This window comes from Phalacrocorax aristotelis, chromosome 3 (assembly GCF_949628215.1).
Source record: "Phalacrocorax aristotelis chromosome 3, bGulAri2.1, whole genome shotgun sequence".
Taxonomy (NCBI): domain Eukaryota; kingdom Metazoa; phylum Chordata; class Aves; order Suliformes; family Phalacrocoracidae; genus Phalacrocorax; species Phalacrocorax aristotelis.
Window position 1 is genome coordinate 119,146,617 of NC_134278.1, and position 236,468 is coordinate 119,383,084.

Genomic DNA, 236,468 nt, shown 5'->3' on the forward strand with positions numbered 1-236,468 from the left:
AACAACCAGTTGTCAAAGACTGGTATTTAATCAGCCTCACAAGGGAAAACTGCACCCTGTAAAGACAGTCCTTTATGAGACCATTCAATATTTAACCATCTTGTGCACACTGGTCTTCTGGCACCACCAAAGGAGAGTCATTCTGTTCTTGACAGTGGCACTTCAAAGCTCTCAGACAGAAGTCCAGAAAAAATCCACATCCAGGCTCTGAAATTATATGTACTACTCTCAGGCATAAAGTAACCCAGGCAAACCCAGACAACCCAGGCAAAGGTTCCATTTCCAGAGTTATACAGGTCACACACTTCCTTCTCTTACATCTAAAAAGTCCCTTCTTGCAAACAACTCAACCAGATGGTTACCAATCCCCCTGCCTTGATACCATTACAAAGTTACTTCCTCCCAGTCCTGCCCAGCCAGGAGCTCCTTCATGTGCTCCCTCAACATCCAAAGCAGGGTGGGTGCTCAGGACTCCTGACAACCACGTGGACAAAACCAGGTATTCTCAATATGTGTTTCCAATTTCTCCCATGGGTAACCCTATGTTGAGGTTAAGCAACAAAGCAAGCCACCACCAGGAGGGGGACTCCAAACTCCATGAACAAGTTCTGTCCAGGCAAATTCCTTCAATGGCTCAGGATGAGATCTCACACTACCAAAGGAAAGAAGAATATTATTGCCACAAGGGGGAGAAAATTTCCACCACTGAGTTCCTTTACTTTTTTCACACGTTTATCAGCACACAGGAAGTGGCAAAAGACAACTACAACAGGACCTTTTGAAATTTCATTTTACACAATGAACTAAGAAATTAAAATCACATATGAATCTTATGAATTAAGAAATTTAGAATCAAAATGGCACTTCATCATTGTTATAAAAAAAATCTCAGAATATCACTTCCAACACACCAAATACATTTCCAGTGATTTCAGCAGGTTTAACTACTGCATATATATTCCACACAGGATTTTACCACATAACATGAAATCATAGCTAAAAAAATCAGTGTTAAAAACCCAGTGAGGCAAAACTACAGGTCATTTAAGAGAATCCAGTGAAGTCAATGATAGTAACTGTATGAGCAAGGTTTGCTTGTGTAAGTTAAGACAGCAGAAACAGGTTTGCAAATTGCATGGGTTTTCAAAATTTTAAAATCAGATATCGTCCTGGTTTCTGTTTTATGTCATAAAAGTGAGTGAAAAGCAGCCTGGACATGAGTTTTTCCTCTAAAGGAGGTTCAGGCCTTGCAGTACACATCGTATTTTAACTTCACTCCCAGCTTAGTTCCTCCTAAGCACTCTTTGGATTTGGCATCCATTTCCTGGTTCTAAGCTTTAGTGAAAAGATTTTTCCAGTCTCCAACAACACCTAGAATACAAAGAAAAGTAAAATATTACCCCTGACTGTAAGGACCAAGGAGTATAATTTAAAAGAAAACAATACCTTGCCCCTCTCATATTTCAGGATAATCCATATTCTTTTTCACCCCGCAAGAAAAGAATCTTTGACCCAAGAATAAGGCAAACATAAGAGCATATATTTGGTGTTCTCAATAGAATGTGAACATAAAGCCAACATAGGAAGCTACTGGTCTGCCTTCATAGCTTTGGCATGTGTCTTGAACAGCTGCAGAAGACTATAAAAGATGACCAGTAGCTGTGAAACCAATGCAGAAAGTTCAAAGATGTGTCTTTTAACTGCAAGAGCTTTGTGCACTGCAACCAGACACTGTCCTAAACTGTAGTCTACCTTTAATCTAGATTTTGGAAAGCCCATAGTCTGAGGTTGTCTGAGTCTACAGCCCTAGCTTGATCCATGGCTAAATGATACAGCTCAGTCTATGGAGTTTCTGGATTCCAAGCGTTGACTGAGGTTCTTAGGTAGTCACAAGGGTTATTTAGAAAACCCAAGAAGAATAATCCATGGAGGCACGCTGAAGACCAAGTGCCAGGCTATTCCCAGTACTCACAGAAGCCAAAATAAAACTCTTCTTTGCTTTAAACAGTGCTTACTGCATACCATGACTGAAGGGTGTGCTACTTGTAGGGCACTTCTGCTAATCACATTATACAGGGCTTTACCGAATGGTATTGGCCCTTGTGACAAAATCAAGTGACAGTGACCTGGATCACAATCAAGTGTTTCTTAAACAACTCCCAATCTTGAAAATTATACAGGAAGATTAACCATCTACTGATCCAAATACCTGTCTGCCCAAGATGCAGTGCTGCCATTTACCACCCTGACAAAATACAAACAAATTTACCTTTGCGGAAAAGAATTGAGCCAACAGCACCATGGGTCTCTTGTGCCTTGTATTTCACTGCCTGGAAAGTGGCCCTCTCTGCAATGGACTGGATCTGCTCTGCTGTTGGGGAGAATCCAAAGAATTCCGCTATCTGCTTTACACTGGCAGTCAAATTCTGAAAGCAATACAGTGAAAGGGAGACATGCAACATGCTTCCTGTGAAAAAGGAGTTACCCACTCAGGATGTGCACTGCCATCATCTATTAACAATATATGTTTTCCTCACAGTATGTTTTCTGCATTTCACTGGAGCTCGGCTTCTGTATAGCCAGGCTCAACTTGTCACTAAAATCAACTTGATTTTGCTCTTTCAGAAACCTGTGCCTTTTGCTGTTAATTTCAGCGGATTTCAAGGAATGGGCTCAGATGCATTTGCCTGTCAGTACACAGCATCTGCTTTACCTCCTTCAGGTCCTCATATATTATGATCATAGTACTCTCATCCTCAATGTGTTTGTTCCAGGTGACTGCGTGATCAAAATAGGATCCCCAGACGACTGCAAAGGAGATCAAAAAAAGCATCAGTGTGACCTTCTTTTCTTACTGGGTACTTATTTCTCTCTGACTGAAGAATCGCCTTCTGTTGCCTATCAGTTACATCAATACAAACAAACAGCCTGTCCTTTCTGTGGTACCGTACTGTATAACAAAGTGACAGAGGCCTCCTCTGGACTTCTGTAGGTAAATGGTTTCCACACAGGAATATGAATTTCACTTCCCCCCTGCTACTATATTGTCATTTAAACAACTCTTAAAAGCCAAAGCCAGATATCAGTCTAAATCTAAAATGTGGGTTGCTAATGAGGTGTTTGGCCTCATGCAGAAACAGTAAAGGGAGAAACTGTCATTTCATTACCACTTCAGATCTGTAGCATCACTAAGTGGCAGAATTCTGACCTGATGCCATTGTCAAGCTGCCACGCAACTCCTTTGCCCTTGCCTGGAAGAGCAAAATACCCAGAAGCAAAGCATCTTTTGGACATTCTCCCCATTCTGGCATTCAGCTGCCTCCTTTATCATGACGTATGGCCATCAGTAAACTCATTATGACACAGCTGTTTTCCCACTGGCCCCACTTAGCTGTTTTTAAATATTTTTTTCTGTTGCTTCTTCAGCTACATTCAGTAATTATAACAATACCTTTCCCATTCACGAACTCTGAGAAGAACTCATCTCAGGAGCTGTAACTGGGGACACTTGGCACGTTGTTGTGGAAATGGAAAAAATGAAACAGCTGTATCTTTAGGGTTTCGAAACAGCACTAGTATCTGGAGTGGGAGAAAGAGGTCAACGATTTGAGATCACTTTTTTCCCCTAGCAACCAAAATGGGAGCATAAGCAAACATTCTGCAGCCAATAACATACCAGGGGCTATAAAATATTTTATTAGTTAAGGCATGGAGAACAAATTTATAATGTGATCATAATAAAGACCTTGTTACCACTTCCAAGATTTGCTTATGTCATAAAGCATTTGAAGAAAGAAGCAACTGGAAAACCTGTAATATTGTCATTGTCTCATAACTACCTAAGACTGGGAAATTTTAAGGAACCATTTGCCAGTCTCCTGCTAGGAAAAGCTCTGTTCAATTCTCCTTCAGGAAACTGCAGCTGTTACAATCATCTCCCATTTTTCAAAGCATGGTAATAATGTTCTTGAAATCCTAAGAGACTGTAATCCTCAGAGAAGTGTAAACACTCCTGAAAACACACCATACACACTCTTTTATTGTTATACATGTTATATTTTTTCCTGTCTCATACAGGAGAAAATACCAGTGAAACATGGAAAAAATCCCCATCCCTTAACCAATTATTTCTTTCATCTGTGGTATATCCCCCAAGTGCTATGCATCCACCATTGTTCAGTGACTGAGTACCAGAAATATTAAAGTTTTAACAGTGTGACTCTTTGCAAGGAGACAGCCAATGCCCCAGAGACACTGCTGCCGCATGCATTCCCACCACGGTTGCGCATAGAAAAGAATAGCATAAAAAAATGAAAGCCTGACACGCCACCCATTTCTGAGCACTGCAACAGCCTCTAGACCTGTTCTTGTTTATGTCAACTACAACACCCCTAAAGCTGCTGTAAATTGTTGAGGGTGCTAAGCCAGCCCACCTTCCCACTGTCTCCAAGCTGCTTTCCCCAGTGCCACCTGCTTAGGTGCATGAAAAGGATGTGGCCCCAAAACTACTCTCGCATGACGGTATTGTCGGAGAGATGAGGCTTGCTCTCGGGAAAATAAGAAATCCCACCTTGGCTTTGTTCTTGAAATTGACTTGGGGAGGCAATCATAATTCAGGTGTGTTGCCAAAACCCTTGGAGATGGAATCTGCTTCATCCTCTTTAGAAATAAACAGAACCGTAAGTAAGAACAGGTTTGTTACATGGGTGCAGCAGTGACCTGTGAGAGTCGCCTGGGTGAAACAGCCCCTAATCAAACAGTATTAAGTCATCAAAGATTATCTTTTTTCCCCTCCTCTCAGGAGCAATATCTTTACTTGCTGCATGACTTCATTTTAATAACTTTGGTGGGGGGAGGGGAGCGCAGGAGGGAGAAAACAACATACTTTAAGTGGTTCAATAGTTCCTTTTCACTAACCTGATACTTATCTGGATCTCCACATTCAATAAATAGTAGTTCTGTGCCTACAAGTTTACTATGGAGAGTTGTAAATATCAAATCACTTAAAATCTGGATAAGCCAGTTCACACCTGCACCAAGAAACCCAGAGAACAAAAGAAAACATATCAGAGGTTTATAGAAGATCTCAGAGCCTTCCCATTACATGGCTTAATTTAGATGACTGTCTATTATACTGATGACAAATAACACTAAAGTTCTCAAATGATTATAAACAAAATAATGTTTTATCTTAATGAGAACCTCAACAGCTTAACTGTGACCATTTTGGCTCACTTATAATTGGTATGTGGAAAGCACTGGTGGCAGAACTGACTCAACGATGCACTTCACATCTTTCTAATACATTCATAAAACAGCCAGTGACAAGACAATAAGAGGAGCTTTCCCATCTTCTGCAGAGAAACACCTGGGAAGGGTCAGGATAGGAGAAGGAAGGAATGAGCAAGGAGCTTTGCTCATTCTGCTGAGGAAAGCATCTGCCTCTCTCTACTGCCCTGGGTCAAGGTTGAAACGGAGTCATCTCTTCAATGTCACTGCCAGTGCTTGTCCTCAGTTATGCCTGTTGCTGTCTCCATAAAGCGCATGCCAGAACAAGTCCTAGAAGAGCTGTTACCCACTGGACACCTGCATCCCTCCCCACCCCTCACCCTTTGGAAGGGATCTTGCAGCAAAGCCTCCCCCATGCCGCATCCTGTTCCAGCGTGAGCCTGTGGCCAGCTCCTGGAGCTGCACCATGGTGCCTGCTTCCCCAGGGTTTCTAGGAATCATTTGCTCCACTGATGCTCTGCGGATTGCCGGCAGGACAGAATGAGGGAACAGCATGTTCACCTTGGCCGGCAGCACCCTCCCTGCATCCTTGTGGGGAGGCGCTTAGAAGGCTTCCCACGGGGCCCATGGAGATGGAGCTGTGGAGCTGCCACCGCCTCCTGCATGCTGCGAGTCCCCTGGGAACGCAGCTGCCAGAGGCACTAACAGGGAACACACAATGCAAACAGCTTTAACCTCGTGCTTTCAGTGGAAAGTTATTGCCAGAAAGGAATAACTTCCACCCTGTTATATAAAGTGCCTCAGGATGCTGGATGGAAGCAGCTGATACACATCATTTATACAGTAATGTGTGTACAATGTGTGCACATCATACAACGTCTTATAATAGATATATTACATTTATCTACCACCCAATATCATATTTATAAGACGTTGTATGATGTGCATCATTTATATCACTCTCGCATTTACGTACAGACCACAACCAAGACCATTAAGTGTCTCCAAATCCATGACCCCATCTGTTCAGTATTAACTGCACGTGCACAAATAAAAATTGTATTTCAGCAAAAAGCTACAATTGAGAATCCTAAAGTTTCTAGTCTCTAAATCCCCTGCTGGCTTCTGAACCATGCAACCCAGCCCTGGGAAGTACTGCATCCTGGAGCTCCATCATCCTTCATCCCTACCTCATCAACAGTTCTCTGCATCAGTTTTCCTCTCCACCGTGCACACCTGAGTTGGGGGGAAACCTTTTATATAGTGAGACTTTACTGTAACTTAGCCTTCATAATACTTAATTAGTAAAAGGAATGAGGACAATGTTAAAGCTTTGAGAGACAAAGCTTTCGAAGGGCCTCAATGCAAGTCCTTCATCAGGCATGTTCATGATCATTTAAACCTGGCAAATGCCAGAGTTTGAGCCGTGCATGGAAAACACCTGAGAAGCTGGCAGAGGAAGCCAGACACCAGGCTCCCTTGGTCCAAGAGGGAAAAAGGCCTGCAGAGAGATTTTTATTACTACCTGGTGACATTATGGCTTGGTGGGTCCAAGTGTCACATCAAGGCACAAAAAGGAGTCCAGCAATTTGTGGTTTCAAACCAGAAATCTGGGGCAGATAATCTTTTCATTCCTTATCCTCCTCTCTTGCCTTTCCCCCTCCCACCACTACTCTGCAAGCTATAGGAAATTAGGACAAGAAATCTATTCAGCACTGTTTAAGAGTAGAACAGCAAACATCCAAATGGGAGAAAATGACAGATTTACCTGCAGATTGTAACTATGTGGCACTACACAAATGCAGCATTTCCTCTCCCTCCTGCTTTCCCATTTTTTCCATGCAGCCTCCCGTACATGCCTTTCAAGCAGTGCCTGCGGGTAACAGGGTGCTGCATTCCCCGGCAAACCACAGGTTGCTGTGTACTCCCCCTCCTACTGAAAAACTGGCAGTGGTCCTTGGTAAAATTTTGCCCTGCTGACCTACCACAAGCTGCCCAATATGAAGTGTGAGATCTCTTTCCTGAGCAGGAGAGGTTTACTGAGTTCCTAAACCTGAGAGGCAATCAGCAGCATGACTCCATGCCTGAACTCTTCCAAACTTCATGAGAGATCAAAGCCAGTGCCAAGTTATAACAATGACCTTTTAGGTATCTATAGAGTGCAGCAGAACTCTGTGGAACCCAAACCCAATGGAATTACAGGTTCCTTAAAACAGAGATGCATGTTTCACATTCTGTGCCAGCTCCCTCCTTTTGTATTTGCCCTCTCTTTCTCCTGGTTCAGCGTCCCATCTCACAGCTGCTACAAGTTCACCCTAAACACTACAGGCATACTTCTTAAGCCCCTAAATACATCAGAGTTTCTTTCCAGATCAGAACTCGCCAACCAATGGGACTTCTTTCTGCTGAATGAGATCATGACCTAGAACTCTCTGCACAGAACCCAGCTTGACCGCATCCACTACCATGCTAGTAAAATGAAATCCTTTCCTGGACCCACATTTTCTCTGACAACCCTAAGCGTCTGCTGCTTGAGTCTCAAAGAAGAAACATATACTTGCACAGCATTTCCTAGAATAGCAAAACCCATCCCTTCCATGTAAGCATTCATGTTGCAACTGACATTTACTAAAACTGGTCAAAATCAACTAGTTGGTTGGCTGGGGGTTTTTTCACTGCTCCTGTTGCACCCTTCCTCCTTTCTGCAAACCTCTGGCTAAAAGATCTAGACTTCTAGTATGTCTTAGTCAATACCATTTTGCAGTAACAAACAATGTTGACACTGAATAATACCAAGAAACAGCTTATAATTTTGCAAATAAATATTCTGTCACTTTCTACACCTTAAAGTCTAACGCATAACTTTATTGCTTTTGTACACTACATTAAATTACTAATAAGCTTTACAGAATAGTTTATCATACCGTCAGAGTTGTCGTGTCCCACTGATATATAAAAAAACCTATGTACTTTAATCTCACTTCTTCAGCCAAAAAAAATCTTTGAAGACTAAAACTTCTTTAGAAACATAAAGCATACTAAAAAGCAGTGCAACAGACTGCTTAATTAAGATAAAGCACGACAAAAACCTGCTGCCTCTGATTGTAGTAGACATGCCCAATATCCTCACACAACATACAACCACAGACAGCTGGGTTTCCTTCCTATTGTGTCAGCTAATTAGTTACAGTACTGTAGCCTACAGCAAGCAATTTACAATGTATTCACCACATTTGGGGTAGGACACCAGCACCACATCATCTCTTCTGGCTTCCAGGTTCTTCAGGGCTTGGAACGTTTCCACACTGCACACCGTGACAGGATAGGGGGTCCCCTGATAGGAGAACAGCAGATCCTTCAAGGTAAGCCCTTCAGACTTTGCCAATGCTTTATCTATCTTATCAACAAAGGCTTTTTTATCCTCAGTCATGTTTAGCACCTTTGGGATGCAAAACTGTTAGTCTAATGCAGTAAGTGCCTTTAAATAGACGCTTTTAAGTGGTGGAGAGGAAATCCTTGGCATTACTTCTGCCCTCCCCTGAATTTGATATGCTTCCGTCTCCTCCCTTCCCACCTTTCTGGAAATGGAAGCTGGTTTGATCCTGTCCACTTACAATCTACAGAGCAGAAATTACTTCAGTAAGAAATCCCACTGACAGCAGGTTAACATTTGCAAGCTCAGCCACCAGGGAAAACAAAATTGGAAAATGAATCTCCCCCTAAGAACAAGCAGCAAGATACTCTACCTAATCCTACCTAACATTAATAGGAAAAAAATAATCTCACAAAGAAAAGGAAGTCCTAATAAGAAAAATCCCAGGAGGTTTTACTTTGGCAATAAAGTCAGCCCCACGTTATGAGTTAAGAGAAATAGATAGTAAGTAATAGAAAGCAATAAAATCAAAGCCATAAAACAGGACGATACTGAGAGGGAAGGGATGCTGCCATTTTAAGTTCTGAACAACCCCCCCCCGTGGGAGCTAGTCCGCACAAATGCCCTTTCGCGTGTTACAAAGACAAATAAATACTGAGATCTTGCACGGCACAGTTTTTTTCAACATCCTCATGGCAGAACTGGGACCCCTTTTCAAGGGCCACGAGCCTTACGTGCCCAGCCCTTCCCCAAGCAGGGAACCCCTCCACCAGCCCCTCCACCGGCCGCAGCGGGCCAGCCGTGCCGAAGCGCCGGCCCACCCCTCGCCTAACGGCGGGTACCGGCTCAAGGGCCCCGGCACAGGGCAGCAAGGCCGGGCCCGGCCTGAGCTGCGCTGGGCGCACACGGTGCCAGCCAGCCGCTGAGCCAGCCGGGCGAGGACAGCGGGCTCCCCGGGCAGCCGGGGAAGCCGTGGCCGGTCGGACCCGCAGCCAGAAGGGACCGCCCAGGGCCGCCACCCGCACCCAGCGCCACGGCTGTGCTAAGCAGCGGCCCCCGCCTGCAGGTTAGCAGAGCCCCGGTGAGCGGCTCAGCAGGGGCCGCCGCACCGCCATTACGGGACCGCCTGGAGGCGAGACGGAGGAAGGCGCAGCCGCGGCCCGGCGGCGCGGGCGCAGTGCGCGTGTGCAGGCGTGACGGGCGGCGAAGGGAGGGCGCCGTGCGCTGGCGGCGGTAGCGGTGAGATGTCGCTGCGCGTCGTGAAGGGGCTGGTGCTGCTGGAGGCGGCGGGTCTGCTCGGCGCCGTCCTGCTCTACCGCGCCATGGACCGCAGCCGAGGTGCGGCGGGGGCGGTCAGCCAGCCGGGGTAGGGAGGGGCGGCGGCGGCGGCTGCCGGTGCCGCCGGGGCGGGGGTAGCGCCTCCGCGCCGGGCCCGCGGCCGTGGGCGGGTTTTTTAACGAAACGCGGCGCGTCGGGGTCGGTAGTTTGGGTTGTACCAGTGGTCGGTCACTTGTCAGCAGGGCCAGCTGCCTGCTTGGTTTCAGAAAACCCAGTTCGCAGGGAAGCTTCAGAGAGGCAGCAGGTGAGCACCAGGAACGAAGCTGAACCTTGTGCAAGTCAATGGCATCGGATCAAACAGGGACTTGAAAAGGAGAGGCTGCCTGCAAATGAGGCAGGAATGGATCGATCCTGTTTCAGGCACCTGCTGCTCACCCCTTGAAGCCATCCCCTGGCTCCTGTCTAGGTCTCGCTGGCTCTGCGATACATTTCCCAGTATGCAACAGACCTGGCTGGCACGAGGCAGTCCGTATCGATCTTCCAGGGGACTTAGCTTCTGCCCCTCAACCCTCTCAGGCTTGTGACTCAGTGCCCAGGTAACACAAAAATAAGCCAAGCACCAACTTAGTTACTGCAAGATTTGCTCTACCCAGCAGCAGCCTTTTTTGCATTCGGGGCTCTGCAGGGTGCAGCGCTGGTTTGGCAGACTTGCACCCCTGCAGGAAAAGGCAGCCAGGCCCACTGTCCACAGGGTTGGCGAGAGCCTAAAGGCAGCTCCCATGGTGGCTGGGAGGGCGTGAGCCCACCCCTCACAGCAGTAGTGTGGTCTTACAAGACACTACATCAGTTTGCATTTCACAGAATCACAGAATGGCAGGGGTTGGACGGGACCTCTGGAGATCATCTGTCCAACCCCCTGCTTGAGCAGGGACACCCAGAGCAGGGGGCACAGGAACACATCCAGGTGGGTTTTGAATGTCTCCAGGGAAGGGACTCCACAGCCTCCCTGGGCAGCCTGTGCCCCTGCTCTGGCACCCGCACAGGAAAGAAGTTTTTCCTCATATTCAGGTAGAACTTCCTGTGTTCTAACTTGTGCCCATTGTCCTGTCATTGGGTACCAAACCCAAAAATAAGCATTTTTTATCCCAGATTCAGGCAGGCTGTTACACTTAAGCTATCTTTCTTGGCATTCTTATTAAAAAATATGTATGAAAATGTGGAGGATAGTGAGATAGATAGTTACCTATCTTGGTAGCTTGGTGCTGAGCATTCATGGTTTCTCACTTCTCCCCCCAGTTCAGTTCCTAGTTGTTATATTCCTTTGCAGATTTTCTTAAGCTGTGGTTCTATAAGGTGCAGCGAGCTCATCTAACAGCTCAGTGCACTTAGAATGAGCCTTTCACTTCTTGCTTTGTGCTAGTTCTAGCATTGATAAGATCTATGAGTTGCTGTAAATCATTAAAATAGCATAAAGCTATCATTACATGATTTTCTGCTGGGTTGCCAGAGCAGCCCACAGAAGGATTCAGTGAACACCTCAAGCTGTGCAAGGAAATAAAGTAGTTTTCCCAGCCTTCACTGCATGTCAGTCTATGGGAGTCATTCAGCTTCCTGGGGATCTGTAGCTTGTATGTGGTTATCACAACTGTGAGGAAGCTCAGAAAACCCTGTGATGATAGGGCTGCACAGATGAGTAACCTGAATATAGTCTGTGATCCCATTTAAGAAAAAAAAAAAGTAAATTCAGATTTTGTAATGGTGGCTGTAACCAAGGAGCTCAGACAAATTTACGAAAAACTAATCTAATTAGAAAAACAGTGCATTTAATATTTGTCTTAAAATATGTTGGGTAAAGTAACTGATTTGTCTTCCTTGTCAGATTTCAGGTATACAATGCAGAAGAGGTTTCCATCAATCCTGGAAGGTAGGTTTGTAGTTGTTGGCTTCTAAAGGACGGCTGAAGTTTCTGCTGCAGCTTATGTATAAAACTAATTTTATTATTGCTTAAAACTTTACCCCAGGAGATACTGCAGAAGTGTTTATTGTTATGTGCATGTGCGGCTGGAGTGTCAGACTGTGGGATAGAGCCCTCAGAACTGGAGGGCTACATGTCCAACAAAGCTAGCCACAGAGTGGCTCACCTTCGACATGCCTAACTTAGAGCTGACACGGATTTTCCTGTTTTCCAGTGTATTACAAATCCAATGAGTGGTCTGGAATTCACGGTATAAGGGAGAATGACCAAATGGCATGGTTAAGCAGCAAGAACTGAAGTAAGAAAGATGTGTGGTTAATTAAAACATTATTTTAGAATAATTATTTTTAAAATGTCCACATTAAAATGTCCGGTTCATCTTTTTGATTTCTTGCCTCTGTACTTGTTTCTCAGCCCTCTGTGCCTGAACTGTTTCTTCTTTTTGATAATGCTTTTCACATCCCTATTGTGAAGCCACTTGTCACGCTCTATTTCCCACTGGATCTGTTTGACATCTGTAAGAGGAAAGGTGAGAGATAAGGAGCCGATGGACACCTCTGACCATGATGTGGAATGCAGATGAATCATGTAAAAGCTAAAGCTTGGCCACTGTGTTTATTAACGTTAATAAAATGCAAGCTGCCAATTTATATTTTATTTTACACCAGAGAAAGTTTTGGTTTTTTGCTTTCACAAAACATACCCTGCTGCCTCAGAATCTCAGCATAAGACTGCTCTTGCCAGTGCTTTGTATTTTACTGATGCTAGACATGCTTGTGTTAGGAGTACACAGTGTTTGAGTGCTGCTGCTGTTAACATTTTTCAGGTGACACCAGCAAGACTTGTAAAAGCTCTACAAGGGACTGATCATTCAATCAATATAGACACATTTAAATCATTAAAATTGTTTCTGGGAAACTACTACTGCTTCACTGATACTGCAAGGAAGTACTCCAGTAAAGACAGCCGTGCCTTATGCCTTCCTTTCACAAGAATCCAGGACACTCGTTATCAGAGTAAAATTCACAGAACACTTGACAAACAGCATGGTGCCCATCCTTATTCACAGTGTGGAGGGGCCACATGACAGCCTTATCCTCTTTTCTGAAACCTTATTTGCTCCAGTAGTCACAGTTAGTATTAGCACTGGGCATCTCTCATAACTGAAGAAAACTAAGTCATGTCATCCTGACATTCAGCTACAGTCCCTACTGTGTGATTTTTGACCATGTGCGTATTTCAGTTAAAGAAGGTACATCTTTTTAAGTACAGAATCTGAAGAAAAGGAGGTAAAACAGCATCACAACTATCCAGTATTTGTAGCGGGTACTTACTTGCATTATCTCTGTTGGCCATGGCATTTGTTCCGATATTGTCAAACTTAGACCCAGCATTTTCATCCAGCAGATAGCCAAACTTTAAAGAGAGAAATTTTAGTGTGTTGTTACAAAGAAACAGGTAAAACGCTTGATCACTCTTTGCTAAGCGCTGATCAAACTCACCTCTTCTGCAGATGCCAGTATACTGGCATCTTTGAGTTTTCTCTTCTTTCCTCGGCTGGATCCTTCAAACAAAAAGTATTATTCATATCAGACAGAATTTCAGGTTCACAAAGACACTAAAACAAAGTTACCATGTTTTTTAATTTTTTAAAATTTATTTCATAAAACTGTCTAATAGCTGTGTTAGAAACCTTTATTCTCCACCTACCCTAAGAAAAGCTCCCAGCCAAGAACTAACTAGCACAAATCTGTGTATCAGGTGTTAGTAACAGATGCACCAACCACCAGTACAACTCCATCCTTCCTTCAAAAGTTCCTCCTTCAATTCCCAGTCCTTCAACAGCAGACTGTCCCTCTGAGTTAGGCCACCCACCTTTTCATTTATGGTTCGTTCAAATCTGAACCCAGATCCAAAAGTGTAGATACTTTACTGTACTACAGCCCTCTGATTCCGAAGCTTTCCAGACTCTGTGTTTGTATTAAGCCTTCTCAAATGGAAATCATGGCAGTATTTCCTTACCTTCAAGTGATCCCACAAAATTCATATCTTTCTTTCTATTGCCCTTTTTATTGACAGACTTTGGTTGCTTGTCATTGTTCAGGTCTTAAAGAAAAAAAAAAAAGATACATCAATCCCTCATTCTCACACCATGTACATTTATTCAAAGCACAGCAGAGACTAAGATTTCTTTTTAGGCATATTTGTCATAATGGCCAAATCTTTACTTTAAAAAAAGTTTAAAACACAGCACACACAACCAAATCTGGGATTTCTTCATCCCAGACAATTAAAAATTGGTCAGTGGTGTGTGCCATTTTTTATGCTTTTTTTTTTTTCCACAGCACACAATATGAAACACAATACTAAGATACATAAAATACGAAGGCTAAAAGGAGGTGTTATGTGAAACTTGAATGTGTGCTTGGTGAGTTTGGCGAAACAATCATCTCGCAGAACATTAATGTGTTAACAGCTGTATGAATAGTTTACCTCTCCTACCCTCAATCATCTTCCTGTGACCTCAAGTTATTAGTTGAAATACTCCACTAATCTGCGCTTCTCCAGCCACATAAAGTGTATACTGTGTAAACTGTGCCTTTCAGTTGAAAAGACACTAAAACCACAGAGGTACAATGATCAGTTATTATCACAGTTGTAATAAAAATTTGGGCCCATAGCGGTATTAGAAGAGGAAGCTGTTACTTATGAGGCAGCAATTTAAATGAAAGTTACCTCATCAACAACAACAACAAAAAAATCAACATTAACTGGGTCTAAAGAAATAAAAAAATTTACCATGTATAAGATTTGTTTTTCTCTTAGAGATCTTTTAATATTTCTGCCTACTGTAGCCCATTATTTGTGTACAGTTAAGTTACTTTTGTGACTGCCAAGGTTTTTGGAATGAAAGAATTGTCTTGTTTGCAAGTTTTTATAGCCAGATGACTAATTCCCACTCTCACCTAGGAGACTGTGCCAGGAAATGTTTCTTTTAAGACTTCACCGTCCAGAGAAGGACTTGTTGTCACTCCTTTACTTAAAAGCCAAACCTCCCACCTAGGTAACTAAATCCTGAATTTATATATAAAATTACTTATTAGATAACCTATTTTTAGAGCTTTTTCTTCTTGGTTTTTTTTTTTGATGATAAATGGTACTTTACCTAGGCTGTTATCATCCTCAGACACATCCATAAATACACCTCCCTCTTCATCCATATCCTCTCCAAAGTCTTCCTCCATACTTCCTAAGGAGACTTCCTCATCATCCAGATCACTGAATTCATCATCAGAATCCTCCCAGTCAGCACCAGATTCCTCGCTTCTTTGGCCTTTCTTACTGCCTTTGGTTTTCTTTTTTATATTGCTAAAAAAAAAAAAGTAACATGCTTAGCACTTCATCTGGCAAAATACCATTTGCATCCAGATAACGTCTATCTACCAGCAAACACTCTCTTAGAAAAGTTCAAATCATTGCAAGCTACTGTAAATGTAGGCTGAGACCTCAGAAACATGTATTGTGCACTCGGGTATGTCTGCAACATCAGCATATAGAATGGTATCATAAAAGTCCACCATTTTAAGAAGGTCTGGAGAGAATACTATTCTGAAATTAACAGAAATGTCAGCTTCAGTATTTTGTATTTTATCTCCCATGTACCCCTTGCTCCTTTTCAGAAAGTCTTTTCTGTAAGACACACAAATTACTGGTGTCCCTGGCAACTCTACGAAATTAAGAAATAAGACTTTTTTTTTCCTCTTAAGAAAGGAAACATGGTTCTTCATGAACTAAATGGTTATTTGGTTTTTATCTCCTCTTTGCTCATTTTTACTCATACGAGTCTGGATCACAACAACGTTCAGTTTTCACTAGAAGTTTAAGCTTCAATTCTCCTTTTCACCTCAAGAAAAAAAGTTCCTGTGCCGATTTGAAAGCTGTATTATAGATACTTTAAGTAAAAAAAAGAGGCTACTTAATCACTCGCAATGATCTTAAAGGTCTTTTCCAGCCTAAATGATTTTTATGATTAATGAAACAGTTGACTGCCTGAGAATTGAGCTCTGTGATTCTGGATTCCACAAAGTTTATTCACTTGTTAGGTCCAGTTTCAACCAGTCCTTACAGCAGCGGTACCATTATGCCTCATTCTACTTACTTTTGTACTTGGTAATTCTCAAACAGAAACCTGAGACAATGAAAAACGAAGGTAAGATTGTACCTTGTTTACTGGGTCACTGCATTGTATAAATAAAATACGACAGGTCTCACATGTCAAGCCGGCAGACTAAGCACCACAGGATCATGATGCTCCATGTGGGACACGCAGAAAAGCAGTATTACCCAGCGTTCAGCTGCTATTGCCTTTTTTGCAAGGTGATATTCTGAGTCGTTTTGAAAAAGGTCTATCCAATTTTGCAGAGTAAAACGCTATATAGGTATTAAAACAAGAGACAAAAGAACCTATTTAAAGCCTTACCCAGCAAAATCAAGGTCATCCTGGCCAACATCAATGGCATTATCAGCAGCTTCAAATGTATCTAGGGGGAAAAATTGTTTGTTACTACAAAACAAAGTCAAAGAAAATATGAAGTCATTGCAAAACATATTATTTTCAGGTATCATTTTCCTGAACAGTTTATATGATCTGCATCAATTACAAAGGGTCCTGGTACCAAAGGGCTTGTACTCCTATAGAAAAATACTCCAGAAAACATTTACCTAAAGCCTACTGGACTTTTTCTGAAAAAAATATTTTTCTCTGAAAAATAATGAAAGTTTCCTTTTATCCAGTATGTAATTTCTGGCCAGAACTAGATGATGTGGGAAACAGACAGACACAAATAGACACACTATTGCCCAGTGATTCAGACTTAGTTAGCAGGTGGGATATCACAAGTTTCAGACACTTGCTCCAAGTCAGGTGGAACGAAGACTCAATTAAGATACCCCAAGCAAGTGTCCTGCCAGCTAATCTGTATGTTAGTTTTCAGATTAGAAGTATTCACTATAATTGTTGACAAAAAAGAAGACTAGAGGATGAAAGCTCCTATCATCGGATTCACTTAGAAACAAATCGCTATGTAAAATAGCAAGTAAAAACAAAATCCGAAAAATTACAACTGTTCTGTTTCAAAGAGTAAACACTAACATTAGGGGGTCCTTAATTGAAGCTTTTGAATTTATCAAGACAGTCAACTTATTAGAGATACAATAAAAGGACAAACACAATTAGTAATGGATTCTTGTCATAATTAAGACCATACTAATTGTGTCACTAAGTAAGAATCCTGCTATGGGAGTTCAGATTCTCTAAAAATATTGTACAAAACAGTTACAGAGAGCTAACGGGATTTTTTTTCCCAAATATATATATTACTGTATAAGTAAAATATGAAATCATAAAATAGTGGACATTTTATGGCACTCTAACAAATTCAGATTCTGGAACAAATCATACACTAATTGCAAAGCAAACAAAGTGCATGGTACAGGGAGAGCTAAGACTACTGCAGAAGTTTGCCACGGACCTAACTGAACATGAAACCTCATGAAAGATGTTAGGAACAATAAGAGAAACTCTAAGGAAGATTGAAAAAGGCCAAGCAGTAAAGAAATAGAAGCCAATGTTACCTGCTGATAGAAAAAGTTATTTAACTCTCAGACTACATTAGGAAAAGAACAGAAAGCCATGAACTGCCACTCTCAAGCTGATGTTCAAAATCAGACACTTTCCAACCATTCAAACAAGCTGAACACTACTGGAGTAGTGAGAGCAAGACCTCTTTTACAAGATGGCCACCCAGCTGGATTGTGTGATAGCATGAACTGATGGCTGTAGTAGCACAGAACAGGAATTGGAAAGCCAGTTTTCTTCCACTTCCATATTCCTGTATCTGGCTCTTTTGTACAATGTAAACTATAAAAAGGATAAATTAATAATTTGCAAAAGCAGGAAATATTGGGATAGTTACTGCAAGGAAAACACAACCTTACCCAATGCTCTTTCAAATTCATCATCATCTACATCTTCCACGCTTTCTTCATCATCCTGACGCTTTTGTTTCTCTCTCTTCTTATTGAACTTTGAATAAAATCTGAAATAATATATTGCTCTCAGACACAAAATTACAGGTGATGATCTTAATGACAAGTTTTTTTTTAAATAAAACAACCTGCAGATTGCTTCATGTGTATGTTGCCAGTTGAAAATTGTACGTAATGGTTTCAAACACAAATCAGAGATTTTTATTTTCTTTGTTTTTCAAAGAGTAACCCACTACTGTAAGATTTAAAACAAATGTCACAGCCGAAAGTACCAGAAATTATTTTGAACATAGGGATTTTATAAAAGGGCACAAGAAAGATGTGAAAGTCTGCCTTATACTGATAAGGAAGAAAGGATCAAGTTCAACTTGAATCTAATGGGGGAAACAAAAATATATACAAGAGATTCATCCATTACGTTCTGTTAGATTTTCCCCCGTAGCCCCATTCTTTTGTGTGTTTAGTTTTACGTTCTGTCATCCATTTTAAACCACTTTCTCTCCTTCATTTCATATTAACCACCAAACACAGAAGGCAATTCAGATCATATACAGGAGCAAAAGAGTACAGCACTTCGTACAGAAGACTTCAAATGTGTAGTCTCAGTTTCAGTCATCTTCAATGTAACAATACTGTTAACTTTTCAGACAGGGACATATTTTTAGCTGCTCTTCTTTAATCTCAGAATGAATACCACTAGTTATTAATAATATGTTCCTCAAAATTGTAATATCAATTAATTAAAATTAGGAAGTTCCATTAACCTGATACTTCAAAAATGTATAAAAGCCCCTAAAGCAATGAATATGTTAAACAACAACAACAAAAAATGAAGTTAATTCAAACACTAATTTTCTAAGGAAACACAGGTCACCAGTATTTTGACCTAATAAGAACCACTCTTTGCCAAATGCATCTCTCTTCAATATTAGTTTTACAGCTGCATTTTTATATCATAATCTGAAAGGAAAGCCAACTAAACAGAAAGAACTATGAATAACAAAAAAAATAAATACACAGTAAACTAGCTCCTCTGACTTTTTTGCATTGTTCCATTCTAATAAACTTTGATGGTAATAAGATAAACAAGGTGTATTCCAGGTTTTTTGAAATACAGTTCTAATGCAACCTACTTTTACGAATTATAACCCACAAGATATTCACCATTACCCATTGCTTAAGGCTTCTTTGTTACAATGTCAGCTTACTTAATTGTAGACTACAAGCACTGATTGCCTTTGTTCATAAGTAATATTCTTTCCTACGCACTTTTGTCAGATGTTAAAATTACATTCTAAGGAAAGTACTATCATCACAAGTCACTCAAATTAATCAAATTTTGCAAACACTTGGAATACCAGAGAATACTTATGAAATGTAATGGGGTTTAATGGCATTGCACTGAAAAGCAACATATAAAATTAATGTTCGCAAGTAGTTTATTACCTGTGAAAAAACACTTCATCTACTGGGATTTTGCTTTCATCTTTGGCACAGAATTCCTTACTGTTGACTGCAAAAATGAAAAAAGAACTGATTTTACCTCAGGTTGAAATGATTGTTATTCTTTTAAATGTTGAACAGCATGCACAGTGCTCCAGTGTGGCCCGTTAAATAAAGCAGAGCTCATCTCAAAACCTCTGAGAACTGTTAGTTTGAAGTGTATCTATTGATAATTAGATGTGAGCAGACCCTATGGAAAAACTTAAAAGGCATAGCCCTAACCGGGTTCTAATTTATATATCAGGAAGGGAGGTTTTGCAACACCTACAGTAGAAGTGCATTAAAAAAAAAACAACAAAAAAACCCAAACAACATAGGAAATAAGATAAACTAGCTGTCATGCACTGAAACACTGGAATTGCTTCTGCCCAGCACTCCTGGCAGTAGAAATGCTCATCAGGAGCTACAAGGCAGGGCCATACACCAGCTGAGCATGTTGAAGAAGGGATCAAGCCTCACCCCGGCTCCATCTCTGAGGGACTGAGGCAAAATATGACACCACAACAGTGGACTGACTAGGGTATAGATCAGGTTCCCTGTGAAGAAGCTTTTTACCCTCATACATTCCCCTTCCCTTCTCCACCTCAGAAGTAAATCAAAGGAGAAAGACCTACTGATTATCTCAGTGGGCACAGATTATACTTTCTAAGTGACAAGGGTCCAAGTTTCTGAAACCAGATCCTCATACTCACAGAAGACTCTTCAAATTAGTAGTAGAAAATACCAGAGGATTTGCAATCAGTTCTCTAAGTCCCAGCAGAGACCAGCTACATGCAACAAGTGCGTATTTTTGTAGCCATATTAATATATCCATATTTTCTATCAGATATTTCACTTGTAGAACACCTAAATTCCTCAAATCCAGTCCTAAATGCTCAGTCTGCTCCTTCAACTCAGAATAAACTAAAGAATGTGCTAAACAAACTGTACCTTCAAACATATTATAGGTAAAAATTCCTACTTTAAGCTTTAATGGCTGTAAAAACATGCCATAAAGGTACATCAGCTAATCTGTAGAACTAATACCTCTGTGCAACACAACAGACCCAAAGTTACAGGGAAGCACATCACTGGCAATGTTACAGAGATTCCATCACAGGAGATGGTAACTCTTCTGCCCTCAAGCGGCATGTTTGACTGATGGTCTACCCTGTTTTAACTGCTGGTTCTTACCAACAAATCCTGCCCTTAATTGTTGGAAACAGTGGGACTAGACAAAAGGCAACCTATTTCTGGAGGCAGGAAGACTTTTAGCAAAATAACAGTGCCAAAGATACCTTACACTAATCCTAACAATAACTGCAGCTGTGGCATTGTATAGAGCAATACATACCATTTAATGAAAGAGCCTAATGTGATTTAAATCATTACATAAATCCATTTTCTGATATTTTAAGTCATTTTTCAATCATAATAAGCAGAATAAAAGTGGTTATATGATAACTTGGAAACAAATAAAAACATCAATTACACAACAATACCATATTAAAGACTGCTAGATCAGCATACTTTTTAAAGTTTTTAATATAATTTTAGATATTTTAAAGAACTTAAACATTCATAAAAATAGGATGTCGGACATAAGAATGGCAATTTAGTTAGTATTTTATAAGTTCATGTCCCTCTGAGGTTAGCAGCCTAACGGATTGCTCTTCTAACTAGAAATATCATTAGCTAGAATAAATTCTAAGGGTTATTTTGCCTTTTTTCCCCCTAAGGGGTCACATTGCCAGCTACAACCAAATTTATAACAATGTTCTAAACTTTTTACATAAGACTGCAAAACTACTCTTTAGCCAGGGGGTGTATTTCCTCTTAGGGGGATGTAGGAAAAAGATAACTTAGCATAAAAGAAGGTATAGGAAGCATATGCAGGTCATAGCAAAATTAGCACAGAAAACAAGGCATGCAGTTTTCAGTAGCTCTGTCCTTTGCTGTTACACATTTCCTAATACGGTGGCTAAACAGAAGGTATGATCTTCATCATGCATTGCCTAAGAAAAAGGAATTACTACAACAGAAAGTAACTGACAATAAGGGGTGAAAAACAGAGAGAAAAGAAAGGTCTTTAAAGTATGTGGTGTGTAGCCAAGTGCTGCAGTAGAAGACAAGGTGTTTTCCTACTCAAGAGGCTAACGGTTGAGATAACTGACTTTATGTCTTTTGTTCTTAAAATTATACAGTGGATCCAAAGTTTCAGCTGTGGAGATTCCATGCACCCTTGCAAGATGATTAGACCTGATCCTGAATGTCAGGCACCACCACTGCACTCCTGATGGACTTTCTTTTAGTGCTGACAGAAATAGCATAGACAGTGCAGATGACACATCTACAACAACCAGCCAAGAATTTTTTAGCCATCATAATTTTAACTGAAGAGGGGCTGGCTTACCTGCAAGATTCTGCATATCTTTCATAAACTGCTTCTTCTTCGGCTGCATTACCACACTGCTGGTGTTTTCTGTAGCAGAACATAAATCAGAAGCAAATTACTTTATTACTATTGGTACAAAACTGTAAAGAGTAGCGGATACACCAGAGTGGTTTGCTGCCATCCGAAAGGACCTTGAGAGGCTGGAGAAATGGGCTGACAGGAACCTCAAGCAGTTCAGCAAGGGGAAATGCAAAGTCCTGCACCTGGGGAGGAACAACCCCTTGCACCAGTACAGGCTGGGGGCTGCTGAGCTGGAAAGCAGCTTGGCAGAAAAGACCCTGAGCATCCTGGTGGACACCAAATTGACTGTGAGCCAGCAATGTGCCCTTGTGACAAGGTCAGCTGACTGTATTCTGGGCTGCATTAGGGGGACTGTTGCCAGCAGGTGGAGGGAGGTGGTCCCTCCCCTCTAACCAGCACTGGTGAGGCCACACCTGGAATGCTGTGGCCAGGTCTGGGCTCCCCAGTACAAGGCAGACAGGGGCCTACTGGAGAGTCCAGCAAAGGGCCACTAAGAAGAAGGGACTGGAGCATATCTCCTGTGAGGAAAGGAGAGAGCTGGGACTGTTCAACTTGGAGAAGAGGATCCTCAGGGAGATCTCATCAGTGTATATAAATACCCAAAGGTAGTGGGTAAATAAGAGAGAGCCAGGAACTTTTCAGAGGTGCCCATGATAGGGCAAGAAGTGATGGGCACAAAATGAAACAAAGGAGGCTCCATCTGAACGTCAGGAAACACTTTTTCACTGGGGGCAACTGTGTGATGGCACAAGTTACCCAAAGAGGCAGTGGAGTCTCCATTCTTGGGAGACATTCAAAAGCCATCTGGACACCCTGGGCAGCCTGCTCTAGTGGCCCTGCTTGAGCAGATGACCTCCAGAGACCCCTTCCAACCTCAACCACTCTGTATTCTTTATATTCCCCTATCACTTTGCTTATTCCTGCTAGGTTAGCAATTTCTGCACTGCAGGTGTGAGAGGCAGCACTATGTGATTGTCCACAAGTTCTGAGTTGCAGACATCTCTCTTGCAGCCCTGAAGACTCATCCCACTGCCCTGTTGCACCACATGCACCCCAAATACTTGACAAGCACAAAGGGTTACTCAGCAACATGACAGCAAAAGAGTTTGGTCACCATCAATAATCAGGATCATATGCTAATATGTACAGAGAAGTTTGTACCTTTGCCTTTATGGAGTTTGGGATTTCTATACACAAAGCGATCCAAGAATCTCATTAATGTGAAATCCTGCAAAGGGTCACCGGAGTACTGAATGTGATTTCCCTGAAAGAAGAAAAACGCCAAAAATCATTACGGACTTCATTCTAGAAAGACAGCAACTAAACACAGAGGACTCAAACAGTCCAAAAGCAACATTAAATCACTTTGAAAAGCCAAAGACTTGGCGATACTTCATCACATTAGCCTGACCAGTTAATATACTCATGTACAGGTTCTTATTTTTGGAATTCCATATTTTCTTAAATAAAAAACACCTCCTTCACTTTGTTTCAGTGATGAACTGCCTTGGCAAGTACTGTGCTAACAGCAGTTAATACTTAGCACTATTTGGATACTATATATTCAAATGAAAATAAATATTTTAAGCATATGTTTCATTAGGTTTTAGTATTTTTGGCATGATACTACAACAGACCCAAAAAATAATTTGTTCCAACAGCAGCATTGCCCACATCAAAACCCACGTTAAATGAAGATAAACCAAAACTCTAGAAAAGCTTTAAGAATCATGTAATACCCACATTTCTACCAAATTAATTACTTCTGTGAACAGTGTCCTTTATATAAAACAGTTTAATTCCATGAAAAGCTTTGCATTTGAGTGTATGTTACAGTGCTGTAGAGCTGCTAGTTATCTGCAGACTGCAAGGAGGCTTTATAATGTAGCTTTTTCAAACTACAAAAGACAGCTGACGTAAAAATCAAACTTCAAAGCTACAGACTAGTAAAAGCACTTACTTCTAGAATTGTTTTTGCGAATAGGGCCACAGATGGATGAAAATGTTCAGAAAGCTGAAAAACACGAATCACTGATTTATTTCTACTTTAAAAATAAATGCAATCATTACTCTTTTTGATGTATCAGACTCCTGACAACACTGCTAGGCCATAAGACCACTCTGTAACTCACCAAATAACACGCAGACACATGTAGTACAAGGCTGATGCGCTCTGTCCTTGAACAACTGAAGAACTTAAAGTTCTCGTCTTTTGTTTGCATTAACTAAATATATTCTAACTTACAATTTTATTTAATTCAACATTAAAAAGCTTCAGTGATACAAAGCTAAGATCCAAAAGTCAAAAAAGATTATTATTGTCCAAATCTCCACTTCAAAATTCCTATTTTCTACTCCGGAATATCAGCATTGTATGTAACATATACAAGCTTAAAGCCAAACAATGTGTCAGCTTTAACCTTTCTGTTATGTTACCCAGGCAGCTACTGCAAGAATAACTACATTAATTTTCTTCTCTCGATACAAGGGCCACACTAAGAGACACATTAATTAGCAACAGAAGAATGCCTTACCTTCTTCAGTTCCCAAAGGCTTGTACTTTCAGCACCACAGTATAAAGGACTTCGGTGCATAGGATCATATGAAGCTCCACTCCTGCCTGAGGGGTGGAGGAGATGCAAACAACTTAAATTTCCGCAGGCAACTTCATGAAAGTATTCCTTTCATTTCACCATGACATAATGCTGCCCATCATTCTTAGCTGGACAGGCCACAGATTCATTCAGTAGCAAGTAAGAGTTGTAATTCAGATGCCCTTTCCCAGTGTGTGATCAGGTGCACAAATGAGTTCCTATATGCTTCCAAGGAAGCTCCTTGAAAACCCCTGATCTGTTCCAAAAGCTCCTCAGGAAAGAGTGAAACTAGAAGCAGGTTTAAAGCTAGATGAGTTGATCTAGCAAGCTTCGCAAGCAAATGAGCAATTACACATCCTAGCCTTGGCTACACTGTTCTGAAAGTGTTTGAATGTGGAAGCAAAAAATCCTGAGCCTGTTTATTGCTTAGGCACAAATGCAATGAACTGCATAAAGTGACATACGCTAGCAGATTCATAGTCTCTTCACCACTGCTGAGCTAACTGATAAAGAGAAATGATTCTGACTTTTTGCTTTGAATCAAACTTCAATTTGAAAAACTACAATAATGTTTCAATCACTTACTTTTACAAGTCTTGATCAATGAGCCACTGTTACAGAATGTTAGAAGTTAAATTAATTATATTTTCTTGCTAATTTACCTCCCATATTCAGATGATGCACCCACGAGGCTGCTGAATTTGAATTGTTTGTTTTAGCAGAATTTTCCGTTGTGCTCCTCTCTTCACCTTCTACTTCTTTGTCTGCATCCACAAATTTTTCCTCATCCCCTTCAGCCTCTTCTTGATCCTTAAAGCACTCTTCATCATCTGACTCCTAAACGACAGAAAATGTTAGTGAACAGCTTTTCGTTTCCACTTTTATTCTGATGTATTAGAAAAAAGCACAAAGAGTTCTTAAGAAGCTATGTACAATAATATAAACAAATGATGGCCAATGTTTAAGCAATAAAGACTTTTGGCCTTGATCCAGGACTTAAAATTGAACTTTACAGCTTACATCACACAAGTGTAATTGTCCCTCCCCACCTGAAGAAAGAAAAAAAAAATCCAGTCCTGCCTAGCTATACTTCAGAGATGGCAGACAAAAGAAACAAACAGGCCATGTCTGGACAAAGCTCTTGGGTGAAGAATGTTCACCTGCTTACTTAAAGAGCACTTAGCAAAATAAGCCTCTCTCCATGAATTAAGTCCATAGGACCCGCTAGAATGCCTAAAACACCTTCCTCTATGCAGATTTTTAATGTAGTTATAATTGTTCAAGTGCTTTCTCCCATAACATAACATATTAGCAAACCCTCAGGTTACTGACAAACAGGTTAGGGAATGGTGCTTATGAAAATAGCTTATTGAAAAAAACAATGAGATAAAGAAATCGTCTTATACCACAGGATCCTGTAACTGGACCCTTAATTCGGGTTTTACTTTCAGAAGCTCAGACAGAAGGTACAGGGTTCCACAAATGAAGGGTGGCATTTGCCCACAAGTGACTTGAAGTAACCTCTTCACAAAGGCCTTCACGCGCCGTAACACTACATCCGCCTTCAGAGATTTATAAACAAGATTAAGAAACATGGATGGCTTCGAGCAGGTTGCTAAAGCAGGATCTAGAAGCTTCCTGTAGAGAACATATGAGAAAATATTGCTGATTGTCATAATGCGCATAGGGGAATAATTGCTACTAGCAACAATCATCTACATTTTCAGAGTGCCAGCTAAAAGACCAGTGACAGCTTGTTCCCCAATATTCAAAACCATTTTGATCAACCCTGAACTGTCAACAGCTGTGTAATATTTCTAGATATATATGAGACACTGAAGACTAAAAACAAAAACTGCATCAGTAAACAAAAAAACCTGTGAGAAAATATAAAGAAACTGGGTTCAGCTGAAAACAGTTTCAAAATTTGAGATATTCAAAGTGAGAAACTAATCTGATTTATTCAGATGTTCAAAAAAACAAAAAGAAAATGGCTAGCCAACAGCATGCTTCACAATCGGACCACACACATGTGCTGGCAAGTTCATTTTCTAATCCACTTTTTTCCCAGGCTACCAGGCAGAGGAAGGCCCCTAAATACATTGCAAGTTCTGGGGGAACATGAGTTCCCTTTTTAAAAAATCAGCAACTTCCCTTTGGTCTACTGAACAGAAGCCTGTAAGGATCCTACAAAGAGTCTAAACAACCATCTGGGACAAAAGAGAGATACTTTTATAATACAAGGCTTTCCAATTACACAAATTAAATCATCTAAAGAATTTATTAACATGACATTCTCTCACACATCCACAAAAAAAGGAAACAAGATTTTAGGCCAAAGCACAGTACCTGTAAAAGTGATCTCAGAAGTAGCAGCTAGCTATTACTTTCAAACAATATCTGGAATTAAAACATGCCACTAGAAAACAGTGCAAAGGATGAGATGCATATGTTGTGTTCTCAGGACCCATCACTACCATTTGTTTTACACCCACAGTAAGTCAAAGAAATGACATGCTGCTTCTTATAGCTCATACAAAACATTAGAAACTTCTAGCCAATGAGACACAAAACTCGCAAGATCTTAAAAGCAAAATAAGCGTCTCTACAACTTTAAATTAATGGTGACTACCTCATAAAATGAAATTTATCTAAAAAATGCAAACCTGTGACTTACTTGTACAGTGCTGCGTAGTACCTATCCGACACAGTCTGCTGAGCGTCCATCACTTGAAACAGTAACATCAGGGCCTGGACACTGGTACCAAAGTTCACAAGATGCAGAACTTTAAACAACGTGTCCATTTGCTCTTTCACTTTCTCATCACCAGTCTCAGCATAAGGGTAAGCTCTGTTTACCCCGCAAAGAAGAGCACTGAGCATTTTGGATTCAACATCTTTTTTCTTAATGCAGTTCCGAAAAAAGCAAAAGTACAAAGTTATCAGTTTGCTAGCCAATGCGCTTTCTTCGTGACTGAGGACTATCTGATTTAGAAAGCAAATGGCGTAATATTGAGTTTTCACATGAATGTTTGACCGGTACAAAAGCCTCTCCACCTCGCTGCACACTACTCCCTTCATATTTGGATGCTTGTGAAGTAACGTCTCTAAAAGATAAGAGGCTTTGGTGGCGATCTTGTTCTGAGGGTCTCCCAGTTTATTTACCAGCTGAACAAGCAGAGCTTTCTCCTGCTCAGGCTTGTTACAGAGAAGCTCGTGGGCAACTGCCAGCGCTCGGGATTTCGTTGCCATCAGGGAATCATGACTCAGTGTTTCTAACGCTTGCACAAACTCTGTCACCTGCAGTTTCAGGTGATGCTCAAAGTACCACAGTATTAACCGTCTGTCTCTTGAATCCCTGTTGCCACTCGACATCTTCTCTATGTTGTTAAACGGTCGCTGCGAGAAAGACCATAATTTTCGATTGTCTGGTAAGAGATCTGAAAGGAGAAGCTCCTTGAACGTATCCAAAGCCATAAGGCTCTGATGCCTGCTGCCCTTTTTCTTTATAAGGTTTACCAAGTGCTCAACAAACTGGAGACTGTGGACGGCACTGTCCTGAATGAGAAGGGTCATCGCTGCCATCCTGTCAGCCAAGGTACCCGACGACACAACAGTTTTCATCCATGCCGAGGAGGCCCCCTTCTGATAATCTGTCTTATTCTTGTACAGATCTGTCTCGTGATGGTACAGCTTTTGAGCCAAGGCCTTATACTGAGACAGAAGCATCTGATTTTGTGGCTCCGACGAGAATTCGTTGGTGTATTCCATATCATACCATTTGCCCCCTGCTTTGACCAGTATCGCTTGCCTAGCATGAAACTCAAAATCTTCTTCCAGCCTATCTTTCTTTCCTGAAAGGTGCTGGCCCTGATCACCACCAGATTGCTTTTTCTTGATGTCTTTCACACCACTGGCCTTTTCCTTGACTTTTTTCTCTTTTTTCCCTTCTAACGAAGGAGGCTTAGTTTCTTTCTCGCTTTTCTCCTTCTTTGGGGGCTTCTCCTTCTCCTCACCACCGCCGTCACCCTCCTCCTCCTCCTCCTCCTCCTCCCCATCCTCCACCACCAGGCAACTTTTGGCGTACTTGCCTAGCCCCAGGGAACTAACGAACGCCTCCAGCTCCCCTTTCTTCAGGTCGTCGATAGCGTCCTTCTTGCCTCCGTCCACCACCTCCTCCGCCTCGTCCACGGCGCACAACATCAGGTAGTCTTGCTGCGGGCGGAAGCGGGCGGCCGTTACCGGCGGGCCCGGCGCCTGGCCGCGCGCCCCCAACGGCTCCCAACGGCTCCCCCCGCGCCCCGCAAGGGCCCGGGGGCCCCGCCACCACGTGCTCCCGCTCCCGCTCCCCCTTACCTTGGTGCCACCGAGGCGCAGCACTTCCTCCAGTGTGAAGCCTTCAGCATCGTCATCTTCTTCTTCTTCTTCATCGTCGTCATCCTCCACGTCCTCACCTCTGTCGCCTCTCGCCTGCTTCGGGTCCCTCACGCCGAAGTCCCACAGCGCCGCCATCGCCGCGCGCCGGAAGCCCCAAGCGCATGCGCGGCGCGTGATTCCGGCCCGGCGGGAGGGCGGGAGCGCAGGTCCTGCAAGGAGGGAGAGCGGGCGGGCAGTGCCGGGCCGGGCCGGCGGCGGGCAGGGCGCGCCTCAGGCAAACCTCCGCTGCCTGTCGACCGCTCGCCCGCCAGCTTTCCCCAGCGGCGCTTTGCCTGCGGCTCGGCCTCGGGCAGGCGGCGGGAGGCAGTGCGGATACCGAGCGGCCGGGACCCAGGGAAGAGGAGGAGGAAGAAGAGGAAGAGGCGGGGGGAGGAGGGGCGGGTTGCGGCCATGGTTCTGCCGCTCGCGCGCCGCGCACTCCTCGCCGCTGCCCTGGGCTCGGCTGGCCGGCCGCGGCTCCCCCGTCACCATGGTAACCGCCGCCTCCACTCCCCTCCCGCCCCCGCCCCGGGCGGTGGGGCGCGAGCCGCCCGCTGAGCTCCTCATCCTCCTGCTCTCCCCACAGCTCCGGCGGCGGCGGCGGCGCGGCCCTCCTCGGGCGCGGGGGGGCAGCCGGACACCGAGGGGCCCGGGCGGGCCACCGCCATGCTGCGACACCTGCTGCTCAAGATGCGGGCCACCGGGCCGGTGACGGTGGCCGAGTACATGCGGGAGGCGCTCACCAACCCCGGCCAGGTGCGGGCCGGGCCGGGGCGGCGGGAGGGTAGCCCCGCCGGGCCGCTGAGCCCCTCTCCCCTCTCCTCCGCAGGGTTACTACACGCGTCGCGGCGGCATCGGCGAGAGCGGGGATTTCGTCACCTCACCTGAAATAAGTCAGGTGTTTGGAGAGGTAACGCGTAGTTCCTTGTGCCTTAGGTAACTCCCCGTCATTCTTAAGTTGCAGTTAAGCTGCTTGTTGGAGGAGGAGGACGGGCTGTTTTGTTTTTAAGGAAAACTGGGGAGCCGGTTCTTGTGTTATAATTTGGGATACCATCTGTGCTGAGTAACAATCATTTTCACATAGATGTTGGGTTTTTTATAAATAAAAAGAGTTATGGTGGCTTCCCAGTGTGAAAACTCTACTCAAAACAAACTTTCATGTTCTGGCCCTGTTCACTCCGGTTTGCACATCATCTCCAGTAGCGCAGACCGGCTCAAACGTTGTTCTCCATGATGCGCTGTCATGAAGAACAGCTATTTGGGGCAGCGACCTGCGTCCGAGCCTGAAGTAAAAGTTCATGTGCCAGGCAGGCAAGAGTCCCATCCGTTTACTCACAGAGACTGGCTTCTGCTGGGCTGACAGCAAACGGTCACCGATTTTAGTACTTAAAGAGAAGAGGGCAAAGTTACATATGACTTTTGTTAACTTTAAAATACAGAGAAAGAAAATATTGTATAGTATCTTAGTTATTTTCAGACTAAAGGCACATGTCACTTTCCACAAGTTCGGAAGTTATTACTATAACTGTGTTTTCCTCACTGTCAGTTAATAGGAATATGGTACATTAGCGAATGGATAGCCGCGGGCAAACCTAAAGCGTTCCAGCTGGTGGAACTGGGCCCAGGGAGGGGCACCCTTACTGATGATATATTACGGGTAGGTGAAAACTAATATTTTCTATTTCTGGCTTTATTCTGTGGCTACACTGAAATCTGAAGGAATGAGGTTTTGCTGTCAGGGTTTAACCTTCCCTAGTAACCAAATCATTTCAGTCAGGAGATTGGCAGCTTAGAATTTAATTAGAATGTATGCAGGTTTCTGCTGTTCAGCAAAGAGACCAGGTCTCTGAGCTGAAAGCAAAGCCCAGGCCTGTGTGTGCACACTGTGTAGACACATGTGTAATTTTTCAAACACTACTTGATAGAAGGGGAGGGCAAGACTATTCCATTACAGGTGACTTCTGTATAGGAAAGCGTTTTCCAAACTGGAAGCCACGTAGGAGGGTGCTGCTGTGCGTAACTGGGAGGGACGCCTCAGTACAAGCCATAGGAGGAAGGGGAGGAGGATGGTAATCCAGGAGTGGAGTTGTGGCAGTTCCTTTGGGGATTTCAGGAGTTTACTTCTTTGGATTTAACCCTTTCTGTTCTACCGTGCTTGCATGGCTGGCTGTTTGTTAATTAAAATCTACTGATTCAAAAACAAATCACTAATAGGATTTATTACCTCAGAAGAACTTATATTCTGTTTATGTACGTTAATGAAAAAGAACTCTAATAATCAGTGAAACGTAGGATATTGAGGCCTTTCTGTTTATGGTGTCTGGGAAAACTGAACCATTTTTCTCCTAATGCTAAACCCGCTGTAGGTGTTAGAGGAGCTACTTGCTTTCAGGCTATTACTATTCTAAATTAGCATTTCATATTGCTGTTCTTACAACTGTTTAACGTGTGCCGTACTATGATAACCTTTAGAAGCGCAGCAGCTTTTATTAAAACTGATGAAGAAATTCCCATTTCCTTCTGAAGGAGCAAAATGCAGTCTCTTTTACTGAGACTGTTCTGTTAAATGAAAGCCAACTAAATCTTATAACTTATATTCAAGATAAGATTAATGGTTAATTCCTTAAACCTTTAATGTATACGGCATGTGACTGTGCCTAACAGAATTCATCTGCCTTTATAGGTCTTCAATCAGCTTGCCTCTTTGCTTAGTAAATGTGATGTCTCTATTCATCTGGTAGAAGTGAGTCCCAAACTCAGCAAGATCCAAGCGCTGATGCTGACAGGAGGGAAGGCACAGTCCAACCCCAAGGACAAGTCTGCTTACATGAAAGGTATCAGCAAGACTGGAATTCCCATTTCCTGGTACAGAGACATTCAAGATGTTCCACCAGGTGAGGAGCTTGAACGCCTTGTTACGGGGCGGTGTCCTTCCTCCATTTGCAGCTTTTGATAACTGAAGATGCCTTCATCATGGGTAGAGAAGTAGATAGTACACATATTAGCTCTTAGTTCTTGTGTGAGTCTCAGGCAGGATCTTGACTCGTTCTTGTAACTGCTACTTACTCTGACTACCGTCATTTTGGGATAGCTACCCAGTTTCTTGTATTTTGATGTTTTCTTTTCACGGGAAACCATTTACTGGCTTTGCCTGAATCTCCTCTTGTGAGATACCGATGTAAAATTCATGGACTGGAAGCTACTTCCAGCTTGGATACAAAGAGAGCATTTCTACAGGTAGCTGTAATGATAGTTATTTCACAACCACATTAACCAGCTTAATTCATTAAAATTCATAAAAACATTTTAATTTTTAACTGGAAGCTGCTCTGGAAGCATTAATAACTTAATGCATTCTTTTTTACCTTCCCACAGGTTACAGCTTTTACCTAGCACATGAGTTTTTTGATGCCCTGCCAATACATAAGTTTCAGGTATAGCAAGATTATTACTGTAATTGTGACCATCTGCTTAAACACTTTTTCTCTTTGAGGAGGAATAGAATTAGGGTGCCAAACTAGACATGTGCATTGTCTCTGGTGGTAAGATATTTCTAACTGAATTTTTTCTTGAATGGAAAAACTTGTAGAAAGCTGACTATTTCTGCTGAGGTAAGCCTCAAGTTTATTTCTTATGCTACATTAATGAAGTTTTTAATTTCCATGTTATTTTATGTACCACTATTAAAGAATGAAGGGCTTTCATTTGAATGGTAATGATAATAACAAAATTGGAATAAATAGAAATAATAATAAAATAATAAAATAATAAAAGGGAATAGGCTAGTTAGGATTCAGAAGAAGAAACTTTCAACTTAAATTTTATAATTAGTTTATGAAAATCACTGGTAGAATAAAATACTTTGTTTTGGTAGTTAAACGCCACACTGTCAATAGAAGAGGCAGCATTGTTTGTCCCTTTTAAGTGTAGTTAAACCTGGGTTTTGCGGACTCTGCAGATTAGTCTCTACCACAAGTTTTTTCCAAGGCAGTTACTGGAATTAAATAGAATAGTTGTTGTCAATAGCATATTATGTTCTCAAAACGTTTGTGAAAATGCTTGACACATTAGTTCAGTGAAACAGACACATCACTGTTGTACCTGTTAGCATGTAAAATGAGTACTTTTGGGCTCATTAAACAGAGAACAGAGAAAGGCTGGCGTGAAGTGCTGGTTGATGTAGATCCAGATGTTCCTGACCAGCTGCGGTTTGTCCTGTCACCATCCAGCACGCCCGCAACAGAAAACTTCATTCAGGTAAGGTTATGCCTACCAGAGTTCGTGGTTCCCTCTCTGCTGACTCTTCCAAGTACGTTTACAAACTGAAAATGATTGTTAGCAAAAACTAGCTCAGGCTGCGGGTAGGCTAACATACACCCCTGGTACTCTGTGCCCCAGTGAAGTGACACCAATCCCAAGACATCAAGTGTGAAGAACTCTTGCCCTGTACTTGTTTGCTAATACAGGTGTTTTGATCTTTGAACTCCGCACTAGCCTGAAGAAACAAGAGATCATGTGGAAGTGTGTCCTGAGGCTGGTGTCATCATCCAGAGGCTTGCCTGTCGGATAGAAAATGATGGTGGGGCTGCACTCATTGCTGATTATGGTCACGATGGAACTAAAACTGACACTTTCCGTGTAAGTCATTTACCCTGAAATAATAAGCTAAAATAATCTTTTTATTTGTCACTTGGATCATCAGTTGCTTGTAAGAGAAATGTCTTGGGTGGATGTACTATCAAAAACTGTGTTATGCTGCGATCATAAAACTGAGTAGTTCTTTAAATCAGTGCCCATAAGGCTTTCTGTCAGATGGGAAGGATAATCTGCGCCCTTGCTCCAAATTTTTAAAATATAATTTGCTCTTCTCATGCACAACTTAGTCTTTGCTAGCCCCAGCTGTGGTAGCTAGAAGTACAGATGAGTATAATATTCCAATTTAATTTTTCAGGGTTTCCGAAATCACAAACCTCATCATGTGCTGAGAGCGCCTGGTACAGCAGACCTGACAGCAGATGTTGATTTCAGCTATCTTCGAAAGATGACGCAGGGAAGAACAGCCACGTTAGGCCCCATAAAACAGCGGGAGTTCTTAAAAAACATGGGCATTGACCTCCGATTGCAGGTACAATAGTGTTTACAGGTACATAAACTCTCCTAACCCACCAGCAATACTCCTGAGCTGCAAGAGGGCTTCCCTAAAATTCCGATTTTAAAAGAAATCATTCAAAACAACATGTAGGTCTGAGATCAGAGAGTTGCTTCTCCTAGACATACGTTACTCTGGATCCCTCAAAGTAAGCAGGTTTTATGATATTTAGGAGTATTTAATGCAGAACTTTGCTACATACCTCAGTATGTGAGCTCCACACTGTGCTGCTGTACCAAGGAACATTATGGCACCATCACATCTGTGTGAGTGAAGAGGATGGAACAAGGGATCGCAGGTATGAGGGCATGGGTAGGACAGGAGGAAGGGCTGTAAGATTTTCTTTTTTTTTTAGGTGCTCTTGCAGAATTCCTGTGACACAGCAACTCACGAGCAGTTACATCACAGCTACGATATGTTGATGAATCCCAAGAAGATGGGGGACTGTTTTAACTTTTTTGCCCTGCTGCCTCACCACAGACTTGTGCATCCTGACAGGGAACATAAGCCAGAATCAAAGTCTCCCTTACCACCTGTGGCTGGATTCAATGAACTCTTACTGAAGTAATTTCAAATACTATAGCAAAATGTCCGATAAATAGTAGCTTACAATAGCAGCTTAATTAAAAAATCAAAGTAAAAAATAGTCCCACATTTTATGGTTTGACATACTAAATATTTTGCAATATATGTGCTAAGGAGACGCTCAGGTTTGATACTTGCTTAAAACACATGATGCCCTGATATTTTTGAAGATATCTTTATTAAGAGAATGGGGCCAAGAACCATGCGAAAAGAGTTATTAGTTCCAAAGCACCTGCTAACAGAATTCCCACAGCCGGGACTGCCTAATGACAGATCCACAACCAAGGAAGCATAAAGAAACATTTCCTTCTAAGAGCATGTGACAGGAAAGATAATTCATGTAAATAAAAAGAACAAGGCTGATAGGGAAATAAATTTTATTTTCAAGCTTATCAGAGGATATTTACAAACAATGGGATGTATAAAAATATAAAAGTACTTGACAGTGTCCTTTTGAGGCTATAAATTTTACATGAGCTTTTTTCTAGCATCATCATAGCACTATTTTTTGCATGGATGCAACTTAATTCATCTAGGGGTAAGGATATGAAACACCATAAACTACTGCTGTCAAAGTTTGCAGTAAAGGTAGAAAAAAGGGAATAAAAACCTCAGCTATTTTTACTACTCTGAAGAAAGTTTAGTCCTAATCTCAGTCTGATTGTTTGGTTCCTTGACTGCCAGCTGCTTGTGGCTTCTACTGGCTGTCCCCATAAGTCCACATGTGTGGTCAGGTAACCTCCTCCAAAGGCCAATAGCTTTATTTTTAATTTTTTTTTAATACAACTTGAATAAATAGCTCATATAATATGTTGGAGCAGAGCAGACTTTATGGGGAGAGATATCAGCCAGGCCTTCTACTTCACTGTTGTCCCTTCCTTCCTCTATTCCTGTTATGCTTTTTCAAGTGACCAGGCTGGCTTTTTTCCCTCCCTTAAAACAAACAAAAAAACCCTCACAGGAATACCTGAAGTGAAAACTCAAGTATAAAATCTGAAGTTTAAAACCAGACTGTATCTACATCATTACAGTTAGGATGGAAGATAGCAATGGCTTCACTGAAATTTGGTCACTGGAGCCATGGAAGTTGCAGAGAGAAGGAGAAAAAGAAAAAGCACTGCTTCCCTTGCCAAGCACTAGACCGCCAGCCTCAGAGGCGATTGTTCTGATTCCAAAGATGAAAAATAGTCCTGAAACCCTGCCTTGACAGGGTGGTGGGGTTAAGGGACAAATTCTGCCCCGTCTGAATTCCTTTGCATGGCCCTGACAGCATAGAAGGGGGAAGATGACCCCCACTGTAGGAGGGCAGGGGCTGCCATGGGCCAGTCCCGGGCACAAACCTGAGAAAACACATGTGCTAGGAGAGGACACATGGTGGGCGGGAAGGGCTGACACGCTGCCGGCTGCAGGGGACTGCGCACAGATCGCACCAGCGTTTTGTACAAAGCTTGGTACATCCTAACGGGGAAGCCAGAGTTCAGCCTTTACCACCTCAGACACCTACAAAATTCAGTGGCGGTTAGACTGAGGGCAATAGGAGAAGAAAAGCTGGGTTAAAGACCCAAACCTACCTGTGGGTATGTACTTCTGCACCTGCCACTGGCTTTACTGCCGGGTCACTGTCATTGCAAGCAGCTGCCAGCCCTGAAATAACCTTGTAAAATTTTATGTATATCTAACAACTTAGAAAATGTCTGCTTGCCTGCTTCCTTACCTGAATAACAACAGTAGAAAAAAAAAAAAGTACTTACCTACACACACGCACAAAAAAAACCCAAACCCACAAACATTTGCAGGAGGGAGAAGAGGTACCCCAAAGCCTCTCACTGACTTTGCAGTTCAAGCCTGTATCAGTATTCTAAAATGTATTTCAGACCAAGCTCCAGTTAAACAGCTTGGCACATCAGGGATATGTGCAGCCATCCAGCACCTTCCACCAGCACAACGCTGTTACCCCACATACAAGGAAAGATTTCACCTTTTCCATTTTTTAAAACAGGACAAAACCACCCTCTTCCATTTGCATTTAGCATTCCTGGCCTCAGACTTCTTGGAAATACCATGAACTTTAACTGTTATGCGTCCTCTGAGGGAATCGCTTCCAAAGAATATTGCTGCTTCCTCTCTACCGTGCCACAAGGCCAGCAAGCGGTTGGGAATCCATCAGCTGAGACATCTGCATGAAAAACTGAATTTGGAGTTGGTTTTGGACTCTTCATTCAGCCTGAACAACAACGTTGAGCACAGTAAAGCAGACAGGAGTGGCTGTAGGTTAAGGTCAGAAGGCAAAAAGCCCTTTCTCCTACAATCCAGCTGCCCTGGCAGAAGCAACAGGTGATTTGACATCCACTGTTACTCCTGGGTTTTGAGCAGAGTTAAGATACAAGCTAGCAGGCTACAAACTACTCCTGATGTAAGTCCAGGGAACCTTAAAAAAAATTAGAAAAATATTAGAAAAAAATTTAAAAGTCTAATTACTCACAAAACCAGAAGAAAGCTGCATGTATTTTTCCCTATTCTTCCACATCCTCCTGCTAGAAGCCGTTTTTCCAGAGTGAAAGGATATGCTACATCAAGCCTTGCGTGCTCTCTCTGCATTACTTGTGTAGTTTTAAGGCAAAATGCCTTTGGTGTGTATCAATGACATGTGCCAGCCTCGCGCAGCAACGCGCTGTTGCGGCTTATTGCTCTGGCTTAAGAGACAAAAGTAAAGGACTAGCATAGCTTTGATTGTCACCTCTCTAGATTGTCAGCCAGCGTTTTGAGAGGAATGTAAGAAGTTATGGGTTTTTCTCTTTTTTTTTTTTTTTTTTTTGGTATCTGAAAAAAGTTTAGTTAGGGCAAAGACACACATATTTAACTGTCTTAACAGCAGCAAATTATTCCTTCATCTATGACGCTGTATTCGACCTAAACCACCATGTTTTGCTATTAGCCGTGGTATTCCACACTGATTTCTTTTTACAGTCTCTTTTCACCACGCGCAGTTTAGGACACAGGAGATGTATCTAAGAAACAGAAAACAGTCCTCTATGGCCTAGTAAATAGGGATTAGAAAACCATTACAAAATTCTTATTGTGTAGGCTATGAAAAAAAAACCAACCAAAAAAATACATAACCTTGAAAAACACACAAGCCATTCAATCTGTACACATCACACCTCAGTAATGGCTTTGCAGCCACACAGCTTGGTGAAATGTTACTCAACGGGGCTTATCCCACTGTCATACTGCTCATAGTTTAAGTCAGAGATGGAGAAAAGCTTGTCAATGACAGTCTTTTCCCATGTCAATGCAGAATCCTGTGGGGCTCTGGACACTGAACTACGCATACAGAATTCAGAAAGAGCAACAGTTGTTCCAAAACTTCACTTCAGTTTCTGTCCGGAGTGTCCTTCTTTGCTGCAATTTAGCACAATGAATAAATCAAGGGTCTTCTTCCATGTCATCTGGATTAGGAGCCATAATAAAATGCTGGGGGTACTCAAGGTTGTGTTCATAAGCATGTTCTTTCCAGCGCGCATCGTCACTCTCGTGGGTAATGTAACGCTCTCCAATGCGTGTTTCAAACTCTCTGAGGTCAAGCCAAGTCTGATAATCCTGAGGAGTAAGAGAGATTTAAGGAAGCAGTTTAAGAAGCAGCAGGACTAAATTCCCACAGATAAATCCTGCAGTTTGCCTCTACTTTTAGTATAAATAGCCACATGATATAATCAACAAAATCTGTTTAAAAAAAACAAACCGAAACAACACCCCTCCCCCAAACACCCCAACAGAGAGAGCATCCACAAAGGACGGTTGACAATTAAATAGGCTGAGGTTGTAATACTGTAAATAATTAAAACTTTTTGTAACAGCTATGTTAGCTTTATTATAAAATAAATAGTATAACTGTATATTTTCATATACACATATATGAAATTATACTCCTTCCAATATTGTTTGCACTCAAAATTAATTGGATTTTCCCCTTAACGTCTTTTAATTGTTTGTGTGTGCAGATATGTGCATACAGTATTGTGAAACCACTGTGAAAGGAACCCACGTCAAACAAGTGGATAAATTCCATTCCAAACAACTCTCTTCTAAAACGAGTACAAGCTATAGCACACACCAGCTTGCGTGTCCCCGTCAGCACTGAACAATGTTTGTCTCGACACCTATCCCCATGGGGCTCCGTGCGCTCATCGCCGCCCACGTTCAGAAGAGGTGCCGGAAGAGTAAAACTCTATGTTGGTGTCAGACAGAAAGTAAGGGGCGGGAGGGGTAGTGAGACAAAATTTTCCTTGAGGAAAGAAGCTGTAAACAGATGGGCAGAATCCTGGAGCACATAAAGTGTAAAGCTAAAACCAGAAATACTCAAGCCTCCATGGATGCCTGTTAACAGACTTTTGCAGTAGCAGTTTTAACAAGCCTCGGAAGGATTTAGCTTTAAAAAAAAAAAAATCATTACTCATCCATTATAAACGTAGTGAAAAAGGCAGATGGGTTTACCTGTAACCACGGGTGGCTAAGGGATTTGTCAACACTGAAACGTTTTCTCATCTTCACTTGAAGCAAATTGTTTATTAAATCAATGGCTGCCAAAGAAGAATGGAACAAAAATTATATTGTTTACATACTAATAACAAGGATTATATTCTTTAAATACTAATCACCTCTGTCGACACATGCTGCAGTGAAAGTGAATTTTTAACGTCTGTGTGTGTGCATGTGTTTATCCTACTGAACTCCTTTATTAATAAGCTCTTGACTTTTATATTTAGCTTCGCCTATGTTAAACGAGGCTACAAAATGGATATGGGGTAAGCTTCTCCCCGCTTTGATGGAAACACTAAAAGCTTTACTATATTACTCATTAATCTTCTTCCCCACTGATTTTTCTGATTTTCAGACGTGCCTAAATAATTGGAGCATAATCCCATGTTCCAAAATTATGTAGGTACTTCTACTATTGTATACATCGTCCTTCCACATCTACCTGTGTATTAATCATAGATATATACATTACTAATAAAGCTGGCATTGGAGAACTCTAGAGACCAACCTCAAACTTCTAGATTGTTCAGACCTGACATTAAGATCCAGGTTTTGTTTCTTGCCAATGTACAAAACTAGAATTCCAGATCCAACTTTGAACCAGTCCTGTCATTATAGTTTAGATAAAGCACGTTTTGAGATCAGCGTTCAGCAGATACACACGATTTAACTTTTCATTGGGAATTTTGGGATTCATCCCACTCCTCATGCATGCAATTAATTTTTCTTGCTAAATCTATTGGCTCCTCCTGCCCTGAAGATGATCTAAAAATTATATTTGACAGTTTACCTTTCACAAATACATGCCAGCTCATATTTATTCATTTTGGCATAGTCTACTAAACTCAAACTATCAATAATTCTCACACTCCTGTCTGAATGAACCTTGAGGTTTAAGCATTCGAATGCATTATTTACATGTAAAGACATTCTAACGGAGAAAATTAATTTCTTTACCTTCACTAGAAATTTCCTTCCAAGGATTTGGTGGGTACATAAATGCTGCATTTTGAATCTGATCATTTATATCCTCATCTTCATTAAATGGGAATGTACCACTAAGGCTCACATAGACGATAACTCCTACTGACCACATGTCTAGAGAGCGGTTGTAACCTTTACTCCTGAGCACTTCAGGGGCAAGATAGGCAGGTGTCCCCACCACAGAGCGCCTGAAAGATTTTTCACCAATGATACGCGCAAAGCCGAAGTCACACAGCTTCACCTGCAAAAGGAATATATTTTAAATGGAGAAATCTCTGCTTGATCTCCAAAGCATGCTCCTACCCAAGACCAGAGTGGTACTTGATACTGGTTTTGCGATCATTTAAACATTGTATGCACTAAAACACAGACAAAACATTACCCTAAGGTAGTCAGTTAAGGTTTTACGTTGCTGTTTTTGCAGAGAGTGGATCAACCATTCTTCACACTGAGCCCTGAACTGTTCTCGTACAGGTCTGAGGCACATGGCCACAAGTGTGCAAATACGGACAAAAAACTTGGTTGCAAACACAGGTCATTTTCAGAGGCAAACCCACACCCTCACAAGGCACAGAACCAAAATTTTAAAAAGTACATGAATCCTAGACAGACCATGTTGTTCTTAATCATATTCCTGAAGCTGGAGGCTTCAGCTACACATGAATGAAACGGATAGTTTTAGCTAGAACTCAGACCCAGTCTGCTCCGGGCAGAGCAGTCCGACAATCATCCAGGTAAAAGGCATCAACAGCTAGTGTCTGCACTGATGCTCTAATCTTCATGGTTCTGGGTTTGTTCCTTAACTTGAACGCAGCAGATGCTTGTACTTAAAAAAGGATCCAGATCAAGTCCAACACTAACCCCAAGTTAATAAGCCCTCCTCACGGTATAAGAGCAGTGCACTAAAGGCATACAAGTGACTCTCCAAAAGTCCACTCTACTTTTCATCAAATGTCACAGGAATGGAAGCAATTCCATTATTTTAATTTCTGTATATCCTCCACAAAATCCATGCTATCCAAGGTATCTAAAGTAATAGCTGACTGGGGTAAGTGTTGACAGTACATAAATACTAGTATCACTGAACAGCGTTTCCCTTACAGAAATAGCTATTTAGTTTATATTACAGCAAAATATCACACATACTGATGATGAAGATCCCTGAGCAAGATCAGTGACAAATGAGCCAGTCCCTTTTCACTACAGCTTACAAGCGAGACAGACAAAAACAAGCAGGAGAAGGAGATATATGACAGGGAAGAAATTGTTTCCCAGGGGCAAACAGCACTGGAACAGGAACAAGGACTGGTCATGAAACTTCTAGCCTTGTGCATTTTCCACTGGGCTATTCTCACTGATCCAGACTACCAATTTCTATGCAATCTTCACAAGCATAAAATAGAAACAGTCTGCACAGCCTTTTGCTAAGTGCTGGCAGTAGTTGTACTTCTCAGGCTCCTTGGAATAAAGAATGCTGGTGTACAGCACTGTTGTGAGACATGTTCCAGGTCTGCAGGGAAAGAAACTGAAACAGGCCACTGAGCATAAAGCTAGGCTGAGAGTTGGAAGGAGAAAAAAAAAAAAGACAACAACTATAATACATGTAGTTCAAGTAATTCTAGACTATGTCAGTTGAACAAACCCACAAGGGGTCACCTTTTAAGCTGCAATACCTATATTTCTTTTAAAAAAGAATAATGAGAAGTGATGGAAGAAGTATTTTTTTAATCTTCACTCACCTGGGGGAATGGCTCTGCTGATGCTAGTAGTACATTTTCCGGTTTTAAATCACAGTGCACAATATTCTTGAAGTGTAAATTCCTCAAAGCAACAAGTATCTACAGAAATGAAAGAACATATTCAGAACTATTCAAGTGGAACAAAAAAGTGTCAAAAGCCACACGCACTAAGCAATACAGTAATTTGTTTCAACACAGCCTTCAATAATTAACCCAGATATACTGTGCAAGTACTACTTTTCCCCAGCATATCAAGACTTGGAACTGAGGGGTTTGTTTTTTTCTTTTTTTTCCCCCTCCTCCCTCTAGGTCTTTTGAATCCTTACTGTTTTGATATGCATCTTTGAATGTCCATAATGTTACATCTTGGGAAAGAAGGGCAAAAAAACCTAACGTAATTAACATTCAAGATTATTTCCATGTTTATTCAACTTTCATTAGACGTGCAGCCCTCTGTGCTGTCTCTTTTAGATAACAATATAGAAAACCCCTTCTCCAAACTCCATTCTCGCATAATCACAAAAGTAGCCTTTCCTCTTAAAGAAGGGAGACCGAATGCCAACCTGAGTGACCATGAACTTAGTTATTCGTTCTGGAAGTCGACTTTTCTCGCTGGAAAGAATCATCTCTAGCATATCCCCATGAAGCTTTTCCATCACAACAAAGACCCGTTCTGGGGTTTCAAACATACATTCCAGGTTCACAATCCCAGGGTGGTGCAAATTCTAAAATAAAGTAGTGTAGGTATATCACTAAAACAAAACAGTGTGAAATATCCCGAATTACACAAAAATGTTGTACCTCAAATCAAAAAGCAGTTAAGTGGAGAGTTAGAGATGAAAAAACAGAATGGCTGAGGCTTGAAAAATGAACATCAACCCATGAAACATGTCCATTAACACTACTAAGACTAATTTGTTTTAACACAGTTATCCAGAAAGATTAAATTTACAGTTGATACACTCAGTAGCTTGAGTACATAACATGGAAGAATAACACTCAGATTGAGAAGCCAGTAGTGGAAGACAGCCCAAAATAATAGTTTCCTGCTACCTGAAGGAGACAGCATGGACCTAAAGTACCTGTCTTCAGTGGATCCCCTATAGGGGGCAAATACCACTCCCAAGTTAGCAATTCCAGCAAATACTCCAAAATTCCTGCTCTTCTAAGATTCCCTCTTACAAAAAGATTCAGAGATCACATACACAGATTTAGAAATCAATTCAGAGCACTTACACACATTACAAAATCTTATTAATGGCCTGAGACAAACTCCAATGTGATCCAAAAGTACTTTTGTACCTGGAGAATGGCTACTTCATTACGAAGCTGACTTTCTTGTTTAGTTGGAAATCTCATCTTGTCAATGACTTTGATAGCCACATCTCTTCCAGTCTTCCTGTGTTTTCCTAAACAGAAAGTCAGTGTCAGCCATCAAGAAGCAATTCATAGCTATAAATTATTACAGCAGAAATTCCTTTCTGGAAACAAGTATATTTGGTACAAAAGTACAATATTACTATATTTGTATTTAAAATGGCAACTGGTATGAGTAACAAGTAGTGATCAGCCTCAACAGAAGGGTTGTAGATAAATTTAAACCAGTTACTACTCTGCTGTCAGGTATGCACATTGACATTAGATGTATTAGGTGAAGTTTTGGTTTGTGCAAGGGACTTGCACTTCAAGTAATGCCTAATCCCACAGAATATTGCCTCTCCTGTAAAAAAAAAAACAAACCCAACCAAAAACAAACCCAACCAAAATAAAAAAAACCACCCAAACAAAACTATTCAAGACAAATGTTAAGAAATATTTACAAGTCTTCTCCAGTGGTTTTATACTTTTATGGGCTTCACATGTGCAGGAAATTACATCTAACACACTAAGGGAATATGGAGGTAATTGTGTGCTATGAAGAACAACACGGTAACACCCAGGAGACAGTCTAAGATTGTGGTAAGAAACACACATGTGCTTTTAGCACCAAATACTATTCCTTGCTGCAACCTGCATCAGCTAAATGAGAACCATTCAGCAATACACGGACAGGATGTTTCAGGGGCTGTGTGAGTAGCTGTAAACGCTTACCCAGCTTCTCCACAACTGCTAAACTGAGTTCTATCACATTCACATCAGAGAGGTTAGTGGGATCACACACCGCAAGACTTTGATAACCTAAGACATTTAATACGAAACTAATATAGAACAGTAAGTCTGCACCAAAGGAAAAGTCATCACTACTTGTTCAGTAAAGGATTTGGAAGCCTTTTTAGGAAAAGGGATGACACACACAGCTATGGTGCAAGCGGCACAGAGGACTCTACTGGCACTGCTACGGGGAGCCAGCTATACCTTGCTAACCACCCAGCAAGGCTTCAGCTGCTGCTCTGCAGTCAGTACTGGTGGCCAGGGCTTGGGCAGGGCATAGGAATTGCTCCAAAGGCTGCTGTGCCAAGCGGCTAACACACCTGCCTCAAACACCATCATGAATAAAGGGTCAAAACCAGGCTTATCTCCACCAGACAAAGTAACGCAGTTAGTGGAGACATCACTCAAGGTCCAAAAGAGTTTACAAGGTTACCAAATAGAACTAACAGTTGGAGAGCAAAAAATAAATTTTAAAAAAAGATTACATTAGTCCTAAGGAAAGAATACACTGTATAATGGACAGTCACAGACAACAGCATAAAGCCGGAAGTCTTGAAAGTGAAATAGATCCGGGGAGTTTCGTCATTTTGTCGGTAACAGATCAGCAATTTTTAGGCAAAATATTAGAAATCACAGCAGCCAGCTATAATTTAAATAAAACCCTAGATTCAGGGACAGTGACTCTGGCTCCATAAGACATGATATTATGTTGAAATGTAGCAGAAATACCATCAATTACAAACTAGATGCAAAACCCAGAAGACAAATGCAAGGTTGCAAGAGAAGGTAAAGCAAAACCACCGAACTAACAAAACATTTAGCTATAGAAGCTAGATTAGAGCTAAAAATTGAACATGAAGAAAGATTAACAGAAAAGCAGCTTGAAAATTCCTTTTCTTAAGAAGACACAATCAACCAGGTTTCAGGTCAAGTTTTAGATCAGTAGGAAACTGTCAAGAATAGTTTTTTCCTGTCTCCATTTTTGAGACCCTTCAAAACTAACCACAACAGGAAAAACAAAGGGAAACTCTTCTCACTGAAAGAAACATAAGTTGCATATCAGTGTCCTAAAACTTCTTGATTTACAGTTTGTAAATGTTGGTCCAGAATGGTGGGGGCGGGGAGGGAACACCCAAACCTCACAACATAAGCAACTTAATTTAACCTTTATTTGTTTAAATAAAAGGGTTTGTTACCATTATTTCAGTAAGCCTACTTGGGTGGGGAGAAGCCAACATTAGAAGTTACCAGATCTAGTCTCCCCAAACACCAGCAATAATTCAGCAGTGTGCAGAGCCAGCAACAGCATATTCTTTTGTATTCTTTTCTTGCTCTTTCAGCTTGCGATTTTATCTTAAGAAACTGAGTGTGGATACCCTATATATTTTAAGGCATCTTTAAGTGAAAAGATTTAATATAATAAAAGCCTTTTATAAGCATTTATTGTGTTTAAGCATTTATAAGCCTTGAATCATTAAAAATACCAAGCTGAGATTTATCTAAATGGCAATTTAGGAGAGTATATATAGAAATAAAATTAACACATTAAACGACGGTCTGCATTTGTGCACATTCTGTTCATAAGACAGGGAGCATACTTTGAGTCACACTATGCTTCAGGGAATACAGAGGGGAAAAAATAAATTTCTCTCAAGAGTGATGTGAAACCAGACCAACAAACTGCATTTCCATCAAGCAGTTCAGAAGTAATAGAGAAGAGTATTGTACTACACAACAGGCACACAGAAAAATCATAGCCAAAATACTTCCTGCCTAGGAGGACAACAGTTACCACTTTTAAATCATTAGTTATCACTTTTTCTTTCTTCCCAGATTTATGGTATGTGGTTTTCTCAATACTTGAGATAGAGCACACAGGATTAAAAAAAAAAAAAGAGAGAGAAACAAGAGTTCATGTGATACATTTCTAGTATTCCTTCTTTTTGTGATTACATACTATAAACAAGTTATATGTTGCAAATGAAGTTTTTAAAAAATAAGTGATAAAACTACATTTGAAACCCAAAACTGAGACCTCTTGACAAAGAATTCCTCCCTTTAGTCCTGCTGTCAGAAATTTGTAGCGAAACTGTTTGCATAACATGTGTCAATAATATGTTTGCACAAATACTGTCAAAGCACAAACTAAACCATGTATTTTCTTTTAATTCATTTTGGCCACATCTCTCAGATGACATTAAAAGCAGGTAAAACTGACAGCCTTCTTAAATACATGACTTCTAATACTGTATAATACAGACAACAGTGTTAGACTCTGCAATTAAAAAAAAACCATTAACCAAGGGCAAATTCAGACTAGAGATTGCTTTGTATTTAACTGTGGTCAAAATGCAATGCATATTCTAAATTGCTTTTGATGCCAATGCAAAACTCTAAATGCAAAAAATTAATTGTAAGAAAAACTGCAGAGAGACACCGTAGAGTAATCCAAACAAAAACCTTCAACAAGATAAAACTTCACCTAGACATTCTGGATACAGCTAAGCAAATTTGAAAAGGCTAATTATATCAGACAGGCATTCTACCTTAATAAATGCAGAATGGAATCTAATGTAATTTACCTCCATATACAATACCAAACTGACCAGAACCCAGCACTTCATCAGCAAATATCTGGTACACAGAGCTGATATCCTAATGCATTAAAAAAAAAATATCACAAATATCAGGAGTAATCAAAACATTAATGAACATATTAGTACTGGCTAAGTTGTATTTACATTTGACATTAATCAAACTCTGTAAAGGGTGCTATCATTACCCTGAACAGAGTGGGAAAACACAACAAACTTCCTGAAATGCTTTCACTTTGCTGCACTGTAAGCAGGGACACACATTCATACAAATTAACAGCTGTGCCAGGTAAGTAGATTACTTCCTGGATGTAACACAGGCTTCTTTGGGTACAATACCCTGGTGGTGTTTTCTCATCCAGACACTGTTACTACCAGTTACTTTGTAATATCCAGGTAAATAAGCACCATTATTATATAATGCATATGACTCACCACATTCTCCTGGACCTGGCAGTTTGAAACAGAGATGCTTAGAGATAACTCTTCTGCAATAAAGAAGATACAACTGAGTAAGTAAATAGAAAGGGCAGGCTTTTTCGGGGGGGGGGGGAACGACACAAACCAAAAGATCTTTATTCTAACCCAGACATGGTGAAACTATTTTTATTGATGTTCTGCAGAAACATCATACCCTGGAACTCAAATATCACAGATTGATTATATAAACAACCCTGGGAGTTTTGCTGGGATTATTTGTCTATTTTTGTCAGAACACTGATTACAAAAATAGTAGAACAGTACAAGTGTGTACACAATAGAGAGCTGGAGACCCAAATGAAATAGTAATGTGGCAATTGTATCATTAAACTAGTAAGAATTTTTGGTAGTAACATAGAAAAATACAGGGAAGAGGACCAGGTAGATCGCTTACAGTCAAATGAATGTGGTTACTAATTTTCTGTAGCATCAAGATACACAGAATTAATGCATAAGAGAAGGAAACAAATCAAGCAAAGCAAGTAACAGAAAACCTGATAATTAAAAAGGCAATAAAACCCATAATATAATCTTTTTTTCATGGAGAAACTACAGAAGCATATCAATCTTTGGAATATAAGAGCACACCTAGGAAGTGTAATTTGCAAGTAAAAGCACCAGATAAAGATACAGAATTCTTCAGCCTGCAGCAGATGTCGACACAAAGTTTTCATTCCAGGAATAACATTATGATGCACGGACAAGAAGAGATACATCAAGGAAGGCAGAAAACACCCTCTTCCTATGACTTCCAAGACAGAGGTGAAGCGTCTCAGACAAAAAAAAAAAAAGGTAGACCAATACACCTACAAGTGGACAGAAGATACACTATAGATTTACTACCACCTTGAAAAGAGCCTTTATCAACCTAAGAAGAGTGTTGAGATTTCAGAGAACAAAAAATATCCATATCTGATTTTTGCCACCTGTTCATTTATCTCAAAGCAAGAATTTGCAGACTTAAGATAGCAACAAATACTAGTTCTCAAAGACACTCTGAATACTGCATGTGAAATATGAACTGGAATTACAGCCTTGCATATGTCTACTGATTATTGACTATAGTCAAGGCTGTATTGGAAGAGCAGTAGAGAATGCAAAGAAAACCAACAAAGCAAGCAGACAAAAAAGTTACCAAGATCAACACAAACTGCAGCAAGATTGAAACAAGGTAACTAGAAAGTGAAGATACAGTTTTTGAAACTGTTGAAAGAGAACACACTGAACCCTTTTCCACAGATGGCTACAGAATACAAAATATCTGGTAGACAGAGATTGACTTACTCCGTCCAAATAAACCCATTATTCTCGTGTCTGAAATGTGTAAGAATACGGGCTGAAAAGTTGTCACTTCTGAAGAAGTCAGTAATGCAAGGATTCAATATGTAATCTACACCAGGTAACATCTTACTAATCTTCTCTTTCTCATTTCAGCTCAGAAACATCCCACAAAGTAACATCCCACCCCAACCACCAGGTACAAGGTCAGAAAGAACTCTTTCCCATGGGTCAGGCTGGAAAAGCATCCTCATTTCTAGCTACTTTCTGGCTCGAATGTGCTATAAAACAGACTAGCTAGTGTCTTGTGCACATTTTGACACCACAAATTCCCTGCTGCTGCAAGTATTTCAAATACCTGCTATGCCTCCCTCCTCTTTTAGTCTTTTCATTTCAAAGAACATATTTGAAGCTTCTGGGTGTTTGGGTTTTTTTAAGTTGATTTTTTTTCTTATTTTCTTATTTTTCTAATTTTTTCTAATTTTCTTAAAGGCTCTTGGGATGCATTTCATGGCTTACAGTGTGTAGGAAGGAGAGGGGTGAATGGACTTTTTGTGAGCTTTTTAGAGTTTAAAAACCAACGTAAGTTGTCTAACAATATATGAATGTCACTCCACAACTCATGGCAGTTTCTTGTACTCCTACAATGCAAAACATGCTAAAATATTTCCTCTCTGTATCTACCCATGCAGCTCTATTCCCTACCACTGTCAAATTTTAATATAAAATTATTTCTATCTGAAAAAAATATTGATTTTGGAAAAAATAACTGTCCTTGCAAGTGTCTCAGCAACAGTAAACCTTTGGTTTTAGAAAACAAGAGCAGCTTCATTACATACATATATATAATATTTATTTTTCGAACCAAGAATTTCACATTGAAAGTGGCATTTTACATATGTATAAGGCCAGTTATGAGGTAGCATCTTACAGGTATCTTTCTTCACTGTAATTAAATACAGATACCAGTACTGGCATTTCATAGTTTACCATTTCAGACCATGGTTGCATTTTCAGAAAGTGCCTCTACCTTGGACTAGTATTTACATGTTCATAACTGTTGCTGATGCAGAGTAGCCAATATCAGAGACAGATAAACTAATCTTGGAATCTCCTGCAAAAGAAAGATTCACTAAGAGAAGATCAAGGAGTAGCTGGAACATGAAGGGAAACTAAAGAATGAAAGCATAATTTTCAGTACAGAATGTGAATGAATGCCACTGCAAGGCACAAGGAGATATCTGAAGAGAAAGCACACACTATGTAGTTTAGTGGAGCCTTGATAGTGAATATGATCCTATGCCAAAGAAAGGGAGGACAGGTGCATAAAAAGAATAGGGCACTTTTTATTACTGCCCACAGCTCAGCAAAAGTACTGGCAGTATTTACATTGCATCACTAACTCCTTTTCTTCTCCTTAGCTACTGACATCTGACAGATTTAGAAAGAGTTGATAACATCAAAAAGCATCAGAATTTATATATGTATACTCTGAAAGAACTAATCTGTAGATGTATTTTTAATTATATTAGAAATATCTAAACTACAGTCCCTTTTTACATCCAGCAACTATGTGTAAATTCTTAATGCTCCTACAATAAAGCTCTGCAATATGCATTCACACTGTAAATCTGACTCTTAACTGCTACCTCCTGCTACAACAGATCAAAGTATTTGCCCACCCTCCACAAACCTGTGTGCGACTTTTTAGAGACTTGTGGAAAATTACGGATCCAATTCAGCAGAGAATAGACAGACAATACTTCACCCTAAACAAGCACTTTTCTAAAAGGTATCTCTACCATTAACAGCTTCAGAATATGAACAACAGTGCCTTGTCTGCCTGCTTACTGTGATCTTTTCCTTGTCCTGCAGCAGTGCAAACGCTAGCTTGAGGGGTGACTGGCATCAAAGCCTGACGAATGGCCTTCTCCCAGCCCTGAGCTACGTCAAGTCCAACTCCGGTGGCAGCAAGAACAGGACTGTGAAGACTGCTGCCATTGTTTTCGCCAACAAAGTACACCATCGTATCAGTGATGATCTCAAAACAGTATGGGTTGCTGCCCTGCACCACGTTTGAAAAATCTCGAGGCTGAGTCACCTGGAGAATTTCTGAAAGTGGAATCTCCTGAAGAAAAATATTGAAGATTAAAAAATGAAAACGCACATCATATTTTCATATACTGATATTCAAAACTTAGTGTTTGCAAAGAAATCAAAGCAAATATATCAAAATACCAAAGCCAAAATACCAAGCTTCATAACTAATGTCAAACTGCAAATGACCATTGCCCACCCACAGCATTTTTAATTCTTCTATACAAGCCTAGAAAGACTTCCAGCCCCACCACAGTTCTCTCTATATGACTACTATTCTCTACTCAGACAAACCATTTCTATCCAGTATGAGACACACCCGCACCACATACAAATAAAGCACAACTATAGAATGACCATTTTCCCCCTGTAGTTTATCTTAGGGAACACGACAGGGGAAAAACATAAAACAAGAAAACATTAAGAGGAGATGTGGTTATATAAGCTAGTCAATAAGCACTGCTTCACGTATCTGAATTGTTTTGGGTAAAGATTCTCTTTCATACAGATATTAACCATTTCTACTGACTTGATAAGTTTAAGATCATGGCACGAGCAGTACTAGAGAACAGATCTGACAGAAGAAATGGTTGCAAGTTCACACTAGCTGAAGGAGGACATTCCACATACATGGGAAGGAATACAGGTGCAACGTCACTTGCAAGAGTAGTGAACAAGCAGGTGAACACTGGGCTGGCATTAGGGGGATAAGAGACAATAGAGATTAAGATGAAGAGCAAATAAATGTAAAGGCAACAACTATGAATGATTCTAACAGCAAAGACAAATAACCTGAGATTTAAGCAGTTAAAAAAGGGGGAGCAAAGGGGCAAGTCAAAGGACTAAAAGCAGTGACATAACAGAGCAACAAGCAAGGAACATATTTTACCAGCTGTGTTTTGAATGTACAGGGCAATACAAGTGTCAGGGAGGTCTGAGAAGAAGAGACTGCATTGGTCAAAATAGGGATGAAAAGGATCTGGGCAAGTTTAGCTGGGTGTACAGAGAAAAGGCTTGATCTTAGAGACGTTATAAAGGAAGAAGCTGCAAGATTTGGACCCCCACCTAAAGGTGTAAGACAAGAAAGGGAAAAATCCTGTTTATGCATTCAAACACATTTTCTGACTATTCCACCATTGAACATATTACTATATTAACAATATACAAAACTTATCGCTAAGTTTCATTTATATAACACCAGGCTGCACAGTAAATTTTCCACTAAATCTTCCTCACAACTTTCAGTTGTATATTTGGAAATAATGTAATTTTAGGAACCTCGAAATGAAGTACATAAACATGCAAACTTTCAGAACACAAAAATCTTAGCCATCATGAAACTGGCGGCCAAACAAATTCTCCAGTATTAGTGAAGAGAGCTTAATATGCTAGGCAATTCAGGAGAACTCTATGTGTAAAATGTAAGGAGCGAGATACTCAAGAGGATTAAAACAGGAGCTGCAAGCAACTTCTCAGAGTTAGTCTTGGTCCTTCTCACTTACAAGCTTTGACCAACAATTAACCTGTCCCAGTTTTGATTAAAAAAGGTGGGGAAATGGAGATAATACTCATATTGCTCACAAGTAGATTTCAGATCTGTAAAGCACTGAGTAAATCAAGTGCAACATAATTATTACTCATCATTAATTACCTTGTAATATTTTGTTCCAGATTCATTTTGAAATAGCGTGAGGCATTTGCTGTCCAGTCTCCAGTAATGTCTTTTTCTCTACAAAATGCACAGTACAAATAACATAAGGAATAAATCACTGGTGTGACTTTTGTTGTCTGTTTATTTAAATGAGGAATGCTTTAAATGACTAAGATAATCAACTAATGTTAATCTACGGTTGCATCTTACACTAGATACATGAAAATATAAACTTTGGGAATAAATATTTTTCTAAACTCATGAGGAGGCTCATAAAATATTTCCACAAACCAGAATAAGAGTATTACCTACCTCACAGTAATAGCAGTGGCAACAGCCGTTATCTTGTACAGGAAAAACACACAGGTTTCACTCCAGGTGCATGTGCTCACAAAACCTGAATTATTTTATTTTAGTAACAATTGTGGGAGTCATGCTTTCTCCCTCACACAAACATTGCAAGGTTCAAGGACTGAGCAGGCCTAACAAGTCCTTAATTATTTTGTCAACACAGAATTCTAGAAGGTCAAAAGTGAGCAGTGCAAGATAGATTGAGATTCAAGTGGACAAAATATCTTGGGGAAAAAAGGGAAAATAAAAATCAAGACAGACAAATAGTCTTTTTCTGGAAGCCTCCAACAGTGAGAAATATTGTCTCCACCAAAAACTAATATGAATAAGCTGTTGCGCGTAACTGTCTTGTAATTTTAAGCAGAGGAATATTCCTCAAACAAAGAAGCTTTTAGAAAGCTAATACAGCCATATGAATCTCACTTACTTTGCCTGCACCATGCTCATATAGCTAGAAACCCATTTTCATTTTTCTATGACAGAAAACCAAGACCCTTAACTCTAGCCTTGGATGACACTAGTTTGAAACATAATACAGCAGATCTTAAATCAGCTGAATTATTAGGAAACCAAGACTACCTGTAGGAGTTAGACAAAGAAAGCTAGGACATGAATGGATTTAACTAAACTGAATTCCCAGCCAGCACTGAATGGAAACTGTGTGAAAGTATAAGGGTGAACCTGTCCTTTGGACATATATGCTCTTTCTTAAATCATGAATCAGGGGATACTTCAGAGCGGGGGCGTGGAATTAAGAAACAGGTTGGTAACTCACTCAGGGATTCAAAATCTGCCCATATCGTGTTCTGAGAAAGTATGATCTCAGAGTGAGGAAAATAAATGAAATGTTAAAACTAACCTCTCTGGAAATGACAGAAAGCCCAAGTTGTTTCAGGAATAGGAAACAGCTTGACACTGCTGAGAGCAGAGCAGTCAAGGGAAAGAGCCAATGGCCTCTTCTCATTAGGAAGCCTTATGAGATCTCTTGCTTGGCTGAAGGTATCTTGCTTTGGGGCAGAATATTGCATTTCATTTGAATGGCCTTTTTTGGTAGATGTCATCTAGGTAGCAGCCAGACTGACAGATTAAAAAAAAATCCAACTAAGGTAAGGTGTACAATCTGACCACTGTTCTATGAGAAGGTCCAAAAAAGCCCATGGAAAGATGTACTGGCTGTACTGAAGGATTAAATCAGAGCCAAATACCAGGTCTGCCCTGAACGCTGCTAGAACTATTCATCTTCATCTACTACCTGGCCTTAGTTTTTCCATAGCCAGCTGATGATCCAGAATTGTATCTCTTAAGTAGCCTTGGCTGGCATCTCATCTGAAGTATGCTAGATACTTATTTTTGGTTTGTGATAAATACATCTAGATATTACATAACTATACTTTAAAGAAATGTTTTGTAAGGCAGTTTGACAGACCACTTACAGTGGTCTGTTTAGTTGACAATCACAAAAAGTAAAAATACTACAGTAACCTGAGCTGAACAGTATCAGCCCTCAGCTTGATTTCAACAGAACTTAAATAACTTTCCTTCTCTAAATTCCTGAATTCCCCTTCAGACTCCTGTGTAGCGACAAAGAATGCAAAATTATTTATGCTGCTTTTCATGAACAGTCTTAATATGACTCTGTGCTTCACAAGATCTGGGAACTTCTTGATTTCATCCTTTTCATTCATCTACCAAAAGACAAGGGGATTCACTCCCTCCCACCAGACAACTCTATGTAACTCAGTTATTCTTCCTTATCTTCCTCCTCAATACACAAAACCAAGGTGCTTGCCTAAGAATGTTCAATTAAGAGATTATTGTTGGTAACACTGGAAACAAACACAGGGTTTTTTTGGAGGATGCTTGCATACCCAAGGCCATACAGTCAGGACACAGCTCTCTATTCCACTGACATCAAGAGGAAGAGTGAGCTCGGGGGTGGGGCATGGTGTTCAGTAATGCTTACATTTAAATAGACTGAACTGCTACAGGAATGAAGGGCTCCCATATCTACACAAATATTTACAAACACCTAGATCAGCAGAATAAGTGTGTCAATTTACTCATCATTTTATGGCGATTTCCACCTTTTTAGGTAATTTAATAAACACAATGACACAAATATTTAGTTCAACTGCTAAACAGAAAGACATCAAACTTATTATTCCAAATAATTATCTCAGAAAAGCTGAAATCTTAAACACAAAATTCATCTGAGACAATTTCAAGATCCTTCTTCCTCTTAAAAGGGAGAAGAAAAAGTACTCTGGAATAATTACATGAAGAATTTTGAATAAACTACCATTTCTCCTTTACATCAGATTTCTTTACAATTAACATAAATGTTAAGTTCTTTCAAATGATCCTGTAAATCTGAATATCTAAATAAGAGAAATAAAATTCAGTGGTTTAGAGAAATAATTCAAATTAATGTAGGAAGAAACTGAAATCACTGACCAGATTGTCTCTACTAGTATAGTGGACCATCCATCCTTCCTTCACCATTGTACTGCTCTTCCTCTTTGTGTGCTTGATTGACTGTACAACTCTCATGAGAGGGATATTATTGCTTGTTGAAGGACTTAAAAAAAGACAGAACAGTTAATATTTAACAAGTTAAAACACAACAGTACTGCAGTCATACTGGTACTACACGTTTAGCCCATCATTTTCAGGAACAGGCACCTTTTCTTCCCACATAATGTATCTGAGCTCCCCTTACCCCTCCTAGTGCAGGTACTGCAGTATTTCAATTACTCTATGGAACACAGAAGAAACACACTGGGATGAGGATACCTATAGAAATCATTCTCTCAAAACAATTAGCTGAGACTGCTAGCCTTAATCCAGCATAAAATTGTAATTAACATCAGCACTGCTATTATTTTCTCTTGTCTGTGTAAGCTGACTATGCGACTTCTTCATATTGTTATTACACTAATAAAGGTCCCTAACTAAGCATACTTTCAATTTATGAAAATATAAACGGGGTGTGTTAATTCAAATCACAGCTGCACTAGGAAATTTTATTAATGCTCAGAGATATTAACTGTCCTGCAGACAAAGATTTGACAATGTCTAACATTCTGACAGTCACCAGTTAGACATACAGGTTTTAGTAGCGCTGAAGACAGAATGAACCACTAAGTTGCCTGCTTAACACCAGAACTTCTACATCTGGCACTAACAGAAATGTTTGCAAACACACAAAATCACATGGCAGATTCAAAACCAAAAATGTAAGGATGCTTTAACACGGCACAGTTACACTGTATAACTGGCTGCCACAGTATGCTGTACATGCCAAAAAAAACCCTTTAATTGCTTCAAATGCAATTAGAAATAAATGGAAAAATCCTACCTAGAGGTGGAACACAAAAGAGATGCTACACCCAACTCAGGAAGTCCTTGAGCTATAAATCACTGAAAGTTGAGATGTGACTATACGCTCTCCCTCACATATTTGCTATTAAGCACTAAGCTAAAATAACCCCTGGTTTGACCCGATAAAACTGCTCTCACATTATTAAGAATGACTTAAGAAAATCAGGATGACACTATTCAGAATAACATTGACAGTAAAAAGTCTAAACTTGATTAAAGGAACTATGTTATCAGCTAGAATACTTCCGAAAAATCACTTCAAGTTACATAAATCAAATTTCTGCCTAAAATGTGTATAAACTGTGATGTGAACATTAAAATATTTCAAGTAATTCCTCTTAAATCAACACATGTATAACAGTAACTCAATTAGGCTAAAGTCACAGAGATCTTAGTCATGTCTTAGCCGTGTTAAGTTAAGCAATAAATTTTACCATGTTTTGACAATTTGGTTTTATTTCTTTGATAACAGTAACAGCACGGCACTTTTTCCAATCAGAAGAGACTATATTATTTTATTTATGCTTCAGATTTGCTTGTGACAGGAGAACCTTACAAAGCAGTTTCAAGTTACAAAAAACACAAGTGAAAAAACCAACACTTTAAGCAGTAAAACTGGGCTAATCAGAATTGTTTTATTCAAAGTTCTACCCCAAAATATTGAGGAAAGAACATCCAAAGAAATCTACCTTATGACTTACCTGATGGTTTTGACAGCTTCCTCATCTTTGTCTGCATCAAGGTCAGATGGATCCATAAAGAAGATTTTGTCCTCTGGAGGAGAGGGCTCTTCAGCATCGTCTAGACCCCGACTACCATCACTGTTCATTTCGCTGCTATCAACTTCCATTGGCATGTCCAAGTCCTGGCCTGGGCTAGCAGGTTCTGGAAACAACACAGGATTCAATATATTATTTCAAACACACAATTAAAAAAAAAAAAAACAACCAAAAAACACCCCATCACACACAAACCCCACACACGACAACAGTAAAACCACAAAAAAAAATCCACAAAATTTCTTCTTCCGTTCATATTTATGCAAAGAAATGTAGAAGTACAATCAGAACATTAAAAATCCTCACATTTTTGCCAAATGATGCATGGTGTGCTAATGAACATTATCAATTTGTTTTTGCTAAATGCCAAGGCAAGAGAGACCCAACCAAAACAAGACTGTCATTGAAAGAAAGAGTGAAATGCTTAAGGTCTAAACCTAAATCTCATTAAGTAATTCTGTTCCACAAGTAATTAGTACAAAGTAACCTTTTGATAGCTAGAGATGACCCAGAGCATTATTCCTGTGCAAATGAAACTCTCCATCAACAGAAACCCAACTCTGTTCTCACTGCCCTTGTAGCCCATAATAGCAAAAGTAAGAGACGAAAATGGGGCTGTAGTATTGTAGTAAAAGAGAAAAGCAAAACAGATCTTATTCACATCTGACTCTCTGCTGGCAGAAGTTTCCAAAAGCTGTACAACTTGCACTGTGGAAAACTAAGAATTAAGACATACAAACACCTTCATCCTGCAGCCTTTTTTTTTTTTTTTGTCTGAGTTCAATTTAAGGGTGAGAGAAAGAACAAAAAAATAGATGACTTCTTATGTCCATGGAAGAATTGTCTGGAACTGTAGTTCCCAAACTACACAGTCTAGCACCTTAACATCACAAGGGTGATGAAAGCAGGCTGCAACAACAACATGTTGCACATTACTGTTCATGGCCACCAATCCCGAGACCCAGGCAAGAGCCTTGGAGCTGGAGAAGGCAGGCATGAACAAATAGGATATGCTGTGCAATGGCAACCGACCTACTGGCTAACAGGGCTGCTGCCCAGGTCTCTAAATCAGGTTGTACAGTTTGGTGTGATCTACTTCATGCCATCAGTTTTATTCCCCTCAAAAATACACGTGCCAAGCATCAAGATATTGGGCCCCACAATCACAGAATGGTTGAGGTCAGAGGGGACTTCTGGAGGTCATCTGATCCAACAACCCCTGTAAGGCCATTTCTCCAGCCTGTTCAAGTCCCTCTGACGGCAGCACAACCTTCTGGTGTGTCAGCCAGTCCTCAGCAAGCTTGCTACGGGTATGCTCTCTGCCCCATCATCCAAATCATTAATGAAGATGTTGAACAGGACTGGACCCAGTACTGGCCCCTGGGATACACCACTAGTTACCAGCCTCCAACTACACTTCATGCCACTGATCACTTCCTTCTACGTCCAATCATTCAATGAGCTTTCAATCCACCTTACTGTCTGGCCACCCATCCCATATTTCATCAGCTAACACTGGTCTAAAATTTCTAAGAATAAGACTCTAAACTTTGTCACATACCATTCCTCACCTTCCCCTTTCAACTCTGTAAGGCGTCTTCAGAAAACAGTCCTACTTAACTGAGGTTTCAAAAAAAATTAGAGTAAGGCTTTTTGTTTTGGTGTGGTTTTTTTCCTTTCTCTTTTACCTCAAACTGCTTGGCTAGCTCTGGCCACTAAAAGTCATGGATATGAGAAAGTCACACAAAACAGTACTTGCCTTCAGTCATTAACATTTAAAAATATGTATTTAATGGTGAACAATCAGCAGACTGATCACAACAAATGTTTAATTTTTGTACATTGAGAAGGTTTCTTGATTTTTTTGTTCTTCTTGAGCAATCTCACTCAAAGCATACTGTACTTGCCAAGATTGATTAAGTAAAATTAAAGACATCAGAGTATAAGTTTTACAGTGAATCTTTTCAATTGTCAGCGATCTCAGGTGAAAAGTATGGGAAGATAAAACAAAAAGATGCAAAATATTCAAAGATGAGGGAACCAAAAGCTAATGCATCTTGTTAAGCCTCCAAAGATCTGTCAATATTTGAAAGTATGTTTCTCATCTTACCTCCATTGAAAATCACCTCTCCAAGACAGTCTTTAGGTACTTTAGATGCACAGCGTTTGTGACAGTTGAATCTGCAGTCTAAAATAAGAGATAAATAAGCCCATGATACCAGAACCTTACTCCTACTCAGACGCTAACGTTCTATCATTCACTACTTCCATTAAAGCTTCAGTTCAGATTCATACATTTGCATGTAACCAAAGACAGCACCAGTGAGGTCATGTCCAGAAGGAAATTAATAATCTTATCCTGATTTTGATTTGCCCCACCACTATGTATTATGTCAGTGCTTCCTCTTCCAGTACAAAACAGCTTTCTACTTCTCTAGCTTTCTCTGTAGTTTTTTTCCATTATGATGTAATTTTTCCCATCCTCTCATCTGTTCCACACCCTTTTTTCCATTGCTATATGATTTAAATGTCTCAACTTTATCATTTTTCCCCACCTGCTGCCTAAGACTTGCAGCTATCAGAGCCTCTAGGATCACACACCTATGTCGCAGAGCAAATATGCTCTGCAGTAAATCCCAAAGTCCAGTCCCCCTATCGCTCAGATTACACATTCAGCTGAACACTGAAGCTCCATTTCTGCCTACTGACACAGGGCAGACAGAATAACACGATGTCCAGATCTGGTTTGATGTGGAGATGGCATCTAACCTGGATATGTGCCATTTCTGCATCTGAGGTATCAGATATAGCCTACTGAACAGCATACAACATCAGTAGTATTAACAGGAATTTCCTTTATTAGCAGCATCGCTGCGATTTTCAATTCTGTATCAACATCATGAATTTCAAAACTCCCTACTGCCCCCACAACTGTTTTCAAACGAATAATTTAGCCTCTTTCTGCTATCCAAGGAAAACACAAAGAACTTTCTTTTTAAGCCCAGACAAGAGAAAAATCATTATCTCCCCATTTTTAGTAGCAGAGAAGCGAAACCCTGGAGAAAAATACAATCCTGTTCAGCTTCTGAGTGCCTACAAGGAAGCACCCTAGAAGGCCAATGAACTGTCCTTTCTACAACAGTATTTTCAGTCCATATTACGGAATATGGTTACTTCACTAGTTTGAAGGGGCTGGAAGGGGCTGGAAGAAACAGAGACATTTCCAGTCCTACCAGGCAACTAGAAAGACTAAGACTGAGTCAATCCTAATAAATTAAACTACATCCAGAAACATTCTCACGTACTGCAATGCAACTCTCTAGTCTAGTAAACAGAAACATCCCCTAGCATGCTTTTGGCCCACAGTATTAGCACAACCCCAAACAGTCCCCAGGTTTAGTCCCTAAAACAGAGCATCCCATCAAATTGTTCCCAACAGGCAGTCTGCATACAGCCACCTAGGCTGGGATGCTAAGAAAACTTGCTCATAAGCACTGGTCATTTTGTCCCGGTTGACCTCAGTGTCCAGGAATGTTCCAGGACACATTTAATTTATTACCACAAATATAGCCTTAGCATCCCAAAGATCATCCTCAGAGTCCAAGTAGAAGCCTGGATGAATTCAAGAAATCCAGGGCTCTTACGGGTACTCAGGAACATGGGACTGCTGAAAGACCCCAAGCTTTGAGAATGTGCACAAGGAAGTCGGTGGGAAACCTTAAGAATCTGTAGGAGAAAGCAGTATGAATATATTTTGATTGTTTGATATTAATTCCCAGTATATTAAAAATACGTATAGGATCATACTGCATAAATGAGGGCCTATTAATAGACTTATTTCTGTCCTGTACATATAACATTTCTCTAGGCTTGTTTTCCATACATAAGTGATATTTTTACCCAGTGTCATCCACTATCCTGAAACTGATGTGGTAGCCCCATTTGTTCAACTGGATATACAGTCACAACAAGTGTATATGGTCAGCAGCATCTATATGTTAGAACTGCAAAGCATCTCTTTCAGGCTTCATTTTTTATGTATTACATGTATCCAAGAGACACACTGACTGAAGAAAAAAATAATAAAAAACAGTTCAGGATGCAGACTTCAAAGAGACTGCAAACACTGCACATTAATAAAACCAGAAATGAAAGATAAAATTACTTTCTTACTTACATGAGACAGCGGTATTTTTAGTCAAAAGAAATAACACCTATAAGCTTAAAATTTTTTGCTCTCTTCTACTAAAGGAAATTGAAAATGTATTAAGCAACCTCTTTCAAAATATTGACCTTGGTACTCACATTTGACAAACTCACATGAGAGCAATGGAAAGTCCTTTCCATATTAATGTTTATTATTCATCACTACAGTTTTCTTTCCTGCAACAAAACTGACGTGTCTGCACTATGCAGCAAAATCAAGAGCCAGATGATCAGAGTGTCATAGTTATGCCCTGGGAACTTCACAAAAGAGTCTGAGAACAGAAGTCACACATCTTAACATGCAGCTAACGAAGCCTAAGGTAGGTCAGGAAAGGCACCTACCTGTATAAAATTTTTCCAAAAGATAATAACTAATATCCTGTACCAGAATAATATAATGAAAACTTAGAAATTCTTCAGTGATTAGTCTAGAAGACAGACAAAAGGAAGTATTTCCATTTGTATTAATTTAGAATTATCCTTCTAGAATTAAGGTGTTTCCAATCTACATGTGATTAAATCTTATTTTTCAGAAAAATGTTCAGTGCACAGTCTACTAAAATGAAAATGAGGGCTGCTGTAATCCTGTCAAAAATAAAAATACACAATTTTTCAAAAATTATACTGCCCCATTTTGCAGTATACAACCTGCTAGCAATCAAAACATAAGTAGAAAATCAGTTTTAAATACAAGACCTTTACTGAAATTTATCACTGCAGCAGGAAGTTAGATGTTTACCTTTACACTGCATTCCTTGGCGAAAAAGGCCCTTGAGCAGCCGTTTGCAATACTGACATATGGTGGGACGAGTGTAAGAGTGAACAGCAAAGGTGTGTGGAACCTTCACTCTGCAAAGCACCATCTTTTCCATCCAGATGGGACGGCCACTCCAGGAGGGAATCCTCTTACTAGGTTCTGGGCAGCAGCGCTGGAATAAGGAAGGTATACATGATTTGCACCAGAACGGTTCTACCCGGGGAGCAGGGGCTAGTCAGTGGAGCTGGGAGGGAGGTGTTGGCTCGCAACAACCGGATAAGAAAGCAACCTGGGCAAGAAGCTTTAAGAGGACATTCTGATATTGTAAAACAAAACATAAACCCCAGATGGAAAATCCTTGCAGAGAGCAGGAAATTATGTATGAATCTTTATTTCCACGGAAGCTAAAATGCTAAAAATTCACTCTTATGACTTTTTTTTTTTTTAAGCAACCTGGCAAGGTTCACAGACAGCACATACAAACCCCCATGCAGGGGATAAAGTGGAAAACAGTAGAGGTAGGCAAACCAAAGTCCAATCACTACTTCAAGCTATCAGTTTTAAAAAGCAAAGTAGGGCATGCCTATATAGCTTACTAAGTTAGGCAAAAATATTTAGAAAATTTAAAAAAACTTTGGAAATTTAAATCCCCTCCCCACCAAAATCTTTGAAATTAAATTAAAACAAAAACTTTGTCAACTAAAACAAAAAAGGCATTAAGTATCATACTGAACATTCAGCAGGATATATTTACAGTTACCCACACCTACAGGAAAATGTGAAGAAATATGGCCCTGTACATCTGACCTAAAGCATTTTAAGGCTTCTGAAAGATGAACTGCAGATATGATAATATATTACTGATCATCTAAGCCAAGGATTTGAAATTGGATAACAAAGAAGAGGTGTCAAAGAGGTACTAAACACGCACGTAGAAGTCAAAGTTGAATTCCATGAGAGGAGAAACACTGACAATTCTATGTCACTGATTATATCTTATCAATAGCTATAAACATCAGAACCTATATTTTTCATTACTCAAGACTAGGTTTTGTAGCCCCTACCTAAAAAGTTATGTTCTTGAACTAGAAAATCTATACAATTAATATTTTAAATTATGGCAAGAATGCAAGAATTGTTATACTGTAAAAGTAACAGAATTGGATAAGTAGGAAAGACTGTCAAAAGCACTACTTTTATCCCACGGTGAAAGCAGCAATGAAACAAATGGACCTAATTGCTGCCTTCCCTGTCTTAAGAACCCAATATAGTTGCAGTATAATCAATAACCTCTCAGCAATCATCATAACCATTACAACAAAGAACTATTATGGATGACGGGTTTTAATGTAAACCCATCATCCCCTATACCCTCCTTGACAGGGCTTGGTTTTTTGAGATTAACTCTGTGAAAAGCTTAACAGCATATCAGGAACACTCTTCTCCTCTCCAAGCACAAAACCTTACAATTTGTACTGCTTTAGCCAAATAACTATCCTATATTGATATCGCAATTACAGAATGAATCAGTATTACAAAGAAGGCAAGGTGTCATATAACCATGAGTGACAGGCTAATAATGAAATTATACATTAAAGTTATAATTTACCTCCTGTTTCATGTCTCACAGCAATAATAGTTATCACTTAGTGTCACAGTCTAAGACTCACCAGATTTAAAAATGAACTAAAACCAATCATAATGGTTAAGCTCACCTCCCTTGTACTCATTATGAGCCACTTGCAACACTAGCTAGTTCCCCAGAAGTTAAAGGATTTAAAGCCAGAAATTGTTATTTCACATTACATACTTCTTCAGAGGCAGACGACGTGTATTCAGCTTGTGCTGGTCTTGGAACTGAAAGCCCTGCTCCTGGTAAAGACACATTAGACAGACGCCTCTTTCTCACTCCACTGCAGTTATTTGGAATCTTGAAGGCACACCGTTTATGGTAGTTTAACCCACAACCTGAAAGAGAAGTTCTTTTAGAAAAAAAAGAGTCCCAACATTCCAAGTAACAAAAATAGTATTAATATTTTGATAAAGCAGTTAAAAAGCTGATCCAGGAAAATGGTACAGGCAGAAAGAGATTGTTCTGTTAAATTATCTTCTTCTAGAGTTATTGATGTAATGCACAGAAACAGCGTTTTTTGCACTACTTGCTATAACACTGGTCTCTAGTAAGCCCAGCTCTAGAAACAAGGTCTAAGACTGTGAAGCAGCTGATCATCCTCCTCACTTGTTCCCTCACCAGGAGGCTTTCATCACTTCCCCACTTTGGTGCACAAAAGCCAAAGAGAAGCCAGTGAGCAGGCAGCATCAGTACCTGACAGCAGGCTGCAGAGTGCTCCACAGCCAGCTGGATAAAGGCCATTGGGAAAGGGATTCCACTTCGGGAGCCTCTCCAAAGTATGTGCTCTTTGTGCAAAGAACGCACACTTGTAAGCTAGCTATTTTTTTTTCAATGTGGGAAACTTGAACACTTCTTAAATCATTCGCCCAAGGTCACACACAGTTTGCGTTAAAGCCAGGATCAGAACTCAGGTTTCCTGGATGCACCACCCCTTCCAACTCTATGAAATACTACATTTATCATGTGCTAACATACCAAACAAGATACAATTTCTTATTCCTCATTTTATATAGATATACACACACAAAAATACACTAAGAATCACAGGCTTACCTTCACATTTTAATCCTTGTCGTACCAAACCCCAAAGCATCTCTCCGCAGTAGTCACAAAAGGTAGGAGCCTTGTAGGAATGCACATAAAGTGCATGAGGACGAATCTGGAAATCTTCAACTGTAGCCAAAGCTTTTAAAAAATTGCAGTAAGTTACAGTTCTTGCCACAGGATCAACAAGGATTTATGGAAAGAATATGTTGTTTTAAAAATGGCAGATTCAAAGAACACTAATGAGCTGTTTAGACATCAGCATTTTACTGTATACCAGTTAAATATACATTTAGGAGATTACATAGTTTTCAGTAAGCTTTTTTATTGAGGGAAAAATCCATTCAATTCTGTAGGCTAATGGCCACAACTAAACAACAGTATGAGTCACAATGTTGAAAACCTCACTAAACTGAGAAGGCAAATACAGCAAGCTTTCTAAAATCAACTTAACAGTAAACATTTGAAAGAGCAAATTAATTTTCAAGCTGTTTGAAAATTTAGTAGGTTACAAAACAAAGAACAGTTCTACAGGTTAGATTTTTATCTTCTAAAGGACTTTTTCAGTAAAAGCTTATTAGACTGAACTCTGTGTATTAAAACAAAACTGTGGATAAAACTTCCATGGAACACTAGAAACTTCACTAGTAACGTTCTTTGTCTTAAACAAGGATAGATATATTTAATGATTTTTGTTCCTGGTTTTTTGGAACGTAAAATAAAAGAAAAAAATATAGAAAAACCCCAAACCCAGTACTTTATTCCAACATTACACTAACATTCCTTGCCCTGATGGCTACTATTCTTTGATCAAATACATGCTAATACTTCAGATTCTCATGTCTCAGTTTTAAAACCCTGCCAAAAGAGATTTACATGTTTTCAAAATGCCTCAGTTTCTGGTGGTTTGTGTTTAAAAGGAAAGTGTCAGAGATTGTCAAGAAGAAGCCCACAAGACAAGTTTTCCAAATATGCCATTCACCAGAAACAATGAAAAGCTCAAACCAAGATGATCAACTACTGAACACCCTAGACATGCCTAGGACAGTAGGTCCTCAAATGCAGCCAAGGAACTCAGCCTTCTGACTCTGGAAATCATACTTTATTGATCAATTTACAAATCTAATCCCATGACAGCCATGAGATATCTCTTTCTAGAACATAAACTCAGTTGGTCACTGAGTCCTCAAAGTCTGAAAGAACTGCTCAATACTAGTCCAGCTTTTATTTGTAGTTTAACTACAGCTGGCTTTTGGCTGAATTCAACAGAGTACTAATGAAACACATAAAATTCAAATCAAAGTTTGGGGGATTTTTTGTCCTCATTATTGAAGAGCACTACACGTTCTTGTTATTGCCACCACTCTAAGGACTTCACCATTTAAAAGAAACTGTTTTCAAATGCTACAATAACCCTTAAGAGCCTGTCCTTAATAGGTATGATTCAGTAACTACATTTATATGAAGCCTTTTAGTAGTACAAACCATCAATGGCAAAAGCTACAGAACAAAAAGACAGATGTAAGGAAAAGAAAGCCAGCCACAGGGTTGAAAGAGCAAATCCTGAACCCTACCTGCACTTCAGCTTCAATAATTATAATAATAAACTTATAATAATATAATTATACATTCATACTATTATAATTCAGATTTATTTATAACAATAAACCTGAAGAAGATTAAAACATGACACTGAACCAATAACAAAACTCAGTACTGAAGTATCTGTACCACTTGGATTTTCTTGGAAACCTCTACCCCAAAAACAGTGATCCAGTGTGAGACTTCTGTCAAAGAGCTGAAGGCAAGCATGATAATAATGTTCCATAAAGTCCTATTTTCTTTTAATCTACTGAATAAAGCACTGTTCCGCTGTTACAATACCTACCAGAGAGCACAACCTCAACAAGATCACCCTCATGTATCTCTTCTGCTGATGTAATCCGTTGCAAAATATTATCTGAGTTCAGGTCATGACGGAAGAGGAGAATTTTGTCATACATGCCAAAGAAACCACACTCTGGGAACTGCAATAGAAAGCAAACACTAAATTAACACATGCTCTATATCCATAAATGCTTTTAATAACAGCTACATAACTTGAGTGATTTAAATGTTCTATGGAAACAAAGTTGATCTGCTTTTTTCTGAGGAAGTATTTTCTGAACTGAAACATAGCATAAAAAGGTTAAAAACAAAAAAACAAAAAACCAAAAAAAAACCCCACACCTAAATAAAACCAATGAACGTCAACTTCTTCCCTGTTTCCTCCCCTACCAACAGTGACACTTTCTTCCAAACCTGAAAATAAAAAATATTAGGGTTTTTATTTCTTTGGATTTTAAATCTCTCAGACCTGCATAATCAGTCTGACACCTGAAAGCCAATGCAGATCTTCCTAACTCGGATACCACCACCTGTAACCCTTATTTCACAGGCATTCTGGTCAAGCCAGTATCCAGCTTGAGACACTCCAGCAGCACCTGCCACACTTTTCTTGAGGGGCAAGCCAAGAGAGGCTCCATGTCGTTGTTCTACAACAGTTTAGATCTGCAGATGCAAGAAAAGGAAAACTTGAATCCTGCCAAGGACAGAAGATAATATCGCAAATCCATATAGGGAATAGATACGCTAAGTAACACACCATTTTTCCATGACACTTCACTGAAAATAGCTTTCTTTTTCTGTATTTCCCCCGCTCTTCAAAATATTGTCAAGTGTGAGTAAAACTTCTTAAAACGAAAAGCTTAAATGTAAACAGACGGTTCACAGAGAAAGAGAGCAGGAATAAATCCCAAAGAGGAAAGAGTACCAATCAACCAGCTCCCTTGGCCTTTTTGTTTAAACCAGAATTCAAACTTGAGGTGGAAACACATACACAGAAGTGCTCCACAGAAGAAAACAGGAAGAATATGGAAAAAATATGGAAAAGCACACAACAAACTTTCAGTTAAGTAGGTAATAGACTACAGTTTGTTAATTTAGATCTTGCACAGTCAATAAGTAACAGGGTCTAAACTGCATGAAGCTTGTGGTATATTGTCCTTAACTAAAGTAGTCAAAGACTCGTTTCTACCAAATTAAAGACATAATGAAAGTATCCATCACACCCATTGTTTTCACACTCCCTTCCCATTCAGAGAGAAAATAATTTCCTCTTTCCGGTAGCAAGTTTATCCAAAATATTAAGTTGGCCTTCTCTGTTTTGGTGTGCACACCCTACACATTTACATTCCACGTAATACTGAAGAATCCATATACTCTGGAAAGCACATTATCTACTTGGACAGTCACAAAGAGAGGCAGAATTTGTGCCATTTAACCCTTGCAAAAGCAAAAGATGGACCTGACAAAATTATACAGACAGCAGTAGATACTTAATCCACAGCCCCAAGAAACTGATTTAGTGGGCTGACGCCAAATTGGCAGGCTGCTTCCTCTGTCTCCCAACTCATTCTTAGGTTCCCTACATAAACCTGATACTGTCTTGTACTCTGAACAGTAGCCATGACAGTACAGATATGACAGTAGCATTATATTCCCCTAAAACAGATACTTTTTAAACCTTTAAACAATAAAAATTATATTGCTTAAAATCCTTTAGGTAATCTGGAATTACCTGTAAAAACTCCTCTCTTACTGTACTAAGATAGTATACTCATCTGCTGATTCATCCAAGAATATTCTGAAAATTACATCTTTCCAATCTCCCAAAGATTATTTGTATTAGGAAAGCAAATAAAAAGCTTGAGAATTAGCTGGGCTGCCCAAATATGTGTCTCAGTATCTCTGCACACATGCACAGGACAACTTTATATTCAGAGCATGCATAGATACAGAACGCTAGTAATTCCTCCAAGGGAACTGGTAGGTCTTCATACCTGAAACAGTGCATAAATCCGCTTTAAGCTCTAACTCAAAATTCCACTACCTCAGTTAACAAGAGAACAAGTTATAGTTACATTTTTTTGAGTAAGTGCTGTGAGGTTTTATTCCTTGATGCTATATACACTGTTTAGCCAGGTATCACATCTTGATCAACAAGAGAAAGCTACCACATTAATGCTACAATCAATTGTATCCTCAAGACAACTTCTATTTATAGCATATCAGTTACATCATGCTGCTAAAAAACTTAATTCCAACAAATGGGAGAGAAAAGTCAATCTGAATATGGTACGTATCTGCCTGCAGATAAACAGTGCACTTTTTATTAACGCTGATACTAATTTCTGCTGCCAGGAATCATCAATACGTACTGATGTTTCAGAAAATCAGTGTGAACTATTACCTCTTTGTATTAAGTTCACAGAACCACCTACAAACCACAGATTTTAAACCTGTGAAATATCTTAGAGGTTCCTTAAGTCTCCTTTTGATAAAGATATGTCTTTGTTTCCCTTTTTTTCATTCGAGACCATAAACCTATCATGCAGCTGCCAGAAGATCCCTACACATAATCCCCCACGCCAGTAACCAGAGGTCATGCAACCTCGTACCAAGAAGCACTTATTTTCAATGCTATGACCATATGTGTCACCATTTACCCATTCTCACGTACAAATCTTGGCGTTATTAAAATGTTTTAAACATACCACATTAATTTTGGTGACTAAAAAGTATTAGCTGACATAATAAAAGTTACAGATGAACTCAAATCCTCTTTGTGATAGGAAGTGTAATCATTAAAAATATGAGACATTATGTTCCTTAGAAAGCAGCATCAACAGGAATTCCAAAGTCTTTAAATGACAGTATAATGCCTATAATTACGATCTGGTTTTCAAATAAATTGCAGATTTAAAGGCTAAATTAATTTCTACGGAATAAAAGTATTGTTTAAAAAAAGGCAAAATCATCTATTATAGATTGTTGGGACTGTTGGTATCAACATCCTCGTTTTGTTCTACATTAATTAAATTGACCTTTTAAGCTGTGTATTGTGTAACCTTATGATACTGTAGTTACATGTTTTACTGCCCTCCTCTCTCAAAACAAACATACATCCGTATGGATGACATGGCTGTGAAAGGTTGTCTGTTTTTATAATTGTAATATTTAACCTCATAAAAGATAATTCCTCTATTTACAAGCTTCTACTTGATCAGCAGCTTCTAGACAAAGGTGCAGAATCACAAGCCCAGGCCTAACAAGACTAACAATAATATATGCTAGTATTTATTGCAAGAAGTCAATCACTAAACACAGACTCTGTAGGTATATGTGACAGACTTCACCCAGGACACATTCTTCTATGCATTGTGCATGCCTAATATCCATTTCTGAAACAATCATTCCAAAAACTGAAAGTGTTAGAATACAGATAACCTGTTCATTGGTACTACAGAGTTGCAGTCGCTACAAGGTTTTCCTGAATCCATAACAGGGACATACATAGCTGAGGAACCTGGCAACAGCTCCCCTACCTATCCTTCTAGGTTAGGTTAGGTGCTTGTCTGCGTGTCCACAGAGAAGCACAAAAGAACAACTTAGGTGGGGCAGCCCATATAACACCCTGCCTAGAGCCTCCCAGAAGCCATCGGCCCACCTCCACATGCCAGAGGAGCAGAGAGGCACAGGGGCAGGCAGGGAACCCAAATTAAGGACTCCAAGGAAAGGATACTCTGGCCAGGCCCCTCCCAGGGCTGTCACAGGAGAGCCCTGGCCCCAGTTTCCAGTCATAAAACCATCAAAGTCAACACTAGAGCACCTTTTGAACTGAGAGGGTTTGCTGCCCAATTGTATGGGACACTTTATAAGATGCTAGGGAATTATGATTGTACAAGACTTATTAAGGGATGTTTATGGAAGTAACCAAAGGCAAGGAAAGAAGCGATTCAGGGAGGAACAAACGTGGGGAAAAACAGAGGGATAAGAAGATGAGAAAGGCTGGTCACCTCTAAGCAGGGGCTGGTCAGAAAAATGGTCTGGCCAAGCCCTGTGCCTGATCAGCACAGTCTGTCCTATCTTTTCATTAAATTCCATTTCTATTTTCCTGGATGATGGGTCCTCATTCTGAGCATACGTGTGTGTACAGGGAGTCTGAGTGCCAGCAACAGCAGCCAGACCACAGGTCAGAGCACCCACGTGTCTCTGGTGCCAGCAACTGTAGACACCAATCAAAAGCTTGAATATCCAGGTTCCAGCAACTGGGAAGACCAAGATCCAGCAGCTGCTACTGGGCAGAGAGTGCCTGGGCCCAGCTGCTGGAGACATCCACTTTTTTTATTGTTGGGTTTTTTTTTGGGGGGGGGGGGGGGGGGGGGGGGGTGGAAGTGGGGAGAAGGTGCTCCCACTAACAGACCTTCATCCTGTACCACCAGAGAAGGGTACAGCATAAGACATTGGCGCTGTTTGTGTTCACGCGAGTGCTCTGTGTGTCCGCCTGTGTCAATCTGTGTGTATACGCATGTGTGTTGCACACCTGTATCCAAGTGCCTGTGCCTGCTGGGAATACATGGTCAGTCTTGCTACTGGTTGCAGCTGGGATATGGAGCTGCAGCAGCCTCGCCTCTACCAGGAGGCTGTCAAATTCCATTGTCCCTAACAAAACTTTTCAAGTTTGACGAACAAGTCTTGCCCTTTCCTTGCACACACCCCACAAGATTCCCCTGTTATAAAAGAACAGACCCCAACACAAAGATGCCTCTGTCTGCTCCTTTCCACACACTTCAGCTCAAATTACTCTCCTCTGCCCCCACTGAGTCCTGTGCGCCCAAGCAATGGAAGTGCTGGCTGGCTGCCCTCTGCATGGCCGGCCCTGATGAGCTGCAGGTGGCCCATCAGAGCCCGTGTCTAAGGCACTTGGCCAGGCTTTGATGGGGGGGGGAGCAGTGCAAGCAGCTTGGCTCCTTACAGACATGTAGCGCCCTGCTCTCTCTTCCACTCCCCAGTACATTCGGGAATACAGCATTCCTTGCTAGCACCTTAGCCAGAAGGCTATGTGCGGACTGCTGGCCAAGAATAACCTCATCGATTAACAAGGTTTTTATTTCAAGTGGTATCTTTTAACATAATTTTTACGCAAAGCTTAAAATATGCTCAAGTTGTACGCTACCAGATTTTTCTCTTGTACTGCAGCGAAGTACAGCTTTCATAGCTTTCCTTATGCTCAGTTACATGAAGCTGTTAAGTAAGAACACTGTCCAGTTCCTTTGAAGTGTTAAGAGCTTCTAATGTAAACTTGAAAACAAAACTCAAAGCAGAGCTTTTTAAAGCCTGTTTTATCTTACAGGATTATACAGCTATTACTTTCCCCACATAAAAGCCAGAAGTATCTGCATGGTGACTCAGAACATATGAACTGCTAATCCCAGTATTACTATGTTTCCTAAAAGCAAGGAGGAGACTGTTCTCAGTGTTAACAGCTCCAAAAGAGCATCTAACTACAGGAAATCACTTGCAGGAAGTCTACGTGTGTGACAGACTGTGCCAAAATTAATCTCTGGTACACCAATATCATCAACTTACGTAAAGAATGTATGCAATCCTTTGTACTTGGGTGGTACTAGGATGAATAACACTACTAGTGCATTACTGCAGCTACACTGAGAAAAACAATTGGTGTTATCTAGAACACTTATACTGTAAGTATTACAGTACATCTAGGTTTAATAGATAGTGCATTACACCATTCTTTTTACCCAGAACTCAATATACAGCAGCCAGTACTGCTGGAATGAAACACAACTGAGGCTTCTTTCTGTCTTGGCAATAACTGAAAAATCCCTCTACTCCAAGTTCCAGGACTGACTTTACAAAGTTCTGGACCAGTCGCCAAAAATTCACACTAGGGAAATGTGTAGGCGGATATTGTTTCAAGGTCCAATATCTCATGACCCATCATAACTCAAAACAAATGCTTCAAACCACTGAAAGCTAATTCCAAAGTCTAATGGTGCAAAACACCCATTACCTTGGAAAGTCTCTTTGTTCACTGAAATCACTCCAATCTTATCGTGCATCCCTACCCAGCTATTCACTCCCACTCTTTCAAATCATGTGCCAAATCACATTATCACACAGTCAATTAGCTTCAAACATGTAGCATGAGATCTTTCCCTCACCAGATGCCTCAGTACAGACATACTTGGACTACTGCTTGGCTAGGTTTTCCAGCATACAAACCTGTTACCATGCTGGAAATGCTAATCTGCCCTGCACACACCAGCTCTGTGCATCCAGTACTCCCCAGCTCCCATCATCTCACAGGCATGTTTGCTTCTCATGCCTCAACTCTCTATTACTCTGCTGCCTTATTTAGCTCGTACGAAGATGGCAGATGACAAGTCAAGAAGGCAGACCAACAAGGGGGGGGAAGATCTGAGCACAGCTAATGAATACAAAACATGATTTGCGTTCATTTTAGAGCCATTCAAAAATAAGCACCATGAACTATTAACAGCTTCACCTGGAGAAAAACCCAGAAGGATGGTTGCAGTACTGTTACCTATTCATTAGACCAAATTAAGTTGTTACTGCAAGAGTTGCAGAGACCATTTATAATATGGACGGATTGTAATGTAATTCTTTTACTTCTCAATATTTTATTAGTAAAACATGTTAACACTTGAGAAATCATATTAAGCTTCACGTTGACACCTCTGTCACAATTTGGTTAGATAGTTTCCCATAACCATGACAGTGTCCAAACCTTTGGAAGACAGCTCATATTCATTCCATGTTTTGGTCTTTTCACAACATGATAATTTAAAGTATTTTTAAACAAACACTTTCTTCCCCTTCAGCAGCCCTAACTGAAGAGCTAGCCATCCAAACTATTTTAATTCAGTCCCATTAAAACTCAAGTTCTTCAGGTATACAGTTAATTGTCACCTGGTTAGAAAATTCTACAGATACGTTTGGGTGTTCATGTCAGGCTTTTTTCCCCTGATTATCAAAGAAAAATATTTGAACCCATCTCATCTCCCTCCCACCACTGCCCCCCAGTCTACTTCATCTTCAAAGAAAACTGGCTAGTTTTCCAAACAATCCAAGGACTTCAGTCATATTCCAATTATCAAAAATGAAATCCCACCTAGTCTAATTAAAATAATAGGCAGAACTATCAGAAAAGTGCATACATAGTGATAGGATCACATTCAATTCAGATTATTCAAATTATTGACCAGGGAATACAACATGCCAGGACTACAACATTAATAAAACAATGAAAGTATGAAACTACAGAAACATTGGAAAGACTCACAAGCAGGTGTAATGTGAAAAGTTTAAATCCTTTTAAACACAGCTATACTTCCAGTGATTGTATTCTCAACACCTTACACAGTTCAGAGTCTTGAAGAAATAAATACAAGTCTGTACATGTTAAATACCGGTATAAGTGGCTATTGACTGGCTAAGGCCTGAACTCAGGCAAGTCAAAACAGCATTACGTGGCAGGAAACAATCAGGGAATTTACACTAGTAAGAAAGCATAAGTACTGTTGGGAGAGGAGACAACATTTAAGGAAAACAATGACTCCTTGACAACTCTGCCTATAGAGAGAAAGATGACCAAAAAAATTCAACATTGTGCTTCTTTGTTCTCTCATCTTATTTTTGGGTTATTTTTTCAAAGACAGACAGTAATCAAGTAGAAATGAGATAACACACAGTCATGAATTTGCTGTTGAGACAGACAATTACACATGCAGTTGAAGGAGAGTGACATGTTAGGATGAAGAAAAATTAAGCCAACAAAAATATTATTGTTAGCAAAAGCAAAGACACCAAACACACAAGAGTTACAGGAATCAAGATGAAAGCAACAGGTGCTAGATAAAGGTTTCAATCCTATACAAAAGCAAGACAATTTTGAGACTACTTTGAAGAAAGAAATGAAAAAACAGCGTACTACATATGGAAGAGTTCAGCAATAGCAGAATTGTGAACACTGTTGGTGAAGAAGGTTTAAGAGCAAACCTGAAACAGGCAGGCCATGGAAGGAAAAATTACTTTTGGAGGTAAACTAATATGACACAAGATAGATCAAAAAATATGAGGCTGGATCAAGTTCGATAAGAAAAAAATAGACAGGAAACAAGTGCAGCAAACAGGAATGAAACACTAGAAATATATAAGGGCAGAGAAAGAAGAGGAAAGGATTGAGAAAGTAGTTGGGTTTGGTGCCTTTCTTTTTCAAATTTAAGACATGTGAGAGCACTTTGTTATGAAAACACAGAATAAAAATCTGAGGGAGGTTTATTATTCCATAAGATGTAAGAAACACCCCTTTGACTTTGCTAAGTGGTGACAGTTTGGATGGGTTTAGTGAAGTAGAAAAAGAAAAACTAGTCTGGTAGATTAAGAAACAGATTGTACATGTAAACAGTGTATCAGTACTCAAGTCAAAGAGAAGGCAACAGTTAGAAAGGACCACAAGAATTTCAAGCAAACATCCTAAGGTAGGAGGGCAATTGGCCTATTTCAGTGCAAAATGTAGCAAAGCCGTTGGAGAAAAAGTATGTAAAGAAGGGCAATATTGAGTATGATTGAAAATTAAAAGGATGGAGGTTTGTAGGTGAAAAAAGTAGGTAAGGGAAGTTTCAGAATTATGAAAGTAAAGATTCATAAGCTTAAGAAAAAAGTTATGATAAATCTTGCAGGTACTGATACTGCACAAGTGATGGCACAGAACAATCAAATGTTTTTCATTTATAGCTATTAGTTTAACAAGAAGAAAATAAATAAGGTAGAATAAAACATTTATAGCATGCTGTCCTATATAATTTTCAGTTTGCAGGCAGTGGAGCATCTAGTGAGTTCCTAGTTTTAAGCTAGTAAGCCCTACGTTCTACTTCATGTCCGCTCATGTGAGGAATGAAGAAACAGTATTTAAACACAAAACAGGATTAAGAACTTGCCTCTGTAATATCTGATCATTGTGCAAGGACACACACTGTCCACCTGCAACTTATGCTACACATTTTTTCTGCTTCTAAACACATGCTCTCTATTCTAGCAGTCACATCTGTTCATGCTTTGGTTCCTCTTCAGCCTCCCCCTGAGAACTGTATGTCTGATTCTTTTCTGTTTATTCCTTATTGAGATTGCTGTATATTAAAGTTAGATTGAGACTATAACCAAGAAACTTTTGAAGCATCCCCATAAAGTCTAAAGTTGTTTTTTTTCTGAGATTTCTACTAAGCATTCCAATACACAACACTCCTAACACAGTGCTCCCTGAATTTAACTACACTTGAAAAAAGTTTTTGCTCCTCTCCTGTTTAGAACATTTTTAACAGAGCTAAAAGACACATCAAATATTTGCATTACTCATCTCACTCTCCTTGCAGACACATGCCTCTTCGGTTTCAGTTCTACTGATGCTACTTTTGATTACCCTTCTGCAAAACCTAAACACGCTACACAGAACAGCAGTGTCTGAAGCAGGAAGCACAGCTGACCATCAACAATACTGCAAGACTGGCAACACAGAACACTATGAAAATGCATTAGGTAAACCCAGTACTTATTTCCTAGCTAAACTGCTCTCCAACACAGGCTTTTGCAGGACTGTTTCCTCCACAGTTGATTAATTTCCCCTAAAAGCAATAAAGGCAATGCGTAAAGTTATTTTTCTGAAGACTTCTGAGGATGCCATAATTATTTTTACAGAGATTAAAAGCCAGCTTCCTCAGAGATTTGCTGTTAAGTCCTAATCAACATCTTTGATACTGTATTTGCAGCCTCAGAGTTAGGCAGGCAGTTCAAGCTCCCAAGCAACTAAGGAAGGACACCTGAAACTTTTTTTTGTTCCAAATACACAGAGAAATACGAGTCTGAAATGTGATTTAAAAGCACTATTAAAAATAAGTAAGGAAACTTCCATTTAATTCTAGTAAAGATAATACTCAAATAAGAAGGAAAGCTATAAATTATTCCAAGTAAAAGGTATTTCTCCTTTTAAATTAAAGAAGTGCAATAGTAAATAGGTACTGCTATCTACAGAACTATCACAAGAACAAACTACACAGTAACCTGAAGTTGAGAGCCAGGAACCAATCAAGAAAAGACAGTTTAAGCAGGCTGTGGAATACCAGAGGAAAGGGAAGCTTTAACACTGTTAAATCTCAACAGCATATGTGGTAGCTTCAAAGCTTTCAGCTGGAAAAAACAGGCAACCATATGCATGACAGTACACAGAAGACACAGTTCACAACTTTTGCATAAATACAAAATTATCTATACATTAATACTAGAATATTTAATATGGTTGCACCAGTCACCAGATCTAAGAGGAAAAAAAGTCAAGGCAGGACGTATTGCTGTCAAACAGAGGGGGGAGGGAGGATATTGCCACTTGTGCACTGGCTGCAAAACTACTTATGAAGGACGAATTCACAGTGCCTAAGGTTGTTTCCTGATCAGTTTGCTGCCTGCAAACATGCTCTCATTGAGCAGTCATTTACTGGTAGCATCAGCTGCAGGAGAGCATAAACTGAATCAAAGCCAGACACAAGAAGAAAACTGATCGTGAAATCCTCATCAGTTTTGCAGTAGATTAGGCTCAGCATACAAGAAGCTCCTTGAGCTATAACAAGAACTTGATCTAAACTTTTAGCTGAGCCTGTCAAAAGAACAGAAAGGAAAAAGTGTGAATGCATGTGTTTTCATCTTTAAGACAGAAGACAGGAAATATGCAGATGCAAAGAGAAGGAGTTGATACAGAAAGAAAAAGCAGCCCCTAAAATGGCTGCGAAAAAGTGCACCTAACATGCATGTTGGAAAAAAAAAGGTTGACCCAAATAACTTGTCTCTTCAGAAAGGAACTAACATGCTGAACTACATTTTGGTAGCTCATAAAGTTACTATGAGATCAGCTTGCTTGCCAGCTAGTTTGTAAAAATATAGAAGATGCAGTAAGTTGTGAGATGGGGGGGGAAAGATACGCAAGCAAATGTTTGCATTTACATTCTTTCAAGCCATTAAGTGAAAAAGAATCATCTAATAAAACCAAAACAACCATAAATATCAATTGCAACAATGAAAGACATGGAGAAAACAATTCCCTACAAAATAATCTACACCTTCAACTCCCTCCCTCTCACTCACCACTGGCAGAATAATTTCTTAATTATTTTATGAAACAAAGTTAAGTACTTTTCAGATAGGTTAGAACCTACTAAGCTACCCAATAACCTAAATAAAGGAATAGGATGTTGCTAGTTTTGCATCCAGGTTTTATCTTTCACAGAACCTCTGATTCTACGAAAGAACCTCTGATTCTATGAAAGATAAAACTTGGATGCAAAACCAGCAAGATCAATGTTATTTCCTTCCTAGAGAGTCAGAACCTGCAACAGCTTAACCAAGACACATTTGAAAAGTATGCTAAATTTTTTTTATTTCTTGGTCAACCCTCTCTTAATAGAAATTATGCTGATAATAGTCCTCTCGTAAAAGAGTAAGGCTTGGATTCCTTATACGGAATAACAATACTAGAACAGCCTTAGCTGTTTGGTGGGTTTTTTAATTATTAGCTAGAGACAAAAAAAAAAAAAGAGTGAGTATCATGCAAGTCTGCAGGCCTGCAGCGCATTTCTGTAGCCTCAACTGGTACTTTCGTTACAGCTGGCTACGCTGTTGTTCCAAGAATACTCCTTAACTGTAGTAAGCATAAACTGGTAAAAACCTAAGATATTACTGACAATTGCTGAAAGGGAAAACCATATTCTCCATAATGTGAAAACAAATTATTGCAGAAAATTTACTACTACATCTTCCTTTACTAGATTTCACAAGCAAAAAGTAACAGGAGGGTTTACTCCTTTTAAATTAAAGGCTTTTATCTTGGGATAGTTCCTTTGTGCATAACTGCAAACATCTAATATGGATCTTTGTCACTGTACCAAATTTCTCAGCATATTTCAGTCACACACTGTTATTACTAGCAGTCTGTTACAATACAAGTGTTGCTGTCAGCAGGACGTGGTAGTGCTATACCATACCTTCTGGTAAACTATAGAGCACACAAGGTCTTTAACAGCAGAGAGGGACAGGTCCTGAGCTTCAATGGTGACAGTCTCTCGAGTGAGACCAATCTGCAGAAGGAAGGAGACCCCATGCATAGAGCCCCGGGAGTTGGTGAGGCTCTGGGTGCTGAAACTGCCATTGGAGAGTCGACTGGAGAGCCCCGACTGGGGACTTGAAGACAAAGTTGGGGTTTGTGGTGCAGCAGCATGACACGTAGGTGGGGAAAACTTCTGTAAGGATGGGGGAGAAGAGTTGTTTGCTGACATCTGACTTGCTTTACTCTGTCGAGATCTCCCTAGTAGTCAAATTCTAAGAAAAATATGTTGTCAGTTCTTGGTTTGAAATGAAAACAAGGATAATTAATTAACTTTCCCTTTCTTACTTCAGTAAAACACCCCTGACCAGTAAAACTTAATTTTCCCTTTCATTCTGTGCAAGTCAAAGAGTGAAATAATTTCAGCTCTAAGTTACTTTAAATTAAAGGTTGTCTTTCCACAGTTACAATCAGCTGATCAAAAGCAGATTGCCTGTCCTTTAGCACCACATCCAAACAACAGAGGCTTACACAAATGCCTCACAGAAATACATCAGCTCTGCTGTTTTATACTTGTCCTTCATTCTTCTGTATTAAAAAAAAGCTGGAAACACAGATGGAAATAAGTGTTGGTAACTCATTAAAAGAGTATCCTCGTTCACCTAATTCCATAGATCATGTCTTAAATGCAGACTCATGTAGATAGCCTTTTAGAATGAAGAAAAAAGTGTATCCTTGAGCAACAACAGAAGTCCACACATGTGATGAATCTATTCCTCCTTCAGAAAGTCATCTCTGAATTCACAGGACACAGTTAACTTGAAGATCAGTGAAGGTATCCGATTTCATTTTTATAAAACATTTTAGCTCATGAAATGCAGGAGCAGAATGTCTGAAGACACAATCACATTAAATGCAATCTCTAGCTTCACCCAGATAATCTCCAGCATTTTGAAGCTTTGTACTCTGCCTGTAGGGGAAAAGATAAAGTTGTTATTTCACATGAAATGCATAAAATTGCAAAGCAATGTCATAACCACTCTACTGTGAAGCAGCAGGATCACCAATTCCTTGTACTCAAATATGTTATGTTAGTAACATTTTGTACTTATAAGTTGAACTTAACTGTTTTCCCACTGTATAATACACAAGACAAATCAGCCCTAACAGTGCCCAATATGCTACCACATCTTTTAATTAATGGTAATGTAGCGGGGCAGAGCACTTAACAGTTAAGAGAAAAAAAAAGGGGGGGGGGGAGTAGTAGCCCACAGCTCTGCTCTGTAGCTGCATACTGAGAAGCTGGTGGGTAGGGAAGGAAATTTGTTAAATGCATTGAAATGTCAAAAAACCCCATAATGTCAAAACTCAAAAAAACTTCTATGTAGCATGTGCTCAGGATACCATTTTAATACTTTTATTCAAGACAACTGAAGAACATCTTGCACAAACTCTAAGTGTAGGAAGATGTGCATAGCATACAATTGAGCAACAGTTCCTTTGGAAAAAAAAAATAAATTAATGCTGAGATGGCTGATTAAAAAAGCAAGTCTGCTACAACACTGTAAAATAAATCCTTTTATCAGCACAGGCTCAAAATACTTGTTAAAAGATATTGTACTACCTGGTTCAATAATTCAAGCATATTTTCAAGTTTGAGCAACTGAAATGCTCGATAAGAATCATTTTTAGATTCTCCATGCAAATTCTGCCACAGAAAAAGTTAGCTGTGAATGCAGAAGTGGTTCAAGTACATAGATACTGCGTATCACTAACAGTTTTCAAAGGAGCATAGATCCATACAGGACACCAAAATCAATAAGCTCACTATTTCTTCCCTTCCTTACAAACAAACAATACCTCAGAAAGACTATGACTAAGATTAAATGAAACAAAATTTTAGAAAGGAAATGCCACAGTTTATCACACACAACATAAACCATCCTGACTAGAAATAAGGCTGATAACTGGTAAAACAGTCCATTTAACAGATTACGCACTCCTGGCATTTACCAGTGTAATAACTCAAAACCCCACTGCCATTGCGTTCTAAAAAGTAGATAAGGAAAGAGAGGAACATGAATTGCAGTACTGGGAGAAAAATAAGCTCTTGCTTCCCCAATAAAAATTCCTAAAAGGGGCTCCAGAAGGAAGAACAAATCAATAACTTCTGGATTTTCATCACAGGTATCTACAAACTGTTTCCTTCAAATACTCAAAGAGCTGCTGAATATTTACCAGTGACACCTGAAAAGCCAAGTTCCACCTTAAAGAACACACTAAACATGATACAGATGAAGGTGATAAATAGGAAGAATAAGGGCAGCAATGGTAACATTAAACACCTTTCTCAAGAAAGCAGCTTCTCAGTGCCTTCAACTGTGCTTGAAGATGACTTGTTTTTGTTTTCTACACGTTGCTTCTCTCTCCCTCACTTCTCACAGATACCGGAGACAGCAAATACCAAACCTTAGGGGTGGATCTGAACTAAAAACCAGTAACACCTAACCAACATAACAGAAAATGGAAAACGCAGACAAAGTGAAAGAATTAACGGGTCTACTACGTGAGTTTAATTTAGACAGTGAAAACAGCTGCAAAAGCTCACCTCCAGGTGCCAAATTAGAATGTTAATTATATTTACCAAAAGCATGCTGCATTTGCATTTACAAAGCTCTTTCATACCAAGTATAGTTGCATATAAGTCTTTAACAAAGTTTATTTTTTGCTACTTGTAAGAAAAAATGGGCCTTTCTAAGGAAGGAGAACCACAGAAACTGCTCACTTTGTAGTCAGGATAAAGTGACTCTGAACAACAAATAAGTGCATATTGGAATTTATGTTCAATCCTACGATTCCAGATTGAGACACAGATATACATATATATATAATAAAAGCCCCGGACCCCGAAAAGCAGGGAGGCACGAGGGCTGTGAAGGGAGCCCATCTCTCCCCGCTGCACAGCTCGCAGCCTACTTTCCAGCCCGCTGTCGCCGCAGAAGCGCTGACCCTCCCCTTCCTTTTGGGGCTGCTCCCAAACCAAGCAGCTCTCAGGCGGCTTCTCCAACATCTGGCACTTAATCCACCCTCCTTTCCCCCCGCTAGGCACGACACGGGCTTCGAGCCCGGCTCCCGGCGGCTCCTCTTACCCCCGCGGGAGCTGGTCGCTTTCACGCTTCCCGCCGGGAAGGACCGGAGCCCCCGCTTCGCAGCAGCCGGGACCCCGGGGCCACCCGCAGGTGCCAGGGCTGGGGCAGGGCGGCCTCCCCGCCGCCACGGGCCGGGGCGGGGCAGGACCGGTGGAGGAGCCGCCGTCAGGGCGGCGGGAGGCGTCCTACTGGCCGTGGGTCACGCAGCCCCGTCCGGGCTGGCGCTGGCAGCCGCCCCTCCCGACCCGTCCCCTCCCGGGTTTAAATCCCCGCCGGGCGACCCGCCCCCGCCGGCACAGCCCCCCGCGGCGCCGCTCTCCGGAGATGATGTGGCCTCGGCCCCTCACCCCCACCCCGAGGCACCCTCGCGCCAGGGCGGAGCTGCCGCCGCCGCGACCGCACTTCCCCCGCAGGGGGCGGCGGGGGCCCCCCTTCATAGCTTCCCCCCCTCGGGGCAGAGCCCTTTGCCGGGGGCGGCGGCGTCGCCGCTCCCACCGCGGCAGGAACTTTCCGAGTCCGCCCCCGCCCTTCCCCGGTGCGGCGGGCCCGGCCCCCTCCCCCCCTCAGCTCCCGGCCCTAACGGCGGCGGTCCCCCGTCCCCCCACCCCGCCCTCACCTGCGGCCCCGCCAGACACCGGCTGCCCCGGGCCGCGGCTGCCTCGCGCGCATCGCAGCCCCGCGGCTCCCCGCACGCACCGGAGCCGCCCGGGACGGGCTGCGGGACGGGGGCTGCCGGGAGCTGTAGTCCCGCCGCCCAGCTCCGGCCCGGGGCGTCGCCAAGAGCGGAACCACAGGCCCCGGCGTGCCCCGCGCCAGCGGGGCTCGGCCGGCGGGGCGACGCATGCGCAAGCCTGCCCCGAAGAGTTTCCGTTAGTTTTCTTGCCTGTGGCGGTTGCTGTCCCGAACCGCTAACGGGGCGGCGGGGCGCGGCGGGGCGGCGCCCGCGGCGATTGCCCGCGCTCCATCTTGCAGCTGCATCGCCCCGCTGCCGCCCTCGCCTCACCAATCCAGCCCCCTCCGACGAGTCGTGCCAAAGCTTGGGCCGGCGCCAGCTCGCACCCTGTCGTTGCTGTGCCAGCGCCGGCCTCGCGTTTCGGCAGCTCCCCCGCCCTCCCCCGCCGTACCTCAGGGAGCGGCCGGCGCCTTCCCGCTCCCGGGGCCGCCGCAGCTCTCCTCTCCATCTGCGCTACTTTCAGTTCACCTTTCCGGGGCGTGGGCGGCTCAGCGCAGCCCCACAAAGATCTCCCCAGGGCCTCCGACGAGGCCCTTCATCTCTGCACAGGAAATACTTGACCTAGTGTGTCACAGGATCACGTTGGTCTTTTTTTGTGGCCGCTCTGACCTGGTAGCTCGAAAGGGCTTTTCAGTGAACAGCGGGTCTGCTGGTCCCTGCCCTCCTCTCAGTGGCCCCCGCTGATGAGCTTGTAGCTCAGCCCAGGGGTTCTCCAGGCCTTTTTGGACACTGCTGTCTCTTTCTGCTGCCATGCTTCAGGCCTTCCACCCACCCCCCCCAGCTTCTAATACTCTGGTTCACCCGAATCCTGACTTCCTGCTCTGCGTTAATGATGCTACTCTTGCATCATCAGCAAATCTCTGCATGCAAGATATTTAGCAAACCCACATTTAGCAAAAGTACTAAATAAAACCGGTCGTGAGGCAAAACTGCATTTTGAACGACGCTCCAGCCAAAAGGCTCCCTGTTAAAAGACAACCCATAATCTTCCTTCTTGAACTTGGATTTGATTTCTGTGTACGAGTCTTAAAATAATACCCACTACCATAAGAAGTTACTGAAGTTTAAATTATATACTAGACTGAAAACACTTGGACAAGGCAAACTGTCAACGGAAATTCAAAGGCCTCTAATTCTCATCTCAGCAAGACACAGATGGAGAAGCAGATTAGTGCTTTGTCATTTATAGTGCTGTTTGTAACGTACGTTTCTCATTTCCTTCATCTTGCGCTCCTGAGGCCTGGCCTAGAACCCACTGAAGCTGAGTGGAGTCTTTCCGCTTACTTCACCCTATTTTGCATTAAACCTTTACACAGTGCAGCTGATACAGAGTATAACTAGGTCTGTGTTCTGACTGGAGTTGCTTTTTTTGATAAATAATTAGCCTGCAGCTTCTCGTCGAAATCTGGAACTACTTTAAACTAAACTGTAGCAGTTAAATGGTTGATTCTGCTTTTTACTGGTTTTGAATGCTAAAAAACACCCTGGGACTTTTTAATGAAGGCTATTCCATGAATAGAGGATGTTCTTGCCAAAGCTCTGCACCAGATAACTAAGCAATCTTCGTTTCCTTTTTCCTCTAAAGTGGGACTCCCACACGCCACCACTGTAAACATGGAGCTTGCCTCCGTAAACATGATTTTTGATGTTTAGCACAGCAGGGAGTCATACTCCAGAGCATTTGAAGTGCATTGAGCTTCTCACATTCTGAGGAACAGCCCTAAAAATAGCTGTTTATGGACAATACCAGATGGATATTAGGTATTACCACAGTCACTGGGCAACGATTATACTTCTTTGTAAAGAGGCTCAGCTTTATACCATCCAATAGGGTTGGTGCTATTTAATTTGCTGCCCTAAGCCGTAATAGCTGCTTTTTCAAAAATTAGAACAGCAAATGGATCAGTTAAAATCAATTTATTACAGAACACTGGAAAGCATCAGCCAAAACAAAAAAAAAACCGCTATAAGCATTTGTGCGGCAGTACTTTCTACTAAAAAGATGCTCCTGAAGCATCCAAAAACTGTTCCGTTTGTAAAAACCTCTGAATAAAACATATCTGAAAGCAGCTCTGCATTTCAGCATCTATGTACAGAGCAGCACATGCATCTGTGCATATGCACAACTGACGTGTGACTATATAGTGCAGCATTATGACAGCATTAGCCCTCTCTGCACCAACTGGCAGGGCAAGCATTCTGGTTTGTTGCTTTTGTGACTGCCACATTTAGTGATTTCCTGTGGATTTCATCAAAGTTCTTCATCTTGTTTCTAAGCCCACATCATTCCCTCAGATGGTTGGCTTCTTTTCACAGCTCAGAGCTTTCCCTACTGAAGCCAGCTGCACTTTACCAACTGCTCTCTTTTACAGCTACAAGATACCAGGTAACTTTTATTGTATTTATCAGTTGTTTTTTTTAACCCTCTTTTTCATTCTATATGGACCACTAGGTCTATATAGACAAACTGCATTTGGAACAACTGCTTTATAACTCTAAAAATACGTTGAGGTTTTCCAGTTTGAAATTCATGCAAATAACATTTGGATATTTTGTACCTGAAAATGAAAACATAATATATTCATTTCTGTTCACCAATTTAATGATTGGAATATTTTCATACCATCTAACTGGCTTACAAAGAAGAAAATGTCCTGGGAGACTTGAGTGGTGCATTTGTCTGAGAAATTCAGACACAATCCATAAGCATGTGCTGCCACAATTACTTTTCACTGCTTTTGACACTGATCTTGCATAGCAAATGCCCCTATTCAGGATTTGGAAGATCTGCAAGAAATGCTTGCAAAAAGAGAAACTAATATCTCTATGGACAAAATGTCAAAATGCCTTTTTTTTTTTTTCCCTTTCAGGTCACGGCCTCCTTTCTTCCCCCCCACCCCCCACCCCCCACCCCACCCCAAGAGAAACAAGAAAGAGTTAGGAGTCAGGTTTGGTTTGGATAAAATCCTGAAATGTGGATTTGTCTCTGAATTACCTCATCGTCTCGGTTTGAGCCCTTAGCTGAACTTTGTCCTAAAATCTACCTCCAACAAAAGAGTGAAAACTTTAGCATAGGCTTAAAAAAAATGGAATCAAAATTTACCTTGGTATAAATCCACTGAAAACAAAATATATATTTGTATTATTAATTATATGTAATTGACCTTTTGGAATTCACTTAACACCCATTAGTTTAAAGAACAACCTCACAAATCCTCACACCTGCCGGGTGAGTGGCCTCACTCACATCAGATAATCCTACTGTGCTGACTCTGAAATAAAGTTATTTCCCTAAATAAGTGTTTAGGGCTAACCTGCTGATTTTCCTTATTAAAACTTTGTCTGTGAATACATCAGCCCATGGAAAAAGAATCTCTTAAACCTGAATCACCAAGCGTGGTAGTTCCATGGCCTGATAAAGGCTTAGTTCCAAACCCCACAGAGATCAGTGGTAGATGAGTTGACTGGGACGAATAGCAGCTCAAGCCCACAGAACACATGTGAGCACTGGGCACCTGCAGGCCCATGTGCTGCTTTGTGACCGTCGGCCCAGCCACCCTCTCCCTCTGGGCTGTAAGTGCTGCCTACGGATTTCTGAATGCACAGCAGCCAAACATTGGAAATCTCAGATTGTACGTTCTAACTGCTGGCTTACCACTGCTGGTAAATCAGCCATAGGTCAGGCACAAAATTGCCTGAATTTTTTATTAGGTGGATTCAAAACACAAGAAACCACACTTAATCTCCCCTCCCTGCCACAGGCCTGCCAGCTGAAAGAGCTGAATGTCAAAACTGTATTTGAAACCGTGGAAGGTGCAGGAGCTCCCCTTCTTGAGAGAACAGGCATGCGTGAAGTCCAGAGCATTCGACAGTGCATTCCTCCAGAGTTAATAACCAAGGTAATGACAGAGCAGGCAACCAAGCTTCCAAGAGGCAGTTTGGGCTGAAATGCTTGATGCTGTAGTGCCAGCACAAGGCAAGGCTTTTGACAGTGCTGCCTCCAACATCCATCCTTCGGGACTTCAGCAGGTGGCACTGTCACATCAACTGGGCTACAGGAAAGGAACAATGTACAGATTATATTTTCAGAGATAATGTATGCTTTTTTTCAAATAATCTACCTTTTTTTTCTCTACACAATATATGGTTACATCTATTTGAATTTGCAGTGTAATAAACCAACTATTTAAAAATGTATAAAATAGAACAGCTGGCCATTGAGCAATTTGTTGACATCTTTTCAATTTGGTAGTGTGGAGTAGGACTAAGCAACATGTTTTTACTTTACAAATCCCTGGAAAAAACAAAATGTTCATCATCTTTGATTAATTTTTTTAACTTTTTGTATTTTTTTAAAGATAGTTACATAATTCTCTTTTCAGCTGTGAACTGCTCTGATTTCTGTTACATTTCAATATATTAATTGTTTTGCTCTTCTCAGTCTTCTTTATATAGTTAGACAAGGAACTTTCTGGGGTGATTATGAGGGGGAGGGGAGAAAGGACCCCCCTCCAAATTTTGAAAGTAACACCCTTAAAAAATCCTGTTTGATCTCTCTATGCATCTGGTCCGGCACTTACATTTTTATCTGTTTCCCATGTAGGCGAGATCAACACTGTCTTAAGCTGACTTTACACTTGCCAAATTCATAATCTATCAAAGAATTGTAGCCCTCGGTGGGACCACAATCCCTTAGGGGAAAACAGTGTTAGCTAGTCCTGAATCAAGCTTATATTCTTGGCAAATTTCTCCTGTAGCTATTGTATTTTTTTTTCCTGCTAAATTGTACGAGAACCCTGGCACATCAGCCAGAAATTTTGTCCAGCATCTGGATTATATAGTCAACCACAGGAAATCTGATGGAGGGGCAACAGACTTTTGTTCTGTTGCGTAGTGCTGTTGGGATCACTGTCATCTTGGTAACTGGATTTAGACTAATTTCCTGTGACTTGATCTCTGCTCACATGCCAGGGCTTTTGTCTAAGAATCTGCAAACCACACTGATTTTTCTTGGTAATCAAGCGATTGCCCATTTCTCCCTATTCACTAGTGACTTGGCTTTGCATTTGGAACAATTTCCTAACAAAACAACGGGTGGACTTTTGTGAGGAAAAGAAAATGACATTGATTTAAATTAACTCCTTATTTCCCCATATAAAAAAAATTTTGACACTGGCACATGCTATCTAGCTATATCTATATCTATATTATATCTACAGATGTTTTTATATAAATATATATCTATCTAGCAGATATCAGCGAGAAGGATGCTGAATCTGCAGTAAAGCTATTGCCACCAGAGATCCCATCTGTGTGCTGGGCAGCAGATTCACTAGCTTTTCTAGGAAATCTGTGGAACCTGGGTCAAGAACCTACAAATGAACAAATCACTCCATTTATCTTAATATTACCCTCGCAGACACTTTGAATACTCACAACGCTGCAGTTTCCAGGACGCGGCTTTCCAGTATAAGGCTGAAGTGCAGCAAGATGATTACTCCTGCTCCCTCCCTCCTTTCTTTCTTTCATTCTTCATTTTTTTTCTTCCAATTTGTTTTCACATGAAACCTGAACTTTAAGGATTATGTGAAAAATCGGAGACTTTAAATGGAATGTGTGTGATGCAGAACAGTCAGGTGTTTTCTATGACCCCACAGAGCAAGGATGGTGATGTCAGATGACTTAAAAAGGGCTTGTGTGCTCAGAAGCTTTTATCTTTGGTTTGATCGTTTAAATTGGTCTACTGCAAAACATCACCTCACCATAAATTTTGTTTCATTGGTGGTTAATAGCATAGTTACAGAATTTAAAATGCCTGAAGACAGGATTGTCATTTTAGCCAGTACTGTCGTTTTAAACCTAAGGAAGATTGCAAGGGCTTGTAACATAATAAATTAAAGCACTCTGAATTCTGCCGGCCGTTGCCTGTCGAGGTCCTTCACGAACCCCCATTTAACCCCCATTTGGGACCGGTGGTCGGTGAGGGGCGCCGGTGAGGCCGCCCGGGGGCACCCCCCGCCGCCAGCCGTTCCAAAGGCGACCCCAGAAACACACACCGAGCTTTCAGGGGAAACCGCAGGCTGCGGCTTTGCTCACGGTGGAAATCACGCGCCCTGGGGAGCCTCCCCTCGCCACGCCACGGTCCCGGAGGGGGGGAGGAGGAGGAGGAGGAGGAGGAGGGAGACGAGGAGGAGGGAGAGGAGGAGGAGCGGGGCGGGGGGGCGGCGGGCCCGCAAGGAGCCCTCCGGGCACGGCTGGCGGGCGCCAGGGACCGGGCTCGGGTCGGAGGGGGGACGAGCTGGGAGAGGCCGGCAGAGCCGCTTCTGCGGCAGCCTCCATCCCTCCTTCCTTCCCTCCAGCGCTGCCCCTTCTCCGCCGACCCCGGCTCTCCCCTTTATCCCCCGTCCCAGGCCTCGGGAAGGCGGAGGGCAGGGGGCCGGCGGGGAGAGCGGCGGGATGGCAGGGGCGGGCGGGGGCAAGGGGCCGGCGGCCGCCTCCCGCCTGCTTGGGGCTCTGTGCCTGTCCGCCTGCCTCCACCTGGTGCACGGGAGGGACACCGGAGCAGACTGGACCCTGGAGAAGGTGGGTCACGTTTGCCTTTGTCAGGTTTGCCTTCTCGCCCCTCCGCCTGGTTGCGGAGCTGGGGGGACGGTGGTACCTCACCGGGAGGCAGGCAGGCACCGGCAGCCGGGCAGTGGTAGGTGCCCCCACGCACCCCCGCGGCGTGTCGCCCCCCCCCCCCCCCGACCTGCCGGGAAGCGCCGCGCTGCCTCCTGTCATCCTGCCTTGGGCGCGAATATGAATTCCAGCCGTGGGGCCCCGGCCCGGGCTCAGCGCGGGAGCTGGGGTCCGGTCCCGCCTGCGGGAGCGCAGGTGAGGGTGGGTAACATGGCTTCCCTCCCGCCCCGAGCTAATGGCTGCAGAGGACAAGTCTTCACGCGTTTGGCGATGCCTATCGCACCGCATGGGAACGGGTAGCTAGGGCAGTGAGCTCTGCCAGGGGCGGCCAGGGAACGTAACAGGAAACCCAAACAGGACAAGAGAGATCAAAATCCGAAATTATATTCCATGTGACATTGTATTATGCTCCAATCTTCAATGTGATATTATGATGATTCAGAGGACAGTGTCTTATTTTGAGAAAACAGGCAGCTCTTCCACCAGTCATGTACATTTATCCAGGAGAAACAAGTAGGGATGGTGTTGATAGCTACTGCATAATAGTTTTGAAAGGACATAATATTTTAATATGCGATAGAGCCATACTATGTTGCTTTTAATTAAAAATGTTGTGTGAACTAGTGAAAAAAGCCATCCCAAAATGTTTAATGAAACAGTAATAAGCAGTAAACCTCTGATTTCTCTGTGTAACAATTCTTAGTGGCTGATTAGGAAACACTAACATAGTAGTTTCTTCATGAAGAACCAAACCATGTGGAATGTGGGAGAGCACACAACTGCAAACTTCATTCAATTAAAAGGCTTAGGAATCTCCAAACAGAAAATACACTTTTAGGGCCATCCCCAGATGTAGAAGAGCTGAACTCAAAGTTCAGCCTGAACTGACTGAATTCCACTAATCCAGTGCACCGTTCTCTTCACCAGTGGGTCAGAGTCCAGGACAAACTGGAAAAATGAAGCTGCCCTTATACATTTTCACTCACTTCCCTTTGCCATTCCCTTTCTCCTTGATTTTATTCACTCCCCATTCAAATAAGTGTTCATCTGTGTTTTCTTTAAGGAGAAAAAAAGAGAGAAACTTTGTCATTCTATTCTATTAATTGTATTTTACTATATATAGGACATCTATCTCATGTGTAGACTACGTTTCTGTAACATAAATCATTTATAATATGCATAATACATATATTTAATATATGCACATATATTTAATACTTATAAGAATACGTGAGGCTAAATCTTTGGTCATAGTAGTCAACATGCACACGTGTAGCCCCAGCGCTCCTTTCTTCAGCCCGCTTGAGCCACACGATTACACTCTCTACCTCATTCCATTCCAGCTAGTCAATCTACTTGCCAATGATGTAAGTGGTATCACCTAACCGCAGAACCATAGCATCTGAACTCCGCTGCCCCTGCAGACACTAACCAAGAACCACTTCCTCTTTCTCATCAAATTCTTGTCCCTTGACAACTTTTGTTCCTTCTCCCTAAAGCCAAAAGTTGAAAGCCTTACAGAGTACAGACTTTCCCTTCCTTCTCTCATTGAGGAGGAGGAATCAGGTCCTAAACTTAAGAGTTTTTAGAAGCTAATTTTGGTTGGCACTGAGCTGAAATATACCAAAATCAGTGAGGTAAGCGTGGGCTACTTGTAGACATTGAGGTCCTGCAATTTTCTGCAGCTTAGTGCAGAAAGGTTCAGTGGTAGCCCTGTCATAAAGACGTCGTTCTGCCTCCCTGCTGTGGCCATGGATGAAATAGAGATTGACCACCACTGTAAGGTACGAGCCACCTACAGATCTCATTCTGCTTCTCTTTTATTTCATGACCACTTTTGCAATTCCTTTCGTTCCCCAAATTTGAAGATCTCTCTATTATTAGAAAGGGGAATTTATTCCTCTCTTCTGAAGTGTTTTCATACATTTGTATTTCAATAATAATAGAGTTTTTTGCAGTGATTCAATGATGACAATTACCAGCACGCTCTACATTAGAAGTGAGACAATTCCATGTACTAACTGAGCCCTTCACTTGTTCAACTGAAGGCATATTTTCTGAACTTCCTTAATTAAATTGTCCTATACTCTTCTGAAGTGTGCAGCCTTGGACTTTCTCCTCATGCTGTCTCTTCCTCCTAAAAGAACAGCTCCCTGACAACATTTTCTCTTTTCTACGCCTTTTCTACATCGGTGTAAATTCCACCGTATTAAATGTTCAGTCTTTCAATATACAATTTATGCATCTTCTTCAGTGCAATTTCCAAATTTGTAGTTCTTCATCTTCAGATGAAATACAATTTTTCTTTAACCCATGTCTAAATTTGCTAGCATTAAAAATGTTAACTGCACATTCTAAAATTTGGTGTCCTCATAGTCTTAAAACTCAGCTTTAAGCTTAAACAATATATTAAGATTGTCATCGTAGTATTCAGTATCTTTGTGTCTCCCCTCTGCTTAATTTCACTAAGTAAACTGAAGTGGAATTAGAGGAAAGGTCCACGCATAGATAAACAACTAGGAAAAGAAAGAAGGGTAGCATTAAATGCTTACTGTGAAGTCTAGAAAATATTTGTCCTCATGCCTGCTTTGCTCAACACATACATAAATGAGGTAGAAAAGAAGACAAATAGTGAAGCAAAAAATATTTTTTAACAATATATGTCCACCAGGGTGATTAAGATAACAGGTCACTATACAGGACTGCAGAAGATCTCAAGGTCAGTGTGCTTTCTGGCCAGGTAGTGAGTTTCAGTGGTCATTTCAAACAACTCTGAAGTGACATGCAAGAGTGAGTGGGCAAGGAAGGGGAATAATATTTTTACTTTTTGTTAATGTACACAATGATGGAATTAAATACATCTGTGAAAATGTCAGTTCAATGTAGCAGCAGCCCAAAAGCAAGTCAGTGTTAAACAGTTTTAAGAAAGGAAAAGAATAAAATAGAAAACGCCATTACCCTGTCTATAAGCTATGGTACACTCATATGCGGTTTCCCTCCCTTTCCGCATCTCAGAAAGAATGAGGGTAGGTAGGGTACACTGAAGGACAGCAAGTCTGATCAATCATGTAAGGCAGTTCTGATCAAAGAACAGACCAGGATTTTTCAATGGGAGAAAGAGAGGAGTAGAGGGAAGCCTCTATGATAGAAATAAAGAACGGTTATGATAGGAGCATCCTATGATAGTGCCTAAAATAGGAATCTATGAAAACAGGAGCGGCTCAGGAAGTCCCTGAGGAGACAATTGCTAGAGACTGGGTAGGTTCAAATCAGGTGCTCAAAGGGGCATTCAAGATGTCCTTGGGGATCACACGTGGCATTCAGCTACCTCTCCAGAACAGCACATGGCTCTTGCTCATCCTTGACATGCATTTGCCATCCCCATGAGGATGTCTCAAGTATTCTAGGTCACCTAAAATAGCTCTAAAGCTCCACGTTTAGGCAACAGAAAAGCAGTGACTTGGGAGGTAGCTAGCACTACTAGCTGCTGTCGCAGGAGACAAGCTGCCAATTCTGAGGTTAACCCATGTGTCACAAAGCTGATATATATCCCAGCTAGCCCCAAATGAGCTGCACTGTGCTGTGTGTCACACCAATACCGCCCGCCACTGTGGGCAGAGGCCACAGTGACACAGCTTCACTGCTTCTGGGACTGAGCTAGCTTACGCATTTCTTTGCAGTACTGCACCTCGTAATGTAGACACAGCATAAAGCTAAATACTGCTACTAAAAACAGAGCTTCTGGTGTTTGTCTCAATGGAAGCCTCGCTCGAAGGTAGGGTAGTTGCAGACATGACTGTATGTGTGTAGAATTAAGATATCAGAAAACAGAGAACCCAGTCATGAGTCGAGTTTCTACAGCTGGTAGGTGTAAATTTCTCCCATGTTTTTAATACTAGTATATTTTGCATCAAAATCAAAGATACAGAAGCCACAGAACTTAAAAATATAAATTTTTGAGAGAAACGCTTTTCTTAAGATTACTTTTTGTTGTCAGTAAATCAAAATAGCCAAATGTATCATGTTTACTGTAATTATGAAGAGAACTATGGTTAAAAATGTCTAGTGATAGTTGTAGCTACAGCAATCTCTCCCTTTTTCTCTTTTCTACAGTATTCTCACCAACCAAAAATTTTACATTCTGACACTATTCAGAAAGTTGCATCAAACACAGATGTTTCTGAAATGTGGGAGAATGATTTGCGCCCTATCCTGATAGAAAGATACTCAGGATCACCAGGAAATTATGTCGTACGACAGGTAAGACAACATTTCCTGAAAACTTCTAAGAACACCCCGGTAGTGCCTTTAATGACCACTAAAGGGATGGACACATTCCTTTAATTCGGTGGGATGGACTCTATCATTGTTCAAGCCTGGACTGCATACAGCCTAAGTGACACAGCTTGCACTTTAGCTGACATTTCCCAGGGCTGCATAGCACAAGAAAAAAAAATTGAAGTTAAAAAAAAAAAGATTTTTCAATTTATGTTTTAAATTAAAAGGCTCGCCTCAGGTTTGGTACCCAAAGTACAACACAACAGTTGTCCTTTCCCTCACATGTGCAGGCTTTGGGTCACTGGTTCAAATCCCCTGGGACCCCACACAGGGATGAAATAAATGACACCCCCCTGCCCTTTTTCTGGAGAGGTCCCGTGCTGTTACACTCCCCTGTACTGTTGCCTCAGGTAGGTGTGCCAACAGGGAAAGGGAGTGGAGGAGCCCAAATGGGCAGGCAGATGAAATGGTCAACATGACAAAGTGCAGCACCGGTCGAAGTACCACGCTAGCACCACTGGCCCAAGCACAGCACTGTGTTAATGCTGGGGTAACATATCCACGCTGCACCTGGCCCCAAGCTAATAAAAGCTCCAGCACGTTGTATTTGAGACACAAGGAGTTACCACACGACCAGGTTGCTGCCCTGTCCACACCTCTACACTGCAGTCATTGTGTGGGCATCTTCAGGACTGCATGCCGTGCTGGTTAGAGATTACATTAGCCAAGTGGGAGGCTAAAACACTGGTACGGCCAAGTTTTCTAGAAGACATTCACAACATCTCACTAGCCTTCATCTACCCTTTATGCAGTGACTCAACAGCTCCAAGATAGCCCTAACTACAGTAAGTTTATTTGCCACTCTGCAATTGGTAAACTGGAAAAATGCAGCTTTTTAAAATGCTTTTTGTGGGTATGTCTCTGCATGCGCATGTCTCTATAGATTTAGTTTTGTGGTTTCTTTAGTGATACCCTGGAAGGCAGCCAAATGAAAGGGGGAAAAGTAAGAAAAACAAAAAAACCCCAGATGAGCCTAGTCTAGAAAACCACAAATCATGTTCAAAATGGGATCATCCTGTTACAAGGTAACAGCATGTACAAAAGTATACCCCCACCAAAGCTTAAAAAAAAAAAAGTCCTCCATTGTCAAAGCACAATAGAGTTTGAATTGGTTGACACTTTTTTGTTAAGACACAGAAAAAGCATCAGACTCCTTTAAGGGAGAAGGCTAGTGCCAGTCATGACTAGTGCACACTGGGAATGCCATACAGGCTTATATATGCCCCTTAATCCATAACAGACATCCTTTGCTCTGCCTACAGATAGTGGAAAGACCATACAATGCTATAAGAGCTTTCAGAGGGTGACCACAAACAAAATGGGAGTTTGTTCTAGCACTAAAATTTATGGCAATATTCCCACTGACTTCACTAAGAGCAGGACAAGTCTTCAAAATCTATTTTCTTTTTTTCCCCTTAGAGGCTTTTCCCAGTGTTTATTTAAAGAGAGAGGAATCTGCCTTGAAGAAGCACTCTAGGGACCCATAAAAATAAGTTGCTTAACAGAGATGGCCCACTAACAGGAGTTAGCCAGAACTCTGTACTAAGTATAACTGGGGTTGTTAGAGGTATTGTCTTTAGGTAGGAAGACACATATAATGAATGATCTCTTTTATAGATTCGCTGTTATTATTTTTACCTTTACATGAGCTGCACTTACAGGATTTCATTTTTAAAACATTGTACTGAAATGTTTAATTCTTTCTTTAATTTACAGGAATCAGACTGTCTCTACAGCCTTGTAAACAACTTATGTCACCTGAAAGGCAGATTTCTCATAGAAGCTAAAAAAAACCAAACAAACCACCACACCAAACAAACAAAAAAAACCCAGCGCTTTTTTTATACTGCTGTGGCATCTGTGTGGTAATTGTCAAAATAGCCACACCAAGTTCTCTGCAGCTAGTTCTGACATTTATTTTTAGGGCACAACTGAGTTTAGATTTGAAGAGGTAAATATTAAATCTGTACTGAGTAGACCTGAAAAAACACTGGTCTGGAAACTTCGGAGATCAAGATCTTAACGTGTCATATTAGCGAGCAATCATTCAAAGCACCCTCAGACTCCAAAGACAAGAGACAAAAAGGGAGAAATGAAAAGCAAGTGAGTTAGTCAAAGCCTAAGTAGAAAAGATGTTGCTTATTTTATATAATGATATTGGTTATTTTTTGCTATAAAATTTATCTTTTAAAAATACCATGAACTTAGAGAAATAGGCTTAAGTGCCACTGTTAATTAGCTAATGACAATTTGTCTGCAACATCTTTCTGAAGCAAGCAATGTTAATCTGATTTAATTTTTTTTTTAATTGCAGCATATCAAGCACCGTCTTCAAAGATTACAGGCTGGTTGGGAACTTGAAGAAGATACATTTCAGACATACACACCATATGGATATCAAACATTTTCAAATATTATCAGCACTCTCGACCCTTCTGCAAAACGTCACCTAGTACTTGCTTGCCACTATGACTCAAAATTCTTCGGACAGCAATGGCAGGAGAGAGTGTTTGTAGGAGCAACTGATTCAGCCGTGCCTTGTGCTATGATACTGGAGCTGGCACGTGCCCTGGATAACAAGCTTCAGTTAATCAAGGTAGTTTGCTTGTTTCATTTTTATTTGGTTTTGCAATAGCAATAGGCCTCAGGGCACATCCATGTTCTTTCCCACAGCCTGCGTGCCTGATTCTCTGATTGCTGTGCCTATAAGAAACTCCCATTAACTTCAAGAACAGAACAGAGATTTGTATCTACTACTTTAGCATACGTTAGCACATTCAGACTTCTTATACAAAGGGTGGCTATCTAAAATTATCTGATAAATATACACTATATAAAATAATTTATATGTGAATAATACATGTTTCATAGACTTGGTGAGATATAATCCTGCTTTCTATCTAAAAGGCACGGAACCCTACTCAGAACCTCCTATCGTATCTAGTAACATCTATGTTCATTGACAAAGTTTTGTCACTTTCTGTATCTTTCAGTTGTATTCTGTTTTGGTACATGGATTAACTAGTTGCTGTGCAGGAGAGAGACACTCATGTCCCTCCATCCCACAATGATTTCAAGCTTTTCTTGTTTTCCTTTATCAGTTTGAATAGTTTATTGAGTCATGGTTGAGTACAGGAAAACAGCCAAGTAATAATACAGTATTATCAGCCTGTGTTACCTCTGCTATGAAAATCCACTTCAAAGAGCTGCCATTGCTGGGCACAAAAATCTGCTGACCCTACAAGGCCTAAAAGCTTGTAGGATTACAGATTTGTCGGATTACAGATTCGTGAGTGCCATCTACTGGTTCAGTGTTTACTATTTACAGAAGAATAATTCTCATACACTAATAGAGCTTTCACAGGAAAAGGTCTCTCAAAGGCTTTACAAAGTGTCAGGAACACGCTCAGCTCAGGTGTTAAGACTACTTGTCGGCAGTTGTTTCCAGAAACCGATTTGGTGCCTTCTGACATTAGAATATTTAAAAATTAGAAGATTAAGTATATGCCAAAGTTTTTAGTCACAAAACAAAGTGCTCCTGCAATACATATGCTTTCATTTAGAAGCTTCATTTAGGATAAATTTGCCTGATGGTTATTTATGGAACAACCTGCACACCGACTGGAATTTTTCACAAGTAATACATCATTTTTGGATTAAATCATTTTATCATGAAAGATGACAGCATTTGACAAATAGGCAATCTAATTACTTTGCACAGGCTACCATTTGTACAGTCTGTTAACAAAGTATATTGTGGGATCCATCTGCTTAATACATTAGCTATGACCTTTTTGCTCTGCTCATAGCAGCAAAACAGACTTTGTTATGTTTTCAGCCAAATCTATTTATACTTTGACTTGAAGCTGTGATTTTTATCTTGATGTTTCTCCAGTTATATAGAGTAAGTTTAAAATTAAAGGCCAAAGACATCTCTCTACATTATTCAGACCTGGGGATGTGTTTAACAGTAATAACAATAATAATCATTACTACTTTCTAAAATTCAAATGGCATTAATACAGTTTCCTCCAGAATGTAATGCAAAATGAGCGCTATCAAAAAGACCTCTGTCCTGTGCAAAGGACAAAGGGCAGCAAAGCATTGCCATTAGAGAAATCCATATATTACTGCGAGCATAATCAATATCATCTTGCCTACGTGAGCGACATTTTATAGAAGTTTTCCACTACTGTTTATATTGGATCAGCTCCAGCTAGTTGGGAGTTGTATCCCATACAGGACATGACCACTGCCAGTGACCCCACCTTTTTAACCACATCATGCAATTTCACTTGAAGTAACATTAATTCATAGAGGGGTTAAAATATTTATGGCAACTGCCAAGAATACAGTTCCCAAAATTGTTCATATAGCGGGACTGAACTGGGTTTAGCCATGTTGTAGATTATCAGGGAACGCTGCCAGTGCAAACAAGGCTTGAGTTAGTAAACAGAGAGGAAAAAAGGCTCCTTCTACATTGGGAAGAAATTTCACACAGACGTCTCCTTTGTGACCTTAAATACCTTAATCATATATATTCTCAGTTTTTACCCCTGTGATATTTGTGGTTGTTGAAAGGGAAGGGCGTATCTACTCCACTCTCTATGCTTTGGTTTTAGGGTAAAGTCATCTGGGTTGTTGCAAGTCCCCCTGAAGGAAAAGAAATGGTCGTTCTTCTCATGACTGACTGCTCTTTGTCCCTCAGAGAACCATCAGCTTTAAAATACATAATTAACCTCCACCGATGCAAAACTGTAGCAGAGACAGTACTCCTTTGTGGTACTGTCAAGTAACAGGATTAGCACTCATAAGGTGGTGTTGTAACACATCTTCTCATGATTTGAGATTATGTTCCTACTACCAGGTTTTGCAGACTTGTCTCAACATACTCAGCTCATGTCCCATAAAGTCAGAATTGAAACTTTTAACCAGAACCAAAATGATACCAGCCTAGAGAACGTGCCGCTGTGATAGATAAATAATAATGACTGATCACTACCACTATTACACCATAACGTGTCTCTAACAGCCATAGGAAGGTTTGCAAAGAGTACCTTCAAATGATATCCCTACTGATGTTGCTTATATGACTACAGTATTTGTCCTTTATTTAATGTACCTCTGACTTCCTCCAACAGACCAGGTCAGCATCAAGACCAGACCTTTCACTTCAGCTCATTTTTTTTGATGGTGAAGAAGCCTTTGTCCGGTGGTCCCCTTCTGATTCCCTCTATGGATCTCAACACTTAGCTCAAAAAATGGTATCTACTCCACATCCACCTGGTTCAACAACCACAAATCAGCTGCAGAGCATAGTAAGTGGCTCTCACCTTCCTAATGAGTAATAGTAAATTGCCTTTTTAAAAATATTTAATTAGTAAGAATTTGGCCAAATTCCCAAGAAGCCATGAAGAGGCAGACTTGTGAAAATTTTATGAGATGTGATAAAATAGAGAGTTGGCAAGAGCTTTTCAGGTGAATCTGCTTAGATCTCCATGCAGGCATGAGGAGTCATCACAGAAAAATCCAAATACACAAATTTATTAGAACATAAACTAGGATAACCACCTTCTTCAAGAGAGATAACTCAAAGTGATTAGGGAAGAGCACAGGCATAGTACGGGTCTATGAACAAATCTCCCATAGCTCAACATTAAGCTACAGCAAGCTCCGTTTCCCTTTGATTCCGGCTAACACTCTGGTTGTCTGCTCCCTTCTCCCTACTGCCTTCTGGTTTCCCTACTCACTGCTGAGACACTTCTCTTTGTCATTGTATCTTGTGACTCATAAAATGTCTTTCCCTTGACAGACTTTGTTGCTCTCTGGGGAAGGAGCAATTTCCTCTTCTTTCTCCCCACCTACCATAGTTTTTCTTTTAAAGGGATATAACACACCAACTGCAAACAAAGCGATGCAGCCTGTTTCAGCTTGAGGAACAGAGAAACTGTGTTTTTCCTCCTCAAAAGACAGCAAAATGCATCAGATGATTGGAATTGGGTTCTGCTCCTGAGTTCTTCTCAGGGACCATGATAGAAAAGCCAGATCTTTGGCCAGAGCTATCAGAGACCTAATCAGGAACTATACAGGAACCAAGAGGTTTCATTGCTATTGATGGTCTTGTAGTCATGTAAAGAATTCTGTATTAAAGATTCTTTCTTCTATAGGACCTGTTTGTACTACTGGATTTAATTGGTGCACCCAACCCAGTCTTTCTCAATTATTTTCCAAACACTATTCGATGGTTTCAGAGGCTTCAGGCAATTGGTAAGGAGAGGGGTATGGGCGTTTGATGATTTTGAAAATTCAGTGTGCAGTTTCTGAAGGTATTAAGTCCTGTAAATCAGATTTTTAGATTATTTTTCTGGTTTACAGTTATATTTAATAATGCAAGTGTTAAATTTGGTGCATATCTATATGAAGATTTAAATATTTTATTAATAAAATAACTGAGGAAGATCCCCAGACACTTGGAAGCCACGGAACAGATTCTATTTCTGATTGTCACTCTGTGACTCTCAGGTACTGCTTCACTTATGTTTTAGTTCTCACTTCTGTAAAATTATAGTAATAGCACCAATCTTCAGGTCTTCTAAACACTAAACAAATGCAAAGGTCACCAATCCCTTTTTCTTCTTTCACATGGAAAAAGCTCCCATGTGAGAGGAAAAATAACTCAAATGTGCTAACATGCCTCATGTTGTCCAAAAGTTGTAATAATAATTTTCATCATGAATTACAGAGCAAGAGCTACACAACATGAATCTGCTGAAGAATCACCCTGTTGAAAGGCAGTATTTCCAGACTACTTTACATCGAGGCTTGGTTGAAGATGACCACGTTCCATTTTTATTAAGAGGTACCGGAAGCTCTTATATTTTATTAAGTTCAGTAACAAATGCATTCATTCTTTTCCTTTGGGATGCAATCAAAGAACGGGAAAGTAGTGGTACTACTACTGCCACCTTGCCAAGCTACAGGTCAGTGATAAAGCATTTGTCCAAGTTCAAGATGTGGATTTGATGTCCTTTTTGGTTCAAGCACTGAGCAGAGCATCTCCAAAACTAAAGTGGGCCAAAGAAGGGTAGCAGAAATAGTAAACTCTTCTGGTTGAAGTTTTTCACAGTACAGCAAGGACTACAAGAGTCATATTGCTAGAGAAGGGTTAACCAAAAAGAATGTAACACTAGTCCAACAAAGAGGGCATCTACCTAGGAAAGGAAGGAGGTATCTTCAGATCCAGCCCCTAGTTTCACCATTGCTTAGGCTCTGTTAACTACTAAGTAATGTAAAATGTGCACCTAGCTCTGGGAGCAGGCACAAGAGCAGCTACACCTCTTCACCTCTAAGCGAGTGCTCACTTTGCTGAGCTATGGTTACTGTCTCCTGCTCAGTGGCTCTTCAACTCCATAAATCTTTCATTTTTCACACCAAGGCACAGCCCAGGTCCAACAAAACCAACACAGCCATCATATTCTTGTCTAGGATATAAAAAATCCTACATGGGAGAAGCTGATAGGGGAAAACAATGACTGCACCTCAAAACCTTTTCTAGTAACACAATTAACATCTAGTGAAGGAAACAGATTCCTTAGTGGTACGCAGCTGAAAGATGAGGGAGGAAGAGCAGTAAAACAGGGAAGAGGCTGGAGAGAAACAGTGCTCCCCCCAAAAAGCAATCAGGAAGCAGGAGACGGATTTAACTCCTCTTTTACCTAAAACTTGCAGTTATGTATAGGTGGCTTCGTGTATTTATATGCAGCAATGAAGATCCTTCCAAGTGGAAGTTCTTTTATCTGAGGATAATAGTGGTTCTATTTTACAGAGTAAGACACCCTATTCTACCATTTATAGAGAGGATTAAAAAAATGCTTCAAAAGGTGCTCAATCTTAACACTGTCACAAGAACATGGTAATCAGTTTTCAGTTTGGGGAGCCGCAGTGGTTTCTCTGCCCCTCTGTAGCTCCTAAACACAGTACTGACAACTACAACAACAATCTCAAAAAAATACCCAAAACAAACCCCCAAAAAAACCACCACAAGTATCACAGTAAAATTAATAGCTACAGATGCCTTAAAAAAAAAAAAAGAAAAAAGAGGGAAAAGTACTTATTTTGAGAAACACACAATTAAATGGATGGGTGCAGTCACAAGCTTCAAAACGGAGGCGAAAGGAGCTGCAGTGACACACACTCCTCTATATAGAAAGCTTATCGAGTAGTTACCTGACTCTATTGCTAAATGGTGACATATCAATTGGCTTAACAGCACTGCTCCAATATGTCTTCTCCAAATTTCACTCTCCTCCTTATAGGGGTTCCGGTCCTACATCTGATCCCATCCCCTTTTCCTGCAGTATGGCATACCATGGAGGACACAGAAGAAAACCTTGACAAAACCACTATCGACAATCTCAGCAAAATCCTGCAAGTGTTTGTACTGGAATACCTAAACCTGTGATAGACAAAATAGCAACAAGTCGTACTCCATTCTAAATGCTGTTTGCCCACCTTCATATTTGCTATTTAATTGCATTGGAGAGCACGAAAGCAAAGCAAAATATAATGATACCTCTTGCTAGGCTGATTATTGATTCAGCTGTTCCTGGCCCAGTGTTCCTTGTAGCCAAAAAAGATAGCATTAAATAAGAGTTAGTTTCAGCCTGGAGAGAATTTGATCTTTCCATGTCTTACCTCTGAATTAAGAAAAACAAAACAAAACAACACAACCCAACAAACCCACCACCAGATTTTTTTCACGTTGTTGCCACTGTTTTGTGTCATATAAGACGACCCCAGGAGGGAACGCCTCCTGACTTCAGTGCTACCTACAGTTTTTAGAAGGTGTGACCATCTTGTGTGGTGTTCAGCAACAGAAATTTAGGCCACGTAATCAAAAGAGGCAAAAATCACACTAAAACGAACTTCTACTTTGTCTTGAACTAAACCACCTCATCCTGAAATGAGTTGCTAGAACTCCTGACACACAGAAGGGATTTTTAATCCTCTCTGCTCCCTCTCCTCCTTCCCCTGCAAGGAGAGCTGCAAGGGCTCTTGTCCGCAGACAGCAGGCCACCAGAAAACAGAGAAATAGCCCCAAATCAATTTTCTCCCTGTCATTTGTTAGATACTTTGTGATGGAGAAGGGTGGTGGGGACTGAGGCTAAGAGGAAGGTGTGTGGGGCTTTCCATCACATTTTGACCGCAACACAGCAGACAGAAGAGTGGGAGCAACGCCCCGGCACACGCCATTCGTTTGTGGGAGAATCATTCACAATTTACCCAAAATAAAAAGCACCTGTTCTTTTTAATACAGATTACATGAGAGGTAATCATACTAGGAAAGCAAACACTTTAGAAACTACAGTTTTATATACATATAATTTTAAAGGCAAAGTGTGACCTTTCAAAAAAAAGTCAGTGTGAGAGTCAAGCAAGAATAGTTTAAGCACCAAAAAGTAAGGACAAGCCATAGCCTGTATCAGGAAAAGATACTCACCAGTTTAACAACCCTGTGCTTTTACATTCCTTACTGGAATTACTCAACAAATTTAGTGTAATACTCTAACAAAAATCTAGCCTGGAATGAAATCAACAGAAGCCAGAAGAACAGTATTGAAAAGCTACATACAGAATTATGGTTTCCACTGGTGAGAAAAAGGTGAGAGCATTTGAAGGAAGGGGGTGGGGAATAAAAACCAAGCTGGTAGAGGATGAACTGAGAAAAAACAAGTCAGTATTTTACGGCTCCAGACTTCTTCAATTAGGAAGTTCTACCCTGGGCAGAGAGATTTAAAAAGGAAAAAGCTGTGGAATTGTAGGCATGTCAGATTTGGCCTGTATTTTACCATTTTCCTAAAGCAAACCTTTCTGAACCTAAGACAATATTTACATGCCTATTTTAAAGTTGCAACAGAAATATGTATTTACAGCAATGCAAATTTGTAAAGTCTTACTATTACAGGACAGCCTGAAAATGAAATTCCATCTGGTTTTGTTGCTCAAGACGAAACAAAAGCTTTTTGTTTTCCCATCACTTGAACATTTGTGAGAAATGTATCTATTTTGCATGCAACTCCTGAAATAGAGTACTATGAAAATTCTAAAAATTGGACAGATGTGTTTATTTTCAGATATTACTGTACATCTGTGTAACTACATCAGAGCTATTTGAACTCTCCGCTATCATATTCTCCCCTACTTCAGCCCATGAGAAAACATTCAAAACTACTAAACTAAATCTTTTGAAGTTTGAATACTCTGAGCAGTATGAGGCACCCACTGCACCCTCCCAAGTCGCCAGAAAAGGTAGCGGAACAGGTATACACAGAGATGTTAAACAGGAGTTTGTGTGGCTAATGGCGCTTTTACAGGTGAACTCCTGTGGTACTTCGTACTTTGCAGGGCTTCTGAAAAATGCTTTATGCGTTTGCAGCACACCACTCCGCTTCTTCAAGAATTTGAAAGTTAACTTAAAATAGGCTTCCTTCTGAAATGTGCAATCAGAGGGTCGTTGTAACTGGAAAAAGCCTAGTTTTTTAGGATCTCTACTAGAGTTAGTTGAAACCATAACTTAGCCACGTGGTTTACACCAAATCTCTGGCATGTCAGTTTTGTCTCCACCTTCCCACTGCCTCAGCATGCAGTTCTCTTGAGTTATGTTTACTCAGTTCAAAGAAATGCGACACAGGTTGGTGTAAAGTGATTCAATGGTTCTCAGAGAGGCTTGCTTTTTTCCACACACCCTTGTTTTTTTTAGGGGGGGGTGTTTTGGGGGGGTGTTGGGGTTTGGGTTTTTTTCTGGTGCAGGAAAAGAGGGGCATCTCTTAACTGGATGTGAGCCCTAGAAAGGGTTTACTTAAAGAGGGGAGGGTCACCATCTTAGCAATTTATATGATCCATCATTCATTTGAAAAAATAACTGCTAGAAGGAAAACTTACATCAGCCCAGTAATCATGTGAATCCAAGAATCAAAGCTCCCAAAAGCACAAGAACCTGAAGTAGTCAGTAAAGCAAAGACATGGTGCAAGGTGGGTTCTCACTGCTGCTGAGGCAGAGGAAAACAAGCAGGTAGAAGGTCTAACCATTTGATAAAATACCTAGAAAACAAAAACTACAAGTGAAAAGACCAGTACTGGAATCTCTTCCACTGTCGGTTTCCACATTTAGTATCTCTAAGTACCCCCGATCCATAGGATCTGGACGTGCACAGTGCATATAGATCACTTCAGAATTCAGAGGCAGTCTGTGTTGAAGAACCTCTCCTGAATAGTTTCTCCGTCCCTGTTGGATGGTGGCAGCAGGGGACAGAAATCAATTGGGAGACTTCAACCAATCTGGTAATTACACAAATCAGCCAAATTGCTGCACAGGTTCTCTCCTTTGAGTAGGATTTGTCACATCTCAGTCAAGGGGGTGGGGGGAAATAAACATCATCAATCTACCACCCACGAGAGGCTGCCGCTGGCTTCTCAGAGACCTCCTAAAGGCGTACGGGGTTATTTCCTGGGTGAAGGGAACGTAAAACAGAATGAACTCAAGAGCCATTACTCATTAGGTAAAGCTGCAACCCCACCATATTACATTAGTTATCTGCATTCAGTAGGTGCTGTAGCTCCTTTTACATCAGGACAATGCAGTTTTTCACAAGAATCTTAAGCCTAAGTAATGGTACCTGCCCCTCAAATTCTCTAAAGACAGAACTGACACGGAGCACCAGTCCTCTTTCCTCTAGCTGGGCAGCATTCCCATCACCAGGAATGACAACGATATGAATTAGCAATTCTTATTCACCACATTTCAAATAAACATTTAGATTGTGACCACCTAACAGCAAAATACAATTAGAAAAGACAAAACGCAGTAAAAATGCTTTCCGTAGGATTATTACAATGACCCAGTCTACATTTGTAGCAGACCCAGCAAAACAGTTCTAAAGTTTCACATATCTGCTCACTGAGATTGAAGTATCACCTGAGAGCATCACTTAATATATACAAAAAGATAACTATAAAATCTTGCACACAAATTACCACTTTTTCCTTGTCATTTAATGATGACACTGATTTTATTTTCCTTGTATAAAAGGAGACATTTTACTCTGTGCTGATTAAACAAATATTCTTATTATATTCATAACAATAAAGCAGGTAAAAAGCTGTTCTAATCTCTAAAAGAATCTTTATCATCTGCACATATGATGTATATTGTAAACAATCACTCAAAAAAATAACTTTGTTAAAGTGATTATATTGCACTCAGAATTCTGGGATTCTCATTTTAAATCAAGGATCAGCTTCATTTTTTAATAAAAATGGAGCTTTAATTTTCTACTAAAAACAAGTAGGCATGCAATCAATATAATACAATATATTTTAAATGTCAGAAAAAGGGCAAGCGTTTGGTTATGAAACTGGAGTAAGGAACAATTCTCAAATAGGCCACAGGAGAGTAGTATATTGTAAACATTCTGCTGGCTCTAAGGTGTTGCAGGTGCCGTAGCAAACGCAGCCCTAGTTCAGCACCCGAGAGGTACAGAGAATCTGTTCAAGTGTTCTGTACTTCAGTGTATTCCCATGCATCAACGGCGTGTATAACAGACTGCACATAAAAACAGAGTAATGAAACAAAGGGGATTACTGAGCTAATACTGACCTCGCAGAGACATAGCCAATCGTTACAAGTTTGTTGTAATCGTTAAATGCAAGTTTTTCAGGTCATTACCTTTTCTAAGACAGCAATGAAACTGTTACTCTTGCTGCAAATGAAGTACAGAACCAGATTCCCTCCTTGCAGCTTACATGGACCGTGTACGAGTGGCACCCTGGACACTACCTTCAGCCTGAAGCATCCCGGCAAGACACCACCATGCAGAATGCCACCTTACTGTGTTTGCAAGGGTGACGCCCTCCTCCATGTGTCGGAGCCAGAAACACAGGTAGTGGAGGAAAAAAAGAAAAAAAAAAAAAAGAAAAAAAAAAAAGGAGGAAAGCAACGTCCTTATGCAAAAAATAAATCTTCAGCCTGTGTGAAGAGGCCACAGATCTTGAAAACTCAAATGAAGGCTGTTTTTTCTCAACTAGGTTCTACAAGAGAGATTCCTCTATTGAATCCATTATCTTCAGGTAACATTAATATCTTTGGAGTCCCTGAGATACTACAGCTCCATAGAACCACCTCGGACAAATGGAGAGACTGACTTAGCATACAGATGAACAAGGTGGAAGCCAATACATAGTAGCACCCTGAGTTCCAAGTGAAACAACAGGAATGGGCAACCCATTCCTCAACAGCCAACAGATGCAGAAGAAAGTGCAGAGGAGGTATTGGCTAGGGACTAAAAGATACGTACGGCACAGGAGAACAGAAAAAAAGATGTATTTCTAAAAGGCCTTCCCCTGCTATCAGAGCAGTGAAGAAAAAGAGAGCAGTCAGAGGGAAGAGCTTTCTGAGAAAGGCCCTGAAGAAATACGGCATTCTAGATGTACAGTCGAAGGATAACACAAAAGCAGAGACAAGTTAGGCAGTCTTGTCCAAGTGTGCCCCAAAGGTTAAGCACTCTAGCAACGGCTTTAAGAACTGTCAGTGATCACTGACCTGTACTCTGGATAATTACCAGGAATATAAATAGATATTTCTTTCCCCAAAACTCCAGAAAAAATACAAAGCGGAAAAATACAAAGTCACAATTGAATCAGACAATACTTTCCATAGTGAAAAATTAAATACTGGCTTCAGAAACAATAGAGCCATCTGCTCTCTATCTTCAATAGGGTTAATCGTAAAAAAGAGGTGCTTGTAAAATCTTAAGTTTGAAATATTTTATTTCCCAGTATATTGCTAAATAATTTTGCTGTTAAACCAAAAAGGAAGAAATACCAGAGATGAATATGGAATACTTACAACTAGAAAATGGTTGCTGAACCACCTGAATTTCTATAAAAGCATCAATAAAAATGTCAAAACATGGTCTCACAAAATTAATTAAAATCTGAAATGCCAGATTGTCCTCAATGGCCACAATATGAACACTGATGGATTTCTGCAACCAAAAACTAATTGTGACTTTGCCAAAAGATGGCTTAATACAGCAATCAAAACATCTCCAAAAACTGGGACTTGCATTTCTGCAGTTTCCTATTCTGCCAGCTACCCAGCATCCAGCACGCAATTCTCATTAGAAAAAGAATGCTACCTGGCCACACTTTTACTCTCGCATGGATTTGTGCTATATCTCAATACATTCTTGGGAAAATAAAAGTGAATAAAAAGCTGAATAGAAATAGACACTTTATAAAAACTACCTGTAAAGTATCATAAGCCTGGAAAATATTGGTGGCATTACACAGGCTACTGCTGATGCAAAGAAAAAAAAACCTGCAATTTAACCATTACATGAATATGAACAATGCACTTGTTCCCAGCCACTTAGAATGATCTGACATTCCAAATGTTTATAAAAATTGGGTAATAAAAGAATTAAGTCAATACCCTTAAGTACAATAAATAACGGTGTTTATTATGGTCGGGGTTGCCCACGAGTGTTTGTTCCATATCTGCTCGGGACGTTTGTAAAGCCAGTTCTGAATCCTTGAGTTGCTCCCATTCCCGGTATTCCGAATCCTTGACTGAGTACACTGCTGTAGGGTGCAGATCCATGATTAAAGCCCAATCCATAGGGCCTCGTCTGAGTGTTTAAAAGGACGACTGGACTCACATTTTTGCCCGGTGTATTAAAAGAAAATTCTGGCGGTGGGCTGCTGGGCTTAGCTGGAGTGGATGTAACAGGGTTCAAATTCTCAGCAGCTTTCAATGGTGGCATTGGAATAATATGATGATCCGAAAGGTTCAGGATATTGTTTGCAATAGGCACAGATGATAAGGTAGGTCTGATCCAGTCATCTTTGAAAATCTGAACAGTCAAGGTAGAGACCAACGTGTATAATCTGTTAGTGACATGGGCGAGTACCATTTGTTCATTTGCATCTCTCCGAATTCGGACGTGTACTGATCCGGCCTAGAAAGTGATAACAGTAAGTCAGCTGTTAACCGTTACTTCAAAAAAGGTTCTCCATATGCATTCAAGAAGAGGTAAGTTATCCTGCAGACACTTATGCAAAGGCCTTTTGCAGTGGAGACTACTACTAAATTGAGAAACTTATTTAATAATTCCATAATTAGGATACATTTTCATCTTTCCTACTGCGTTCATCTCTTACAAACATATCAAGATCATCATTCAGAAAAAGTGAGTCTTAAAACCAAACTATGAAATACAACATGTGGTGGCAGGAGGCAACAGCTGGGGAAAAAAATGTCCCAAAAGAACAAAGCGCAGACAAACTCCATATGCCAAAACAAGGAAAAAGTGTCATCTCCGTGCTGCTGGGGCAGGGAAGAGGCCAACACATGCAGCAGACACGCTCAAACTGGGACCATTAGCAAGAACCAAGGCAACGCCCCTGTGGAACTCAGAGTCTCTCCTGGACAGGCACCGAACTGCAGGCTGCCCCTGCCTTCCTCTCAGTAGCACTACCTCCTTTACCTTGAGCTACTGCTGCAGACGAGAACAGGACACAAAACAGAGCCCTCACATGCTTTTTCAGTTCATATTTAATGAAGAACACGGTTCACAGCTTGTGCTATAAAAGCCACTTTTACATCAGATGGTGCAGCTGAAAACACATCCAGGTCTCTGGAAGTTTCTACTACAACCTGGAAGATGCCAACAGGTAAGTATGCATACAAAGGTTTTGTAATTATCTGTGATCAATCCAGCAATGCTGTGATCCAGTATTTGGGTGGCAGAATAGTAAACTGAAAGCTATTTTCACATCAGCGAGTCAGAGCTGCTGCCTTTTTCTGTTTCAAAGACGGACAGCACACTGGAAGAAGTCAGAAATAGAGAAAAATTCTGAGAGTCTTAGTTTTCCGGCTGTCACAACATACCTGCATCAACTTAGGAATAACTGAGTCCTGCATGACCACTTTGTAGCACAAACCCCCCCCTTTATTTCTTTCAGTTTACGGAATATCAGTGCACAACTGTAGTCGATTCCCCCTCCAGCCCCAAAATGCTGAAAACATACAATTCTACTGTAGACCTCTGGTACCTGAAAGGTTCACCATTTTCTTTTTCTCCCCTCTGAAACAATTTACACTAATATACCAGTTGAAAAAATGTCTTTACTATTGTTTGGGGTTTTCTTCACTGCCAAAATACAAAAGAAATTCTATGGTTGCAAAATGCATGCTTTAATCCAGAGCTGCAATGTATATAAATAATATTAACCAACAGCAAAGCTTTAAAAAAATATAAAGGACAGGGGAAGAGAAGTTTTGCAATAGATCACAAGGACTGAGTACTGACTCCATCGAATTTTTTTTATATTTAAGATTTCAGAAGAAATATCTTTATTTCAATAAGAAATTTAAAGTAGTAACTGTCAACTCCTTAACCTTTAAAAAGACAAAAGAAAACTTACCAAAGTGCCAAAACCTAACGTCCAGAAATGCTCATTTCGAACTTCCAAGACACCGTCCAAAGTTGAAACCTAATTTTACACAAACATCCAGAAATATGAAAAGGAATTAGAAATAATGTTTCAAATCCTTTTAGAAATGTGCTTTTACACATAGCTGAATAATGCAGCATTTTCAGTAGTGAAATAAAAGCTTTCATACACAGAATGGAAGATGTCTGTTAATGATGCCACTAATGCTTATCTACTGCACTTTTGCTACCCTTAAGCATCCAAATCCATCAGAAAAGTGGATTTACATGTCAAGGAACTGTTGCTGCCAAATTGCAGTATTTTCTCAACTTGATGTGTTGTAAGTCAAGAGCTGCCTGTACTCCTCTTCCTCCTCCAACTCACATTTGTAAACCACTTCAACGGTAGCTTGAATTTAGTTAATAAAAACAACAGCCTGCATTACTTTAACAGGTTTGTTCCAGATACCTCAATGCCACTATCCATCTCAGATAGCTAGACTCATATTTTCTACATGCAGCTTAAAAATAATATTAAAAAAACCAATTCTTTAGCAAGTTTCTCGGACTACTCACAAAAACTCATTGTATTCCTGAACCCTTATTTAGTGTTAGCTGTGCATACTGCGTTATGTATTCTACACTGACTTACCTCTCTAAGAAGTTTATCTAACTGGCCAATCACATGAGGTGGGGTTGTCTTTAAGAAAAAGAAGAAAAAAAAAAAGGAGAAAAAAGTTATAATAAAGATTAACTGGCCCTATTTAAGGAAGAGAGTCTTTAAGTCTGGTCTACCTACACAAGAGACCAATGGCATTCAACAATAAATTCTTACGACTTCATGATGCACATTTCTACTGCCCTTAAAATCCTTTTAGTACATCACAAATTCCCCTTGGAACACTTCCCATTCAAATGCTTAAAACAGATTTTGTTTTTAAAAAAATAAGGACGTTTAACAAAACTGAAACCACAAAAACCCGTGTTTTGTCACATCGCCTTACCTGGAGTAACACCTTCCCACTGTAGACACTCATGGGATACATGGTACCAAATGTCATCAAAGCAATTGCTATCGCAGAGGCTGTGTCTACAGCAAAATAATTGCTAGAGAGAAAGAGCAATTTTAAATAAAACCAGGTATTTACATTTTTGAAAAGCATAAGAATTTTCTTTTTCATTTTTTATACGCTTATAGAATTACACTTATTGTATACGCTTACAGAATATTACATATACTAATCTCATCTGAACTACACATCTTTGAAAGAAGACAGATGTATTCATGGAGTTGCAATCCCATTCGTACAAAATACAGCTTTTGATGAGATCATTCCTTTCATGTAAAAATGCAACTTCCCATAGATTGGATACAAAAAGAGGTACTTTTCTTAAGCAACAATTGTACATACTTGATTTCAATGAGCATATATGTAATGCAAAGAGCCAGAGCTCCAGCAATATCAATCAAGACAAAAGGGTTCATTCGTGGCAGAAAGATGCTACTCAATCCTGGGATGATTCCACAAATACTGCAACAAAACAGAAAAAGCAGTTGTCAGCTGCCTGCTCATTGTTACTTCAAAACCCAAAGGAGTTACGCCCACTATTTCAGCATTTGGCTTTAAACACACCTTGCTGTCACAGCAAATGATGTTTCTGAGGACTGAAAAAGCCCTTCTAGTTCTGCTCTAAGTTCTGTAATAGTCTGATGTCAGCAAGAATTAATCAAGTTTAGATCCATGTCATATTCTCTCTCATATCTGAAATTAATACTTACCTCTTGCATCTTAAATTTGCTTTAAGTCTGTCCTCTCATCTACAAACCGTTACACTACACTAATCTTTATAGTTTTCTGCATGTTAAAATACACATCTTGTGCTAGTTTCTATTTTCTGGTAACACAGCTAGTGTGTCAGCTGTAGACAACACAAGTACATCACAGGTTCAGATATTGCTATTACATATATGTAACACTTGGGGAGGGTTGTATGTCTCTAGCCTTCAATCCATCTGCCACCTTGGTGTGCAGAAGTGTTCTAAAGCCAAAGCTAACTAATTCTGGGAGGCTGAAAAGAGGGAGGAGACCAGCTAACTGGGTAAGAGGAGACCAAAAAACCCATAAGGGAACATTGGGAAAAATTATTTATAGTTATCGCCTGTCAATGGGAGCATGAAGGGAGAAAAGGGTTTCTGTACTTCCCAGTGGATGCAAGTGCATGTCATGTACTGGAAAATTTAAAGGAAGACAGAACTTTAAAATTTTTGTTCCTCTGTTTAGAACCAACCTATGTTTAGACACCATGTACTGGTCTGCTCCTCTGAGAGTTTTAATCAACGTAATTATATACAGGTGCAGATATTTTGTAATTGGCACTGCTTCACAGAACACATCTGAAACAGCTGTATTCGTACTTACGAAATTTAATAATTTTTTTAAAAAACCAACGGCATAATTGTCTACAGATTATTTCAAAACCCAGTAGTTGTTCTGGACTCTTGATCTGGGAGCCCTCCAGATTATCCATCCATGTTCTTCCCCGTAACACTCTGTTACCACATCATTACACAAAAACTCTGCTAGTGTCTGTGAATGCCATCCACGTTTTGGGTTTTCTTACACTGAAATTCCAGGTACTTGGGCAACCCTATTGTTAGTCTTCCAAAGCTGTTTTGCAGAATTTGGGTCTGATGATGTAATACCTTATACCCATATAAAACCAATTCTTCTGTTTAACAAGCCATTCTCTGCATTCCTCAGCTGTACACAAAAATCACAACACACAGAAACTGACAGGCTTTGCAGCATATGTAAGGTGTTATACAATAAGGCTTAACATTCTTATTTGGATACTGACAGCACAAGTACTTGGAAGAACACATATGGCTCAAAGTAAATGTTGCTGACATCTGACAAAATTATTTGCAAACAATGTTATCTCACACTCAGATATCCAATGCACACAAGAGAGTTAGCTGACAAGATGAATGAGCAACACCTCTTCAGGCCCTGGAAGACACAGACTTTCCAGTTTCCTGCTGGACAGGTGAGGAGTTCCCACAGCTACGTTTCAGTGAGCAACCCGTTTCACGTATCACATTCAAACTGCAACCATCCCAGTCATCTGCCCACCCCACAGAATAAACAAACACAAATTGCTACAAAATATTTCACTCTGGTAACGATTGTTAAGAAATATAAGTCTGTACAGGACAAAGCTAGTGTACCTCACCTCATGCAAGGAGAATTACATACAATGTACTGAACACGTTCACAGCGAAAGTTATGCAGAAAGATGTATTTCTATTAGAATGATGTATCTGGGAAATATGAGAGACCATGTTTGCTGTAGAGTTCATACACTAGACCGACAGTAGGCAAAGCTATTTTAAAAGCTCTAATATAAAGCTTTACCTTCTACTAAGATCTGCAACATGCTCTTGAAGCCAACTTGTGCTGGCAGCTGCAAAAGAAAGGTGGTAATAAAATTACTACAAGTAAAGGTATCCGTTTTAAAGTACACTGAAAGTCTTATTTTAAGGGAAAAACCCAATATTCTTGTGAATGAATAAATGTATCTCAGCAGATTCACTGTCACTTGAAAAAACCCAAAGTCTGACTTTACCAGACAGTAAATAAAATGTCTGTCTCTCATAATAAGCTGAGTTGATTAAATAAAATTGCAGGTTATAACCATCATAATTATATTTTATATAAAGCATAATATATAATTATAAGTATAAACAATTTACAGTTAGCAGGAATGATTGCAAGCCTACTTCACAGTGGAAAAGTCCCAAGTAAAAGAGCTATTAAGAAGAACTATTACATTAATTTATTTTTAATCCATTAATATATCAATAAAATGTCTTCAAAGTTCTGATATCTGTCAAATGACCTGCACTGGTTGAATCCAAAAGATTGAAAACAAAGGGTACATCAGCATTAAAATGATACTCAGTTTGCCACATTAATGACTGCGTACTACTCAGAGAGCCCTATAAGCAAACTGGAGTTGAAATTCAGATGGCAATTCTAAAGTGCATGAAGTTATATTAGTGGAGGTAATAGCACTGTATACCTGCTAATTAAGAAAGTTACTGGACAAGTTATACCTCGATAAAAATAGGAACATTTAAATGTTTTCCCAATTCTTGTTATAGATTAGTTTATCAATTTATCACATACCTTCAGAGACATAAGCAAAAGGCTTATTCCTAATGGAAAGCATTGTAAGTAAGTTGAAAAAGAGAGCCACGAAAGTACCAACCAGGAGTCGCCCCCTAGTGAGGAGGGGGAAAAAAAAAAGTATCTTAATTTCACATTATCACAAAACATGAAATCAATCTGTAACCACTGGTAACGATATCAAAATACTTTGCTTGGTATCTTTCACCAAGACTGAAAACAAGACTAAGATAAAGTAGTATCATGCTTAATAACTGGCAGCGCATTATCTTTTTAAGGGTTATATGAGATCACTGAACTTCGTACGTTATTGTTATCAGGTTAGGCAGTACGTAATAGTCATAACGTTGAGTAACAGTTCTTAACTAATAGCATATTAGTGCGCACACATATATGTTTGTCCTTGAAGATATAAATACATTGTCCCCTCAGCAGTAGAGGTAAAAAACGCTTCCTGTGAACAATGCCCCATGCCCCTACCCTTTCCTACAGAACTACAACTTCACCATACATCCCATGCCTGTCTGTTGTCCCACATCACTTTCTTTTCCTTCCCCATATTCTTTATAGTCTTCATTGTCTTTGCAACACCTCCAGTTCCCTAATTTTATCCCCGCACACAGCAGGCCTCCTAAGAGGCCTCCATAAAAAAATTAGAGTAACCAACCCAGCAAAACCCGCAACATATAGTCAAATCATTATCGAAAGAGCATGTGTGTTAGATTTCAATTGTACCTTGAAAAAACTGTTTGCAATATAGCTTGCACATAGTTTGAAACAAATGCCAAGGTACCAAAACCAATTTGGTGTTGAATGTACTCGCATAAGTAATACATGCTACGGTAAGAATTAGAAACACAGACACTGAAAAAACTGTCCGTTTACATGTCAAAATAACTTCTTACGTGTGGATCTCAGGTTGTTCCAGAAACCGCTCTGCACTACAAAAATAATTGAAAATTTGTGTTATATTCATACAATAAAACCTCGATACCTGAAGCGTGTTTTTTCAGTTCTGAAGAATAAGCTGCCATTCATAAACAAAAACTAAACAGATACAATACTGCAAAAAAATAATTGCTTAAATAAGCACAGAAGTTTTTATAAGTGATTAAAGTATTTAACACTGCAAAGAAGCAGGGTGTAATTTAGATTTTCCAACTGTTTCCAAACCGTGCCACACAGGTGCTAGCTACCATGAATGCTGCCTAGACAATAAAAAGACGCTTGTAAATGAACGTGCCAAAAAATACTGCTACTGCCACCACTGGTGTTGGTAACCACAACAAATGAAGTCTGAAATCCCTGACTTTCAGTCTCTCGCTAAAGCAAGGCCAAATAAAGTAGATGTTCGATACCGTGGTGCAGGTACAAATCTTTTTTGACCCACCAGTGAAATCAGAAATGAGCTTGAGCTGTAACAGAAAAACCTATGATAAAGTTTTGGAATTTCCTAAAACTGATGCTTGAAAATTTGGAGGCTTTGACAGTGCGTCATTATTAGAGTTCATTCCAGTGTATCGTCAGTACAACAGATCAACCTATAGTACAAAACTGCTAAGTTGTTACCATAGCCCTTTATAGAGAAAGTAGAGCCCTTGAATATAAAAATGGAAGGTATGCTGCCCCAGTTTTAAATTCTAGATGTTAACAAAAGCCCCTTTGTTTTTAAACGCTAAAATAATTTTTTATGCTAACCTCTTGAAATACAAATACTTCCAAGCATAGATGTTATGTCAAATTAATACTTGAACAAATTTTGAGGGACTGATGAAGTTGATAGTTGAAACATTCAGATCCTTAATATATTATGAAGTTGCTTTACTTCATGAAGTAACTTAAGTAAAAAAAAAAAAAGTTTTATTTATTGATGAACATAAAAAGTCACGATACATAGGGAAATGCATTAAGTGAAATACCTAACTTCTTAGAAAATATGATTCTTAAGAACACTGAGCCTTTTCCTTGAAAGCTGTTTAACTACATTTATCAATTCCTATAATTTCATTTAAATCCTACAGGTAGTGTAATCAGTGTAAGTGAACAGTAAGGTTTACAAATATTTTTAAAAATCTGGAGTTTTTTCTACGATCTCTCTACAGACAGCATTTGTAGAACGCATATGCTTTCACTCAATCTGGAATATCTTCATACATAACAAAAAATTAAAGGAAATGGTACATATCCCTACCTTTCTTTCAGTATAAAAAGAGCACCAAGCTGTGCCAGAACTGTAGATGCAAATACAGCTAGAACTTCAAACCTTTCAAACCTGAAATTTGAGAATTAGGTTTAGAAACACTGAACACTGAACAATGCATCAAATGCATTCTGGTCTGTGCAGGAACCAGCAGGACAGACCTACTATTTCCAATTTTCTTTCAAGAGCAGATAGATGGGAAGGAACTGGAAGTTTTATGGAATAGGCATTATTTTCGATTTCTTTTAAGCCAACACTCCACTTATCACAGACAGCTTAGAATTAAGCATTTCTTAGTTCTTTTTCCTCTCCCTCCCCTTTCCTCTCCTCCCCTATTCTGTAACTGTTCTTTACAACATCAGTCTTGGGTCTCCTTATTTCTGGCTCTTTTACACACAGACTGTTAGTCACAGCTGTTAGGGGCTATTGTCAGCAGTGTATCAAATGTCGTATTATCAAACACTAGATCTTGTTATTAGTACTTACCCAAATGAATAGACGGGGCTGGGTTTCTTCATCATTACCCAGTAGCTTATTAGACATGTTACCAAACTGAAAAAAGGGAGAGAATTAGTCTATGATAAATAACTGCAGCCCTTACAAACTGGATAATCTACAAATATACACTTCAGCCATCAGAGCTGCTGAACAAATGCATCCACATCTTACCATGAATTCAACACCTCCATCACTGTCATAAGGAGGGTTCTAGTAAATCCAGAGAAGGTTGTGCTTGGGAATAAAACTGTGACTGCACAGTGATGTCTCGGCTGTCCCCATAAGAAGAGCGGCAAATAATTTTAGCGGAATGGTAGTTGACCTAACTCCTTACACCAGGAGACAGCCTAATGCCGTACTCACAGCATGCTGTGCTTACGAAGGCTACCGCCAACCTTCTTCAATACAGAACACCACTCAGCCCAAATCGAGTTTACCATAACTCCAAATGCAATGCATTTTTCCACCAAGGTCCTGACACAGAACAGCACAACCAGAGCTTTATCTGCACGCACTCCATGAATTTTTCTGAAAGGGACCTGAAGCACGTGAGACCAGGTACCCCAGAATCTGACTAGCAGGCAAAGGTGGTTTGAGAAAATCCTTCTAATACTGTCTATCGCACACAGTAATGTCACACGTAGTAATGAAAAGCACAAAGCAACAGGCTATGAAAATATCAAACTAGACACCCAATAAATGCTCTTATATGAGCTTTATGAACTTGCCTAGAAATTCTATCACCTGAGAAAGGCCATTTAAATGAGAAGGAACATGATAAGCAGGGTGACAGGACTGTCACATTTGTGTCACTTCCTTTGTATCTCAGTGAAAAAGTGAAGAAGGATCTCTATTAAACTCTTATTTTAGAGATATACCATGAAACAGTTTTAGCACTCTAGAAAAGTCTCAGGCTATGCAAAGTATTGCCTTTCTTTTCCACAGTGTTATTTGTCTACATATACAGCCCATTTTGGTTTACATCAAATGTGTTTTCATTTTTTTCTTTTTTTGCTGCTTTCATCAACACAAGCTCTAATCTCACTGGCCATTCACTGACAGCCACAGGTGTCTCTTGCTATTTTCTTTCCATGTTTTTCTCTCACATTGAACATCTGAAATTCCAATTATTTTATCCACATGGTACTAGCCTGAACTTTCCTAGGATAAGTCTCATTTCCTTTGTCTATTTTTCCTCTACCAACCGCTTTGGACAATTTACTTTTATTGGAACCCACCCGGATTCAGTGCCATCTGTGCCTTTATGCAGTCCTTTCTTAATTAACGACAACGTTAAATCAGACTGGATCAAGAACTCAACCCCACAGCTGCTGAACAATCACATCCTCACAACCTGATCCACAGCTGCGTGGAGTAAAAGCAAAAGCAAAGGAACTAATGCTGCTCATATACAAAACAGTACATTCATATACTTAGTAAGACTATTATAAATGACCAGGAAGATGACAAAAATGAAAGAACCAGAAAATTATTTTTGCAGCAGAATTACTGGGCATTGTTCTCCCTTACAGCAAATCAAAACTGTTGAAAGAGATCACTGCAAGTTAGACTAATCTTCTCGTCCATCCCCTAATTAACCTAATAGGCCAATGTCAGGGGTTTTCAGTCTTCTCCTAAAACTAAAAAAAAAATAATTCTCTACAAATACAAAATACAACATTAAAACTTTCCCCAAGGCAGAAAAAGTATTTTGAGTCAAGATGACAAAATTCCAGATACAAAATTCTAAGAGAGATATGGGATTCATTAAAGTCATATCACAATTCTAATGCAGTCACTGATCAAGTCAAGTATTTTTGTGCCTGTATCAGCCATTCATTTTCCTTTCTGCATATTTGCTGCTGTTATTTATAAACGTTTTACTGTCAGTCAGATAAGCTACAGTGTGTAGTGGGCAAAGCGGACTACAGATAGCTGATCCTTTATAAGCTAGTGAGCCAGCAAGGATGATAACGTAGGTTAATAATTAAAAAAAAACCCATGCATTTTATGCAGTTTATTTCCCAACCAATGCTACCAATCTGCATCTCAGGTAAAACTGAAGGTATGTCATGTCTGTTTTACCAATATTATAAAAAGTGTTCAGAACTTTCATACTTGAAGTAGTTTTAATATATTTTTGTTAGGAAATGGGAAAAATAATAAAAATATCTAACGACCAAGTCTTATGAGGAGTGGCTGAGGGAGCTGGGGTTGTTTAGTCTGGAGAAGAGGAGACTGAGGGGAGACCTTATCGCTCTCTACAACTACCTGAAAGCAGGTTGTAGCGAGGTGGGTGTTGGACTCTTCTCCCTAGTAACAAGCGATAGGATGAGAGGAAATGGCCTCAAGCTGCGCCAGGGGAAGTTTAGGCTGGGCATTAGAAAAAACTTCTTCACCGAAAGGGTTGTCAAACCTTGGAACAGGCTGCCCAGGGAGGTAGTGGAGTCTCCATCCATGGAGGTATTTAAAAGAAGGGTAGACGTGGTGCTTGAGGATACGGTTTAGTGGTGGACTTGGCAGTGATAGGTTAGTGGTTGGACTTGATGACCTTAAGGGTCTTTCCAACCTTAACGATTCTGTGATTCTATGACAAGTTCATGGGATCTAGCTCTTGAAATATTCTGAAATAGAAATAGGATTACATACTCGTTTGTTTCCTGATGTTCAAACTGAGGGATACTTCAGAACCAATGACTGTGGCACTGGGGAAATGTTGCGAGAGAACCACCACGTAACAGTTGGATGCTAGATTCTGGTTTACATTGTTACGCATCTGCACAGAGAAATCCATGACTGAACTGATTTGTTACTAGTCATTCACAATACAGCTATGGTGTTTCTCATCATCTATTTATTGTGATGTACAATATTATACTCATTTAAGCTATATTTAAACCAGTTAGCATTTCTATACTGATGACTCTAAACAGCATGTGTTTGTACCTGTAAGTTTTATAAGTATAGAAATATACAAAGACAGGCACAAATCAACAGTAAGACTAAATGGTAAAAAAAAACAACACTCACCTGAAAAGGTCAAAGATTGTCAAATACGTGTAAGCAGTTAAAGCTGTAAAAAAGGCAAGCATTAAAACTTAGTATAATTTTACAATGTAGAAATCTGTTGTATTCTTCTAGGTCCCTCTTGTGCAGTTCTTTTTCATCTTCCACCTACATAAATTGTCTCACTGATAGAGCGAGTCTCTCTGTCTTTTGTGTGTGTATATGATATAAATGTCCTAAATACACCAATATATTTAATTTCATAAACAGGTTGATTATGGCAATCCTAATTCTAATAAAGCATGTAATAGTGCCCAGGTACAAAAGATATTAAGCTTGTGACTAAGAATTTAAACACAGAAAAGTCAAGAGATCTTCTAGTAACACATCATCCACCAAAGCAAGAGATCTCTTATGTGCATTACTGCAGTGAAAAGTAGCTTCAACAAAATTTTTTTACTTGTTTTGCTTCTCCTACCCATTTTGAAACTGCAAGAAAACCTGTCTCATTAATTAAAAATGTAAGGGGTTCTACTTTCAGTAAAGATGATGGGAGGTATCTTGGAGCCCCTGTAAAAAAGTAGAAGATATACAAAACATCGAAAAAGGGCACTCCTGGAATCAGAGAAGCCTTTTGCCACACTACAAACATCTTCATTTAACTGTGAGTGTCTCTGTATGACACTGGTACTATTTATATATGGAACAGGTTTGAGGACTAGCTTAAAAATCTACTTTTCTGCAACCTTAAAGATAAAGAGGGTACTGCAGGAAGAGAATGGCCAGCAGGTCTGGAAAACCTTGCAAACTTTCAAGAACTTTCACCCATCTACACTTGCCTGTGAGAAATGCCTCAAAACTAACTGTTGCAAATCAAAAGGAAGCACTTTCCAAACCTGGCTGCGCAGCCACCTAACACTGTTACGTGCTGAACTTGGCTTTTTTGGTACGTTGGAACTTCACAAGCTAAGAAACACATGGTAGTTGGTTGTAGTTTCAGTACAAGACAGCCACCTACCTATGCTGTTTGTAGAGCTGCACCACATTAGCAGGAAGCCAATACATATTAAATTTATAGCACCAAACAGCAAAATCTTCCAGGACTGTTGATGAGAATAAATATGTATTTTTACACCTTCCAAAATTTACAAGACAAAGATATCTATCTGGTTTTAAAAAACAACATTGCAGTACTTCATCATGCAAGCAGAACTGGCTTCTCCTCCCTCCCAAAAATCTACAACTCGTTTCAGGGCAACAAGCCCAAATTCCATTTTAACTTTACAGATTGTCTCAAAACTCATTTATAAACAGCACTTGTGCTGCATAAAATTTAGACCTTTTTGGTCTAAAAAAATCACCCCTTCTAATATTTCTAATATTTGCATTTTATTACAGCACACACCGTCTGACTTTTGAAGACAGACTTATACAACTTTCTATTAGTGGGTTCCTTTCTTTGTGCTGGAACTTAGGTCCCCAAAACATCTGCACGTATTCAGTTTACAGTTCTACCGAATCCATTAAATACAAGTGCAATTCTAGAGAACACTAACTGACAGGGACAGTGCACAGGAAGGAATCCAGCTTCACACGTGGATTTTTTTAAGCACAGCTGGAAAATTTCAAAGCAACAGTCTCAAAATATACTCAAGTTAATAATGTATTGTAACTTATCACAGCTAACATCTTTTTTATTATTATTCATTTTTTAAAAGAAATACTTACCCTCCTATCTGCTGCAACCAGCCTAAACTCATGTGTTAACTTTCCAACCAATGATCTCTGTGGTTTGCGGAACAGGTGTATTGTCCCCTTAAAAAAAAGAGTTACAAGTTTAATTAAGAATTTTATTTAAACCATAGTTTATATTAGCCAAAAGGAAATCTTCACTTATGAACTATTTTCTTAATTATATCAAAAAATCAGAATGAGTTTTTTGCTAACTAGAGATAGCCCATACACACTGAATTCAGCAGTATCTCTGGATAACCATTTTACATGGCTATTATATTAGAAAATTACTAATAACTTAGAATCAAGCTTCATTTAGATCTAATCCAGAATTGAAGTTTACCGAAGAACATGCCAAAATATTAGAGAGTGGTTTTTTACCTTTACTTAAATAAAACTACTACAGATGTTCTGAAAACAAAAATATTTTTCTTTATCAAAGCACACTTCCCACCCAAAGCCAAATGGTTTATTAAACAGGAAAATATTGTGTATATATATGTATAAATGAGAACCCATCAGAGAAATAAAAACAATGCCGGTATCATTTGCAATGTGGTGGATGCAAGTCAGCAGCACGATGAGACACACAAACAATCTCAGTCATGGCTTAACCTAAAGGAGCACAGCAGATGCGGCCTCTGTAGGTGCTCCCCCTCCTAACTTCTAGTTACATGCAGAAAAGTGCTTTCCTGGGGTGGAGAGTATGTACACGCATGTAGGAGATGGGAGCGAGGGGGTGCTTCGTGGCTCTCCTGAAAGCGTGACAGGGAGCAGACTACCAGGAAAATTCATCAACCACGCCACTTGCTCCCCTTCCTCAGAGGTCCTGAGCTTCTAGTTAGTTGTCCGCCATTCTACTCTCCCCACAAGGAAGCTTCCCATGCGAAAAGTCCTTCTGATTTGCAATAGAAGTTTGTGGACTTGTAATGGATGGTCTGCCATATGCATTAATTTGGGGCTGGATGAAATGAGGTTTGACTGTAAGCTCTCACATCTGTAACTGCCAGCAGAAGGCAAAATGACATACTAACAGGCTGGTCTCCAAAGCAGGCTCAATTAACTTACAGGCATGTTTGTCAACACAGCTGTATTTCATGTATCTGTAGAAATATACGCATGCCTTGGTGCCATGAATTAAAAAAGCAGTACTATAGGTCCCAAGTTTAGCTCATGTGGAGCAAACGGCTGGCATTTACTGTTTTCTTTACTAGCAAATCTTTACACGATTTTTTTTTTGGTCTTAACAGAGACATACAGGATGACAGACTGCTTTGGAAAGCTTTTCTAACAGGCAGTGGACTGCCTGCTTATAAAGGCTGCCCCATCACCCCAGCACCCATTGCTTTCCCGTGCTGTTAGTGCTTTATCCATTACCAAACTGCACTGTGCCACACCTCCCACGTTAAGAGCTGCGTGTTCTGTACCACAGAGGACAACCTCGCACAAACCCACACTGGCCACAGCCCACCCCCCGAAGAAAGCTCTAATTCAGCAGATGTTGCACTTTGGCATTAAACGTTCCCTTGCTTCTAAACTTCTGGTGATGCAAGAGAGAGAAACGCCTCTGTGCCGAGGAGGGCAGCTACCCCATACCTCAGACACCAAAGGTCCCCACGTGGTGCCCGAGCACCTGTACAAGAAGGGTTTCTACGAGTGTGAGCATCTGCTCCAACAATGCCCACAGGTGACGGTGCCTGTTGTTGATACCGATGCCAATGCATTTGTGCTCAGTGTAAAAAGGGAAGTTCAGACGACACCCTGCTGAACACGCACAGAGAGCAGTCGCTCCCTGAAGAATGACTTTTCTTCCTTGGGAAGCGAGCTGCACGTACCAGGAGTACCGCTCCTGTGCTTCCACCGACACAAGCGAGCAGGGAGGGGCCGTATAGCCTGCGGGTCCCTAGGCGCGCTCCAGCTCCCCGGCTGATCCGGTGTTGAATGAAAACTTAAGAGGCTGAGATCCAGACCTAGACCTAGACCCGGACCTAGACCCAGGCCCAGCCAGCAGTCCGGCCACAAGGCCGAGTTCCTCCCGGCGGCGCCTCCGCCGGCGCGGCCCCGCCAGCTCGGCCCCCGCCCACACCGCCCGCTGCCCGGGGCCTGCGCGCCCACCGCGCCCCGGCCGAGCCGCCGGCGGGCCTGAAGAGGAAGTACCACGGCAACAGCCACGCCGCGCGCGCTCCGCAGCCGTTAACGGCCGCGCCAGGCCCGCCCACCGGCTCCGCCACAGGTGCCCTGGGGCGCCGCCGCCTTAGCGGAGGGACGCTTCCCCCACCTCAGCTCCGCTCCCCTCCCCATCCCGCCCCGCCGGCGGCGGTAAGCGGCCACACCGCTCGCGGCTGGACACCCGCCACAGCAGCCCCGCCCAACGCCCTCATCCCAGGCGCAAATGCCCTCCCCGCAGCGGGGACAGCTCACCATATTACACCCCGGACCGGAAGAGACGGCGCCATGCGAAGGCGGAAGAGGCGGAAGAGGCGGAGGCGGCTTCCGTCACTACGGCAACGGCCGGGCCCGTGAGGCGCCGCGCGGGAGCGGGGGTGACGCGCCCTGGAGCGGGTCGCGCAAGGCGTCCCCCTGCGTTTCCGCGCTTCACCTGCCCGCGGCCCGGGGGCGCTCAGAGGAGGGGCCGCCGCGGCGGCCGCCCCGCTCCAAGCCGCGAGGGCGGGGTTGTTCCACCGCTCGTTCCGCACAGAGCGGCACCCGGGCCGCGCCGCCGCCGCCGCACCTCCGGGCAGCCGGTGCGCTTCTTCCAGAGCGGATTTTATTTCCAGCAACATGCAAAAGCTTCGAAAGGACCGCACCTCTCGGAGCCGCAGGAACTCTGTTGCCGAAAACGTGGTCGCTGCTGTGTGTGCTGAAGTTCTCCGAACCGCTCCGGTCGCTCTGAACGTGCTAAAACATCGGAAGCGTTCCGGTTCAGCAGTGACCTCCCGTCAGCGTGACCCCAGCCCAGGGCCTGCGTGGTGTGAGGCGGAGCGCGGAGCGTGTGGGCCGAAAACCGGAGAGCCGCGCTTCAGGCACCGTGACCTGCTGCCGAGGCAGGGGAGCGCGGGGACGGAGGGCTGCGCGGGGACAGGATCTCCTTGCGGGACGTGACTAGCAGGCCGCTACCCCGTGCCCAACAGTCTCGGTCAGAAGGAACAAAACACAGACCTGAGCTTTCCTCGGAAGATAGGGTAGCTCCGTTAAGGAAAGTTGTGTTACAGAATACCTGTCCAGGATGTAACATACAGAAAGATTTAGTTACAAGACTGCTTCTTTAATATTACGTTTAGGAAATAAGTGAAAGAGCTAGGAATAAAAAATTGAAGCTAGATATTTTATTAAGACAGATTATGGTGCCTCGGAAGATACCTGAAACAATCTTCTGTAACACTGTCCTGTCTTTGGTCTTCTAATAGTCTACTCCGTGGTCCAGTGACCATAGTTAAAGTGGTTAAAAATGTTATTTGCATCTAATTTATTCCGTGGAACATGCCAAAAGACTTACCTGACTGTTTGGGATTGACTGGACAGGTAATTGTATTCCATAAGACATTTAATGTCTCAGACCTGCTCCTTCTAAGCTGTTGGCTGTAACAAACATATTTTTTCCAGTGTACAGAGGTATTTTTGGGAACAAATAAAAAAAATCCTTTTGCAGTCTATAAAATTTGCAGGACAGGTAGGAGAATTCCAACTGCAATGCTGTGGTATGTAAACTCTCCACAAGCTGCAGCCTCCACTCAAATTTAACCAGGAAGTCGGAAGTCAGGTGAATGTTTCACCTGTATGATACAATCCACAAACACAAAGTTGTTTGGGTACTTCCTCACTGACACAGTATCAGGCTTTTTGATTATTTTGTGTCTTAGTCTATTTCTTCCCAAAAGAGGAAAATAGCTCGTTACAAGGAATTGCATTTTTACAATTCACAGAAGAGAAATACTACAATAGCAGAGCCGATACTAGTATTCTGCAGACAGCAAAACAGTCTTCAAGGATGTCTTACAACTGAGGCAAGCTTGAGGCCTTTTAGAAATGACTAAAATGAGATTTGAAAATAATAGGAAGTTACAATATTAGAAAGAACATACTGTGCTTACAATATACAATATTTGCAAAAAAAGTGGAGTCATCAAAAGCCTTTGGCAAAATCAACACTTTGTTCATTAGGTTGGTTGTAGGCTTCTGAAATTCCCAAATTTTTTTGTTGAGCTACACCACAGCACCAATAAATCACTCGCATGTGTTGAGATGGATTGTAGTTAAATTGTATTTCTGCCTTAACCACTATGTAATATTTTCTGTATTATCATTACACACAGAACAAAAAAAATTACTGAAGAGAAGGTTGCGTAACTCTTGTCTGTTCCAGAGCCATATGCACCCTTGTAGGAAACAGGCCAGATTTCACAAGTTCACAAAGTATTTGGAAATTTGCAGAAAGATGTCTTGAGTTGGGGGCGGGGAACCCAAACCCACACCCACAAAACTTTACTTTTTCTCACTTTTTCTGGCAAACTTGAAACATTAAAGTACACAAATAAACAGATTTCATCTGAAATATGCCTGCCTCTGACACTAGTCGTGGAGCCTTGTCTCACACCATGTTGGCTGGAATGGGAGAAGATTTATCTTTTAATTAGTCTAACATACTTCAGGCCAGGCTATGCTGCCAAGTCCATAAACTCTGTAGATTTCAACATAGCAAGTGCTGGTATATTGCTTTCAGGCTCTTCCTTCACTAAATTTATCTGAGCAACATGTCTACAAAAAAAAAAGCCTATTTGAATCTCTGTAACTTATATGCAAAACTGCTAATTGAGAAAATTTCGGTGGTTCAGAACGTACCTCCAAGGAGCAGCATTTCAGCCAAGGAGAGCTACTGGATAACTATCCCATATAGACAACAATGGTGTCTTTCTATCCCAAGGAATTTATGCCTGACAGAAGTAGTAATAGCTCTTATGCTTCCGTCCAAAACATCAGGGTCTTCTCCTGATTGCTGTATTGATTATTTGGTTTGCTTGCTTTAACAGCGAGAGGTACAATGGTGTGCAGAAGGCAGTGGTCATGGCTGCTTTTTGAGAGACCCCCTAATGCTGCCATATATGTAAAATTAAAATTAGTCCATCTTTTTAGAAATCTTATCTTCAGGCTGTACCTGTAAGAACAGAAAGCCTCAGTAGTTGTCAGCAGTCCAGATGCAGCCTCAAGAAAATGGCCAGAAAGAATTACAAGCAGTAAGGAGATGGTGATAAGAATTTAGGTTGTTACCTCAAAAATAATAGCAGCAGCCTCCCCCCAGAAAAAAGAAAAGGTGCCATTTTGATACCAAGTAAATTGGCTCCAAATAGCTATTTTCAGGACTTCACCAGGACCACCAGAATTAGTTATGTGAAATCTCCTGGTTTTCACTGGTTTAGCAAGACTAGGATAAGAGCACAACCTTTCAGTTTCAGCACATTTATTTAGGAAGTAGCACTTCTGTTTACATTAGTTTTAAGAACTTGAGTTATGTCCTTTAGAAACTAAATGAGGTATTTACATATTTATCGTCCCACCCTCGGGCATACAACACCTGGGGTGTGGGTTGTTAGGTGGGGTTTGTTTGTTTGTTTGTTTGTTTTTAAAAAACAGCAGCAATTTAATAGGCTTGAGGTTTAATGAAAAGGCTCTTAGTTTTGGACATTTTATCTGATAAACAGACAAGAAAACAGTAAGACCAGGACAAATGCAACATTTTATTGTGAAGCTAAAGCTATGTGACTGCTCATCATGCTTTTTTACATTGCTTATTAATAAAGCGGTGTTTAACATTTCAGAAAACATTCTTAAAAGAACAATGAAACAAAAGTGCTTCAAAACAACAAAATACAAGAATTAGCCCCATCCCAGACTGGAGTCGCCCAATGTATTTAATGGGGCCGGGTGGGGTACAGCATTTTGTCTCCACCTTTGGTTTTTGTCATTTCAATCCAGATTTTAGAAAAATACTGACTAGCCCTTCACACAAACAAAAATGTGACTCATGTGGCAAAAAACAATTTCCATGTTTCCAGTCTCTTAGATAGGTGTGTGAGTATTAGATAAAGTACTTTCCTCCCCACGTCTAATGGTACAAAAAACCCTGCAGAACCGAGAGGCTACACCCCATGCATCTTAAAAGAATATGCCTATATTAACCAGCTACAGAGAAAACTCAAAGCCACTTCTCTGAAACAGGACTTTAAGAAGCGCCTCTCATGAAGGCAGGGAAAGTCTTACAGGAAAACAAGGTTGACCAGCATAGTTTCCAGACATCATGTCAAGAATTTGCAAATCAAAAGATCAAACCCTTAAGAGCCCACAGTGTTTAGCCAATATATTTTAATCCACTGGAGGAGTGCATACCTTGCCAATTATTGCCAAGCTCAGGAGGTAGTTATTGACAAAGTAAACACTTTCCACACTAAGACAGTTAACGATCTGCATGAGAATTGGGAAAAACACAACACACATTTCCCCCTACTTCAGAAGATTACTTTGTATTTGCAGGAAGCGACAGTATAACTTCCTCATCCTGTGGAATTATAGTTACAATTGTTCAAAGAAAAAATACTGAGTATGTAAAGAAAAAATAATGGATCCACTGGTCATCTCTTAGGATGTCCAGCACATCCTCCTAAGCATGAAAATTCATGTAGGTAAGTAAAGCAACATCCTTCAACACTAAATAGCAGCTCAAGAGAACCTAACAGTGAAATAGAGGCAACTGCCTCTAATTAGCACAATGACCGAGATACCTAGTTGCATTCACTACCTGCTTGCTACTTTTCATTCCATTTTTGATATCTGGTAGAAGTCCCCAACACCAAAAACACCACAAAAGCTTGAGACCACCACAGACAACGAATGAGGATTTGTAACCTACAATAGCGCTTGCTGCCTCCCAAAGCTGCCACACGCAGGAGCATCACTACAGAGCTGGAGTAGCCAGATAAGCAAGTCTTAGGCACAACTATGCATTATCCATATCTTGGGTAGGAAAGCTCTGCAGGAATCTAGGGCACAGTTTGGCCACAGGTGGTTAAGGAAGCCCTAAGCAGAACGCTGCTTTCCACACCGGTTGCAGAACAGACGTCTCGGTTAAATCTGCCAGCACATCCAACTTCAGTATTCCCAGTGAAAAAGCACTGAAATTTCAGAAGATGGACTTGGCAGCAGTGCCAAGCAGTGCTAAAACCCGCTTCTTTAGAATGGAAAAAGTACTATTTGTTCTACACCAGAATGTAAGGTTAATTGTCTGAGTAAGTTACATGTATAAAAACGGTCATTTTAAAATAATTTGAGATAATCTACCAGCAAAATCAGCCATGGCCTTTAATTAGCGCAGTGACAACAAATTCCTTCTCAGTTCAGAGATCCTATTCTTCTCCATTTTAAAGTGTTACAATCACATTTATTATCTACATAAAGTAAGTTGCAGGGCCATATTCGACAAAACTGTATTAGCAACCGACTTTCTGAAGTAGAGTCGGTAAGATGTCTTGGGGCAGGATACCTATTTCTAATACAGCAAACTCTGTAAAGTCTAAGAAACTACAGGACCACAAGACATGTGCATAAATATCCTAGTTTAAGCCTTATCTTTAATATTCAGTGTTGTTTTTGTCTTAGCTGCGAGAACCTGTACAGGTCTGGCGAACTGTACAGAAAAGTCAGTGTTGTAAAGGGAACATTGTAACACATGACAAATTTTCATTTTAAGGAGAAAGAGCATCACACAGTGCTTGAGATTCTCCCTCCTGTTAGGACATCAAAAGCAGCAACCCAGGGCCTGAGAAGACATTGTTCTTACAACATGTAGAAAGATAAAAGGTGTGTCACTTGCTTAATAAAAAGAGGCAAAGATGTATGAAGAAGCTTGTTAAAAAAACAGGGCTTAGGGTTTTCTCTCCCTCCAGTAACTGCTACACTTCAGGTCAGTAAAACGTACTTGCAGAGGGCCTGAGAAGCTGCTTCCCAATCATCTCAAAAAAGCAGGTCACGTCACTCATTAGCAGTAGGCAGATTCAGGGACAAAAAAGAAAAAGGCAGTTTAGAGAGCTAATGTAATGCCAGTCTTTGCAAAGGTTAAAAGCATCCAAGCTGCTGTCCTGCTTATCCTATCCTAATTCAAGATACTATATTAGAATATCATAATTTTATGGTAAATATGGTTACAAAATTCTACACAAAATACCATAGATTTAGGAAATACAGGTATTTGTGTGAAGTTTTTTGGTTTGTGGGTTTGTGGTTTGGTTTTCTTGGGTCTGGGGTTGTGTTTTGTTTTGTTTTTCTTGGAGTGTTGGGGTTTATTTTTTTCTTTTCCAGATCTGCTTTTACACAGAGTTAATCACTGTGTAATTTAATACAGAGTTAATAGATGAAAATCACTGAGCTGGGACTTACTCAGTACATGTAAAACAAGAAACCAGAAAATGTGAGATAATGCCTTAAGGAGAGCAGACATTCTTAAAAGACATTATTCAGAAAATAGCATAAGACAGACATTTAAAGGAGATTATGAACCATGGCTAAAAAAAACTCAGCAGCTGTGGAGCAAACATGGTGCAGAACAAAATTCTTATTACTGTGTTCTAGAAGTAATTTGTAGAGCTGTAGTTCATCCATTATGCAGAAAACAATCAGGGCAGAATAGATAACCAAAAAGCAGTGGTACCAGTCACACAGATTCTCTTGACCAAAACCAGTTGTACGAACAAGGGAAAGGGATAGTCCCTTTTCTTCCTGAAGTAGCAGCTCAGGCTTATGACCCTTGGTGCTGCTTACTGGTGGTGGTTTAGCAGACAGGAACTTCTACCTCTCCGTTTCAGGTACCTATCACGTACCAATAGGTAAGTACTTGAAACAAATACCAGTATATTCCTCATAACTAAGTGGAAGAAAACAGAGTTCAACAACAAATACTTAGGAACACCCAAAACCAGAGGTGTTACCCTCAAAGTTCTCATTTACAAAGGATCTCAGGGAAAGCTTGCAACCTTTATGAATAGGAAGACCAAGGGCCTTTCGTAGCTGTTCAGCTCTTTGGCAGATGCTAATAAAACAGTAATATTCGTGCTTAGTGCTATGGGGCTATGACAAATAAGGATCAAGTCAGCCAGGTATCTCCAACAGCAGCGATGGTCTAACCGAAGGCAGAACTAAGGCAAAGCAAGCAAGATGTGAGATTTAAGAAACTGTAATCTTTTAGCGTTTCTCGCATCTCTCAGGGGAACAGAAATCATATGGTTCATTTACATCAGACACACATTTGAGAGAGTCATGACCGTAGAAGGCTAGAAGTGGTTTTGTTAGACTATTTCAAAAGGCATACTAGTGTAATGCAGTCTTCTCTTATTTGCTTTTAATCTTAAAAGCCATTAAAAGCACCTCTGGTTCAAAAAAATAGAGTCCCAAACATATTGCATCTGTGCATCCCAAAAGTCTGACACAGTTTCTGCTGTAGTATTTAGTACCCAGTACTACACAGTGAACACAGATTTATATTTAACTTTCAGGTGAGTCCCACAAATATTTGACATACTCCTACCAAACATAGCTTATAACTCAATTTAATTAAAAACAACTGTAAACAATATGCATTTTTGTAACATCACTAGGTTGGGAGAATTGTCTTTAAAAATGAAACAAAACCAAAATCCAAACAACCTGCTCTAACAAGGAACTAGTGCTCTGCCTTGCAAACATCTGTGTTTTATCCATGTAGAATTTGTAAACAAGATGTCAGGCCTTTAGAAGTAAAGGCAAAGATGTTTTCCTTTATTACAGTGTTTAAAGGCTATCACTTAAGTGGTTTTTTTAATAGCTTGTCATTTATATAATAAAAACAAGTATTTGTACAAAGATGCAGTTTCTTTTTAAAAAAGCAGATCAGTTGAGTGTTTCATACTTTAATATATAAACCAAAACATATGAAAGCTATAAAAACATTAATGTGTGCCATGTATTAAACATGTAGCCTCGTATTTTAACGCTTACATGTGTAGATTTAAAAAATTATCACAATGGAAATTTTACTTTCAATTACCATGAACAGACTAAAATACAGAGTAGAAACACATCATTTCTGAAACTTGACAATTAGAATCACTTACTTTCTCAAGCATCAGCTGGGCTTCAAGTTGTACACCATAAGCATAAGCTAACATTCTACCAGTGGAAGTATTACAAAATGCGTTAAGAGAAAATACTGCCAGTAAACGAACGTCTTAGTCTATTTGTTATTTAGTAATTTATTTTTCTTTAAAGACAGTTTGAATTGGTTTTATAGGGTTGGGGTTTTTTTGCTGTTCTGCTATCAAAGGTCTTTAAAACTGTTCTGTGAACAACACAGTCACGTTACAACTAAACAAAAAAGACAAATAATAACAGACCAGCTGCTTTTTACATTTTAATAATCATAATTCCCCAAAGCTGTTCTTCCTCTCTGCAGAGGGAAATGGTTTTATTTGGCACATTAAGGATTAAAAAAAAAAAAAAAGAGTCAAAAACTGAACCAAAGTTTACAAACCTCCAGTTTTAAGTTAGTAGTTATAAGGAAGAAAGCCAGACATTGATGTCGTGGCAAAATTAAAAACAAAAAACACACACACATGACATAGGGAAAAGGTTTTCCAATGTCCAATATCATTAGAGCCTTCTAGCTGAAACGGAATACATATATTATTGTTCAAACCATAATCGGATTGCTAGGAATCTTATCTCAAGTCCTACTGTGCTCTTACTTACAGGCTGTAAATCCTCACTAAAGGGCAAGGAGGCTTTGATGAACCATTTCACATTGTGTAATTTTTGCTTAATCTCAAGTTTTAATGCAGATACTTAGAGATCTGTAAAGTCCTGTAAACTCTGGCTGCTTTTCAGTAGTCTGTACCAATTGCTCCTTATGCAGCACTTCGTTTCTCTTCAAGTAGTGTTTCACACTGTGGTATCTCCAAAGTCCTTGTTCCAGCGAATATATGCTTCCAGGGTCTGAGGGCTCAAGCTGCGCTTTATCTTCTTCAAAGACTCAGTGAAATCTGATAGTCTGATATTTCTCATCTAGACAAAAAGTGAGAGACATCAGGATCACAAGTGGTTTATGTACTTCAGCTTATTCCAGAAGTACTTCAGTACTGACTTTTAACAAAGCATATTCTATGAGAGCTTCATTTTGATATAAGAAATAAATCTTTTACAGTAGGAACAGCCATTCACTGGAGCAACCTCCCCTGGGACGTGGTAGAGTCCCCATCACTGGATGTTTTTGAGATGCCTTTGGGCAGGGTGCTAGATTGTCTCATCTAGGTCCCCCTTCCCACGCAAGGTTGGACCAGAACATCTTTCAAGGTCCCTTCCAACCTGGGCTGTTCTATGATTCTATGACCCGATACAAGAGTCTTGTAATTTAAGACTATCGGTATTCACTGTTTTTAATAAACTACCATTTGGTAATCATAATGTTGGCCTTGTTATTTAATAGCCCGTGGGACTGTGTTATTACTTCCTATTTCACTAGGTGGTGCATAGTAGGGTGTATGAGTAAAGAGTAAGACGGGATTATTTAATACGCTTATGGCATACCCCTGCATACCAGGAGAATAAGGCACTGAAAGCTCCTGCCCTTACTACAACTGTATTCAGGCCACAGTATGCTGTCAGCCAAGCAATCCCATTATCTAACCTCTCTGATTCAACACGTGCCTTTCAGTTGTTTGCTGAGGACATGATTATGAACAGATGTTTCCATATAGAGAAATGCCCAGACATGATGGGAGATAACCAAAGTGTGTGGAACAAGCAATCTCATTATCAAAGGAGTATTAACATTACGATTGGAGAAGATTCCCCATGTTTCTTTGGGACTAGTGTTTATGGGCTATTGGAGGTAAACTTGCATTCACAACAAATTATCACAGATGTTCTCCTCTTCCTGCAACACGTCCTTTCAGCTCATCATAGCCTTTGCCATGATCTCAGGCTAAACACAGAAATTGTGGTTTGCACACACATTTGAACAGAAACTTATACGCGGGACCAACCTCTTCCTTTTCTTTTGACGTTTACAAATGCAATTTGTGCTGAGGAACTCAATCTTTTTTTATTTTTTTTTTCTGCTTTATGATGGTCCTCGTGAAGGAAAGTAAGTATATACACAAATCAATCTGTTTTAAAATCCCTCAGAGGTTCTCCCTAAGATGACTTGCTTTATGTAAAGATGGGGTGGGGGGGTAGAAATAAATCATTTGACATATACTTCCGAGAATGTTTTGGGGGAGAGAAAATAAAAGCCAAGCCTCTGACATCATCTGATAGGTAACAGATCAAGTTGCAGTTCAGTGCGAAGGAAGAGATAGGACAGTCCACTGAAACTAAGAATAGCAGAGATTTAGTATCGGAAGAAGAGGTGCTCTTAAGCCTGATAACCAACAAACTACACAAAGAACTTCAGAGAGTTGAGGACAGATTTTCTTCTCAATCACTATTTGTAAAGATTTTTTCTTCAATGAAGAAGTAATCAAAACAGGTAATACCCCCAAAAACTGAGGATGAGTATTTTGTACGATACTATATGTAAATAAAGGGACCTTAAAAGTTTCTGGTGAGTGCGTTCTGTTCAAAGGGGAAAATACAACTGCTAGAACGGCATACCTCACTGGCAGACATGTTCTTCACCTGTTCTGGCTTTAATTCTGTAAAAATGAAGGAAGATCAATGAGTTTCATATGAAAATTTCATCACTTCTGACAACTAAAGCGTATTAAAAGCACTTCTATTCTAAAAAAAAAAACCCAGCTAAAAATTATACCTCTCTGCCTCAGCATAATCTCCTGTACAGAAAGGTACATGGTGTTTTTACCTCCCTCTTCCCCATTTATCAGCTCCTCAGTCAGGCTGCTCCCACACTCTATCACTGCAGATACAGTACAGAGTGGTAGAAGTACCACCCTCTTCCTAAAGCATGGGAAACAGGACACAAGCAAAACAGAGCTGCCTTCCCCCATATTATTCCTTGTACCTACAACCTCCTTACCCCTCAAACACGCACAATTTTCAGGAAACAGAAAAATACAGTCAGCCAAGAACACAAAAATTAGATCAGGCAGAGCACACAGGAGTGCTTCTTCCCCTACACAGTACTGGTGGGACCTAATCATTCCCATATCCTTCACCATTTTACATTTTTTTTACTTGCAGTACTGTTACGGTATCAACATATTACACCAAACTTTTTGCTCTGAGGGTGCAACAAAAAGAATCTAGGCAAGATTGGGAAGGCTGACCTTAAAAAACATTTGGAAAAATAAATTGTTTTATATGGAAGCCAGGAGCAGGTGGAACAAATAGGTAGCACAACATTTCATGGTCTCTTCTCAAAATGGACTTGCATGTGAAGTTATCTGCCAGCAAAGTAAAGCCTGCATACCTAAATGCATACATTATTAATTCAACCACTCTTAAATAAATATATTCAAAGTCTTAGGGGACATGGTGTCTCTTGTGAGAGCTATTTAATGCAATTCTGTTTCCAGGCTATTATTCAGGATTTTGGAAGACGTGCCTTACAATCTCACCAGCTGAAACTAAGCAGGTAAAAAACCATTACTTTCCAACCGCTGCTTTCAAAGAGATAGTGCACTGGCAAAACTGCGTGCTGTAGGGTTTTTTGACTCAATTAAAAAAAACCAATAAAAAGAACACACCCACAAAACATGCCCAGACCTCTCCACCCCATAAATCATTTAAGAGAGTTGCAACAACTTTTATTTGCACAGAATAGGCTGATATTACAGAACACTTCTGCTCTGGCTGCCTTTAGTACTTTTCTGTCAGGTAGGACAATATATCTGCAAAGGGAAAACTAACATCAAATCTTCACAGGCTTTTCTTCACAAAATCCCACTACTCGTCTCCACTAAACAAAATCAGCCCCTTCAGGTGTAGCTACTGGACACATACTAGCTAGTGAATCAGATCAAGGCAGGGGGAGCTGGGAAACCGTATTCACTTTGCATTAAAACTATGTTTTTTCAAAGCTGGAAATGTCAGAGGAAGAACAAATATAGGTAAAACTCTATTTGAGTCACAGATATCACAATCTGGATCACAATTCAAAATTAAGAAGATTTAAAAATAAAAAAAGCTATGCCATTCAAACCATATCTAAAAAAAAATCACCCCAAACCACAAAACTGCTTCTGTTCTGGTATTTCCTTCCTTTAGGCTTGAGAGAGATCTGCCCACTTGTATGAAGACAAATAGCAGTCTCTAACTGCATTACTTAAGTAATAGTTTAAATACAACAGAACTGACACCAGCCTAGGAAAGATGCACTAGTTTTGTGTCTTCAGACACAAAAATTGTGTTTCACAAGGTGAGGTACAGAAGGGTTTTGTGTAAGGTAAGCCTTATAAAGCTGCTATTATGAGGAACAGACCAAAATCCAATCTAAAAAGCTTAATTTTAGAGGTTTAAGGATTATGAAGAGGTAGGAAAAGATAATGTATCTCTAATATCAAGGGCAGTGAGTTTTTTCAAAACCTAAATGAAAAACTATGCAGCTTACCTCGAATAGGACCCAGCGCTGCATCCTTTGCTAATGCGGTTAAATCACTCCCCGAGTATCCATCTGTCATTCTTTGTCAAAGGAAAATGTGGGGGAGAGGAGGAAGAAAAAACAAAAACCAAAAAACAAAACAACCCTGCTTCAAACCATATCAATTTAATTGCAGATTATTTAAATGTTACTTAATCAGAAGAAGTATTATTTTGACGTTGTTTTCCAAGTTTAGTAAATCAGAAGTGCATTCAATGTAAGTGATTATATTTAAGACTTTGCCAGATTAAAGTACAGATATTCAAGTCCCAAATAACATTCTAGGAAAAGCAAAGAGATAGCAACCAACTTGGATTTGTAGATGAACACTAATCCCAAGCATGTTTACTATTTCTGTTAGGAGAATGCCCTACCACTTGTTTGTCCTAGATTTATATAAAAACTCAACTGTCCTGTACTCTTTCAACCCGATCAATACAATGAGACCCCAATACCACACATTTATGATGATGTATGACCAGTTTTCTGAACAAAACTATGAGCACTTTTAGTTGCTATCAGAGCCAGACAAGGGGCAAAAGCAGGCATTACCAAAAAAAAAAAAAAATCTAACAGTTGTGTTTGGTTTTGAAAGTAAGTTGATAGTTTTGCAGTATGGCCTTAATGAAAAGCCAGTGGACTCCAGGGAGTACAAAATTCTACTAATTCAGAAGAATAAATACAAATCTGAAAAGCAGCACTGCTTTGCTTAGCAATTTACAGTACAGACGGCATTATTTCTGGTGGAAGACTTTTTTCAGTGTTGAAGGTTTGGTAACAGACTATACTCTCAAAGTACTCAGCAAGTTTCTCAATTCTCTGAATTTAGTGTCTGTGTTTTAATGGAGTACTGAAACAGCTTCCTATAGTTTACACATGGAAAAGGATCTCTAGCACAGCTAAGTCTGACTTACCAGCTGATTGCAACATTAAAGCCTAAACCTGGAACTGCTAATGACCAAGAACCAACTGAGGGACCTGAGTTGGCTGCAACAGCCTGAGCCACAGCCTCAGTGGTTATCTGCAGAAGCCTGAACACTTTACATATTTACCTTCAAATAAGAATTATAATTCAGCTTGAAAGTGAAATAGAGTGGACAGGTCCTTATTCAGAAAGAAATCCCACTGATTTGGGAAGTAATATAGTGTAAGTGCGCAGGTATTGTATAAGTGAACTGAAAGGAAGATAAATTGTGTTATCTACTGGGTTTTGTTTGGGTTTTTTTATTACATGGGCAGACACACAGGTCATCCAAATCTTCAGAACCACAAAGAAGAAAAAAAAAAATCAAACCAAGGACCCAATCTCTATGGGAGCTTTTCCAGAATCAGACCTAATTTCCAAGTTAACCAATTAAATACTTTGCAGATTAAAGGTCTCCACTGAACCAGGCACCAAACACATACTGCCCACGTAAGTGAAAAGAAGTAGCTCAGTCTTCTGGAGATCATTAATTCTGTTATAGTTTATAGAAAAAGTTGCAGGGGAACACAAAATCATGAAGGAGGTTAAATACCTATCTCTTTCAAAACAAAGAAAGATGGCAGATGAGCCAGACAGGACCCTCAACTTCTATATTTCTCCAAACCCTTTTAAAAAAAAAGGTGTACTTAAGTTGCATTTGTAATTTGGTTCATAAATTTGCAGTTAGAATCCAAGTCACTGTCTTCTTCCTCCAGATAGCTACTATTGCAGCCTAAACACGGCCTGGGCTAGCATCCTTCAAGTACACAGAGAATCTATTCAGTTGGAATATACAGCAAACTTCTGCAATGTAACTAACACTGAGGGGCTGACAAATGCTACACCCAAGACTGTACTCACCTTCTGTGTACTACCACAAACAGAAACAGAGCCTGAAGTACATCCACTTGGATATTTCTGATAATTATCTCACACGCTGTTTTCACTCCTTCCTGCCCTAGGTGGTCTACCTCCTTTTAGCTTTTGTCTGACTTCCTTTGCACCCATTACATTTAACTTCTGACTGTGACAAACGGCAGTACTGTGTCAATCTTACTGATGAAAAACATAAAACAACTTAATTTCATAATAGGAAGGGCATTTGACCCCCATTTTCCCAATCAAATATGAAACTGAAAAGAATCTTAAGTTATCCAGTGCTGCTTCTGCTATGTTGGTAATACCTTCAACAAACCTAGCAATGGATGAGCAAAGAAAAGTTGCTTTTGATTTGAAACACATGGCAAGCGCAAAACTGGTACTGCCTTTTTGCATCAGGGAGGAGAGCTGGACTGCCTGGGGATGGCAGAGAGAACAACCCCCTTCCCTCCTCCTCAGAAAGAAAAGCACTGATGAGCATGTTTCAGCAACAGAAACCCAGCCAGATGGTGGTAGGGACAAAAAACAAGTACTATATAAATATATAAGCACATATAAAAACACTTTCATAAAGCCTGACAGGAGACCATCTTCCCAAAACGCATGCAATCCATTCTCAGCAAGTGTTGTCACTACCTGATGATTTACGTTAGTTACATTTTGAATGAATACAACAGTCTGAATGAATGCAGTTGATGAGAATATTTATTTAGTATAGCCACAAAATACTTACCTAGCTAGTTGTGCCAACTCTTTTTGGGTCAATGGACTTCCTTGCTTGCTTAGAAGATTTTTTAGCAATATCAATCTTGTCTGAAAAGAAGACACATTTATCAGATGTAAAACTCATTTTCATGGTACATTTAAAATTCTGTTGCAACAACAATACCCATTTTTCAGGATAGCTTTTGTGCTTCACTAGTTTAAACTTGTCTGTAGCGCTTTTGTGATTAGGCTGTACACTATCATCTCTTCAATGGAAGATATAGGGATTTGGTAATAATGAGACCAAGGGTCAAACTACTTCAAGAATAATAAATTAAAATCCTCATCAAAAGCCCTCATCTGCTGTTGATCTGAAAAACATTAAGAAAGCTACTTTCATCTTTTGCAGTAAACACTCCTCCAGCCAACCAAACATGCTCCTGCAGGCCCTACTTCAGACTTGTCCATGCCTGCCAGTATGTAAGCAACACCTCACTAGCCGAGAAATACTGAGTAGCTGCTACGAGATAGTCACCAGAATTAAAGCCAAGCTGGACCACAAGTTATTCAGTCATCCACACTAGGGCAAGTAAAGCATAGCATATGAAATATATTTTATACTCTTTAATAAAATTGATCTCAAAATGAAGAAAATGCACGGAAAACAATACTTACTTCCTCATTTGGTAAAGATACATATACCCGTTTGGTGAATCGTCTAGAAAAGAAAAACATACACACACACACTCTTCTATAACTTTTTAGCACATACAGATCTAACATTTGATTTGATAGATGTAATGATTTCACTTATATCATCAAATTCTAGGGAGAAAAACTACAGATTTTAAAAAGCTACCACCAACCAATCAAACAATATGCACAAGCCACTGGTGTCATCTTACTCTTACGTTATGAGACTCCTCCCAGAGAGGAGTCCCTCCTCTACTCTACTCTACCCTACCTCCCTCCCCTACTCTATAAGGTGGAAATACCACTGACCACCAGCAACAAAATGAAGCATCTCTTCATTGAACACAATGTACACATTGTCTTATTTGTTCAGACAGTACTGACATGCCTATTTTCCTCAGTCAAAAATGTAAAGAGAAGAAAGTATGAGAACCAGTAGCAAAAAAGTCCTAAGGCAAATCTACAGCACAACTTGTAATTTCATGGGACATCAGAAATTGAATATTCACAGAGAAGTAATACTGGATTTCACTGGGCAAATTTCTTCCTTCATCCTGCCATTAAATAATAAAAAAGCAATATATAAGGTGCAAGAGGGTTATAAAACGCTGACTTGGTCTCAACAGATACTGCTGTTTTAGACAATTCCAAGGTCATCATGCTTGTGCAGATGTATCCCAAAGAGAAGAGACAGGCACCTCTTTGAGGGGTTAAATAATTTAACCTTGCCGAAAAGCTTCTGCTACTTATTCCAAAACTTAAAACAACCAAGACACTAAGTAGCAAAACCTGCTCTTCATAATGAAGATCACACTACTGTATTCAAATAAAGAAAGAGACATTCTGATACCTGAGAACAGCATCATCAAGCTCCTGTGGCCTGTTTGTTGCTCCCATCACAAGTATTCTGTCCTCTCCAGAAGACTGCACCTATATAACACAGGAAGGCAAGACAGATTTCAGTTTACATCAAGTAGTAATACAATTAAACCAGTTAGAGTCTTGCCATGTGTTCAGCACACTGATGGGATCTTACTGGATATGCTTTTTTTCTTCTATGCAGTTAGCTTTTAAACATTCTTTAGATAAATGTAAAGTCACACTAGGAAAAAGAAAAAAAAAGGAATGTAAACGCAGGACACTGCCCCAGTTTTAATGCTTGAAGAGAGTCTTGTGAAAGCACAAACATTGCCATGGAGTTGCACGTTACAATGCTGGAGAAAACAGACTACAAAAAGCATTGAGAAGTTTAGTCACTCGGTGATAATTATGTTTAAAGACCTAGAGACATTCTGCTGTTGTAGGTTTTAACACCAAACTTTGTTTTGAAGCCTACGGAGAAAGAGAGAATGCAACTTTAGACTGACGTACAGCCAGAACCACTAAATCAGATCATATATTCCTCTAGTATGGGTCTTGCAAGAAGCCAGTAACTGAAATTAGAAGCTCTTCAATAGTACACAGACACAGTAATTTCCCCCCAATTCACTCAGCTGCAAGAGTTGATTTTATACCCAAGAAAATGGAGACTTATGGCTTCTAGACTTCAGAGAAAACATTTGGGTATCAGAGATGTGTTACTGTTCACCTAGTATCCAATCCTTCATAGATTTAAGTTCATTGGTGCCTTACTGAGTCCAAGAAGTTCCACAAAAGTATTGTATGATATAGTTACCCCTTGATCCAAAGTTTGCTAACTTACTAATTATGTTTAATTTTTTCCTTTTCATTTTAAGGGAAAAATCTGTGTGTGTGCGTAATAATTTCTGCATATCATTGTCACATTGCATCATTTGTCCTCATTCATCCCACTTTGGAGAAGTTTTTCTGAACCTTGTTGTCTCTCTATATAGTTATCTTATCCTCCTGTACCTCATTACCATTGCTTCACTACTGTAGCACAGTGGAATATTGCTACTGGAGTATAACCAAAGACTGTTCAATACAAAAAACAGTGCTGTGTGACAGAAAAAGATTCTGATATTTATTTGTTTTCCCCCAACTATGAAACCCAGTTCCTTTTCCTGGGTATTACATACACGCTGTTAAATACACTCTTACTGTATCCTGTCATCTCTGGGTCATGATGCCAAGAAGATTTATAGCTCGATAAAAAGCACACTAACACAGATATTAATCCTTCTGATGTGCCAGAGCTGTACATACCCATGATCTGAACTAGTCTGTTTGAAATCCTAATACCTCAAGTCTCATCTTACCCCTTGACAGGGCATGTTTTGTGACACATCTCTTAAAAACCAAAACGACACTACTTGAAAGCCATTTAAGCTTCTTTTACTTTGCCACAATGAAGAGATGTGCTTCACCACAACATGCAATTGCAAACAAGGATTCAACTCTGCCTAACCCCTGAGAGTCCCCCTTGCCCTGTAAGAACATTTGTTCTCACAGTTTCTTATTATTGCCTTTCTTCTCTGTCCATGGTCTTTCAACCCATTATTTCAGTTCATCTCCAGATGATTACTTTTCACACCAGACTGAGTTTTCCAGAAACTACAGTAAGCAGGTAAAAAATTAACAGCAATAGAAGAAAACCTGTAGGCCAACCAAGGAGGGGGACAGAGCTAAGCCCCAGCAGCCAAATCCTCTTTGTGTTCATTTGTAGCTTGTACTGGCCCCCACTACATTAGCCAATTCAGCTAAATCGAACAATAGCCAAGACTAAATACTTACACCATCAAATTCTATTAAAAATTCTGTTTTCAGACGCCTACTAGCATCATGTTCACCTTCTCGTCTTTCACACAAAAGACTATCAACTTCATCTAAAAAACAAAGAAATACATCTTAATTAAGCATACAACATCCAAATCTTTATATTTGCTTAAGTTCTTTTGCCGATATAGGGCTCCAGTAAGAGACATCAGATCTTTATGAAGATCTGTCTGTCTCCTAAGGAATAAACTTTAAAAGCTTGTATAATGTGTTGTCCTTTGAATATGTAAGATCAAGCACAGATGAGAGAAAAAAAATCCTGCTGATGAACTGCAACTCAGGACAAGCAAACCCCATTTTCATGTTTGCAGTTTAATACATAAATGGATTTCCTCTGTAAAGGTAATATAGCATTTGTGAGTTTGAGCGCTTTTCTTCCCACTATTAACACCAATTAAATAACAGTAAGCTAACATGCTCTGCATGGAACTACTGATTAGCCAGCAGGACATATCCAAGTGCTCTGCAATGCAGAATTACCCAAAGAAGTTTGATTATTCCAATTTAGTAAGTAAGAATATTTAAGAAAATACACAAAAACCTACAACATTTAAGGTCTTACCAATAAAAATTATAGAAGGCTGAAGTTCTCTGGCTACAGCAAATAGAGCACGCACCAGTTTCTCCCCTTCACCCACCTAAAACAACAATAAACTTTTTGGAGGGGGTTTAGAAAGTGTTTGTTACAAGACAGCTAACATAAGGACCTACAGAAAATCTTGCTGATAATCAACCACACTCAGTCTGTTCATACACACTAGGATTATCACTAGTTCAGTATTACATCCGACAGTATTGTTTATGTCTTAAAAGAAGTATTACGACTTCATTTATGACCACAATTGAGTTGTTGAGAGATTTTGGTGCCTAAATTACCAGAGTGAATGGGAGCTGGGACCCACTTTATTAACTCTTTGAAGAAGAAAAAAAAACCACAACCGCTCATCTATATGACAGCCAGGGTCATCCTGAACTGCAAAAGCCTTTGACATTGAGTTACCACAAACACAACACAAAAATTTTTACTTCACAAGTTTAAAAACTTTCTGTTCGCTATAGGCTAACAGTTCACCAAGGGCTCATCAGAAGTCTCTGGCCTTCTTAAGCCCCAATTACAGCATGTGTGTTTTCAGATCAATATAATTTACGGCTGCTACTTACGTATTTTGAAGTTAGGCTCGCTGCACTTATATTAAAGAAAGTAGCATTTGATTCTGCAGCAACTGCTTTGGCCTAAGAGGGGGGGGAAAAAAGTACTTTTTAAAACGTCACACTGAAGATACCTCTCCGCTTCTGTAGCTAGCACTCATGTCTTGATTGATGATTTTGAAAACCCCTATTCCTTCAAAGGGAACACATTGTAGACGCTACAGAAAACTTCTGTGCAGGCCACTTACAAATAAGAATGTATAAGCAGTTGGAACCACTAGAGAAACTTCCAGACTCCCTTAAAATTCTCTTATCACATCATCTCCACAGCCAACTACAACTTGCTTAGTGAAGAATACAAGCCTCCAGCTCCTTTCAATGTATCCTGAGTAGACATCTGAAACAGTTTTAACTAATTTAGGGTGATAATTTAGGGCAGCAGTTGGATCAAATCACATTAAAAATTATGGGCTTTTCTTCTCATCATATCTATACAAAAGCTGTTTTCACATGAAACCTGGGAAAAATAATCAGTTCAACCAGAATGCTCCTACAGAAGACCCTCTTCTTTAACAGTTTCACCACATTCAAGAAATTATGATTCCTTGATTATACAGTTTAATTTTAGTGATTAGTAATTATGTTCCAGTACATCAAACAACACAGATGAGCCAAAGTGAGCTGCTCAGCATTCACACTCCTGTGCTTCAGAGCTGATCAAGATTCAGTGTCAGCAAAGGGAGTGTGCAGCTGCAGCCAGCCCATGTGATGCAAGATGATGTGCCCGGCTCAGCTGCATCAGGACACGCGATGCTCCCTGGCTGATGTACAGCCTTTTCACTCCAGTTTCCCCAATCCAGCACATGAGGCTGAGAAAACAAGCAGCAGCCAGACAGTTCCACAGCACTTTGCACAGCAGTGTGGAAGTGAGCCAAGCCCCTTTCTTACTACTGTGCTCCTTCCTCATTTCCAAAATGCACTTCTAGTATGTTTTAGCGGAAAGCAGACCATTTCTGATTAATCACTGCTGTACTCAAACAAATAACCATGTTACTTTTACTCTCTCTGGAAATGAAACTTTGACTTCCCAGTTTAAGTTTTAAAATACTAATTGTGATATTGAACAGAATTAAACATAGAACACTTCAGCAATTCCCTTCCCCATAAAATTCACAGTTGAAGAACAGCTTTGCATTTTTGTATGAAATTGACACCATAACACATACCCAGGAAAAATACAGTGTATTACTACAACACCCAAATTGAAAGCCACCCCTCACAGTAACATTTTAAAACACCAACTCATGCATGAACTAGTTTTCTCACCAACATTGTCTTCCCATTTCCTGGAGGGCCAAACAGCAACAGACCACGTGCAGGAGCTCTAAGTCCTGTAAATAACTGAAAGGTACATCATCATAAGTTACCTTCAGAGACTTAAATAAAATGTTGATTCACCTTTGTAAGAAAATGGTTTAAGACTGAAGAATGGCTCACTGGCTAGCTGTGGTAGCAACAGTAGCAGTGCTACAACAGTGCAGGTTTTTAGAGAACTACTACATTCTATTACTAACTTGACCTAATGCACATCACTGTTGCTTCCTACGCAACAGTTAAATTATGTCATGATCATTCTGTGCATAGAGGCACTGTGAAAAGCGTATAAAAGGCAGTAACACATTCCACCAGACAGACCAGCCTAACAAGTTTAAAGCACCAACTGCATTTAAAAAGGGGGGAATGCAAGTGTGTAGTAAGAGAGTTAAAGCAATGTTCTTACTAACTCCATATGGAAGAACCCCTTCATCTTTTTCTTTTTTTTATTAAATGAAACTTAAGACAACCAACTATTTAAAATAGTACTTAAGAAACACCTACTTTCTCTAAATGCTACTGATAATAATCTCCCTCTCACTTTGCATTGGATTAATCTGCCCTATACTATAAAATTGCCCCCATCATATGTAGCATGAGAGCAAGCAAATCTACAAGTTGTCATAGAGTACACCTCTTTTTTAGTTATTCCTCAAGAGTTCCAGAGTTCCGTTTTTGGTCTCACACTCACCCCTCCATTCCAGCTTCCAATAATTCCAACAATCGACCAACAGGAGCAGTAGGGAGTCTCTTATACACGCACACCATGTCTAAACACCACTGTCAGCTGGCATTTCTTTCCACAATATCCATGATAACCAACGGCTCCATTACCAGTATAGTGTTTTTAAGATGACTGACCAACATGAATTTTCTCTATTATTTCATCATTCACAGCATTTGGTTTGTGCTTGATTGTTATTTGTTATCCAGCATGATTCTATTCACTAACACTTACCACCTACGTTACAAACGTATTGCAGCATTTTAACCTGGACAACTACGTTCCTCAAGTGTTTCTGCTTTCCATGCTGCACACGACCATGTGCATCTCCTGCCCGACTTCTTTTCTTTGGAATCATTCTTTGGGAGTTTCACTATTTTCAGATAGTTCAGACCAAATCTACAACTCTCCCACACCTTGATTATCACCTACACAGTTCAGCTGCAACTGCCATTTATCACTGAGACGCACTAAGGTTTTGAGGTTTTTGTTAACACACAAAGCATACTAAACATGGTCTGAACTAATTGCTACCGTTTTATCATCATCTTATTGCTGAAATGGTTGCAGCCTGTGTTTTCTGTTTATTCACCTCAACTCTCGCTCTCCCACAAAAATACCATTAATTGGCTTGTTAAATACGAATTTGAGTTCAAAACTCATTAAAGTTAAAACTGAATTAGTATTTAATGTACTCAATATTCCCCAATAGTTGCCACATCTACCATGTTCATTTACAAGGAATAAACCCCATCTCTTTTCTTCCAAGGAACATTTAAAAAATTGCAGGATTCTTTGTCCTTGCTATATCTCAACCTACACCAAGGTCAGGCCCATTGCTAGCTACGGTAATATGATGAACTTATTGACAATATCAACTGTTATTGAAGAGTCATAACTATTCCAAGTCTCACATCTCAAAGTCCTTCCCACCCAGCTCATTATATTAGTGTTACTGAAAAACAAACCTGACATGCTAAAGCAATGTAATAACAGACGGTACAATGACATTTCCTTCTGCATAAGAATACCAGAGTATGCATATTTGATGCCAAAGCTTTGTTCTCCTCAGGGCTAGTATTCCTATGATGCTATGCCAGGTTTAGGGTTTCTTCCCCACAATGCTTCAAAAACAAAAACTGCATTAAAAGAAAGAGGAAAACCACAGAGCAACTCCAGTCATCTATCAATGTGACAAAAGAGACCAACAAGCAAACTGACAAGGAACAAACAGCAATTTTTGCTTGAATAATCAAGCATTGCAGTAAACCATTGCATGCTATTTCTGCAAAGGTCCAGCAACTTTTAGCAAGCCCAGTTTTAGAAAAATGACCAATTTAATTTTTTTAAAAAGTGGCTCAGAAAATTCCAGTAGTACCTAGTCCTGACTTGAATCTAGGCAGTCACAGTAGTTGAGTTACCTACCACCTATGACCAATAAAATAAAAGCCTAGATGACTGATTTTCACTCAGCCAAGTAAAGAGGAAACCTGCCCTCAAATGTTATACATCTCAGTCTATTTGCTTGTTCACTACTACACCTCTTTGGATCCTCTCCCGCTGTGAACAGACTATTCAAAATGTCTAACCAACATCCACACAGAGAACGGGACCACAATATCAATTCAATATTTTTCAAATCGGATAGTGTCATGACTTAATTTACCTATAGAAATCTCATCTGCGTCACTCTTCCAGTTATAGGCTTTGTCCTTCACATGTCCACGAAGGGTTGGACACACAGCTATAGCCATCTGGAACAGTCAGCTTCACAAATTTTCAACATTTTTTTGGGGGGGTTTTTTTTTTAGGGGTTTGTTTTGTTTTGTTTTGGTGTTTTTTAAGCTATTGCCTCAGTCACTTCCTCCAACATCAACTAACCAGAAGACGAGGAATTTCATGGCAGCATTTTAACACATAAATTATTCATCCTCTTTTTCAGTGATGGCTCTCACCACACAGCTATTGATAGCAATCATAACCAGTAAAGACAGGATTCAAGAATCACCACTTCATGTGTGAAGCACAATACATTTCTTTGATTCTGTGGCAAGAGTGATAACAAACCCCAGTTGCTTACCTCAGGTCTAAGAGAAGGAAGGATAACAATTTCTTGCAAAGCTTGTTTAGCCAGTTCCTGCCCTGCAATATCATCAAATTTGACGGCTGGCCCACTAACAAAGAAATGGAATACTAATTAGTCTAACAATGAGATACTCTATTTTTCAGCTGCAGCTGACCAGTTTAATTCATTTGACTATTTATACAGGACCCTTTTGAGGAAATCTACAACTTACATTGCTAAGCATTTAAAAAGATAAGCATTTCTGATTTTAATTTTCATCCTTTCGCCAAAGTAACAACAACAACAAACAAAAGAAACCCCACCCAAAACAACAACAACAAAAAACCACAGCAAACAAAAACCACTGATTTTCAGTCCAAGTGGACCAGGACTGTACTGAACAAAAAACTGGTATTACGCATTGAAAAGCCTACTTTTCTTCAGACTTACCTATCAACAATTTCATTCAGTATAAGATTAGCAAGATTACTGTCCACATTTCTAAATATCTTCAAGTCTTTCTTTTTTCGAGGAGCAGTGGTAGGAGTAGAAGGCTTATTTGTTCTACTATTTTTAGGAGCAGCCTGGGTGGGAGGAAGAAAAAAAAACGACAAAAAACAACTTGATACTTTCAAACCATACTGTTAACAAAATTACTATTGCATTTCATATGCTCCAGTAAAACCTAATATAATAGCACATACCAGGTACTCTAATGCTGTATTTTGCTACAAATCATACTATCATATTCAGACACAGGTAGAACATCTTAGGCTCCAGTAGAGAGGAGGGTTTTTTGTTTGATTTTGTTTTGGTGATTTTTTTTGTTGGTTTTGGGTTGTTTTTTTTTAAGGTAATTCATTATATTTAACTATGGTATTTTCCCCCAGCATACTCTAGAATTAGAGCATCACAACTCTTTCTGATTCTCAACACCTATAAGCAAGAATTTCTACGGCTGTCATACTTAGCTGACAGGCCACTTAAAAGCCTTCATATTACAGCAGCAACAATACTTAACTACGTTTATGTTCTGCTCATCGTGCTTGTTATTCTACTTTACTGTGGGAGTAGCGGGGGGGAGATAAGGATGGAAGGGAAAGAGATGGGTCAAAAGAAATGCAGCATTTTTGTGTCATATTAGTACAGGACTTACTTTTGTATTTCAGTCACAATCTAACCATAATTGGCTTTTCAATGTGGTTGCACTACAACCTGTGCATGCTTGCTTTGGAGCAGAAGGAATATGTGGGAGGAAAATTTGTAGTTCTGGAGTAGGAGGGTTTTTTACATATTGGGAATAACATTTATTCTTCTCCGAGATAAGCTTCCCTCAGTTTCCCATGCAATTTTCAAAACAGGTATTATTATTTATCACTGTGATCACAATTAAAATCTATTTGCCCATGCAGCCACCCAAAGCCTCCCGATTTCTAAAATCCACTCTGCAGCCTAGACCAAGAGGCTTGGCCAAAAATGTAGGAGTTTAGGGTTTTTCCTCCAAAAGTTTTCTGCTACTACAATACTGCAATAAAGGCAGTAAATCCAAAGTTTGTTCTGGAATTTACATTGACTTTCCAAGTGTTCACTGCTATATTCATCCTTACCATACCTTAGCTGCAGGATTTGGTGCTGGTCTAGACACAGAAGTTGATATCCCACTGTAGCTAGGTGTTCTATGGTGACCTGAAAGGCCTGTGGATCCAGTTTTTGCAACAGTTTTTGAACGAGGAAGGGAATTACTCGTGTGTGTTAAGGGATCCTTCTTTTTTGGAACCGCTCCACTTTCTAGAAAGAAAACCAATGTCATGAGAACATTTTCAGCAGTTGTACTTTTACCATCAACTCTAACTTGAAGATAGTATTGTTGACACATATAATACAGTATTATAGCAGAATAATACAAGCTTTTAAAGAAGTTTAGTACTTTTAAGGGGATATTAACTGTAGCTTCCTCCTAAAGTTAAGTTTTGAATTTTTAGGAGCTCTCAAAACCAACACTAGTTAGCCATCTTAGAAAAGCTAGAGATGGCTACGTCCTTTAACAAGGGAAGAACACCACCTTAAGACAGGACAAAACACAACACCGTCCAGAAAATTCTTCCATTCCCAAGAACTCCTAAAAATAATCATTATTATAATCCCCAAATTTCAAGCCATTAGATTAAGAGCATTCACTCCTTAAGTGATGTTAGCAGACTAGTTACTTTGGATGCTAGCTAACACTATCTACAACTTCCCACACAGAAACTTCGCCAAGGCACTTTAATTTAGGAAAATTAAAATAGTTATACCTGCAAGCAACTACCAGGAGCTTTTTCTTACAACTTTATTTTACTTCAGGGATCTCAAGGTGCAAGTAAATTCTGAATGGACAGCTCTGAAGCAGCTTACCTTCCTACATTTAGAATTAAGTCTTAAAATATTATATTATATCACTGAATTCAAACACCACCACACATGCCATTCACGCTTACTCTAATTCACCTCCATGATAGAGCAGGAAGGTCTCCAATTAGGTGACAGATAAATCTTAACATATCGGCCACAGGTAATTCAACTACAAAAGGCCATTTTGGTCCAGAGTAAGTGAAATAGCACTTGATTTCTACATTCTCCATATGGGATACATGATAAAATAAGGTTCCCTGGCACAGAAATAGTAAGTGTAAAGCATCAAAACAGAGACTAAGAGGTAACAATGTGCTACAGCGAGCACGCAGGTTGGTCAGGCTGGTTAATGATTAGAACACAGCGTCAGATCGGGGTTTTTCTGTGGTGGCAATACAGTACCGCAAGCTGCCTAGTACAGTATTGTTGTCTGTGATGGAAACTGTAAATACTGCCTTATTTTATATCCTTTCAAAAGGATTAAGGAGCCTTTTGATTAGCTAAGAGAAATATGGCATCAGATGTAAGGAAGGACTGGATGGATTTCAGCTACAAGTTTCTTTGCTAAGATTCTAGAAATCTGCAACTCAGTTTGGCTTGTTAGACTTAAGCAAGAGGCCAAAGAACTCTGATTTTTAAGGAATTCAATGACTCCACAAAGAATTTTTGATTTATAATTTTGCAGTCCAGTGAAAAATACTTTAAGTAGAAAGGCTCATTATTTTGAGTGTTGTGTTTAAAAAATGCAAATAAGAATACTTCAGCAAAACAGTATCATGGAAGGATCAATTAACTACTGCCATGTTCTCAGCCTCTTTAGACACAAGTGTCTTGCATAATTCCAGGAGCAAATCTTTACACAGCCTGCAGTTACCCATGTGTTGAACTATTTGGCTAACAAGCTTCTAAGGCCCTTCTTCAGTCACAGATCTACCCCTTTTAAGGGCTACAGAAAGCCTGAAAGGGTCATAGTAAAAAATGCAGATGTATCAATGTGAAAAAGGCAAAGGAACTCGAAGAATATAATTAACTACATTTAACTGTAAGATATTTATAGGGAAAAAAAAAGAAAAAACCCACAAACAACAAAAATACCTAGAACAGAACAACACACCAACAAAAAAAACCCCACCAAAACAAAACTGGCTACTGACTAAATCACACACAGATCCAGAGCTGGTTAAGTTTACTTAGTCTTGCACAGGAATTTCCAAGTCAAAAATTCTTCAAAATTAAACACACTTAGTAACTTTCAAGTTCAAAAACCAGCATACAAATCTACTAAAAAACCTAGCTACTCAACACTTTGACTGGTCCAATTTAATCAAAAGGTGCCACTCAGTTTAGTGTTGGGGTTTTTTGTTTGGTTTGGTTTGCTTGTTTGTCTGTCTCCCTCCCTCCCTCCCCCTTCAGACTCATTTGCACAGCTGGCTTAAAGTCAATACGAGAAGGCTTCAAAAAGCTGAAGTAGTTTTTCCTCCATCTCCTTTACCCTAAAGTGTTGCTCAGTTATCACACCTTCCCACAACCACTCCCATCTATTGAGTACAACAGACACACATTGCAATTTTAAGTATAATAAAATTGCATAGGTACGGAGCATTTCAGAAAGCTGGAAATATGGGGGTGGGGAGAAGGGAAAGAAGAAGATTTAAATACTAATTATGATTTAGTCTAGCTCTACCTCCAGGCATCAAGACCACTAGTTTACATATGTTCTGTGGTCAGTCCTGATGTGGAGCACAGAAAGAAGCACTGATGAACTACTCCTGAACATAGTTGTTCAGTATCAACTCCAGAGGGAAACTTCATTTTACATACAAATCTTCACTGAAGAAGCAAATAAAAATGCCAAACTTTTCAGAATCAGTTTATCTAAAGTTTACCTATTTCTAAAGGGTGAAGTGTTTGATTGGATGAAGAGCGCATGCACATCTCTTGTCAGACTGACAGCCATTATCATTTCATTATGTACAATATACATTTTGCTGTAACAAGTGCAAAGTCCCTAAAACACATTTCTTATCTGGTTGTATTTGTCATCTGCTAAAAGATGGAAAATATGCTGCAGGTGGCCTTAACACCTTTGTAGTATCTCCGGCAGCCTTTTGCCAAATGTTTCACTATTCCATGTAAAACAGTAAGGAAGATCTAAAATATCTAAAATATGTTCTAATCACAAAGACAAACCATGATTTTTTTTCAAGTATATTTGAAACACTGAACAATTAAATTGTCTACATCATCTATACTTACAGGATAGTACTAGGAGCTTGATCATTGTGATTTTACTCTCCAATTCTTGACCAAACAGAATAATTTCCTTCAAAGCTCCAAGATAATGCCACCAGATCATACAGAAATAACTATCTGGTCCTGAAAGCATCCCTGCAATTTTAATCTATCATCTGAATATCCACACAGCCAAGCAAGGAGCAAAATTTTGTCTGAAGTTTTCTGTTGGTTAAATTGTGATAAGCTGCACACACAGGTGCCCAATTTCAGGCTCCCTTACAGAAAAAAAATGGTAAAATGCATTTATTATATTTAACTGTTTTTAAAGGTAAAGCGAAGTAAGGATATGCTTGAACAACTTTAAGAGAGGCTTGATTACATTACACACCTGGAAACACAGAAACAATCTGGGAAACATGCAGCTCTAGCTTATTTAATAGAGATAATAGCATGCTTTGTATTTCTAAAAAGGAAACCAATTATATTTTCTTTTGTGCATCTAAAACAGATTAAGGCACATCTTAATAAACAAGTTTATGCTGTTTTATAACTTCTTAAACATCAAAAAAAAGTTTAAATTAAAATTAGTAGCAATATTTCCAGTATTCCAAAACAGCTTCCAGCCTTTAGTTGTGAAACCTTAAAACCATCAGGGAATATTCCTTGGAAATTCCTTATGTATGTCTATTGATAACTGACATAAAGTCACTAAGAGAAGTTATTGTATGTGGGGGCCTGTGAATGTCAAGTTGGAAAAAAAAATTCACCAGTCTAGAATTTTCTGTAACTTTACATATGTAGTTTTATTAAAAAAAACAAACAACAACTTTAAAATGCTTAGCTATAAATTTTCTGCGAATATTGCATAGCAAAATAGATTCAGCAATTGCAAGACTGACAGTTATTCAGGAACAACATTCACAATGGCCCCAAAAATAGTAATTCCTTCAAAGATTACATTCAAATTTTTCAAATAAGTACATTCAAGTAATACAAAGTACCTAAAAGGAAACTTCAGCAACTAACAGGGACCTGTTCCACATTGCCAATGGCAGCACAGCTACACAGACCAGGGGCACAGCTGTTCTCCTTTCTGCATCAATATAGCCATGTCAGCCAAAGATCATCTGTTGCCAAATTACGGTGTTAAAAACAATCTCATTGCTACTTGTTCTTCTACTTGGGAAACTCCTTGGAAAATCTTACAGTATTAAGCATAGAATTTTTGCAACTTGAAAAACATTGCCAATATATGCCTACTATTAAACATGTCAGCAAATCCTTCCAAGTGAAAACTGATAAAATGCTAGCTACTTGCACAGTGCTAGCGTTGTGGTAAGAAAGATAAATTTAATGCTTTTTCTGATAGTGTATCATGCCGAGATTTACATGTTAAATGCAAACTGTAATACTATCAGTATTGTATGCCTGCTAAATAAGTTCATAAAACTCAAACACTGCCTTTGGCAAGACTGGCATGATTTCCTTTCCAAGCTAGTTTAGAGACAAAAAAACACCCACAATGCAAGGGAAAACACGGATGTCTGAGGAAAAAAAAAATATAGCTAAATTGTTTTACATCTAACTTAAGGTATAGCTACTTGTTATTACTCTTAACGCAAGTTACTGTGTAGCCTTCTGCAACAGAACAGCAGGTGATACTGCTGTAATAAGGTCTTATAAAACCTCATTATAAATTTATCAGATAAATTCTCAAGGAAAATCTCTGGCTATTTGGATAAGGTAGGAAACTATGAATGAGGGGACGAATAAACGAACATGAATGAGGACGAATTCCCTCATGATGATGAGGGAATGACAACTGGGACAGGTAGTCATTTGTGCTAGAATGAAGTAAATTGGTCTGAAAGGCTGACACATAGTATCTTGAAATAAGGAAGAATCTCAACTCAGTAACATTTTGGAAATATAAAAATGTGCAGTATAGCTATGAGAATAGAGTATCAGACAGAATTAAGAAGCAAAAACATCTTTAAAGGCTTTGGCCTTTAAAAGACAAATGAAAGAATGCAAAGCACTTTTTGACAAAAGAACAGGCAAGAAGGCACTTTCTTGATGTTAAAACTATGAACAACCATGTTTCACACTTCATAAAATCCTGGACTTTTAAACCCAGCCTGATTAGGGAACAGTGCAGGTAATAGTTTATGTAGATAAAAAAAAATGAAGCTGATGCCAGAGCCCTGCGGCTCAGTACTTTCTCAGTAACGGCAGCCCTCTTATCTCAAGTAGCCTACAAAGTGATTTTGTACAGTTTTCTAAGAATTTGTCACCTACTGCGTTTTTTAAATGATTGCAGCTGTCCATGTGAAAAACACCCTTTATTACAACATGTATAAAAAAAGTACTTTTAAGAAAAAAACATAGCACCAGCATGTTCTTACAAACATGACTCCCTCCCCCACATCCCCAAAAAACAGACACAGGGAGCGTGAGTGAGCCCACGAGTGGAACCTCTAGCCAATTAAGAGATTCAGACATCAATTAATAGGCTGGCTTCCCTGGTGCCATCAGGGACCCCACAGCTGCAGAAGTTCAGTACTTTGGCTAAACAGAGCTCTAACATCTACAAGTTATGAATCTAAAGTTTACCTTTGGCAATGCAAATGCGAATGTAAACAGAACAAGCCTCTTTAAGTCTTGTTCAAAGTAATGAGTAGATGCCTGTTACCTAACTCTTTTTTATGACCTGCTCTTTAGTCCTTCTGTCTCCTCTCAAACCCCACTGAGCCTGGTGAACAAAAGTTTCTTGGTTAGCCCACACTGCTCTTCAGAAAGTTGGAAGACACTTTCTCAGAAAAAAGGATCCCCAGGAGACCACGGCCTTTGCAGTTGTTTCACTACCCTTTCCTCCACAGTTTTGCAGAAGCGGTTGTCATGCATCTTCTGTAAGTCACCAGGAATATGACTTGGTGGGTAAATTGACTATTATCAATTTCCACAAGTTTAACAACAGTGACCACTTCCTGCTACAGGAATTTCTGTAAATAAGAACACCTGCCACAGAATGGGCAAAATATTTCTTAATTTCCAGTAGATGCCAATGGATATTCTACACTTTGTTACTAACAGATGTAAGTAGATGAATTAACAGTTTTAAGAGCAAAAGTTCAGTCCAGCCTTCTCCTGCAGCATCCAATTCTGACACACGTCGAGGAAATGGTGCAAAAACATATAAAGGAAAGAGTTTAAAGAAAAAGCTGTTCATATCAAATCAGATGGAGCATGTTATCAACTTCTGTGCGTACATGTATGTATCTGTTCATTCAATCTCTAGCCAACCAGGTAAAAAGACAGAGTGTCATACTGGATCCTTTACGGTAAAGAGTTCTCAAGCTCAGTCTACATAAGGACTTATACTGAAGAGCCATTTTAACTACATTTTTTTTTTGACAAGTACCGTTAACAAAAATACCACTTATGTAGTAATCTAAAGGTGTCTAATATGACATAGTTCCACTGCTTTAACTTCTCAGACATTGCGAGAATAAAACCAAACAGTAAGATGTCTTCAGGACTAGAAATGGAGCTAAAGGAAAAAAGAAAAAAGACTGTGGTTTATACTAAGTTTCAAGTTTAGTTACTTTAAAAACTGAACACTGCTCTGGACTCAGTAGACAAGCTTTATGAATTCCAATGCTTGTTAGCTATTTTATTTAACCTCATTATAGTCTACTGTACAAATTATCAGTTGAGACCACAGTTGTGACAACAGCTTACTGTTGGCTTAAAACATTCCCTGAAGACAATTCACAATCCTCCCAGTAACTTTACTGCTTGTGTATGGACAAAAAAGTGTAAAAGTGTACTTCTGATATTTTAGTATCCCTGGTGCAGTCTTCTGGGAAAGGATAAAAACAACGTCTTACGACACACAACAAAAACAAACCTGGTTCCCCCCCTTGTTTTAATCATGTATTGTCTTCTCAGAGTAAAAAACCCTGAAATTTAAAGCAGCATAATGCAAATGCACATTCACTCTTACAATATCATAAATGAAGAACTACTATATAGGCAGAATATATGACCTACATATCCTACATTGACTTTGACGTTTTCTAAAACAGGCTTAATTAAATTCCTTTAAGAAAATAACATGAGAAATATTTTCTAAAATGTTGTAAATAGTTTTGGATTCTAAGACAGTCATTGTAAGAGAGAACTGAATGCTACAAAATAGAACAGTGTTGTCAAAGTCATAGAAAGGATGTAATGTATTTTATATAAAGCCTTTAAAAACAGAAATATAAAACAATTTTTCTAAAAGTTGGTGGGGCCAGAACATAGCATTGCATAATTTTCCCTGCAATACACCAGAAACTGAGAGGCATCCCCTCAATAGGCGCCGGTAAAACCAAACCCACCTGACTGGAGATGTCCATTGCGGCATGCCAGGTTAGTACTGTCATTATAGACCTCCATTTGCGGCTTGGAAATTTGCAAAACTGCCTGCAGCTTCTCTACATAGTAGACAGAGGGGGAGGGAGGAAAAAGGACAAAATAAACAAAAATAAAAATGAACCAAGAAAATTTATGTATGTTGAACACACAATGTCAAGTTTGGCTTTGTTATACTTGATACAGGGTTAAAGATAGGAGGAGTATTTCTACCTACTCTACATATTTAGCAAATTTGTAAGAAAATTTTGTCAGCATGAGCATGACTGCAAACAGATTTAAAACTAGCCATTTACGGCTGAGTTAATTACATTGATCTTTCCAGTCTAGTGATTGTAGTTACTTCCCAAAAGCAATGGTCCGGATTCGTTCAACTTCATTTATTAAATATTTGTTGATAATCCATTTCTGAAAGTTCTCCCTAAGGTGTAACTTTTGACCAACTGCAAGGAGTCATCACTTTCCTGCATATTAAATGTTTCACTTAAGTAGCCGGTCAACATTTTACAGAAACCTCAACTGTTCTAGCAGAACACCACATATATATTACGATGTCTTTCAAGATCTCTGCTTAGAAATACGATTGCCTTGAAATTAAGTCAATAAAATTGTCATGCAAGCTGTGTTCTTTAAAAGGATTCACTTCAGAAACATCTGAATGCAAGATTTATAAGGTTAAAGATTAAGGAGAAAGAAATTACTCTAAGAAATCATGATAAACTAGGCAAAGCATAAGTCAAAGAGATGTGTAAGGTTGTGAATGACACAAAGCAAGAAGTCCCAGGACTTTTTGTTCCCTGCAGCTCACCTACCACTCCTGCTTTTCCCACTGCAGTTAAAAACCTCTAGGCCTTACTTCTGGGGCACCTTACAGCCTCTCCCACCTTTATTTCACACACACGCCCCTTTTTTTGTATAATTGTATATTTGTTTGTAAGGATGCAAGGCATACATTGTCACACCCCACTCCCCCCCCTCCTTTTTTTCTCCTCTCCCCCAAGAGATAACAGTACCAAGAAGCTGCAGGAAAACAGATGGCCAAGTAAAGCGAGCAATGTCCTCTGGCAACATGAAAAGCACATACTGCAAAAGAAGCCGAATTCTACTGAAAATGTGCACACAGCCAAGATCATAAATGCCCTGACTGGAGGAAGAATTGCCATTCAGAGCTTGCAGATCATACTACCAACAAGTACAAATACTTCCTTGCTTCTGCTTCTTTGTCTATTACAGATTTTTCTCCTGTCTTTTGGCTTCATTCCTTTCTTCTTCTGGCTGTGCCTGATGACTCACTGCTTAGTTCCCTGAAAAGTATCTTTAGATCCAATAGTTTAAATGATGGTTTAATAACAATTTCCAGACTGAAAAAGATGTGGTTTAGAGTGACAACTTAGTCGCCACAGACAAACACAAAAAGCTAAAGTTCAAGATTAATATGTGCACCCAGGGTGTACTATATTTTAAGTTGAAAGCATTGAAGAGTCAGGTACAGTAAAACAAAAAAAATGTTAGTCACAGGACAGCCTACAACCAACCACAAGGTTTGTAACGTGCAAGAAGTTACCCTAAGAACCTCCCTCTAAAGAAGCCTAAGAAAAGTCCTTTTAGTATGACCGACCGCAAACACAGTGTACTATTTTAGTGGGCGCAGCACTACTGAAGGCGACAGCAGAACAGTTTACTCTCCCTGCCTAGTGCATGCAATCTGAATGGAAAGTACATAGAGAAGCTTAGGAAACAAAATTAGTATTAATATATTTGGTAAGATACTAGATATTCGGTTAAGTTTTGGAGAACATTTCCAAACTTTACAAAAAACAAACAAAACCCACAACTTTCTAGCAAGTGACCACAATAAAATCAATTGGCTTGGGCAGGAATTCAGGAAATGCTATTTGCTCCAACACTACAGTTTGAGACTGGGGTTTTATCACAATTAGCAATGGCGCAGCAAGCTCCACATATTCAGGAACTCCAAAATTGCAACATAAAAACGTAATCCAACTGTGGTCCAGTTTCAATTCATACACTGTCTTCCCATCACATTATGTATTAACATGTAATTTTAATATCACACATAAAATTACATAAAGCAAATATGTAACTTTTTTTGAGAGACAGTGTAGCTATAGAGTCCTCTGGAATAATGAAAATAAATTGAGCTATTAAATATTATTCCAGGGAATTAACAGAACACCCTATCACCTTCCATTTAAATGCTTTCTCCCTATGCCTCCAGATATTGGAGGAAAAAAAAATTGCAGGATCTCATTCATTATTTCTCCTTGATGATAGAGCATTGACATAAACCTACCAAATAAACACCACTGCAGCTATTGTCTTATTTAGGCAACACTAGACCTTGAGTTCAAGGTAACTGATTTCTAACTAAAACAAAAAACAAAACCCTGTAACACAAGCCTGAAGCAAAAACACCAGCACCTCCAAGAAAGTGGAAGAATCCCAAAAGGTGCCCATTGAAGCCCGCATCCACACACAGACAGAATTATTACCAAAGGAGGATACTGTTGAAAGTTATTTTAATTGTGTCACGTGCATCCTTCAACTAAAATACTGAAGCTACGTATAGTACACTGAAAGGCACGAGTGCTGACAGAAATCTGTCCCCCTGCAGAGTCTCTCTGAATTGGAAGAACAGAGGTTGGTACAACACATGGACAGTGTTAGAATTGAATAGTGCTGCACTGGTCATTATGGTTATCTATCTTTAGGAACAGCAAACTGCTGAGTTCTATGTATCAATTGCAGAAAACAAATATCCTCCTGTGATTCTAATTATACCAAATATAATGATTCTAACATGGGTGATCAGTCATCCAGGAGAGATCAGGTCCATGAAGACCATCAGAGCAAGATTTATCCACTGATCTAAACAACTGCACAGCTAACACACCCTAAACCATGCCATAAAACAGGCCGCCACCAATTCAAATGGTACAACTTGGAAGTCCCCTGACAGCTAGCACAACTCACTGGGCTGCCAAAGCGACCGAGTCACCTTGATGTGCTCTGAAACATACCTGGAGTAACTTCAGCTTTCAGGCTGTGTCATAGTACAGCCTTAAACAGAATATGGTACAGTAATTTAGACTCAAGATTAAAACAGGGCTCAAAATAGTGAAGCCAACATCCAAGGTAACTAGCTACATCCTCTTGGTTGAACATTAAAAGGCATCAGTGGTGTGATGACACGTGGTGGTAAGACATGGGTGTGATCAGACATCACACTTCCATCAGTGGTATCCAACACATCCATCAGTGGCTTCATTTAACCTAAGTTTACATTGACAATCCAACACATTAAAAAAAATAAATAAATAAAAATCAAAGAACTGACCGCTTTTAAGGGACAGTTATCCATATGATTTTACTTTCACTTTCTGTGTATTACCAATTTAACTTGCTTGACTGGATGGCATTTCAGTCAGACAATCCGCAATCACATCTCTGTCTAGCAAACAGGATGAAATATCTGATATTGTTGTCTACTTTAAGTCTGTTTTAGCCTGCCAACTACTGCAATAAAGGACTTGCCTGTTCTCCCTTAATAAATAGAGAAATTCCACAGGGCTAGAGGTAAACATTCTTTGATCTTAAGAGTTGAATTCATAGGAAAAAATCACTTTATTAAACCTTTAGAGCTTCAAGAGCCTCATGTTTAGTTCAACTACAAAAGCATCTCTGCACCACTTGAACACTTCCAAATATCTTACTATAAATAACAAGCTATGTTTAGAATTGCACATGCAATTCCACGCTAGAGGACCTTGAATTTCAAAAAAATCAATGTAAAATGACATATAAAGTAATAAAAACAGATGCTGTCAATACTTGAAAGTTGGTTAGATGGTACAAATATTACTCAAATAGATCCATAATGATCAAGCTTGGAGGGATTTAAATCCATTGGAGTATCTGCTTGAACAACATTTTTTTCCTTCCTAAAGGGCAGGTGACTTCACTTGCTCTTTTTTATCCAAATTTTGCTCTCAGGTATATTGTTTGAGTCAGATCCTTAGTGCAAATTGAACAAGGAGCTAAGTAGAACAAAGTACTAAACTTTTGATAATTTCAGAGTAAAAATAACATCATATCTGACATCAACTTATGCAATAAACACTATTCTGTTTACTTTTCAATCTGTACTCTGAATGAAGACTATAAACAGCATGTGATCACACATTCTGGTAGTAAAGATGAATATAAGAGCTTGACTTCAACTTTAGGGTTTTTTTTGCAGTGTTTACCCTTTTTATCTTTTCAACTAGAGCACAGCAAGGAAGCAACTTATCAACTTCACAAGTGCTGCTACAATAACACAAGCAAGGATGAAGCACCACCCACAAAACACAGGTACTGATACTTCAAGGTTCAAAGATCAGCAAATTTTTTAAAGAAATCCTCGTTATTTGCAATTAGGATGTCAGCAACAAGCCATACTTTATCAAAGACTGTTAGCATGTAATCACTTTCACTCTTTTGTTCCCTAGTTTATATTACCTCTAGGAGCCAGCCTTTAACCCTAATGAGTAGAAAATATTTTTTCTGCATATACTAAGGTTCTACTGACAAACACCAGTAACGAAGCATAGAAGCCAGAAGCCTTTTTCACCCCACATTCCCTTCACTTTTTTTCCCAAAAGAACCAAGGTCACCAGGAACTCAAGGGAAACAACAAAGATTCACTTTCTTGTGGTTGTCACAACTTCCCTGTCAATCTCCAGTCAGGACAACAGAATCACAAAGTGTAAGAGGAGAAAAGAACATGAGTTTTCCTGTCTGCTCTATGTGCTCCTAGGAGAGGGAGTTAGAAGAACTCAAAACACCACAGTGAAAGATTAAAGCTGAGGATGCACATGTCAAACTCAAGTACACTTGTTAGGTCTCCCTTAAAGGGCAATGAAAAAAAAAAAACACCTTTATTTTGATTTTACTGCCTGAACTGAAAGCATTTCCAAAGATCTCCATTTAGGGGATGCAAAGCTGTGGGTTTGTTGCTTGATGGGGAGGGAGGATCTCTGTCTGTTTATCATGCACAGTAAGATGCCATTTCCAATCCTGCCTGTTTTACTCTGTCCATTAAGAGCTTATATACAGCACTTAATGTTCATAAAGCTAAAACTGATTTTACCCCCTAGTCTCAAAATAGAACACTACTAGATGAAAATGACAGGAATTAGGATTTCACAACCTTATGGTCTACATAATGCTAGAGAATTATTACCACAGTACATACCAATAATCAGGAAAGTTGTTCCATAAGAGACAGCAGAATTAACAGAACGTGAAGTAGTTACGCTTACAGAAGGCACACTTCACACTTGTGATCAGCATTAGAAGTTTTCCTACAGTTCTAACGCAGCAATCCTAAACTAACTCCAAGATTTAGTCAAGACTTCCTTAACTGATGAGTCAAGCGTGTTACTGTATAAAGCCTTCCCAATTTTACACCTATTTCTTAAGGCATAGGGAAGTGGGTCATGAGATTCCAATTTCAAAATCCTCGAATAGCATTGAAAAAAATATTACTTACTCTCAACTAAAATCAAACTTAAGAGGCCCTACACAGATAATGACTCCACTTTAAAAATCAAAGTAATATTTTAAAAGAATGCCTTACATGAAGTTGTGCAAATAATGACAAACTTTGCAAAGTCACGAATTGTTACTGGTACCTAAAAGCTGCAAGCGATCCTTGGCCATTGCCAAATTTGTCATCATTTTAGATTGCAGACGTCGAGCCCGTTCACACTGATCACCTTACAAAGAAAAATCAATGTTAAAACACAATTTGGCAAATTAACTTTTTGAAGTGCTAAAATACTCACACCCAGCCTTCCCTCCTCTTCCTCCCACCCCTTATCTACCCCCTCCACTAAGGAACATCTTTGCAAAACTAATGAAAAAAACCCTAAAGCTTCCTATTTAATCAAGTATTTAAAGTTAGTTGACATTATCTGCTTTACAATATTGCTCATAGAGCAGCGGGAACCCAAGCATTGCTTTGCATATTCTCTAACATCTGATGCTGATCTAACATATGTTCTTTGTCACTGCATTTTTCTAAACAGAAGTCAAATAACAAAGATTTTTAAGAGCTTGAAAAGTGACTGAGAGGCAAGTACAATTTGAAATAATTCACTTTGGCAAAATTAAGAGATTTAAATTCAGTTGACTGTGTCCCTTTACACTTCAAAGCACACAGAAGCGCAAACATTAATATATCACCACTTCCTAAAAAATAAATGTCTGTTCAAGTCAAGCTTTTTTTTGTTTGTTTTAAAACGGTGCAATTTGGATGGGTTGTATCAAATGCCACTGGTATTGCTGTGTAGGTAAGACATCAACATATACTGTTCACAAACATTTCTAAACAGAGCTGAGGAACAAAACAACAGTCTACAAAAGCAGTTACAGGTTTGGGCTTTTGGGGGGGTTGGGGTTTTTTAAATTATTATTATTGTTATTATTATTCTACAGAAATTCTTAGCAAGTCCTTCACTACATGTATTTCTCTATGGTACATAACCTGCTTCTATAGTACAGCTTAAAATACTCCCATATACACAGATGGCTTTCTTCCTTTGTTGGAAATGTTCAGCTATTTTGGCATAAGCTATTCAGAGACGCAATGCTAGACCGTTCCAAACTGGGGTCTTTCTTTTTTAGTTATACTGAAGGAAATATAAAATTCTGTGTAAGTGAGAACACTGCCAAGTTTGGCAAATCAAATCAGAACTCAATATTTTGGCATTCCTGTCATATAAGGAATCAAGTGTTTTACTTTAGAATTTTCATGAACTGCTTATGATTTTGGATAGTCTGAAAATATTTGGAGCAAAATTTGCATGTGTTGTAGTTCAGAACATCAAGGTAGAACAGAGAAATGGACCAGTGTTCACTGACAGCTAAAACAGGAATAAGAAAACTCTTATGAATTAATTCACACAACAGACCGCTCCTAGCACCTACCATATTTAGTAATATTGATTCCTCACTTTGAAGAAGCCATAAACCAAAATCTTTACCACAAAACTCAAAACTGGCTTACCTTGACCAATTACTAAGACAGCTATTCCTTTTTCCAGTTCTTCAATTCCTTTCTTATACCATTCAACAGCTTGTTCCTTTTGTCCTGCTTAAAAAGGAAGTGAACCCATTATTTTCTGTAATGAATTAACGCTTAGGAATGGTTCCATATAATGCTCCATAAAACAAATAAGAGGAAGGAAGAGATATCTGAACAAAATTCTAAAGCAACACTTAAAGGGACACTGTCAACTTCATATACCCTTAGTTTCAAATAAGCTTTTCTACTGAAAACAAGTACTACACCAGCCTCAAATCACTTTTGCCTGTTCTAGGAATACTTCTCCATCTGCCTTAAAGACATCAGTCCCCTACCAAAAAAAACCAAACAAACGAAAAAAAAAGGTAGCCAACACATATTCATTCACAACAGAAATGATGAAATTAACAGTTTTTCTTTCTGGAACATCAACATCAAACTGAGACATGCCTCTTAATCTCCCAGTGGTAGCCAATACCAAAGTAGCACTAGAAGCACAGAAACTCTGGAAGAAAAGCAATGAATCCAAGATACTACATGAGTAAACAACTTTTGTCCAGAGCAGCTCACTTGCCACTGGGGCGTTTCTTTGTTCATCTAATCATGAAACTGCTATATTGCAAGCATATGCTGACTTTCACATGAAGAGTTAGAGTACACCTCTGTACCAACAGTGTCCTAAATGGATATTATAGCAAATACAATCATGAACATGCCTATGCTAACCTGCCATGGTTTTAGCTGGGATAGAGTTAATTTTCTTCATTGTAGCTGGTTTAGTGCTGTGCTTTGGGCTTAGTATGAAAATAATATTGATTACACACCAATATTTTAGTTGTTGCTGGGTAGTGCTTGTACTAGTCGAGGACTTTTCCAGCTTCCCATGTTCTGCCAGGTGCACAAGAAGCCAGGAGGGGAGAGGGCACAGCTGAGACATCTGATCCAAACCGGCCAAAGGGGTATTCCATATCATGTAACGTCATGCCCAGTGTGTTAACTGGTAGGAGCTGGCCAGAGGAGGCAGGCAGCAATTGCGGCTTGGGGACTGGCAGCATCAATTGGTGGGTGGTGAGCAGTTGTATCTCTTGTGTTTTTTTTTTCTTTCTTTTCCCTCTTTTCCTTTTTATATTTATTATTATAATCATTGTTATTATCATTACTATTTTAATTATTAAACTGTTCTTATCTCAACACACGAGTCTTCTTGCTTTTGCTCTTCCAATTCTCTCCCCATCCCACAGGGGTGGGGGGTGTGAGTGAGTGGCTGCGGGGTGTTTAGTTGCCAACTGGGGCTGAACCACGACATAACCCATACTGCCGGACACCATGACAGCAAATAACCCATTGAAGAGATATTCATACCTACTTCAGATTGCTCCCCTTCTATAGATATTCTGCATTAAAGAGCTACTTGCCTGCATATGGAAACATACTTCTGTAAGTTTGTTAAGTCACACTATCTGCCTTCCCACACAGAAATACAGCACATTAGGCATTACAATTTAAACATGATTAACATTAACAGGCTGCTAGTGCTAGAAAAAAACCAAAAATGCCTAGAATGAAATCTTCAGATATCATTACCCTAACATTTCACAAACCTATTCCTAAGTGCTAGTTACCAGTGATTGTGTTGCTTCTGCACTCAAATCTTTTGATAACTGCAGTCCCACATCTGTTTTCTAGCAAATATTAGTGCCAGCAAAAATATTTCAGTACATTTCTAGAATCCTCTTAAGGGTTTTCTCTTGCTCCCCTCCAGATGCAAAATCTTTTAATAACATTTGGCAAGTTACTCTGTGCAGGTAATTCCACGCTTTGCTCTTCTTACCGACATCAAGCCAAAGGAGCAGCACCTTCCTACAGTCATGTACATCACACACCTTGGGAATCATTTTACTACTCCCCTTTGCCTGCCAGCCTAGCCTGACTGTTAAAGCAAAGCTAGATAAATTAACTCACAGCTGAGTGACTTTGATCTTCCCTGTAGCCTGTTTTTCTTTAGGCTTCTCCCCATCACCTATAGAAACAGCTTCAAATGCAATATAAATCTGATACTGATTATGGCTATCAGAAATCAAATTTCAGATTATTCCAGCCACCTCTGCTACTGCCTGAATTGCTTTGCTGTTCTAAAGGACAGCTGCAAACATGCCAAGGTCATAACTAAAATCTCACTTCCACCTTGTAACCAGAGAAGTTTTAAAAGCAATATAACAAACCGAGCTGTTTGCAAAGGCAGTGCTCTGAATCTGCGCAGAACGGTTTACTAGTTCTCAGTGATCAAGACATCAAAAATACAATAAAAAAGTCACATTCCTTAGAAGTAATTGATTTGCTCACTGGGTCTGGCTGGGATGGAGTTAATTTTCTTCCTAGCAGCCTCTCTGGTGCTGTGTTTTGGATTTGTGAGCAAAACAGTGTTAATAACACACCAGTGTTTTGGCTGAACAGCTTGTCTGGCCTCAAGGTTTTCTTCTTCCCCGCTCTAAATGCACAGTGAGTAGGCTGGTGGTGCTCAGGAAGTTGGGAGGGGACACTGGCAGGACGACTGACCCAAACTGGCCAAAGAGATATTCCATAGCCTATAATACCATGCTGAGCAACAACAACTTGGGTAGAAGAACAGGGTGGATGCTGCCTTCCAAGGCAGCCATTGCTCAGAAACTGGCTGGGCATTGGTAAACAACTGCCTTTAATTGACTTGCCTTCCCCCACCTCTTTCCTTCACTTACTAACACATCTTTATGCTGAACCACGTGTTTTCTCACTTCTGCTCTTCCTGTTCTCTTCCCTGTCCCATTGACAGGAGTAAACAAGCAGTGATGTGGGTGCTGAGCTGCTGGCTGGGGTCAACCCACTGCATGTGCCTTCTCAGTCCCAAGAAAAGGTGTTAAGCTTAATTCTGAATATACCAAAACAAAAATATTAACTTCCCCAATAATTCAGAAGCATAAGAGTTACCAGAGTGCTATCATAATTACTGAAGCGCACATAGCTTCCAGAACAGCAAAAACTCTACATAAATAGCAGGATATTAGACAATCCAGAAATCCCAACCACTTCTCATACTGCACCTAATAAGTTGTCTTCTGTTGGAAGTTATAAAAAACTTGTTTCCATCTCAAATTCCAAGGTATGCATGTATTCCAGTAAAAACAGATAAGCAAATAACAAAACTATGTATTAAAGCCGAGGTCTTTCTCAGTGAAATGACTATTACATTTGCAGGGTTATAACAGCTTTGCAACTGCTTGTGTTAGCAGCAAAGATGTATTCTTCTTACTAAATGTACGACCTGCGCAGCTAATTCATATATGACAACTCTAAAAATATCTGTAAAGCAAGCCCATGATTAGAATGGTTATTTGAAGGCTAACCCTTCAAATCACCAACAGTTATAAGCCACAACAGTGGAACAGGCACCTGATAACTTAAGACGTAGCTACTCTTCACAGACCAATCATGGAAACCACTGAAGTTTTAAGCTACCTCACCTTCTTTCATGTTTTGCTCCTATGACCCACAATGCTCTTATAATGTACATCTGGTCTAAACTAACCTTGCTGCACATGGTGGGTTTTTTTGTCCCAAAACTTACCACTGCCACTCCCAAACTGTCAACGCAAAGCAAGACACATCCCTTGCTTTTATGGTGCTCTCAGCAGGTAGCTTCCATTGAAGGCCTGTTCCTATATTTTTAACCTCCTTCTCTAGGATAGCAGTTTCATTAAAGCTCAGCTGAGAGGAAGGACATAATAAGGTATTCTGATATTTCCAGAGAGTTTTAAAACCCAGCACAACATACCCCTAAGGACTACCTTTTGGATACTGACAGACGTGCTGCTGTATTTAGACTAAACGGCTAAATCAAATGCACTAGTAATTGCTTCTTTTTTTAATCCTGTAGAGAAAAAAAACATCCTCACTCCTATGTTTTATTTAACTAAACCCTAAACATCCTCCTTAAGTCCTTCTAGTCACATAGCGTTAGTTTTTTTAAGAGTAAGCATGTCAAAGAGTTTAAGAAAAATATTTTTAAAAAGCAGCTGCCAAAATACGAATAAATATTTCTCTCCTTACAAGTCAGACGACTCCAAACGGGCAGTCTGAGAGCCAAGTTTCCTGAAGGCACACTCCAGCCCTCCCATCAGGTGTCAGGCAGCGCATTAAAGGATGCGCCCTCACTGCAGCCCCCGGCGCTTGTGCCGGCCGGGGGCCTGGTTACACCCAAAGCTAGTCACAGTCACACGCCCCCGTTTTCAGCCGCCTACCCCGGACCTCCGCACCGAAAACCTGAAGTTACCAGAGCGAAACACAAAGACTTGCTTTGCCTGGGCAATCAGCCCGAGCCCCAGCTTCGTGACCCGGCCCGCGCCTGCGGGACGCGGCGGTGCGGGGAGGGTCGCGGCGGGGGCAAAGCGCCATCGCTCGCAGGCACCGGGGCGCAGCGCTGCCCCCGCACCGACCTTCCGCACCGAGCCCCCGCGACCCGCGTGTCCGGCCTCAGGGGGAGTTGGGGTGGGTATTTCCACGTGAAAGCGGCAGCCGCGGTACCTCGGGGCGCACGGCCGGCAGGCCCGGCCCGCCCTCCCGACCGCTGGCCCGGCCCGCCTCGCCTCCCTCCGCGGCTCGGGGCGGCCGCCGGCCCTCCCCTACCTCTCTCGTCCTCGTCGATGCGCAGCGCCATGGAGATGCACTCGAAGGCCCGCTTGTGACAGGCCCGCACCATCTCGGGCGCCCCGCCGGGCTCGGGCGCCTCGCCGGCCCCGGCCCTGCTGCCCTTGGCGGCCATGAGGGCGCCGCGGGAGAGGCGCTCGCAGAGCCAGGCGAAGAGCAGCCCGAGCTGGAAGGCGACGAAGCGGAGCAGGGCGAAGGCGGCGAAGAGCGGGTACGAGAAATAGTACAGGTTCCGCTTGTGGGGGGACGACGCCGCCGCCGCTGCAGCCGCCGCCGCCGCCCCCGCCGGCGGCACGGAGCGGGCCGGCCTGGGCGACGAGGGGGGTGAGGCCCCGGCGGCCGGGGGCGCGGAGCTGGAGCCGGCTGAGCCCTTCTTTTTCCCTCTGCCGCCCGGAGAATTCATTCACCGCCGTCGCCATAACCCGCTGCCAGGGACTGACAACAACCGGCCATGGCGGCGGCGGCGGCGACGCCCCTTTCTCCCGGCCCCGGCGGGGAGGCGGAGTGCGCAGCGGCCCTTCCCGAACGCGGGGCGGCACCGCCCCCGCCGCTATTGTGGACGGGGCCGCGGCGACAGCGACAATAGGAGGCGGGGGACGGCGCGGCAGAGTGCCTACAGCTCCCGGCGTGCCCCGGCGGGGCGGCGGCGGCCGGGGAACGGCCCCCCCCCGCCGTGCCAGCCTGCTGCCGCTCCACCGGGACCCGGAGAGCCGGTGTGAGTGCGGGGCGGGCGCCGCGCTTCGCCCCCCGCCGGCGGGGGTCGGACTGAGGAGGAGGGTCCGGGGGAACAGGGCTCCTCTCGTCTGAAATCACTCGGAGACGTGCGGCAGCGGCGAGCGGCGGTGCCCAGCCTCCCGCCGCTCCGGGCTGCCCCCAGAGGGTGCTCCCAGCGCTTTGTCTGCTCCGCATTTCTGGAGCTGAAGTGACAGGCTCTCCCCTCACAGGGAGGAACCTAATGTAATCGAGCGTACATTATAGATACATCATTCTGGGGGGAAAAAAAATCTTAACTCTTTTCCACCCTCGTTACAAATAAGGATACCCAGTTGCCCTTGCCACTGTTATCAATTATTTGCCCAACTATTTGAGTATTTGAGTATTTATTTGAGTCTCCCCTGATGAGAGACATCCTCAGCTCCCCACTCCTGTGGTTATTTCAAAGCTTAAAAGGCTGTGGTACACCTGGTCTAGCACAGAGCTGGGAGGCCCTCCCCAGCTCCACGCTACAGCAAACCCCTTCCTCTGTGCTTCCTCTTATTTTCGGTTTGTTTGCTGGGGTTTGGTTTGTTTGTTTTGCCTTGTCACAGACTCCCTGTTGTACAGATGAAACAGTGCAGCACCGACGTGTGGATATGACAGGCCGCCTCACTCCTGAGCCCCAGACCTGCAGGCAGCAGCCTGGGCTGCACCAGAAGTACAGCGAGAGACTGTGAGCTGCTTCAGCGCACCAGCCCGCTTCCCCAGTTTATAGCAAGAAACCTGGGGAGGTGGGGTGTGTTAATCAAAAGGATATGCCAAACTGAAATCACTACTGTCCCCAGTGTTTCATTGCCTTTTCCTAAATTACTATAAAACTAGTGGTTTTTTTCTTTTTTGCTTATACCACATATAGTTACTTATAGCACAGAAAGTTCCTCCTGGTGGTGTGTATTGTTTTTCTTAAATGACTGAGGAGAGTGTTTTTCTTGTCAATGACAGAACCCAGTATTAGTTTTCTTACTGTATAAAATACAGAATTTTATTAACATATAAACATCTAACGTAAAAGAACTATTCATGACCTTGAACCATTATTAGACAGAAACAATAAACTTATCAGCACCGGAAAAAACCGCAGCAACGTTCATTAAGTATTCTTCTTCTGTATTTTGTAAGAAGGATGATGTACTTCTAGCATGAAAATATCATGAGGTATCTTCCAGTCTACTCATGACTGGAAAAAGTTCAGTATCTAATTTTTATTTTTCAGTATACCTAACTGTCCTTTTAAAAAAAAACAAAACCAAAAAACCAAAACCAACCTCTTGTTTCCTGATGTAAAAACTTAACAAATTTTGGAATTCCAAAGAAACTCCAGAAACTTCAAGCAGTGTTAATACTACTTTGCATTCAAAAATGGCAAGTGAAATAAGCCACGTGACAACAGGTCACGGATCCACAGTCTCTATTATCCATCTACAGTCTGAAGTACCATCCCATTCCTGAGCAAAACAGTAGGAAAGCTGGTGAATGGATACGTTATTAATAAATTAAAGGATGGGTTGAATGACAGTAGGAAGACAATCTCAAACAATCTTGACTACTCAATCTATTCAGTTATTTTTACTTTTCAAAAAATTTAGAATGACACCTTTGTAAGTGATGTGACTATATCATGGCAATGTAATACAGACTGAGGCACTGGTACACAGTGCACCTGTTCGGGGAACAACAGCTCGTTAAGCTAAAACATGGCTTCAGAAGTAGATACTGGATGGAACTGTGATAGGATGATAATGCTCTTAGGGAGAGCCTACAGAATCAGTTCGCTATTGTGGCTATTCGATATTTTCGGGATCGGCAAACTGAATCACCCTACCCACCTAGGTTAAGCCAGCTCCAGCATTCATTGGGACCTGTCTGTGAACTATCCTAATAACCTGGCATTAAAAAAGAAAAAAAAAGCATTCGAAAAACAGCTGAGAGCCACAGGTGGCTTTCTGCTGGCTTAGTGAGACTTGGTGAGTCCTGGCTCAGCAAGGGTTCTTACAAACACCAGAAAAGAATGGGGGAAGAAGTGAAACCTCACATTTCCTGGAGCGGGCAACTGTTAGACCAGCTCATCCACCTGACTCGGTTTCACCCTGAAGATTGAGGGCTCCTAAAATATGGGAGGTAGAACATGGTCTCTTAGCGAAAGGTTTTGGAATCAGAGCAGAAAAGCACCACAATCACAGGGATTAGAAAGGTGCAACTACCCTGACACCTCAACTTACCATTGCATGAAAGGTTATTTGATATTATTTCTCTGTTATTTCTCCATATTGTTGATCTTTTAAGAGCACCAGTTAGTTCATTCATATGCATTGTTGCCACTGCAGCAAGAAGACAGAAAAAGGAATAGACCTATTGTAAAACAATGAAAAAGTGTCTCAAAAAAAAAAAGTAGACTACAAAAATGTAACTACTTTCTCAAGCCAAAAATAAAAACGGTCTAAAAGCCTTTTTTAATCTATTAGCACAAACCATGTAACCAGACACAGAACTTAATTCCTAAAGAAAAAAACCCAGAGAAATCAGGCATAGCTGTTCAAAAATTGCTGGTGCAATTTTTAACAGTTCAACAACTAAAGAAGCAGTAGATTTTCCATTTCTTGATAGCTTTGAGTCAAGACAGGATGATTAAAGCTGATACCTAGAGAAAGCTGAGCAGCTGTATTTTTCTTAACACAGACAATGGCTTTGCAAACTGTACTCTGCAGAGCTCTGAAATATCATTCCACTAACAAACACCCTTTTCAGATCAAAATTAGCTTCAGCGAAGTTATTTTGTACAAACATCATAGTGAGCCCCTCAGACGTCAAACTGCATTGATCATCAGATTCCCGTACCACAAAACTTTCAAGGGCTGGTGTTTTTCAAGGGCCTGTTTGGGGAACTGAAACATGCCGCCTCTTTTAGCCCTGACAGGGCACCTGCGAATGGAGCCACCTGCCCGCTCCCTCACAAGGGGCCCTAACCGAGGCTCCTCGGGCTACACCTCAAAACGGTTAACAGAGGTCGGGACAGAGCCTCTGCTCCGGTGAGGAAAATTATCTTAAAAAACACGACCACAAAGAGCCTCGGTCAGAGCCGCCCAGCACAATACCTGCCCCAGCGGCCGCCCCCCTCAGCCAGCGGCCGCCCCGCCCAACCGCCTCCGCGCGCCCAACCGCCAATGGGGAGGGCGGGGAAGGCCCCGCCCCGGGGTGATGCTCAAACGTCCTACCTGTTTCCCCCTCCCCGCAGGTCGGCCTCGGGGGGTGGGGTTCGCCCTGCACAGGCGCAGTGCACTGGTGGCAGCGCGACAGTTTCACTTACGTCCAAGCGGTTTGCGACAGCGCTCGCGGTCGGGGTTGCTGTGAGGAGGCTGCCGGTGTCCCGCCGAGCCACGCGCCCGCCGGCGGGTGAGGGCGGGGGAGTCTGGGGCCCTGGCGCTGTGGCGCGGCGCGGCGGGGCTTGGCGGGGCAGGAGGGGAAGGCAGGGTGTCAGGGAGGGGGCGTCTCCGCCCTCCCGCGGGCGCTCCGGCCGGGCAGGGGAGCGGGCCGTCGCTGCGGACTCTAGTTTTAAATGCCGCATTTTCTAATCGCGATGCCGTTTCCGTCAGCGGACGCACGGCGAGCCGTACGGCGCCTCTCGGTTCTCCCCGCGGGAAGAACGCGCGCGGGTTTGGCGGCGGGAGCGCGGGGCAGCCGCCTTTGATCTCCGGTAGCTGCGCCCGGTGGCCGTGCCCCGGTGGCCGAGCGGTGCAGCGTCAGCCCGCTGGCGCGGGGCTTCGTCGCGCGCTGCTGACCGATTTGTCTCTTGCTTTCCAAGATTACCCAACGTCCAGCAACTTCCGCTTTCCACACCATGGAGGCAGAACAGATTATGGAGGGACAGCCGCAGGTACCGCAAGAAATGTTTCATGTGCATAAGGCTATGTGCATCAAAGGAGCGTTTTCACTTCGCTGACCATGTGTTATTTTACAGGTTCCAGAAAATCCCCATTCTGAATACGGTCTCACTGAAAACGTAGAGGTAACAAAGATTTTGTCGCTGTAAAATACAGTGGAAGTCACGTTCCTGATCAAGGGGGAAAAATGCGGAGTCTCGAGTCTAACGTGGTGTTCCCAAGAAAGCGGGATGGAAACTGAACCAACTGATACTAGTCCCTTGCGTAACTGGCTGATAATATATTTTCTGTTGCTTCCATTATACTAAATGGTACTGAAGTAAATAATGAACTTTTTAATGAGGTGGGGTTTTTTTGAAGTATCCCATGATCGTTATCTATTCTGTTGCTATCTACTATATATATATTTCTATATAATATGTTATGCCATAAAAAGCCAGCCAGACTTTTATCACTGGGAGGGGAATAATAGGAGGTGATGATGGCATTTCTACAGAAGCATCAAAGGGAGGGATTCTTTTCATATTCTGGTAGCAGAAATATTGTATCAGAACAATCCAAGTTACCTTTAATTACTGATGCTGAGAAAGAGTAGACACAATCTGTTCTCTCCACCATTGGCTGCATCATGGGTTAGAGTAATAACTCTATGACATTTATTTACTATTCTTTATTAAAGAAATGCCTTCAGTCTCCCTTCATTATAAGCTCCTACTCTATGCCAAGCTTTTGCAGAAGCTTTTCTTAAACATCCTTTGTGACTCATCTCCGTGATGACTGCTTGTCTGTATGCTGCAGCTGCCACTACAGCACAATAACACACTGGATATGCTGGCCCTGTATCAGTAGCTTCGCCTATGTTGCGTTGAATACGTTTGGTTTACAGGCAGAGGTAGGGTTTCCTTGTTTAGCTGCAGCTAATGGTATAGGATGATTCAGCACTTCTTGACCAAAGACACTTGCAAGTATTTTGCATGTGTTTTCTTTCAAGTGTCTATTTGTGCTTTAATAGAGTGTGGTCTCAAAGTGCTTGACTTTAACAAAGTCCTCTTTGTCAGCCTTCACCTGAATTCCTTGTGCTTTTTAGCATTTTATGTTAGAATTGCGGGGTACAGGAACCATTTAACTGGGACGGCTCCTGTTGATAGTAATTCATGTTTGTGGTGTAGAATTTAAATCTGAGTGCAAAGGCACAAATAAAAACAACAGAGATTGGGTGTCTTCTGTTTTAGAAAATTTATGACTAACATTGTTTCCCCAAAACGTAAGAATTTAGCAGAAGGCTCCTGTGGATTAGGTTTTTGTGCAAGGCAAATTACGTGCTTACATTTTCTTAAAAGATGAAAAGAAGTTATTGCCAGTGAATTGCAGAGAAGGGTACTCTGCACTCACACTTCAAATTAGATGTGGCTGCTGTTAACAATATTCTCTCACTTTCCCCCCCCTCCCCCCACTTCAGAGGATAGTAGAAAATGAGAAGATAAATGCAGAGAAAACATCAAAGCAGAAAGTGGATCTTCAGTCGTTACCCACACGTGCCTACTTGGATCAGACAGTCGTGCCTATCTTGCTACAGGGACTCGCTGTTCTTGCAAAAGAGAGGTATGGTGCTTCGGTGTTCCTTCTGTTCTTAGGAAGAAAAGTAGATCTCCAACTTAGGTGCTGCATCACCTTTTCAGACCACTGGCACAGCAGACATGGCTTTGCTAGCTGTAAGAAAGTCATTACAACAGGTTTATGAGCCTATGAATTACTGTGATTGACCATGCAGGACATGTTCCTCACTTAGGTGCGCATGGCATGATGTACCTTACTGCAAAGGTTTTGGAGGGAAAAACGTATTTTTGTATTAATTTTATCACATAATTCACCTTACACAAGCAAGGCAAGAAGTTGTTCTAGTTTTGAACATGACTTTCATAGTGTGGAATTGCAGAGAGCTCTGCTTGCCATTTAAAAGAAAGACAGAAAGATAAATCAGGCCTGCCATGCATCTTTCTCGGAGATTAAAACACTTTGTAAAGGATGTGGCTGACCCTGCACTATCAACACAGAAGCAAACTGATAGTTTATCCTTCGAGTAAAGATTATGCTGTTAAGGTGCCCCAAATCTCTTATCAGTCAATGTAGAAGGGTGTTCTTCAGTAACAGCAAATGGTTGTTCATCTTACCCAAATTAATTTGTAGCCTTTTGGTTTATCCAAGCTATTGGCGAGTCATGCTGCATGTAACAATTTCTCAAGTTTTGCTGAAATGTTACCAAAAGCTGGTATGGATGACCATAATCACATCACGGTACCCACAGCCAGAGCAACCATCAACAGTGTCTTCACCTCAGGAGGCGGTGTGAGTTAGAACTGCATTGTACAGACAGCTGATCAGGCAAAAGGGCAGCTAGGAAGGCACACCCCGTGTGTACATGTGAGCAGTGTGCAGATCTGCAGTTGACACCTGCAGGAGTTCCGCTGCGGACCGAACGTAAAACGCAGCCTGAGGTGGACACCCCACACTTACAGTCTGGACACTTCTGTCACGGACAAAGGCTTTTTTCTTTTAAATCTTTCTTCACTATGGAAGGAGCTGTTCTTTATGGGGGCTAATCACAGGAGTGAAATTGGAACATTGTTAGAACAGGTTGGGCAAAGTATAGGAAAAAAAAACCTAACAGTATCAAACTGCCAAGGTCAAATTGGCTGTTCAGTTGAGCATATTAAAACCACAGGGGTGAAAACGCTGAACTACCAGCTCTGCTATATAATCTCCTGATTAAAATTGAACTAGAAAGTAACAGATGCTAATTTCTGGCACAGTCATTCACTAAAAGCTTTTAAGAGAGTTGGTTGCTCTGGGATTAAAAAAAAAGCCTTTATATGGATGAGGAACTGATTGGAAGATAGGAGATAGAATAGAAATAAATGGTGAATTTTCATAGTGAAATGAGCTCAACACTGGAACCCTGGAAAGGATCATTTGTAACAATCTGAAGTAGCAGCTGACAAAATTTGTTAATGATACTGAGTTTTACATAATAGGTTGAGGTGGGTTTTTTTTTGTTTTCTGTTTGGGTTTTTTATTAAGTTGATCGAGCATAAATAATTGCACAGGAACTTCATAACCTCGATGTGAAACTATGGAAACTGCTATGAAAAATTGAAACTATGACAAAAACTGAAAGACTGAATACAAATAAACAGAAAATGATGCACCTAGGAGGGTAATATGTCTCTAGCACTAGGGTATAAATGGTAGATTCTGACGTGACAATTATTCTTGTGAAAAAAATCTTTGAACTGTTAAATGCATTTCAGTGCATTGCTCAGTCAAAAATAAATTCCAGACTTAGAGACTGAATGGGTAAAAACAAGCATAATGTCACTATTTAAATTTATAATGTTCTTGTATTTGTAATATCGTGTTTAATTCCAATTACCCTGTATTCTGGTAGAAAGTGAAAAGTTAAGGAGAGTGACAAGGTGGTCAGAAGTATGGAATGCTATCTGTATACAGGGTGTGACTGAATAGATGGTGTCTAGAAAAGAGACTTCTGTGAGAGAATGTTAGGAATCTGTTAAATCATGAATAGCATAGAGATTATGTATTGGGATGGACTGTTCATTGTGTCTTCTGATCCAGTAAAGCAGGTAGCAAATCTGTAATGAACAAAAGGAGGTGATCCTTCACAGGTCACCTAATTAAGCTATATTTTTTTTTTGCCTCAGTCTGAGGACATTAACATGTTATTTGGGCTCAAGGGGCAACTGGCAAAGCTGTAGAGAAGTTATAGAGCTAGCTCAGACAGCTAGTATGTGCTTGGAAGCTAAAAGGACGGTCCAGAGAAGTATCTCCTCTGCACACTTCCTTTTTTTTTTTTAATGCTCTTTATAGGCTTATTTACTCACTGACAGACCTTTGGTCTGACCCAGTGTGGAATAAGTAAGTTCATCATTTATACTGTGGACAGAATCCAGAGTAGTAGCATTCACGCACTGTAGCTGGATGAGCTTTTTTTAAAAAAAACCTGCAGACTAAGGCCAATGATCAAAAGAGTTTATTATTGACCACTTGCAAGTTACAGCACTTCTCAAACTTCTAGTTTTTGTTGACTTTTTGTGTTTGTTTCAGTTGCCAGAAACCATGAAAACAGCTCTCATGCACAAAGCTACACAATAGTCATTTGAAGAAAACGAAGCAAGAAAGCACTGACAGATTAACTTTACTTTATACAGCATGAGTTAAAGGAATAGGTGAATGCATGTAACTTCCAGTAATGTACATACAGTATTTGTACTTACCTACAACTAGGGTGTAGTCTGTGTGTAACTGTTCTGGCAAGCTAGTAATGTTGAACCAATGGTGATGAAAACTCATTAAAAACTTTCTCATCAGACATAAACTGGAAATGTGCAGGGCAACTCTAGGTTGGTCATCCCTGAAACAATGCTTATAAGTGTTTGGGAGGAGTTATATTGCTTTTAAGGGAAGATGATTAGTGCTTCAGCTACCTCATTTCATGTAACAAAAACTAATTACTTTTGATTTACTTTTTTCTTTACAGACCGCCCAATCCCATTGAATTTTTAGCAGCGTATCTTTTAAAAAACAAGTCACAATTTGAGGACCGAAATTAACTCCATAAAAATGAGGACAATTTGGCTGCTAGACTGAAATGCTTGTTTCCTGCAATTTGTTTCCTGCTGTAAAAATCTTTTGGAACCATCATGTTGTCTGTCTTAATCGCACAATTTGCTTTACCTTTTGAGTTATTTAATAAAGAACACTTTACATTTAATTTGTTCACTTGTTTTAAGCTAGCTAATAAGAGACGTCAGAATAAAGTACTGCAACTGCACTGCTGGATGGAAGTCTGAATAATTCCATGGGGCTACATCATGGACGCATGAAACAAGGGGGAACAACTTATTATGGGAATCACATGGGTGATAATGTATATAATTTATTTTGATTTTATAGAGAACCCTCCACATGCAACATGCCTAAACAGAAAGCAAATTTAGAGCAGTTGGAATTTGAGAAAGTACTGATTAAGTAGAGAGAACTTGCTTCAGAACACCAGGAAATGGGTTTAGTTAAACTACTAGATCCAACATCTGAACAGATCACCTGCAGATGGTGTCCTACATTTCAGATATTTACATTGATGAGGTGTGCTGTTCAGTGTTTGTCATTGATCGCCTGTGACTGGTGTGCTAGATTTAACTGAAGCACAGAATAAAGTCTGAAGGGACTTAAAAAGGTTCAGTAATTCAATCCTCTGTACTGCTACCCCTAGTTGGAGTGTTCTTTCTCTGTCAAAGATAGAATCACAGAGTATCTTGAGTTGGAAGAGACCCAAAATATCACTGAGTCCCACTCCCTGCTCCTCCCAGGACTACCTAAAATTAGACCATGACTAAGAGCATCATCCAGATGCTCCTTGAACTCTGACAGGCTTGGTGCTGGGACCACTTCCCTGGGGAGCCTGTTCCAGGGACTGACCACCCTCTCTGCAAAGAACCTTTTCCTAATATCCAAGACAATCCTAATCTACCCAGTAAAATACAAGGTACTGTGATATTTTTTTCCCTTGGGTTTACTAACACCTTTTTTGGTGGTTGTTTTTTCCATTCTTAACATCTTTTTCTTACCCCTCATTTATTTTTCCTGTAATCTCTGTAGGGGTAAAGGCAACAGACCTCAGGGTACAATATAAGAAGCTGCAACAGAAGACAGAATCAGAAGAAAAAGTTAGAATTAAGACAGTAAACAATATGTTGTGGAAAACAGTAGCAAAGCTCTGAAAAATATTAATATTGTAGCTGGATAGCTGGCTCCCTAGGTTATTAGCAATGTGTACAGGGACTGGACACAGCCCTCAGAATTCCTATCGTTTTCTGAAACTCGTAATGAGGAGCATAATGTTGTTTGCTAGCACTGGAAACTGGAATCCAGATTAAGCATAACCCAGTTTTTAATAGGCCAGATGAATGACCATAATTTGTTTGACAGTCACAAAAATGGTAAACTTGGCTCCAACAATTGCTCGATTAATCAAAATCCTAAATTTTCATTCAAACAAACTTCAATATCACCATCTTACCCTTCTCATCTCCACTCTGTTCCTTTGCTATTTACTTTAACATAGCAAGCAGTTAAAACCTTTTAAATTAAATTCTTTGCTGCAAGGGTTGAAGGTTTTTTTCTGTGTGACATTAAAGGCTGCATAATTTTTTTGTAATTATGCATAAATTCACAAAAGAGACTCAGGAATCTCGTTTGACTTGTTCCTGCGATAACTTAAAGATATAGACTGTATTTGCAATGTAATAGGTGGCCCACTGCACAAATAATATCTTCCCTTAGTTCTCTGACATTTAGATGATTTTCCTATTGTAATCTGACGATTTTTTTGTTTTAACTTGTTTTAGCATAGCTTTTCTTCTTTAGTAGCTTAGAGACATGGGTGAGTGGCTAGAAGTAGCTAGATTCTTCACAGGAAAAAAACTTTTCATTTGTCTGCTAACTTGCAGGGGCTGGAATGAGATCTGGCTGTTACTCCTAGTAGGAAGGCTCTCTATATTTTACATATTTCTTAATATGTCAAGAGGGAAACATTGAATTAGTGTAGTCCAAGAGCAGTAAGATTGGCGAAGAAAAAAAAAATTTAAAGAAACCTGCAAATGCAAAACCAAGCCCAAAAAGCTCTACTGTGGAAAACACAGAAATTGTGGAGTGAGATTACCCAATTCTATCGCATTGTGGTGAACACAGTTTCCATCAAACACTGACACTTAAAAAAGACACTGAAAGGATTTTAACAACAGTGTTTTGACTTTCTGGAATGAATAATAACATTGAAGTGAAGACAACAAGACACCATAAAGACTTGGTACTGCTATTTTTATTGCTAAAGCAGTATTCCAAGGTTTCATCCATAGGCGACAACATCACAAGACTGTAACAATTGTTACACGTGAAAGAAAAAAAAAAAAAAGAAAAAAATCTATGCTGATCCCCAACTTCTATGTTGAGAATTTGTGCAACACCATACAAAAGGAAGCAGCTCAACTATTAATCTTCCCTAGACAGAGCAATTTTCCTGTAATACATCACTATGCCTGAATTCAGAAACCAATCAGATTTCTCAGCTTACAGTAACAACCTCCAAGCTGCTGCACAAAAGCTTGTAAACATGCTGGGTTTCTGACAGCTCTTGCATCAATCTAGAATCTCGAAGTACGTGTACCACTCTTAAGGTGAGCTGTCCTTGCCAGCAGCATGCCACCTACTCAGCCGTTGGTGTCACCTGCTGTTGTCTTCCCATCTAAGCTAGTTCAAGAGAATGAAAAAGCTATGTTCACAAGGTGATGATGTCAGGAGATTTACTACAGCAGCTTTTCTGGACAGCTCCCTCCAAGAAAATAAGTTGAAACGTTACTAGCAGCAGTGAACTCACCAGCTCTAAGAAATAAATTTTAGTGATTCTTGCAAGGGTATGACAAGTCAAAAAGAAAAGCACAACCATATTCCTTTACTTGCTAAATTGGCTTCACCAATTCGGATCTGCTGCATAGAGAATACTCTGTAACGGAAAGAAGATAGCAAGTTCCTGTCTGAATAATCAGATCATACCTGAATAATCCAGTTCTCAAAGTAACGAAAAAGTCCAAATTTTCAAAGCACACACTAGTTCTAAACTCTCCCCAATACAAAACAATGAAAATTCTGTGCAGAGACTCGACAGATGCTTGCTATCCCAATTTAATCCAGAAAGAAAGTACTATTTTTCCACAGGAAACACCAGTGCTGAGGGCTTCGAGATAAGTGTATTTAATTCTGAAGTACACACTAAAAACCAAGTGATTTTACATTTATAAACATGAGGATCTCATCAAGAAACTGGAGAATAGATGTAAGGGCCTACAAGTTATTAATAAACGTAGAATAAAAGCTTGAAGAAATACATGAAAATGGCAACTTTAGATGTATGACAGGCCACTGCTAAGTAGCTGAAAGCCATTATCCCTGGATTCTGGAAAATTATTTTTCAGTTTTCTCCACACTTACCCTAGCTAACTGAGTCAGCGTGTGCTCCCAAGGGCAGTAAAATGAAGCAGAAAATAAAATTGAATACCTGGTTAACACCACAGCACAACTTCCAAGATGACTATTTCAGATCCAATATCCAGAAGTTACTATTTAGTAACTGTTAAGGAATTATATATGACTCATATGCAGTATATTGAAGTCTGCCTTTTTAAATGCTTCCACCAAGAACATTATTTTTTACCTTGAAGGGGACAGAGACAGAAGAAAGGATTTCTCACTAAAAGCAATTCTGATCACAGGGTTCTACATTCTCATATTCTGAAGCCTGTTACCCCCTAAAAATAGAGTTTGACTTGCCAGATCTTTGTTGTGGTTTTTTTTTTCACCTCCAATTTATCAAGGACTTTCTCCCAAATCCGTACAGGTCTTTGAGCTATCCATTTTATTTTCTGAAGTGCTGACACTATTGTAAATGCAGTCTGATCAAAAGGACTTCTCTCTCCCCATCAGACTTTCTAGAAATAAAACTGCGTTTTTCAAACAAATGAAAAATCTGAAAAGTTCTGAAAGATCCAAGCAGTTGAAACCAGTAGGTTGGAAGGGAAACACATGAGAAGAACTCCTATGCCTACCATGCTTGACAGAATACAGGTTTTGATTTATTCTTATCATTGTACTATTTATGTAACAAATTATTCTTCACCAAGCCTTAGCTTGTGTTCCCTGTTCTATTTGATAGTCAGAATTCATTTTCAGAGTGACTATATAGCCTAGATCACAGTTACAGATGCTGCTGTTACAGAAAGCATTCTACCATGAGTAGAAAAGTATCAGCACCGCTTCTGCTAATGTTGATTATTCAAATACAGTGAAGACTTAAAATGTAAATGCTCTGTTAATAACCACAGGGCAGTTTACAGCAGTGCTAGTGCAACACGGACTAGGAACGTGTCATATTCTTCCCAAAGTGCTTTTAGCTCTTATCAAAGTTTGCTTTGCAACTGTGCATAATAAACTAGTTTTCTGAGAGGAGTCTACATAGACAGAAGGCTGCTGGATGGTTGTGAAGTATCTCCTGGAGAGGGCATGGCCTTCTTTTTTCTCTGGTGTACAGTGAGGTATTTACAAGGTGGATAATTACCTGCTGATAGTCTCTTAGATGCTACTACGTTATACAGGAAGCAGAGATATTTGTTTTCTAAGGACTATCAAGTCTGGATGGACAGTAGAAGGAAGGATTGCTAGCAACAGCAGGTTCCTCAGATGGAGAATGACAGTTTGTAAAGAGAAAAACGCCAAACAACAGTGGTGGTGAACAGCTTCCTGAGAAGGGAGGAGACAGGAAGCGGACAAAGTGAAAAGCATGATAGGAAAGAAGGTAAAGTAAACCATGTGCAAGAGGACAACGAGAGCAAAACCCAAGAAAGCAACAGACCTTGAAAGCTGGTCCAGCTGAAGACATGTGCCACCCAAGCTGGGCACAGGATGTTACTCAAGGCAAACCCTGCATGCTAAGGGCACACAAACAAGCAAGTCGCTCTTGCCAAAATCTGCCTTCATGCTTTTCTTCCTGGAAAGGAACAAAATGCGAGCAGGCATACATGTGTATCAGTGGGCTGTGCTTCAAGGGCATGCACTGGGCCAACCCTCCCCTGCACCTCAGGGAAAAATGACTGAAATAGCTCTGAACAGGTAAGTGCTCCTGTTACTCCTCCCCGTACAAAGACCGCTTGGAAGGCAAAGCAGGAGGATGTCCCACACTTAACCCATGCTTCGTAGCTGAGCCCAGTTTCTCAGCCTGTGGCTAGAACTCTGCCATACCTCCGTGTCCTGAGCATGAGGAAACCCTGCACCGCCATCTTCTATTTAACTGAAGAGCCGCCTGCTTTTCAGCTTTCTGCCTCTTTCATTTAAGGTACGTGGTACTGAGGGAGCATGTCACCAGCCCTTAAACAAAGAATCCATGATCAGGAGGTGTGATGGTGCCGCCCTGCCACCCCCACCCCACCCCGGGCCACTCTGGGATCCCAAAATGAGCCCTATTGTGTTGTTATCTCCACACCTGGGCCATCTGCTGCCTGAATAGCACATCAGGACCACCCTGAGATCTCAGGATAAGCTCTGTCTTGCTGTTATCTTGATCATAACGACTTGGGCACCAGACTACCTCTGTCCACACCTGGGCCGTCTGCTCCCTGACTTGTGTACCAGAATTGTGACACAATGTAAAATATTGACCAAAGCCAGTCGTCTCAATCCTATAAATAGCGATCCAAAAGGGAGACCCTTTGAGCTCTCTGGGACTGCAGCGGGCTGTGCGACCCTGTATCTTCCCCTGGGCTGGGACGCCCCTCAGGGTAGATTTTGCAAGGATTGAAAGATCGCCTGCTGACAATTTTGTGAGGACTGATTTCGTGAGGTTTGCCGGCCGTTCGCTGATGAATGCCAGGACACAAAAGTGAGTAATTTATGAAGCTCACGAAAAGGGAAATTTTATTCATAGGTTAACCTTGGGGGGTGTGTGTGTGCAATTTGAGTATATATGTATATTACCCTATTCACAATCAAGTCTGAGACTAAGACTGGACCTGGCCACACCTAGACTTCTCTCTGCAAGAAGTTTAGAAAGCAAGGGGGTCTATTCTGAAACTCGTAACTCAACAGGAGGGTCCTCCTTATCCCCTGCATCCACAATCCCTGTGCATCATTCTAACTTGAGTATACCTCAATTTTCCTTTGTGCACTTCTATGTAAGTAGAATGAACCATGCCATTCTTGAACCTTTAACTAAGTCACTATGATTCCATCAAATTGCTGTTTTAAATTGGCCGATGCTGTTAAGAATTATACAACCTAATACTGTGATCCATCTCAAAAATATTAATAAATCTTAAATTACTAACCAAAGCCGTGTAACAAATCAAATTCCCGACAATCTGGTGTAGTCGGCAGGATACACAAAGTTGTATTTGCGACAATCTGGTGTAGTTGGCCGTATCCACAAACCTGCATTTGTGACAAGAAGTGGTAGAAGTTTAAAAAGAGCAACCCACAAATCACTAAGTGCTGCTCAGTGGCATTATGTCCACCTGTGATAGGGAACAAAGGAAAAACCTACTGTTGGCCTTGCCAGTGGAAACAGCAGAAATTCCTCCTGTAGTACTACAGATGACAAGCTTTGGCAGGAACTGAGGAGGATGTCCTCCAGCTTCACTGGGCTCTGGACTGAGAGTCCTAGTGGATAACAGAGAAGGACAGACATTCACCAGTAAACAGGCTGCCACGGTGTTTGTGGCACATGCCACAATCTAAGGATTAGCAAAAAAGCCTGTGCTTTCTATGACCTGCTAACATTGAGCTACTGTTGCTCCTCAGCATCTATACAGATACTACATCCACATTACATAAAGTAAAAACTTCGTCCTAATGTAGGTGAGAAAAAACAACACAGGAGGAAAGGAAGGCTACGGTAGAAGGAAACTTATAAAGGAAGCACAAGGAGAAAAGGAGTGCAGCCCAACAGGTATGCAGCAACAACAACAAAAAAAGAAATGTATTTAACAAATTTTAAAAGGCAAGCTGAAGAGGAAAAAACTGCTACATAAAGAAACCCAGAACAAAATACCTATAAAATGTTTTTACTCATCTACAGTACCACTTGTAAGTTCTTATATTTTATTTTCATTGGAGGGGAAGCACTTAGAGATGAAAGCTCTTCCTCTACACCAGATAATTAAAAGTTATTTTAACCTCCGGTTCCCCAAAGCTGTTCCTCCTAGCAGCCTCCTCTAACTGTTCTTGGTGGATTGTGGGACAACAGTGCATCAAAAACTTGAACTACATGCTGGTATGACCTTTTTTCTAAGTCTCACAACATTTATTTTTCCCCATGAACTAAAATTTATCTTGTGCTGTATTTAGTTAACTTTATTGAGGGATTAGTAATCAGTTCAGGAACATGTTCCCAGTACGGAATTGTATGTAAAAGATTTGAGAATTATAAACGGGTATCACAACTGCCAATATAGTTTTATGTTAAAACAGTCAGGCAGGATGGTTCTTCCAGACTAGGCAGCAGTTATAACCACATTAACCTTTTTCAACACACTATTTGTGAAATAACAATGGAATACTCTAAGGACAGATAGAGCAGTGAAGGCAATATAAAACGTTAGACATTTGCTGGGACAGTCAGGCCCCATCTTCTCACAAATATTAATTGCAGACTCCAGTCCTTTATTGCCCCTCTGGTGCATTGTGAGGCTAGTGTCACGGGTGCAGAGGAAGATCCTCACTGATAAAAATTACATCGGCCATTTCTCTGCAGCAGGAGCCTCTTTGATCTTCGAGACACACTACAAGCAATGCGTTAGTGTGTGTGACCCCGTTTCCTTTGTTTTACTGGAAAAAAACCCACCACGACCACAAGCTCTGTGTTTCGCATGCATTTGTAACTGGCTGGAGGGCTTTCTGAAGAATAAAGTGCCGTAAGGGGAAGAAAGAGAATGTGCTTCCTGACCTGGCCCATACATTTTCCACCTCACAAAGCATCAGCCAGCCTTAATACCTTAATGGCTGCAGCCCCTCATCTCTCCTGTTGTGGCTTGCCTCCCTCCTGCTTGCATCTCAGACGTCAGTGAGTAAAACTGTTTTTCCCTTCCCTCCTTTCGTGCTGGCCATACTCCCCTTTCCACTTCTGCCTTACTAGCTATTTTAAGCTATGCTCGATGTCTCCACGGCAGCAGTCCATTCACCAAGCTAATTAAAAAAAATTAAAGAGGTGGGAAAGGAGTAAGCTGAGAAGAATCCGAGACTTGTACCAGATGTACTCCCACAGCATGCCACGGGACCAAAGGCGTCCCGGGGCAGGCCGGGAGTGGCAGGGGAGGCACTCTGCCGGCTCAGAAACAAGGAGGGTCACCCCAGCAAACGCCCTGTTCTCTCAGCCTGAGCCGCTGCCTTTGGCAGCGATGCTCCGTCCTTCCAGCCCTCTGAATCCGTACCGCTCCCGCGGCCCGCACCAGGGATGAGGGGAGCACCGGAGGCACGGCAGGCTGCGCTGCGCTCTCCTCACAGCGAGGGGGCAATCCCCGGCACCGCAAAGCGCCGCTCCGCTCCCGGGAACACCGCCCACCCTCACCTCCTACCCCCGCCTGTCAGGCAGGGGCCCGCCGCACCGCGCCGCACCGGGGGGGGGGGGGGGGCCAGCAGCCGGCCGCGCGTCCGCGCCCCGTAGCCGCTCCCCGAGGCGGAGGGACCGGGGGCGCAGGGGGGGCAGGCAGGGAGGGCACCGGCCGCCGCGCGCCCCCAACAGCGGCGCCGCGTGAGGGTGACTTCCATCGCCCCCACGCGTCCCGGGGAAACGAGGGGACAGCGCGGGAGGAAGCCCCCCCGACCTCCCCTCGTCTGACCTGAGCCCGTAATCTTCCCTGCCACCACGGAGACACGGCTCCGCCAATCAGCGGGGCCAGAAGCGATCGCCACGGTAACACAGCCGGCCAATCCGAAAGGGCCTCTCCCTCCGAGCCCCGCCTCTCTCTCTCCCACCCTCTCCCTCCCCCACAAGGCGGTGCCGCTCCATTCCGGGCTTGTCAAAGCGGTGGGCGGGAACGGCGAGGGAGGACGGCCAATGACGGCGAGGCTTTTGCTTTCGTGGCCAATGGGGGAGCGGCGCCTGTGCAGCCCCTAGTCCACGGGAGCCGAGCTGGGCCAAACCCAGTTGCTGCCGCGGCCTCCTTCTCTTCGCGCCCCCCCCCCCCATCTGCCAGCGCGGAGTTGGCGGCGGCGGCGGCAGCCTCGGGCTTTGTCCCCGCGCCCCCCCTCCGCGCCCCCTCCCGCGGGGCCACCGCCAGCGGCCGAGCCCTGCTCCGTGCCCCCGGCCCGCGCCGCCCCGCCCGTCGCCCCCGCGCGCCCCCCTCCCGCTCGCCGCCCGCCCGCCCGCCCGGAGGCGCCGCCGGCAGCGCCGCCTCCGCCCGCGGGGCCCGGGCCGTGCCGGGGGAGGAGGGGGAGCAGCGCCGCCGCCGCCGCCGCCGCGGCCGGGCCCGTCCCCCACCGCCTCCCCCGAACACCATAGGCGGCTCCGGCACCAAGATGTCCAACCGGGTGCTCTGCCGGGAGGCCAGCCACGCCGGCAGCTGGTACACAGCCTCAGGTACCGCCGCCGCCCGCACCGCTGCCGGGGGCGGGGGCTGAATCAGCACTTTCCGTCGCCGGGGCCGGTGCCGGCTGCGGGCAGGGGAGGGGCAGCGCGGCCGGCACATGGCGGGCGGGGCGGGGGGAGGGGGGGGGGTGCTGGGGGAGCCGGGGGCCGCGGCCCTGCCGGCCCCGGTGAGCGGGGTGTGGGTCTGGATGCCCGCCGGGGCCGGCGGAGAGAGGCCGGGAGAGGCGGGGCGGGGGTGCCGCTGTGCATCCGGCGGTCGCAGCGCTCCGCTCGGGGAGCCCAGCGCCCCGCGCCTGCCGCCGGCGGGCCCGACGGCTCGGCCCGGCCTGGCCCGGCCGCCGGCAGCAGCGATAGAGCGTGGCGAGGGCTGGCTCGGCCCCCGCGGTGTTCCCTGTCAGCCGGCGCTGCGGCTTGGTGCCTCGAGGCAGCGGCGGCCCGGGCTCTGTGCCGCGCACCGAAGGTTGCGCTTAATCGGTGTAGGAGCACTCGAACACATTTCTCTATTTCGGAGTGTCCTTGTGTTGGGGTTTTGGTGTCCTCCCCTCGCCTGCCTCCCCCCCCCCCCCCCCGAGAGAATACAGGGTTCCTGAGGTGTGTTGTAGGGCAGGTGATGGGGTGGGGGGAAATTAGGTTTATTTCACTTCTTGCAGTCCAAGATGAGCTTTTGTCTTTTCTTCCAGAGCGCTTTCTCTAGTAGTAGTGAAGAGTTGTAAAGCAGCAATACAGAATGGGCTCTGTCCATTTAAAAATGTCATATTTGCAGAAAAAGAATAAAGACATCCTCTGTTGAAGGGAAGACTACCGCTCCCCTTGTCCTTCAAAGAAGGGACAGAAACCTGTAATAATGGCTTGACAGCGCATGTTTGGAAATGTTGGGTTTTGGGGTAGAACTCTACTGTTGTGAATGGGGTACCCATTTGTATTTTCAGAGCTGTTAGATTTGCAAGGGATGGTCTCTTAACGGCCTCAGGAGTAAAGGTCATTACAAAATGGCAGGTGAACAAGAGGCTGTTGTAAAGAATAGCTCAGAGGGAAGGGAGGGGAGGGATACTATATAAAAAAAAAAAGATGCATTCAGGATCCTAACTGACATTTAAGAGGAACTAGATGTGAAAAGTCATACACTTCTCTTGGTCATAATAGGTGCAGTTTCTTCTCCTCTACACAAATGAATGAACAAGGTATGAGGCAAAAATTGGAAGGGAAGAAAAGAAATACAGGGAAGAGGATAACATGGCAAGAGGCAGTCTGTGAGATAAGTAGCTGGTCTTCAAATGGTGGGTAGGCAGTTTCGAGACAACAATAGAGGATGATTGTTTTCCTTCCAAGTTTAATATTCCAAACATAGCTGTTGTGTCCATTCAAAACTGGTCTAAAATCTTCATCCCGCATCGATAGCTTGCAATTACAGTTTTTTCCAATGGTCTAGAAAGGTAGGTAGCACTCTGTTTACAGAAAGCAAACAAAATCATGTCAAAGGTATAGATTTAAACCCGTGCAAAGACGTCAAAACATTGAAGCATTGTGGTAACACTTCCCAGCTTGCTTGTGCTATTTATATTTTCATTTGCAAATAAGGCAGAAAACTGATTGGCGATGTGGAATGGCTAGGCGACCTTACACATAAAATTTGTAGTTTGTTCGATATTGGACTTCATACCAAGTTACTGCTGGGTACTTGCAAAGCAGAATTTTAATTTTTTTCATAATTAATTTAAGAGGCATAGATGCTGTGTTTGGCTCTTTTCTTTTCCATACATATTCAGTCTAATTTTGTTAGACTACACCCTGGTAAGTCTGTGTGACTAGCTGGGCCGGTACTACTTGCCTGTGATGGGACATCCAAAAGCATGTTACTCCCATTGCTTTTGGGCAACCCTCTGGGTATTGCTTATTGAGGAGGTGTGGGATCGTTGCCCAGACACTTACACTGCATGAAAAAAACCCAAATTGAATCATGTTGTAACAAGTTACGGTGACTACTTCCGACAAGCTAAAATTTAACTGTTACAGTGTGTGTGGTGGGGTTAAGTGGTTGATGTTGCATAGGCTAGACTTTTGGAAAGTGTGTTTTGTTTTCCTTAAACAAGAAAAGACCATTATTTATGTGTCTTCCTCCAGCACTATTTTGTGCTGCGTGCATAGGGTATGTGAGATCAGGAATTCTCCCTGTTCAGCAAGACAGGGACTACCCACTATTTGTTGCTTGGAAGTCAATTTTTGTGTGCCATTTAGGAGGGTCCATCAAAACTTGAGGAAACAAATGGGGACCAAGAGGGTATGTGTTCACCGTAGGCGTAACTTTAAATCTTCCTGTCTTTTAGGCCAAACTCACGTGTCAGCTGCTATTTCAGACTTGTAACATAGGCTCATTTCCTCAGTCGTACTACTTGAAGAAAGTCTGGATTTTACCACGTGGTTTCAACCTGCATAGATTCAAGGATGGAGCTGAGGTGGGGATTGGAGTTTGAATTGTGATAGTTCTTCAGTGCGTTCCCGCGATCCTCTGGGGATTGTGCTGTCAAGTCCTCCTACCCACTCTCTTTGTGCTTACCGTCTCGGCCCAGAAGCGATTTGCTGGGTTATATATAAACTGGTTAGCGTTTAAGCTTTCCGTTTCCTGAAAACTGCTGTCTTTCTACAGACCTGAGTTTGATTACACAGGGCAAGCAGATGCCCTGGAAACCCTCATCCTGCTCCATAGTTAAGATGACCCTGTCTGAAAGGGTAATGAGAAACATGATTTTTGAAGGATGTGTTAAAAATCATTACGCCTGAAAACATTTTAAAAAGGCTGTGTGAGGATGAGGTTTTCTTAAGTGGCAGTTTATTCCGAGGTGCCTGGTACCTGGGGGTAAAACATAACAAAATATTTAGGATGATGCATGGCGTCCTGGTTTGGGGTGGTGCGAGGTTGACTGCAAAAGTAGAGCTATGCTTAAAAAAATAGTATCTGTGAGATCTGGCCATAGAAGTCAGCCCTGGGAAAGAAGGGCCAAAGCCAGCTGAGGGAGAAGAGGATCAATTATGGATCCAGAATGCAAACCAGCTTTTGTGGTCAGAGAATATCCTTGAACTGGATTAGCTGGCTCCCCTGTGCTCCAATAGTGGAAGCAATATCAGAGGTGAAGCCACAGCCAAGTAAGAGGGAGCTTCTACCCTTCGTGGAGGGTCAATGTAATGTATGTAAGAGTGTTTAGAAGAAATACCACTTCTTGTCTTTAGAGACGGCTCGTTTCTGTGGGGCAGCAATTGCTTCAGCTGAAAGTAGACCCTCCCTCCCCTATTTTCCCCAGCTATGGGATATGCACTGCTTATGTTCCGCCTTGGAAGATACAAACGTGCACTACATTCTAGTGCGGATAAATCATCTAATTGTTTGATGCTAATTAACGTTTTGGAGCAGGTGAGACTGGCTGTACAATTATGCATATCCAGGCATGTTCACGTGTTAGAATGTCACATCTAACTATAAGTAAACAACTTTGTTGCTACTGAAGGGAAAGTGAGGTCCCAGGTGGAAAGCTTACTGCTTCCTACTCACTAGATGAAGCTGAGAAGGGCGTGGGGAGGGGAAGATGGGCTTCATGGTGTTAACATTTGACCTCCCATGTGTTCTTCATCCATAATATGCTATTGTAAAGAAAAATCTAGAAAGCAAGTTCCTTCTGCAGTTCAGTATGAAAAATTTGACAAAAATTGTCATAATATCTTCTCTAGACTCTTGGTGCGGAGAAGTTCACGTTTGTTCCACATCAGTCTGTGTAGCATCTTAATGGACTTTAGATTTGGACCTGTGGAGCATTTGTCTGGCAGCAAACTAACAATGAAGTCTCTTTGGTCAGTTGTTCTTCCTACTTGGCAGCAGCACTGAATATGGGAAGCTTTACAGCTGAGCTTCCAAAATGAAACAGTGCTATGAAAATTGCTGGTAGTAGGCCCCTGGTCTAAATAACCTATTTTTTCACTTGCAGACCTTGATCTATATATCTGCTTTTAAAGTATGTGGCATGCCATTGCTTCTGTGGACTAGCAACCTGGTGCATGGCAGCCACTTGGAAAAATGAGATTAATTCATACTATGTAAATAGAAGTATCACCCTGTTGCACTGCTGTCATATAGATGGTTTAAAAAAAAAAAGAAAAAGTATCATTGTTGTGTGGTGAAAAATACTAAACTCTGATTTATTTTTGGAAGAAAGTCCCACTCCTGCTGGGTTAATGCAACCACCTAGCATCCAGACCAATTCAGAAACTGATTTTGACAGCAGGGGAGAGGGGAAGACTAAGGACAACTTGAAACAAAAGTGGCATAATTTTCCACATTTTGAATGCAGGACAGGTACATTCCTAGATACAAAAGAAGCAGATGAAATATAACTGGAATGACATGCTGTCCTGAGCATGGGCTATTTGCAGGACAGGGTGTGAATGCTCACTCCAGATTTACTCCTCTGTGTGAGTAGGTTCTGTAAGTGCTGGGCAGTTCTGTGAGGGAATCAATCCATACATTCCTGAAATGAAAATAAACATTAGCGTATGTGCATCTTTATTCCTCTATATCATACCATTACAAGTGAAATGTCACACATCAGAGTGTTTAACGTGGTTTATTCATTGGCAGTTGGCCTGCCTTGCCTGGCTTCTGGAAGTGCTAAGTGAATACTGTACCACTCTTTATTAAAGCGTTTGCTAAGTCTTGTCTCAACTTTTCCCCAGTCAGTGGCATGCTGGTACAGACGAAACACAAAGAATTTTTTGTAAGCTCTTCCAAATCATGTGAGTAAAATAAAATTGAGAGTGTGTGTGAATAACAATACTACATTATCCCTGCAAAAGGAGTTTGTCATTGTATTAGGTATGGTTTATTTCTCTGTTTTCCTTCACCAAGCCATAGTGGTCAGAGGTGTGCTTCCTGGTACCCTATGCCAAGTCGTTTGAACTAGGAAAACCTTAATTTCCATATGCTTATTGATGCAAATGTGAGTTGGCAGAGTAATTGCTGTGCTGACTTGAAAGGTCATTGCGTTTATTGTCTTCAAAGCTGTTTTTTATGACGAGCCAAGTGAATGGTCTGCCTCCACATAAATGTTTGAGGAGAGTTTAAAGCTCATGGTACTCCTGTGTTCAGAGTTGGTTTTCTGCTGCCCTGGCTTGTAAGTAAAAGAACCCCGAAGGAGGCAGGCACTGAAATCTTGTTGCTCGCATTTGTTAAGGATTAAGCATCTAACTTATTTGGACAAGAAATGCCAGGACTGCCGAATGACTGGCTGTTATGTGCCCAGGGATGTTCAGACCTTGTCTTTTGGGCTGAGGTCTGCGTGATGGTGTCTAGGTCAGCTGGAAAGGATAATACTTCAAAGAACTTCTGCAGATCAAAAAAGAAATGAAAAGGCAGATGTGCCATGAACGATCTGTTAAGAAATTATGTTTCTTTCAAAGTTGGTCACTATTTTAGCATGTTTGCAGTCTCTTCTACTCCTTTGTAATCCCCAATAAGACCTTCATTAATACTTTTTTTGCTGCCTATGTACCAAATACTGGTTTTTCTTATGCCAAAACCCACTAACTCTCTGTTAATAGCTCTTTGAGGTAGCTAGCTTCAGTGTAGAATAGCAGTGTGATTCTGAGATAGTACAGCTTTTCTCACTTGCACCTTCTGGGGCTTGGGGGCCCCGCGGAGTGACATAAGTGTCCATTTTCATGAATAATGATGTAATCCCAGCACTTGTGTGCTTGTTGACATGAGCTGGAACTTCTGATCAGCATCAGAGAAAGCGTGTGCATAGGTTACAGCTGTTTCCGCTCTGCCATGATTTTGCTGAATGTGTGTACTCTGTTCACCAGGCCTGCTGCCCTTGGTTTCTGAGAGCAGACACTGCTGCTGGGATGTCTTTTACTGACTCTGAGAGTGGCTGCATCCTACCTTAACTTAGAGCAGAAACCCTTCTCCATAGTGTGTTGGATCTGAGTCCCTGCAGTATCTGAAGTGGCTAGAAGGAAATAATGTGTGCAATCTTGTGCTTTGTTAGACTTATGAATGCAGATGTGGGGTAGAGGAAAGAGGTCACTATATCCTAAAAGAGTCTTTTTTTTGGAAGTGTTTAACTCTGGTGTGCCAAGAACCCTGGCATGTTCCCCAAAATTGGAAGAACTCATCACGGCTCATTTATAAACGTAATGTACAAGTAAGGAATCACTGTGTTGTTTGTAGATGGCCATGGACAAATGGATCCAGGAAAAAATGTAAAAGCATGTGAGGGTTACTGAAATGAAAGTTTTGACCTGATCTCTGTTGTAGTGAAAGGAGCTTTCTGCAGTAGCAGGGTAATTAATGTATTGGCCATGAAGCCTTAATGTCGTGACAGTAACTGGAGCACTGCAAATACATCTATTAACTTCTTACCTTGCAGCCTGTGAACAACTAATCATAGTGTCTTGCGAATTTGTAAGTATTTGCTTTGCAATGTTAAATACTAAATGTAATGTTTCTCTCCCCTTGGCTTTCTATCTTTTTTAGACATTTTATGGGGAAAGTGGATGTGTCATTACTGGCTCTTTTTATGAATTAATAATGGAACACAATATTAATATGCAGATAGTATTATTTAACATTGTATACTGCAAAAGTGTACTGGAATAATTTCAAATACAATTTCCAGGCTATTATTTCTAGCTGAATTACCTAAATAATGCCAGCCAGAATCAAGATACTCCAAGTAAAGAATGTACATTCAACTTTTACTGTACAGTGGAATTCAAAAAAAGCTTTACATTTGGTGCAGTCCTGGTAGTATTAAAATAGACCTTCAAGTATCACCTAGTGAATACTTTCACAAATTCAGGTTACGTTTAGCATGTATTAAAGCCAAAATCACTTCCTCAGAGCTACAGAACAGAAGGTCATTTGTTTGGAGCCCTGAATGACCTAGCTGGGAAGGTATTGTATAAAGCTAGGTAGGTGCATGTTGTTTGATATTCTTAGCGAGTAAAGTTATAGTCTGATTATTTATTTCCTAACTTTCAGTAAAGGAAATAAAAGAGCTAGTACAATAATGGAAAACTGGGACATGCAAGTGAAAGCTGCCACCAAAGCAGATTTCAACCTCTCTGTTGTGGCTTCAGTTTTATTTTCCCCCACTCAAGCACTAACAGCTGTTTTATATGTGTATAATAGGGGTTTATGTAGCATCAGTGTAATCTTTGTGTCATAATTTTTTTTCCTTCTAGTCCTATAGTTTGTGCAAGTAAATTTCTGCCTTGCTTATAGGCAGATTTCACTCTTTCATTGATATTCAGTCTTGGAAGAGAATGTATGCTAGCAGTAGAGAATGTGCTCATCAGCATGAGTTGTTGGAAATCACCTTCTATTCATGACACATCCTAGTCTTTGCACAGATGAACTTGTTCTTTATTAAAGGATTTGGCTTTTGATGTAGCGAGGAATGAAGATTTATTTTTTTTTTTTTAAGTGGGACCTGTGTTCTTTAAAACAATCATTATACTTTCTGCAATTTTAACTAAGAAGAGAAAGTAGTTAGTCCTCTGTCACATTGCAGCTTGGAGTTTGCCTGGCAATTGAATTAAATTGTTTTGATTCACCTTCAGAGTTGTGGAGACAGGAGTTCCCTTAGTTCCAGTTATTAAATTAATTGTGTGCCAGGCCCCAAGGTTTCACTGTTACTTACCTTAATTTTTCTAACACCCTGCAAGAATAAATACTTACTACTTCATACATATGCTGTAATATTTATTAGAAGTATTTTTGAGGCATAGACTTCTTCATCTATGGGTAAAGGTAATGGAAAGATAAAAGGACCAAGGCTCAGAAAAAAATGTTGGCTCCGCTAGGGTAGGAGACATGCTTAGACAAATAAAAGCTGTTAAGTGAAAGTGTAAAAGCTGGGGACTACAGCATTACTGGTGTTTGTGCTCCAGCATTACTTGCATTGCTGCAGTGCTGTACACGTGCAGCCAAGGGAGACCTGAGCAGTTTTCCTTGGTGCTGCTCAGAGTTTTGGTTGAGGCTCATGCTCTTCGAGTAAAAGAAGCATTCATTGAGGCTGAGGTTTTTGAGCAAGGACCGTGTCTTCCTTACCAGTCTGAAAAGGTAGGTTTTGCACTGGTAATGATGGCTGCTGGGACAGGAGCAAGTTCCCATTATGTTGTATTGACACTTGGCACATAAACACTTCAGCCTCATGCGAGGAGGTGAGCTTGGCTGTGGAAAGAATGTGCTGGTTTGGCTTAACCCACAAAGCCTGGACCGCGACAGCTGTAAATTGAGGTGATGAACCTAAGCATGTGACTGCTGGATGTCTTTGTGTTATTATTCATTGGGTAACACTGGCATGCGTTTAGTGTGGAAGAATTCCTTCTTACTTACTTTAGTGTTCTGTGAGGGGGTAATGTTGATTGTAAAAATAACTTATCATTTTAGGCAAGATGTTTGAATAAATTCTGCTTGTAGCTGTATCCATAAATTTGGTGGAGTCTTGCTCAGTGCTTGCAATTACTTTTAAATTGGCATAGCTTCTGCCAGTTCCCAAAACAAAACAGGACATAAAACATCCACACATAATGTCAGCATTCTTTAGTTACATATCTATATTTATACCTTATGTCATAGGATTGAAATGCACATCTTAATGTTATGTGCTTTAGTTAAGCTCGTATTTTGCCACCTAATCTTCTTTTAATCAATAGGAGGTCTGATCTTACAGTATTAATGCTAAAGTGTATTGATTGTTGCATCTGTAAGGCTTTCTGTCCTTCTGTCTGGGTTAGCCTTAAAAACCCCATTGTGCATGTCCTGCCAGCTTTCTCAAGCCGGTTGTCCCACCTGCGGCTCAAGGGGCAGGGACCTCTCCTGCTTCCCACCACTGCAGCAGGAGGATCCGTGGGTGGCAGCGCCATTCCTCGCCGTGCATGCCAGTTTAGGAGATGAGTATTTACTGCAGTTATCGCAATGACTATTTGCAAAGACTTTTTTCTAGTTGAACTCCATTTACATATGAACAAAACTTACTTAAAGAGCTCTTCATGAAGAAGCTACTCATCTCCTATAATACAACTCCATATGGCAGAGCGTATCTATTATGATAATGTGGGTTTATTTACATTTTGTTTATCCAATTCAAATATTTTGACGTCAGCCTTAAGCATTGTCATGTTTGAGAAATTGGAAGAAAAAACCCTCTGAACACTTCAAAAAGTTGATGCTAATTTCATAAGAAGAAAATCACAGTTTTAGAATATCCCCCTTAAATTATTTGTAAGCATAGGAAGCTACAGGTAGGCTATACTCCTGTCAGTTCATGTGGGTGCTGTTTGGATTTTTTTTTTCTTTAGCTAAAAGGTTAGGGGGGATATGTTGTACTCTTCAGTCTCTCTGTCAGTCCTTTGGAGAGAGAGAGATTTGATTACATTTTATTAAAATAGTACAAATAAGTATCAGTTGATATGGAAACTTACATTAGGTCACACTTAATGATTTAAAAAGGCACCTTGTGGTTTCCTTAAAGGGGAAAAATCTGAAAGCATTAGTGTTACCTGGTCCTTAAGTGAAAACTGACAGAAGTTGCATCCCTTGGGTCATACAGGTCTGTTATTTTGCTGACTCTAGGAAAAAAATGTTTGTTACTTTGTCAAAGTGTGTGTCTATAATAGCAGACCAAGCAAACCTGGGCATCTTATTCTGCTACTGCACTGCAAGATCAGAAGTTTTGGCCAGATTTGAACAATCATGTGGAATTTGAGGAAATTACCAGAGATTCTGAACTTTGTCTTTAAACTGTTCAGCAAGTTACCTGATTTGTCTTAACCAAAGACAAATCGCCTTACCCACCTTCTTAATCAAAGATCCTTGCTAAAGAAGGGACGGAGGAAGGCCAAGCACCGTGCCTTGTTGGGGAAGAGAGTCCCAAGTCTGTCTTGCTTTGCTTGAGAGGTTCTGGCCCTTCTGCTGTTGTGCTGTCTGTGGATCCCCTTCTTTGAGGAGGGGGGATCAGGTGGGGCAGAGTCATGTTTCGTTTAAGTCTCTGGGTAGTAGGTGTTTGGGGGGTGGGGCAGGGCAGTGGAAATTGTGTCCTCCTAAAGAGCTTCATTCTGAAAGTACTTTATCCTTCTACGTACTTTGGGAGAATTAGGAAGTAAAATTTTAAGTAATTTGTGTTTTTACTCTTAAATATATAAAAATAGAGTACTGTTTTGTTAGTCTCCTAGTAGCTTAGAAAGAGGATGGAAATAGAGATCTATTTATTTTTACTTAGAAAATGGAGGCTGTTGGGGAAGCTAAGATGTAATCATCCTTATCTCTGTTGCATGTCTCTGCTGCTTGTAATTTCCCCAAGCAACAGAATCAGCAGAACAAAATTGGTGTGTGGGGGTTTTTTGGATTTGGTGGTTTGTTTTTTTGATAACGTAATTTCACAAAGTCACTGGATTACAGCAGTTCTGTAGACAGCAACTAAGGCATTCAAGGTGATTGTAGGCTAGGGAGACGGCATTGCACTAGTTCACCTTCTTCACATAAGAAGGTAGGTTTTTTAAAACCACAAAAGTCATCCTTTTTTTTTCATGAAACACATGAATTTCAGTTTTATATAAAAAATGGCAGCTTTGACACCCCCCTCAGTTTTAAAGAGAAAGCTTTTTGGTGAGTGACTGATTGGATTCTGCAAAAGTTGACATCTTTGCTCCAGTTCTCTGTAGTCCTTGTCAGCTCCTTCGAGAGCTGTCAGCTTGAGATCTGGGCTGTTTGGAACATAGCTGTGAAATAGTTTCAGGTATTTAATTTGGTTTTGACTTTTCCTGGCAGTTGGTGGTTTTACACCTGCATGGGGAAGCTACAAAAATCTACAACGTGCGTGGTAGAAACAAGCAGCTTACTGCACCATAATTTACAGATAAACTCTGCTGACATACAGCTCTGTCAAAAGCATAGTGTCAGCTGAAAGAAGTGCATCTGTTTTTCTATTTGTTAATGATGTGTTACTTGTAACAATAGCAGCTGAATAAGTTTTACTTTAAAGTTTGTTTTGTCTTCTTTAATATAGAAGGTGTTGCACTGTGTTTGCCAGACTTGCTTCTTCAGGAATAGCTTTATATCAGAAAGTTTTCTGTATGACTGGAAATAACCAAAATGTATTTTTTTTAATGTTGTATTTCTAGAAGGCACCTTTATCACATGTCAGCTAATTGAATTGAGAATATTTGCCACTTGTTGAGATACAGGATTTAGTTAAAAGAAAGTTAAATATTGAGTTGACTAATTATCAAAGTTCATGTTGTCAAGAAGTTTATGGGCTTATAATATGTTGGTTGATCAGAAGTTGTTACAGCATGAGCATAACCGTGGTGTCTTCTCACTTTTAGATTTTTCCTGGGTATTTACCATCTTTCCAGGTTACAGTGTGCTTTGTGTTCTGCTGTTGTGCTTGCTTGATAATAATAAAGGACTAAATACCATAGCCTTTGGCTATCATGCCAGTATGTAAGGTCTTCATATCATATCATGTTCCCATATCGGGCTTTTCTTTTTTACTTCTGAATTCTGCCCATATGGTTACCAGAGGAATCAATCATCTGTTACCCTCTCTTTTGAGATCAGCAGCCATCCTTTTTAATGATGAAATAGTATGTGCATCAGTACACAGAGCAAGAAACAATAAGCATGGGTTTGGATGTGCAACAAATGAACTTCCTGGACCAGGAGGTTGAAACTTTCCTACTGTAACCTTCAACATTACAGGCATGTTGTGTTTACCTTTTTTTGAGATTTAAACACAGGCCTTGATGTTTAAGATTACTTAAAATCTGTTGGACTTTTGGAATTTATTTGTTAATTCCTGAGGTATTCTAGATTATTTTATGGCTTCAGTATTTCCTTGTCTCTTCACAGGACCCCAGCTGAATGCACAACTAGAAGGTTGGCTTTCTCAAGTACAGTCCACAAAGAGACCTGCTAGAGCCATTATTGCACCGTAAGTTTGAAATCTGTTTTTAGTGTATATGACACTTGATTAGTTAAATGCCTCTCTATTTTGCGTGATTTTGAAAACTGGTGGAAGCTAATTTTTAGCTGAAAGGAATGTCGTGTGTTTTCTGAAGAAGTATTTTGGATAGGGCATGGAAAGGAACAAATCTGAGCACATTTTGGTATATGATAGTTTCCTTTTGCTGATCAACTGAAGACATGACACTCACTTGTGATCCAGTAAGACAGATAAGAGTTGTATTAGTGGAGTGGTAGCCTAAAGATGACAGCTCTTTTAGTGCAATTCTAGTATAGAACAGCTACACTTATTTAAAAAAAAAAAAACAAACCACAAACCCCACAAAATCCCCACAAAAGAAATAAACAAACCACCAACTTCACCTACAAATCAAAACTTAGCACAGCTTGAAACAAAAGTAATGAAATGCTATTCAACTATTCAAAATGGTTTACTTTTGTTATTTTAGTTTGCTTCTGTTTGGTTTTTTTTGTCCACAGGAGAAATAGGGATCATCTAAACTATTTAGGTAGAATTCAATTTACTGAAGGTGGTTGAAACATATAATAAGAAAAGTATGTTGGTTATTCCAATTTATTGTGAGTTGGAAGGAAGCACTAGAAAAACCATCTTAAAAATTATGTTTTTCCTGTGTAGAAATAGCACTGCCATCATGTTTGAAGTATTCCATAATAGTATTGAATGTGCAGAAGAAGTTGTCCCAAATCTACCTTAGTGTTTCTCGCAGGAATGTCTGGAAAGAGGCCCTTCATCTGTGGATTAGGCAGCCTGGATTCTTTTTCCAGAAACCCTGGAGGTCTTCCCATGGTCTCACCAAATTTTTTCATTAACCGTGCCATTGATTTCCCACCTGTAGAGTGGGATATGGCTAATAATATTTTTGTGAAAGACTGAAGAAGCCTGTAGCAGAGGGAACATTTCAGAAGGCTCGGTTGACATTGTCTTGTAACATACCTTGCTGGTTCACTAAGTCTAAGTCTCCTGTTCATCCCCTTACCATGTATGTTAATACCTTTCTGATCTCTTCCGCATACGTGAGGTAAGTGATGTTAAAGTAGAACCCTAGGGTAATTTTCAGGATAACTTGTTCCAGGTGTCATTCTGTGGATGTGCATACATGCTTGTATGCATACGTACATATAAATAAATGTAAAATCTTCCAGTACTGTCAATGGGGAGCTTGTATCTTCAAATATCCTGTATGTCCCAGGACTTGGAGCACATATCATTCTCAGTGTCATTGTATAAAAAGACCATCTGAAAAGCTGTAGTTGTGTTGTTGCACATATTTGACTCAAAATAAACAATAACTATTGACCTAGGGTCACAGGCGCTCCGGAGGCAATGTGGCCCAAGCACTGTGCAATGTGGGCGTGCTGTTGAGTGACTGTGAGTTATTCTCCACCACTTGGCCTGGGACCTGTGGGAATGAATGTTCTCGGGAATTAATGCTTTTAGCACTGTAACCTGAATCTTCTCCTGTTTTTAACAGTCTTGAACATAATGGGTTTTAAGATTTGAAACAAGTAGTCAGAATAATTATGGATGTTTTTGGAGCACACACAGGAACATGGGTCAAGAAAGGCTCCAGGCCAGAGTGACAGGAAATGATAAAGCATACGTCATGTTCTCTGCAGTAAAAGCTACTGTGCTGCATTCCACTCCTTTCCTTGTGCCTACTCATTCTGTTGCTGAGGTATTCTTCAGTGGCAGAGCATTTTTATTCTCTGTTTATCTGCTGTAACATGTAGTCTCTCTGCCAGACCCCTCTACTGTCATATTTGGTTTCTGGAGTGTGCTTAGAAGAGCTTTCTCCAGCACCTTCGTATTCCCTTGTCCCTTGGCTGCACCCTTAGCATTATCAAGAGCTTCTGATAATACGCAGTTGTGTAGTCTGTCTAGTGGTATCTTTTACAAGTGCTTTGAACTGGAGGTTTACTTACTAACTTTCAAGTAAATGGTCACTGGTAGTTCTTTAACAAAGGTGTCCCTCATACATTTCAGTACTGGAACAGTGCTCTCCAGCTGTTTCAGGAGTTGATTTTTTGATCACACTTACTACTTCTAGCTCAATAGGGACAGGCAATATTTAAGACATTAACACTTAATAGCAATATCAACATATTTAAGATGTTAAACAATATTTAACGTGTTAACATTTTGTACACCTTGATTTGCAGCCATGCAGGATATACCTATTGTGGATCTTGTGCAGCCCATGCTTACAAACAAGTGGATCCTAATATTACGTAAGCATAAAAGTTTTTCTTTATGAAGTATAAGACAATGCCATTGCAATTTTCTGAGAAGTTCAATGTTCTTTTTACATTCTTACACCTCAAACTACTCAAATTTTAATTTTGTACTCTTTTTAGTCTTTTATGCATCCCTTCTGCTTTAACATCATAAGTGTTCAAATTATTTGGATGTTACAAGAGAAAAAAATTAACGTAGTATTGTTAAAAATGAAAATGTGAAGCAGTATTTTCAAAAATTAGGAATTACTGGTAACTAACTTCTTTAGAAGGGAGGGGTAAAAGGTTTTATTTTTCCAGGTAATAACACTTAATTTACTTTATTCCTTGATGTTCCATTGCTTTTAAAAAAGCTGAAGCCGTGGGGTTTTTTTGCTGGTCGTAGGGTGTCTTTGTTTCTTTATTTGTTTTGGGTTTGTTGGGAGGGTTTTTTTGGTTTAAGTATGTTAAAATATTTGATCGTGATTCTGCATTGGTTTTTCAGTGCAGGATTATGGGCTGAATGCTACCAGGATTCTCTTCTGATGTGGAGAAAGTGACCAGTGTGTATATATAATATTTGAAGTCAGTGAAAGTTACTTGCTGTAATAATTATAAATGGACTTGAGTTTCTGACAGCACAACAGTTGAAAAAAAAATTTAACCCCCCCCAACATGCTACTGTAGTCTGTGCCTGCCTCTGAAACTATGAATCCAGTTATTCTAGGTTAAAGTAGTATAGTTCTTATGTGTTCTGCTGCTACAACTTTTTTTAAATGACAAAAATTTAAAACATCTCCTTTGCTCAAAGTATGTATTTTGCAATGTTAATATAAAACCTGGTTATGTCTGTCAGTTGCATTGAGATAATGTGCTCTAATGCTCTCCAAAGGCAATGGTTTTGATTCTTTCTAAAATATTGTAAGCAAAGTGAAGATAACTAGTTTTTCTAAAATTTCTAGAACAAGTTGCATTTCCCAGCTTCAGTGACATGGAGTTGATTGAACTTTCTGGATCATTTGATGTTATACCACATGGGATGTTTAGAATTGGCCAGTCATTCATCTTTCAGCTGAAGTATTGCATGTTTGGATATTTTGTTTTTATGAGTTCTGAAAAAAGTTTTAGTATTCTAGAATAGCTTGCTATAGCTCTCCACATGTAAGGGGGGGAAAAGAAACGGTCTTTATATGTGTCCCACTCCTTTACTTCAGTGCCAGAAGCAAGATGATATGATCCTGAATCTGAAAAGCTGAATTTCCTTTAAGTTTGTGTGTGTTTGGTTTTTTTTTTTCTTCTTTAAGTCCTGTGGCAGGAGACCCTTAGTTCCTGGCTCTTGATTAGATATTGAGAACTTGATGAAATAACTTCATGATGTGAAAGCTTGCAGTATCGGCTAAAGCTAGGAATGTGCAGGTCCAAGTCCCTGTTGCTGATGCAACAGCTAGATAAAAACAACATCTGAGAATGACTTAAATTTGAATTTGGTGAAATCTGAAGTAAGGCTCATCGTGTAAATAAGTGAAAAGCTCTGAATAGATGATTAATCAATCCTTATTTGAGGGCGCCATACTGGTAGCTGTTGGAGGTGGTGCGTAACTGGAGGTCCAAGGAGGGAATCCAAAAATCTGTTCTAAGGGGCTATACCACACCATTCAGCCTCCAAGTGAGTCCAGTCAGACAGATTTCTTGCTGATGAGTGCCATCTGATATATAACCTGCTTAAGAGGTTTAAGGCTAGGGGAAGCATTATTGAACTGATCTCATGATTGTTTCTAGATACCGAGCAAGGCTAGGCCATGGATTTGATCTGTGGTCTCACATACACACAGCAGAGTAAAACTCTCTTGGTAACCACCAGAAAGTATCACTTTGTATGTTTTTATTAAACTCGTTACCATAAACCAAGTCGCTGTAAAATTGCAGTTGTCTAAATTGTGGGCTTTTCTGTTAATTTTTGTAGCCGAAAAATTTTCATTCTTGGGCCTTCCCATCACGTGCCCCTTTCCCGATGTGCACTTTCCAGTGTGGACATTTACAGAACACCTCTGTATGATCTTCGAATTGACCAAAAGAGTAAGTGCATGATAAAGCTTACATCTCAAAGATTGCTGAGGCTTGAGTATTAACTGTGGTACTGCAGTGCTGAGGACTGTCTTGTTAGGCACTTCATTGCTTTTAAGTATCTGGTTTTACTGCAATGAAAGCTAACTTCTGAAAGATCCTGGTGGTTGCAGGCATTGCTGTGTTATAACCTTGATGTCATGTCTCATCTCTCTTGCTCCTGCAAGTAAAGAATTCTCAATCTTTGCTTATCTTTCCCATTATGAGTGTGTGCCTCTTGACAAGTTATCTTTAAAAGGGATCTCAAAATTAAAAAGTATTACATTTGAATAATAGTCCACTACATGCTTGCTCCAGTGTTCTGTGAAGTATTCTGTCTGAAAAAAAGATAGTGCTTTAGTTGGTTTGAGTTTATTTTTAACAGAGGATTAGCAGAGGAACAAAAAGCTGCCTTTATTTGGATGCATCATTGCATGCGCCTTTTTTATTTTTTTAACGGGCAGAGTACCTACAGAACTTAAAACTGTTAGTCCATGAAATACCAGTCTTTCAGACTAAGCTTAAAGGTGTGATGAAGACAAATTTGATATTTTGACTTACATGTGTTTTGAGGTATACCTAAAAATACAATACCTTTTTCAGAAGGGCTAATTAATGCAGATGTATTTCTGTTTCATCATGACTGTGATTAAGTAAACTAGTTCAGGCTTTCTACAAAGCGCCTGCAGAAAGTTCCTTAGGTAACAAATGTTTTTGTTTCTGTAGAGATTCTTTATGGAGTAGAGAAGGAGGCACAGCCCTAATTCAAATTCTTCATCCAGTGGAGAGTTTTTGAAATGTACAGATGACTCTGCATACCACCAAGTGCACTTGAGAGTAGAAAAGATAACTTACAAATGTGGATTAATCAGTTTTCACTGTCTCTAGATTTCATGATTCAGTCAATAATAAATTGTATTACATAATAGCACATCCAGCAATGGCTCAGTTGATCAGCAATTTTAAATTTTTTTAAATGTATGATGGTGTAATTTGTGAAAATAAGAATTCACTGGCTGGGCAAATATTTGAAAATATGCATGCGTGTTTTATTTGTGTTACTTAGATTTTGTGTCGCAACTGAATCTTTCTCAATATTCTAACAAGGTCACTAATTTAACACATTTATTTTGTAAACTGAATCAATTATGTTTGTATCTTAATGACTTGAACATAACTTTAATCCTGAATTTATTTAAAAAACAAGTGGTTTATGATGACAGCCCTTGGAGGCAAGTAATTTGTTATAGTGGGCTCTTTCTGATAAAGATGCACTGTAGCTTGCTTTACTGTGTTTAAAAAATAAAAAGTAGTAAGAATAAATCTTGAATTCATTTCAGTTTATGGAGAATTGTGGAAGACTGGAATGTTCGAGCGTATGTCCCTACAGACAGATGAAGATGAACATAGTATTGAAATGCATTTGCCTTATACTGCTAAAGCCATGGAAAGGTACTAGGGCTAATTACTACTACTTCTACAAGGATGAGCATTATGTGCATTTAATGTTTGAACTACATGGGAAGTGCAGTAGGAACTTATAATATCCTTTGTGGTGTCTAATACCCACACAGCCCCACCTCCAACAAAAATTTTGAGGAGACACTCAGAGACTAGGATTAGTTGCTGTACTAGAAACTGTGAGCAGAGCAAATACCTGAATGATGAAATTGGAACACCCCTTATAAACAAGTTTATATGTTTGTATTGACTTAAGAGAGTTAATATTAGATATGTTTTCATTCTCAATAGCTGATTTCTTTTTCTCATTTTTGCAAGGCATCTCTGAAAAAATTTAAAATACTAATAGGTGTTTTCTGTGAGGTTTTGTTTGGAGCCTCAATACTAATTTTGAAATCAGGGTTCTGTTGACACCTGCTATTTCAGATGGGTACTTTGAATAATTTTTCTTTAAAGGTGATAATTTTTGTCAATTTGTGGTGGGTCCCGCCCCCCCCCCCCCCCCCCCCCCCCCATTTTTGTAACTTTTCTTCCGTAGTATTTGTAATTTTCCCTGGAGTATCGGCATACATCTGGGTGCTGTCCTGAGCGTTTTCATATACATTGGAAAATTACCAAACGCTTGTGCAGCATTTATACAGGGAAAATTTCATTCTTTCTTTATTGCTTGTTTCATTGTGTCTCTTTCTTTTTTTTTCCTGGTGTTTTCACTTTGCAGCAAAGATAGATACTTTTTGGGAGGGGGGATTTGTTTTCTGAAGTTGAAATAGTTTCAGGTTCAAAAACAACTTCCTAGTATGACTTTACCAAATTAACTGTATCTTCAACCCAATAGTGCCCTTTTCTGCAATTTCAGTTAGCAAGCCCTGAAAAAATGTCAGATGTTACTTGAATTACAACCTCTTTTCTTTTGCTTATAAGCCATAAGGATGAGTTTACTATTATTCCTGTGTTGGTCGGAGCACTGAGTGAGTCAAAAGAGCAGGAATTTGGAAAACTCTTCAGTAAATACCTAGCTGATCCTAGTAACCTCTTTGTGGTTTCTTCTGACTTTTGCCATTGGGGTAAGTTTCATGTCTCTTCATAATAACAGTATGATTAATATTTTGCAGTGATTTTCAAATAATGTATTGAACAATGAACATTTTAACTTCTGGTAAATGTATCTTTGAAACTTAAATGCCTTTGTAAAGCTAAAAAAGGATTTTTCTTTTTTAAATCTGGAAGAGTAGATTAAAAATATTAATGTGGTAATGTGTTTTCAGTTAGTGGAGGAAGTAAATGGTGAAGGTGTATGGGTTTATATGCCTCTCTACTGTTGCAATGAAATAAGTGTCTGAAGTTTCTTGCTCCTTTTACTCTTCTTTTAAGCACCTCAAAGCAAGTTGCAAAACTAATTAGCTAAAATTGCACTGGACATGGCAACGTCCCTCTGACAGAAATAAGTTTTGTACATTTTACTGCTGGGTAAGATAGCATATGGAGTATTTATGGCAATTCACCGGGGCTATCCCAGTTCATCTTGGTGGCAGAGCTATAAAGACTCCAGAAGCCTTGACTTCTGTCCTGCTTTAACACTTCATTTTTCTTTTAAGTGTGATAATAGCTGGAAAAGGGACTGCTTCAGAAATATATGTTTTATGTTACACAACAGACCTTCTTCCCTTTTTTTCATTGTCATCTTTGTTCAACTTACGTAATTAAGTTCATATTTTACTCGTCTTTGAATTGTGGAATAGGTGGAGGTATATTAGAATAACCTGGGTTCTGTTGTGGTTAATGAACCATCTAGAACTGTTCATTGATTTATCATGAACTTTTTCTTTAACCTTCATTTACTGTGGGTATTGTTGTGCAAGCAGAAGTAGCCTGACTCCAGGGTTGACTTTGTCAAGAGGGATAGCAAAATGAAATGTTGCTTTACTTTAATTTATAGAATTGGATTCCAAGGCAGTAACAGGCAGTTAATAAGTGACACTGCAGTGTCAGTTCTACGTAGTAGGTTTTTCTTTAGGATTATAGCTGCCCATCATGTACTTTTTACTTTGCTTCTGGGCTGCTATTTTGATGATTGCCCTAGAAATTTCCTCAGTGGAACTAAAAAGTATAAAATGAAGATTACTATTTTACAAATATTTATAATTTCAATTATTTAGTAAGTACTAGGGAGTGTTTTAGCTACGATTTTTCCCTTTTTTATTTTATACATGATTTTTGTTTCAAGGTCAGAGGTTCCGTTACAGTTACTATGATGAGTCCCAAGGAGAAATTTATAGATCCATTGAGCACCTAGATAAAATGGTAAGTTTTCAGATTTGGTGGAACTAACTAACAAATTTCTCCTGTACATTACATTTCTTTGAACACTTTAGAAATTTCTCTAAGAAAATATTATAGATTAGCTATTTTATTGAATGTATACTTTTCCTTTCTTTACCACAATAAGAACTTAGCTGTTGTTTTTAGCTAGTATCCTCCATTTTACTGACTGCGCACATTATATTGTGGGTATAATCTAGTAAGCATAATTTATGAGAATAAATGCATGTTTGCCTACCTAAAATGCCCTAGTGTAATGTAATTCCTGTCCACATACCGTCTTACATTTTTGAGAAGCAGTAAGAATTATGAATTGAGTATTGTGGAGGGTCAGGCTTGATAGCTATGATACCTGCATATCGAAACAGCATTGTGATTATGCTAATGGTTTCAGCAACATCCATTTTGAGGAGGAAAGGCTGTAAGGGATTGTGCTGGTCAGGAAAACAAAGTCACTGTTTCCTTGGGAGTCGTCTTTCCCCCACCCCTTACTCTGTAGCAGATGGTGGGGAAAAGCAGTAGACCATACTTCATTCTGGGTTTGTCAAATGGCTGAAAGGAATGCTAAATACATAAAGATCATGATTGCAATTACGTTGCATTTTCTTTGCAGTCACAGGAGCCAAGGATTTCTTTATAAATGAACAAAATTGTGTTAACATTCAAGACTATACTTGAGGCACAGAATAGAAGTAATTCTTCTGGAAATATGTAACCTTAAAATTTGTTTTAAAACTGTTTGGATCATTTATGTAACTTCTGTAAAATCTGTTAGAAGAGAGAGCTGCTGTTGTTCCGGACATGTTAATTTTTCCCTTGTCTCGAAGGAATAAATCCTATCTGCTGGCGACATCTCTGGAGTCTTTTGCTTTGTGTATCCATATTAACCTCTTTGTTTTTCCACTATTCATCGCTGGAATGGAAACAGTAAATAATTTGCCTTCATTCTATTTATCCCATTTTTAATAATTTTTGTTGTCAGTTGAGAGGTTTCACTATAAAGACAAGTGCTTTTCTACAGAGTCCCAGAATTTGCAGCTCTGAGTGTTTTTGCAGGAGAGCAGATTAAGGTGCATTAGCAAACATTAGTTTCCCCTTGTTAATTTCTGTGGTGAAAGCTTGTGGAAAGACTGGACTTTGGTGTTTACTTACTTTCAGTGAATACATTGCTGCACCAACTCTTCCTTTTGGTAGTTCTTCAGCCAAAAGGAAATTACGTTTTTCAGTGACCTTGAAAATTGTCAGCCGTTTAATAACTGTGAAAATACTGTTTCAATCTTAAGTTTAACTGGGAAACTAAACATGCTGCATAGCAGTATACTGTGGTTATTTTTTGCCTGTTTATATCATGCCATATGTGAACACATGACTCTGTATTCAAACTCTGTACAGAGTAGGTTTTGCTTTTGGTGAATTTCAAAAATTTCTTTTTAGCAGTATTGTGGGTATACTTGGAATGCTATCCACAATGCCACAAAGATCTCCCTGTCATGTTTCTCCAGCTTTTGGAAGGAGTTTATTCAATTTTATATGCCCCACTCAGCTATTTCTTGTTTCCTTATCTAAGTATTGAATTTCTTAATGTCATTTGGCATGCTAAAGAAATTTGTTTTGTTGTAGAAGTTTGTAGTGTGTTAACCACTAGGCCTCTCCACAGAGAAAATAGCATTAAGATAGAGACAAAACTGTACTAAAACCATCAGAGGTTTTAACTTCTGCTATTACTGGCCCAACAATTTTATTGGACCTATCTAGCAAAGCAGTCAGCTAAGTGCTTTATAAGCAGGAAGATATTCTGGGTTAAGATGAAATTACTTTTCCTTAGAAATGCCCTTGTGGGAGGGCAACAGTCTTTTTCTTATTAAGTACAGATGCATGATTATTTTCCTGGCTAGTGCACGAACAACAATAAACACTTTGGGCATTGAAGATTTACTAACCTGGTAACCACTGTGAGAAATTTCATTTGCTGTTATTTTAAATTAGAGGCCTTAGACTCCAGCATAAAAAAATACAGAGTAGTAAATACTGCTGGGCAGACATTGGTTTCTCCATGGTAACTCTTAATGTGACCGTTCTGTTACCCTGGGGGTAGGCAGTGCACCTCGACAAGTGACGGTGAAGGGAGTAAACAGCCCTGTGGTTAATAGGGGGTACCTTAGAAAAGAATCCTCCAATTAAGAGTTTTAATTGAGCGGTTCATGTGCAATAATTTGTATATCATAACCTGATAACCACCTTTTTAAATAAAAGTGGGGGGTTATTCTCTAAGATGTTGTTGGAGAGTGTTTTTTGGTTACAGCTAGCCAGCAAATGCAGGCTACTCGCTTTAGTCTTCACTGCCAGCTTGCTCATTTTATATCTATTTGTGAAACCTTGTGCTTCACTTGAGTCAATGGGAAAATTCTGTTACCCTGAATGCTGAAAGGAGAGGATAATGCAGGCACTGAGGAGAGCTGTGCCGGAACAGCCAGCAGTTGTTGCGCAGGACCCATGCACAGCATGGGTGGCTTCTCAGGTGGCTCTAATGAACTGCTGAATTCTGGTGGCTTCTGCAGTTCTGCCACGGTGTTCCAGCACCTTCCATAGTGCTCCAGCCTGGGGAGGCTTCTTAGCTTGGGTGTGATGCAAGACCATGACCCTCTGCCTGGGTGCACAGTTCTGTGCTCTCTCTGCTGTGCCCAGCTAGTAGTTTTCATGTTGCTTGTTTATCTTCTAGGCTAGGTGACTCACATGCAAAGATAGCTGGACTGGCTAGTGTCAAGACCAAGGTTTTTTTCTGCTTCCATAAGTGTGCTACTAGTTTATATTTTTTCCAGTGTGAAGAAGCAGCTGAAATAATGGATTGCAAACTCAAACTTGACCAACCAAAGGATTATTGGAGTATAGTATCGAATAAGACTGTGGATTGGTTTTTGGTTGATTTGGGTTTTGTTTTGGGTGGTGTGGGGTTTTTTGGGTTTTTTAGGGGTTGTTGGTGGTGGGGTGGTTTTTTACTTGGTTGGTTGGGATTTTTTTTTGCTTGGGGTTTGTTTTTTTTTTTTTGGTTGGTTGGGATTTTTTTTTTGGTAAGCTTGTTGGTACCTGGCCCTATAGGGGATGATATTAATTACTTTTAATCATATTAAGTGCACTGTGCTGGGATATTGTAGATGCCATTTACATCTGGTTAATAGAGATAGGCAATTTCTGTGTGGTGCAGTAACAGCCATGTGATAAATTGCAGAACTGTGTGATGGTTTGCATTTTTACCATGTGGCTTTTGTTGTGTATTTTAACCCTGTTCTAAACCATGCCTGGCTGAGTTAGTTTAAATATTGAAAATTATTAGCTTCATACTTCTGCTTTTTAGAAAAAAAAGTAAAACACAACCTGACAAAAATGTTTCCTTTGTTCCTCAATGCCATTTTAGACTGAGAAACAAGTTTGGTAGTCTTTGCTTCTCTGCCACAATAATTTTTACAATCCAAAAGATTGAAAAGTTTTGGTGTAGCTGAATGCTGATAGGATATGCGTTAATACGCGTTTCCTGTGGATTTTCTCCAATCTGTGATGTATGGAGCTTTGTTAGCATTTGCTGGGATGAACTGCATAGCTCTAAATGTTTTGCAGTGCCGAACTGTGCATTGAAATAAGCTTACTAGGCATTCTGATAAATCCATGTCCATTCATTTGAGACAAATGCTCAAATGCCTTTGCCCAGTATCTTCCAGTGACTTACAGCTGTGAAATGTCTCTCAACTGAGCAGCCATTTTCGTCTTCATGAAAGGGTTTACAAATGGATAAAACACATTCTTATGAGCTGTTCAGTATCTGAATAAGTGCCTTATGCATATCTAGTTCCACTTCAGTATACAGTTGTTTGGTTCTGGTTTCTTTAGCTGTGTATTGACATGTACAATTTATGAGTAAAAGGCATGGTTCAAAGACATGCTGCTTAAACTTCTGAAATGCAATGATATATATGTAATTACTGCTAGTTAGAGAATAGCTACTTTTCTTTTTTTTGGCACTCATTTAGGTTCTATAGATCTGGAGTGAGTACAGCAATAATTACTGGCCGGGGGTCCAAACACCCTCTCCATGACCCTGGAAGAACTGAGCTCTTGCCCGCAATTGGTCAGCATAGTTTGGTTTTATTTTTCCATAAAATTTATCTCTTTATGAATTCATCTTATGTTGTTAATTAAAAGTACACAAAGGTGGTGGTTACGGTTGCTGTTTTCTAACCATCCCTGACCCTCTTGGGAATCTCCAGCTCCTCCATTCTAAGCTGTGGTCCAGTCTGAATAATTAGCGTATCTGCCAGATCAGCCAATGCCCTTGCAGAATATTCAAAAGGTTTTGCTCTTGAGGCGGAGTCTTCAGGCAGACTGACTGCTTCCTGCATCGTGATTTCCCCTTTTATCACCCACACTTTACCAAAAGCAGGAGAAGGGGTTGGGACAATTGCAGAAACCTTAGGAGAAATTCTCTCCCTTTCTGATATCAACCTCCTGTTGTTCCCATGCAAAGCGTCTGGTTTTTTTCCAGTCTTTAGGGAAAACTTTCCTGTTTCATCAGCTACATATAAGAAGCACAGCTATGTGTCTTATTGAATTAGTGAATGTCTGGAGCCCATTTACCTGGTGAAGGGAATTAATCATTTTCAGAGGAAGGAAAAACACAAGAGGATGGAGTCTAACACAGGCAAAATAGCAGAGCCATGATAAAACCCAGAGGATAATTGATTTAGACTTGCTTTAAACTACTTTCATTGTATTTGATCTGCTTTGTGGGATGGGGTAAGAGTAGGCTGTATCTGGAGTTGTAGGATTCTTTTTGCTTTTAAGAATGCAAATGTTTGTATATGTGGAAGGTTTTGTTTACCTTACATGTTCTGGTTTTTGTAGCATGACTCCATGGGATCAGGGGTCTCACTGTGTACGGAGAAAAGGATGTATACATGTGACTGCCTCATGTAAAGTGGAAGCATCAGCTCCTGGCTCTTATGTTTCTGTCGTGCACCAACTTCTTAGTGCTTTAGAGATGTTCTGGATCTGCTTTCTATGCTCTGAGCAGATGGTCAGCCTGTGCTCAGATCATCTTCCTTGCATGCCTGATGTCTAGGATACATTACACTTGCTATGTGCTTGAATTGTATGTGTGTGTATAGTGATGATTTGTCTAGGGTTTTTGGACATTCAGAAGTCCCAGGCAAGTGCTCAGCCCTGAGCTCTGTTACCAGGGAGAAGAGATGGAGGCAAAGCTTCTTCCTGCTTTGCCCTTTTAGTAAATGTGCCTGGTTATTGCTGTACAAAATCCTATGCAAATAGGGCACCCTTGGAGGCGGGGATCAGCTAGTCTGCAGGAGGAGCTTTTTTAACATGAGCTTCACTAGTATCTGCAAAGATAGCTTCACAGATCTGTGGATCATTGACAGCTTTGAAAGAGCTCCTGCACTTTTAGTTTGGCAAGGGATGGCAACAAGATGACTACAAGCTAGAGCTCGCATGCCGAGATTCCCTTGATTCAAAGTAGAGGTTTTTTCATCCTGAAGTATTCTGTGTTGCCATAAATAGGTGATGTATAAACACCTGCTTATGAATGCGTGAAGTAATAATGGCTATTGATTATTTTTCAGGGTATGAGCATTATAGAGCAGCTAGATCCTGTATCTTTTAGCAATTACTTGAAGAAATACCATAATACAATATGTGGAAGACATCCTATTGGCGTATTATTAAATGTAAGTAACTTTTGATTTGTTGAAAAATGCAACTTTTAGCAAAATGCATACATTTGTTTTCAATACAATATTGCTGGAGTATTCCTTAGTTCTAAAATGGCAACTCTTGAACTAATTTATTTTTCCAAGTGTTGTCAACTTGGTCTCTAGTTCCCGTGTCTGGCATGTAGACAAATGTATAGCCCCATTACAAAGGCTGAAGGGTTTCAGTTCCGTAAGGAAGATGAGGTACCATGTTTCTTTTGAATTTCAGTTAAATACAATCGTTTGCTTTTTCTTAGCACTAAATAAGCGAACAAATAAATCCATCTCCCTGAAGAAGCACACAGTTACTCTTTTGAATCAGTGCTTGCAAATGTATATATTTTTCTGTATTGCTATTAGCTAGCTATTGTGAGTGCCTTGTAATGCCTGGCAGCATTTTTGAGTTTTCCAAATGTGACGAGAGATCGTCTCTGTAAGTATTAGTGCAGCGCACTGTTAATTCATAAATTAATGGCAATTAGAATTCAGATTAACTGGTACTTTCTAGTTACTGTATTCTGCTTTGGTGATACAGTGCAGACACAAACCTGGCTTAACTTAGTTGTCTAAATTGGGTCACAGCTGCTTAACAGCACTGCTGGAGACTTGTCATATTGCTTGAGTGAATCTCACTGTGTTTTTAGTGTAATTGAAATCTGAAACAGGAAGCATGTTAGCCTTTTTAAAAGGGAGAATTTAATTCTTTAGAAACATAGTGTCTATGGAGAATATATAGAGAAACCTTTTAAAGTGGAGTCTATAAAAGTTTGTATGAGTAATATCAATGTTGGGGACGCATGTAGCAAAAGTCAGTACTATGACAATTCTGCAAAAATATCCAACTCTTAATCTCAGACAATGATTAATTTTGCAGTGAATCTGAGCTAAGTTCTGTTCATTCACTTTTGCCAGCTGTCACACTTCAATAAATTATCTTGGTACATTCTTTTTCCTTAATGGAAGAAATACAATCTAAAAACTGTTAATAGTGTTGGGCTTTTTTTTCTGTGTTTCTGTATAAATTCCCTGTGGGACTGAAAGCATTATTTCTAAAGGGTCTATTTTTAAAAGGTTGTTTAGAATTGCTTTATAGAACTGTGTGGATGTACGTGGGGGGTGAGAGGGTTGTCAATGAATGGAACGGCACAGAAATGGGTTAGGTCCACAAATTACTTGGAGATGCTTATACTGTTATGAGAGATGGTGCAAGGACCCCCAGGCAAGGGGAAAGGACTGAGATCTATAAAATGTCAAAATTTCACTGATACCTTTTTTTAAACAGCTTTTTTTCTCTCTTCAGGCTATCAACGAGCTCCAGAAGAATGGAATGAATATGAGCTTTTCATTTTTGAATTATGCTCAGTCAAGCCAGTGTCGAAACTGGCAAGACAGCTCAGTGAGTTATGCAGCTGGAGCACTTATGGTCCACTAAACCGCTGAATGCTCAGGGATGGCACCTGCACACACTCTGTATACGGGGTCCTAGCCTAGCCCTTACAAAGATACAGTCCCTGGTCTTTGGATATACTGAAACCTCAAACTAATAGAACTCTCTTCTTTTCTAGTAGGTGTAGTCCTTAGTTTCAACTCATTTAAAAATGCTTTCTTGTTTAGGACAATGGAAGGAAGGCTGGTATCGAAACATTTTGTGAATTTTTTTTGTTGTTTTGGGGTTTTTTTGGTGGGAGGGGAAGATAATGGCTGTGAAGGCATGGTGGCAGACAGTCCTTACAAATACAACATGTAAAGCATTTACCATATCCTAAATTTGCACTCTTTGCAGACCTGTGCACATGTACTCAGCTTTCAGAATAGTTTTGCAAGTTGGAAACGGAAAAAGGGGTGGAAGCTTTTTATTAAAAGGAAAAAGGAAAACAACGCATTTATAAATGATCCTGTATTAGAATATAATAAAACTCCAGTATAGTCAGTTACTACCCGTGATGTACAACAGATATCTTCTATTTTAGTTGCTAATAAAGGGCTACACAAACCAAAATAGTCTGATTTAAACTTATTGCTTTGTGTTCTGTATGTGGCTGCTTGTCATTAACATCCTTTATCCTCAGTTCTTATGCTTGATAATTCAGCCATTCTGTAAAATACTTTAAAATGTATTTTATATTTGACATTTGTAATGACTACTTCATTTACAGATTTTTTAATCTTAAACCTGCACTACGAGTTCAGCTGTGCAAAATAATTTTAAAAACCTTTTGTATATTCTAGCTCTTTTTGTTCTACAATTATCTATAAAACAGTATCCTTTAGTATTTGATACAAATTTCTATCAGAAGTACACTTTTAATGATTTTTATGCTCAGTTTGATTATTAAAGTGAAATGGATGCAGTATTTGTATTTGAAATGACATAAAATTGAAAAGAAACAGTAGCTTGAATGATAGTTCTTAGAGTATCTATCCAGTATTCATAGGCCACAGAAGCCATACAGTGCTAAGCTCAAGCAATTATTCCACAAAGATTTAATTGGGAAGGGAAGGTAAGGCTTCTCTTTATTTTTATTTTTTTATTCTTTATTCTTTATCATTTGATTGTGGGCAGAACTGTTTCATGTTCTTTAAACATCATCACATCTTAGGAGTTCTTGAACATTGTTCCAGTCAAAATAATGGTGTAATTATTTGAGTTTTTATCATTCCTGAAGGCTTCCTTTTTGTTCTAATAAGAAATGCAAAGTAGGATGGCAGTACCGGCTCATTATCTAAATGGAGATTTCATTCCCTGATATTTCACTTGCTGCCAAGCAACCTCCTGGTCCATTCAGCTTTTCTGCGTGGCAGAGGGGAATTTCAGAATTCAATTTAGATTATCTTTGAAAGTTGTGGGAGTTGCTGCATACAAAGTCTTTACATGAAAGCATACCAGACATCTTGATATTTTTTTTTAATTGAAGTACCCTTTTGCAAACAGGCACGGCTTGCACCTTAGCACAGTTGGCCACCATTTTAATAACAGGTGAATGCTCCATTTACAAAATGAACTACTTTGCAGATGTTCAGAATCCATCCCAAATGCCAAACTCCTTTGCATGTCCGTTCTTTTAGTTGCCTTATTGCTCTGCCTTGTTCATGAAAAGTCTCAGCAGCAGACAGGGAAAACAGCTTTCAGATTACTTTTGGCAGACCAGCAGGAAGGCTGTGCAGGTAAACCTGAACAGGTAGCCAGTCTTTATAAATATTTGTCTGACTGTGCCTTATTAAAAAAGTAGTTTGATCCTGAAGGTGTGGGGTTTTTTAATCTTTGGTGAATACAAGTTTAATTAGGACTCAGGTTTCTTTCAGTCTTATGCCAAATGCTTAACGTCATTATTGAAACGCATAGTTAATTGGAACAGTTAAGTATATAATTCTTCCCCAAGGTAAACACAGTAATTAGCTTCTGAATACAAATGCCTAAGTTGCATCTTAGTTCTGTAAGATAGTTTTAGTAAAAACAGAGCATAACTGGAAGAACTTCAAGGAAATTGGTCAGCCATTTTGCTCAGCACAATGTTATAAAATATCTTACAGTGAAAGCACTTCACATGTAAACTGTGTAATGTATTTCAAAATAAAGTTTCTAATTAAAATGTGAATTTCTGTGCCTACTAATAATAACCAGCAATGACAGTTCAGAAGCCCACTCAGAAATCTAAAGATCTGTGAAGTCTGCCTAACTTCAGAAGGATTTGTTGTAAAAACCCTGTTTGTTTGAGAGCAGAAAATATCTGATTTCAAAGAACTGAAATTTTTTTTGGTCTTGACTTTCGGTGCGGTTGGAGGGAGTTGACTTCAGTGCTCGGTTTCCTGGTTAGTCAGTTTAAAGTGTGTCAGAAGGAAAAGCAAATGAGGAGAATTAACAAACTCCTGAAAAGACATTCACACAAGACTTACAGTTTCATTATTTTAGCTTTACCACACATCTTATTCTCACTCAAATACGCATTTGAATATAGCATTTTGGGACAAAGAAGGTCTGGTTTAGACAATATTGAATATTCAGTTACTCACTTTTGTGGAGGCTTCTTCTATGTGTAGGATGACTGAGCTTTGACCACTCTTCTGGTGTAATAAATCCAGGCAGGGACGTGCTTCCCATTTTTAAATTTTTGGCATTTTAGAGAAATCTTCAATATGTGAAAACATTGGTTAAAATACTCCTTTTGTTTTTCTGCTCTCATGTTGTTCACAGAAGAGCTTTATGGATTTCATTTTTTTAAATACTCTTTTAAAAAAGTGCTTTTAAAGTACTGTCTACTGAATTCTTAATTCTTCAGCTTAATGGTTTTGACATTGAAATGGAGCAGTAGGTCTTCCCCTGCTTTGGGTTTCAGTCAACAGAAGCAGGAGAAAGCGCAGGCATAAGCAGCATCCCGCTGCTGGGCAGTGAGTGCCTCTGTGGGCGTTGGGATCCACCTCTCGCTTTTAACTTGAGTCTGAGAACGGGTGCCCCTCACGGCACCCGCGTGCTCTGCGTGGTGCGCGTTAGGTGTAGCTACTTCAACTCTCGGCCTTCGTCAGTTCTGTTTGGCCTTATTTATTTTTAAAATCATGACTTCGAGTGGCTTTGATCCAACGATATTATTTGAACTGATCTCTTTCTCCAGTGCGGTGTGCTTCCTTGGAGCCTTTGGAAATGCTGAGTTTGCCTGGGCGTTTTTAGACCCAGCTCTTGCTGTTTCGCAGTTGGGCTCATTGCTGTGTCGTGGGGGTTCTGGATATTGCTGCAGGCTTTACTCAGGAATTTGGAATTGATATCTCAAGCACTGAATTAGGGGGTTTTCATTTGACACCTGCAGATGGAGTCTTCTGGTACTTTGGCATGTTGTTTTGGTGGTTGGTGTAGGTTTTTTCCATTTCACGCTTGTCCTTTCCCCTTATTCCCTCAGGAAAAATGCTCTCCTCTGCATCAAAGGAAGCTTCGCTTTCAAATGACATCAGTCACCATGATCTGCAGTTGTTACTTCCTCAGGCTGAGTTCAGTGCTAACTAGCATCTGATTCGCTTTCAAAAATTGCCCGGACTATTATGTTCATGGAGAAATGTTTGAAGTATAAGTAACCTTTTGCCTTCCTATTGCTATGAGCAGATTTCTGAAATTAAGCCTTCAAGCTAGGCCATGAAAACATCTTCAGTGTGAAGAAAAACTGATTTCAGGATCCCTCTTAGTGCACCCCAAAGATGTGAGATGTTTTGGTTCAGGGCCCACAGTGCAGCCAGATGGCCTTTTCAATAGATGGTTGCAAAACATGATTTGGAATTGGTCTGTAGGGATGAACTGACTTTATTCTTTCAGTAAAGTAAAATCTATTGCCTCTATTCTAATTGTCTGTAGAGTTTTTTTAATTTCAATTTTTTTCTTATTTGATTTTGTCTAATTCTGAAAACAATTTGTCCATGCATACTGCAGACAACTTCCAGATGCCTGGTGTCATTTGGGGCTATCGTATTCCAGTATTAGCTGAAAACTCAGCATTGGCTTCTTCCTGTCTTGTCTGTACTGATTTAGTATGTGCATTCCCTAAGGCCAGGGTCTGAGACATCTCTCCCATTACTTATACCCCAGGAATGAAAATGCCAAGGTAGTGATAGCTCTAAATTAAGAAAGAGATTGTCAGTTTGCTCGTTTGCTTGAGTTTTTTTCTGTTTTGGTTGGTTGGGGAGGGGGCGAGGTGGGGTTCATAGAGGCTTGGATCTTTCTGGAAGGGACAGAGCAAAGAGAATGGGCATAGACTGGGAAGAAAATGGTTGCTTTTCCAATTTAATGTCAGCAACTGTTCTGCTATCCTGTTTGGGAGCTGGCATGGTGCCAAATATTGCCCAGTGCAGCTGTGGGCTGGATGCAGTGGGGGGCAGCCTGTTCCTGCTGCTTCAAAGGGAAGAAATGTTGGAGGTATTTTGTCAAATCTAGCTCAACTTATTGAAGCTCAAGGGTGAGAATCCTATGCTGATATCTCTAAGTTTACAGGTAAGTAAAGGTGTCTTGGCCTTTATGCAAAGGTGACAGATGGACCCCCTCACCCCCGGGTTTCAGAATTGATGTGTTTGGTTCTCGGTGGATTTAAAAGTAAATAATTACCTCAGCCCTGTGATTTCCATGAACATGAATGTAAATATGTATTCCCCACAAATAGTTCTATATACCTTTTTCAAAGCTTGTGAAACTAAAGTTAATTACTGTTTTCAAACAAAAATATATCCTAACTCAAATAGTTGCACTTAAATCCCGTTAAAGAATCATGCAGGGCCTCAAATCCACTGTGAGTGAAGCTGGTAATGACACTTTAGACTTCAGTGATAGAGTATCTGCTCTGTGTATGACAAATAACTAAATGACAAGAGGAATAAAACATTGTGTTACACATCAGCTAGGAAGCCGCCAAACCTAAACTTCTCAGATTTCTTCTCTACTACATTTTAAAACAGTGAGAAAGGATTTCTCTGAGCCTGTGACTGCAGCTTCACAAGACTGAAGGACAGCAGTGCGCTCGGGTGAAGTCACTCTTTAGGTTTAAGGTGTTCATTATACTTTTGTGCTGAACTCTTGCAGCACAAAGTGGAGTATTAGCATCTTAGTGCCTGGGCTGCAGAGGCTTGACTGAAGCTGCCAGGCTGCGTGGGCAGGTAGGGAAAGGCATCCTCTGGGATGTGTCGGCTGACACTTAAATGACTTTCCATTGGTCTCCAGGACTTCTTAGAAAGATTTGAAGAGTGAGCCTTTAAGCTCAGCTGTGATGAATCAGTGTTGAGCTTGTGCATATTTTTTTTTATGCTAATCTATTTTCCTTTATGATCACAGTCCAAAGAGCTGGTGTTAGAAATAACCTGTCAGTAAGATGTCTGCAATAACTGACCAGTCTGGAAATGCTGACTGGCATCACAACTACTTTCAGGGAGAAATCACACTTTCTGCTTTGTAAGAAATGGTTTTCTCTTTGCAGGGCTGAGATGTAACCAAATGCTGCTTTCGAGCCATTCTGAAATAAACTGACTTGGTTATTGTGTATAAGCACTTGGCTCTGGTACATGCTCAGCTTCTCATCCATCAGAGAAGTCACTTGGGCGGCAGGGCAGCAGGATGCGTTGCTGACATATGCGTACTGTGTGTTTCCAAGCCAACTCTGAAGCACTGGCCTGTGTGGGAAAATAATTCCAGTAAAGTGGATAACAGATACATTGTGGCAGGCGTAAACCTGTGCTTTATGAAAACTACAAGAGTATTCTCATCTCCACTTAAAAAAACCAACCCCCCAAAAACCGACCAACCCCCCAAAACTCAAAAAATGTGTAAGCATATTTCTAAGAGTAGGGAAAGCTTTAACCAGGTTAACGTCCATATGAAGGCCAGGGCAGACCTGGTTTTGGAGGCTTCCTATTCCCTATCTGCAGCAGGAGACCTTGGAGAGGTGAGTGCCCTTAGCGGAGCTTGCTGGTGCAGGTGGTCCTTGGGGTGAGCTCAGGACTCCTGGTCCAGAGGGAAGGGCTTTTTCCACTAAGTGCAAGTAAAGTCTTTTCTGATCAGCAAGTCTTTTGAAAAACTGCCTTTGCTTGTACTGGAGAATGAACTTTTAAGAGTCTCTTAAACAGCCTGCTTTCTTGCAAGCAGAGTCTTGTACGAGATTGAAAGTGCTGGGGGTCAGGGATGCATTCCCACCATCACACAGTAGTTGTATGGAAAATGGAAGTGTCCTGCTGCTGTTACCTCTTCTTGCTTTCCTGACTACATGCTTTCCAGCTGTCAACGCTCCTCTTAAATGCAGGCCAGGTAACTCTGCTACCATCGGCTGTCTGCAGCAGCCAGCTTTGCACCAGCGAGCATGGGGCAGCCCAGCCTTCTGCCCCCGTAACGTGGCTGCCTCGAACCGCCCCGCTTCAGCAACCCTCCCTGCAACGAGCTCTGGAAAGAAGGTGATTTCTTCCTCAGTGACTTCTGTTTGTTTCTAACCGGGAGTTATTTTGGGGAGGGGGAGGTCTGGCTGACACTAGGTGTCAGTGTCGTGCTTTCCGCTGCCTGGCTGAGCACAGTCACTGGGCTGGAGAAGTTGCTGTGCCCCAAGGAGTCAGTAGTTGCTATTACTTTTAAAATATCAGTTACAGCCTTTCGTTTTCCGGTTGGATAAATTCACCTACTGCACTACCTTTGTCACAAACTACAGTAAAAAATGGCAACGGTATCTGTTACATGCAAATATTTTTGTTGACAAAGCTAATAAGCATTCAAAGTAAAGCAATGGTGTACCTCCAGCTGTGCCTCTGGACAAGGACCCTCTTGCTCTCTTGTAATCTCTCTGTGTTTCACAAGTCGTGTAAAAATTACTTGCTTGGTTTGGTATTTCAAGAAGGCTGTTGTTCGGTTAGGGGCGAGCTTGGAGCTTGGGCTAAAAGCTGAACCTACTCTCACCCTTTGAGTTGTTTGAGTAAAGGGAAAGGTTTCCCCCAAACTCCACTGCAAGTAGGGTTGCAGGTAAAATGTTAAGGATGCTGTTCATGTAAAAGGTGGCAAAAGCCTACTGTGTTTCAGCAGAGTGGGCCCAAGACAGCAGCTGCAGCCGTCGCCCTGCCTGAGCTGGGGCAGCGGGACGGACGTGAGCATCCTCCACAGCATCTCCCACCTTCATGCTTTGGGACAGGGTCGTCTCCAGACTTTAGTCCACATGCTTTGGTTTGTCCTGGTATGTGGAGATGTGGCCACCCAGGAGGGGAGCCACTGGGCCACATACGGGCATCCTGTCTCTGCACAGATGCTTATTTTCACATAGCTTGAAAAAAACACCTCTGTGTCTGACAAAGCTCCCACTGAAGGCAATAGGATATGAATATTCTTAAGGGGAGATGGAGTCGCTCAAGAAGGGGGCGAGGGAGCCAGATCTCAGCTGTTGTAACCTGGGGAGAGGCTGTGGAAGGATGCTGCTGGCAGCTGTGCAGTGGAACAAAACCAGAGATGGAGAAGATGCACTCAAATTGTATCTGGAGATAAATGTCTGTGCTTTCTAACCCCAAGCAGAAGTTTCATTTATCTGATCTGCCAGTTGACTTTACAAGATTACTGTGTTCATTAAAAACGGAATAGGAGCCAAACTGCTGGTTTCCTCCCCTCCCCCCCCCCCCCCCTTTTTTTTTTTCTATTTTACTTTTAAATACTGGTAGGTTCCATTTTCTTGACACATGAGCTCTTCCATGACTAGAGTTTCTTTTAACTGAACTCAACTTATCTGAGAGAGAAATCTCAGGCTGGATCCAGCTTATTTTATAACAAAGCAGCATTCCAAAATGAAGTCAGGAGGTGAGGGACTAAAAAGTTGGCCTGGAAAAGAGGCGGGGGGCGGGGGGGAAAAGGCAATGTCCACTTTTTTCCAACTGACTCCGGCAGGAACAGAGTCTGGCCAGGGAAGACATCTTGAAATTCATATTCTCCACTTTCCATTGCTGAGTTGCTTTTGCCACCGGTGAGCATCCAGACCCTGACACCTTGTATGGCTGGAGGACGCTATCACTAGTCCTTTCTGGGGATACGCCACTGCAGAGCTAGCACTAGTATAGCTGTGTCTCTGGTAGCAGAGATGTGTGCTAAAATGGGTGGTGTAGCTACTGTGCCTGTGTTGTATACAGCTGCTTTGCACGGGTGTAGCTGGCAGGATGCTGCAGATGGCCTTTTGCTGCCAGCTGTTGCTACTGCAGAGCTGTGTCTCCAGTGGATCATACAGGAGGAAAGATAAAGCAGAAGTAAGACACAGTCTTTTTAAGATGCTGTGTCTTTGACTATACTGCAACTCACTGTACTGAGAGAAAGGAAGACTGAAGGAAGCCCAGCTTGGCCAGGGCCAGAGAGAGTAGCTGGGCCAACACGTGCTGGAAGCAGGCCCTTACCTTAGGTGATCTAGGGCCTTGCTAAGCCAAGTCCTGCATATTTCCATCTAAGGAAATTTTGCCACATCTCCAGGCAATGTATCCCAGCCTTTAGCTCGTCTCTGGGTCTGGACTCTTTCAGTGGTGCCCAACAACAGGACAAGGGGCAATGGGCACAAGTTGGAACGCAGGAAGTTCCAGCTAAACATGACAAAAACCTTTCCTGTGCGGGTGCCAGAGCAGTGGCACAGGCTGCCCAGGGAGGTTGTGGAGTCCCTTCCCTGGAGACATCCAAAACCTGCCTGGATGCGTTCCTGTGCCCCCTGCTCTGGGTGTCCCTGCTCAAGCAGGGGGGTTGGACAAGATGATCTCCAGAGGTCCCTTCCAACACCTACAACTCTGTGATTCTGTGATTCACAGTTCTTGTCTCTGGAGACAAAATCTGGTCTGAAACAACTTGACTGTCCATCACACTGCATCCTCATTATGAGAGTGCCTTCATCATCTCTATACTTCCAGCACTGAAAGACTGGGGTGAAATCCCCGCAAGGCCTCCTTTTCTAGGCTGAATGAACCCAGTCCCTTCAGCCTTTCCTCATGTGCCAAAGCCTCCAACCCCATAACCATCTTGGTCAGCTTATGCCTCCAACCCTGCTGGGCTCTCCCCAGTTTTTCAGTGTCCCTCTTGACCTTGAGGGACCAAATGAGACACAGCGCCCAGGTGTGATGTGGGATAGTTGCACCCCTTGACCCACTGGCTGCACTCTTGCTGATACAGCACAGTTAGGTACTGATATAGTCACTGCCATGGGGTATTCTTCATCAAGGGATTTCAAAATACTTTGTAAGAATATTTTAGGATTAGCTCTCAGTTTCTGCCCTCCTGAGATTTTTCAAGGAGGTCATAGCTTCTTCAGCCCTCCCACCTACAGATCAGAAGAATTAAATCTATTATTTTTACTGCCCTCCTCCTTTTGACATAACAGACAAATACCTTACCTTCTGCAATGTGTAACTCTAGAAAAAAATTTACAGGGGAGAAAAGACTCCCTTGGAGAGTATTTACAGGTAAAGGAACTGCAATGAAATCTTCAGGTATCTCTTATGCATACTCCTCATGAAAGGGATTAAACTTTTTCTAAACTGTTCTATAAATGAAACAATATTTTTCTTAACTATTTCCCTGAGCAACATAACATAGACCTAAAAATGAACTCTGACTTGGTAATCTTATCAAAAAGCATATTCCAGCTGGGTGACTGCTCCACCAGATCCCTGGCGACAGGGTCACACGTTCTGCAGCAGAGCTCACCAGCCTCCTTGCCCAGCTCCACAGTCGACCAAGTGTCAAACTTTCATCTAAGCAGGGACATGTGCCTCAGTTTCCTCATCTTTAAAACAGAAACCATGGTACTTGACTTTCTTTTGCTAGCAGCAAGAGAGAAACATTAGTGACCTTCACCACAGCTACCAGGGTCCTTTTCATCCTTGCAGGCATTTGGAGAGATAGCAGTGTTATATCGTGTGACACTTGCAAGGTCCACCATGCCATCCCTCATTCAGAGCCCTTGGCAGATGTTTCTCCAATGTGTCCACGAAAAGCCTCTGGTGTGTTGACCCACAGCCCCCCAGAATGGTCCTGCCAGGGCTTTGCTGCCCTTCCTGGGGGGCACTTGATTTGGGATCTCCTCTCTGCAATTTAATCCTATTTGTCTTCCTATCCCAGCAGACTTGTTAAACTCTCCCATCTCCTTTGCAGCTACTGTTTTTGAGTGTGAAAACCTTATTACACCTCTTCTCAGTTTTCTCTTTCCTGGCAGGAACAGCCTTCTCTCCATCCTTTCCTGTACCATGACTAGTAGTTCTTGCTGCTTTCCTCCAGGCTGCTGGTCAACACTTCCTCAAACTGTAGCATCCCAAATGACTTATTTCTGCTGAGGCCAGACTGGTGCCAAACAGGGGGAGCATCACTTCATGTTTCACACATCTCACGACTGCATGGTGTGGCCCAGTATGATGCTCACCCTTCCCTGCAGCAGCATGGCTCTGTGACACATGCTAACACCTAAATTCAGCAGAACAGCTGTGTAGCCAGGTGTTGCCTTGTCAAATGTCTGCTCATCTGGAAACCTGTGCCAGGTTTGCACTTTCTCTTGTCCTTATGAAATTTCCTTCTGCTTTTTAGATAGTTTCTCCAGTTTGGCTAGATGATTTTGAATTCCTAGTCTGTCTCCTGTGTACTGGAAGTCCTTCTACCCTAGCTGTCATCTGAAAATTGAATTATCGTACTCTAGGCTCTCAGTATCCAAAGCATTAATGAAGATACAGTATAGTACCATGGACTGGCTTCAGTGAAATCTATGCATGAAGCACCCTTCCAGTTTGACTAGGGATTTGATGACAATTATATGAATGAAACAAATTTTCTAACCAATTCTGAACTTCCCTTCTGACAGTGTCACATTGACTCAAATCATCTCCCCTTATAAGCATGCCATGTGAGAAAATGCCAAAGTCTTACTGCAGTCAAAGCACATCTGTTTCTTGCGTAGAATGATGGTTTACACTTTTATCCTATCATGGGAGGAACCTGAAATGGGTTTCATATTAGTTCCTCATTAATCTGTGTCTGCCATCACTCACCTGCTTGCCATCTTTCACGTATTTGCAAGCAGCCTAATTTGTTCTTACAGTGTTTTTCTGGGCACTGAAGTTAAGCCAACTGGTCTCCAGTTGTCTTGCTCATCTGCCTCCCCTTTATAAAGCTAGGCACTCCGTTTGCCCTTGGTCAGTCTTGCACGACCTTGGTTACCCTCCTCAAGTTCTCAGGTAACCTCAGCCAGCTCTGAGATAGCTTCTGCCAGCGGTGGAAATACCTATGGGGAATCTCATTAGGCACAACCAGTTTGAAAACATTTAGTTTATCTAAATGGTCTTTTTAGATATATTCAGATAAGTTTATCTTTTTTTTAGTACCCTGAAATGTCAGTCTTTTGATGGCAGTTCTGTCAGCTGTCCAATCACACTTGACCTTTTCTTGAACACTGTCATTATTGGCATGGGTAGATTTAAGTGACAGAAATGTGGGAAGGGAAACGACTATCCAGTTCAGTAAGCCCCATCTCCAATGGCCATAACATAAAACATAACGCACAGACTATGCAAATCTCTGCTAACAAGCCAAAACCCCTTTAACAAGTTCTTGCCAGGAAGCTATTAACCTGTACTGCTGACACTGAAAAGGCAGGCTAAGCTTTTGGAGACCTGGGGGTTTTCCTTTTGTCTTTCCTTACCTCTGAGGGTTATGCTCCTACTCATCGCTGCAGCACCAGCATGCTCTCGGCTGCTGCCCTGCCAGGCAGACAGCTCTGCAAGCCTCCAGGCACCACTGTTTGGGTGGCAAAATGGGCTGTGGCTGGAAAGGGAGGCCAGGGAGAACAGTCAACAAGGCAAAAGGTGGCTGCGGTGGCCTGAGGAGTGTGGCCCTGGCGTGGGCTGTCATGGCCAAACAGCCTCTCCCTCAGCCCTTGATGCAAAGGAGAAGAGGTGCAAGGCTTGGGCTTGGTTTCCCTTGGTGCAAAGCTTCGGGCTGGTGGTGGGGCAGTGAGGAGGGAAATACAAACAAGATCTCTAGGAGGGAGCCTGCAGGATAGCGGCAATGGTCATCAGCTAAACAGTGTTATTGCAAACTTTTATACAGGTTCTTGTTCTCAATTCAAGGGGAAAGACACTTTATTCAGGGCTTCACCCTTTCCTGCAGCAACCCCCGGTTTGCTTGTGACATGCCTGTGGCTGTATGATGGCTGTGCTCTCTCTCGCTCTCCAATGTTTTTTTGCAGCATTTGCAGCATAATCCCAGATCAGAGACCCTCAGAAATGTCCCCAAGCTGTAAAAATGGGTTAATCATCCAAAAATCTCTTGTTTCCAATTCAGTAAAGTATTATACAAGCAGTCATAAATGCTGATCTTTGAAAACAAGAGCAGCTTCACATGCAATTGTTTAGTTCAACCAATGTACAAAGCAAAAATTTTCTTGGAATGCTACATTATTGTTTTTTTTTTTTAAACTAAGTGGTCTGTTAAAGAGTGTTAATCTCTGACAGATGGCTCTGTCCATCTGGCACTACTGAAGAGTGTAAAAGTCTAATTTATGTGGAAAACTTATTTAAAATTATATATTCATTAGAAACAACTAAAACAACTGATCTTTTCATCCTGGAGTGCATGATAGTTCCAAAGCACCACTAATAAATTCCACTGCCAAGAAGTGGGAGAGAGTTTGCAGACAGAACTGATGGCATGAGCAATTTTTTTCCTTCATAGTTGTGAAATATTTCTAAATGAAAAAACTCTATGAAGAAAAGTGCAATACCCCTCACAGACATATTTGCACAGGCTCTGGCTCGTGCTGAAGGAAGGTGCCATATGAGCATCTGCCTCGGTCTCTGGTATGAGGGAGGGCATCCCTGGTGGAATGGCAGAGTTGGAAATTCTGGCTCCGAGCATGCTCAGCTCAGTGCAACAGCTGAAGGGATGATGGTGGACCACTGTTGCTGCTTCTCTCACCAGACTAGCAACTTAATAGTCCTCCAGCCTGCTGCAAAGGGCTGAAGCTCTTGCCAGCTGCCCCAGCAGCTTGGGGTGCTGAGGGCATTGCCTGGAGAGGGCAGCGAGGGGAAGACAAGAAGAGCCCCGGCAGGGGAGAGCAGGGCTGTGCACCTGCACTGCGGGAGAAGTGGCAGGAGCAGGAGGAGATGGGGACCCTCTAGAAAGTCTGCAGAATGGCTCAAGTGGGAAGGTGAATCCACCTGAATCCAGGCTTTATCAGTCCTGCTGCTCATGGAGCAATATTATGCATGCAGGCATCAGCTTCAGAAAAGTTAAAAAGGCAGGAGAGGCCCTGCAACAAACAGTTGCACAGGAATTTTTAATAAAACAGAAATTTCCATCTTCAAAGCATGATCCCCTTCCCATGGTGGCCTGTGTGGTTAATCCCCTTAGATTTGGTGGAGAATTGACTGGGTTGTTCTGTTGTTCTGGGAGCCTGAATTGTTATTTGGATATTTTGTCGTGCTCAGAGGATAAAGCAACACTTTGCCTATAATAAAACAAAAATTTATCTGTTTTTTTTTCTTTTAGCTTCATCAAATACTTAACCTGAGAAGGAACACCTGGAAGGAACATTTTTATCTTTGCCCTAAAATAAGAAAATGTTATGTCAATTCAGAAGAAGTTATTTCTCTCTGCAACAGGCAAGATGGTTGTCTTACCTTGAGCCATGAAGGGGTTGAAGTTTGAGTACTGTTTCATGCTGAAGTAAAAATATTTTTTTGTCCTGGAGATGGGAATAGAGTATTCAGTATTCCTCCAGCAAGCAGATCTATATTTAGAGTGACAATACACAAGGTTTTCTTAGCAATGGTAAATTTTTTTTTTTACAAAAACAGTGTCCTAAAATTAAATCCTTAGACAAGACTGCTTTGTGTTAAAAAAGTGCTTTCTCTTTTGAGACTTCCAAGTCAGGTCAGCCTTTTAAACCTGTATGGGAAAGTCTTAGATGATTTATTAAAAAGGAAACATCAGCCTCTTGCTATGCGATAGCAACCTATTAAAATGTATAATGTCACTAAACGTGTATTTACTGGTGGTAGTTTAATCATGGATTATCTGGCAGCAGAAACATCATTTCTATTAAAGTTCAACAGGATTATTTTAAAGCTCTAGAACACACTTTATTTCCTTTTAAATGCTCTATGATTATTTCGTAGCAGTGAGAGGTAACAGCTCCAGGCTGCCCTGTTCAAAGCCAAGCCTCACTGTGCGGTGGATGTTGAGGGAAAGCCATCAGGGTGCTGGCCTGTGAATCGGAGATGGTGAAAGGGGATCTGTGGTCCGTCATACTCTGCCTGCACGACTGTCTAAAAGCCTAAGAGTGATATGGGACTGCAAGGCTGGAGCAGTCAGTCAGGGCTGCTGATGTGAAGGTCAGAACCTGAAGCTCATACTTTTGATACAGGAGATAGGTGAGGTTTGGCATCCTTTAAAAAGGACTGGAAACCAGGCATGCTGTGGCATACTGGGAAAGGTCCAGAGTTAGTGCCTTTCTCCAGACCTTGGGCACCCAAACCTGGGACCTATCCTGAGGGCTGGTGGTAACATCTTGCCTTTTCAGAACCAAACGAGGCTCATTGTATCCTTTAAAAGAAAAAAAAAAAAGGCATTGGTGGTAATGCTTAAATTTTAAATCAGTGGTTTGAACACATCCTTAGGAAATGAGACACATGGGTTTTAAGCCTTTCTCAGCTGGAGGACGTTCAAACCCACATCAGAGAGAGTCGTCAGGAAGCGCCTGTAGCCTAGGGATGAGAGCGTGCAGTTGGGGCACTTGGGGCGGGTCTGCTTACACATTGCACTCCAGTCTTAGGACGAAAAAGCGAAAATAATATTGGGAACACAGATTGGAGCCTCGCTGGCCTTCTGAGTCATACTTCATCCTGCCTGGTTTCTTCTTCTGTGCTTTGGAGAGCGGCTTTTGTACTGCTTCTGCCCAAGGGAGGTGGCTCCTGACCCTTTGACAGATACTTGAAATCATTACCTTGGAAGAAAACTGCCCTGATAGAAACCTCACAGAGTCAAGGCACAGCTGCTTTGTAGCTGAGTATGAGTTACTGAGGCTGGCCACATGCTCACAGCCTTCATTTTACCTTCATCTATCACCGTTATGGTAAAAACTACTGGCACTTCATTCACCTCCACTGAAATAGATGTCCTGAGCTCAGTGTCTCTATGTAAAAATACAAGTGCTGGTCACAACATTGGTAGGCTTTCGTTCCACACATACTGACTTAAAAGCTGACTTGCAGTTCTTCTCTCCAGAAATACCAGCTCAAAAGGGTTGCAGAGCACTCAGATACTTTAAAAGAGTGCCCCAGTGGAAAAGGTCTGCGTGAAAGCCACACTGTCAGCTGTTTGTGTCTTCCCAAGCACAAAGACAGCAGAAATCTTGTGTTGTGTAGTGGGGACAAACCCTCGCTGGTCAGGCCAAAATCTGGACTGTATTTGCTGGTGTGAGAGGCCTGAGCTGGTCCCTGGAGATGCACACAGTTTCCTAAACCTAAGTAACTGAAAGAGAAGAGAATTTCATCCAACGGCTATTTAGAATTAAATTCATAAGCCGATCATCCCTTCTGCTGCCAAGGGTGCGTTCTGTGGAATCGAGGCATTTTATTGCATTTATCATGCTACCAGGGGTCTCGCAGAGCCCTGAATCCTACAGTCCAGGGAACACAGGACAACCCTAGAATTGATTAAAAGTAATAATTCAGTTTCTAGCTGTCATGAGCTAGAGAGAAGCTGGAAACTGTTACTTGGTTTTGATGAAAGGGTTCAAACAAGTAAAAGGTCACTGGTATTTTCTTTTTTAATGTCATTATTTTAAAACTAGCCCCTTTATATAAAGACAGAGCCTGATTCATGATTTTTGGACATGTGTAGCTGGCAGTTCTGTGAATAGGACCACCCTGCATATGCTAGCCCAGTTAATGTGTGCTTTACCATATGCACATTTTAGAAATCTGGACTGTGATGTCCATTTCCATTTGTCAGTTAAGCCTCCCCGGATCTGGCTGCATTGGATCTGTTCTGGAGATGCTGCCTGGCATTAGTTAGTATTTGCATTGCAGGATCTGATAGTATGCGTGGTATCTCTAGCTATAGAAAGGAACACTTTTCCAGGGGTAGCAATCACAGTCAGGCTTGGCAATACAGGGGCTTGACATTCAGAGCACTACTGAGTATTTTTAACCTTGGTTCATTCCTGTAGTTGAAGCCTTTTGGAATCCTTGGAACAACTGCCCAGAACAAAGTACAGGTACAGGAGAGGCTGCCCAAGTAAAGCCAGCCTTCTGTGTCTAGTATTCCCTTATGAAAAGAACTATTTCAGACAGACTAGAAGTAGCACTTCATAGAAATAATGGTTTTCCCATAACAGCAAGATTTTTGTACTATCATTAAGCTTTGCAAGACTTGGCATACAGACATGGGAAAGCAACAGGAAAGTAACAGAGCCACCAGAGCCCTCCATACATAATCCACTCGTTCGTCTTATTCTTAATGTTAAAAGGAGCAGGCAAGATTTGTTTTCTCTTCCCTTCCCATTTCTTCCTTTGTGTAGAGAAAGTGAGTAGACTGAGACAATCTGATCAAGGACCAGTTGAAAAAGGGGAAAGTTTATAAAAGCTGAATGCACGCTTCTTTTCCTTGAAGGAAAAAAAATGGATTTTGAGAGTTATGCATTCATGGTTCTAAATTTGAGAAAATAATCAATTCTCTGACATGGGAAGCTCATTTCTCCGTTACTAATACTTAAGCCAGGAAGGCAGGTCTCATACCTTGCTGTTTGCTGTTATGTTTGTGTGTTACTTAATTGGAAGGTTTGTGTCTTATACAGTGAGTATGAGGGAGTGCAAGCTTTCAGCCACAGAAACAAGTTGAACACAAGCTCAGCTGTTCTCAGTACAAAGTAACAATTAACCTAGAAACTGTTTCTGAGGAGTTTGTCAGTTTGTCTGAGCAATAAATGATCAAAGAAGGTGTTTCTCCCCCATTTCATTGGTCTGGTTTAACTCCCTACAAAGGGATGTTTTGCGCTCTGAGCATGGAGTGGGGTGTCCTTCTTTGAAGTTGTTTTCAAATGTTTTTGGCAAAGCTGGTAAGAAGTGTGATGTTTCCTATCTCCTTCTCTTTGCAATAAAATGACCAGCTGCAGAGGCCAAAGCATTTCCCCAAGAACTCCAGAAGAGTGCAAAAGGCTGCTCCTCCCACAGGTGCTGAACCTCTTCCAGATAAACCTGCTCTACTTTTATACTAGCTTTGTTAGAAGCCAGTTATAGGCACTCTTGCTCAAGCATGGCAAGTGACAGATAAAGGACATGTTGCCCAATGGGTTTGCAGTAAGCTGGGACCAGGAACCTGAGCCAAACCTAAGCCTAAGCCATATTTTTAAAGTTTTGCTCTTGGAAGCACTTTCAGCCCCAGTCAAGCCTGAAAGGGAGCTGAGCTGGAGCTTTTGGTGGCTCAAATTCCTGCTTAACACACTGTTCCCAAAGTGAAAGACAGCAGGTTTTAAATGGCACTGTTAAGTGTCACATAGTTTTACTGAGTTAGTTCTCTGTTTCCTGATCCAGAGGGAAGGCACAGCAGCAGGGAGGAAAGGCAAGACCACCCTCTTCAGTGGTGGCACAAACTAATTAAAGTGATTAAAGTCATGTTGTAGCCATGACCTTAGAGGACCTGCAGCAAAGACACAGCTCTTAATTCAGCCCTGAGCAGTGCAGGTGGTTCAGTAGGTAACTATTTAAGTAGTACACCATACATGGGATCATAATATAGTAAATCCAGCCTTCTGGCAGGAATAAAAAAGACACACACACACAAACCCCACAATAATGACTTAAAACTTTTTTTAAAAAAGAGATTAATGTAAAAATTAGGAAGCTGTTTGACAAGAAATTAAAAGGAAACTGAGGAAAATATGCTTATAGGCAGAGAATCATAGAATAGTTTAGGTTGGAGGGGACCTTTAGAGGTCATCTAGCCCAACCCCCCTGCAGTGAGCAGGGACATCTTCAACTAGATCAAGTTTCTCAGAGCCCTGTCCAACCAGACCTTGAACGTTTCCAGGGATGGGGCATCTACCACCTCTCTGGGCGACCTGTGCCAGTGTTTCACCACCCTCATTGTAAAAAATGTCATGCTTATACCTAGTCTAAATCTACCTTCTTTTAGTTTAAAACCATTACCCCTTGTCCTATTGCAACAGGCCTTGCTAAAAAGTTTGTCCCCATCTTTCTTATAAGCCCCTGTTAAGTACTGAAAGCCTACAATAAGGTTTCCCTGGAGTCTTCTCATCTCCAGGCTGAATAACCCCAACTCTCTCAGCCTTTCTTCACAGGAGAGGGGCTCCATCACTCTGATAATTTTTTTGGCCTTCCTCTGGAGCCACATGACTTCCCTGTGTTGAGGGCTCCGGAGCTGGATGCAGTACCCCTCTGGTGGTGTCTCACCAGAGCAGAGCAGAGGAGCAGAATCACCTCCCCCGACCTGCTGGCCACACTGCTTTTGATGCAGCCCAGGACATCGTTGGCCTTCTGGGCTGCAAGTGCACATTGTTGGCTCATGTCCAGCTTTTCATCCATCAGTACCTCCAAGTCCTTCTCTGCAGGGCTGCTCTCAATCCCTTCATCCCTCAGCCCACATTGATACTGGGGATTGCCCTGACCCATGTGCAGGGCCTTGCATTTGGCCTTGTTGAACCTCATGAGGTTCCCATGGGCCCTCTTCTCGAGCTTGTCCTGGTCCCTCTGGATGGCATCCCAGCCCTCAGGCATGTCAGCCAGACCACTCAGCTTGGTGTTGTCTGCAAACTTGCTGAGGGTGCACTCGATCCCACTGTCTATGTCATTGATGAAGAGTATGAAATAGAACTGGTCCCAATATGGATTCCTCTGGGTCATGACTTGTCACCAATTTCCATCTGGACGTTGAGCCATTGACCACTACCCTCTGGATGCAACCATCCAACCAATTCCTTATTCACCCAACACTCCATCTATCAAATCCTTATCTCTCCAATTTAGAGAGAAGGGTGTTGTGGGAGACCATGTCAAAGGCCTTACAGAAGTCCAGATAGATGACATCCATAGCTCTTCCCTTGTCTGCTGAGATAGTCACTCCATCATAGAAGGCCACTAGGTTGGTCAGGCAGGACTTGTCCTTGGTGAAGCCATGCTGGCTGTCTTGGGTCACCTCCCAGTCCTCCACATGCCTTAGCATAGCTTCTAGAAGGATCTTTTCCATGATCTTCCCAGGCACAGGGCATCACAGAGATTGCTTAAGGATGCCATTTTATAAGCTGAGAATAAATGTGTCTCTCTAATGAATAAAAGCTCTGAAAGACCCTTGAGAAACCAAAGAAGTCAGTGTGGGTAAAAAGCAGAAGCTAACAAAAGTTAAAAAAAAAAAATAAAAGAAAAAGAAAAAGAAAAAATAGAGGTAAGTTATGTAAAGCAAGGAATACATGATGTCTATCAGGTTAAATGTGTCACCCACTAAATGCCCATTTCCACATGCCAGAGGAGCACAGAGACACAACTGTAGGCCAGAACCCAAATCAAGGATCCCCAAGGAATGAGGGAGGAACTTCTCTGGGCCCCTGCCAGGGCTGTCCCAGGAGGCCCTCAGCCCCAGTGTCAAGGCTTGAAACCCATCACAAGGTGTCATCAGGAGCAGCTCTCCAGATCTCCTTTTGGACTGTGGGGGGTCACTGCCTGGGGCTATAGGATACCTTTGGGATGCTGGGGAAGAGCAGTTTGGAATTGCATATGACTTATTACAAGATGTTTAGGGGAGGAACCAAAGGTGGGAAAAGGCAGGGATTTAGGTGACTTAGGGTGCTTTGTGTGTGTACCTGCTGGGAATACATTTTCAGCCTTACTACTAGTTTGACCTCGGGCATGGAGCTGCAGCAGCCTCCCTCCTCTTGAGCTGTCCGATCCAGCATGATATATTTTTCTCTACCAGAAACCACTCAAAAGTCTGTGGGACTGATATGATATCGAAGAGTAAAAGGAGTAAGACAGGTAACATGCCATGGGAATAAGGTCAGCAGAGAAGCTTTGGTGTCCACTGTGTTGGGTTTTAGCCTTCCTTTATGGCAAAGAAACTTCCGAAGAGTAAAGAATGAATAAATTAAACTTCAGAGATGATAATATGGATAATGGCGGGCCAGAAGGTATTCACCCTAGAGTTCTGAATATAGCTAGAACTCAGATATAAAGTCATGAAACTACTACTTGGATATATAATCCAACCAGACATACCACCTCAGTTGTGGTGCCACAGGAGTGCAAGATGACAGTTGTGACACTACTTTTTAATCCAGAAAACAGAGCAGCAATCCCACCTTCCACTCAGGGACATGGTGGAAGAGGATAAGACTAGAAGTATTCACATAGATAAATGTGGTATGTCGGGAAAGGTCCCACACTGTGTTGAGAAAAATTATGAAGAGCGTCAGATTCCTTTGAAGCTTTTCAGAAATAATTAAATTGCCAGGGAGTTAGAAGGAAGATAATTTTATGTATTAATAACTGGTTGAATAACAGAAAACAAAGTTTTCTCAATGGAGAACAGACATCAGTGGAATCCCTCAGGAATCAGTGGTGGGGCCTGTGCTCTTCAGCGTATACATAAGCAATCATAAGTGTGTGAACAGTGAAGCAACAAAGTTTGTTGATTATAAACGCTATTCAGATGGACTATGCCCATATGGGTTCAGTCAAGGTTTTCAAGGCACATAATGATTTACAAGCAGATCCTTAACAGTGAAAATGCACAAAGAAATAAAAAGTTCAAGACCACTGAAATATAGCCCAGGTGCAAAACAAAGAGCAGCTACAATCTGGATTTATAAATAGTCTCATCTACGTAATTTTCAAGTAAAATCATATATAAACCTGTTTGTAGTACTATAAATAAGTATTATAAAGAACAGCGTATTGTAAATTCTCGTCTTTTTAAACTGGAGACAGTTGGCCACATGGGCTGGCTGAAATCCACTATCAGATGATATCTTAGCTTAATTTGGACAATTTCACAGGCTTCTAGAAACAAAGGCTATAAAGGGAATTCTGAGACCAGTTAGTCCATTGCCCATCATGTGTACTTGTGCTTTTCCTGACAGACTTGTGCTTCAAAGACCTGCAGCTCTGAGGAACCCACAGGCTCCTCTTTGTAACCCTTAATATGGTAATATTTTTCTTAATGTTTATCTTGAATTATCTTTGCATTAAGCCTATTATTTTTCATTGTGAAGATGGGAAACAAATTATTTCCTTCCTTTATACAGCAACATTATATGTATTTAAGGACATAAAAGATCTTCATGACTTCCTCATTCTTTTTCTTTGGCCTGAGAACCCAGTTCATACAATCTTTCTTAAGTCTTATTTTCTAGATCAGTAGTCATTTGTGCTGCTTTTCTCTTGATTTTCTCCATCTGCAGGGACGTATTGAGACCAGCACAGGTAATATTCTGGCTGAGTTGATACCAAGCACTGAGTAGAGCAGAACGGTAATTTCTTATGTCTTGCAGTCTACAGTCTTGCTGTCACAAGAACAGTATTTGTTTTGTTGCCACCAGGACAACACTGCTGATACAAGTTCAGCTGCTTCAGTTAGCTTGTTAATCCTCTCAGATAATTTTCTGGAGTATGCTTCATAGCATTCCCAGCTATGATTTGTGACTCTAGAGACCTATGTACTTTTGGTTCATTACCTAGTGACAGAGAAAACCTAGAAGATATTCCAAAGAAATCACCTCCATATGTTCTACATTTTAATAGTTGACCGTCCGTGGCTACTTTGTAGTCACATGTGCAACCAGTTTTGTACTGGCCCTATAATAGTTTTGTGTAAACCAGTGATTTTGAAATTATTGTCCTTAGGCTTTGATATGGGTTACCTTTAAGGGGTTTCTGGAACATAACAAAGAGAAGTAGGTGTATTTTCAGTAATTAAAATTTATTATGGAGGACTGTGAACTTCCTTATGGATCTACATTAGAAAAGACTGAAAACCACTCATCTAAGCCATGCTTCCATAAATGATAATGAGAATATCAAACGAAACAGAGTTAAGCAAGGCCCGGCTAGAACCATGGAATGTGGAAACTCTTGCTTTTGGCCTTTCCCCAAGATCTGTTATCCCTATTGCAGAAGGAAAGCAAACTGGTTAACATTATTTATACTTGACAAACCTATCTTGGCCAATATTCACCTTCTTTCTATTCTGGATACAGTTTGTTCAATTTTTTCCAT

The 236,468-nt window shown here is 40.7% G+C and overlaps 9 protein-coding genes and 3 long non-coding RNA genes across 39 annotated transcripts; 6 read left to right on the forward strand and 6 right to left on the reverse strand.

Moving 5' to 3' along the window:
- Positions 1-691: 691 nt before the first annotated feature.
- Positions 692-9,351, reverse strand: SULT6B1 (sulfotransferase family 6B member 1). The gene is given in 10 exon segments (XM_075089315.1): positions 692-1,371; positions 2,270-2,426; positions 2,714-2,808; positions 3,452-3,536; positions 3,538-3,579; positions 4,571-4,590; positions 4,593-4,659; positions 4,918-5,030; positions 8,458-8,563; positions 9,276-9,351. Coding segments are annotated over 10 exon segments (837 nt in total). The 5' UTR covers positions 9,297-9,351; the 3' UTR covers positions 692-1,240.
- A 434-nt stretch (positions 9,352-9,785) lies between these two features.
- Positions 9,786-12,517, forward strand: LOC142055397 (uncharacterized). Its single transcript, XR_012659913.1, has 4 exons — positions 9,786-9,940; positions 11,760-11,804; positions 12,070-12,153; positions 12,270-12,517. It is a non-coding gene; the product is annotated as an uncharacterized LOC142055397 (long non-coding RNA).
- CEBPZ (CCAAT enhancer binding protein zeta) lies at positions 11,684-29,001 on the reverse strand. The gene is made up of 16 exons (XM_075089308.1): positions 28,812-29,001; positions 27,133-28,670; positions 25,862-26,093; positions 25,118-25,292; positions 24,396-24,481; positions 23,822-23,875; positions 23,023-23,125; positions 21,799-21,867; positions 19,350-19,416; positions 17,853-17,953; positions 16,336-16,396; positions 15,022-15,224; positions 13,878-13,961; positions 13,358-13,419; positions 13,190-13,271; positions 11,684-12,370 (listed from the first exon to the last, which is right to left on the reverse strand). The coding sequence occupies exons 1-16, from the start codon at positions 28,965-28,967 to the stop codon at positions 12,231-12,233; spliced, it is 3,213 nt and encodes a 1,070-aa protein (XP_074945409.1). The 5' UTR covers positions 28,968-29,001; the 3' UTR covers positions 11,684-12,230.
- A 218-nt stretch (positions 29,002-29,219) lies between these two features.
- NDUFAF7 (NADH:ubiquinone oxidoreductase complex assembly factor 7) lies at positions 29,220-38,093 on the forward strand. Of its 3 annotated transcripts, none has more exons than XM_075089314.1 (11): positions 29,220-29,364; positions 29,458-29,627; positions 29,701-29,781; positions 30,418-30,528; positions 31,555-31,765; positions 32,247-32,305; positions 33,015-33,128; positions 33,366-33,509; positions 33,823-33,996; positions 34,376-34,584; positions 37,904-38,093. In XM_075089314.1, the coding sequence occupies exons 1-11, from the start codon at positions 29,283-29,285 to the stop codon at positions 37,926-37,928; spliced, it is 1,380 nt and encodes a 459-aa protein (XP_074945415.1). In that variant the 5' UTR covers positions 29,220-29,282; the 3' UTR covers positions 37,929-38,093. The 3 variants fall into 3 exon arrangements, 2 of the variants coding, with proteins under 2 accessions (XP_074945415.1, XP_074945414.1); XR_012659912.1 differs by having other exon boundaries at positions 29,224-29,364; positions 34,376-36,939; XM_075089313.1 differs by lacking the exon at positions 34,376-34,584 and having other exon boundaries at positions 29,223-29,364.
- On the reverse strand, positions 38,032-82,941 carry PRKD3 (protein kinase D3). 3 transcript variants are annotated; one of them, XM_075089312.1, is made up of 19 exons: positions 82,772-82,941; positions 78,222-79,250; positions 66,158-66,296; positions 64,279-64,410; positions 63,403-63,560; positions 61,575-61,764; positions 58,740-58,817; positions 56,552-56,735; positions 54,924-55,047; positions 52,119-52,196; positions 50,222-50,498; positions 47,048-47,100; positions 46,601-46,673; positions 43,170-43,276; positions 42,431-42,592; positions 41,868-41,966; positions 40,102-40,369; positions 39,100-39,185; positions 38,032-38,205 (listed from the first exon to the last, which is right to left on the reverse strand). In XM_075089312.1, exons 2-19 carry the CDS (start codon positions 78,510-78,512, stop codon positions 38,032-38,034), a joined length of 2,673 nt encoding a protein of 890 aa, XP_074945413.1. In that variant the 5' UTR covers positions 78,513-79,250; positions 82,772-82,941. The 3 variants fall into 3 exon arrangements, with proteins under 3 accessions (XP_074945413.1, XP_074945412.1, XP_074945411.1); XM_075089311.1 differs by lacking the exon at positions 82,772-82,941 and adding an exon at positions 82,554-82,705; XM_075089310.1 differs by lacking the exon at positions 82,772-82,941 and adding an exon at positions 82,046-82,157.
- Positions 82,942-88,366: 5,425 nt separating this feature from the next.
- Positions 88,367-106,194, forward strand: QPCT (glutaminyl-peptide cyclotransferase). Of its 3 annotated transcripts, none has more exons than XM_075089331.1 (7): positions 88,367-88,744; positions 92,954-93,100; positions 95,493-95,774; positions 98,320-98,496; positions 99,346-99,445; positions 99,921-100,037; positions 101,494-103,287. In XM_075089331.1, the coding sequence occupies exons 1-7, from the start codon at positions 88,619-88,621 to the stop codon at positions 101,637-101,639; spliced, it is 1,095 nt and encodes a 364-aa protein (XP_074945432.1). In that variant the 5' UTR covers positions 88,367-88,618; the 3' UTR covers positions 101,640-103,287. The 3 variants fall into 3 exon arrangements, with proteins under 3 accessions (XP_074945432.1, XP_074945433.1, XP_074945434.1); XM_075089332.1 differs by lacking the exon at positions 101,494-103,287 and adding an exon at positions 105,975-106,194 and having other exon boundaries at positions 88,583-88,744; XM_075089333.1 differs by lacking the exon at positions 92,954-93,100 and having other exon boundaries at positions 88,583-88,744.
- A 1,482-nt stretch (positions 106,195-107,676) lies between these two features.
- Positions 107,677-124,516, reverse strand: SLC30A6 (solute carrier family 30 member 6). Of its 9 annotated transcripts, none has more exons than XM_075089323.1 (14): positions 124,107-124,516; positions 121,294-121,380; positions 120,584-120,668; positions 119,590-119,632; positions 116,548-116,613; positions 116,053-116,133; positions 114,767-114,802; positions 113,862-113,956; positions 113,088-113,136; positions 111,084-111,203; positions 110,676-110,778; positions 110,324-110,371; positions 109,664-109,732; positions 107,677-108,195 (listed from the first exon to the last, which is right to left on the reverse strand). In XM_075089323.1, the coding sequence occupies exons 3-14, from the start codon at positions 120,609-120,611 to the stop codon at positions 107,698-107,700; spliced, it is 1,236 nt and encodes a 411-aa protein (XP_074945424.1). In that variant the 5' UTR covers positions 120,612-120,668; positions 121,294-121,380; positions 124,107-124,516; the 3' UTR covers positions 107,677-107,697. The 9 variants fall into 9 exon arrangements, with proteins under 9 accessions (XP_074945424.1, XP_074945429.1, XP_074945422.1 ...); XM_075089328.1 differs by having other exon boundaries at positions 114,747-114,802; positions 124,107-124,218; XM_075089321.1 differs by lacking the exon at positions 124,107-124,516 and adding an exon at positions 123,721-123,880.
- Positions 124,517-131,208: 6,692 nt separating this feature from the next.
- On the reverse strand, positions 131,209-168,540 carry SPAST (spastin). 8 transcript variants are annotated; one of them, XR_012659915.1, is made up of 18 exons: positions 167,997-168,539; positions 163,320-163,403; positions 161,944-162,027; positions 156,214-156,309; positions 148,815-148,990; positions 147,653-147,786; positions 147,218-147,311; positions 144,366-144,440; positions 143,052-143,123; positions 142,453-142,528; positions 141,849-141,940; positions 140,005-140,084; positions 139,137-139,179; positions 138,490-138,569; positions 135,884-135,954; positions 133,969-134,009; positions 131,719-132,378; positions 131,209-131,624 (listed from the first exon to the last, which is right to left on the reverse strand). XR_012659915.1 is itself a non-coding variant. In XM_075089318.1 (17 exons), the coding sequence occupies exons 1-17, from the start codon at positions 168,418-168,420 to the stop codon at positions 132,256-132,258; spliced, it is 1,845 nt and encodes a 614-aa protein (XP_074945419.1). In that variant the 5' UTR covers positions 168,421-168,539; the 3' UTR covers positions 131,209-132,255. The 8 variants fall into 8 exon arrangements, 4 of the variants coding, with proteins under 4 accessions (XP_074945419.1, XP_074945417.1, XP_074945421.1 ...); XR_012659914.1 differs by having other exon boundaries at positions 163,320-163,406; XR_012659917.1 differs by lacking the exon at positions 156,214-156,309 and having other exon boundaries at positions 167,997-168,540.
- Positions 168,090-169,853, forward strand: LOC142055407 (uncharacterized). Its single transcript, XR_012659923.1, has 2 exons — positions 168,090-168,228; positions 169,341-169,853. It is a non-coding gene; the product is annotated as an uncharacterized LOC142055407 (long non-coding RNA).
- A 2,222-nt stretch (positions 169,854-172,075) lies between these two features.
- Positions 172,076-177,500, forward strand: DPY30 (dpy-30 histone methyltransferase complex regulatory subunit). The gene is made up of 5 exons (XM_075089337.1): positions 172,076-172,163; positions 172,573-172,644; positions 172,729-172,776; positions 174,111-174,253; positions 177,207-177,500. Exons 2-5 carry the CDS (start codon positions 172,609-172,611, stop codon positions 177,277-177,279), a joined length of 300 nt encoding a protein of 99 aa, XP_074945438.1. The 5' UTR covers positions 172,076-172,163; positions 172,573-172,608; the 3' UTR covers positions 177,280-177,500.
- On the reverse strand, positions 173,873-186,171 carry LOC142055405 (uncharacterized). Of its 5 annotated transcripts, XR_012659922.1 has the most exons (7): positions 186,109-186,171; positions 183,816-183,931; positions 183,601-183,703; positions 182,519-182,644; positions 182,133-182,267; positions 180,783-180,938; positions 179,537-180,230 (listed from the first exon to the last, which is right to left on the reverse strand). It is a non-coding gene; the product is annotated as an uncharacterized LOC142055405 (long non-coding RNA). The 5 variants fall into 5 exon arrangements; XR_012659921.1 differs by lacking the exons at positions 179,537-180,230; positions 180,783-180,938 and adding an exon at positions 173,873-174,361; XR_012659918.1 differs by lacking the exons at positions 179,537-180,230; positions 180,783-180,938; positions 182,133-182,267 and adding exons at positions 173,873-174,361; positions 185,265-185,455 and having other exon boundaries at positions 186,109-186,134.
- A 251-nt stretch (positions 186,172-186,422) lies between these two features.
- On the forward strand, positions 186,423-215,613 carry MEMO1 (mediator of cell motility 1). 3 transcript variants are annotated; one of them, XM_075089335.1, is made up of 10 exons: positions 186,697-186,848; positions 188,001-188,134; positions 198,760-198,841; positions 201,055-201,123; positions 203,072-203,184; positions 204,552-204,663; positions 205,594-205,736; positions 206,897-206,973; positions 212,616-212,720; positions 214,045-215,613. In XM_075089335.1, the coding sequence occupies exons 2-10, from the start codon at positions 188,026-188,028 to the stop codon at positions 214,174-214,176; spliced, it is 942 nt and encodes a 313-aa protein (XP_074945436.1). In that variant the 5' UTR covers positions 186,697-186,848; positions 188,001-188,025; the 3' UTR covers positions 214,177-215,613. The 3 variants fall into 3 exon arrangements, with proteins under 3 accessions (XP_074945435.1, XP_074945436.1, XP_074945437.1); XM_075089336.1 differs by lacking the exon at positions 186,697-186,848 and adding an exon at positions 187,616-187,695; XM_075089334.1 differs by lacking the exon at positions 188,001-188,134 and having other exon boundaries at positions 186,423-186,848.
- Positions 215,614-236,468: the final 20,855 nt, after the last annotated feature.

Coding starts and splice junctions, on each gene's coding strand:
- DPY30 (XM_075089337.1), top strand. CDS start 172,609: ATGGAGGCAGAACAGATTATGGAGGGACAGCCGCAG. Junction 172,645..172,728: donor TTATGGAGGGACAGCCGCAG/GTACCGCAAGAA, acceptor GTTATTTTACAG/GTTCCAGAAAATCCCCATTC. Junction 172,777..174,110: donor GTCTCACTGAAAACGTAGAG/GTAACAAAGATT, acceptor CCCCCACTTCAG/AGGATAGTAGAAAATGAGAA.
- CEBPZ (XM_075089308.1), bottom strand. CDS start 28,967: ATGGCGGCGCTGTGGGACTTCGGCGTGAGGGACCCGAAGCAGGCGAGA. Junction 24,482..25,117: donor GCATCATCTGAATATGGGAG/GTAAATTAGCAA, acceptor TCCACCCCTCAG/GCAGGAGTGGAGCTTCATAT. Junction 23,126..23,821: donor TCGCAAAAACAATTCTAGAA/GTAAGTGCTTTT, acceptor TTCTTCTTTCAG/GGAAATCACATTCAGTACTC.
- QPCT (XM_075089331.1), top strand. CDS start 88,619: ATGGCAGGGGCGGGCGGGGGCAAGGGGCCGGCGGCCGCCTCCCGCCTG. Junction 98,497..99,345: donor CAAATCAGCTGCAGAGCATA/GTAAGTGGCTCT, acceptor TTTCTTCTATAG/GACCTGTTTGTACTACTGGA. Junction 99,446..99,920: donor TCAGAGGCTTCAGGCAATTG/GTAAGGAGAGGG, acceptor CATGAATTACAG/AGCAAGAGCTACACAACATG.
- PRKD3 (XM_075089312.1), bottom strand. CDS start 78,512: ATGTCAGCAAACAACTCTTCTCCCCCATCCTTACAGAAGTTTTCCCCA. Junction 46,674..47,047: donor GCCAGGTCCAGGAGAATGTG/GTGAGTCATATG, acceptor TTAATGCATTAG/GATATCAGCTCTGTGTACCA. Junction 39,186..40,101: donor GAAGGAAATTTCTAGTGAAG/GTAAAGAAATTA, acceptor CTTCTTTGGCAG/CCATTGATTTAATAAACAAT.
- SLC30A6 (XM_075089321.1), bottom strand. Junction 116,614..119,589: donor ACAATCTTTGACCTTTTCAG/GTGAGTGTTGTT, acceptor CCCTTTTTTCAG/TTTGGTAACATGTCTAATAA. Junction 113,137..113,861: donor TTTTGCTTATGTCTCTGAAG/GTATGTGATAAA, acceptor TTTCTTTTGCAG/CTGCCAGCACAAGTTGGCTT.
- NDUFAF7 (XM_075089314.1), top strand. CDS start 29,283: ATGGTTCTGCCGCTCGCGCGCCGCGCACTCCTCGCCGCTGCCCTGGGC. Junction 33,510..33,822: donor CTAAAACTGACACTTTCCGT/GTAAGTCATTTA, acceptor TTAATTTTTCAG/GGTTTCCGAAATCACAAACC. Junction 34,585..37,903: donor TTCAATGAACTCTTACTGAA/GTAATTTCAAAT, acceptor ATGTCAATGCAG/AATCCTGTGGGGCTCTGGAC.
- MEMO1 (XM_075089335.1), top strand. CDS start 188,026: ATGAATGAACAAGGTATGAGGCAAAAATTGGAAGGGAAGAAAAGAAAT. Junction 188,135..198,759: donor AAGTAGCTGGTCTTCAAATG/GTGGGTAGGCAG, acceptor GTCTCTTCACAG/GACCCCAGCTGAATGCACAA. Junction 205,737..206,896: donor TTCTGACTTTTGCCATTGGG/GTAAGTTTCATG, acceptor TTTTGTTTCAAG/GTCAGAGGTTCCGTTACAGT.
- SPAST (XM_075089316.1), bottom strand. CDS start 168,420: ATGAATTCTCCGGGCGGCAGAGGGAAAAAGAAGGGCTCAGCCGGCTCC. Junction 163,407..167,996: donor CATCGACGAGGACGAGAGAG/GTAGGGGAGGGC, acceptor TTCCTTTTTAAG/CAGGACAAAAGGAACAAGCT. Junction 147,787..148,814: donor CACCAAATCCTGCAGCTAAG/GTATGGTAAGGA, acceptor CCTCCCACCCAG/GCTGCTCCTAAAAATAGTAG.